This window comes from Podarcis melisellensis (genome assembly GCF_964234715.1).
Source record: "Podarcis melisellensis genome assembly, chromosome: 8".
Lineage (NCBI taxonomy): Eukaryota > Metazoa > Chordata > Lepidosauria > Squamata > Lacertidae > Podarcis > Podarcis melisellensis.
The window spans coordinates 1,883,581-2,170,304 of NC_138540.1; the positions used below are offsets into that span (position 1 = coordinate 1,883,581).

General features: G+C 45.1%; 6 protein-coding genes and 2 long non-coding RNA genes across 18 annotated transcripts; 2 read left to right on the forward strand and 6 right to left on the reverse strand.

Annotated features, from left to right (window-relative positions):
* Positions 1–5,466: 5,466 nt before the first annotated feature.
* Positions 5,467–97,384, reverse strand: KAT6A (lysine acetyltransferase 6A). The gene is made up of 17 exons (XM_081921249.1): positions 97,268–97,384; positions 94,742–95,669; positions 50,046–50,154; positions 48,141–48,256; positions 46,605–46,686; positions 45,849–45,984; positions 44,359–44,675; positions 43,232–43,350; positions 33,778–33,893; positions 32,324–32,465; positions 31,650–31,811; positions 29,852–29,945; positions 25,318–25,549; positions 16,507–16,711; positions 13,181–13,885; positions 11,744–12,041; positions 5,467–8,177 (listed from the first exon to the last, which is right to left on the reverse strand). Exons 2-17 carry the CDS (start codon positions 95,342–95,344, stop codon positions 5,542–5,544), a joined length of 6,072 nt encoding a protein of 2,023 aa, XP_081777375.1. The 5' UTR covers positions 95,345–95,669; positions 97,268–97,384; the 3' UTR covers positions 5,467–5,541.
* A 3,107-nt stretch (positions 97,385–100,491) lies between these two features.
* LOC309375584 lies at positions 100,492–116,242 on the reverse strand. Of its 2 annotated transcripts, XR_014170959.1 has the most exons (4): positions 115,766–116,242; positions 114,895–114,965; positions 102,056–102,166; positions 100,492–100,806 (listed from the first exon to the last, which is right to left on the reverse strand). It is a non-coding gene; the product is annotated as an uncharacterized lncRNA (long non-coding RNA). The 2 variants fall into 2 exon arrangements; XR_014170958.1 differs by lacking the exon at positions 102,056–102,166.
* A 6,361-nt stretch (positions 116,243–122,603) lies between these two features.
* AP3M2 (adaptor related protein complex 3 subunit mu 2) lies at positions 122,604–143,566 on the forward strand. 3 transcript variants are annotated; one of them, XM_081921337.1, is made up of 10 exons: positions 122,655–122,731; positions 124,438–124,506; positions 126,013–126,362; positions 128,370–128,541; positions 130,576–130,713; positions 131,010–131,095; positions 132,468–132,601; positions 134,668–134,875; positions 136,399–136,543; positions 138,048–143,566. In XM_081921337.1, exons 3-10 carry the CDS (start codon positions 126,090–126,092, stop codon positions 138,146–138,148), a joined length of 1,257 nt encoding a protein of 418 aa, XP_081777463.1. In that variant the 5' UTR covers positions 122,655–122,731; positions 124,438–124,506; positions 126,013–126,089; the 3' UTR covers positions 138,149–143,566. The 3 variants fall into 3 exon arrangements, with proteins under 3 accessions (XP_081777464.1, XP_081777463.1, XP_081777465.1); XM_081921338.1 differs by lacking the exon at positions 124,438–124,506 and having other exon boundaries at positions 122,604–122,731; XM_081921339.1 differs by lacking the exons at positions 122,655–122,731; positions 124,438–124,506 and adding an exon at positions 124,558–124,577.
* Positions 143,567–146,419: 2,853 nt separating this feature from the next.
* PLAT (plasminogen activator, tissue type) lies at positions 146,420–177,778 on the reverse strand. Of its 3 annotated transcripts, none has more exons than XM_081921317.1 (14): positions 177,709–177,778; positions 167,561–167,666; positions 166,499–166,538; positions 164,351–164,482; positions 163,804–163,920; positions 160,482–160,656; positions 158,091–158,182; positions 156,881–157,052; positions 153,020–153,105; positions 152,375–152,564; positions 151,583–151,719; positions 151,339–151,479; positions 148,476–148,624; positions 146,420–147,368 (listed from the first exon to the last, which is right to left on the reverse strand). In XM_081921317.1, exons 2-14 carry the CDS (start codon positions 167,627–167,629, stop codon positions 147,210–147,212), a joined length of 1,659 nt encoding a protein of 552 aa, XP_081777443.1. In that variant the 5' UTR covers positions 167,630–167,666; positions 177,709–177,778; the 3' UTR covers positions 146,420–147,209. The 3 variants fall into 3 exon arrangements, with proteins under 3 accessions (XP_081777443.1, XP_081777442.1, XP_081777444.1); XM_081921316.1 differs by lacking the exon at positions 177,709–177,778 and adding an exon at positions 175,837–175,868; XM_081921318.1 differs by lacking the exons at positions 164,351–164,482; positions 177,709–177,778 and adding an exon at positions 175,837–175,868.
* Positions 177,779–192,003: 14,225 nt separating this feature from the next.
* IKBKB (inhibitor of nuclear factor kappa B kinase subunit beta) lies at positions 192,004–218,376 on the forward strand. Of its 2 annotated transcripts, XM_081921306.1 has the most exons (21): positions 192,006–192,181; positions 193,678–193,772; positions 194,565–194,682; positions 197,452–197,521; positions 198,794–198,882; positions 200,468–200,557; positions 201,361–201,485; positions 203,184–203,291; positions 204,692–204,821; positions 206,133–206,327; positions 206,859–206,973; positions 208,474–208,597; positions 209,459–209,610; positions 210,516–210,577; positions 212,662–212,771; positions 214,466–214,515; positions 215,226–215,325; positions 215,494–215,641; positions 216,192–216,319; positions 217,701–217,791; positions 218,130–218,376. In XM_081921306.1, exons 1-21 carry the CDS (start codon positions 192,080–192,082, stop codon positions 218,199–218,201), a joined length of 2,274 nt encoding a protein of 757 aa, XP_081777432.1. In that variant the 5' UTR covers positions 192,006–192,079; the 3' UTR covers positions 218,202–218,376. The 2 variants fall into 2 exon arrangements, with proteins under 2 accessions (XP_081777431.1, XP_081777432.1); XM_081921305.1 differs by lacking the exon at positions 218,130–218,376 and having other exon boundaries at positions 192,004–192,181; positions 217,701–218,085.
* On the reverse strand, positions 209,601–212,655 carry LOC309375590. The gene is made up of 2 exons (XR_014170967.1): positions 210,996–212,655; positions 209,601–209,866 (listed from the first exon to the last, which is right to left on the reverse strand). It is a non-coding gene; the product is annotated as an uncharacterized lncRNA (long non-coding RNA).
* A 2,276-nt stretch (positions 218,377–220,652) lies between the features above and the next one.
* Positions 220,653–238,580, reverse strand: VDAC3 (voltage dependent anion channel 3). 5 transcript variants are annotated; one of them, XM_081921377.1, is made up of 10 exons: positions 238,455–238,570; positions 231,128–231,251; positions 230,145–230,216; positions 228,967–229,016; positions 225,789–225,941; positions 224,974–225,026; positions 224,434–224,661; positions 223,389–223,539; positions 221,583–221,640; positions 220,653–221,183 (listed from the first exon to the last, which is right to left on the reverse strand). In XM_081921377.1, the coding sequence occupies exons 2-10, from the start codon at positions 231,156–231,158 to the stop codon at positions 221,092–221,094; spliced, it is 888 nt and encodes a 295-aa protein (XP_081777503.1). In that variant the 5' UTR covers positions 231,159–231,251; positions 238,455–238,570; the 3' UTR covers positions 220,653–221,091. The 5 variants fall into 5 exon arrangements, with proteins under 5 accessions (XP_081777503.1, XP_081777504.1, XP_081777506.1 ...); XM_081921378.1 differs by lacking the exon at positions 238,455–238,570 and adding an exon at positions 234,155–235,733; XM_081921380.1 differs by lacking the exon at positions 231,128–231,251 and having other exon boundaries at positions 238,455–238,545.
* Positions 238,581–247,465: 8,885 nt separating this feature from the next.
* On the reverse strand, positions 247,466–256,679 carry LOC309375831 (S-adenosylmethionine synthase; the record flags this gene model as incomplete). Its single annotated transcript, XM_081921748.1, has 9 exons — positions 247,466–248,950; positions 250,145–250,278; positions 251,014–251,196; positions 251,613–251,831; positions 251,983–252,126; positions 252,237–252,349; positions 252,447–252,569; positions 252,680–252,757; positions 255,950–256,679. 9 exons carry the CDS (start codon positions 256,677–256,679, stop codon positions 248,848–248,850), a joined length of 1,827 nt encoding a protein of 608 aa, XP_081777874.1. The 3' UTR covers positions 247,466–248,847.
* Positions 256,680–286,724: the final 30,045 nt, after the last annotated feature.

Below are 286,724 nucleotides of genomic sequence, written 5' to 3' on the forward strand. Positions count from 1 at the left end.
CTGCTCCCATACCGGCAAGTTCGCAGTCTGAAGCAGCCTCCATTTACGCCTTCTCCAATTCATGTAATAAACCAATGCTTCATTTCTTGCATGTGAACTTTTGTATCAGGCATAAGGTGAAGGGCAAACCTCTGTACATAAAAGACACATGTACAGACACCACACAAGATGTTCTGGCTCTTTCTGAGCTGTAGGCTGAATACTCGGGCAGTGTACATGCATGTAGGTTCAAATGTGTAGTTCCTATAAAAAAGGTCACAGGTTCAATTCCTAGCATCTTTTAGAGGTGGTGGGGACCTGCGGCTCTCCAGCTGTCAAGACCCCAATTCCCATCATCCCCAGTCAGCATGGCCAATTGTCAGGGATGGCAGGAGTTGTAGTCCATCAACCTCAGGATCTCCTACCCCCCGTTAAAAAGGTGAAGGACAGGTGATAAGAGAGCTGCTTCAGACCAAACAGCAGTCTTTCCTGTCTGAGTACCCTCCAGCTGTTTTGGACTACAACATCCATCAGCCCCAACCAGCACAGCCATGTTGGTTGGGGCTGCTGGGAGTTGTAGTTCAAAGTACTTGGGAAGGTACCAGAGTTGGGGAAGCCATAAAGAACCGTTGCAGGTCAAGTACTAAATATGGCGTTAGGTAGGTAAATGGTCTGAGCTCACCATAAATCAGGTTTCTATGACTGAGGCTGGTACATCTATGGAATCATAGAACAGAATCAAAGATTAGAGTTGGAAGGGACCCACAAGGGTCATCCACTCCAGCTGCCTGCAAATGCAGGCATCTTTTTGCCCAATGTGGTGCTAGAACTCATGTCTTAGCAATGCTGTGTTGCCCATCTGTTAGGATCGTTGTTGGTTGTTTGCCTGGCAAAACCTTCCTCTGCAAGGCTGACACTCATTAAGGATTGCTTGGAAAGCATTTTAGAGCATGTTGTGGTCTTGAAAGGCAGGGTGGTGGTGATGTCATGATGATGTACAAGAGCATGCACACTGCAAAAACATGGTAGTCAGGGCAAAAGAATATGGTAGTCAGGCTGAGAATATTTCATTTTTAAAAAATAAGAGAGACTGGCTTTCTGGTCCTTACGGTTGCCAAGTTATGCTTGAAAGTGTCTTGAGAAGTCTCAGAAGCCAGAGACTCTTGTAAGCAGTTTTGGAGATGATTTCACTGCTTCTCCACAATGCCTTGTTTTGCCCCTCCTGTCTAATGAAAATCATGCAAAATAAGAAAGTTAAAATGAGAAAGAACTTTGCTTGGTGTTGACTTGACACACCTTTATGCAGAATTCTGAGCAGGCTTCTTTCAAAAGTAAGAACCCTACTGCTGGACCAAGGCCAAACATCCAACTCGCATCCAGAATCCTGTTCTCACAGGGACCACCAGATGATGCCTACGGGAAGCAGCTGTGCAGGACCTGAGCCGGACAGCAGCCCTCTTCCTCCTAGTGCTCATCAGCTGACAGCCAGAGGCATACACAGCTCTCCTTAAGAGGGGGCCATTTAGAACACACACAAGCACCTTGGGGGAGAGACAGAACCAAGTTAGCATAAATTTTGTTTGCTCTTTTTACTCCTTTTCTTTCAGAGGGAAATCTCATTCTCCCATCTTCTCAAAATATCCCTACATCCTTTAAGCTTAAAAGCTGTAATCAGGTAATCATCTTCTAGACTCCACTCCTTGAACAAAGTCCACATTGAATTGGCTCATCAACTGCTCTTTAGGAACATGGATTCTAATAAATTTTGAGATCAAACCTGTAAATGAGTTGTTTTAGCTCTCTCACACACACATCCCTTCTCACATTAATTTAGCCTAGTAAAGTACGAACTTAAATCCAGGAATCCTGCCATACTGCACTTGCCTTTTAGGGTTGAAGGTAGAAGAAAGCAATAGGTTTGGGAAGAGCAGAAATGTCAGGGGAGACTCTCTAATCAGCAACATCCCATGATGTCACCTTGATTGGTAGAAGCCAGTTTCCATGTGTTTCAACTTAAGCTTCCAACTTTTAATCCCTGAAGCTTTTTAGCTTAGACAGTTGACATGCTACAAATATTGTAAAGGGCACAGAGTGGGCAACAGCCAGTTTGAAATGGAAAACTGCATTTTACAAAATTTAGAATAAAGTGCAGCTCAAAAAATCTGGTGCTAGAAGAATCCAATTTTCACCCACAACCGGGCTGCAGGTGGACTCTGCATTGTGTAGGTCCAGCTCACCTCCTGCTTTACCTTCTTGCCCTTAACCTGAGACCACTTTCCAGTTCAGCCACCCCCAACCTGGTACCCTCTAGGTCTTTTGGACTACAATCCTCAGCAGTCCCAGTAAGCATAGCCATAATACAGCTGTGCTGGCTAGGAGATGTAGCCCAAACATCTGGAAGGCTGTTCTTGTTGCTTAGCTTTCATTTCGGGAGGCTTTACTAGTTCTTGAACAAGCAACCTCACAATGACAGAGCTCAAGTCCCGTCCCCCGTCCCGCCTCCTACACAGAGGATAGTTGGAAAATTTCTGATTAGACTTTGTAGATACCAATCCAGGGGCTTAACCCATCCATGGAAGACTTCTATTTTGATGCCCAATCTAAAGTACCCCCCGCCCCCAATATTAGCTAACCAAGACATGAACACATAGGCTCACTCAAGCCTCATCCCCACATGCCTCAGCGGCTCACTGCAATTTATTGCATGAACTTTAGTATAAGTGGAGGACTCTACCAAGTTGGTGCTTTGAGGGGAAGAGTTAGGCCACATTCACACAGTACATTTAAATTACTAGGATCCCAACTTTAGAAAGTCATGGCTTCCCCCAAAGAATTCTGGGTGCTGCAGTTTGTTGTATGTGCTAAGAGTGGATAGGAGAGCCCTATTCCCCTCCCCACTCATGGAACTACAATTCTCAGAGTGGCTTACCAACCATTCTCTCTTCACAGGTCAGAAAGGAGAAACATGAAGCTTTGGCGCTGTTCGTTGCCGGCTGAGGATTGGGGGGGAGGTGATAGCATGTCTAGAGTTTTTTGCACTGATAAACTTCACACACACACACAGCGTCCATCCTGCATGCAAAGTATCCCAAGAGACCCCTCGGCCCCCTTGCTGGCTTTGGCTCTCCAACGTTTCAGAGGAAGAAAAATTTGATGTGCAAAACCAGACATCCAAAATGGCTCAACATAATTTATTTTTTTATGTTAAAATGTACAGAGTTCTTTTGAAAGTACTTGCTAGAAAGGGGGGAGGGAAAAAGTGATATTACATACAAGGAGAGGAAGGGAGGCCGGCCGGCCCAGGAGCGCATGACATGGAGAATTACAAAGGGTTTATCATCCAGGCACCCCTTCCCCTTTTTAAGCTTACAAGTCACCAAGAACGAAGTACAAAGAAGTTACAAAACAGGAAAAGCAAATATAAACAGACAGGAATAGACGCGGCTTCATTTTGTACATGCGGCTTTAGAGGCATCTGGAACTCTAGTTACACACTCTAGAGATCTCTTTAAAGAGAATTTTCATCTTTCTTAAAATAGTCTTTAATATTCTACAACAAAGATAAAAAATTTTAAAGATGGAATGAAATGAAAAAGCTCTTTTTTTTAAAAGGCATCAAAGTCACTAACAGTGAGTTTTTTTTAAATTTCTTTTAGAAGATTACCAAGTTTATTTTGCTAAAAATACATTATTATTATTATTATTATCATTATCATTATTATCATTATTATTTCTTAAACAGAAGTGGGAGGATGACAGGTACCAATATTACTGTGTCGGATATTTTTTTTATAATATAGAAAAGAACATTGGGTTCTCTACAATAGTTCTACAGTCACAAAGGTTTGTGGAAAAGAGGGAGCTGCCCAATTGATTTTTAAAAACCATACAAAAAACCCAAAACCGAAAAAGGTTAACAGCAGACAAAAAATAATAATAATAATAAAATTACATGGCCCTTGTGCCAACAGCTTTGCTTTTGACACCCCAATAACGCCCTGCCCCCTGCAACCAGGAAGCAATGCCAGCTCAGATGACCAGGGAAGGGAGGAGAGGGCAGCCCGAGATGTCTTTCGACACAGATGAGGTGAGCCTGGATTCATAGATATATACAGGGACAAGGATCCTACACAGCCTTGTACACATGCTGAAGAACTAAGAGAAAATGAGGGCTGGAAGCCCCTGGGATTCTGCTTTTATACTCAACAGTATAGAGGAAGTCCGTTTTAGTGCAGTTGAACCCCCCCTCCCCCCCTCCACAACTGCCTTTCAGGTTTCTTTGAAAAAAAAATTCTTTACACATCTAAGTCAATCTAAGTGCGTCTGTAGCTCTACAGGAATATACAGAGAACTTTACATTAGAAGGATAAGCTACATGTCCCCCTCCTTATCATTAGTTGATGATGCGCCCACAGGCCTGGCATCTCTTCACAGGATGAGGGGATGGATTGCACTGCACGGACTCGCCCTGCCCTCCTGTCTCCCTTGCATTCCCTCCTCTGGCCCCCCAGGCGCACACAGCTGAAGGAACACCCAAGAGAGCCCTACGATGCGCCTTGGGGCAGGAGGAGCAAAGGGGCAGCAGTGCCAGCAACAGGCCCGCCAGGGAAGAAGGTGACAGGCTCTTGACAGCCATTGAAATGTGCGCCCCAACTTTCAAGGGGGTGCAAGAACCTTCGGAATCTCAGTCCGTAAGCAGAGTTGTGTCCAAGATTCACATGCCAGATCTCCAGCTGCAGGGCTTACTGAGCATCCCATCTCCCTCACTCCACCCCCAAGCGCCCCGCTTTCCGGCTGCACTTAGCTTGTTCTCAAGATGCTGCTGCTAGGCAAAGAAGTCTTGGATGAAGGCAACGGGCACACTTTTGAAGTTACATTTAAACTGTATTTTAGTTCAGAGAGAGAGAGGTGGGGACAGAGGAGAATAAACCATTCAGAGTTCCTATTTCTGGAGGGATGGCAGAAGAAGACCAGAAAGTTTGCCTTGGGCTCTATTATCCCATCCTTGAGTCACCACCTCAAAGCCTGCTGTTGGGCCTGAAGTAGGAAAGAGAAGCTAGGGGAGGGTGGGAAGGATCTGACCTTTAGAGATGGCGCCATCTTAGGAGCTGTGCACAAGGGACAAATGGAGGAGAAAGAATATGGCGGCTGAAAATGAGATAATATGACAGTTTTAAACACTCTGCCCAGATGGTCAGCAAAGTAAGACTCTTTGTTAAATTACAGAACAGTTTTGTGCACATTTTCAATTCCCTCCCTGAAAAAAATAAAAGTAAACCCAAACCCCATTTTAAAAATGGATTTGAACTGTGAAGTGTTTCAGGATCATGAAGGGAAAACAAAGACCCAAACCAAAAGAACCCCACAAAACGTGAAAAGAATAAAGACCAGGCCCCCTAAAAATAAAATAAAATAAACCCAAAGGGAACAAAACCCCATCTAAGATCTACAGCAATATTTAACTGGAAAAATGTCCATTGTCTCTGGTTTGTCAGTATAAAAGGTTCCTTTATTTATAGAGAGATTTCAGTTAGTTCTTTAAAGACAGCAAGTTTATCTTGCTCATCTTCTCATGTAGGGTCCGTTGAGAGACTGCTTGGGGACCCCAGCAGCATTCATGTAGCTGTGATGAGAGGGGCCAGTGTACATCATGTTCCCGTGAGGGTTTGGCTGCATAGGCTGCTGGGGATAGGCCTGGCTCCCCATCATTCCCATTTGCATCTGCATAGGATACTGGGCTGTCTGGTTCATGTAGGCAGGGTTGCTATGGTAGCTGCTGTTCATCATGGGCTGGGTCATCCGGTAGCTGTTCATAGCATTCAGGGTATTCATATTCATGGAGTTGACGTTGTAAGGGGCGGTTGGCATCAGGTTCACCCCCATGTTCATGCCGCGCTGCACAGCCAGCGCTCGGGGGCCGGCCTGCATGGCAACCGCCGGGGGGCTGCGCCCGTAGAGCTGCTGCTGGTGAGCAGCTGCTGAGGGCAGGGGTGCCGACTTGGAGCGGATGGAAATGTGCCCCTTGACGGGCATCTGCCCCTGCAGCCTTTGGGTGTGGGGGATGCCGATGTTGGTGGTGGACATGTTGCACTGGAGGAGGGGCGAGGCGAGGTTCATGGTGGTGGAGGCCAAGTTGGGAGGGGGTGTCATGGTGGCTTGTGCTTGGGGCGTCCCGGCCAACGGATGAGACGGAGCCAGCTGCGCCAGGCCGGTGTTGGACAAAGACACGCTGGTTGCATAGGAAGTCACAGCGGGGGAATGGCTGTAAGGCATGGCATGAGGGTCCATTATGGTGTTGGTCAGCTGCTGCAGCTTGGCTAGGCTGAAGGTGGCCGATGGCTGGGAGTAGCCACCGGCACCAAAATCCCCAGGAATCCTCTCGTAGATGCTTATGTTGCCCGTGCTGCCAGATTCCGGGATTTCCATTATCATGGGTGCTGGAGTGAAGCTATTGTTCATGCTACACTGGGACAGGGAAGGCTGCTGTTGCTGCGCTGGAGGAGGGGGCTGGGGCTGCTGGGGCTGCTGAGGCTGCTGGGGCTGGGGGGGCTGTGCCGCCGGCTGCTGGTTACTCGGAGGCCTTTCAACCACGCAGCTCTGGGGGGACTTGATATTGCAGTTTGTGGCGGGCTGGACACTGCCCTGGGGCATCATGCTGCAGCTGTTGCCCATGCTGGCTATTTGCTGGGTGACGACGCAACTGTTCTGGGTGAGGCTGCTGGAGGACGACAGGCCACCATAGGAACAGCTGCTCTGAGACGAGTTGTTACCGCAGATGCTGCCACCCATGGTCGAGTCGTAGCTGCTGGGGTTCTCGTAGTTCTCTGTTGTGCTCTCGATGCTGCCGAGGTCGCTGAAGCCACTGTCCACCACCTGCTGAGAATGGTCCGATACAGAAGGCACATCCATCATGGGGCTGGTCTCCATGTTCTGCATAGAAGGTGCGGAGAGAGAGCCTTGCTCAGGGCTTATCTGGGTGTAGCCGCTCTCCAGGGCACTGGGCACGCTGGGGCTGCTGACGGAGCGCACCGACTGGCTAGGGTGAGACTGGACAGAAGAGATGGGGCTGTTATGTTCCGAGGCCTGGCAGTCCTCAACCATAGACATCTGAGGATCCTCTTCAGCTTGGGTGTAGCTCTGCAGGTTCTGACAAGCCGCTAGGGTCTCCTCGCAATCCTGGTAGGCTACGTCGTGCTCATTGTTCTCCTCCTCCTGCGTCAAGGATTGCACTGCTTGGACGGTTTCAAGATCCAGTTCACTGTGAGGGATTGGCTCCTCTTCCTTCAGCTCAATTAATCCTTCCTTAGCATGCTGCTCTTCCTCTTGGTCATCTTCGGAACCAGGAACGGGATCTGATCCCACCGATGTCTCATGGGAGGCTTGCTCCTCCTCAGAATCTGCCTCTCCCTCACTCTTGTTCTTGACATCCTCTTCTCTGCTGTCCTGTGTGCTTGTTTCTAAAAAAGGCTCCTGAGCGTCAGGCTCTTCCTTCAGCCCCTCTGTTGCTGCCTGCTCTTCCAGTTCATTCTTCTTGGCAGGCTCCACCTGCCCATCGTCTTCTTCGTCATCCGCATCGTGGTCTTCATTCTGGTTTGCCACAGCTGCCACTTCCTCCTCCTCCTCCTCTTCGCGCTCAGGTTCTTCCATCTCCGGCTGCTCTTCTTCCGACTGCCTCTGCTCTCCGAGGCTCTGGGGCTTCTCCACCTCTTCCTCCATCTCAGGTTCCTTGACTTCTGCTGCTGGGCTGCTGCTGCTGCTGCTGCCTAAAGGAGAAGCCCCTCTTGCTTCACTGGCAGCTGCACCTTCCTCTTCCTCTCCCAGGTCCCCAACTTCTGGAGGCCCTTCTTCTTCTTCCTCTTCCTCTTCTTCTTCTTCTTTCCTTTCCTCTACAACATGCAGAAGCTCTTCCTTCTGCTCAACAGGCTCTTCCTTCTCCTGCACTTTGGGTTTGCGACCTGGTTTCAAAGTGGCTTCCGTGGGGTCAGTTGCCTCTTCGGTGGCAGCTGCCAAGACCTTCCCTCTCTTCAGCTTGAAGCCTGGCTTGCGGCCAGGCCTCTTCTTCCAGTGGATGGGCTTGCGGCTTTTGCCTTTGGGCCAGCCCTTCTTCTTCTTCATGGGGGTGGAAGTGTCTGGCTGGAGTGGGGAATCTTTCGCTTCACATTTTCTCAGCACCGAGACTGGTTTCAAGGTAGGAGAGCCTAAAGAGGAGGCGAAAGGAGGAGGGAAAGGTTAAGCAGCTGGACCTCTCGTCCCAATTCCTCACTAGGCTCTCACTAGCTAAATATCTGCAGTTGATTAACCACCTGCCTGTTAATATTACATACTGCCAAAAGCTCCATAGAGCAGCTTCTCTAAGATGTTACAGCAAGCTCAAGTTAATGTGCAATTTATCAAGTTACCACTCCTTATCCGAAATAAATACTGTATTTAAAGCTGCCTTTTTCACTCAATTGTTGCCCCCACAGTTGACTGACTGAAGATTTAGTCTGCTATAGTCTACTAATTAAACCTTGTAGCCCTACCTAAAGAACAAACTGCACATCTATTACAGGGTGGGGCTGGTGTGTTAGAGGAAGGAGATTCAGCTGGGTCTCCTGACCTGAAACTGCTTTCTCTCTCTCCCACCTTCCCAGGTATTGCATTTACACCTCAAGCCTCGAAAGGGCACAAGCCCAAAGAGCTCTCAACCAAGGTAAGGAGACAGAGCAAGAGATGCTGGCCAGTGAGGTGTCAATCAAGTGGAAGATGAAGCAAGCCAACAGACTGGTGGAGAAGGAGCACATGGTCACTGGTTGGCTGCAACTATTATATCCTAAAATAATATTACATGCTGGAATCTAAGAACTATTTCTGCTGCTCAGCTTTCCATGGGAAGAGCCTGCTACTACAAGGACAGGCAGAAAATCACTCCTTGAGTTTGTAGATATAAAATCAATGCCTTTTAACGATGTCAAGAAATGAACAAATGAAACTGCCTTGACAGAAGGAATTTTCTCCATTCAGGCCACTACTGTCACTGACTCTTCAGAGCTGTGGGTCACTATGTCTTTTCTTTGCAGCACTTGTAGCAGCCTATAGGCACCATTTCAGTATTTCTGCTTTAATGTTTTGCTTAATGTTCTACTGGATTGTTATGGTGTTTAAATATCATGTACAGACATTTGGGTTGTGATTTTATTATTACAATTTGTGTTATCCACTTGGAGACTTCGTTGTATTAAGCCATGTATATATAATTTAATGAAATGAACATATTCACAGCCACCAACTGCAGCTTGTGCCATGGCATTTGCAAAGATTGAGCAACCTTTCCTAGCTTTGAGATGTACGACTTCCCAGCTCTGTGGCACAGGGGTGTAATAACAACTGTGATAGAAGCAGCCGGAGCCTGTGGCACTCTTAGACAGCAGTAGGGGTGTCTGGGAGCCAGGTTGAGGCTGCACTCCTGGGAGCTTCTTGCACAGCTGTGCTGTGACTGGGACTAGAAGTGAGCTGCAAAACTACACAAAGGCACAGGGCACCGCAGGGACACAAGGCAGAAAGGCCTATTCATACTTTAGAGCTCAGACTCAAATTGTCTAACCCTCACTGATACAGCCCATTTCCAATGTTCACAGTGCATTAACTAGTACTATTTATAACAGCCCAGGGAGGCAAGTATGGCTATCCAATTTGGGGGGTGGAGAAGAACTGAAAGAATAATTCATAGCTTTGCACAATCCTTGTGGATTGTGGAAGCCTCTGCAAGGTAGGAACTTCCACACACCTCAATCCTCCTAATTCAATCCACAGCATCTATCTTGCCAACAGCTGCTCCCATGTGGCATACTAGCCTCTCTCAACCTTGGGTGCCCAGATATTGTTGGACTACAACTCCCATCATCCACAGCAAGCAGAAGCAACAGCCAGGAATGAGGGAAGCAACAGCCAGGAATGAGGGTAGCCCAACAACACCTAGGAACCCAAGGCTGAAAAAGGCTGCTCTACTGGAAGGAGGAGGAATCAGTGGAAGCAGATTAAAATGTTTTGTACTGCAGTTTTGAAAAAAGGTAATGGAGCATTATAGCCAAGTATCTCACAGTAATTGACTCATTCACATGCAGAGAGCATAAGCATCAGCCTAACAGGTTACTAAAAAACTACACTTAACAGGGCCATCTGGGCTTAGTGACTGTCGTTTAACCTCTTAAAGGTTAAATGCAGCTTAATAGTCTAAATTCAAGACTAGATGCAAAAGCACTTTGGAGAGGGTTAAGAAGCTACAGCCTAGCATGAACTTTCCCACAATGTCATCTACGACAAAGGGAGAGTGGCAGGGGGGTGAAGAATGAACCAATTCCAGATTTTATGGAACTGAACAAATGCAATTTGAAGGTAACAGCCTATTAGATGAAGAAATGTGGACTGCTACTGTCTTATAATGGCTTGGTAACAATGAGTGGAGGGTTGCAGAGCTAAAACAGATAAACGATCAGACACACAGGTAGACACAGAACATCCTCAATGATATTGCTTTCTATTATGTAACTTAGTTTTATGATCTTATATTCTGTTCTCTGAGGAATGCTTTTACAGCTGATTCCAGAAAAGGTATTCCGCTAATCTAGAAAGAAGGTACTTAGAGATTCCTGTAAATCTTCTCTTGTGGAATCTAAAGCCAATGCAGAGGACATTGCACTTTATGCACTGTGCAGTCCATTCTGTGTACCCCTTAGGACAGGGGTCAGCAACCCGCGGCTCCGGAGCCGCATGTGGCTCTTTTACACCTTTGCCGCGGCTCCGGGGCAGATACTAGCGAGGGGAGGAGGCGCATTGTGTGCCCTAACACTCCCCACTGTTTTAAATGTCGCAATGGTTTTGCGGCTCCCAGTTTTTTTCCCTTTGGTCCAAGTGGCTCTTTTTGTCTTAAAGGTTGCAGACCCCTGCCTTAGGAGTAAGCTTTTGACTGAAATACAGGAAAGGATTGCTATAACGAACGATTCTGATAAAATGCCTTGGATATAAACAAAACATAAAAATAGCTTTTATACGCAGCACCTGCACAAAAACTAGGCCAGTCAGAGATGGTATCCGGTTGCTGAGAGCCTCTGGTTCATGCAGCATATACTTGCTGACTACGGGACTCAAAATGCCTGTGCTTCTACTTTGCAGTGACAGACTGATCTAACTAAATGAACCACACTGAAACTAATGGGCTATTTGATGGAAGTGGGTGCTTTACCTTCCACTTTCTTACCACCAGGTGAAAGGAGGGACAACAGATGCCTGCACTGGTAAGATTGCTTCTTCTTGTTGTTGAATTCCCCCACCCCACCCCTACCAGTAAGCCATGGAGTTCATCCCAGTTCCTTAAGCGGGTTGTATGTCACCAGCTGGCCCCCTGAAGCTTGGCCTTGGCCCTCATCTCTTTCAATAGAAGTTTCATTGCCATCCATGGCAGGAACAGGGAACCTGTGGCCATCTGGATGTTTTAGCCTGCCATAACGGGAGGCGGAAACCCAAGAACCCGAGTGGGGGGGGGGTAGTGTCACAGGTTGCCCTTGGTCCAAGGGCTCTGGCAGCCCTTGTCCTTTGTCTTTTCCCACATCCATGCTCTCCCCACCTTTTCTTCCCTAGTTGTCACAGCTCACGTATTCCTGGGACTGGGCAATCTTGCATGTTTCATATGGGCACCGAGTGCAGGGACGGAGCAGTTGGCGACCTTTCTAGTGGCAAGGTACACTGCATTGAAGCACCCACTGACAACTGTTCTTGAGAAACCTACCAGTGGCATCGTCAGACTCCTCTCCACCCTGAGATCCTCTCTTGGAGGAGGGCCTGTGCCTGAGGGAGCCTTGGGGAGAGAGGCGACGAAGATATCCTCTTGGGAACAGTTCACTTTCTTCCTCATCCTCCTCGTCCTCCATCTCAAAGGTGGGCTCCAGTTGAGGCATGGGCCTTTCAGAATCAGAGTCCTCAAAAGGCTCATCCAGGACCTCAGTCGTTTCAGAGATGGTTTCTGTCACAACACTGCTGTTGTGATATTTGCGCTTGCGGACCCGCCTCTTCCGGGGAATGGGCTTCTGCACAAACAACCACAACCAAGTGACAGGTGGTTACATACAGCACAACTCAGTGAGGCAAGAGAGAGAAGCCCTATAGCATGCGGAGAGGAGACATCCGGGGAGGGCCACTGTCATTTCCTATGGCCACCAGCTGGGCTCACATTGGCCAAGACAGGAGGAGGGGAGGCGACTGGAGAACATGTCAGTACTCCAGTTTCAGGACTGGCATATTCCACCCCCTCCAGTGTCAAGGGCATGCCAGACCCCCCTCTGCACCTACCATCAAAATACGGATAGTAGAGAACTAACTGTAGCTGCAACGAAGAGGCCTCTGGAGACATTTTCTGCCCATAGAGAGAGTCCCCCAGGGCCCCCTTTCAAGGTCTAAACCTACTGCCTTTCCCTGGCACAAAGATAAACCTTTAAAAATGGATGGGGAATCTGGGGCCCACCTGATGTTGTGGGCCTACAACTCCCATCATCCCTGATAACTGACTGTACTGGCTGGGGCTGACAGGAATTGGAGTCCACCAACATCTGGAGGGCCACAGGCTTCCCACCCTTTCTTTAGAATATGCATCTCACAAATATGTAAGTAGCAATATGTGCATGCTGCAACAGCTGAGCAGAATAAACAAATGGAGTGCAGCAGTGGGCTGAGATTTTGCTTCCTGAGAGCCTCTGCATTTGTTTAGAAAAAAGAAAAAGCAGCAAAGTTTCTGGCACTGTCTGACTTAACATGTGTTTGGAAGTATAGGCGATGGCTGCTAAAATCTCAGAAGCCAGAAGACCTGCTGGATAAGAGTCCCAATGGTTGTGAGTGGGATGTCAGTGCCCTGCATGTCTCTCCCTTAACTAGCAAAATGGGGGGTTGGGTTTGAAAGTTCCCTCCCAGAACTGCTACTTGTAAAACAGTAAATTTGCAAAAAGCTAAATTACAAAATTAAGTTTTTCTGGGCTTATTATTATTAAAAGCATACAGAGTCCTGAATATGATCACCTTCTTACACATGCACATAAAGCCTACAGACGCAATAGCTTTTCAGGAACCTATCCAGGGAATGAGAGAGGTTCAAGAGGCAAGCAGAAGCTAACACAAGGAGAAAGCTCAGGGTTGTGTGCAGCTGCAGAGCAGACAGAGAGGGAGAAAGATATACCTTTCGCTTCAAGGTGGGTTTGGTGAGAACTGGTGGGGAAGTGGAGCAGGGGCTGACAGGCTCCTCCCCCTCCTCTTCGCTGCTCTCACTGAAGTGCCTGGGCAGTGTCCTCTCACCCTCGCGGTGGGGCCGGGGTATTCGGTCGCACTCCTTGGAGAGTCTGCCTTTCAGGGGCTCGTGGGTCTTCAGCTGCCCTCGCCACACTTCACTGTATCTCTGAGCCACTGAGGGCTTCTCCCCTTTGCCATACTGCCCATGGGAGATGGGGGACTTTTCCTCATCTTTGCCAAAGTGCCCCCGGGGAGCCGGGGACTTTTCCTCACATTTGCCACACTGTCCCTGGGAGGAAGTGGTTCTCTCTTCAGTCTCCCCAAATCTCTCTCGGGAAGCAGCCGCAGCTGCAGCCGCCGCAGCAGCCGCAGCCGCCTTTTCCTGACACTCCCCACAGCGACCTCCCCTGGCCATGGCTGACTTCTCCTCTAAAAGCAGTTTCAAATCCTTCTCTGCAAAGGACTCCCGCGGCTGTTTGTTCTTCCGACGGCCCCTCCGTGGCATCTGGTTGTTTGCAGGAAGACCAGCAAGGGGAAGACTTTGTTTGCTTGGCCGCACAGAATTGGCCGGAGAAACAATGTCTGGCTTTTTTTCACTCTCCAGAGGAAAGTAAGACTCTCTCTCTTTTTTCTCCCAGGATACAGATTTGATCACCTGGTATAAAGAAAAAAAGCAAGCTATTTTATTTAAGACTTTCTTGCAACTGTTACTTCCTACAGACATAAGGTTGCTGGGAAAGTTGGTTCTGCATTTAAAGTACCAGCTTGCAGCCAAAGATTGGAACAATCTTGATCTTTCCTTGATTCCACAACTCCTGGTCATGTCCACCTTTCCTTTCTTCCGATTCCCCTCCAGTTTTCCTCTCCCAAATACCTCCCCATTAGCTAGCCAACTTCCACCCTCAAGCCCACTCCCTCTTCCTGGGCCCCACCACTACTTCCCTGGGTTTTCTGCTCTCCTTCCTTAGCCTCAATTTTTCTACACTTCCTGTGCAGGCCTACCAATGACCATGGAAGACCTCATCTGAACAATCCCATCCATCTTTCCCTCCAGGCTGCATAAATTTCCCGTCACTATATAGGCCACGAAGGGAATATTTTTATTCCGAAACTGGGTTCATGAGTGCAATAGACCCCGGGGGTTTAAGTTCGGATGAGCCAAATTTTCAGACCTAAGCCCATTATTCAATAATAGTACAAGCACTGTTCCATGATTCAGTCTTAATCATTTCCAGTTAAAGGATCTCAGGTTGCAGAGCAGGAAGGCTTCTGTCTGATTGCAGAAAGGAGCAAAGCCTGCGAGATCTTTTGTAGTTGTTGCAGCTTGATGACAGGAACAAAAACCTTGTAGTAGTGAGACCATTACATGCCCTCTTCATCCCAGTCTCTAGTATTTCATTTCTGGTATCTGGGCAAAGATGATCTAAATCCACTTGAGTCTGATTTCATGCCCATTTTTAGCATCAAAACAGCCTCAGTTGCCCTGACTGATTGCCTTTATCAGAAGAGAGAGACCAAGAGGTGGGAACAACCCTTGATCTTTCAATGGCTTTTGCCATCACTGACCATAGTCTCATTTTGAAACAAATCAGGGGGTTGGGAGCTAGAGGCACTGTATTGCAGCAAATCTGCTTCTGCCTGCAGGGTCATTACCAGAAGGTAACACTAGAGGAATGTTGCTCAGCCCCATGAGTTCTGAGCTGTGGGGTCCCACAGGGTCCATTGTGTCTCATATGCTAATTCAACATTTATATGTTAATATCACACTGCTCTCTTCCTCTCCCTCCTTCCATCTAAATCAGCAAAAGCTGTGGGGTTGGACTGGTGCCTGGCTGAAGTGATAAGCTAGATATACTGAGACTAAACAGTGGGTGATTCTCGGGTCCAGAAATAAGGTAGACAGCTTGCACTGTCCCTTGAAGGAACAGGTTTGCAGTCCGAGAGCATTCCTGGATTCCAGCCAGGTGGCTTCTGCAGCTAGGAGTGATTGCACCCAAATTAGGCTGGTTTGTCAGCTATTAGCCTGACCTCAGTTGCCCATGCTCTAGTGACTGAATACAATCCAGAAGCTGCAGCTACAGCAGAAAAAGGTTGCTAGGTTGATGAGTGGGGCAATTTGATAGGACCATGTGTCACTGGTCCTGAAAGTGCTTCACTGGCTGCCAGTCTGAATTTGTACCAGTAAACAAACCCTAAAGGGCTTGGGACCCAAGAAAGCCTCCCTCAAAACCAACCACCTCGGGCCAGAAAACCATCAAAGCAGGCCCTTTTGGCAGTGCCACCCCTTCTGGGGACTTCCTGATTGATGTTGACCCACAGCAGGGCCTTCTCAGTACTGAAGTGATGGCCAAACTTGGCCCTCCAGCTGTTTTGGGACTACAACTCCCATCAACCCTGGGTAACAGGACCAGTGGTCAAAGATGATGGGAATTGTAGTTCCAAAACAGCTGGAGGGCCAAATTTGGACATCACTGCAGTATTGGTTCCTCACTTATGGAACACCTTCCAAAGTATTCAGGAGGTTTTTAAAAACATTTCTATTTGTCCAGGTATTTAATAGCTGCAACATACTAATTTAATTTTCTAGCCTAATGTGTTTATCTCCCACCCTTTGTCCAAGGAGCTCAAGGTGGTGTCCATGGTTCTCCCCCTAATATAATCTCCACAACAACCCTGTGAGGTAGATTAGGCTGAGAGGCAAGAACTAGGCCAAGGTCATCCAGTGAGCTACATGGTTGGGGGTGGGGGGTGGGGTCTTGAACCTTGGTCTCCTGGGTCCTAGTCCAACACTCTAATCATTGCACCACTCTCTTCCTAATTCTAGCAACCTGGAAATTATTAGGTGTGAGGATACATGGCTGTTTCTAAACGTTCTCAGATGTTTTTAACATCTAAATATTATGTTAGTTTTTGTGTTTTCTTGTTTGCCTCCCTGGACCCCTTTGGGAGGACGTACTAGATATAAATTTAAAAAATAGATAATGGTTTGGGCTCAGGATAACAAAGTTTCATGTTTATTTGTTCCTACCCCACCTTTTCAAATAAAATTCCTCCCAATGTGGCATATGTAGAGGTAGGGCAAATTAATACAGGCTTGATGGAAAGATGAAGGGGATCCAATTTTCCCATTACATTCCTTAGCAACTCCAGCTGGCTTTTAGCCATCCGCACTTTTAAGCTACCTTTCCATCCCTCTGCCATACGGGGCACACATGTGGCTGCTTTGCTAATTACTCCACAATTGCATGAATATATAAATATCTATTCCACACTGACCTCTACCTCTCTTTCCCTTTGCTGCTGCTGCTCTTCATTTTCCCCATCTTCAGCTTCTTCTTCTTCATCCTCTGAAACCACTGAGTTTGAGACAATGACAGGAGTCCAGCGTAGGCATTCTGGATCTACAACTACAGGCCGGAGATTCAGTTTCAGCTTTGCCATGTGGTCTTGGATAAGCTTCTCCCGCCGGACAATCACAAATCTGAGAATGAGGAAAAAATGATTCAGCCAAATTTTGACGTTTGAGTACAGGTAACAAACGTACGGACGCAGGGAGGAAGAGTGACCAGCAGGAGGATGCCCAAAACACTGTCACATTACTAAGCAGCTGCCATAGTCTGTTGCATCAAGAAGCAAACAGATCAAAACAGCATTTGAGGTGCACAAATAGGTTAAAGTCAGCTCCAAAATTCCTACAGTGACTCATGTTACAGGTAGGTAGCCATGTTTGTCTGCTGTAGTCGAAACAAAATGCATGTACACGAAAGCTCATACCAATAACAAACTTAGTTGGTCTCTAAGGTGCTGCTGGAAGAAATTCTTTTATTTTGTTTCGACTACGGTGACTCATGTGAAGTTTTGAAAAGAAGTTGTGTAGGACATTTCTTTCTCACTTCCGTTTGAAACTTGCAGCCCAGAATCAAACTGAGTTGACATTATAACTGATGTAGAGTGCAAGGTAATGAAGAATCATTAAAGGCAGCTAAGCATCTGTTGCAGGAAAAGAAAATATATCTACCAGTTTTTCTGGCTTCTTGTGCCTCAGGCTGAAGGCATTGGAAGGCTCTTAGTGCCTTGGCTGAAACTGCAACAATCTCAAAACCCAAAATCCTGCAATGCAATGATTGTGTTTTAGCAATAAAAATAAGCTCCAAAGCCAAAAAGCTTGAGCTAAGCTTCCGAATCTCAGGTTTGATTTAATAAAATGCATATTTCTATCCCTATTGTTTGAAAATGTGCTGATGTCTCAGAAATCAAAGTAAATCACCATATTAATCACATGGTAGTGTTTATATCCCCTTGCAATGCTAAAACTATAGTAAATAAAAGAAACATGCAAATTTGATTGATCTGTAGGATTTAGAACAATTACAGAATTCAGCTGCTTTTGGTGAAGAATTCTGATTGCCTGAGTACAGAATTACTTTTTAGTTAGCCTTAATTATGAGAATAAGCAATTGCGTTTTCAGCAGAAGTGACAGATTTAGTTTGCTTCAGTGGGGCTTGTACTCTTCTGTTCAATGTACTCAACACAAGGTACATTGTGAAAATGTTTTCTGTTGCCATTAGCTATGCTGGAGGGTGGAAGGAGCAGTTGGACAAGGCACTGAATGCCTGCACTGTGACTACTAGAAATTTTGGGACAGACAGATGAAGAAAATACTAGAGAATGTTTCAGCTATATGGGATCACTGGTCTTACCTGAAAGGAATTTCTCTATGCATGTAAATATAGTCTCAGTTAAGATGTGAGCTGCCCCTAGTGTTTTATGGCATAAACACAAATTGTTTCGAAAGCAGTTAAATTCTCTCTTTCCCTCTGTAGCACTAGTTTTTGTTCATGACAAAGCTTAAGAGCAGAAATGTTACACAAAAGAAACAAAAACACAGACAAGCATTCAACTGCACAAACGACATTGTTCCCATGACAAACTCACACCCCAGTAGGCACTGTAAAATATAGAGTGCAGCCCAGAGACCATCTTTACATGCACAGATTTTTTTTCAGTTAAGACCAGCAGTCCCTTCTCTTGTGCATGTAAGATGGTCTCAGATGGAGTGTCCAAAAGTGTACCCATGTAGGGAAGGCTTTAGCTGCCTATTGGTCTAGGAGTCCGTGCTGCAGCACTTTTCTCCCCAAAGCTGCCTCAGCCAAGGCATATAAATCCATTTTGTAGTGCTTTGTAAATGTGCAGCAACCTCCTGAAGAGGTCTGCTCATTTGGCCCCTGCCCCAGTAGCTGAGTGTGCAGTAATTTTAGATGGTGACATCAAGTGCAACACATTACATGGCATATTTATTCAGACCCTAACTCACTAAGACCAAGTGGAATTTGAAACTCTCTTTCCTAATCCATTTGGAAGAGAAGATGCAAATAATGACTATGTAATTGGCTTTGTACATGCAATGTGAATCTTCAAAGATCTTCTCACATCCAGAGAGTGCCATGCCTTCTCTGTAGGATGTTCAGGTGAAGGACAAAAAGTTGGAAGTACGAGCTCTTACTGTCCATGAAAATGTGTATTGATTTTCAGACTAAAAGAAGAATCAGTCTGTAATACTACTTGGTCATGATACAGTACATAAAGGTGTTTGGCTACCGATAGTGTATTCAGTTGAGAAACTTGCCTTGCTGAAGTAACAGTGTTAAGAAATACAACCTTAATTGGTAACAAACATAGAGACTGATTTTAAATGTTTAAATGCTGGCCATTGCAGAGTCTTTAGCTCTGTATGCAATTCCACCTGGGGTAAAGTTGGATTTATTATTGTAGCCTCTTTAAGAAACTAAGGAAAGGAAGAGCACCTAAAGAAACCTCCTGAAGGTCAGACAAGACAGACCACGATGCTGATGACAATCTTCACAATGTGTTGGGGTGTAAGTCCTTTGGGGGGGGGGGGAGACAGAAAATCTCTAATGCTAGCCCTATCCAGCTGCACTCGATTCTGCTTGCACCTGTGCAGAAATGCTGACGATGCTGAACGATAAACACAAATTGGAGAAGGATGTCTTGAGGCTAGAATGGTATTCACCAAATCTGAAGGCAGGCACTTGTGTTCACTTCATAGAATCATAAGAGTTGGAAGAGACCACAAGGGCCATCGAGTCCAACCCCCTGCCAAGCAGGAAACACCATCAGAGCACTCCTGACATATGATTGTCAAGCCTCTGCTTAAAGACCTCCAAAGAAGGAGACTCCACCACACTCCTTGGCAGCAAATTCCACTGTCAAACAGCTCTTACTGTCAGGAAGTTCTTCCTAATGTTTAGGTGGAATCTTCTTTCTTGTAGTTTGGATCCATTGCTCCGTGTCCGCTTCTCTGGAGCAGCAGAAAACAACCTTTCTCCCTCCTCTATGTGACATCCTTTTATATATTTGAACATGGCTATCATATCACCCCTTAACCTCCTCTTCTCCAGGCTAAACATGCCCAGCTCCCTTAGCCGTTCCTCATAAGGCATCGTTTCCAGGCCTTTGACCATTTTGGTTGCCCTCCTCTGGACACATTCCAGTTTGTCAGTGTCCTTCTTGAACTGTGGTGCCCAGAACTGGACACAGTACTCCAGGTGAGGTCTGACCAGAGTAGAAGACAGTGGCACTATTACTTCCCTTGATCTAGATGCTATACTCCTATTGATGCAGCCCAGAATTGCATTGGCTTTTTTAGCTGCCGCGTCACACTGTTGGCTCATGCCAAGTTTGTGGTCAACCAAGACTCCTAGATCCAGGCCAGGTGTCTGCTCTCAAGCCAGGTGTCACCCATCTTGTATTTGTGCCTCTCATATTTTTTTTTTGCCCAAGTGCAATACTTTACATTTCTCCCTGTTAAAATTCATCTTGTTTGTTTTGGCCCAGTTCTCTAATCTGTCAAGGTCGTTTTGAAGTGTGATCCTGTCCTCTGGGGTGTTAGCCACCCCTCCCAGTTTGGTGTCATCTGCAAATTTGATCAGGATGCCCTTGAGTCCATCATCCAAGTCGTTGATAAAGATGTTGAATAAGACCAGGCCCAAGACAGAACCCTGTGGCACCCCACTAGTCACTCTTCTCCAGGATGAAGAGGAACCATTGATGAGCACCCTTTGGGTTCGGTCAGTCAGCCAGTTACAAATCCACTGAGTGGTAGCATAGTCAAGTCCGCATTTTACCAGCTTCTTTACAAGAATATCATGGGGCACCTTGTCAAATGCCTTGCTGAAATCAAGGTAGGCTACATCCACTGCGTTCCCTTCATCTACCAGGCTTGTAATTCTGTCAAAAAACGAGATCAGGTTAGTCTGACATGACTTATTTTTCAGAAATCCATGCTGACTATTGGTGATCACAACATTCCTTTCTAGGTGCTCACAGACTGTTTGCTTAATGATCTGCTCCAGAATCTTCCCTGGTATTGATGTCAGACTGACTGGGCGGTAATTATTTGGGTCCTCTCTTTTCCCCTTTTTGAAAATAGGGGCAACATTTGCCCTCCTCCAGTCTGCCGGGACTTCGCCTGTTCTCCAGCAATTCTCAAAGATGACTGCCAGTGGTTCTGAGATCACATCTGCCAGTTCTTTGAATACTCTTGGATGCAGTTCATCTGGCCCTGGAGACTTGAATACATCTAAACTAGCCAAGTATTCTTGTACTATCTCCTTAGTTATTCTGGGCTGTGTTTCCTCTGCTGAATCATTTGCTCCAAATTCTTCAGGTCGGGCATTGTTTTCTTTATTGGAGAAGACTGAGGCAAAGAAGGCATTGAGGAGTTCAGCCCTTTCTGTGTCCCCTGTTTGCATTTCACCATCTTCTCCTCTGAGTGACCCCACTGTTTCTTTGTTCTTCCTTTTGCTACGAACATACCCATAAAAGCCTTTTTTGTCGCTTTTAACCTCTCTAGCAAGCCTGAGCTCATTCTGTGCTTTAGCTTTTCTGACTTTGTGTCTACACGTGCTGGCTATTTGTTTGAATTCCTCTTTGGTGGTTCCCCCCCTTTTCCATTTTTTGTACACATCCTTTTTTAATCTTACCTCAGTTAAAAGTTCTTTAGATAGCCACCCTGGCTTCTTTAGGTACCTTCCATGTTTCCGTCTCATTGGTATTGCCTGAAGTTGTGCTTTTACTATCTCCCTCTTAACAAACTCCCAGCCATCATGAACTCCCTTTCCTTTTAGTATTACTGTCCATGGGATCTCACCCAGCACTTCCCTAAGTTTTATGAAGTCGGCTTTCTTAAACTCAAGAAATTGAGTCCTAGTATGCTTGGCTGCTCCTTTCCGCTGTATAGTAAACTTCAGAAGAGCATGATCACTCGTGCCTAATGATCCTTCCACTTCTACCCCACTAACCAGGTCATCAACATTGGTTAGGACCAGATCTAAAATGGCTGTTCCTCTTGTTGCTTCTCCAACTTTCTGGACAATGAAGTTGTCTGCAAGGCCAGTGAGGAATCTGTTTGACCTTATGCTCTTGGCTGAGTTTGACATCCAACAAATATCTGGGTAATTGAAGTCCCCCATTACTACTATCTCCCTTCCCTTTGCATGCTTGGCCATCTGTTCCAGGAAGGCATCATCTATGTCCTCCGTTTGGCTGCTCGTCTTCATATACCTGATCGACTGTAATGAGGGAGAGATCCTCAAATGGAGTCTGCTCTTCGTCTTCCATGCTAGGGGAGAGGACCTCAAAGTGATTGTGTATTTCTAAACAATCAGAGCGAACCCTGGGCTTCCTACTTCTTTGAGTCACGTTTCTCCATATATCTGGCTCCTGTGTTGGTGAACTAGCCTCCTTCTCAGGGGAGTCCCCTGTCTCCTCCTTGGTGGAGACGGTGTGCTCTGTTGCTTCCAAGAAGAGCTCCAGCTCTCTAATTCTTTGTAGCGTAGCTACACGTTCCTCCAGTTGCTGGACTTTGTCTTCTAAGAGGGCAATCAACATGCAATTGCTGCAGGTAAAGCTGCCTGCAACCTTTGGCAAGATGGCAAACATTGCGCAGGAATGGGTTCACTTGGTCAGGTTCAACCACAAAAGGTGTTGAGGAAGCAATGGCCCTTGTGACAGAATGTTGCATCTTCCTGGAAGATGCCAGGTGGTCACAGCCAGTGGGACAACCTCTGAGAAACAAGGTCTCCTTCACCAATTCCCTTTGAAGAACTGTCTGACATTGCCTTCTCAGCGGCTCATCCTCTGACAAAGCCTCAAGGATTGTGAAAACTGCTGTGCCCTCTCAATGCCACCACTGGACAAGGATTGAGACTGGGGCTTCTGCAAGGGCTTCCCTGCCATTACTTCTCTGTCTTTACACACTGACTGCTCCCACAAAAGGCAGTGGCAGCTGACCTGGGGTGAGCTAGCTAAGCCCTGATAAGCTCACAAACAGTGGCTAATGCCTACCTAGGAAGCACCAGAACTGCAGTTGCTGCCAACATGAAGCCTTTCATGCTCGGTCCCCTCAGGGATCCACATAATGGCAGCAGTTAAATTAGATGTTATGCTTGCTGCCACAGATGCTTCCAGGTCTCTTGTGTGCTGGTGCTTCCTTATTAACTTCCATGCTGCTACTGCAGGCGCTGACAGTCTCTAATTACCCCCCCCCAAGCCAGAAAAGGTATGGGGCAAAAATAACCGCAACATGGGAGACAGGATTGTAGGGAGACAGACTGTTAGAAAACCAGGAAGAACTGAACAGACACAAAATGGTGGGGTGGGTTTTTGTTTTTTGTATTTAAGCAGCACATGCGGAGGAAAATGGGATGGGCCTAAACTTAAACAGAACATGTGCAGAAGGCGGCAACCAAGATGATCAAGGGTCTGGAAACCAAGCCTTCTGAGGAGTGGTTGAAGAAGCTGGGTATGTTTAGCATGGAAAAGAAGAGACTGAGAAGAGATATGAGAGCCATCTTCAAATATCTCAAGGGCTGCCACGTGGAAGATGGAGCAAGCTTGTTTTCTCCTGCTCAAGAGGAGCAATGGCTTCAAGTTACAAGAAAGGAGATTCCATCAAGAAGAACTTTCTAAGAGTAAGAGCTGTTTGACAGTGGAACATACTCCCTCAGGAGGTTGCAGACTCTCCTTCCATGGAGGTTTTTACGCAGAGGTTAGGATGGCCATCTGACATGGACACTTTAGCAGATATTCCTGCATTGCAGGAGGTTGGACTTGATGACACTCGGGTCCCTGCCAACACAATTCTATGATTCTATGAAAAAGGTAAAAAACAGACTGTTATAGAAGAGTGGCAGATGAAAATGATGGACTTTGCGGAACTGGTGAAGCTGACGGGGGAAATCCAAAACTAGCATGACCAAGTATTCCAAAAAGACTGGAGTAAATTTACACAATATTTGAAAAATCATTGTATGCAATTAACAACATTAGTAGGGTTATCTGAAGACTTGTAATAAGAAATTTTTTACCCTTCTACTTTTATTTAAACTTTGAGGTATTTTGTAATGAGTTATATTAAAATTGGAAAATATATAAAATGCTGTGATATAAAGGTTACTTTTGAAAGCCAAGAGGTGGAAGGGAATGAAGTCTATAGCCTCTAGACAGCCAAAGATGTTAAGTGGATAATAATGATGTGACTACTGTGGTGCCCCGCAAGACGAACGCCTCGCAAGACAGAAAACCCGCTAGACGAAAGGGTTTTCCATTTTGGAGGCACTTCGCAAAACGAATTTCCCTATGGGCTTCCAGCGCAAGACGAAAGCCCATAGGGAAATCTCCGGGACAGCGGGGAAGCGCAGCACGTCTTCCCCACTGTCCTCGGACCTCCTCTGAGGGCTGGCGGTGGGGCAGAGAGACCTTCACCCCCCGCCAGCCTTCGGAAGGCTCCTCCGAAGGCTGGCGGTGGGGCGGAGAGACCTCCTCCCGCCGCCAGCCTTCGGAAGGCTGTCCTGAAGACTTGCGGTGGGGCGGAGAGACCTTCTCCCCGCGCCAGCCTTCGGATGGCTGTCCTGAAGACTTGCAGTGGGAGGAGGGTTTTCCTTCCCACCGCCAACATTCAGAATGCTGTTCTGAATGTTGGCGGTGGGGAGGAAAAACCCTCCTCCCACCGCAAGCCCCGGGAACAGAGGAGAAGCGCTGCGCGCCTTCCCCTCTGTTCCCGTACCTGTCCGAAGGCTGCCGGTGGGGCAGAGAGACCTCCTCCCGCCGCCAGCCTTCGAAAGGCTGCTCCGAAGGCTGGCGGCGGGAGGAGGTCTCTCCGCCCCACCGGCAGCCTTCGGAAGGCTGCTCCGAAGGCTGGCGGCGGGAGGAGGTCTCTCCGCCCCACCGGCAGCCTTCGGAAGGCTGCTCCGAAGGCTGGCGGCGGGAGGAGGTCTCTCCGCCCCACCGGCAGCCTTCGGAAGGCTGCTCCGAAGGCTGGCGGCGGGAGGAGGTCTCTCCGCCCCACCGGCAGCCTTCGGAAGGCTGCTCCGAAGGCTGGCGGCGGCGGGAGGTCTCTCCGCCCCACCGGCAGCCTTCGGAAGGCTGCTCCGAAGGCTGGCGGCGGGAGGAGGTCTCTCCGCCCCACCAGCAGTCTTCGGAAGGCTGCTCCGAAGGCTGGCGGCGGGAGGAGGTCTTTCCGCCCCACCGGCAGTCTTTGGAAGGCTGCTCTGAAGGCTGGCGGCGGGAGGAGGTCTCTCCGTCCCACTGGCAGTCTTCGGAAGGCTGTCCTGAAGACTTGCGGTGGGAGGAGGGTTTTCCTTCCCACCGCCAACTTTCAGAATGCTGTTCTGAATGTTAGCGTGGGGAGGGGAAAAAACCCTCCTCCCACCGCAAGCCCTGGGAACAGAGGAGAAGCCTTCCATTAGCCTGCTTTGATATTACTTTTGATCCACCTTGAAAAGATCCATATCCTGAAATGCAGAATATGACTATAGTAAATAAATTATGCAATCCCTCTGCTTCCCACATTCTAAAATTGCTCTCACTTTAAAAGCAGTGTACCAGAACAGTAAGGGTTAGAAATCTGGATGATTTGGGTTTCTGTCCCCCTTAAGAGGAAGCAGAGTTTTACACCCAAAACTACTGCACTTTTGCAGTGCTTCCACAGAAATCTACCATTGGGCACAGCCATGTCTTTAATTATGACCCTGCCATTTCTGGCCCTCCAATTCTACGATGCTCACTGATCATTTCGGAAATCAAGCATTCGCAGGTGATGCAGGGTGGAAGTGATGTCTTGAGGGCAGATGCCAGTCAGCTTGCTTAGCTTCTTGATGCTGAGTTGCTTGTCATTTTGGTGATAAAGGCACTCCAAGATTACGCTTTTCCAATAAGCCATGTAAGAGAGACGACCCAAATCTGATAGCGGCTTCTCTGGGGATCCTGCTTGGCCTTCACGCTTTGATAGGAGATAACCTGAGAGAAAGCAGAAAACACTTAGGACTGGGCTCTGTACAGAAGCCAGCCTACCCTGTTTGAGTGTCTGCTCCTTATTCAGCTATAGGGTCAGGCACTCTGACTGGAATTTAAGGCAACAAAAACAGCCGTGGCTCTCAGACAGGACCCAGAAGCTCTTCTCTCCAGAGGAACCAGCATTTCCCACCCCCTTCCACACAGAGGTAGCCACCTGTACAAGGAGATACATGATTCTAATCTGTGCTGAAGGCATTTTGAATTTTTCAGAAACATGGACAGAAATGTAGAACACCCTCCAGTTAATACCTTTGATTTCAGAAAAGGTCAACCAATCCCCGCCAGCCACCAAGAAGTGTTTCAGCACCAATTCCCATGGGATCATGGAAGCAAACGCTGGTAAATCAGAGGGAAAGGTCTTGCAGGCTTCACTACTTCTGACTGTAATTGGTATAAACAGTGCCACTAGGTGGCAGATTTTTTCTATTACAGTGAAAAAAGTGAAACTTGAAAAAAAATCTTGCAGAGCAGAGCTCCTCCTGTTCAGGGTTGTGGTCAAGAAATCATGGTCTTTCCCCCTGCCCCCCCCCCCAAAGGCCACAGTTGCCACTAAGCCTTCTCATTCTTCACCCAGTTGTTTGGGGAATTTCCCCCCTCCTTTTTGTTCCCCACCCTCTATTGATTGTTTGCCTTTCTGCAAACCTTAAGGTTTCCTCCCTCTTCCTAAAGCATACCTCTCTCTTGTTTTTTAGCAGCTCCATTTTGGCCATCATCCCACTGGCACTTGCCAGCTGAGCTTGCTATGAGAGGCAAGGACAGATAGGTGGGGGTTTTGGAACTGGAAATCCAGGCACTTCTTTATCTCAATGCTTAATTTATCCAGAGTATTTTGGTCAAATTACGTTTTCTTGGCCCTCTTACTATTTTTAGTACTTCCCACAGTACTTCTCTCTTTCACTCCTGGTGTGTGAACACAGGGCTGACTCTGTTGATTCACTCATCCTTGCTAGATCCAGAATACAACTATTAACAACTGACTCACTTTTTAATTAGACATGTTATTTTTACCTTTGCTACCTCTACATATGCCTTCATCTCCTTCTCTTCCCTTACTTTCCAGAGAATGATCCAAAAGCCACTGATGTGAGCGACTTTATAGCAGATCTCATGTGGACCCTAGTTCACAAAAGTATATGCCAAAATGTATTTGTAAAGTATTTATCATGCCACAAGGCTGCTGTCACGTAAGAGGGTGATGTAGCCAAGCCTACTGGTTTGAAGCAAGTTGTCTAACAGTTACTCGTAAAATATATAGGTGATATGAAGCTTCTGTTGGCCATGGAAAACCCATTCAGTTCACACTCCCTATGACTTGTCCTCATCAGCAGGCAAGTTTCAGGGTTACATTCTAGCTGCTACTTTCAAAAACAGGCCTGGAGGAACCTTCTGCTCCTGTTCTACAAGTGTTGCTGGACTACAACGACATTTTTGGCCCCTGGCCATGTGGCTGATGGGAATGTCAGCCCAGAGACATCTGGAGAGACACAGGGTTTCTCTGTAGGTGATCCCAAGGACACTACATTACGTTAGTCAAGCTTTGAAGTTATGAAGTCCAAGGGCTGCTTCAAGATACCACTGTGAGGACTAAAAGGCAGATGCAACTTGATTTTCCTGGTGCAAAATTCACCAAAGATGCTCTTCCACCCAGGTAGCAGGTCTCACCATTCACCTGTCTGTTTAAAAATTCTGTTTGAATCAACTCCCTCCACTCTTCATTTGTAAGTTCAAATACAAAACCAACCAACCTTCATAATCCGCTGACTTTTCACAAACCTTCAACTTGCACATCAGTCTCAACAATGTGATAGGTAAAGCAAATGAAGGAGCTACTGTCTCAAGCACTTATGTAAACTAAGCATTAAAGCAGACTGTACATGGGCAAACTTTTGCATTAAAAGAATGCTAATGAAAGGATTTTGCTGCTGGAAGTTCTTTAGCAGGAATGGGGAACCTATGGCTCTGCAGATGACCTCTGACTCCCATCAGCCCCAGTCAGCATGACCAATGGTCAGAGCCAGAGGTCCCCTCGCCCGGTTCTACAGTACATGTGTTTTTTCCTGACAATGAGTGAGTGAGCATCAGCCTTCCTATAAGAGTGAATAATGTGGGCCTCACTCCTCACCAAATGGGAAGATGCCCATCAGAAGTGATGGTCAGTGATAAAAATAGAATATAAAAGATAGAAGGACTTGGCGAAAGGCGGTTAGCTTAGCTTTGGAACTGGCTCTTTGCTTTCCCTCCAGAAAGCAATGTGGCTGTATTCCCTTTGCGTTTGATGCCACTGCCATTGAGCCCTCCATAAAACGCACCTTGCTTCTTTGTTTTCCTTTATGCGACGATCCTATAAGCTTTAAGGATATATATGCCTTTGTTCCTTTGTAATATTAATATTTTTTCTTGAATATTTAGTACAAAACTAATTTGAACAGAAAAATGGAAATTCTGTATTTAATGCCTACATTTCCACAAGTTATAGAACTCAAATTAGCCATGTATACTGAGATACGTTCATTTTTCAGACAAGCTGGGGAGGGCGGGATATAAATAAAATTTATTATTATTATTATTATTATTATTATTATTATTATTATTATTAAACATTTATAATGGAAAATTAAACAGCAGAAGCTGCACAGATATGTCATAACCACCAGTAAAGGTAAAGGGACCCCTGACAATTAAGTCCAGTCACGAAGGACTCTGGGGTTGCGGCGCTCATTTTGCTTTACTGGCCGAAGGAGCTGGTGTTTGTCCACAGACAGCTTCCGGGTCATGTGGCCAGCATGACTAAACCGCTTCTGGCGAACCAGAGCAGCGCACAGAAACGATGTTTACCTTCCCACAGGAGCGGTACCTATTTATCTACTTGCACTTCGTGCTTACGAACTGCTAGGTGGGCAGGAGCAGGGACCAAGCAATTGGAGCTCACCCCATTGAGGGATTTGAAACTGCCAACCTTCCGATCGGCAAGCCCAAGGCTCAGTGGTTTACACCACAGCATCAGTAGTGCCCTGGGACGCGGGTGGCGCTGTGGGTAAAATCTCAGCGCCTAGGGCTTGCCGATCGCATGGTCGGCGGTTCGAATCCCCACGGCGGGGTGAGCTCCCGTCTTTCGGTCCCAGCTCCTGCCCACCTAGAAGTTCGAAAGCACCCCTAAGTACAAGTAGATAAATAGGTACCGCTTTATAGCGGGAAGGTAAACGGCGTTTCCGTGTGCTAAGCTGGTGCTGGCTCGCCAGAGCAGCTTCATCACACTGGCCACGTGACCCGGAAGTGTCTCCGGACAGCGCTGGCCCCCGGCCTCTTAAGTGAGATGGGCGCACAAGCCTAGAGTCGGACACGACTGGCCCGTACGGGCAGGGGTACCTATCAGTAGTGCCAGCTAAAAATGTTTTGCTGTCCGCAGTCAAAGGCAAGATGGTGCCCACCTCCACTGAACACACAAAAGCCAGCCTGACTGGCAGCTCAAACTTATTTCCGCACCTAGCAACAGCACAGCAACCTCTACCACATCAGAAAGCTTTGGGGTGCAAGGCAGGCTTTGAGGCACACACAGCTCCCTCCTCTAATAGGGCCAAGTGGTCAGGGGGCTCAGAAGAAATGGGTGCCCTCACCAGACCCAGCATCTGCTGCTTGAGGCAGCTGCCTTGTTCAGGGCTGGCCCTGATGGTCCGCTTTACTCTCTTCTGAAAGAAGAAACCCATCTACTGATGTAGTAGATTTGCAAACTGGTCACTTTCCCTAATCAGGTTGTATTTCAGCCAAAACGCATAATAAATTTATGCTACTGTTTGTCAATAAATTCACACAACTATATGGTCAAAAAAATAAGAAGTGGGTCTTCAAATGCTACAGGTGAGTCCCAGGAGTGAAAAGGGTAAAGACTACTGGTAAATGATTTGATGTGTTTGTTAGCCACTTTGCACGATATAGTGGAAAAGACAGGATATAAATAGCCTTTTAAACATACAAATAAAATTTCTGCCTCTCCACATGGCTAGGAAAGCAGGGAAGAAGAGCAAGTTCTGAAGTGCCATCTTAGATGTCCCTGTGGGCTGAAGTGTGATGGGGGGGGGGGGGCTTGTGTGCAAGAAAGCAGTTGGGAAAAGGATGCTGGCCAGAATCCCAAAAAGCAGGCATTTCAGATAATTAATGCTCTTGAAATAAAGTGCTGGAGAATTGCATGGTTTCATAAACTTTAATCTGAAGCTGAAGAGAAAGGCAGAAAAATGAGAATATGCTTACTGAAATCAATGAGGAACCTGCCATAGCCCTTGCGCTGGTACTGAGGAAGAATCATTATGCAGGAAACATTGTATTTCTGCTGGCAGTGCTTCTCCTAGTAAGAGAGACACACACACACACACAAACACAGATTAGCAAGATGGAAAAGAACTTCTTCTCGATGAGGAATTAATTGGGGTAAATCACAATCACCCCAAAAGCAAGTCTCCAAGGAAAGAACACAAGGCATTATCAAGCCACTGAACCTCTGTGATCAAAGCCAGGAAGGAAAAGGAAGAAAGCACTGTCACTGAGCACACGAAGTTGCTTTCTGTAAACCTGTATCATTCATGTACCTAGTGCAGTAATGTCTACCACTCCAAGTGACAGTGGTTCTCTGGGGTCTCAGTCACATAAGCCCTCCCAGTCCTGCTACCTGTGATCCTTTTTAGTTAAAGATGCTCAAGTATGAACCTGCACCACCACCAATTATGGTCCCTCCCCTGTAATACATCATTTCAGGACCTTGTACTTACAGCAAACTTCTCTCCCTACTTCTCTACAAAGGGCTTTTCAAATCCTCAGAGATTTCCAAAGCAATAAAGAACCTTGGGGGGGGGGGGTAAGACAAAATAAAAGTCCATCTGCAGGTGGGCTTGTGGGGGGGGGGAATAGGATGGCCATAGATTAAGGCTACATTATTTCCTTTTCTGAAAGTGTTGAAGTAAAAAACAACTTCTATTTTTTTTGGGGGGGGGGTGTTAAGACGGGCCTTTCAAAGTAACTCTCTGTCCCTGTGTGAGGAATACTAAAGCCACATTCAGCCTCCATGGTCTCTTTCCCAAAATGCAAACAAAAGCTCTGAAATGAGATCAGCATCTGATTTGAGAAGCAAGCTCATTGAAGGTAACAATTAATGTTTACTTCACCAACTAACTCTCCTCCTCACCACCCAAGGGACTAGGAAGTCATTTAAAACCCTCTCCCCTCAGAGCTGCCAGGCTGGAATTCATGCTCCTTAGAGAATACACTCTGTTCAACATCATAAAAAAGAAAGCTGCTTTGATTAACTGCTTCAATTCCCTGGATTCTGCTTATGCAGAACTTTAAAGGCTGTTTAGAAGCCATAAAATTATACCCATCACTTCAGAAGTGTGACTGGACACTAGTTTGGTTAGATCCACTACACTAAGGAGGGAGAAAATTTAGATCTGCTGAAAAATGACTTTCAGTTTACGCACAATTCAAATCCAATTATATTTTCTTGGATACGAGTCATACCAGTGTGAATAGACTTTTCCAGAGGTATAGCCAGTCTTATCACACACAAGACTTGACAGGAAGAACAAAAGAAAGTTTATAGTCTTTTTCCATACACTAGGTATTTGGCCATAGTCAGGGTTGTGTGTATGAAGCAAATCTACACAAGCACAAAAAAGTGTGGAATGCAATATAGGGTGCAGAATTCAGTTTATTGAGAGTTTCAGTCTCAAAAAGACATTCCCAGCCTTTTTTCTTTTAAGTGCAAGCATAGGCATGGGAAAGTGTATGGCCAAAGCTCCTGCAGGTCAGCAGGAAAAGTTCCAGGAGCTAAGCAAGGGCCTGTAGTGTCTTGTGCCTCTCCTCACGATTAGCAAAAACAGAGCAATCAATTAAGCAAAAGCTTAAGAATCCAGCTTTTCACCACCCAATATTTGGATTAACTTGGTGCAGATTTTTTTAAAAGTGCATGATAGATATGCTCCTGGTTTATAGTTCCCTTAGGTATTGTCAGGACACCAACAGAACACCAACAAGTGGAAATCCCCCCACCGCTCACCTTGGAGAAATAGCCAACCAGGTGGCAACCCTTCATGTCATTTTGCGTCAGCACATAGAAGAGAAATGGCTCCACATCATAATAGAGCGTTTTGTGATCCAGGAAGAGTTTTGCTAATAGACACAGGTTCTGGCAGTAAATGGTACTGACGTTGCCATCCACCTTAGAAAAATGGAGAACAGGTCAAGACACTATTCCTCATGAACTGCTAGCAGGCCACAACACAAAGTGATTTGCTTAAATCAAGTAGGATTATACCAAACAGATACAAACCATCTAAGGACTTGTAGCTTCAAGAACTAAAGGATGCAACCTGAGGTAAGTAGTCACTTTGAGGAGAAGCCCAAAGCGGCCAGCGCTCCTCACACTACCAACCTTTTCCTAAGAGGGATGTACAACATAAAATGCCAATATACTTCTGTTTTGCAGCCAATCATTACTGAATGGAATGAGACACTCATTAAATATTACAAAAGTAAGACAGTTCTGGGTTGTTGTTTTTTTAAAAGTGGGCTGCCCTCAGCCTCCCAAAGAGGGGATTCTACCCATGATTAGAGCCCATTACAAGGAAATTGGGTTCCTACAACACTTCTTCTCTGGGAAGCTCACAGCAGATTATGCCCCAGAGATTCAGGAAGGAACATAAACAGCAGCTAATAATCTTTGACACTTACCTCAAAGACTGAAACATTGCTCTTCCTGTAAATTTCGTTGGCTGGGGGATGAAACCAGCCACACTTCTTCATGTGTTGCTGAAGGATAGTTCTGCTTTTCATATACTTAAGACAGAATTCACAAATGTACAGCTTAGGCAGCCTGCAAGATTAAAGGCATGGATGCATTGAGCAGTTTTGCAAGGTTACAACTTGAGGCAATCAGTACTGTTATCTCTACTGTGGCAATTCTCATAAAGGTCCATTGTCTTAAAGCTGGGTATACAGGAGGCAATATAGAAACAAAAAAGCATAAGAGCAGGTTTAAATGTATATTTGGTTGGATTCAGTTACTGAGACTGGGGGTCTTAACAAAGACCTCTTAGGATTACTTCTAGCCTAAAGTTTACCAAGGGTGTCCATCACTGGATATGAAGGGACCCCGTAGGCCCCTTTCCAGTACTGTCCCTCCACCCCTTAATTTATGCAACTGGCAACTGGAACATACATAGGAAGCTGCCTATTATCAAGTCAGACCTATTGGCCCATCTAGCTCAGTATTACTTCCACAGGCTGGCAGCGCTCCCCTGGGTTTCAAACATGGGGCCTTCCTAAATCTACCTGGAGATGCTGGTGATGAAACCTGGAACCTCCTGTATGCAAAGCAGATGCTGTACCACTGAGCTATGACCCTTCCCATCATACAAATTTCAATAAAACAGAAATTCCGCTCTTCTGTTTCTTTGCTGCACGGCACAGAAAATAAAGAACACTTACATCTACAAAATGTTTAATAAAACAAAGTCTTTCAGTATGTTAATCCCAAAGATAGGAGGAAGCTCAGCTCTGATTATTCTGAACACTTCTTTCAGTTATCACTAAATATTGTCTGGTTTTCCTTGGTTATAAGTAGAGCAGATCTGTACCTATACTGTGTGTGAAGATGATCAGAGAAACGAGGAACCCAACACAATTTGACATGCTGACATTTCTGTGCTTGTGTTTGTTTAAAAACAAGTTGCCAACTCTCACAGTTGCAAATGCAATGCCTTTACCTCAAGAAGAAAATCAGTGGCAGAAGAATCTGAGGGGGGCTGGGCAGTTTCAAAATCCTGTGTCTCCAATCCTTGCTACTATTTTTGCACACCAGCCACTACACTCAAATTTCCATGCTCTTTGCTCCCCCCCCCCCCATGTCACAGTACTTACTAAAATATATTAATTCTTTGATAGCTTCAACCTTAAAAAAATATGCTACACAAGCAAATACCTATATACATAACATATACATTGCATGATTTAACTTGGTTACACATTTGGTTTGTTCAGAGGACATCCAGTCCTACTTTTAAAGAAGAGCATATCTTTACAGTATGAGCTTGTCAGGCTTAACACATAGTTACACTTTATTTCCTACTCTTGCTAAACATTCAGCTGCATAATGTAAACTGTATAATAGGAGGCCTGTGTTGTACCTGGAATACTCTTGTGGGTATGGAGAGGAATACCAGGTGTGGATTTCATATTTCCCAAACTCGATGACTGATGGACAGCGGACTTGTGGATCAGGGGCTCCTGTTACTCCTACTTTCTGTAAAAGAAACAAATATCTCTCTAAGTTAACAACAACAAAAGCAATACTTAACAGATCCAGCAATCCAGGAAAGAAGGAAAAGCTTTGGGATAGCACAGTTTTCTTCCACTGAACTACAGTGGTACCTCGGGGTTAAGAACTTAATTCGCTCCGGAGGTCCATTCTTAACCTGAAACTGTTCTTAACCTGAGGTACCACTTTAGCTAATGGGGCCTCCTGCTGCCGCCATAGCACAATTTCTATTCTCATCCTGAAGCAAAGTTCTTAACCCGAGATACTATTTCTGGGTTAGCGGAGTCTGTAACCTGAAGCATATGTATCCCGAGGTACCACTGTAATTCACAAAGCAAGAAAAATATAAAGCCAGGTGTGCTAGTAAAAATGCTAGTCCAATCCGTCTTAGCATTATGCTTGCTTGTTAAGAGTAATCTAAAGGAATTACCATATTTTTCGCTGTATAGGATGCACCCGACCATAGGAGGCACCTTGTTTTAGAGGGTCTATAGGACGCACCCTTCCATTTCTCCTGCCGCTTCGCTGAAGGGGTGCTGCGCAGAGAGGGGGAGATTTTTTTTTCTTGTTCTTCCCCTCTAAAACAAGGTGCGTTCTGCGCATTCAAGGTGTGTTCACCTGAAGCCTCCGTTCCCGCTGCACTCTGGAGGCTTCAGGCAGCTACCTTGGAAGCCTGGAGAGCGAGAGGGGTCGCTGCGCACTGCCCCTCTCGCTCTCCAGGCTTCAGTGAAGGCAACCCGAAGCCTCAGGAGCGCGGCGGGAGTTCCCGCTGGGCTCCGGAGGCTTTGGGTTCCTTTTGACCTGCTCTTTGGGGCTGGCGGGCGGAAGCGCTGCTTTCCCCCACCGCCAGCCTCAAAGATTCCTGAAGCCTTCGGAGCGCAGCGCGAGTTCCCATTGTGCTCCGCAGGCTTCGGGTTCCTTTTGCTGAAGCCGGGAGAGCAAGACTCTCCCAGCTTCAGCAAAAGGAACCTGAAGCCTCCGGAACGCAGAGGGAACTCACGCTGCGCTCCGAAGTCTTCAAGCGGCTATCCCTGAAGCCTGGAGAGCAAGAGGGGTTGGTGCGCACCGATGCCTCTCGCTCTCCAGGCTTCAGCGAAAGCAACGCAAAGCCTCCGGAGCACGGAGGGAGCGCTCCCTCTGCGCGTCGGAGGCTTCGTGTTGCTATCGCTGAAGCCAAGGAGCCTGCATTCACTCCATAGGACGCACACACATTTCTCCTTAATTTTTGGAGGGGGAAAAGTGCGTCCTATAGAGTGAAAAATACGGTAATAGCCACTTAATAAATCCAAGGAAATAAATGACTCCTGAAAAAGCAAAAGGGAGGGAAGGAAGCAGGGGCAGGCAGGCGTATATCCCAAGTGCACCTGTAATAGACAGCACAGAACCTGGTTAGGAACTGCAACAAAAGGCAATGGGTGACCTACAAACAGGGTTTTGTTTTGTGTAAGTTTTCAAAACTCAAGATGCAACACCTCTCTCTCAAGAATATTTACATCAAACCAGAAAAGTGTCACCAAAAGAAATATATAGAAATACCGCAAACTGTATCCTTAAATTTTTCAGAGCACAAGGGGGCTTTTTCGTCCCCGCGGCTCTAAAATTATACAAGGCCAAAACGTTGGCACAGCTCCTTTATGGCCCTTTCTGGGCCCACCTTCCTCTGCTTTCTCTCCCCTTGAGAGAGTTCAATTCAAACTCCTTAGAGCTCTCCTACAAGTCCCCAGATGCATTTCAAACGCATGGGTTAGACTAGAAACGGGGATGATGAGAGTGGAGGCTTCTATCTGCCTAACATCAATCTACAAATGGCTGACACTGAATCTGCTCCCCCGAGGAATAGCCCCACTGATCTTCTGCGACCAATTCCAGTCAGGCTGGCAGACTGCAGTCCTGAACACCCTTCAGAAACTGGGTTTTGCCCCTCAAGCCGTTCTGAGCCTGGGGTTGGGCCAGGCAAAAGCAATGGTTAGGCAAAGAATTATAGACACCGAGAGACAACAGGAGTGCTCAAGGTGCCCCGACTATAAAATTGGAGAAATCGAGAGAGATATAGCCGCACTGGCAGCATATCTCATCTTTCTCATATCTAAAAATGCAAGAAGAGCTTTTACACTCGCCAGAAGCTCGGCTCTGCCCTCGCCAGTCCTGGAAGGAGCCTTTTAAAAAGTCCCATATTCTCAGAGACCTTGCGCCTGTTCACTGGGGGGAGATAGGAAGCCCAGAACACTTGTTCTTTAGATGTCTCTCTTATGAAGAGGCACGTAGTAAGACCATTGATCCCTTACTGGTGAGGCTCGCTAACCTCACAAAATTTGGACCTTTTTAACCTCGCAAAAATTTTAACCTCGCAAAAATTTGACCTTTTCCTGTTAGGCAAAGATCAGAAGACGACCTGGATGGTCGCCAGATTCTGTGTACAGGTCTGCAGGTGCAGACCATCTCCCAACTCAAACTAGTTCGTTAAGAAAATCCCCAAACTCGGTTTCATGGGTGACTCTGGGTCAACTTCCTGTGGTAGTTTATTGTTGTACATTGTTTTAATTATTTGTTTTCCTTCTGTGACTATACCCCCAAGTGTGTTTTATAAGCTGGTCTCCGACCATAATAAATTATCTATCTATCTAGAAATACCCAGATTATGGGGAGCTATCCAGTGGAAGATGCAATGAAATCAAGTATTTCATGTCCACTTATTTCAATGGGTCTATTTTGTGCACAACATAGTTGGGTATCATTCATTAAAAAAAATGGCAAAGGTGTTTTGCAAGAAGAATCATGGCCATCAACCCTTAAGGAAATTATCTTCCTTTGGGGCAATCTGCACACCTCTGGCCTCCATTGTTATTTTTCATGCATGTATAAGGTAAAATATAGCTTTCCCTTTCTACCCACCCCCTCACCAGACACATTTTCTTCCTTATATACACTATGAAGAATTGAGGATGCTTTGCAAATTACATCTACAAGCAAAGGCTCAGGAGTGAATGGAAGAGAGAAAATGCTGGTTAGACTTCCAACACTCTTTTATCTCAGTTTACATTGTGTATTGAGAAAAATAAACTATACATTAAAAAGACTTGCTTAGTGGTGATGATACTATTATTAACCCAGGACTTTTGGAAACATCAAATTCTAAACAAGTGCTAAAAGCATTTTATCTACTATGGAAGGTCCATCTCTTACCTTCCCTCCCTTTGCGCACACCCACATTTCTTCAGCACTACGAAGTCAGTGCAGATAGTCCCTCAGTGGGGGCCAGTTAGGTCAGCTTAACCAACACAGAAATGCTTGCTTAAAGCAATTTCTTTTCCCCTTTGTTTTTCTATAAACTACAGGGCACTTTTCAATGCTCAGATGCAGGAAGTGGCAACTGAGTCTCCTCCTTTCTCTCACACACAGCTCAGTTCAAGTGCAATCCCACGCTATACTTAGGTGGTTCAACAAGCCTCACACACCTGCCTCTACCCCTCACTGTAATCCAATTCTTCAATTGGAAAACTATGGACTGTGCTTGCCCTACCAAGCAGGACTTTAACTCAGTCTGCATGCCTGGTTTGGAGGGCAACTACAGTGGTGCCTCGCAAGACGAAATTAATTCGTTCTGCAAGTCTTTTCGTCTTGCGAGTTTTTCGTCTTGCGAAGCACGGTTTCCCATAGGAATGCATTAAAAATCAATTAATGCGTTCCTATGGAAACCGAACCGCCTTCAGACCAGGTCTGGGGACAGTCTGTCCCCCGACCTCATCTGAAGGCTGGCGGGGGCGAAAGTCTTTGCTCCCCCCCCCCGCCTGCCTTCCCGGGACAGCGGAGACTTTTCCGCTGTCCCGGGGCGATCTTAAAATGCTGGCGGGCGGCAGCGAAGGCTTCCCGGGGCGATTTAAAAGCCCCCGGTTAGGCAGGCAGGGGGGGCAAAGACTTTTAAGATCGCCCCGGACTTTTCCGCTGTCCGGGGCGATCTTAAAATCCTGGACCTCTTCCGAAGGCGGGCGGGGGACAAAAGTCTTTGCTCCCCCCTGCCTGCCTTTCCGGGAGAGCCCCCGGGACAGCGGAGACTTTTCCGCTGTCCCGGGGCAATCTTAAAATGCTGGCGGGCGGCAGCGAAGCCTTCGCTGCCGCCTGCCAGAATTTTAAAATCGCCCCGGGACAGCGGAGGAATTCTCCGCTGTCCCGGGGCGATTTAAAAGCCCCCGGGAAGGCAGGCAGGGGGGAGCAAAGACTTTTGTCCCCCAGGACCTCTTCCGAAGGCGGGCGGGGGACAAAGGTCTTTGCTCCCCCCTGCCTGCCTTTCCGGGAGAGCGGGAAGGCAGCACTGCCTTTTCCGCTCTCCCGGAAAGGCAGGCAGGGGGGAGCAAAGACTTTTGCCCCCCGCCAGCCTTCAGAAGAGGTCCTGGACCTCTTCTGAAGGCTGGCGGGGGGCAAAAGTCTTTGCTCCCCCCGCCTGCCTTCAAAAGCCGTCCGGGATAGCGGGAAGCGCTTCCCTGCTATCCCGGACCGCTTTTAAAATGCTGGCGGTGGGGAGCAAAGCCTTTCGCCCCCGCCGGCCTTCCTGGACCTCTTCTGAAGTCCGGGGGGGGGGAGGCTTTGCTCCCCACCGCCAGCATTTAAAAGAGGTCCCCGAGATTTCCCTATGGGCTTTTGTCTTGCGATGCAAGCCCATAGGGAAAATCGTCTAGCGAAGCGTCGCAAAAACTGAAAAACCCTTTCGTCTTGCGGGGCACCACTGTAGAGTTAAAGTCTGCCTCTGGTAACCCCATGCAGTGCAGCATTGTGGGATTGGAGGGAGGGCAGGAGCACCTAACTACATGTTTTGCTCATAACACTCCAAAATGAGGTTTGGTGATGCGAGCACCAGTCCTATAATTTAATTATAACATGGGGTGCTATCAGTTCATAAATATTTATACCTGTGGCCCCAAAAAAACATGATTTATTCAACTGAGAAAAACCATTGTGCCCATGTGTTTCCACCTCGTTCAGACTGCATTTTCAGACTTTGTTTGTAGTCTAAGATTTAACCAGTTTCCCAGTTTGGAAGTAACAGTAAACAATGGTTTTAACAAACGCTGAAAGTATTTCAGTGCGGTGCAAGAGAAAAAAGAGCATGCAGGTATAACACTCATTCTCATTCTTATAAACCATAGCACATTTAATTGGAATTCTTTCATCTGTCGGAGAGCCTTGGGGGTAGAATAGAGCAGATAACTTATCCAAATAAATGGCCTCAGTGACCAAAAATGCACCCTTAACACAGACTGCAAGGACAGAGAACCTATCCCTGTAACTGTGCAGAAAAGACTTCTAATTTAATTGCAGAATATAAAAGTGCTAAACAGGAACTGGTGACCCGCTTATGTCTTGAAATAATATTCATACTGATTTACTCTTTACCCAAACTGTGCTAAAAGCACTTTGGAATTCTCTATCATGAGAGATACTGATGGGATTTTTAAAGGACAGCGGTCTCCATCCTGGTCCCTTCCAGATGCTTAGAACTCAAACTCTCTTTATGGTAGTTGTAGTTCAAACATGTGGTGGTGACCAAGATGGGAAGGGCTGGATTAGGATAAGAGCTGGGTCTAAACCACTGAGCCTAGGGCTTGCCAATCAGAAGGTCAGTGGTTCAAATCCCCAAGACGGAGTGAGCTCCCATTGTTCGGTCCCTGCTCCTGCCAACCTAGCAGTTCGTAAGCACATCAAAGTGCAAGTAGATAAATAGGTACCACTCCGGTGGGAAGCTGAATGGCGTTTCCGTGTACTGCTCTGGTTCACCAGAAGTAGCTTAGTCATACTGAACACATGACCTGGAAGCTGTCTGCGGACAAACGCCGGCTCCCTTGGACAGTAAAGCAAGATGAGTGCCGCAGCCCGAGTCTTCCACGACTGGACTTAACGGTCAGGGTCCCTTTACCTATGTCTGACTACCAGGAGAAGGCGCCTCCCATGAATAATAGAGACCCCTGGCTGGCCAGTGCTAGAAACAGGATGCTGCACTATGATGGACCTTTGGTGCAATTCAACAAGGAAATCCTTCTGTTTTTATACAAAAGTTAAGGCAGAACCATTTTTTCTCCAAACGTTTGTAGACATTTCTTGTTTTGCCATTTTTCTTCCACCTTTACATTTGAATAATCTCAAAGCAGCAATAAGGAAACACCTATATTCACCAAATCTCTTAGTTCTTCCCTCATATCTTGCCATACCAGAAAACAACCTGATGTACCTTTCCACAGCAATACACAAATAAAATCTCTCTGTTACTTAATAGTGTGCACAATAGCAAGTTCAACTGCTCTAAAGATCACCTCTTCGCCACTGATTGAGTCCCAGGGCTCTTTCTTCCCCTTTTCTTTTTTAAGGAAAAAAACCTGAGGGATTGGATGGGTTTTCCTAAGGGAAAGGCTGCAACAGCCAATTTACTTTCCCTAAGATACAAAATATCCTCAGTCAAAAGAGAAAAAAGCACACAATAGCCAAATCAAAATCATTATTATGTTTGATGCTAGAAACTCTCTTGCAATTGGCTCCTCAAATATTATGGGTAGCACAAGTTCAATCACCCAAACTGAAACTCAAGAATTCTACCACCTGATAGAAGTCAATTTAAGAACACATCATTCCATGGAAGAATGAGAGACACACAATACAGTATCTATGAAAATCCACAATTCAAAATTTAGAATTGCTAATCAGGACAGCGTTGAAATTACTCAGCTCACAGTCTGTTGCCAACGGAACCACACTGGTTTACATGGAGATGCTTCAAGGATGCTCTCAGACTGCACCTGTGGCACTGCCTTGCATGTTTGTGCCTTCTGGATAACCACTGAATTCTCCTCCAAATAGATGCCTGAGATAAAGGTGGAGTCCCAGTTCCAGTACAACTGTTTGCACATCATAACAGCTCAAAGTCCCATCAAAGCAGACGTCCAACTCCCACAACGGTGGCACCCAGCCACAGACCACTCCCTCCAGCAGACGCTCTCTCTCCAACAACTCAGCCAGCCATCCTTGCACCTCTGCTCAGCGTATTCCGATTTGCTCAGGTGTGGCACTCTGCTCTACCTGGATACGCACTGCGTCAGCAGCTCAGCTGAGTTTAACCCAATCTCTGCCAAACTCACACTCACAAGTCTTTGCAAAGTTACGGTATATACAAGATCAGCAAGAAAAGAGAACAGTAATATTTATCAGAAGTTGCAAAGAGATGTAGGGCTGCTTAGTAACTCATGAGCAAGTACTCTGGATTTTACACCATGCTATATATGCTAAGCAATTACTTTCAAATATCAGAAGTCTACATTGATCAGAGATTAACTAGTTTGTGCTGTCTGAAAGGCCTGAAGCTGGCTGACCAAAAAAACCTGTTACAAAAATAATATATTTGCACCAGCCATTCTAATTTGTGCACAGAGTGCACCTATATAAACACAACTAAATATAAAAGTGTCAATTTCAGAGGACATCATTGTGGTCCTTACTTTAATGGCAGAAGCTAAAATATTTGTGGTCTTTGCTGTCACCAGCTTATCTTGGTCTATAAGAGAAGACTCCTGTAATAATCAACTAAACCTCCTGGATGAGATAATGATGAGCCGTGTTAGAAACTCAGATATACAAGCCAGGTGCCAAGTGACACCTTAAACCTTGGTCATGGCCACCACAACGGAATGTCTAAGGATCCCTTCCAACAATTCTTCCAACAATTCTACGCTTCTATGATCTCAACTACATTGCTTGACTGTCCCAATATGTAAGAAGGAGAAATGCAGCAGAAATGGAAAAGATGTAAACTATGGACTAAGGCAGAGGTTTTTAAACTGTGGTTTGTGAGTTCCATTTGGGTAGCCTGTGGAAAGGCTGTAGCACAGTCAAACAGATCTGTATTCAGCCCTGCACTTACTTTCCTTGATGTGATGATGGAGGACTAAGGTGCCCAGCAAGGGGTCCATGATTTGGATAGCCGCGCAGAAGCACAAGACTCACAACTTTTACTGCACGAGTCATCTGGCTCAATTGAGACGTCAGTCACCAACCTGGCGCCCAGAAATCTCCATGTAGTTGCAACTAGACCCTTGCCAATAGCAAACGTGCATGGTGCACAGTGAATTCCGAACACTGGTGATGAGGTGATTACCAAATATTTGTAAAAAGAGCATACTAGCAACACATGAGCCTTTGTTTCTGTATTCCCATCAACACATGGATATATATGACCTTGGAATCTTCCTGTTACAGAAATACCAACAAGCTTTCTTTTCAATTTCTTCATCTGCTTACTCCAAAGGTTCTGCTGGCTTTTGTATTTGTCTTCTTCCAGGCAGAGGGTCATTAATACCTCCCAAGAAACATAACCCATAAGCCTCCTTTCCCCTGCAGTTTTGAAACAGGACATACCGTATCTGTACCAATACAGCCATGCAGGAGCTGAAGGGCCATGCTTAGACAGATGTGCACAAACATGGAATATTGAACAATCTACCATGCCTCTGCATTAAGCCAATGTCCTTTATACAGAACACTGAACAACAAGCAAACTCCCCTCACAAATGCCAGGCAAGCCCTTGCAGAATTCAATGTGCACTAAAACAGGGAGGAAGAAATGTCCAATACAGGAAGGTACAGACTTACTCTGATTCAGTTTTGAAGCAAGCAAAGCTATTGTATAGCTTTGGCATGCAAATCTTACAATCTTGGACAATCCTTGATGCCCAATCGTCAGCCCCATGTTTCTGGGCTATAATATTTTAAGTTTGCCTCAGAGCTGCCTGCTTATCTCTCATCAGCATCACACCTCATCACTTCTTATCAACTGGCTGGTTCCCAGAAAATCCTCAGTAAACTACCTGTCTCAATCTTCTCAGTACTATGCATCTTATGACTAATATACCCCTGTAAAAAGGTAAAGGAACCCTGACAGTTAAGTCCAGTCACAAACAACTCTGGGGTTGCGGCTCTCATCTGGCTTTACTGGCTGAGGGAGCCGGCAGCATTTGTCCTCAGACAGATTTTCCGGTCATGTGGCCAGCATGACTAAGCCGCTTCTGGCGCAACAGAACACCAAAACCAGAGCAGCACACGGAAACGCCGTTTACCTTCCTGCCGGAGCGTTACCTATTATCTACTTGCACTTTGACGTGCTTTTGAACTGCTAGGTGGGCAGGAACCGGGACAAAGCAAAAGGAACTCACCCTGTCGCGGGGATTCGAACTGCCGACCTTCCGATCGACAAGCCCCAGGCTCAGTGGTTTAGACCACAGCGCCACCCGCACCTCTGTAGGAGTCTACTAACCATACCTTTGCAAGCAAGCTTCATTCAATTTTACCTGCAGTGCTTGCTCCTGAATATCTCTGAACAACTCCATATCTTTCTCAGTCATGACATCTGGACCTCCAAGAAGCCATTCTTCATTTTCCTGTTTTCCATCCCAGCCATCCTGATTGTCTGAAAATGAACACACAACGACAAATGGAATTTCCTGAAATTAAGCCGCTGAATATGTAAGGTGGTCACAGGATAAATAACTATCTAAAAGGGGGTTATTGCACTTATTGCACTAAGAAGTTTTGAAGTTCATGGCAGGCTACCCCTTTAGACTAAACTGTGACATACCAACATATACCCTTCCACCCCACCACCTGGCAGCTTCAGTTCTTCCAGTGGTATAACCATTCCACTCTCACCCATCAATACTTAGAATAGAATCATAGAATCATAGAGTTGGAAGAGACCACAAGGGCCATCGAGTCCAACCCCCTGCCAAGCAGGAAACACCATCAGAGCACTCCTGACATATGGTTGTCAAGCCTCTGCTTAAAGACCTCCAAAGAAGGAGACTCCACCACACTCCTTGGCAGCAAATTCCACTGTTGAACAGCTCTTACTGTCAGGAAGTTCTTCCTAATGTTTAGGTGGAATCTTCTTTTAAGTTTGCCTTGGTTTTGGGAGAAGGCATAGTCCCCTGGACTGTGGAAATGTGCTCTCAGTCTAAACCAACCTCACATGGCTGTTGTGCCAGGAAAATGGGGAGGAGAACTATATATGCCACCTTGAGCTCCTTGGAGGAAAGGTGCAATGTAAGTCTAATAAAATAAATAAATATTCTTACAATCTTAACAAATATAAAATAATATACACTAACCTCCACTGCTTGGACTGTTGTCCACAAATGAAAAGATATATTATGATGATTTTAGCATATACACTTTGCCAAGGTTCTGTGGTGTATTTGAAGATGACCCTTTCATTGTACGTGGTTATATATATATATATACTGCTTCCACCCAAGAACCTTCCACCCAAGAACCTTCAGCAGAATGTATTGTGCCCCAACAACATTTATGATAATGTAAAAAAAAACCAAAGTGTTGACGTTTCTTCAGAATCTGTTCTCAAATTGAAAATTAGAAGTCCAAAAAGTAAGAAGAGATAATACCCTCTACAATTAGCTACCTGTAGGCCAGTCTGAAGTGCTTGATTTCCTATTGTCTTTCCTCCTGATCCTATACTGCTGAGAGTAATCCACCACTTCTCCTCGAGCTTTACGCCCATCAGGGGATGGGGTGAAGAATTTGGTAAGGCCATCAATGAGCCCTTTGGTTTTCTTGTTGAATTTCAAGGTGGTGCTTGCATCTCTGCAGAATTCCAGGCCGTCGATTTGCTCCAAATAGCCCCCTTCTGACGAACAAGTTGACTGGCTGGATAGGGGAGTCTTGCGCTTACGACCTCGACCAGGTCCCGTCTGAACTTTGCTGAAGGGGGCTTTTGATCTAAACAAATAGTAAAGTGGGTAATAGAGACTTAGAATCATAGAATCATAGAGTTGGAAGAGACCACAAGGGTCATCGAGTCCAACCCCCTGCCAGAAAGAGAAGCTATGCAGGGTATTAGCCAGCTGATCATTTCAAATTCTTCCTTGAGCAATAAAGATACCTGCAGTGCAATTTAATGGAAGTTTACTCAGAAGCAAATCCAACTCTGTTCAATGAAGCTTACTGTATGGTTAACTGTACACAGAACTGGTGCCTTCCCAAATTTCTCAGGAATCTGGTATTCTGAATAAAAATTAAGTGTATAGGAGTTACGTACTTAATCCCCACCACCACCAAAAAAACGCCACGAGAACTCAAGTGTTTAAGAGCAGTGTATAATGATCCTAATGGCAAGGCTTCTTTGACCCTTCAGATAGTTTCCCTCCCACACCTTTCTGACATGGAACTCTAGAGCAAAATTGGAAGCCATCTAAATATTCAAAAGCAGCAGTGACATGGATCATGTCCTGTGTTCTGTAAAGCAACAATCCAAGCACCCTCCAGATTTCATGGGTGTGGAAAAATCTTGAAAAGCAAGTGAGACAGAGTACTCCATTAATGGCAGCAGAACATTCTGCCAGTCTAACTTGAGAGGCTAGAAGGGTTTGTAGTGCAAGAAACATAGTTATATATTGCCTCAAGCTAACAGAGCAAAGTGGATGCTCAAACTTATTTTATTGAAGGAGGGAAGCTCATTGCTTACTTTAGATTCAGTGGGAATGCAAGCTAAGAATGGCCATTGTTGTTATCTAGCATAGAGATCTACCTCCTAAGTAGAAGCTTGGGCTGCTTGAAATCAGCACCGGAAGTTTTTTTACTGAGGACTAACTGCCTACACTGAAAGGTGTAAACAGACTTCTTCTACAAATAAAAAAAATGTGAAAACCAAAACAAATGCTGAGTTTTAGGAAGCTGGGAAATTAATGAATCCAGCAAAGGAAAAGATATGCCTGGTGTCACATTCAGAAACAAAAAGCATTAAAAATTTGGACAGAAGTACTCATAATCTTTCCAGAACACGTACCAAAATATTTAACCCAACAAAGAAGATGGAACATCTCTAACAACAGAACTGCACAGGTATCCATATTCACACTGTACCCACTGCCACCAAGTTTTGGAAAAACTTACGTTGCATTTTGGTTCTTTAATCGATTTTTGGGACGTCCTATTGGGTTGGCATAACGCCGCTTTATCTGTGCTGCCTTCTTGTGTAGAAGTTTTCTTCCTTTTTTACGTGGCCGACATATCTGACATATCCACATGCCTGTAAAGTGAACAGACTCATCATAATGTATGTCAACATCTGTTAGTCCCAGAGAACAACACCGTATTATTTATATAACCTAAGAATAGCCCTGCTGGGCACGCAAGTGGCCCATCTAGTCCAGCCTCCTGTTCTCACAGTGCCCAACCAGATGCTCATGGGAAGCCCATGAGCAGGACAGGAACACAACAGCAATGCTCTCCCTGGGACTGTATATAGTACTGCTTGAGTGTTCAAACACTTCAAATACATTCTCTGCAATCACAGAATCATAGAGTTCCCTACGCCAACTTTTAACATATGGTAGTAGTATTATGACCCTGTACTGCAGATTTTTGAGGGGTGGGGATGAGGAGGAGGAGCTGAGGCTGTCAGACTTGTGTTTCCCTAAGGAAACCTAGTAAGCTCATGGAAAAGGCCAGATTCAAGCCACGGTCTTCTTCATGTCTCGCAGCTCACACTCTTATTCACTACAACACTATCTGTAAAGTTATTCAGAACTCTTAATCAAGCCTATGCTACTATTCTGTTCTGCCTGTTAAAGACATCTATAATTTGAAGGCTAAAAGGGTTGTTTGTGTGAGTTTCTCCCCCTGCAGCATCTTTTAACCCTTTCTTACCTTTTGGCATCCTGGTCAGAGGGGGGTCACAACATTCCATGTGAAAGCCACGATCACATGAGTCACAAAATAGCATATTATCCTGCGAAGCACAGAAATTTCAAGTTACTGCAATTCATCAAATATAACCACTATGATTCTAGGCTGAGAGGGGGTATTCCAGCTGCAGACGGGTATCTCCCTGCCTGTGCAAGGATGAGGAAGGGAAACTGCAAGAAATATACAATCAGAAGCTGCAATTACACTGTGGCCCTCCCACTGCAGAGGGACCGTGTGGGCAGGCGGCTTCTTTAAACTGCTCTGTTGAGGGGCAAGCGGCTGCCCATGCCTCAGCAGAGCAGTCTAACGAAGCTTCGACTCTGGCTCACATGTATGGGTATGTAGGCAAAGAGGCAAACCTGGTCTCAAACTGTATAGGGCAGGCATGTCCAAAGTCCATTGGGGGAGCCCTAATCTGGCCTGCCAGTCGGTTTAATCCAGCCCCTGTGGCAGTTTATTTCTTGGGGTAAAATCGTAAAAAAAAACCCAACAACTGAAAACCTAAAAGCAGCTCAACAACTTCAATCCCAAAAAAAGATCAACAACCTTGGTTGGCCCTTTGGTCGGCCCCCACGGCCCTTCATTTCATCAAATCTGCCCTACTTTGAAAAAAGTTTGGACACCACTGGTATAAGGCTTTGTACACCAATACCGGCCCCTTGAACACAGCACGGTAGCTAATTGTCAGCCAGTTAGAGTAGCAGTTACTACTTGCAAGTGCTGTTTCAAACTGTTTTCACTGCTTTATTTGTTTCTATTAATAGAATACTATAATTTCCCGCTATGGTAATAATTTATTGAAAGGTTGGTTAAATATTTTCTAGATAAATATTTACCTATAACCGTTATGCAATCAAAGGAATAAACACTGAATTAATGAGGCAGAAAGAATATTTTGTTTATTCTATTTACAAAACTTTTCTTCCTACATTCCTTTAAAATATTTGTAGCCTACTGTTCTGCTTAAAAATCATCTGAATTAGCATAAATGAGCACAGATGCAACCAATATAGATTATTTTAAAAAACAATAGCTTGCAGAGAAAATTGCAGTAGAAACAAATAAACTCAAATCTTAAGTAGGAAGAATAACCAAGACCTCTCCGCTAAACACTTCTGGAAAGGAAGTTTTAACCTGTTAGTAAAATGCAAGAACATAGCCTAGGTGCAATGGCCATAAAGGTCCTGTCATGCATACTAACCCACCTAACCTGAGAAAGTGGAGAGAGACAGAGCAGCACCAGCAGACTCTTTGGGGAGAAGACAGACCCCCCCTAAGATCTCAGGCTGTTCAGGGCTTTGAAGGTTGACGGCCAGAACTGGGCTCAGAAGCAAAAAGGGAACCAACACAACAGATACGACAAATGCTCTCTGCAGAACCACCACAATTTGTAGCAATTAAAACTTCAACATACTTTTCCAGCACAGCATGCTGGAAATCTCATGCAATTAGTTAGAATATGAACATGATCCAGAAGGTGAATGTCCAGGTACTCACAGCATTCTTGCCCTGATCTCGACAGGAACTGCATGTTTTGCACTCAATGCACTGCCATCGTAAGGCCTTCACACGAACTGTTAACTCTGGGGAGAACTTCAGGCAGGATGGATGACCTACACCAAGGTGAAAACAATTTCAGTTAAACTAAGTAGGAACAGCCTGTGCTCAGGAAGAGCAGAAGGTACAGGTTCTATTGCAGTTAACATCTGACATCTTAAAAAGACTCCAGTTCTGCCAGAGCAGTTCCGTGTGTGCTTGGCACTCTGGGATGAACCCACAATATGTGTTTTTGGAAGGGAAGTTGGTTTCTTGCCCAAACACTCAATATTTAGAGGAAAGAGGAAAAAAAACCCTTGAGGAATTGCATGAATGGTTCTAACCGAAGATGATTCCAATATGTACTTAAGTACTTGCAGAAATTATGATGTGCCCAAATAATGCCAAAGAAGCCGTTTATGAGGTGAGCTTTGTAGATTAGCCCCGCCCCCCCAGCCTGCCAACACACCTTTATATTCAAAAGTAGAGCTTACTGGGTTTCTATGTTGGACACGCAGGAGGCAGAACCCTGTCCAGTTCATCCAACATAGTAGGTGGCAGCCAAGGCACAGATAGGTCTCTGCTTTCTTAGTGAGTCTCCTGCACTTCAGTGCTGGACATACAAAAGGAAAAGTTCCTTCCTGTGTATCCACAGGTTCAATAACAGAGACACAGACTGTCATCAGCTCACCATGTTTCTGTTAAATGCAAAAAAGATTCATTGGCTGTGAGTCTAGCACAGAGCTTTCCAAACTTGGTGACACACTTTTTTTGACATGCATCATTTCATGACACAGTAATTCAGTTTTACTAGCAAACCGGAGGTTAAACTAACCCCTTTCCAGCGTTCACGCAACATACCTACACACTGCAACCGACAGACATGTGCTGTGACACACAGTTTGAAAAGCTCTGGTCTAACACATTAACATGGTGGGCTAATGGTGAAAGGGTAGAGCCCTTCTTGACTCCATTTCCAACCTCTTGGTTTCTATGGTAGGCAGGGAGCTTTACCTCCTATGCATCCAGTGCACTGCCAGAGGATGCGTGAAATGCTCTATGCCTATGCTAGCAAACCACATAGTTTCTATGCTGGATGGGAAGAGGGGCTTCCATTTCTTCTTGACCAGCATAGGAACCATGTGGGCTGTCAGGAGATGTGCAGAGCACTCCATGCGGAAGCCCACTTCGTTTCTGCAATGGGTAGAGAGGAGGCAAAGCACCAACTTTCATGCACAAGATATAAATGCGCTGGGTTGCCAGAGGACAGCCTGAGCATTCTGTTTCTCTGGTAGTAGCTCACTCAGCTGTCTGAGTGAAATTCCACCTACGCTCACCAGGCAAGCAGCTAAAAACAAAGCTGCATCAGGCTAAAGGGCACATCTGCAGGGGACATTTTTACAAATTGTATTCCCTGCACATTGCATTCATTTTTTAATAGAGCTGTTGGTGGTATCTGTGTGACAAAGAGTCTTCCCAGCCTACAATGAACCTTCTTTCCAAGCAACTTCTCTTTTACTTCTCTTTCAGCAGCAAAACTCTAGAGCAAGAAATACTTTAGCACACTGTACCATACAACTTTTCAGCCCCAACACGAACTCTGGTCATATTAAGTTTTGCAAGTTTCTGCACTGCTCCAAGCATTACCTCAGAAAACATAAAGCTAATCCCTAGCAGCATAGCCAAGCATAAGGAGAAGTATAACTACAGTTGATATTGCCCATAACAAGCAGTCTTGAAGCAATTCTCCAGCTGGGTTAAAAAGGTGGGTTTTTTTAAGTTAGCTTGTTAAATGTGCACAATGAATGCATTTGAAGGTCCCCAATTCAATAGATCTCATTGCCCAAAATGCAGGCAGCCACCTACCACTATTGCCGCAATCAGCACAAGAAATGAGCTCCTCAGGTTTCTTTTCTCGGTTTTGCTCTTTTGTACCAAGGCAGAAGCTGCAGATTGGGATTGGTTCAGCAACTGGCTGTGGGGGAAGGAGATGAATAATAGAGATTTTCATTAATTATATCATATTTGCAAAACATATACTGAATGAAAACATTAGAGCAGAGATAGCTAACTCAGGTCAAAAGTATCGAGACATAAGCAATTCATTTCCTAGGGCAGTGTTAGAAAATCAGATATATAAGCAAGGAGCCAAATGGCTCCTTAAACCAAGGTTACAGTCACCAAAACAGAATGTTTAGTTGCCATTTTGGGGTAAAATAGCTCAGAAGTCTTGTTTTTCAAATGATGGATTGACTGTGGTTGATTCTCAGTTAAACATCTGGCTAACTGGTAGATGAAGGGAACGCAGTGGATGTAGCCTACCTTGATTTCAGCAAGGCATTTGACAAGGTGCCCCATGATATTCTTGTAAAGAAGCTGGTAAAATGCGGTCTTGACTATGCTACCACTCAGTGGATTTGTAACTGGCTGACTGACCGAACCCAAAGGGTGCTCATCAATGGTTCCTCTTCATCCTGGAGAAGAGTGACTAGTGGGGTGCCACAGGGTTCTGTCTTGGGCCCGGTCTTATTCAACATCTTTATCAACGACTTGGATGATGGACTCAAGGGCATCCTGATCAAATTTGCAGATGACACCAAACTGGGAGGGGTGGCTAACACCCCAGAGGACAGGATCACACTTCAAAACGACCTTGACAGATTAGAGAACTGGGCCAAAACAAACAAGATGAATTTTAACAGGGAGAAATGTAAAGTATTGCACTTGGGCAAAAAAAATGAGAGGCACAAGTACAAGATGGGTGACACCTGGCTTGAGAGCAGTGCATGTGAAAAGGATCTAGGAGTCTTGGTTGACCACAAACTTGACATGAGCCAACAGTGTGACGCGGCAGCTAAAAAAGCCAATGCAATTCTGGGCTGCATCAATAGGAATATAGCATCTAGATCAAGGGAAGTAATAGTGCCACTGTATTCTGCTCTGGTCAGACCTCACCTGGAGTACTGTGTCCAGTTCTGGGCACCACAGTTCAAGAAGGACACTGACAAACTGGAATGTGTCCAGAGGAGGGCAACCAAAATGGTCAAAGGCCTGGAAACGATGCCTTATGAGGAACGGCTAAGGGAGCTGGGCATGTTTAGCCTGGAGAAGAGGAGGTTAAGGGGTGATATGATAGCCATGTTCAAATATATAAAAGGATGTCACATAGAGGAGGGAGAAAGGTTGTTTTCTGCTGCTCCAGAGAAGCGGACACGGAGCAATGGATCCAAACTACAAGAAAGAAGATTCCACCTAAACATTAGGAAGAACTTCCTGACAGTAAGAGCTGTTTGACAGTGGAATTTGCTGCCAAGGAGTGTGGTGGAGTCTCCTTCTTTGGAGGTCTTTAAGCAGAGGCTTGACAACCATATGTCAGGAGAGCTCTGATGGTGTTTCCTGCTTGGCATGGGGTTGGACTCGATGGCCCTTGTGGTCTCTTCCAACTCTATGATTCTATGATTCTATGACTACCTTGAGTCAGCTTAACCTTTGAGAACTTAAAAGTCACTTGATTCAGGAACATGCCCACCTACACAGTACATTGGCCTATTCCAACCTCTCATTCTTAATGGTGACATAATAATGTAAGAATATTCTTCACCACCATGAGAAGGACAGTGGGGTGGGGTAAGTGAAGACAAGCTACAACTAATAACTATAACTATTAACTATAATGTTGTTTACTGCTACTGCTCAGGCTGCACACAGAAAAAGCATATTGGTTCCAGAAAGTCATTCTGATTATGCAGATAAAATATAACTGATAGAATTCTACAGGATGTGGTATGAGTGAGTGGAAAGAGTCAAGACCCAAGGATGATCAGAAATGCACCTCCAAATGGTGGTGATGTCAGGTGCCATCCTGGTGCCCAGGCATCTTCACTTGGTTGCAAGTGGTCGATAGCCATGTGCAAAATGCAACTGGCACCTGGCTAGTTTCAAACACTGTCCTAGGGTGTTAGACAACTATGCTTTATTCAGAGAAAAACTAATGGGTCTAACTTAATCATGGTCATTAATTTCAATGGGTCTGCTCTGAGTAAAACTTAATTGAATACCGCTCCTAGTCCCTGTCCCTACCTCAACAATTCACAGAGCACTGCAGTGAAGATAGCCAGTTCCAAGTGATTGCAATGAGAGCAGACTGCAGGTGCTGGGCCTGTATTGGTCACAGAGACAAGTGGTACTCAGGGCCTGATGTAAGTGTTGTGGTACAGACTGGAAAACAGTGACTACAATGCTATCAAATTCAACTTATAGGCAAGTGGGCAACTGCCAAGGAAGTCAAACAGTCACACAGAACTTCAAAGGAGAAAACTGAGGGGATTGGCAGAAAGGAAATAGAAAGGCAAAGTTAAATTTCTCCAGACTGCCATGAGGTTATTCAAATGCATAATGAATGTTAAATTATATAATATATACCACAGATCAGGAAAGGTGCCACAAAGGTCTACAGGATGTGTGACTAACAAGCAAAGTCAATAACATAGCGGCAAGAATGTGTTTTTCACAAAATAGATGAGATGACAAGAAAAAGCAACAAAACATTGGTAAAATAAAGGAAAGCTGACAACAAAAAATACAAAAAAGAATTTCAAGGAGTTCATCACTAAAAACATTATGCCTAGTAATAAAACATTATTTAACAAATTAGAAGCAAGAAAAATGCTTAGGGATGATATTGGACATTTGGATGACATTTGGTCAAATGTGTGCTAAGGGAGGAAAAGGAGGCTGATGGGGAAATGAACGAATCCTTTCAACAGTATTCACGGCAGACAGGCAGAGCCCTGTGCCTGAGCTAGTCGGAGGAACCGGGGCAAAGAGTGGAGAGAAGGCATAAAGTCCTAGGCCTTAGTGACAAAACAAACCAACAAACAGGAACTTGAGAGTAGGAAAAAGTGGGCAGCTCCCACATTGGAGAAATATATAGTAAGTGGGGGTCAACCATGGATCTGTACTGGGACAAGCTGGAGTTGGGCTGGAAAGTGAGAAAGTCAAACCTGGAGGTGGCAACAAATTGATCAGGGTTCTAGAAACAAGAACTCCCAAAGGAGCTCTCCAAACTGGATGAATAGGAGCTAAAAAAAGCAAATGCAGTTAAATGTCAGGAAGTGCAAAGTTATGCACATGGGGACAAAAAATCCTAACCTACACAGCAATGGGTTCTGAATTGGTGATGGCTGGCCAAGAATGAGATCCTGGAGTTGTAGTGAAGGTATCAACCCAGTGTGCAGCAGCTGAGAAAACAGCAAATTCCATTTTAGGGATCATTAGGAAAACGAGTGAGAATAAGACCACCCAAATCTTAATGCTGTTATATAACTCTATGGTCCACAGTTCTGATCAATGATCCCCAAAGAAGATACTGTAGAACTCAAAAAAGTGCAGAAGAGGATATCCAAAATAATAAAGAGGCTGGAACAACCTCCTCATGAGGCAGATTTACAACATTTGGAGTTTTTTTAGTTTAGAGAAAAGAGAAGTGAAAAGGGGTAAATTACAGAAATGTATAAGATTATCACACGGTGGAGAAAGTGGACAGAGAAAAGCTCTTCCCCCTCTCTCATAATACTAGAAGCCTGTGGGGTCATCAAAAGAAGGTGAATATTGGAAGATTCAGGACATACAAAAGGAAGTACCGTATTTTTCGCACCATAGGACGCACTTTTTCCCTCCTAAAAAGCAAGGGAAAATGTGTGTGCGTCCTATGGAGCGAATGCAGGGGGGAGGCAGGTGGGAAAAGCCCCCAAGAGCCGCACACAAGCTCCATGCGCTCTTGCGGGCTTTTCCACAGGAGGGAGGAGGGACTGACTGGCCACATCAGTCCCTTCTCCCACCTCCCAGAAAAGCCAGGAGAAGCCGCAATCTCTTTAAAGGGGTTGCGCGGCTTTTGCGAGATGTGAGGGAATCCCCCCACCTCCCAGGAAAGCCAGAAGAAGCCGTGCAGCCCTTTTAAAGTGTGCGCTACTCATGACAGAGTGTCTACTCATGTCCCATTTGTGTCCCTGAAGGTATCTGAAGAAGTGTGCATGCACACGAAAGCTCATACCAAGAACTGACTTAGTTGGTCTTTAAGGTGCTACTGGAAGGAATTTTTTTTACATAATCACAGTTGCCCTGAGAATACAACAAAGGGAAGGGATAACTCTTTGGCCCCTGCCATCAGTTTCACCACTTCTACCACACCAAAACCACCAGCAAGGGAAGAATGGCTTCATCAGCTGGATATACCATAAATGTTTGTTTATTCTGGGTTGTTAAACTGATTGTTCTCCCCCTTTCCATAGTGTTTGGCCTGTAGGTCTGAGTGCAGGATCTGTGTCTCATTGTTTGGTTGATGTGAGCCTACTTTGGAAGGCAAAAGTCATCTGTAGTGAGATAAAAATATAAAATGAAACAAACATCATCCCTAATTTCTCTCAGAACTGCAGCTGCCTACCCTCTTATTCCCATCTTGTGTTCTGCTGGCTGCCATGAGTATTTTTCTCCTCAGTCTGCACTGCTGAGAGCAATAGAAACCTTCCTTCCATGGGACTGTTGCATCTGCTCTGCACTATCAAGAGCTCTCAGATTTTGCCTCCCAACCATATATATCACCACACTATTAACCAATGCTCGTCAAATGTGACAGGGCTTCATAAGTAGATGCTCACTGAGTATGCCACCTAAACATAATTACACAACACTAGAAAGAAAACTCTAGAGCACAAATTACTGTGCTAGGAATCTGCCCATTAAAAAGAAATTTCGAAACAACTACACATCTATTTTCATTGAAATCACTTTGCCCAAACAACTACTGTGAGTGCTGAATTGAAGCTAGGCATCATTTTGTTAGTCTTTCAAGACTTTGTTAGTTCTCATTTTGATGAAGTTTAAGGACAATCACATTCATAAAGTTGGCTGCATCTTCACTAGTAGGTATATAAATCATTAGCCAAACAGGTGAAAAAACGGACCTTGGTAGGGGGCTCTCTTGCTTGTGAATAAGTCAAAGACACTGCTGCCAAATTTATTTTGCCACAAAACTGATGTAAGGGATTTTGCAATACCAGTGCAGTTCCAAATGAAACTGTAAATGTATACATGGAGTGAAGAACAACAAGCTCTTAGTCACAGCTCCATATCACTTCCCTGAACAGACTTTCCTGGTAGGTTTCCCAAACATTCGAGAGGGCAATTTAAAGTCAAAGAAAAGGAATGTCAGTTCTCCAATTCAATAAGCACCAAAAATTTGTTCTCAGAAAAACTGGTTCTTGATATAGGTAATCCTCTCCAAGAGTCTGCTCAAAATTCACAATACTTTTGACTTCCAGTTTGGATCGCAAGCAGCAGGGAGCGCAGAGAAGCAGCGGAAGGCAGCGGAAGGGCTTTTCCGAGCTACACGGGGGCTTGGGGGCTACGCAAAGGCACTGCAACCCCCAAAATCTCAAGGGGGACACCCTTGAGGGATAAGCTATTCAGCAGCGTTGGAGTGGTTCCGGCATTTTTTCGGGGTTTTTTTTAAGGGACTCGAGAGCGATGGGACTGAGAAACGTGAACGGTAAGCACCGCTGACCCCGTGTAGCGATGCCTCTAGCTCCCACTGGAAAAGCGACAAACCTCCGTAACTTTAAGAACAGAACCCTTAGTGTTTAAGGAGTATATTTTGGCTAAAAAATTGGATAATACACTAAGTGAGCTCTGGATGCAGAAGGATTTAAGAAAGGAGCCCGACCCGATTTTCAGAGTGAAAATGGCGCAGGATACAAAATCGCTAGAGCAAAGAAAGGAAGTGATCACTCACCCGCTGTAGGAACAGAAAAGTGAAAGTCCTCAGCAACTTCTAAGCGAAGTAACGGAAAGACCTTTAGAGACTTTGTTTTCTTTTGGGGGAGAGTATGAAAAAATAATAGAAAGAACTGAATAGAGTGGTTATAAAGAGAGAAATACTTTGAAGCCTTAAACTTTAAATTGGAATACAAGGGAGAAGGAGGGGAGAAGAGAAAAGACGAAATAATAACATAAAGGCTTTAGAGCAAGCATTAAATTACAATCTCTCCTCACCATCCTCTATTTAAATCCTGAACCTCTTATCTTACAACTTAGGCAACGGAATAAGTAAGAACTTAAATTTTGTTTTTTTAAAAAACCCTAACGTCAGACCTCAACTTCTCCCTTCAGAAGACTTTGGATTATAAATTTCTTCTTCTCTTCTTTCTTTTTGGAGTTGTTTGGAATCCCATATGAGTTGAGCTTACAGGGATACACATATATGTTTATTTGGACATTTAATTCTTCCTATTCGACTGATTGGATCTAATTTTGTATATTCTGGATTTTGATATTTCTGGAGCTTTTTGGAATCATACATGAACTGAGTTATAGAGGTTTGTACTTATGATTACTGGGGTATATATCCCCCTCCATTTGATGAACTGGATTTAATCTGGGATCTCTGGATCTTCTCTCAACCCAACCCAATTTTGGATTAAGCCAGCAAGTGGCTGAAGACCATAGAGTTTAAAATAAATAAATAAATAAAGGGCTTCCGGAGGCGGCGCCTATCGGTAATGGCGGATTCCCTCTGACAGGAGGGAGAAGCTCCGTGGAAATCGGGTCCACCGCTGCAGCGAAGCGGAGGACCCTCAAAAAACCCACAGGCGGGAGAAGCCTGGGGCCGTGGGACTCAGTGGGCACGTTGCGCCCCCCCCCCGAACTGTCAAAGGAGCTCTGAAAAGAGCTCCGGAGCGGAGCGGGGGTTTGGCGCTGTGCTGGGAGTCGATCGCTACTTCTACGGAGCGAAGCTGCACAGCAATTGCCGGAGAGCGCTGACCTTTTTCCTGTGAAACATCGATCTGAAACATCTACCCGTGAGTAAGATCTGGGGAAATTTGGAAGGATCAAAGAATAAGACCCAATCGAAGTGAACTTGAACTTGACTTTGATACTTTGATCCGGGACTTTGATCTTGAATTTGAACCTGAAATCGGCAGAGTCTAAACAGGAAGCCCGCTTTGCCGATCTGTAGACAGTTTGAAAGCAAGGGATAAAGGAGCTTGGAACCAAAGAAATGGACTTTGTCATAAAGAGCTAAATTGCATTGCCTGACAGGAGACCCCCCTCTTAAAAGAGAAAGGGGGGGGACAGAACCCACCACTCAATCTTTGATCCCGGACTGCCTTAAGTAATTGAATGGCCACCCTGATTGCACCGCTTTAGAGACACTGTAAGCACTACATTGTAAATACTACTGCAGACTTCTGCAAAAGAATAGCTACTCTCTTAAGAGAAACTTTGAGCCTGTAACTGTTGCTTTTTGAGTAACATTGATATGCTAGCAAAGATACTGTTTTAAAACTACTCATCCAGGATACATTTTGCTACTCTGCTCCCCTAGAGGAACTCTTTGTTATAGCTGGGGATTTTCCGCTGCAGCTGTTATTTTTGTTCACTGCTGAGAAATAAACCTGGGAGCCGTGAGAACTGTGTGAGTGACCTTGACTTTTCTGAGACACAGGAATGGATCAAGACAATCCACAAGATAAGCCGCAGGAGAAGGCACAAGAGAAAGAGAAAGTAATTAAATATAAAACTAGACAACAGTCGCAATTGCAGACACAGCAGCAACAACACTATAGAAGAGCATCTGTAACAGGTCTTTCTGCTTCACAAGCTACAGAAAGAGAAGAATTTAAGGGAGCAAGACCAGCAGGACCAGAATCTACAACACTGGACAAGATCCTTTCAGCTTTACAGAATCTGACAGCTAAGATAGACCTAAATACCTCAACTATCCAAGACCTTGGACAAAAAGTGAATGACGTAGGACAGAAAGTGAATTCCAATACCCAGGCAATTGACAGGTTACTGCAGGAATCCAAGGAGACCAGACAGACAGCAGAGGAAGCCAGGGAGAGGGTTTTGGCAGTAGAGGAAAAAATACCGCCAATAAACAGAAAACTGGATGATTACAAGGCACAATTCTCTCTGATTGAACTTAAGGAAAAACAGGCCAATTTGAGATTAAGATCAGTTCCAGAAACAGAGGAAGGAGAACTAGTAGAGTTTCTCGCATTGGAATTTGAGACCTTTTGGGGTCTAGAATCAGAAGAATTTGAGATAGTGAGTGCCTTTCGGCTGGGAAGAGTCAAAAGGAAGAACAGAGCGAGGCACTGCTTGATTTCACTAAGATCGAAAGAAGAAAGACAAAATACTGGACCTGCATTACAAGAAAGCACTGGAGATTGGAAGTGAGAGAATTGAGATTTTTAAAGATATCCCAAAATACCTACTAGACCTCAGAACTAACTACAGTGACTTGGTTGACCTACTAAGGAAGAACAATATCTTGTTCAGGTGGGAATTTCCGCAAGGCCTCTCGTTTACATTTAAAGGAAAGAAAATAAAGATAAGATCAAAGGAAGATAAAGTGAGTTTCCTGAAAGACTTTGGTGAAGAACTACGAAGGGAGGCAAGAACAAAAGATTTGGAGATACTAGGACTGGGACCACCTGATCTAGACAGACACCCCTTGGGGTTGATCCGACTAGAGAAAGAGACACAACCATCAGAAGAACAACAACTTTTGGGAGCAGTTGGAGGAACTTTACAATAACTACAACATGTCTCTGCAGATGTTAACTTGGAACATCCGGGGTCTTAATTCCCCTAGCAAGAGGAAGAGAATTTTTCATATGTTAAAAAAGGAACAATTGGATTTGATTTGTTTACAAGAAACACATATAACAAGACTCCACAGGAAATTATTGGTAAACAAGAGACTAGGTCAAGAATTTTTCTCATCGGGCAAAATTAAAAAAAGAGGAGTTGTGATATATGCAAAAGAGAAACTGTCACCAAAATTTCTCTTCAAGGATGAACATGGACGATTTGTAGCAATTGAAATACAAGTACAAGGAGAGAAAGTACAGTGGTACCCCGCAAGACGAACGCCTCGCGAGACGAAAAACTCGCAAAACGAAAGGTTTTTTCGTTTTCGAGTTGCCTCGCAAGACGAATTTCCCTATGGGCTTGCTTCGCAAAACGAAGCTTGCCCAGGGGACAGCGGGTCTTCTCTTTTGAAGCAAGGGGCAGCGGGGAGAAGCGATCTTCTCCCCGCAGCCCCAGGTCCGGGGACAGCGGGAAGCGCTTCCCGCTGCCCCCGGACCTCTTTTGAAGCAAGGGGCTGTGGGGAGATCGCTTCTCCCCACCGCCCCTTGCTTCAAAAGAGGTCCGGGGACAGCGGGAAGCGCTTCGCGCTGCCCCCGGACCTCTTTTGAAGCAAGGGTTTGCGGGGAAAAGCGATCTCCCCGCAGCCCCTTGCTTCAAAAGAGGTCCGGGGGCAGCGGGAAGCGCAGCGCTTCTTCCCCGCTGCCCCCGGACCTCTTTTGAAGCAAGGGGCTGCGGGGAGATCGCTTCTCCCGGTGCTCCGAAGCCGGGCGGGGGGGAGGGAACACCTGCCCCCACCGCCCGGCTTCGGAACGCTGCTCCGAAGCGGGGCGGGGGGGCGGGAGCACCTGCCCCAGCCGCCCCGCTTCGGAACGCTGCTCCGAAGCGGGGCGGGAACACCTGCCCCAGCCGCCCCGCTTCGGAACGCTGCTCCGAAGCGGGGCGGGGGGGCGGGAACACCTGCCCCCACCGCCCGGCTTCGGAACGCTGCTCCGAAGCGGGGCGGGGGGCGGGAACACCTGCCCCAGCCGTCCCGCTTCGGAACGCTGCTCCGAAGCGGGGCGGGGGGGGCGGGAACACCTGCCCCAGCCGCCCCGCTTCGGAACGCTGCTCCGAAGCGGGGCGGGGGGGCGGGAACACCTGCCCCCACCGCCCGGCTTCGGAACGCTGCTCCGAAGCGGGGCGGGGGGCGGGAACACCTGCCCCAGCCGCCCCGCTTCGGAACGCTGCTCCGAAGCGGGGCAGGAACCTCGCACCCCGCCGCCGGGCATCGGAACGATGCCCCGATGCCGGGCGGTGGGGCGGGAACCTCTCCCCCCCGCCGCCAGGCATCGGAACGAGGTCCTAGACCTCTTCTGAAGGCAGGCGGGGGCAAAAGTCTTTGCTCCCCCCGCCTGCCTTCCCGGGACAGCGGAGACTTCTCCGCTGCCCCGGGCGATCTTAAAATGCTGGCGGGCGGGAGCGAAGCGTTCGCTGCCGACCCCCAGCATTTTAAAATCTCCTCGGGGCAGCGGAGACTTCGCTCCCGCCCGCCAGCATTTTAAAATCGCCCCGGGACAGCAGGGGCTTTTAAAATGCTGGCGGTCGGCAGCAAAGCCCTCCTGTCCCCGGAGCTTGCGGGGCGGGAGGTGGGAAGAAGGGCTTTTCTTCCCACCGCCAGCCTTCAGAACAGCCTTCTGAAGGCTGGCAGTGGGAAGAAAAGCCCTTGTCCCCCCCCCCAGCCTTCAGAAGAGGTCGGGGGACAGACTGTCCCCGGACCTGGTCTGAAGGCGGTTTCCCTAGGAACGCATTAATTGATTTTCAATGCATTCCTATGGGAAACCGTGCATCGCAAGACGAAAAAACCGCAAGACGAAGAGACTTGCGGAACGAATTAATTTCGTCTTGCGAGGCACCACTGTATTAATAATTGGAGTCTACGCACCTAATGAGGGGAAATCAGAGTTTTACAAGAAACTGCATGAGACGCTGTTGGATCATATGGACCAGAACATTATTTTGATGGGAGATATGAATGGAGTTGTGTCTACACATATGGACAAATCTGAAAGACAGGTAGTTACAAAAGATGGAAGACTACCAAAAACTTTTTTTGAAATGACAGACAATATGGACTTGATTGACATCTGGAGAACTAAAAACCCCCTAGGAAGGGAGGGAACTTTCTTCTCTGAAGCTAACATGACCTGGACAAGAATTGCCAAATTTGGATTACAAGAGGGATGGCACCCAAGATTCGGAAGGTGGAAATCTGCCCAAAAATCTGCTCCGACCATAACCCTGTGAGAATGGATATGAAATTAACACCGATTGGTTCCTTTAGATGGAGAATGAATGACACCTTGTTTAGAGATCCTGAAATTATTAAGAAGGCCCCAAAAATTATGAAAGATTATTTTGAAATAAATTTAAAGACAACTGTGGAAAAAAGAGTAATCTGGGACGCAAGCAAAGCCGTTATTAGAGGTTTTCTGATTCAACAAAATGCTATAAAGAGGAGACTTCAAGAGGAAAGAAAAGGAAAGATTCTAGAGAAAATCAGAGAAGGAGAAAAGAGATTAAGGTCTAAACCAAAGTCACAGGAGATCCTGCGAGAAATTAAGTCATATCAGGCACAGTATTTGAAATTGGTTAATCAGGACATAGAATGGAAGATTAAACAAATGAGACAAAAAACTTTTGAATCAGCTAATAAGTGTGGAAAGCTGCTAGCTTGGCAGCTGAAGAAAAGACAAAAATTAAATACAGTGACCAATCTTGAAGTAAATGGAAGGATTATACAAAACCCACAGGAAATCAAAGACTGTTTCCAGAGATACTTCAAACAATTGTATGCACAAGGACCACAGAATGAGACCAAGATTGAGAAATTCTTAAAAACAAATGGATTACAAAATATATCTCAGGAGAGTAAATTAATATTGAATGACAGAATTTCTGAACAGGAGGTTGAAGGTGCCATTAAGAATATGCAGCTTGGCAAGTCTCCAGGCCCGGATGGGCTTTCCTCCAAATATTATAAAGTAATGAAGGACTATTTAATTCAACCATTAATGGAGGTCTGCAATGAAATTATGGAGGGGAAAAGAGCGCCGGAGTCGTGGAAGGATGCTTATATCATGCTTATACTGAAAAACGAGTCAGAAAAAACACAACTTAAGAACTACCGCCCCATATCCCTACTTAATATGGATTATAAAATTGTTGCTGACATTTTAGCTAAAAGATTAAAAAAAGTCTTAGTAGGAATCATACATAAAGACCAAGCAGGCTTTCTCCCAGGCAGACATATGACAAACAACACAAGGAACTTAATTGACATCTTGGAAAAATTACATGTTGATATTAATACAAAAGCAGTACTGATATTCATTGACGCAGAGAAAGCCTTTGACAACATTTCTTGGAGTTTTATGAAGAAAAACCTGCAAGGGATGGGGGTGGGAGAATGGTTTGGAAACGGTATAGGGGCGATTTATTCAGAACAAAAGGCAAAATTGATAGTGAATAATGCAGTTACAGAAGAATTTAAGATAGAGAAAGGGACACGACAAGGCTGCCCAATTTCCCCTTTGCTTTTTATTTCAGTCCTGGAGGTCTTGCTGAACATGATTAGAAGGGACCAACAGATTCAGGGTATACAGGTCGGAGCCAAACATTACAAATTGAAAGCCTACGCAGATGACCTAGTTTTGACACTACAGGAGCCAATCCCTAGTACTAGAAGAGCTTTGGAAATAATACAAGAATTTGGTCAGGTGGCAGGGTTTAAACTTAATAAATTAAAAACTACGGTTCTGGAAAAAAACCAAGACACCAATAGAGAAGGAAAGGTTTCAGGGAGAAACAGGTCTAATAGTAACGAAAAAAGTAAAATACCTAGGGGTGAACATGACTTCGAAGAATGCTAACTTATTCAAAGACAATTATGAAAAGTGTTGGTCTGAAGTGAAAAAAGATCTTGAAATATGGACAAACCTAAAGCTTTCCTTACTGGGTAGAATTGCAGTTATTAAAATGAATGTATTGCCAAAACTGTTGTTTTTGTTTCAAACCTTACAAATAATTGACAAGATGGACTGTTTCAAGAAGTGGCAAAAAGAAATTTCTAGATTTGTCTGGCAGGGCAAAAAGCCCAGAATTAAATATAAAATTCTTACTGATGCAAAGGATAGAGCCCTGCCGGACTTTAAACTATATTACGAGGCGGCAGCCTTTTGCTGGTTGAAGGAATGGCTACTTCTTGAGAATACAGACATTCTTGATTTGGAAGGACATGACAACGTTTTTGGATGGCATGCATACTTGTGGTACGGTAAGGACAAAGCACATAAGGCATTTAAAAACCATATTGTCAGGAAAGCATTGTTTAATGTCTGGGTCGGATATAAAGATTTTTTGGAGAATAAAACCCCAAGGTGGCTTTCACCAATGGAAGCTAAGGCCTTGAAAAAACTTAACATGAGATCGAATTGGCCAAAATATTGGGAAATTTTGGAACAGGATGGGGACAAATTGAAATTGCAGTTATGAGAAACTTAAAGATAAGGTGCAGGATTGGTTACACTATTTTCAAGTAAGAGAGGCCTATAACTTGGACAGGAAAATTGGCTTCCAGGTGGAAAAATCGAAGTTGGAAACAGAATTGTTAGAACCCAGTGCTAAGATATTGTCGAGAATGTATAATCTGCTGTTGAAATGGAATACTGAGGATGAAACGGTTAAATCTGCTATGATAAAATGGGCACAAGATATTGGTCATAACATTATGTTTGCTGACTGGGAACGGTTATGGACCACCGGTATGAAATTTACAGCATGTAATGCTTTAAGAGAAAATATTATGAAAATGATTTATAGGTGGTACATGGCCCCAGTCAAGCTAGCAAAAAATTACCACTTGCCCGACAATAAATGTTGGAAATGTAAAGAAACGGAAGGAACATTCTTTCACCTTTGGTGGGCCTGCCCAAGGATCAAGGCTTTCTGGGAAATGATTTATAATGAACTGAAAAAAGTATTTAGGTATAATTTCCTGAAGAAACCAGAGGCCTTTCTCCTGGGCATGGTCGGCCAATTGGTGCCAAAGAAGGATAGAACCTTTTTTATGTATGCTACAGCAGCAGCAAGAATACTCATCGCAAAGCACTGGAAGACACAAGACCTACCCACCCTGGAAGAATGGCAGATGCAAGTTATAGACTATATGGAACTGGCAGAAATGACCGGCAGAATCCGAGATCGAGGAGAAGAGCAGGTGGAAGAGGACTGGAAGAAGTTTAAAGTTTATCTACAAAAACATTGTAAAATTTATGAATGTTAAGGGCATTGTAAATGAAATGAAGGGGTTCCAGCGATTAAGATAAATAAGAGTATAAAGGTAAAGATAAAAAATGAATTTGAATAATATGATAATTGCTGAACTAATTTTAAAATAGAATACATGAAAGGAAAGCGGGTGGAAGCAAGGAAAATAAGATCTGGAAGGTTATTAATTTGAAACAGAGTTTGTTTTTAATCTTGAATTTTCTTTGTTACGTTCTTTATTGTTTTTTTTTTTGTCTTTTGTTGGCATTTTTTGTTGTATGCGTTTGTTGGTTTTTTGTGAGTTGGGTTGTTTTTATTGTTGTTAATTTTTGTGAAATTTAATAAAATATTATTTAAAAAAAACTGGGACCCTTTTTCTTTTCATTTTTTGGTTCGCGGTGGACGCTGGAGGATTAGCTGTTTAGAATTTATCTGACTGTGTATTAGAGACTGTGTTTATTGTTGTTGGGTTTTTCCATAGACGGCCTTAGTGCTTTTTTGGACATAGAAGTAACTTAGATTTCTAAATAACTGTCAGCTTATCCCAATGAAATATTTAAGTTGGATTAAGCTAACCAAGTGGCTGAAGATCAAACAGAAGGAAAAGAAAGAAAGAAAGAACAGGGAACTCCTATTCATAACAAAAGTTGGATTTATGTTAAATTTATGATCTCTCTGATGGTTTTCTCACATAAAGGCTTTCTTGTAAGGTTATTATTTCATTTACGGCGTTTTTATAAGGCCATTATTTTTACATAATTAACGATTTTTTCACAAGGTTATTATTGTATTAACTTGAACTAATTTGAGCTAATTGTAAACCAATTTCGGACTTTAATTTAATTTTGAGTTTATTGACTGTAAGTTTATTAATTGAGATTTTGAATTGGGAAATTAACTGATATCTGGGGATTTGGTTTTGGATTTGGAAATCCCTCAAGTTAAATTTGAATGAAGAACATTTTAGTATTTCTGGAAAAACATAGAGATTGGGAATAATTTTATCTGTTACATTTGTTACAAAAATATTCCATATGTGTATTGACTTTATTTGGTGAGAAACTGGGCATTAGACTGCACAAGAAAGGGAGAACTTAAGCGCTATTGAATATACTGATTGATAATTGATCAAAATTGGTCAAGATTGTGCGCCCTTTTGGGGAGAGAATAAATATCACAAGAGTTGAAATTTTAAAAAAAGAGTGGAAAGGGAGAAAATGTCTGGGGAAAATGGAAAAAAGATAGGAGGAACACCATCAGATAGGAAAGCATCCAGACAAGAAGAAATTAAGGACCTAGATGTTTTATGGTTAAAAATAAAGGAGGAATTCAAGCAGAGTGAAATGCATATGGAGAAAAAGCTAGGAGTGATGCATGAGTCGATAGATAAGAAAATAGAGGGAGTAGTAGTAGAACTGTCTAGTAAGATTAAAGATTTAGCAGTTCGATCAAAGACTATGGAAGAAACAAACAAAAGAATACAGAAAAAAATGAAAAAAGAAAGGATGGAGACAGAAAAGATAAAATATGAAATAGGAGAATTGAATAAAACTCAAGATCAAGTTTTGGACAATTTAGCAATGATTGAAATGAAACAGAAACAGCTAAACCTAAAGTTTAGAGGTGTAGGAGAAGAAGCAAACGAGAATATTAAAGAAAAAATGAGAAGAAGAGGTCGCCTATATGATTGAAAATGCTTTTAGAATAAAAGTGAAGTCTCAACAAGTAAAATCAAAAAAAGTTCCAGGAGATTGTTTGGTAATATTTAATTCGATAGAGATGAAAAATATAATATTAAAAACAAGTTATCAAAAAAAAATAGTAATTGAAGGTAGACCAATCATCATTTTTAAAGAAATACCAACCAGAGTCCTACGCAAAAGAGAAGGCTATAAACAGTAAGCGTTCTGAAAAGAAACGGCATACAACACCAGAAGGGATCTCCTTTTTTTTATAAGGATAAAAGATTCAGGATTACCGAGACCCAAGAAGTGAAGAAATTTCTGCGGAGATATGAGAAAGATCTTGGAAAAGTAGAGGAGAGATACGGAGGAAGAAATGGAGACTTAGAGGAGAGAAGAGGGAGAGAGAAAGAAAAAGAACAAGAAACTAAAAGAAAAGAAGAAGAAGTAGAAGAAGAGGAAGAAGGAGTAGTGGGAAGAGAAGAGGAGGAAGTGGATACAGAAAACAAAACCACTCAAATTTAAACTATTAGTTTGTTGTAGATTGGAAAGTAGACATAACAATGAATCTGAAAATTTTGTCATGGAATGTCAACGGTTTAAATGAAAAAAAAGGAATAAAATTGAGAATTTTGATTTAATCTGTATACAGGAGACACGTGACTAAAAAGCATAAACATATTCTGATAAACAAAAAATTGGGGGTTGAGTTTATTAACTCTATCGCAAAGAAAAAAAGAAGGGTAGTGATATATGCCAAAAGAAAATTGGGAACCTAAATTAATCTGTAAAGACGATGAAGGAAGGATTTTGGGGGTACAAATTAACTTCCAGGGTGAAAAACTTAATGTGATAAACATCTATACCCCAAACTTGAATAAAATGGAGTTGGAACAAATACTGTCAGAACTAGAGTGTAACAAGACGATATTGCTGTTAGAATATTTCCGTTCCACCTTAAAAGGGAGCAGGCTTGTGAGTCACAGAGTCTGCGCATTTCCTGGTCACAGGATGTTTATGTTTGCTATTGCTTTCGTTTTCTCTCTCTCTCTGCGCCAGAACACGCTAGCAGGCAGTCATGTTTGTTCTTTGTTCTGACCAACGCTGAATAAACATTCTAAATGATACCCTCCTGAGTGCAACTTTTGCTGTGTGAATTCTGCTGACAGAGTGTGCACCAGCCCAAGAATGTGGCAAGCTATTTCTTAGGCTTCGTGTCGCTAATTGCTGATACTGTATCTACAGGAGGTTGATGGATCGTCCGGCAGCCGGCTTGGGGGCTCAGATGGACTTTATCTCCCTGGCAGTATCCCAACAATTGCTGGGAGACTTTAATGGAGTGCCGGCACCAGAAATAGACAGACAGTCAGGAAAGAAAAAACGTAAACAAGGGAAACTGCCAAGATCCTTTAACAACCTGGAAGAAAATTTAGATCTAATAGACATCTGGAGACATAAACATCCAATAGAGAAACAATTCACCTTTTTTTTTCAGAACTACATAAGAGTTGGGGCAGAATTGATCAAATCTGGGTCTCATGAGAATTAACATTAATAACCTCAAAATGTGAAATCCAAGCTAGAACTCTTTCCGACCACAATTCGATAGTTTTAGAAATAAAAGGTGTATCACAAGGTGGGTTCAGGTGGAGAATGAATGAATATTTATTGGATAATGAAGAAGTTATTGAAAAGGCCAAAGTTACCTTAAAAGACTATTTCAGTTTGAATCTTAATAAAGAAACAAGTATAGATGTAGTCTGGGATGCCAGTAAGGCGGTTCTAAGAGGTTTTCTTATTCAACAAAACAGCTATAAGAGGAAAGTAAGAGAACAAAATAAAGAGGAAATCCTCATTCAGTTAAGAGAATGTGAGAAAAAAATAATAGTAAATCCAAAAGATGAACAAAACACACAAGTAATAAAAATATTACAAACACAGTACTCAATGCTAACAAGTCAAGAAGTTGAATGGAAAATTAAGTCAATGAAACAAAAATACTTTGAATCAGCTAACAAAACTATTAGCTTGGCAATTACGAAGAAGGCAAAAACAAATTGTGATAAATAAGATAAAAACAGAAGAGAAATTAATAGAAGACCCAAAAGAAATAAAGGAAAACTTCCTCAAATTTTATGAAAAATTATATAAAAAAGAAGATGAAGAGATAATTAAAAGAGAAAAATACCTAGAAGACTATAGTGGGAAAACTATAACAGAGGAAGAAAGAAAGCAATTAAATAGACCCATAAAGATAGAAGAGATCCAAGATGCGATAAAGAAGATGAAACCAGGAAAAGCCCCAGGACCAGATGGATTGTCAGCTAAATACTATAAAGTACTAGAAAACCAACTAACGCCAGTGCTTTGTGATATTATGAATAACATCTTAAGAGGAGGAAAGATACCAGAGAATGGAAGGAGGCCCACATTACGATGATACCTAAACCTGATACTGACAAATTAAACATAAAAAATTATAGGCCCATGTAATGGTTATAGGGGTTGCTCTTGCGTAAGTTGCCGCCACTCCTGGCTAGGTTGCCTCGTTAAACCTTTTCTGTCTGGACAGCCCTTCACTTCTTGGCTGTTTCAGTCGCTAGCAGAATCCGTCAGTGGGCGTTTCTTGAACCTCTTCCAGCAAATAAGTTCTTTGACGCCAAGTCTCTGCCTACTCTCCCTGCACGGAAGTCTTCTGCGCAGGGTGGGTGTGGGCAGCAGAGGACCCATGCTCTCCCCGCTGGTCTACAGCGAGGAGTCCTGGAGCCCCCTCGCCGATTCCCCCATCTGCCCCACTTTATCCCTGGTGTTACGCCGATTTCCTTCCCCAGCCGATGAGCTGCCTCTCTCCCTGCTGGGCCCTTCTCCAGCATCGCTTTGGAGCCTTGCCTCCACCTCTAGCGCCGATGGCAGTTCCCTGACAGCCCAGATCATTATTAAATAACAATTACAAAATCTTTGCAGAGGTGATGGCAAGTAGACTTTAAAAATGTCTAACAAATTTAATACATAAAGATCAAGCAGGATTCCTTCTGAATAGGTTACTCAAAGATAATGTAAGGCACATTGTAAATATCATTGAATATCTGGAGTGTAAGAATGAAATACCTGCAGCGGTAATCTTTATCAATGCTGAGAAGGCATTCGATAATGTTTCATGGCAGTTCCTATTGAAAAGTATGGAGAAAGCAGGGCTAGAGGGCAAATTTATGGAAGGAATAAGAGCGATTTATTCAAACCAATCGACAAAACTGATTATTGATAATAACTTAACAAATTCATTTAAAATTGAAAAAGGAACAAGACAGGGTTGCCCTCTATCCCCTCTTTTATTCATTATAGTTTTGGAGGTAATCACGAACAAATTAAGAGCAACACCAAAGATACGAGGGATTAAAGTAGCACGAAGGAATACAAACTAAAAGCGTACGCGGATGATTTGATGTTATCTTTAGAAGAGCCACAAGAAAGTGTTAGTAAGGCTTTGTAAATATTAGAAGAGTATGGTAAACTATCCGGTTTTAAGTTAAATAAATTAAAGACAAAAATGTTGACCAAAAATTTGGGAAAAGATGTAATAGGAAAATTAGAGACACAGAATGGAATCAAGGTGGCTAAAAAATTAAAATATTTTGGAATTTGGTTAACCACGAAAAATATAAATTTAATCCAGGACAACTACTCTACAACATGGAAGGAAATTAAAAAAGATTTAGACACGTGAAATAGAGTAAAACTTTCGTGGTCAGGAAGGATGGCGGCAATAAAAATGAATATACTTCCAAAAATGTTATTCTTATTCCAGAATATTCCAGTGATCAGTGGATCTTCAATGTTTAAAGATTGGCAAAAAAAACTCTTTCGAAATTTATATGGCAGGAGAGAAGACCGAGAATCAAATTTAAATTACTCACAGATCAGAAAGAAAGGGGGGATTCTCGGTGCCAAACCTGAAACTATACTTCGAAGCCTCCTGCCTTTGCTGGATCAAGGATTGGATTAATTTGAAAAACACAGACTTGTTAGACCTAGAAGGTTTCAACAACAGATTCGGATGGCACTCTTATTTGTGGCTAAATAAAGAAAAAGGGCATAAAGGTTTCTCAAACCATATTATCAGAGGGCCATTATATGAAGTCTGAGAGAAAAATAAAAAACTTTTGGAATGGAAAACACCCTGGTGGTTATACCAATTGATATCTTAACAACCAAAAAAGCAAACATGGAAGGAGAAAGACTGACCTATGAAGACCTACTGATAAGAACAGAAAGTGGTTGGAAATTGAGAACATATGAAGAATTGAAAGATAAATTAACAGGCTGGCTGCAATTCCATCAAATAAATGCAGTATGGAAGGAAGATAAAAAAAAGGGGTAAATGAGAAAAAATCTAAATTTCAGATAGAAATAATAGAAGGTAAAACCAAGTTCTTATCTAAAATGTATAGTATATTGTTAGAATGGGACACTAAAGATGAAGAAATAAAGGAGGTTGGGATACAATATAGAATATGATAATTGGGTGAAATTATGGAGCAGAGGTATGAAATTCATGACCTGTGTTACGCTTAGAGAAAATTTGGAAAAGATGATGTATAGGTGGTACATTACACCGACAAAATTAGAAAAAATGTACAAATCAGGAAATAAGGCTTGCTGGAAGTGCAAAATCAAAGAAGGCAATTTCTACCATATGTGGTGGACTTGCGAAGAAATGAAGAAGTTCTGGGAACTTGTTTATAATGAATATAAAAAAAATATTTAAATACACCTTTCCTAAAAAAACAGAAGCCTTCCTACTAGGAATAATTGGGGATGAAATTAAAAAAGAAGATTATACACTATTCCAATACGCAACAGTAGCGGCTAGAATATTAATAGCACAAAATTGGAAAAACCCAAACATCCCAACTATTAGAGATTGGCAAACAAAATTAGTCGATTATGTTGAACTAGCAAAAATGACGCAAAAAATCAGAAACCAAAAAGACGCAAAGTTTATTAGTGATTGGAATAAATTTATAGTATACGTTGAAAGAAATTATAGAAACTTAAGGACCACGGCAGGTTTGACATAAATCTTACGATGCGCAAACAATTAACAATGAAGCTGCAGAAAAAAGAAAGAAATTTTGTTAAGAAGCCCGAAATCGGGAGGGAAGGAGGTCAATAAGTACGTAGAGGAAAGATTTAAAGAAAGAGACAAAGAATTGTAATGAAAATTTATTTTATTTTTATGTCGGGTACGGATGTTTTTTGATATTGTTAATTTGTTGTTGTTGTTTTGGCTATTTAAATGAAAATTAATAAAAAGAATTTTTAAAAAATTCACAATACTTTTGTTTAAAGTAGCCTTATGGCCCCATGATTCAGCGAGACAATCAGGACAACCACTCACAGATATTAACCTCTCCCCCATCTAGACCAGGTTGAATTCACAAGAGAAAACCTCCATTTTTAATATCACCCAATATGCCTTCTGGACACAGAACTGTTAAGACTCTAGTCTGTCAACTTTAAACAAACAGTACCATGTTTACTCGAATGTAATGTGCACCTTTTTTGCCCCCCGCCAGCCCCAAAGAGCAGGTCGAAAGGAACCTGAAGCCTGGAGAGCGAGAGGGGTCGGTGCGCGGGACCCCTCTCGCTCTCCAGGCTTCCAAGGTAGCCGTCTGAAGGCGACTGAACGCACCTTGAACGGCACCTTGTTTTATTTTTTTTTTTTTAATATACTTTTTATTAAGTTTATAATGTACAAAATTCAAATTGCAAAAACATATTTCCATAAATCTAATGGGCTCCCCCCGTCTTCCGAGCACTGCATTCTCTGTAAATCCAAAACCTCAGCAATTTGTTGACTTATTTTAAACATAATAATATATCTTCCATTTTATCGTGATATCTGGTCTCTAAACATTTCAATCCAAATCCATTAATTTTTAATTTCAACACAATAAAATTATTTCATTACACCACTTCTGTCTTGTTGTACCTTATTTACCAATTCAAAAATTTACCGATACTGAAGCTGTACTTTCCTAGAAAGGAGCATTTTTTAACATTCATACAACTTATAGTGCTTTTTCAAATAGTCCTTAAATTTTTCCCAAACTTCCTCCGTTTCTTCTTCTCCCGAGTCTCGAATTCTGCCAGTCATTTCAGCCAGTTCCATATAGTCCATCAGCTGCGTCTGCCATTCTTCCAGTGTGGGTAGATTTTGTGTCTTCCAGTGCTTTGCCATCAAGATCCTTGCTGCTGTAGTAGCGTACATAAAGAAAGTTCTATCTTTCTTGGCCACCCTCTGGTCTACCATGCCCAAGAGGAAGGCCTCCGGTTTCTTGGGTACGGTAAATCTAAGCACCTTTTTTAGTTCATTATGTATCATCTCCCAGAAGGCCTTCACCTTTGGGCAGGTCCACCAGAGGTGTAGAAATGTCCCTTCCTCTTCTTTACATTTCCAACATTTATTATCAGACAGGTGATATATCTTTGCAAGCTTGACTGGGGTCATGTACCACCGGTATGTCATTTTCATAATATTTTCCTTCAAGGCACTACATGCCGTGAATTTCATTCCGGTGTTCCATAACCTTTCCCAGTCTTCAAACATAATGTTATGCCCCAAGTCCTGCGCCCACTTTGTCATAGAGGATTTAACAATCTCATCCTGTGTATTCCATTTAAGCAGCAAGTTGTACATTCTCGAAATTAGCTTAGATTTTGGCTCAAGCAACTCTGTCTCTAGTTTCGATTTTTCCTCCTGGAAACCCACTTTTTTGTCCGCTTTAAAAACTTCCTGAATTTGAGCATAATGCAACCAATCTCGCACCTTGTTTTTTAACTTTTCCATACTCTGCAACCTCCATTTATCTCCAATTTTTTCAATTATTTCCCAATATTTAGGCCAATGGGCCTCCATATTAAGTCTTTTACGTGCTTTGGCCTCCATCGGTGAGAGCCACCTCGGAGTTTTACTCTCCAATAAGTCTTTATATTTTGACCAGACCATGAAAATTGCCCTTCTGACAATATGGTTTTTGAACAATTTATGGACTTTAACCTTGTCATACCACAAATATGCATGCCACCCAAAAGCATTATCAAATCCCTCCAGGTCGAGGACATCGGTGTTCTCCAACAAAATCCAATCCTTCAACCAGCAGAGGGCTGCAGATTCATAATATAACTTCAAATCCGGCAGGGCAAACCCCCCTCTTTCTTTCGCATCTGTTAGTATTTTAAACTTTATTCGGGGCTTTTTGCCCTGCCAGACAAATTTAGATATATCCCTCTGCCATTTTCCAAAACATTCCACCTTATCCACGATCTGGAGGGCCTGAAACAAAAATAGCATTTTCGGCAATACATTCATCTTTATAGCAGCTATTCTGCCCAACAAGGAAAGTTTCAGTCTTGACCATGTTTCCAAGTCTCTTTTGATCTCTGACCAACATTTCTCATAATTGTCCTTAAACAAATTCAAATTTTTGGAGGTCAGGTACACCCCTAAGTACTTTACTTTTTTAACCACATTTAGTTCTGTTTCTTTTCTGAACTCCTCTATTTCAGTAGTTGTCAAGTTTTTTGCTAAAACCTTAGTTTTTTGTTTATTCAGCTTGAATCCCGCCACCCGACCAAAGTCAGAAATTAATTCTAACGCTCTTTTAGTACTAGAGGCTGGCTCCTGTAATGTTAATACCAAGTCATCTGCAAATGCTTTCAGTTTATATTGTTTCTCTCCGACCACAATTCCCTGTGCCAACCGGTCATTTCTAATCATGTTCAATAGCACCTCCAGGACTGAAATAAACAACAGAGGAGATAGAGGGCACCCCTGTCGTGTCCCTTTTTCAATTTTGAACTCCTCTGTCACCACGTTGTTTACTATCAATTTAGCTTTTTGTTCTGAATAAATTGCTTCTATTCCATTTTCAAACCCCCGCCCTACTCCCATCCTTTCCAAATTTTTCTTCATAAACATCCAAGAAATGTTGTCAAAGGCTTTCTCCGCATCAATAAAGATCAACACCGCTCTTGTATTTGAGTTAGTCTGTAAAAATTCCAAAATGTCAATGATGTTTCTTGTGTTGTCAAATAGATGTCTGCCAGGGAGAAAGCCTGCTTGGTCCTTATGAATCACTTCATTTAGTACTTTCTTAAACCTGCTTGCCAAAATGTCTGCAAAGATTTTATAATCCACATTTAGGAGTGAGATAGGACGGTAGTTTTTAAGTTGAGTTTTTTCAGTTTCTGATTTTGGTATCAACGTGATGAAAGCTTCTTTCCACGTTTCCGGTGCCTTCCTCCCCTCCATAATCTGGTTACAAACTTCCAACAATGGTTGTATCAATGAATCCTTCAATGCCTTGTAATATTTGGAAGTAAGTCCATCAGGTCCCGGAGACTTGCCCAGTTGGAGGTTCTGAATGGCGCATTCAATTTCTTGGATTGTAATATTACAGTTCAGGGTTGCTCTCATTTCTTGGGGTATTTTTTGTAATCCATTAGTTGTGACAAATTGGTCCACCTCCGAGCCTTTTTGTGGCCTTTGTGAATAAAGTTCTTTGAAATATCTCTGGAAACACTTTCTAATTTCCTCGGGTTTCTGAACCATTCTCCCTTCAATCTCTAGATTTGTAACTGTGTTAAGCTTTTGTCTCTTTTTCAACTGCCAAGCCAACAACTTCCCGCACTTATTAGCAGATTCAAAGGATCTTTGTTTCATTTGTTTAATTTTCCATTCCACCTCTTGATTTATCAGTTTCGAATATTGTGCCTGGAAAAACTTCACTTCTCTCAATACTTCCTTTGATTTAGGCCTGGATCTCAGTTTTTTCTCTCCTTCTCTTATTTTCTCCAAAATCTTCTCCTTCTTTTCATTCCAGAGCCTTTTTTTAATCGTATTCTGCTGTATTAGAAACCCTCTCATAACTGCTTTACTTGCGTCCCAGATTGTTCTTTTTTCCACATTTGTCTTTAAGTTTATTTCAAAATAATCCTTTAAAACTTTTTGGGCCTTCTTAACAATCTCCTGATCTCTTAACAAAGCGTCGTTCATTCTCCATCTGAAAGATCCGGTTGTATTTAATCTCAGTTCCATTCTCAAAGCGTTGTGGTCGGAGCAGGTTTTTGGGCAGATTTCCACTTTTCTAGTCTTAGGTGCCAGCCCTCTAGTTATCCGTATCTGGTCGATTCGCGTCCATGTCATGTGGGCCTCAGAAAAGAAAGTTCCTTCTTTCCCTAGAGGGTTCTTGATCCTCCATATATCAATCAAATCCAAATTGTCAATCATTTCAAAAAAGGTTTTTGGTAGTCTGCCGTCTTTCGTTATATTAGCACTTTGCGACTTATCCATATTCACTGAGGCGACGCCGTTCATATCTCCCAACATGATAATGTTGTTGTAGTCCAAATAGTCCAGCATAGTCTCATGCAGCTTCTTAAAAAATTCCGATTTTCCATCATTTGGGGCATATATTCCTAGAATTAAAAACTTTTCTCCTTGTGTCTGAATTTCAATTGCCAAAATTCTACCCTGTTCATCTTTGAATACGAATTTTGGTGACAAGTTCTCCTTTGCATATATCACCACTCCTCTTTTCTTAACTTTGTCCGATGAGATAAATTCTTGGCCTAACCTTTTGTTAATTAACACTTTTCTGTGGAGTCTTGTCACATGTGTTTCTTACAGGCAAATAATGTCCAATTGTTCTTTTTTCAAAATATGAAATACTTTTCTCCGTTTTTCTGGAGAGTTCCCGCCATTTATGTTCCAACTAAGAAGCTGCAGAGACATCCTGGTCTACTTCTTAGATATCACAGTTGGGTATCTAATTTGTCCTCCGTTCCCGAAGGCTGTGGTGCCGGTCCGCCTCCAGATGGTACGGGTCTTGGTGGTGATCCCGGTGGTGGAGGCCAAGAATCTGCAGCTCTCTTTTGGAGGTCCTCCTCGTTGTCGTGTAGGAACTTCTGGTGGTCTTCTGGTGTTTTGATTCTTACCTTCTTTCCTTTGTAGGTGAATGATAGACCTTGAGGAAATTCCCACCTGTAAGGGATTGCGTTGTACCTTAACAATTTTGCCAAGTCTGTATATGAGGCTCTAAGATCCAACAGATATTTAGGAATGTCTCTATAAATTTCTGCCCTTTTGCCTTCAACTTCCAGAGATTTTTTAAAATGTTGGCCTAGTATCTTGTCTCTTTCCTCTCTTGTTCTCAAACAAACCAAACAGTCTCTGGACTTGTCTTTCTTAACCGATCTTCCCAATCTGAAGGCCGTCACAATTTTGAAGTCTTTATCTTCCTCAACCCCCCAGAATTTAGAGAACAACTGCGTCAAAAATTCCTCTAGGTTGCCCTGCTCCAGCTCTGGGACGGCCCTCAGCCTAAGATTGCATTCCTTACTTTTCAGTTCCACCATTGACAGGTAGGCTTGCTGTTCTCCTACCTGTCTTTTCAGAGGTCTTACTTCCCCTTTGATCTCCTCCACCTTTTTGCACGCTTGCTCAGCTTTTTGATTGGCTTCCGCAGCTAATTTGTAGTTCTCCGCCGTAGCTCCTTGCAGTTTCTCAATAGCCTGAGTATGCTGGGAAACCTGATCTGTTAACTTGCTAATAGTAGATGTAGCTCTGTCAATTTTAGATGACTGATCGTCCACCTTCTTATTCAAAAGTGCCAATTGTTCCAAAATTTGTTTCAAGACTGGATCAGTTCCTCCAGTTGCCATATCTTCTGTTGCAAGCGTTTCAACTTCTTCCTCCTGCGCCGTCAGCACAGTTGGTACCGAAGATCTGTGTTGATGAGTCAACGTTGTTTGAACAAGCTGCCCAGCTCTCTTATCTTTTTTCTTTTCTTTAGCTTCCTCAGCTAAAGCTTCCTTAGCTTTAGATGCTCTTGTTTTCCCTAGGCCACTCATTCCCCAGCTGCCTCTGTTCAAGGTCAAATAGTCTTTCAATCCATGAGAAAGGCAAGTCCAGAATGTAAACAATTAAACCACAAAAAATCCCAATAAGGTACAGTTCCCAGACCTCTATGCCTCCGCAAATCCACTAGGGGGGGTTTTCATAAGAAAGAAAGTTTCTTTTCCGCCATCAAAGTTCCTATTTCAACTTTTATAGTCCCAAGTTCAAAAAGGAGGCTTTCAGATAGTTCTGTTTCAAAATAGTGCCACAAGGTAACGGAAAGGTTCCATTATCAGTATTAAAGCGATAGTGTATCCATCAATGCAACAATTTGTACTTAAGAAAAAGTTTCAGCAGCCTGACAGTACTCCTTTGCAACACTGGCAGTCCGATAGCTCGGTTATCCCTTTCAATTCCACGTCCCTTCACAATAGGGGGAAGATTCCTTAGCGCAATGAACCAACAGATTTAATCCTTCAATCTTTTTAATTTCTAGAGGAACACAGTCTGTTAATGCCCCTTCATACTAATTTCAAAGTCTCTTTTGAGCGCTTCAGCCCACATCGGGTTCTTTGCTTTGCTCTGATTAGCAGGACCGGAAGGCGGACTTCCTGTTACTCGCCTCCCGTTTTCAGCCGAATTAAACGAATTTAAATCAATCTTTAGTCGATCTTTAATACCCCTTACTCACGGGTAAATTGCAGCCAATTACGATGATTTTCAAGAAGAAAGGTCGACGCTCATCAGCAACAGCAGCGCGGCTTCACTTCCGCGAAAAGAGCGATGAACTCACAGCGCCGCTCCCCCGTTCACGTTCCGGAGCCTCTTACGAGGTCCCTTCCTCGTTTCTGGGGGGGCTTCTGGCACCCGCCGAGTCCCACGGCCGCAGGCTCGCTCTGCCTACGGTTTGTCTTAATGGGTCTCCGCTTTGCCGCAGCGGACGACCCTTTTTCGCGGAGCCCCTCTTCACACAGTAAAGAGGACCGCCATTGCCGTTTTGCGCCGCCTCCGGAAGCCCCGAACGGCACCTTGTTTTAGAGGGGGAGAACGGGGGGGGGGAATTCTCCCCCTCTCTGCGCAGCGCCTCCTGCCACTTCGCTGAAGGGGCGCTGGGCAGAGAGGGGGAGAATATTTTTTTCTTGTTCTCCCCCTCTAAAATAAGGTGCATCCTATGGTCCGGTACGCCCTATAGAGCGAAAAATACTGCACTTTTTTGGTTTCAAGGTTTTGAAAACTGAGGTGCGCATTAGATTCGATGGTGCATTAGATTCACATAAATACGGCATATTTTGAACTGAACTAGCAACTTGGGTACTGCCCACCAACTCACTCTCAGATGAACCAAGCATTGAGCTTCTTTAACACCCTCATTCCCGGAGCAAACAGTAACTACAATTTTGAGAAAGCTTCCCCCTTGTGCATCTCAGCAGCTCACAACCATTTGCTTCTATATGGACCCCCAGAAGGGAGTGAGCAATTGTGGTACATAAAGTGAGCTTTGGCAAAGCCTCTGCTAATGCTCAAACTAGCAAAGGGAGAGATCAAACGCCCCTTGCCTGTGCCTTAGCCACAAAGAAAATGGATCTCGTAATAAGCGCTAAGCTGAGGGGCAGATAGGAAGTGAGCTCAGACACTAACTCCAATTCAGGCCATAGTAGCCCTGAGTCACTGACACACACAAATATGACATATTGGAAGTTTCATCTTTCAGCCCATTCCTTGCCAAAGGAAGAGCATGCAGAGCCTAGACTGAGGGAATTGGCAATTATCCTATTTTTCAATCATAAGCACTGCCAAATGGGCCACTGCCACCGGCCTCAAAATGGCAACAGTCTTTTCACAACTGTTTGCAAGCAGATTCTCACTTAATATCCATTTAATTTCTACCCTACAATTTTAGGCTCCTTCTCTCTCTCTCTCACTCTCTCTCTCTCTCTCTCTCTCTCACACACACACACACACGCACTGTATTACAATTGTAAGTTTATTAAAGTGCATCTACTGAGGGCTGATCCAGTCATTTTCGGAGTTTATTCTAACCGTGGTAGAGACTTGTGCTATTAACATCAACTTAGGTTAATGAAGAAACAAACATTGTTCACTGAATATGTCCCATCATTATTTTTTAAAATCCAAAACAACCCTAACAAGCTTGAGTTTCCTTTAGCAATGACAAAAAAGAAAAGTTAGACTTCTAAACTTGGAAGAAAAACTGATCAGACAAAAAAATACTCACAGTGACAAACAATACCACAGAGTAGTGGTATAGTTCAGTAGTGAAGCACATTATTTACATGCAGCAGGTCCAGGCATTTCCAGTTAAAAGAGAAAAATGGATGTGCCTTACAACTTGGAAAGTCACTGCCAGTCTCAAGTAGATTTTACTGAACCATTTGAATCAATAAATAGCCTGACTCAGTACAATAAACTGTTCTAGAATCATATCAATATATGGTTATCATGAGTTTTAATCATGCAAATATTTACTATTTATGATTAAGTAAATAGAAACTTGCATTATTAAATAATTGTGGCAATGAGTCAGTCATATTTCTAGTTTCCTCATATGCTCCTTTCCAATAGACCCCCCAACTCTTCCAAATTACTCATTCAATCTCATATCTGGTCTCTGCCCTCTGCAGTTAACACACACAGGTGCAGCCTGATGCTGCCCCGCACTGGCTACAGTCCTGCCCTCCTTTTGCCAATTCGCTGCATAGCATTACTGTAAATATATATTATCAAACTTTAAGTGGCCAAGCAGATTTGCCCAGTTTTGATAATTTGTGCATGCATGTCTCAAACTTCAGCTTTCCTTGACAAATAATTTTTTTAAGTATGCATACCCTTTTACACACAGATTCCTGGCTACAATATGAAAAGGAAGCAGTAGCTCTTTAAGGCCTGAAATGAATGAATTGCTGAGCAACACAATAATAGTTGGAAAGGAAGGAAGACAGGCAGCACACAAAAGAAGCCACAATGTGGAATTTGAGTTCACGGAGAAAGAAAGGAACAGGGCTGGCAAACAGCTCTGTCCCTGGTGCTAAGTTCAGCACTGCTACTCTGTTTTATTTTGCCAATTCCTTGAAGAACGAATGTTTTTCATTTTTGTTTTTTAAGTGCAAGCTATCTTGAACCTTTATTTAATTGAAAGGTGAATACACTATTAAGATGGACAATGGACATTGTCTAAAATGGACAATGTTTCTAACAAGCATCTTGAACAGGGTTAACCATTTGCTACCAACTACTCAGCACCAACATTCAGGTTAAGTTACAGAAAGTGGGGGGGGGATCTCTTCAGTGGGAGTGAGAAAAGGATACCTTATTGTTCCTGTGTAAGTTGAGTTACTAGACCACAGAAATTATAGTAGTCACCTTCTCCACATATATCTATGGCTGTTATTTGTGATACACTGACGGCTTGAATGGATCACTCACCAGATGTACCTTGTCTCACTGGCCTGAACAAAATTCTTAACAAACACACATGAGAAACCATGCACACTGGCTGACTTAATCCAGTCTAGCAACATTACTGTAAATGCTTCTGTTGACAATAAATGGTTCATGTACCACAGCCTCTTGAGGATGGCTTGTTCTGTGATCACCAAGAGTCACATTAATAGAGAGTCCTAAGCAATAGAATTTTATACAGCATACTGGCCCAGATTAATTTGCAACTCTTTGTGTTTAGCTCCCACTAAACTTGTCCCTAAACCCAACACTTTTTTCTTTTTTCAAATATACCTCCACTGCCACACCAGCTTCTACATTTTTGCAATATAGTTTGGCCTTTCAGACTAAATGCTAATGTGCTGCCATCTCCTTTGTTTAAAATTCCATCCAGGCCATACTTGTTGCTTTGCTTCTTGTCACTATTATGGAAACTCGTGAAAGGATGCCACTTACACAATATTCTAGGTTATTAGGAACCATTTCACCTGTTCACAAATCCAGTGAAACAAATTCAGACTAATTTTCTGGCACTGGGGTTTCCAGAGTTGCACACAGATGGTGGCCATCTGTTCAGAGCCATGACTCCCCTTGTCAGATAAAGGAGATGAAATACAGCAACTCCCCTAATCCTGCTCCAGCTGCGACAGCCCATGCTTACACGGGCGAGGTCTCTCCTACTCTCATTACACTATACTAGCCACCACAAATCATTTCTATACCGGCTCCACCCAAAATAAACCATTCCATAAACATGTCTACTTTCTATTAGATAGCTTTTGGCTCCAAAGTTTGTTTATGAAGTCTCTGTAGACGAAAAGCAGCATTAATCATATGGACAAAGGCTGAAGAGACTATTATATTTATGTATCTCCAATAAGTCAACTTTCCAGGGCATGGGGGAAGATTTTTCAAAGCATGTTTCAGCTGTGTTGGGGGGAACAATACAAGGCCTTTGTATGAGTTTTAAGGGTATTTTCCATCCCAAAAAAGTGGTATACAACACAGCAAACTTAAAATAAATGAAAAGAGCAGGAACAACTTCATTAAAAAAATTATTACAAAAACAAGACAGCAGCAAAAAACAGCAGCAGTGGGATAAAGCAACAGTTAGTAGATTATGGTTACAGGAGATACTCAAGACACTTCAAGCAGGAGGATATTCCACAATATTGGTGCTGTGATAGGCCTTGCTTCACATTTGGAGGCCCATCCAAGCCTTCACAAAAGAAAGAGTCTGAACAACTCCCTAACCTGCAGAGTTTAAGTGTGATGATCTTCACACAGGAGTAATCATTTCCTGAAATAACCAGGACCCAGGCTACTTAGGACTTTAAAGGCAAAACTAAAAACCTGAATTGGGCATGGAAGCAAACAGGCAGGCAAGTGCAGCTGTTTCAGAGTAACTGATATGACTGTGCTAAAGAGGCAAACAACATTCTGCACCAGCTGAATTTCTCAAACCATTTTCAGTGGCAGTTGCACATAGAATACGTTGCCAAAATCTAGTTGGCAAGGCATAGGTTTCTATCTTTCAGTAGCAGGTATAGCTGGTAAAATTAGCTAAAGATGATAAATGGCATTCATGGTGATAACCACAAGTTGGAGATTTAACAGTATCCCCAAACAGACAGTTTCGAACTCATCAACCCACCAACAACTGCATGCAAAGTTTAAAGACATCATACTGCATATGGAGCCAATATAAAGGAAAAATAGGGAAAAAACAGATTTGAATATTATCAAGTTTACTGATAACACTGAAGCTCATCTCACCCAGAGATTTCATGTGGACAGCTACTGAGGGGGAGGAATAAAAGGAACAACAAAATCTGGACTCCATCTTCTGAAAAAGTACAGAACCACTATAATCCAATGGCCCCAATCTCCAGTTTAGAAGAGCATCAGGATTAATTATATCTAATAGGAAAGTTGAAGAGATTTAGCAAGGTCAAACTTCTGTCCTGCCTGCACAGGTTATCAGTAAGCATTATTGAGACAGCTTTGTTCCCAGGTATAATTCACTCTTTCATTACCACTTAAGAATTATTATCAAGCTTTGGAAAAACCCGTGAGAGACTAGTCTACACACATTTTTACTGGTTATTTAAGTACACTTTCAGTCTGAAAAAGGGTGGGGATCCACTTATTCATTTCATCGTACCAACTGTCCAAGTCAAAAAACTCAGTGTTGTGTAGGGCTATTACCTGCCATTCCTCAACAGACCACCTGCCCAACAACAGAATCCCACCAGGAAAGACACAGGGCTCCTTTTCCTCACAGTCCCTTCTCAAATGGTGATTGGCTGCTACCATCTTGTTTAACACAGAAAAGCAAACTTTCATGCCTTTGATAAAGTTCTTGAGAGATTAATGCAAAAATGTTAAAATATACTCAAGCTCAGGTTTCATTTAGATTTATAAGAGATTGATTCCCATCCACCCAGCATCTGATTTAAATACCGGTACTGGTAAGTCAGATACACAACCCACCCAGGGTAGATGCTCAGTACCAGAGTCAATTTAATTTCCTTTTGCTTTTGCCTTGAGGAAGGCCTCCAAGCCTGATCAGGAACCCCCAAGTCTGCTGTAGGCATTCCGCTTAGATCTGCTTTGTCTAGAGTTAGAGAAGCAATCTGAGTTTGCTTTGTCTTAGTTTAACTGGGAAAACGCAGCTTGTCTCAAAAGTCAGTTCAAGTGAATTAAACTGGGCTTACTCACAAGTGGGGATAGGATTGCAGCTCTGTGCCATGATCTCTCCTGGCATATCCCCTATATCAGGGAACCAATCCCCAGCATTATAAATGAAGATATAAATAGCTTGTTTACTTCCTGTGCTAAGCAGCATTAAACTATACTCCTTTTGCCAAAAGGAACTGCTGCTGTAGTCCAACAGAATAATGTTTAGTTTAACTCAATCCTCCTAACTGACCCACCCAAAACTACCAGTAAAGCCAAATAAAGAATTTAAGAATATTGTTACTGTTCAATATTAATATTAATTAAAAAACTGTAATTTTATTTTTAAATGAATGCCTTTATATATGAAGTATCTTTTTAAAATAATCTAGTCTGAATTTAATACAAAGATCTTAAAATGTACACACTCCCCTAAAACCCTTTTATCACAAAATACTGTTAAAGCCTACTTTTCTATTTTAGAACAAAGAAGACAACAACAGGCTGTGCCTTGTGCAGGTGCTCTGCTGACGAATGCCAAGCATGGGCCAATGTCAGCAGTGGTCATTCACCAACAGCACACCTACAGTGGTACCTCGAGTTACATACGCTTCAGGTTACAAACTCCGCTAACCCAGAAACAGTACCTCGGGTTAAGAACTTAGCTTCAGGATAAGAACAGAAATTGTGCGGTGGCGGCGTGGCAGCAGCGGGAGGCCCCATTAGCTAACGTGGTACCTCAGGTTAAGAACAGTTTCAGGTTAAGAACGGACCTCCGGAACGAATTAAGTACATAACCAGAGGTACCACTGTACTGTGCAAATCACCCTGTGCGCCAGCTGCCTCCCAAAGGAGCCAACCAGTCAAGGCCTCCCTGCATCTCAGTCGCTAACTGCCCTACGATTGACCCCACCAAGGACAATAGCACCTGGTGTTGGAGATTCGAGGTCTAACACTGTAACTAGTGTTGGATCCAGGGGTGCCAACTTGAATAAAATATTGGGGGGGCAGATAAGCCCCGTCCCCAATCATAGCAATGAGGTACCTAGTGCTGGTGAAGGTTTATTCCTCCTTCACCCCACTTTTTATACCCAAAACAGCTCTGTGAGATTGACTGGTTTCAGAAACAGCAACTGGTCCAGGGTTACTCTCAATTCTTAAAGGTGAAAATGGACTTGAACCCAACTCTCCCCAAACCCAACTTTCTAGGCATATGGTTGCACCTCCCCCCTCCAAAAAAACCCCTGAGGGCTGGCTGTAAAATTATGCATATGCCTGCTGGGGCATCTTTTTTAAACCCACCTTAATTCTGTGACAGTAAGTTGTTTTAATTTGCTTTTAAATATTGTGTTTTAATTCATGAACCACTCTGCGGAGCAAGCAGTTTGCATTATCTCTCTTATCTCTCACACTCTCTCTGCTCCAAAATGTCAAGAGGTTTTTGCTCAATCCCAGCTCTCTTGCTATCCAGCAACCCCTTTTACAAGTTCTCTTAAAGTGCTTGTTGGGAAACGGAAGTCCAAAAGTGGAAAAGAAAGAAAGGCAGCAATGCCCATCAATTTGGAGGTGGGGGGGCTGGCCCCCTCAAATATTTTAGGGAGAGGACAAAGGGACCTGAGCCCCTAGGAGTTGATGCCTGTGGTTGGATCTACTGGGTTGTATCTGACACTGCAGCTCATGCAACAGACCAGCCTGCACAGTAGAACTTCCCTCTCCCCTACAACCTCAACTGCCACACCTTCTAAATCTGTTCCAGTGGATTGGGAGACCCTTTGGAGAAGGCTGGGGGGGGGGGGGTAAGCACGGGATGAGAGGAAGAGGAATTCCCATTGTATGAGCAGAACACCACACCTGCAGCATCGGACACAACGTATTATATTTATGAAATTATGAATTGTCAATAGCAGAGCATGATTATTTAATATCCAACTCATGAAGAAACACTGATGGGCCAGGTTAACTACTAGCTCTGGTTCTGAAAGTTTCGGACACTTGAAAACAAAGGAATTAGTTTTGCTTAGTGTAATTTAAAGCTGGAAAAATAATAAACACAAATACTTCATTTCACAGTTGCCCCGCTCTATGATATATAAATTACACAGTGCAGGGAGGCATGGAAGATGCATGACTAAAGGTTTTGGATTATACTACCTAAGAGTTCTATTTCATTACAAACACATCTTTATTACAGTGACCAATGTATGCTTATTCAGGAAATACACCAATTAAAAAAGTTGGAAATTTGCTTATCTCAGTGATTTAAATTGCTTTTACTTATTTTTATATCATTCAAAACAATCTGTTACTAATCCAGCCACTTCTGTCCTAAAAACCCCTAGTCCTGCTGCGGCTGCCACACTACCCAGAGCAAAGCCATGATTTGGCTTAGTGTTATGCAGGAACCCAAGCTCATGGTTGTCTCCTGTGGGACAAGTCAAGAACAAACCCTGGCTACAGTTCATGATTTGTCTGGAGTGAGACAAACCATCAGCCCAGTTTTGAATGTTAACACTAAGCCTAACCATGGTTTAGCCCCAAAGAAATGAGAGTGCCAGACCACCTTATCTGTCTCCTGAGAAATCTCTGTATGAGACAAGAAGCAACAGTTAGAACTGGGTATGGAACAACTGATTGGTTCAAAAATGGGAAAGGAGTACAACAAGGCTGTATATTATCTCCCTGCTTATTCAACTTATATGCAGAATACATCATGCGAAAGGCTGGACTGGATGAATCCCAAACCGGAATTAAGATTGCCAGAAGAAATATCAACAACCTCAGATACGCAGATGACACAACTTTGATGGCAAAAAGTGAGAAGGAATTAAAGAACCTCTTAATGAGGGTGAAAGAGGAGAGTGCAAAATATGGTCTGAAGCTCAACATCAAAAAAACTAAAATCATGGCCACAGGTCCCATCACCTCCTGGCAAAAAGAAGGGGAAGAAATGGAAGCAGTGACAGATTTTACCTTCTTGGGCTCCATGATCACTGCAGATGGTGACAGCAGCCACGAAATTAAAAGATGCCTGCTTCTTGGAAGAAAAGCAATGATAAACCTAGACAGCATCTCACCTTGCAGACAAAGGTCTGTATAGTTAAAGCTATGGCATTCCCAGTAGTGATGTATGGAAGTGAGAGCTGGACCACAAAGAAGGCTAATGGCCAGAGAATTGATGCTTTTGAATTGTGGTGCTGGAGGAGGCTCTTGAGAGTCCCATGGACTGCAAAAAGATCAAACCTCTCCATTCTGAAGGAAATCAATCCTGAGTGCTCACTGGAAGGACAGATTCTGAAGCTGAGGCTCAAATACTTTGGCCACCTCATGAGAAGAGAAGACTCTCTGGGGAAAAACTCTGATGTTGGGTCAGATTGAGGGCACAAGGAGAAGGGGACGACAGAGGAGAAGATTGCTGGACAGGGTTATAGAAGCGACCAACATGAATTTGACGAAACTCCGGGAGGCAGTGGAAGACAGGAGTGCCTGGCATGTTCTGGTCCACGAGGTCACAAAGAGTCGGATACGACTAAATGATAACAAACCAGCAGGGAAGTAGGGAAGCAACCATGATTTGCGCTGTGAGTACCTGCACATTCATACTTCGCCATGGTTTGCCTGAGTGTTACATGTGAAAACTAGTGTTAGAAAAGCTATTTGCCACATGGCTCCTGAAACCTGGGTTATGAGAGCAAAAAATAGAATGGCTAGTCACCATCCCCCCCCCCCGATGCAGCAGCACTTTGTATTTATTTTTTCATAGAGAATTCATTTGGTTCTTTTTGCAATTTGTGGTATTCGGTGAACTTTATGGCTGAGTGTGGATTTGAACCCGGGTCTCCCACGTTCTAGTCCTACAGGCACTCTAACCACTATACTACACTGGCTCTCGCTGGGGTGAACTATTTTCTTTCAAAATAAAAAAAATCATTCCAGTAGCACCTTAGAGACCAACTATGGTAAGTTTGTTATTGGTATGAGCTTTCATGTGCGTGCACACTTCTTCAGATACACTGAAACAGAAGTCACCAGACCCTTAAACAGTGGTACCTCGGGTTAAGTACTTAATTCATTCCAGAGGTCCGTTCTTAACCTGAAACTGTTCTTAACCTGAAGCACCACTTTAGCTAATGGGGCCTCCAGCTGCTGCTGCCGCACCGCCGGAGCACGATTTCTGTTCTCATCCTGAAGCAAAGTTCTTAACCTGAAGCACTATTTTTGGGTTAGCAGAGTCTGTAACATGAAGCATCTGTAACCCGAGGTACCACTGTATATAGTGAGAGGGTGGGGAGGGGTATTGATCAGAAGGGTGGTGGGAATGAGTGATTGGCTGATAGGTGTGGTAAACCTGTTGACCACTGTTAACGACTGCAATTGGTCTTACAGGAAAAAGCCTACCTGTAACTATTTTCTTTCAGTTTGCAAGGTCACAGCTTCTGTGATAAGTGGAGCTGCCAGTGAGGGATATTGTCTCAATGTCTATTCGTGCCCACATAATGTGATTATTTTCAAAGTTCTAATGTTTTTATTACTGTAAGCAAAGCACTTCCTTGTGTAAATGGTAAAGGGCCCGGTCTTATTCAACATCTTTATCAACGACTTGGATGATGGACTCAAGGGCATCCTGATCAAATTTGCAGATGACACCAAACTGGGAGGGGTGGCTAACACCCCAGAGGACAGGATCACACTTCAAAACGACCTTGACAGATTAAAAAACTGGGCCAAAACAAAGAAGATGAATTTTAACAGGGAGAAATGTAAAGTATTGCATTTGGGCAAAAAAAAAATGAGAGGCACAAGTACAAGATGGGTGACACCTGGCTTGAGAGCAGTACATGTGAAAAGGATCTAGGAGTCGTGGTTGACCACAAACTTGACATGAGCCAACAGTGTGACGCGGCAGCTAAAAAAGCCAATGCAATTCTGGGCTGCATCAATAGGAATATAGCATCTAGATCAAGGGAAGTAATAGTGCCACTGTATTCTGCTCTGGTCAGACCTCACCTGGAGTACTGTGTCCAGTTCTGGGCACCACAGTTCAAGAAGGACACTGACAAACTGGAATGTGTCCAGAGGAGGGCAACCAAAATGGTCAAAGGCCTGGAAACGATGCCTTATGAGGAACGGCTAAGGGAGCTGGGCATGTTTAGCCTGGAGAAGAGGAGGTTAAGGGGTGATATGATAGCCATGTTCAAATATATAAAAGGATGTCACATAGAGGAGGGAGAAAGGTTGTTTTCTGCTGCTCCAGAGAAGCGGACACGGAGCAATGGATCCAAACTACAAGAAAGAAGATTCCACCTAAACATTAGGAAGAACTTCCTGACAGTAAGAGCTGTTTGACAGTGGAATTTGCTGCCAAGGAGTGTGGTGGAGTCTCCTTCTTTGGAGGTCTTTAAGCAGAGGCTTGACAACCACATGTCAGGAGAGCTCTGGTGGTGTTTCCTGCTTGGCAGGGGGTTGGACTCGATGGCCCTTGTGGTCTCTTCCAACTCTATGATTCTATGACTCAGGATACTACATAAACAGCATCCGAAATTAATTGGTCGCCAGTCAGTTTTTGCGACTCAAGAGCTCCACCTAGTGATCAAGGAGTCCTGTGCAATTTGTCTAAATGTAGTCTGTATTTACCCTAAGTTTTCAGTGCCAAGGAAATCCCTTATTATGATAAACAGGAGCAGAACTTGAGGAATCTCTCTAAAGCATAAGCATCTACAAAATAATTTCCTCCAAAGAATCCATGAATCAATAGCCATGGTTTTAAATAAAATAATACTTTCCTTGTATGAGAGCTATTCAATATTCAAAGTTGTCACAATATACCATAACTTCAGGTATTGCCCTATCCAAAGGTATCCAACAGCTATCAAGGTTTATCATGATTAAAATAATTCAGCTATATCCAAACAGGAATGTCAGGTGGGATTCTGTGGAACTAGAAAAACTGTGAGCTGGTAATTACATCACCCAACACAGACACAAGAAGTTTCACACAAATAACTTCCAAGTTCTTTTCTACACAACCAACACCCTAATTCAGCCACACCTAAAACTTGCAGTATGTACTTCCTGTTGTACATAGAGTTTTACTTGCAATTATGAAAAAAAAGGTTCCTCTGCCATTTATTTTCATAAAGTACAAAGTATTTAAAAAGCCATCCTTTCCTTTAACTAGGCATTTTAACCAAGTAGTTAGATTAAAAAGACAAGAGTGGTTTCAGCCTTCAAGGCTATAGTGTGAACAAGTGCTTAAAATGTCAGAAGAAGTTAGACACCATATGAATGAACAAGGTTGTTATTCAAATAAATCCCTCGAAAACATTCAAGAACCACTACAGACAACATGTTCTCTGAAATGCTTAAGAGTGTGGGGATTAGCATTACATCACTGGGAGACCATTGCTACATTTGTGAAGCCAGGGTTAAATCTTTGGGTCTTGATATTGAAAAGACTAGGAAAACAATTTATACAACTAGGGGGGAGGGAGGTATTATATACTTTACAACTTTTCAATAAGTCACCATAAGGATGTTATTTGCCCGAGACCAGCCAGTGAATTGCAGGGCTCAGCACAGAGAGTTAAGCAAAGACCATGTCCCACTCTATCTTGATGACTTCAACTTTTAGATTACCTTTTTTTGGAGGGAATGTCTGTGTCTCTCAAAGCAATAATTTTGCTAACATATGCTGGATTGCCAAATGTTTTTATCCCTTTATATCAGGCAATCCTTTTAAGCACTGACATGGTGCACCTACAACAGCATAGTAAGAATTTAGAAATAAAGCTGGCAAGAATGTCCAAAAACATATTTCACTGTTGAAGTGGAAGTTAAATACCAGACAGCATGAAATATAATTTACTTAAATCTATGGCACCACCTTGTTGGAAAAAAAAAAATCAATAAAGGGTTAGTATGCAGATTTGAAACTTAGAAGGGATTTAGACATAGTCAGTTGGAAAGCTTTAGAGACTCAGTTTGAAAGCTTTGCCAAATGCTCAAAAGAACTTTTGTGTGTGTGAATTTGTTCCCATGTTCAAAACCTAACCCCAGACAAGACATGTGATCTATTCTAGGTAAGCGCTATGCTCTCAACAGCCCCCTCCAAAGCATTTCTACTCAGAATTATTTCAGAACAGAATTCAACGGAATTTCTAGTAAGATGGCTTGAGATGCCTACCTTAGAAGTTCAGCATACCTACCCGCCCTTCAGCTACCTCCCCTACATTAGCCACAACACTGCTATGTTAAACATGCAGCAACGTCAGGGTTTTCCATCAAGCAGTGACTCTCCATGGAATATCCAGCAGCTGTATTCCAGATATTTCAGGGGTGGGCAGAGTGGACTCCAACTGACTCCCTCTGCGCCCAGAGGGAGCCTTGCAATCTTAGTACAGTCGTACCTTGGAAGTCAAACAGAATCCGTTCTGGAGGTCCGTTTGACTTCCAAAACATTTGAAAACCAAATTGCAGCTTCTGATTGGCTGAAAGAAGCATCAGAAGCTGCGGAAGCCCCATCAGATGTTCAGGTTCCAAAAAAAATTGTTTGCAAACAGGAACAATAACTTCCGGGTTTGGGTGTTTGGGAGCCAAAACGTCCGAGTTCCAGGGCGTTCGGGATCCAAAGTATGACTGTAGTTACAAACAGAGAAACAACAACAAACAGAGGATCCAGCAACAGGGGCATCATTGTATCAGATCCTTTAATAGAAGGGACCAGCGTTCGAAACCAACCAGGCACCAGACGCGTTTTGCTACTGGTGTGGGTCCAATTGCAACTACATGGAGATTTCTGGGCGCCAGGTTGGCAACCAGTTTAAAAACCTCTGCCTTAGTTCATAGTTAATTCCATTTCCATTTCCCCTGTGTGCTTTTTTCCTTTTGAATACTGGGACAAGTGAATTGTAAGGGCAAGCTACAGTCAAGCAATGCAGTTGAGATCACAGAATCATAGAGTTGGAAGGGACTCTGAGGGTCATCTAGTCCAACCCCCTGGTGAACAGACATTCCATTGTGGCAACCACAACCTAGATTTAAGGTGCCATTTGGCACCTAGCCTATATATCTGAGCTTCTAACACCAAAAGGGATGTGTGTAAACAGGACATCAACCCAAAAGAGATTGCTAGAAGAGAATGCCTGATGAAATTCTCACATGCACCTTTAAGAAATTAATGTTTTCTTAACCATTAATCTTTGCATAAGTTGCCATAGGAAATGGAAATGGCCAACAGAAAAGGTATAGTGGATTCAAAATGCTGCTCAACCTTGAAGCATACTGGGTAGACCTTGTATCACTCATTATTTCTCAGCCTCAGCTACCAGACAATATTACAGTGGTACCTCTGGTTACGTACTTAATTCGTTCTGGAGGTCCGTTCTTAACCTGAAACTGTTCTTAACCTGAGGTACCACTTTAGCTAATGGGGCCTCCCGCTACCGCCGCACCACTGCTGCGCGATTTCTGTTCTCATCCTGAAGCAAAGTTCTTAACCCGAGGTACTATTTCTGGGTTAGCAGAGTCTGTAACCAGAAGCGTCTGTAACTCGAGGTACCACTGTATTATGGATGTAAAACTAGATAATCCCCTTCTACACCACTTCCTGCCAACCTAGCAGTTCGAAAGCATGTCAAAGTGCAAGTAGATAAATAGGTACCGCTCCAGCAGGAAGGTAAACGGCATTTCCATGCACTGCTCTGGTTCGCCAGAAGAGGTTTAGTCATGCTGGCCACATGTACGCCGGCTCCCTTGGCCAGTAAAGCGAGATGAGCGCCGCAATCCCAGAGTTGTCCGCAACTGGACCTAACAGTCAGTGGTCCCTTTACCTTTACCTTACACCACCTTTACTCCAAAAGGAATGGGTGCATTCATGAGAGTGGACAATTCATTACCACTGTAAGAACAGTCAGGAAGAATGCTCTCATGTCAAAAGCAACCCAAACTACTACAAATGAGATCAATAGGGAGAACAGCTACTAAGACAAACTTTATAGACTTCCTCTGGCCTTCACCAATGCTACTTGCTACACTGGATCATGTAGTATCTTTTTCCTGTATCCCAATATTTAAGATTTCCAAGATGACAAGTTTGTAGCATTATTGACTAACAGTGTTTACTCTATGTATCAACTGAGTTAGACAATGGTCACCCTTGCTACCTTAGTAACGTATTCACATCACAACCACAGATTTCAAACTTTTATCTACCAAGACCAAATGAGGTTGGCAGACTATCTGAAACGGTCAACAAAATTAAGATTGACAGGACATCGTTTAAAAGTTATTGGTGCTACACTTTACTTTTCATTTGCAAATAACCAATGTCTGCTTCATTTCTAATGAAGTATCTCTTAATCCGAGATACCACTGTATTTCTATACTTAAGATATATATAATATCTAAATCTTGTATAACTGCAATGTTCAACATGATTTTCCAAAGCCCACAAAAGCTAGGAACAGGGACTACTCTAAAGACAGAAACTTCCTGTCTTAGAAGAATGACAATATGTGATATCAACAATAAATTATATGGTCACAGACCTGGCAATATAACTGAGTCACAAAATCCCCAGCTTTTTCCTCATCCCATGTGCTAAGTTCACACGGCAGTAAGTTACACACGGCAATCAAAGCTCTTAATCACATCACTGTCAAATAGGCAGGCCAATGCTATTCTCACTCTATAGAAGGTGAACCAAGGCCAACAGCCAAATACTTGTCATCCAACCAGCTTGTGGCTTAGCAAGAATGTGAACTCTAGTCTGCCAGCTCTCTTCACTAGACATGTCACTGTCTGCCTTGTCATCCAAGATCAATTGGAATTACATTTATGGGCCCTTAGGTATCTCTAGACTTTCTAGTGTATACCAGCACTTAAAACTTTCAGCTGTTACTACCACATTGCATTCCCAGTAATCTAATCTTCCTCCCAATTAGAAGAAATGGTAGCTCAGGACTAGTTGATAGAATAAAGTACCTACCAGGTTTTTACTAGCAATAACAAATTTTGAGGAAGGAGGGAAAACAGTGCAACATAAAACGTGGTACACCATAGAAGAAAATAGTCAATTCAGAAAGTAAAACTACAACTTTGAAATTTGCTATGCTGGCAAGTGACCTGTTTCATCCAGCAGTCCAGAGACATGGTAATAGGAATGTAAGAAGGGCCTGCTGGATCAGGCCAATGGCTCCTCTAACCCAGCAACCTGCTCTTACAGTGACCAACCAGGGGAGCTGAGCATAAGAGCACTCTCAATAACAGGCATTGAGAAGCTTACTGCCTCTGAATCTATTTGAATCTATTGATCTATTTAGTGGCAAAGCAAGAAAGTAGAGCCCATTCTGAAGGAGCGAGTTGTAATATTAACTGAAAAGTCAGATGATACAGCATAAACAAATTAATTTCTAATGTTAGTTATCTTTTGGCTTTCCCAAACTTAGTATCAGGACAAGTGTTGATTTTAATGTAACAAATAAGAGGTCTCTATGATTATCACATTCATTACATCAACAGCTACTCATTCTTTAACATACAAACCCCACCTTCCCATTTCCAAAGTTGCTTAAAAGCAGCTTCCCTCACTCTTTCCCAGTGAGGGCAAAACTTGAGAGGACATGGAAGGTCTTAACAATAAATTCAATACTGTGTATTTAGGAAAGAAAGTATACTGAAGTTATGAGGTTTAGGATCCTAAACCTCATGTACATTATCTGGGAGAAGTTAAGATGAAGCATATCAACTCCACCCCAACTTAGCTGGCCTTAAAGGTAAAGGTAAAGGTACCCCTGCCCGTACGGGCCAGTCTTGACAGACTCTGGGGTTGTGCGCCCATCTCACTTAAGAGGCCAGGGGCCAGCGCTGTCCAGAGACACTTCCAGGTCACGTGGCCAGCGTGACAAAGCTGCATCTGGCGAGCCAGAGCCGCACACGGAAACGCCGTTTACCTTCCCGCTGGTAAGCGGTCCCTATTTATCTACTTGCACCCGGAGGTGCTTTCGAACTGCTAGGTTGGCAGGCGCTGGGGCCGAGCAGCGGGAGCGCACCCCGCCGCAGGGATTCGAACCGCCGACCTTTCGATCAGCAAGTCCTAGGCGCTGAGGCTTTAACCCACAGCGCCACCTGCGTCCCCTAGCTGGCCTTACGTGAGTGTAAATAGCTTACCCAGCTCATGGACTTACACTGACTGAAGAAAAGCCCTGCTGGGGAAAGTAACACCAGTGTACAGGGCAAAAGGGGGCATGTCAAGGGTGGGGAAAGCAGCTCATGGAGGAGGAGGAGGTACAAACTATGGTTTGCTGCATCCTCACTATCTTCATTCTCTGGCCCTACACACAGAGCTCAGTGTAACTTACACTGCCAAAAATGCAAGTGTAAATTTACCGTAATTCACCCATTGGAACAGGATAAAAGCCCCTCACCAACCAGGAGCAGTTAACATGCAGCTTAAGGAGAGACACCACATGTCTGTCTCCCTGCGAATCTGCCTGTTTAAAATTGATCTGCTCTCCTCCAAACAAAATACCCAATGCTTGGAAAGAATAATCTATGCACCATAAAATGCACAAGGCATATCTGTAGTGCTTTTAATAATGCTGCTTAAAACTGACAGAGCAAACCTGCCTTCTCTTAGTAATCCTTACAATAGACCTATGAGGTAAACTGGCATTACCCCCCCCCTCGACACACACATATTGCAAATTGAAAGATGAGGGATAAGGCCTTGCCTAAAGCCACTTGGGAGTTCAGAGCTGAGCTGAGAGTCCTCAGCTCACACTCTTAGTTAACAAACCAACACATTTACAAGTTACTTTTGTAAAAGTAATGTAGAGCACTGAATCTCTCATTCAGCACCCAAGAGCTGGTTAGCAAGTGGTTCTTACCTTATCTTTTTCATGTGGAAGGAGAGATACTGGAGGAAGACAAGAAAGAGATTCACAGCTCTCTTTCCCATCTGCATTTGTGGCTCCTTTAGTATTGAGTTGGTACAGAGGTCCATCTTTAAGGAGTCGCCCATGGCCAATTGCCCGCTTGACAGCCAATCGCAATTGCTGGTGAAAGGTGGAAGGGGCACTGCTTGCAAATAGAGCTGACACATCCTTCTGCCCTTTCAAAAAGCGTTCAATGTTCTTCAAGGATGAGCCACTGGACTCTGCCAAGCCCTCAACTGCCCGTTTAATCAGTTTATTCCAGTCCACGTTTGGTTTACCATCCAACTTTCCATGGTTTCGTGGTTTGGGAAGTGCTATTCGCCCAGGGTTATCAGGATCCTTATAGGAATTAAGTCCCTTATTGGAAACCTTTAATATGGTCCCATCTTTAACACTCAGTTCCAATTGCTCCAGAACCGTTTTTCGATCCAAACCATGGGACGAAGACACAGCATTGCATATCCTCTCTTCTGAAGGGCGCTGTTTTTGCTTCTTGACCTTTTTAATTGCCTCCAAAATCCACTCCGTGTACAGCGGGTTAGCGAGTTTTACCATGATGAAGACTTCTGTATATCCATAGAGTCGTTATCCCTTATCCCTATACTGAAGGAGTTTCACAGAATGGGAAAACAGATGATCGGAGGATAGGGACCAGTTAACCATAGCATACACGTTGTTTGCCCCAAATTCCTTTTTCAAACATAAGATTTCCTATTTTCCATTTAAAAATATATATCCTGTTAGGAACCAATTCATATTTTCCAATGCTCCCCCTCCAAAAAAAGCAGCAGGTGTATCATACAGGTGAGACGAATTCAGCACATCTCATTCCAGCTCTTTACATTCCCAATCTGGTACACAAGTAAATAAAATGGTAAGCCTGAAAGAAAGAAAAAAGAGAAAACAGAGTTATTTGACTTTTTAACAAGCAGCTCATAACTGTAAAGTTTTGCTAGCCCCTCAGCACAACAGCGTCAGCATAGCTGTGTTAAAAAAGGGAAATTTGTCCAAGAAAAAAATCTGAAAGCAATTAAAGATTTGGCATTTAAAATGGCAATGTATTGGGCCAATGCTTCAACAAGTCTGGACTTGAAGCAAAACACCATTTAGAAGGCACTAACCACCAAAAGAACTGAGGCAAAATCCTCCAAAGGTAGAGAAGAAAATCGCATAGAAAAGCCAGCTCATTCCATCTCCTCACCCAGGAAAGAGACTTGCAGGATTACTACAAGAAAACAAGCTGGTTGGACAAGTCACCATCATTTGGGGGGAAACGAAGGTAAGTTGGGAGGGGCAAAGGCAACTGCCTAACAAGAAAGCTGCAGAAGCCCATCTAGCCCAACCTTTCACAGCAGTCGGGCCAACCCAACACCTACATGAAGGTTGCAGCTACGCTACTTTCTGATGGTATACGACCCTACCACCTGCTCAAGCAGAGCATGGTTGGGGTCTGGTCAGGGCCTGAGTGGCAATCACATGTATCCCACCTCAGGCTTCAAGATGCAAGGGAACAAACTTTAAAGCTCCCTAAACTTGCAAGGGTTGTACAGAAGAACTATGGCGTAATGCACTGCACGCCTTGAGCCCCAAAATAAGCCAGAATGCTGCCTACCCTAACTTTACGGGATAAAGTTTTTACCCTCTTTAGAGTCCCTTTTTTGTTTTTAAGTTTGCAAGGGGCGCTCAGGTCTGAACACCGCAAGGTCTGGGTGGCCGCGAAGCCTAAGGAAGCGCCGCGCATCTTCCGAAGTCGGGAAAAGGAAAAGTCGCTCGCATCCGTGCGTGTGTTTCAAAAAAGCAACAATAAGCAACTGGCCGCCAGAGCGAGCGAGGAAAGGCGTTATGTAAGGAGAAGCAGCGGCAGCAGCAGCAGCAGCAGCGGCGCAAGTTGGGTCCGGAGGCGGCGGGCCGTCGCCGTCCTTCGGCCGCTTCTCTCCTCTCGCACTTTCAGGCCCCGGGCAAGGAGGAGGCAGCGGGCCCAGCCGCCTCGCCCGCGGCGGGGTCCCCGACAGCGAAGCGCGGCCCAAGCCCAGGAGGCCTCGCCCGAGGCGGCCCGGATGCCAAGCGGCGGCGCTCCGGCCCCGCGGCGGCCTCGCCGGCTAGGCCCGCCCGCCTGCTCGCTCTGGCGCCGCCGAGGCCGACTTGGCCTGCACCTGCCGCCGGCGGGCGGGCGGGCGGGCGGGCGCCGAGGGAGGCGGCCAGGCAGCAGGCAGGCAGGCAGGCAGGCGAGGCCGCGGCTGGGCCTGGCGCGGCGAGCCTGGGCCGGGCCGGAGCAGGCCGCGGCCGGGCCTGGCGCGAGGAGCCCGCCCGATGCCCGCCCGCCCGCCCGCGCGCAGCCTCTCGCTCCCTCGGCTTCTCCCCGCCTCCGCCTCCTCCTGCTTCGCCTCTCGCCGCCGCCGCCCGGCTCGGAGCCGCCCCTCCGCCCGCCCGCCCTCGCCCTTCGCCCGCCGGAGAGGCGCCGCGGCCGCCGCTGCTTACCGGGGCCTACGCGAGGCGGAGCCCAGGAGCCTGAGGCCGGACGGCGGCGAAGACCCAAACTGACACGGCGGCCATCTTGGGTCCGGAGCTGGGCGGAGGGCGGCGCGGCGCGCAGCGGAACAGCCGAGGGGGCGGAGCCGGGGCGGCGCGGGGAGGGGGGCCGGGCCGCGGAACGGCCGAGCCCGGGAGACGCAGGGCGCGTGCGCGCCGCCGCCGCCGCCGCCCCGAGACGCGCCGCCCCGGCCGGGCGAGGGAAGCTCCGGCGGGACTGGGCGCCGCTCGGGGACCCCAGGCGAAGGGCGCGAGGAGGAGTTCTGCCCCGAGGAAACCAGAGCCAGACCATGTTCTGTGGGGCTGAAGCCGTGCTTTGGGGGGCGGGGACGCAGATCCCTAAACGTCTTTGAGTCAGTAGGAAACCGAGAGCAGCCCTCAACATGGCCTGAAGGCATCTCCAGCCCGGGCTTCCTGGGAAACGGCGCTCGCCGTGCAGGATCCATCCGCCCAGCCAGCCCTGCAGCAGTGGACTTGGGAAGAAGGCCTCTCGGAGCGCGTGCAGAGTGCATCTCCTTCTCTCTCCCCACAGCCAAGCCCCCGAAAAAGACGGAGCTGCTCATGCAGGCTTCTAGCCCTCACTGCTGACTTTAGAAACTGAGCACTGGGAATAATCATCACCTCTTATTTTGTACTACTAATGTATTATTAGTAACTGCATAAATATGCCATGAAAGGGATACAGGCAAAGAAGCCACAGTTTTTGCAGTTTAAACAAAAAGAGCATTGAGAGGTAATAACTGACCTGTTGGGACGCAGGTGGCGCTGTGGGTTAAAGCCTCAGCGCCTAGGACTTGCCAATCGAAAGGTCGGCGGTTCGAATCCCTGCGGCAGGGTGCGCTCCCATCTTTCGGTCCCAGCGCCTGCCAACCTAGCAGTTCGAAAGCACCTCCGGGTGCAAGTAGATAAATAGGGACCGCTTACCAGCGGGAAGGTAAACGGCGTTTCCGTGTGCGGCTCTGGCTCGCCAGAGCAGCGATGTCACGCTGGCCATGTGACCCGGAAGTGTCTCCGGACAGCGCTGGCCCCTGGCCTCTTGAGTGAGATGGGCGCACAACCCCAGAGTCTGGCAAGACTGGCCCGTACGGGCAGGGGTACCTTTAACTGACCTGTTTGTGTTTGTTAGCTGACCCAAGACAGCACTTTAAATTTGGGGATTGGGAGATGAGATCCATGGTGAAGTTCAAAGGATAGGTCATAAATACATTAAACTGAATTATGAGCAGGGAGTGGGGAGAACAAGAACATTTGCTGTGGATTTTCCATATCCCCCCTTCATAATAAGTACTGAAATATGTTTTCAGCACACTTCAAAATCAACTTCTTTTGATGTAATAGGATTTTTGGAGCCCTAAGTGTAGTGTGGTAATTAGCATGTTGGACTGGGGCCTGGGATAACAAGGTTCAAATCCCCCTCTCACCCATGAACCCCACTGGGCATGACCATGGATCAGGCCCCGTCTCTCAGCCTGATCCACCTCTCAGGGTTGTTGTTAGAATAACATGGAGAAGGTGAGAAGTGTGTACAACACCCCAATCTCCTCAGGAGAGCCAGTGTGGTGTAGTGGTTAAGAGCGGTAGTCTCGTAATCTGGGGAACCGGGTTCCTGTCTCCGCTCCTCCACATGCAGCTGCTGGGTGACCTTGGGCCAGTCACATTTCTTTTCTTCTTCTTTTTCTTTTTTAAAATAATTTTTATTAACAGACCAATCAAATCAAATCACATAAATTCCGAATTACAGATCCTAATTTTAAATTTTTGTTGGGGGTACCCATATTTCAAGTTCCGAAAGGGATCCAATCCTCTTGTTGCTGCTGCTTTAAAAGTCCACAAATCTGTCCAAATAATGTTCACAATTCTGTCCAATCCTTTCTTGCTGTTTTCCACATCTCTTCTAGTTGTTTTCATATATTTTTCCTTTCTCTTTGTCTTTGTGGCCTCTAATAGTCTCCATAAGCGGGTTGAAACAAATTTGTATTCCTGTGTGGATTTTTCCGTTCGTCCAAGGGTCATATTTCAGACAGCTACCATATTTCATCGCTTCCATAAAGAAAAACATTCTTGCTGACTACTCGTTAACTTTTCACAGGTCTGTCCCCTCTTTCTCAGTCCTCGAGGAGGTTCTATCAGAAATCCAATATGAAAACAAAGCTTCCTCCTCCCGATCAGGAATCTTTCGACAGGACCTGTCAAAATGGCGACTCCCTTTTTGTTGCTGCACCATCAAAAGCCCTTGTTCTTTTTCTCAATCTCACAAGCCAAACTTTGGGTAGTAAATCATTTCCACACAGTTTTTAATCATCCTGCTTAGGTCGGTTATGCGATGGTTCTTTTTGGGGAGGGGTTATTGATTAATCACATAGAAGAAAAGAAGAAAAGTTCCCCCCCCATCCAGTCTTGCTCCGGCATACTAAACCTGGTGTATTTTCTTCATGTTGTAGTCCATTAAATCATTTCACAGAGGTCACTTCAGTTAGCAGTCTTCACTCCCATTCTTCACTTGAAATATGTGCATTTGTTGATTTAGTGGAATGTTAAGAAGGATGCTTGGTTATAAATAATTGGCCATCACTAAATTGGATCAGAATTTGATGATAAGAGAGATTAAGAGAAACAAAATTTGTAGGAGAATTATTTTATTGTATTTAAATAAGTGGTTATAAAATTGAAAATAAGATGATAATTTGCTTGACAAAAACTTATTAATGATGTAAGTGGGAGCGGGGGATGTGAGGAAGTCTAAAGATGTTATGAAATTTTGCAAAACAAAGTAACGCTGTTTATTATTTTTGTATTTCTGTTATTAAAAACTCCAATAAATATATAATAATAATAATAAAAGAAATATGTGCATTTGCTTATTTTCCAATTATATATTTCGAGCTGATGTAAACCAGTGACAAATCAGAAAAATCAGAGACAGCGTCCGGGAGAGCCGGACCCACCTGAGGGCTTTGTGCCTAGTGCCCTCACCCCCTTCTTTCAAATCTGGGGGTGAATTATGGGCACAGCAGGCAAGGCAGCGTTCCCCATTCCCTTGGGGCAACGAAGGGAGGCTGCATACTCCCATATCAGCCTCTTAATTACCTCGTGTGGGTCGGAGAGATGTTATTGTTGGCCACCTTCCAATGCGCCCCCTGGTGCCCCGCCCCCGGCCAGTCACATTTCTTTGAAGTCTCTCAGCCCCACTCACCTCACAGAGTGTTAGTTGTTTGAGAGGAAGGGAAAGGAGAATGTTAGCCGCTTTGAGACTCCTTCGGGTAGTGATAAAGAGGGATATCAAATCCAAACTCTCGGACGAGGAGTGGGATATAAATTTAATAATAATAATAATAATACTGAATGCACAGTAGTGTGTATGGGACCCAGTGACTTGCCAAGATTACAGGAGCTGCTGAATAAATGAGAATCAAGAGAGATGGTGCATGATGGACACAGGAAAAGCAAAGGACTTCATGGGGAGCAGCTTTGCAGCAGACGTTAAATTTCTGAAAGCAGAGAAAACAGCACATTTAACATTAATGCTCTAACCCTAAGCATAATTTCTCTAAAGTACGGTGGGTCCTACTGGTTTTGATGGTGCTAGCTTTCTTCTAAGTATGCGCAGGAGTGCAGCATTGTACAATTTTCAGTTTATGGTTCAATTAAAACTTGCATGTGAAAGTGCCTTTCTTTCAAGTAACCACAGGAATCCAGCAATGAGGGTGCAAGCGGCTTATCTTGGGAGGGTGGGATTTCTCCCTCCTCACCCACTCCTCTGCCACCCCCAATGCAACCTCCGAGTGATCCTGTGTAGGGTTGGGCTATATACAGATGCATCCCCTAGCCACTGGAAACCAGTATCCATTTCTTTCAAGACAAATGATTTCCTTCAGCCCATTGCCTTTTTTGTGTTCAGGAAGCCAATAAAGTCCTTTCAGCAATCACTGAGAAATCAGAAGAGTGGAGGAGGGGTCATAGTGGGAAAAATAGTTATAGCCTTGTTTCCCATTACAGTATCAGCAAATTCAGCTGCTGTGAATAGCAGGATGGCAGCCAAAACAAAATTATAGAGAAGTAAGCGGGAGGAATCGGCTTGCTCAAAAATATTTAGGGGAAAGAACTCTAAAGGGACACAAACACACAAAAGCAGCCCTGTGAGGAATGATTGTGCCAGCCTTTGCTAACCTGGTGCCCCCCCCCCGATGTCCTGGCTGTGGCTTATCAGAGTTGTAGTCCAAAACATCTGGAGGGCACCAGGTTGGTAAAGGCTGCAATGAGCTCATTGACTACAGAGTGCTGAATGTCAGCATGGAGGACAGAGAGAAAAAAGGGGGAGGGGGATCAATAGAGTATCCTGGAAAAAGGTGAGTCGGGCCAGTTAGAACCTTGAACAGGGAACACCCCACCTTGCTACAGAGTCCACTTTTTGAGACCTAAATTTAAACTAGGGAGTATCCAGCTGAAAGGTGAGTTTGGTACTTTGCATGCAGAAGATCCCATGTTAATGCTTCAGCCAAAATGGAGGCCAGGTAGCAAGGACTGTCTTCCCAAGACACAGAAGAGCCAGTGCCTGCCAGAGGAGTAGGCCAGGCTGAGCCAGATGGAGCTGTGGTCTGACTCCCAAGTTCCTTGTTCGGCAAAAAGGATATACCCATAATTTTTCACTAAAAGTGTGGTTTGTTTGTTTATTTATACTATTTCTTATAATTAAACCATCACTTCCACCTGAAGTTAACCCCAAACAATCCGTTTCACCTCATTTAGTGTGTAATTGGATGCATGTTTATGATGCCTGTTGACACGCACGCCAGCCTGTTCTCCGCCTCTCTCGTCATCTCTCAACCTCGCCTCCCTCACTGGGTTGTTCTGTGCATAAAAAATGAAGGAGAGAACCATGAATTCAGCCTTGAGCTCCTTGGAGAAAAGGCAGGATATAAATGTAATAGATTTGTAATAGATTAGAGCTGGACCATAAAGAAGGCTGATCGCCGAAGAATTGATGCTTTTGAATTATGGTGCTGGAGGAGACTCTTGAGAGTCCCATGGACTGCAAGAAGATCAAACCTCTCCATACTGAAGGAAATCAACCCTGAGTGCTCACTGGAAGGACAGATTGTGAAGCTGAGGCTCCAGTACTTTGGCCACCTCATGAGAAGAGAAGACTCCCTGGAGAAGACCCTGATGTTGGGAAAGATGGAGGGCACAAGGAGAAGGGGACGGCAGAGGACGAGATGGTTGGATAGTGTTTTCGAGGTTACCAGCATGAGTTTGACCAAACTGCGGGAGGCAGTGGAGGACAGAGGTGCCTGGCGTTCTCTGGTCCATGGGGTCACGAAGAGTCGGACACGACTAAATGACTAAACAACAACAACAACAGCTTTCTCCATGATCCAGCGCATGTTTGCAATTTGGTCTCTGGTTCCTCTGCCTCTTCTAAATCCAGCTTGCACTTCTGGGAGTTCTCGGTCCACATACTGCTTGAGCTTTCCTTGTAGAATTTTAAGCATAACCTTGCTAGCGTGTGAGATGAGTGCAATTGTGCAGTAGTTGGAGCATTCTTTGGCACTGCCCTTCTTTGGGATTGGGATGTAGACTGATCTTCTCCAATCTTCTGGCCACTGCTGAGTTTTCCAAAGTTGCTGGCATATTGAGTGTAGCACCTTAACAGCATCATCTTTTAAAATTTTAAATAGTTCAGCTGGAATACCATCACTTCCACTGGCCTTGTTATTTGCAGTGCTTTCTAAGGCCCATTTGACTTCACTTTCCAGGATGTCTGGCTCAAGGTCAGCAGCCACACTACCTGGGGTATACGGGACATCCATTTCTTTCTGGTATAATTACTCTGTGTATTCTTGCCACCTCTTCTTGATGTCTTCTGCTTCTGTTAGGTCCTTTCCACTTTTGTCCTTTATTATGGAAATCTTTGTACGAAATGTTCCTTTCATATCTCCAATTTTCTTGAACAGATCTCTGGTTCTTCCCATTCTATTGGTTTCCTCTATTTCTTTGCATTGCTCGTTTAAGAAGGTCTTCTTGTCTCTCCTTGCTATTCTTTGGAAATCTGCATTCAATTTCTTGTATCTTTCACCATCTCCCTCGCAATTTGGTTGCCTTCTCTCCCCCGCTATTTGTAAGGCCTCGTTGGACAGCCACTTTCTTGCATTTCCTTTTCATTGGGATGGTTTTCGTTGCTGCCTCCTGTATAATGTTGCGAGCCTCCATCCATAGTTCTTCAGGCACTCTGTCTAGCAAATCTAAATCCTTAAACCTGTTCCTCACTTCCACTGTGTATTCATAAGGGATTTGACTTAGATTGTATCTTACCGGCCCAGTGGTTTTTCCTACTTTCTTCAGTTTAAGCTTGAATTTTGCTATAAGAAGCTGATGATCTGAGCCACAGTCAGCTCCAGGTCTTGTTTTTGCTGACTGTATAGAGCTTCTCCATCTTTGGCTGCAGAGAATATAATCAATCTGATTTCAATGCTGCCCATCTGGTGATGTCCATGTGTAGAGTCGTCTCTTGTGTTGTTGGAAAAGCGTGTTTGTGATGACCAGCTTGTTCTCTTGACAGAACTCTATTAGCCTTTGCCCTGCTTCGTTTTGATCTCCAAGGCCAAACTTGCCAGTTGTTCCTTTTATCTCTTGACTCCCTACTCTAGCATTCCAATCCCCTATGATGAGAAGAACATCCTTCTTTGGTGTCACTTCTATAAGGTGTTGTAAGTCTTCATAGAATTGGTCAATTTCAGTTTCTTCAGCACCAGTAGTTGGTGCATAAACTTCGATTACTGTGATGTTAAAAGGTCTGCCTTGGATTCGTATCAAGATCATTCTATCATTTTTGAGATTGCATCCCAGTACAGCCTTCGCCACTCTTTTGTTCACTATGAGGGCCACTCCATTTCTTTTATGGGTTTCTTGCCCACAGTAGTAGATATGATGGTCATCCGAACTGAATTCACCCATTCCCGTCCATTTTAGTTCACTGATGCCCAAGATGTCAATATTTATTCTTGCCATCTCATTTTTGACCACCTCCAACTTACCCAGGTTCATGGTTCTTACATTCCAGGTTCCTATGCAATATTTTTCTTTACAGCATTGGACTTTCCTTTCGCTTCCAGGCATATCCGCAACTGAGCGTCCTTTCGGCTTTGGCCCAGCCGCTTCATCAGCTCTGGATCTACTTGTACTTGCCCTCCACTCTTCCCCAGTAGCATGTTGGACGCCTTCCGACCTGAGGGGCTCATCTTCCAGCGTCATAACTTTTATATGCCTGTTGTCTTTGTCCATGGAGTTTTCTTGGCAGGGATACTGGAGTGGCTTGCCGGTTCCTCCTCCAGGTGGATCACGTTTGGTCAAAACTCTCCACTATGACCTGTTCATCTTGGGTGCCCTGCTCGGCATAGTTCATAGCTTCTCTGAGTTCTTCAAGCCCCTTCGCCACGGCAAGGCAGTGATCCATGAAGGGGAGTGTCTATAGCTATGGAAGGGCAAATCTAACAATTTTGGTTTTGCTCAGTTTCTCACTTTTTCAATCTTAAATTCAGTTCTCCATATTTTTGCATCAGTTTGCTAATGTGTTTTTTTAAAAAAAAAAAAACCTCTCATAAAATTAATCAGCATTTCAGTGCAAATTTCCCCTAATTTTTTCATGCTGTTTTCACTAATATATGCATTTTCTATAGTGTGTGCATTTTTTAAAACTCAAGACTAGTAAACAGCATTGCAAAATTTGGAGAAATAAAAAATTTGAAAGATTGTGGTGTTTTGGTTTGTGTATCACTGAGGAGAGTGCAAATTAGTTAACTTCACCTTTAAATGTAAAATTAACCAATAAACTGAAACTGACACAGGGACAAACAGAAGAAGACGCTCCCCTTTATCACATACACAGCCCAACAAGACAATAACAATAATCCACCAACAGCATACAAATCAATATGGCTAACCTGATCCAAAACACCCACCCACCCCACTCACACATGAAAATAAAGATCACCACAGCCAATCACAAACAAACAATCACACCCTAGGCCAACCCCAACCTCTCTCACCCCCAAAGGAACACAAGTGAACAGCAGAGAACCTGCACAAGCAACGCTGACACCAAACCCTACATACATTAAGCAAAATATTCAACATATTATTCAACATCTTATCTTATTCAACATCTTTATCAACGACTTGGATGATGGACTCAAGGGCATCCTGATCAAATTTGCAGATGACACCAAACTGGTAGGGGTGCCTAACACCCCCAGAGGACAGAATCACACTTCAAAACGACCTTGACAGATTAGAGAACTGGGCCAAAACAAACAAGATGAATTTTAACAGGGAGAAATGTAAAGTATTGCACTTGGGCAAAAAAAAATGAGAGGCACAAATACAAGATGGGTGATACCTGGCTTGAGAGCAGTACATGTGAAAAGGATCTAGGAGTCTTGGTTGACCACAAACTTGACATGAGCCAATAGTGTGACACGGCAGCTAAAAAAGCCAATGCAATTCTGGGCTGCATCAATAGGAGTATGGCATCTAGATCAAGGGAAGTAATAGTGCCACTGTATTCTGCTCTGGTCAGACCTCACCTGGAGTACTGTGTCCAGTTCTGGGCACCACAGTTCAAGAAGGACACTGACAAACTGGAACGTGTCCAGAGGAGGGCAACCAAAATGGTCAAAGGCCTGGAAACAATGCCTTATGAGGAACGGCTAAGGGAGCTGGGCATGTTTAGCCTGGAGAAGTGGAGGTTAAGGGGTGATATGATAGCCATGTTCAAATATATAAAAGGATGTCACATAGAGGAGGGAGAAAGGTTGTTTTCTGCTGCTCCAGAGAAGCGGACACGGAGCAATGGAGCCAAACTACAAGAAAGAAGATTCCACCTAAACATTAGGAAGAACTTCCTGACAGTAAGAGCTGTTCGACAGTGGAATTTGCTGCCAAGGAGTGTGGTGGAGTCTCCTTCTTTGGAGGTCTTTAAGCAGAGGCTTGACAACCATATGTCAGGAGTGCTCTGGTGGTGTTTCCTGCTTGGCAGGGGGTTGGACTCAATGGCCCTTGTGGTCTCTTCCAACTCTATGATTCTATGATTCTATGAAATAGAAACGTTGCCACCCGACCCCCCCCATCTCCCCCCCCCAATGTCTCAACAAATGAAACTGATTTGTAAAAATGTTACATGGAAAAAATACAAGAGACATGACACATACTTCTGTAAAACAATAATTTATTTTTTTTAAAGTTCACCTTTAAATGTGAACTCAATTGAATTTTTCTCCTATATGTATATTGTAAACCTTATCACTACAATCTACGGCATTGAGTCTTGTGAATCAGGTTTGCGTCTAGGGTGCCACTAAGGCCTGTGAAGGAGCTGTGGTCTCCTTGCTTGATTTCTTTGTGGAAGCAAAAAACAAACTAATATGTTTACCAGTAAGTATGTAGGGTAGCAGAGAAGGTTCCAATGCAATTAAAAGGACATTTATTTGTAGGAAATCAGATCAGTCGGCATTTCAATATGAAAAAAGCATTCCAAAAAAATAGCACTGTACCACTTGGGAGTAGGGTTCATAGTTCTAAAAAGTAAAAATCTGTGCTGATATGGAAGGCCCTTGGGCAAGGTCACCTCAGTGAATCCTCACTACAGTCTTTCCACACATTTACTCATCTCTGGGCACAGTCCTCACCAACATGCAGAGCAGGAGGTGGGCGGCTATTCCTCCTGTTCTTCTCCACTGCCAGCTCTGGTACCCCTGCAAGCACCTCTGAGCTACAGCGTCTCTGTTATCCATTCCCAGAGAGCTTGTCGCTTTCTCCACCAAGCCCATGGCTGCTCTTCTAATTGACCAGAGATGGCCATTTCTGTGCAGCATGCAAACTCCTAACCTGATTCTATGCATATTTACTCAAAAGTAATCTCCACAGACTTTCAAGCAGGGAGGGGGAACCTTTGCTACTCCAGATCTTGTTTGACTCACATCAGCTCCAGACAGCCTATGGCCAGGGAGGAGGGTGGAGGTGGTTCTCCAGCACCATCTAGAAGGTGTGTACAAGGCGGGGCACTTAAAAACTCTTTCTGAGGCAGGAAAACCCAGCATGGAAAAAACCTTAAAGCTCTCTGCCTTCCTTACTGGGCTCTGGGAAGGTCCTGCATGGGTCCTGGAGGCCTTCACGAGATCATGTGATAGAATCATAGAATCATAGAGTTGGAAGAGACCACAAGGGCCATCGAGTCCAACCCCCTGCCAAGCAGGAAACACCATCAGAGCACTCCTGACATATGGTTGTCAAGCCTCTGCTTAAAGACCTCCAAAGAAGGAGACTCCACCACACTTGCACAGCCCCACAATATCTTGTGAAAGCCTCCAGAGCCCATGCAAGAACTCCCCAGAGCCCAGGAAGCAGCACAGAGAGCTTGAAAGTGCTTTCCATGCTGGGTTTTCCTGCCATGGAAATAACTTTTTAGTTCTCCACGTTGTGCAATTGCATGCTGGCCAGCTGCCAAGCATGTAAAATTGTCACACAAGTTAAATGCATGCAAGTCAACTGTACCAACAGGGCAGGTGTGCAGATAGCTGAATGTGCATGCCTTATTTCTTAAAAGAATTCCCCATCCAGGGACAACAGCAAATTATTTTAAAACAAAAAACACACCCTTTTGCTGTTCTGGATTTGTGCAAAGCATTCCAGGGCATGCCAGAAATAGAAGCATAGCTGGAAAAGAAATGAAAGCAGTTTTGAATTCTCAGCACACACCTTTTAGATTGCTGTGCAATGTCTGGTGTAGGAATTTTTAAAGAAGCTTGCTTGCACAGTTTTAAAGTTTTGTGCAAATCTGAGGGATCAAAAGTTGTAGCAGGGGAATATAATAGTTATGACCGTGGCAAGGGTCGGGGAATGAAAGCACTGAGGAAGTTGTAGCTATGGAAAGGAGAGAAGTAGAAAGTGATTATTGATTCACCCATCCAAAAAGCAAAAGCAAATCATTGGCAATCCCAAGAGAGGTAGTTTGGAGCCTGATTTCCTGAAATTTATCAGATAACAGGTGAATCTGAATTTACAGGGGGAAAGCATCAAGACTGGTGTTGCTTGAGGGTATGGACTACAAAAATCAAATAGGACTGCAAATAGCTGAACACAGAGAGCAAACTCTGGTTTGCAGAAGTGCTGAGGCTCTTCCACAAGATTCACCTGAAGCATAGAGTGTGGCAGCCAAAGAGACTCCTTTTGAGGCATCTAATCACAGCCTGCATTTTTATCAAAGCTTATATATTAATCAGGATCTGTATTTTAAAATGAGCTTAAAGATTTTCAAATGTTTCAAGCCAGGCAAACCTAAGAACCTTGGCAAGATGTTTAATCTCCTGGACAAGGGGCCCCTTGATTTATAGCAGAAAACAATTCTCAAAGTCGTAAAAAGGGAATTACAGGCTAAGAGCAAGGTTACACTGACCCTACAGATTAAGCTTAGGCAAATAGTAAACTTGAGCCATATCTTCTTCCTAAGGTTAAAAAGGTCAAGAGAAATGGAAAGGAAAACATCTAGCTGGCAGAAAGGGGGGGAGTATTTTGGGAAATCTTTTTCTAAAGTTGTTTCTTTCTTAAACTGATATCCTTTTAAGATTTCTTTTCCTTTTAAAAGGTTATTTATGTATGTATTAAATATATTAGCTTAAATGTAATTATGCAAAGAATCTAGAAAGAAATAAATGTTAAATTCTTATTTCATAGAATCATGGCTGTAGGAGACCAGAGGGGCAAATGAGCCCAGCCCCCTGCCAGACAGGAGACGCCATCGAGCACTCCTGATATATAGTTGTCAGGCTTTTTGTTTAAAGACCTCCAAAAGGAGATCTTTCATTGATGATGCATGAGAATGTGAACTTAAGATCCTTGACATCTGTTAAAGATAAAAATTTAAAACCATTAACGATCTGTTTTGGAGGGCAATAGGGCAAGGAGGGCAAGAGGTGAGCTGGTAATTAAGGTTCCTTGTTGAGATAAATGTAAGATAAATGATTACTTATTTGTCATTTATAGATAGAAGAATATATAGCTTTTGTCTCCCATAAAAGGCAAAAGGAAATGGGTGTATCTTTTGTGATTGGTTCTAGCAAACAGCCAATGGGAATTTCAACCAGGCTGATTGGACAGAGGCAGCCAAAGGAGGAGCAAGGAGGCTGGGATGAGGGAATATAAGTGCTGGCCAGAATGGCAGGAGGCCAGGCCAGAGCTTGGTAACCATATACCACTGTGCCTCTCATTTATTTGTCTGACAAATAAATTATTATTTTAATTTCTCTATTGCTGCGTTGAATATTTCATTCCAGCTAAGCGTTAACCACAAGCAGGGTGCTACATTTTATGGTGCCCCTGTGACTCGGATAAGTGGTCTGCTGGAACGCAGCCCCTTCGCCCTACTGGGCAGGGTACAAGAGGGAGGACCACGAACTGCTTACCCAAGCGCGCACTGGAAATTTTTTCCAGGGGAACGCAGAAGTCTCGTCTGTCTGATACCCTGCTCACTGGCGGCGACGGACCGGGGGGAACCAGAGAAATAAACTGGGAACCAGCCAAGGGTAAGTGCACTAAGGGGTTTTGGCCCTCCAATTAATTAGGAGGAAGAGAAGTCCTGATCAATCTTCTGCGTCTCAGTAAGGGGAAACTGAGTACGCTAGGTGGTTGGGTACATCAGATGGTGGTCTGGTGGAGGAAAAGGGAAAGGTTGGGAGGTAGAGTGTGGTGAAGTATCTAGCGCATTGTATGTGTGAGAAAGTACAGAGCAATCTGTAGCTGACCTGAGTGTGGAGTGGGCAGTACTTCGGTTCCTAGTAAGGCGACTTCACTAGGCAAGGAACCCCACAAGGCGCGTGTGTGAGTGACTGAGTGGATACTTCACAGGGCCATACAATGGGAGTCGGGGGTTCAAAGGGGGGAAATACACCTCTTGAATGTATGTTAAATAATTTTAAGAAAGCCTTCTCAGGGGCATATGGAGTCAAAATGACGCCAGAGCGCTTGAGAACGTTATGTGAACTAGAGTGGCCAAAACAAAATACTGAATGGCCATCTCAGGGAACCTTTGATATAAATTTAGTAAGCAAACTTTGGACTGATATTGCCAAAGAAACTGGAGGGTGCCCAGAACAATTTTCATATATAGATTCTTGGCTGAGCACATTAAATAAAAATCCTCCATGGATAAGGGAATGCAAAGTCAAACGATGCAAATTATTGGCTGTAAAAGCCGAAGCTAGGAAAGGAATCTTGCCAAATAAACTCAAACCCATTTTTGAGGGACCAGAGGAAGAGGTGCTTCCACCTCCACCCTATGCTCCACATCGAAGGGAGCCTGATCCAAACACTCCACCAGTTGTAACCCCAAGGCAAGAAAGTGGAATGAATAATGGGGGTGGAGTCACAGAGCTTGATTCCTTGATAGATTATGATAAATATCTTCAGGAGGCATTGGAGTCTTATAATAAAGCCCAAGCAGAAGTGGTTATTCCACCTGTGACTCCTAATAGACCTCCATCTACAGTCTCCGTTAGTGGAACAACTGATTGCCCACCCCAAACCCCTGTACATCCAAGTCCTAGAGAACTATTACAGAAGTTACAGGGAGACCTTGATCGGTCAGCAAGCAATACAGCCAGGCGTATAAAGCTGCTAAAAGAACGTCTTGGGACAGATACCATCCCCTATGATTTGAGGCCCCTAGAGCAAAGCGAAGAGAAAGGTCACATAGTAGCCCCTCTTAGAAGAGTATTTGATGCACTTGAGGAGCCTGTGCTGGTTAACAGGCAACCCGGACCAAGGCCACCTCGAACTTCGACCCTGCAATATATTCCATTCACGACTACGGATCTGATGAATTGGAAAACACACACCCCATCTTTCGCAGAAAAACCTCAGGCTATGATGGACTTGGTGACTTCAATAGTAAATACTCATAGTCCTACTTGGACAGATTGCCGCCAACTCCTGAATACTCTTTTCACCACTGAGGAAAGAGACATAATTGAAAAGGCACAGATATATTTGCGTGAGCAGGCCAGAGTGGGAAATATTTTTAATATTGACCGTCATCTCCAAGACAACTTTCCCTTGGAAGATCCTAATTGGGATCCAAACAATGCAATTCACCTGACCAGGCTTACCACCTACCGCCAGACGCTTGTGCAAGGTATCCGCAGGGCATGTCAGAAGCCCACTAATATGTCTAAAGTCTCAGAAGTAGAACAGAAACCAAATGAGAGTCCAGGAGACTTTTTAGAGAGGCTGCAGGAAGCCTATCGTATATGGACTCCTTTTGACCCTGAAGCCCCTGAAAACAGCAGAATGATTACTGCTACATTTGTGGCCCAGTGCGCTTCTGACATTCGTAAGAAAATTCAGAAATCAGAAGGATGGGAAGGGATGATGATGAGCCAAATTATGGCCATTGCACGCCGAGTTTATCGGAATAGGGATGAGGCTGAGAAACAAGAGAAGAAGAAGTGGCAGAAGGAAAAGATGGTGATGCTAGCCACAGCAGTAAAGCAAGACTACCGCCCCTTAAATGGAGGGAGAGGGCGGGGAAGGAATCCACCACTGGGAAGGAATCAATGTGCAAATTGCAAGAAGGAGGGTCACTGGAAGCGGGAGTGTCCTGAACTCCTGAGGTTGGAAGAAGTACACCCAGGCCCAGGCCCAGGCCCAGGCCCAGGCTCCGGCCCAAGAAACCAGGGACGGGGACGGGGAATGATCCGAGATGGAAGATATCAGAGACCTGGACAAGGACGGAGTAGAGACAATTTCATTGGACTGGCAGAAGAGGATTTTACCCAAGACTAGGAACGACCGGACTCCATAAAGTTATAAGCTTTCATGTGCATGCACACTTCTCTATTGCGACAGCATTTTAGACCTTTTATCCATTTTATCCCATTTGATATTCTCTAGTATTATTTAAGTTGTGTTGCATGTTTCCTGGAGAGGCACTTTATAAATTTATTAAGGCACTTTATAAATGTCAAATTCATGCAGTTGTCTTGTCTCCAACTCTGAAATCACGGTGGGTACCTTCCCCTTCTTTACATCTCCAACAATTCTTTTGTTCTATTTTATATATTTTTGGAAGTTTTAATGGTGCAATATACCACCTATAAATCATTTTCATGTAATTCTCTTTCAACAATATGCAATCCATAAATTTCAAGTTCACTTTCCAAAGCCTTATCCAATCCTCAAGTTGTATGTTGTGACCGAAATCCTGTGCCCAATTAATCATTACTGATTTGACTTCCTGATCTTTAGTTTTCCATTCCAACAGAATATTATACGTGTTCTTTAATAATTTGGAATTATCATCTATGATATCCTTTTGGAATTTGGAAAGTGTGTAAGTGAATCCTCTTATTATCTACTTTATAATTAAATTTTAAAATCTGGAAGAGAAAAGCCTCCTTTTTCTTTTAGATCTGTAAGTATTTTATGCTTTCTTCTTGGCCTTTTCCCACTCCAGATAAATTTTGAAATATATTTTTGCCATTTTTTGAAGCAGGCATTGTTACAGTGGTACTTCAGGTTACATACGCTTCAGGTTACATACGCTTCAGGTTACAGACTTCGCTAACCCAGAAATAGTGCTTCAGGTTAAGAACTTTGCTTCAGGATGAGAACAGAAATCGTGCTCTGGTGGCGCAGCGGCAGCAGGAGGCCCCATTAACTAAAATGGTGCTTCAGGTTAAGAACAGTTTCAGGTTAAGAACAGACCTCCGGAACAAATTAAGTACTTAACCCGAGGTACCACTGTACCTATTATCGGTATTGTCTGAAAGAGGAACAACATTTTGGGCAACACATTCATTTTAATTGCTGCAATTCTTCCTAAAAGGGAAAAGTTCATCCTGTTCCATATTTCTAAATTCCTTTTTATTTCATTCCAAATTTTTTCATAATTATCTTTGTAGATATTAAGATTCTTTGTCGTGAACCATATTCTGAAGTATTTTACCTTTTTATGAAGTATTTTACCTTTTTATTACCTTTCTATGTCTATAAGTTTGGATAACTCTTTTCTGATTCTTTAAGATTTTTGACTAACAATTTAGTTTTGTTTTTATTGAGTTTAAACCCTGCCACCTGTCCAAACTTTTGAAATTTTTCAATTACTCTAGGAAGAGAATTCTTGTCTGCGAAGGCTTTCAATTTATGCTCATTTTTCTTTATTTTTATTCCTGCCACATCTATGTCAGCTCTAATATTTCTTGCTAAAACCTCCAGGACCAGAATAAACAAAAGTGATGATAACAATCTCTGCTCTCTTTCTAACTTGCTTGTTAGCTGCCCAATTGGAGCATAAATATTTTAAATAAATAAAGCAAAACCTTTTCCTTGATCAAATGAATGGGGAATCCTTTCCACACTTGAGAGCTTTGAGTATTGGAATTTATTCTCTAAGTCTAAGTCTGGATTAGCCTGACTGCTGCAAATAACAACCGACACTAAGAATTCTCTTTTACCCAGCATTGTTCCAGAATTCTGAGAAATCAAAAAATCAGTGCCGTTTTGAAATCCAGTGGTTAAATTCAGTGCAGTTTGAAAGATTCAGTCTGCCATCTTGATTCAAAATGGCATCTAATTGGATCCAAATTATGGCTGCATATATTTCAAACACATCTGTAGGAGTGTTGTTGGCTGATCCCTAAGTTGGGGAGGTTCATTTGACAAGAAACCAATCCTTTCGTGTCATTGGCCCAATAGTGTTGGCTGCCCTGCCAACAGAGATTCTGTAGGTGCTGTCTGTTTCTGATGAAAAAGGCTTATGCAGGCAATTAAGAATACATCATCATCATCATCATTATTAATTTTATTTCTATACCACTTTATATTTTTAAGAAAAAATCTCAAAGCAGTTTACAGCATATTAAAACATCAATAAAACAATCCAGAATTAAACATTTCTGAAGAAAGTCAAATATAGAGTATACAGTCAAAGCCACATAATTAACAGAAAACTAAAATACTATCTTAAAGATGTCAAAATAAAACATTACAAAGGAGGTAAACTACAGAATACATATTTAAAACAAAGTTAACCCAAAAAAACTTAAACATTTCAAAAAGAAAAAAACATTGCTAAACGAAGTCAAATATAAAATACACATTTAAAACAGCATAGTTAACAAAAGAATAAAATATTATCATAAGCATGACACGGCTGTTTGGCAGGCACAAAAGGGTGGGGCAAAAGAATCCAGTAACTAGGACTGGTTGCCAGGCATAGTGCTGTTCCTCCGGTCTCATGAGGAGCCTCTTCAGTGGGGCTGGTGAGTGTGGCCCCCCAGGCCAGGTGGAAAGGGCCTTGCAGGGAGCAGCCTTCACCACTCACAGCCAGGTGATCGTCCTTTCACAATAGCTGGTTTCTGATTTTGTCCTTTTTCCATTTTTTAATTGTATGGTTTTATGCACAATTGTTGTAAACTGCTCTGATATTATTTTTTATGAATAGAGATTTTTATAAATAATTAAAATAATATTTCTAAAATATATAGTAGAAATATCTATAATACCAAGGGCTCTAATCACTTCCCATTAACCTGAGAGGGAGGAGAAAGTGCAGTTGCTTTGGACTTGCTTAAGAAATGAAAGCAGCTTGCTTGGTCTCCACCTGCAAACAGAAGATGTCAGTGCAGCACAGCAAGAGTTAATGTAAATGACAGGCCACAACTTCAGGGCACCAGCTGCTTTTGCATCAGATTCACAATCCCCTGGGGTCCCTTAACTACTTCATAAACCTGGTCTTTGTGGATGCAATGCCTTGCACCATTAGCATTTTGGGGATGTGCTGGTGTTATATGTGCCCCAGCAGACACACAAACAAAAAGGGCGGGGGGGGGGCTTTCTCAATGTTGCCTTCCTCTCCCATTTTGTCCCACAACCTGTCAGAAATGAAGGAAAGGTCATCCCCACAACACCATTCAGGAATTACTTAGGGGTAGAGGTATGCAACCAGACTTGACTGATTATTTGGGGCTTTCCGGACTGGGGGTAGGAAAGGCAGTAATTGCAGGGTGGGGGTGAGGAGAGACATGAGAGACATAATTAAAATTATGTATGCTATGGAGAAAGTGAGTTTTTCTCCCTCTCTGATAAAACCAGAACTCTCAGTCAGTGAGTGAAGCTCAACACCAGATGATTCTTGCACAGAGTGACTTCAGTTTACGTGCCACGGCTAAGCTGTGGAATAGGCTGCTGTAACATGTGGCGATGACCATCATCGTGGGTGTCCTCAAAGCTAGGAACCTTTGGCTCTTCTGATGTTGCTGAACTACAACTCAGGATGGTGGGAGTTGCAGTTCAGCAACATCAGGAGGGCCAAAGGTTCCCCAAAATCATTTTAAACAAATCCTGATGAGATGGAAGTGCTGGCGGGTGGGGTTTCCTGTGCCCAGGCATTGACAAAATTACTTGTTCTTAATGGGGTTTAAGGAGCAGCTCCATGCATTGGCGCTTGTCCTGGATCTATCATCGCTTGAGGCAAGGGCTGCCAGGTCAGAAGCACTCCAGACCCAGAGGAGACCTCAAGGCAGCTCAGGGATATCACAGAGGACTTTTTCTCCTCAGCCACCATGTCCTTTTTGTGACATCACAGACAGTTTACAGCCAATGGCTACAGGTGGAGAGACATCAGACCATCTCCTCAGCACTGATTTATCGTTTATTTCTCACCCAGCCCACTCCCCAGGCGTACTGATACTGGGGGTGCTGTGGGGGACACACACTATAAAACTCAGGTATTTGATTTTCCGTAAGATGGAATTTACACTACTGTACAGCCAGATGTATTGAGAAAGCCATTCATTTATAAATGTAAGTTGGTTTGCTTAAGCACTGCAATTCTCTTCATTGCTTTCAGAGGTGGTCTTGAGAAAACCTCACTGAGTTCAGACAATGAAGGGCACGGCTACCATTCAAGAGCATCCCCAGGCAGCTCAACTGACTCCAGCCTGGCAACTTCATCCATTAAGTTCATCCTTCCAACTTCCAGGGGCTTCATCTATTCATGAATATACACCAGTTTCCTGTCACACATTGCATTCATTCACCACAACCACATCTGAAACCCCCCATGCGCCAGCTGACAGCCATGAAGAATGCCAATGGACACATTCATTCTTGTTCATTCTCCATTCACATACCCACAGATATCCACTGGCTTCTCCAGACCAGCTTCCAAAGATGAATTGCCCACTTGGGGGTGGGGGACAGCAGCTGCCCATCTAGATGCTGCAGAATTTTGAGGGGGCTCAACCCCCTCTTTGAATTTTTTTTTGGGGGGCTGGGCCCCCTGAGCAACCCTAGATGGTGCCCTGTGTAGCACTTAGCAGTATCTGAATACAAACTTCACTGACTTCAATATCTGCCAGCTTCTGCTAGGTCTACCACTAGGTATCAGTCAGCTTCCAGCTGTGGATATCAGCCCCCTTCAAGCTGCAATCCCACTCAGCAAGTTATTAGTGCTCCTGCTGCTGGATGGTCACCTCCATCCATCTGACAATTTGCCTCCTACAGGTGGAAGAAAATTGGGCAATGCTGAATGTCACAGGTGTTTCTTGCTGTGTTCAGTTGGGTAAAAGGAAAAGACACACACCTAAAGCCACTCAGCTGTGATGTGCCTTTGTGACATCACAGGTAGACCCTAGCCAATAGTACCAGGCTGGAAAGCCTCACAATTGTGGGTGCACCTCAGCAATTATTTATTTGTGAGCCCCTTTATTACTAAAAATATTCATTTGAGCCCACTGATACTGATACTTGGGGGGGCACACACCATAAAGTTGTGGCAGGGGACTTTTTTTTAGCACAATCTCTTGCAGGCAACCTTTCAGGGGCTGTAGGCCAGAGTTGGGCAGGATCAGAGGCAAAAGGGAGTGGAACAATTAAGGTGACTCCTCTTTGTACAAGGGGCTTCATTCCAGCTGTGCAAAAGCCACACTTTCTATGCCAACACCCCCACCCTGCTAATCTCCAGTTAAGCAAGAAGCATCATCCCAGTTCAAGGGAACTAGGGAAAAACTCTTGAGGAGGGGCATGAAATAAAGAAAGAAATAAACAACTATCTGACTTTCAGAAGACACCTGAAGGCAGCCCTGTTTAGGGAAGCTTTTAATATTTGATGAATTATTGTATTTTAATATTTTGCTGGAAGCCGCCCAGGGTGGCTGGGGAAACCCAGCCAGATGGGCAGAGTATAAATTGTTTTGTTGTTGTTGTTGTTGTTGTAGCCTCTTGAGAAGATTTGGCTTACAGACTAAGGCTCTCTAATAGAGCAGCCAAGTGAGATTTCATGGCCCAAAATGGAGACATGAAGCAGCCCCAGTGATGTTATTAAGCATTAACCACAGTCACCAAGAGCATGTCGTTCACATAAAAAAACCACAACATTTAACAAATGAGCAAATATGTCACTGGTTAGAAAGATAACGATAGAAAGCTTAGCCAAAAGGTGTTTTCCCAGGTCCAGCTAAAACACTGTGCTTAAGGCACAGGATGGAATGGGAGTTGTAGTCCACCAAAGTAAAAATTGCAAGGATCCTCTTTTCACACTAAGAACAGATGTTTCCAAACTTCTGCTTTACACATCAGCACAATTTATTTCCAAAGCTCTTTGGTGGGATGAGGAGAACCAAAAATACCACTGGACTAGCAGAAGCTAGAGAACATTACACCCTTTTTAAAAGCCCCACATCACCCTTCAGTTGCCAGGTTATAGGCCTATTCTTAATCACTGAGACAGTGAAAATGTGTAACAGCATTTAATCAGGGACATTCTGTCATGGAACAGTTACCGTATTTTTCGCCCTATAGGACGCACTTTTTCCCCTTCAAAAATGAAGGGGAAATGTGTGTGCGTCCTATGGGGCGAATGCAGGCTTTCGCAGAAGCCTGGAGAGCGAGAGGCGTCGGTGCGAACTGACCCCTCTCGCTCTCCAGGCTTCAGGAAGCTATCCGCAAACCTTGCGCGCCCAAGGGGAGTTCCAGCGGGCTCGCAAGGCTTGCGGGCGGCAGCCTGTTCTGGGGGCTGGGGAAGCTCGGGCTTCCCCAACCCCCAACTCCCAGTGACGCGAGCAAGCTCCGGGAGCGATGGCAAGGTTGCAAAAGCTCGCCATCGCTCCCGGACCCATTCTGGGGGCTGGGGACGGGGGAAGCTCTGGCATCCCCCGCCCCCAGCGACGCAAGCAAGCTCCGGGAGCGATGGCGAGGTTGCGCAACCTCGCCATCGCTCCCGGACCCGTTCTGGGGGCTGGGGATGGGGGAAGCTCGGGCTTCCCCAGCCCCAAAAGCTCCGGGAGTGATGGTGAGGTTGTGCAACCTCGCCTTCGCTCCTGGACCCCCAACCCCGAGGCTAAAAACGAAGCCAGGACAGCTTCTTTGCTCTTTGGGGCTCGGGGGGGGAAAAATAATTTTCTTTTTATTTATTCCCCCCCCCCAAAAAATAAGTGTGTCCTATGGGCCGGTGCGTCCTATAGGGCGAAAAATACGGTAGTTTTTCAGCTGGGCTAATACAACCACAGGTACATGTCAAACCTTTGTGTTTCTCTTTTCCTAGGCACCTTTCACAGGCATAAGCAACTGGATCACCCTTTACTTATGTCCCAAATTTGTTTCCTTATTTGTTGGCCTTCATGAAACACTGCAGTACTTAGATTTTTTAGATGATTTATGATGGTTGTTGTCTCTGCACTTTTTTTAGCAGCAGTCTGGTTTGCGGGTAAGTTCCCACAGGCTTTTGTGCAGGCATTTGACATATCAATTTAGCACTACTGCAACAGAGATGAGAAGCATGATTGCACTGTGTAGCTGGCAGTGCTGTAGGTATCCAGGTTGTACAATGATCTGTCTTGGCCTGTCAAACCTGCACCCTCTCAAAAGGTTATGATAAAAGGACTGGCATTTATATTTTGAAACATTCCTACCAATTGTATATATTCCTATTTGATTCTATCTTCACCCATCCTGACCATTGTATATGGTCCTAGATACTTGCAATCTCATGACTGTACCTAGGCAAAAACAGGGATGTTGCAAGATTGGGCCTCTGAAATTCTGCAGGCTACTTTCCTAGGGGGCACCTCTGCAATGTATGTTATTTGCATAATAAAATTATTGCCTGAGAAACCACTGGGAATGAATCAAATCATTTTTAGCTGTCTCCTACCAAACAAAAAAAATGTAAACTTTAAAGGTGCCTTGCCCATAGACCCATATTGGTTTGCCATTTGGTCAGGCTTGTTTGCGTGTTTCTTTAACTAGGGGTGCCTCCCATGTGTACAATTATCAAATTTATTGTTCAAGGAGATTAAGTGGTTCATTTTTAGCTCACCTTAAAACTATAAAGGCTGCCCTTGTAGGAAAACTACTGTAGCTATCCTTCCACAAGCTGACAGGACAGGCCTGATATCTTCAGAAGGGTATACTATGTTTGCAAATTTCATCAATTTCTATCAAGAAATTTAAAAAGTATTTGAAGAGTGTATGTGATGAGCAAACAACACTAGTGGGTTTTAAAGAAGCTTTGTGAAAGAATAAGGGATATTGCAAGAATGCAAATATGTTGGTAAAGGTATCTTAAAAGGCGATATTAATTTTGGGAATGCGTAGATAATAAATTTAAATACGGATGATTGTCAGAGAAGCTGAGGGAAGTCCAAAAGAGAAAAATATGTTAATTGGGAATTGTTAATTGGACATATTTGTGTAAAACTTAATAAAAATTATTTTTTTAAAAAAAGAAATTTAAAAAGTGGTAGATGTTTCCCTTTAAAAAGAAGCAAACTTTAAGCACATCCAGCATAAACAAATAAACCAAAACTGGTTCTATTCACCTGTAATTAGGACTGCTATATGAACTGTGCAGTGGTTACAATGCCTGCAAATTCCATTCACTTCTGCCAATAGAGGGAAAATGTTATATCCATTTTTAGTCCTCATAATAGAAGAAGAGGAGGAGTTTGGATTTGATATCCCACTTTATCACTACTCTAAGGAGTCTCAAAGTGGCTAACATTCTCCTTTCCCTTCCTCCCCCACAACAAACACTTTGTGAGGTGAGTGGGGCTGAGAGACTTCAGAGAAGTGCGACTAGTCCAAGGTCACCCAGCAGCTGCATGTGGAGGAGCGGAGATGCGAACCCGGTTCACCAGATTACGAGTCCACCGCTCTTAACCATTACACCACACTGAGCAGGGCAGGAAGTAGCTTCATTTTTTTCCAGAACTGGATTTGGACCCTGAGGTGAATCAAGCAACCTCAGAAGTGCTTCAGACAAAAGTGAACTATTTCCCAAACAGCTGAATCAGGATCTACCAAATACTGTGGTGGGTTCACACTTCTAACATTGTAAGCAGCACTTAAAATGCACAAGTCTGGCTAATTAAAAAGGAAGATATATTGCAAAGAACAAACAGAAAGTCTGGCAGGTCGCTCCTGAACAGCCTCCATTACAGCCTCCAATGACTCAACTGGACTTTGGTTTCCCTTTCTCTTACTACGGAAGAAGCAACGGCAGTAGGTCTTTTTCCTGCGCTGCTTCTCCCTCTATGTTGTAAGCCTGCCCTCCAGTGACGTCTGTGACTGATGGCCTCCGATTCCCTTTTTGACAAGCTGTCACTCTGTGCAGGCTCCCACTCTACCACTTGACCCGTCACCTATATCCTGCCTGCTTGTTTCCTTGGCAACTTGAAGTCCATTCTCTCCTTGACCCCTCTCTTCAGACTCTGCTAACATGTGCTCTCCAGACAGCAGCAAATTCTTATATGAGGGTTCTTCCATCTTGACAAACATGTCAAGATGACCCCTGAGACTGGAATTCCAGGTGTGGAATCCCTAGTCTGTCATTCCAGTCCCAGAGACCCAACATTCCAGTCCCAGGCCTGTCATTCTATCCTCATGGGTCTTCATCTCACTCCAAGCAGTCCCAGGTCTATAATTCCAGTGCCAGAGGCTGGAGAACCCATAATCCAAACCAGTTAGTCACAAGTCATCTATCCAAGCTAGCCTCACTTGGTCAATGGAGTCAGCAGAGCCCTCTCCCAACCAAACAGGTTTATTTTCATCCATTCCAGACAACCTGTGATGGAGAGGCATAGCAGTCCACAGTCCTCTAATCGAGGCACATTAAGCTCTTGTTCCAAGTCTGCATCAATCTTCTTTGGTGATCACTTGTAGCCAAGTAAGATTGTTTTCCGAAACAGGGTTTTAGCAGTGAGTCCGTAAGTGACTGTGGAGGCCAATTCTGGATCCACACGTCCTTCCACTGTAGGGACACTGGTTTCCGGGCAGGAGTTGATCACGGTGTGGCTTTGCCAAGTGTGCCTTCCTCTTAGCACGTTTCTCCCTTGCGTCCTGTGTTTGAGTGCCTTCAAAGCCCACCTTTGGTAAAGCCTGTTCTCCAAATGGAGCACTCGCAGGCCAGTGTTTCCCAGTTGTCAGTGTTTATACTACATTTTTTTAGATTTGCCTTGAGACAGTCTTTAAACATATTTTGTTGACCACCAGCATTACGCTTTCCATTTTTAAGTTGGGAATAGAGTAGTTGCTTTGGAAGACGATCGTCAGGCATCCGCACAACATGACCAGTCCAGCGAAGTGGATGTAGAAGAATCATCGCTTCAACACTGGTGATCTTTGCGAATTCCAGTACACTGGTATTAGTTCGCCTGTCTTTCCAAGTGATGTGTTAAATTTTTCGGAGACACCGTTGATGGAATATTTCGAGGAGCTGGAGATGGCGTTTATCAGTGGTCCGTGTTTCACAAGCATAAGTAATGTTGGTAGTACAGCAGCTTTGTAAACAAGCCTTTTGGTTTCCCTGCGAATGTCCCGGTCCCCAAACACTCTGCGCTGCAATCGGGAGAAAGCTCCCTGGGGAAAGAGAGCTGCCCAGGCATTCCCCCCCCCCCCCCGCTGTGTTTTCAGCTCCTCAGGCGCCATAGAAGAGCCAGAACGAGGCGCCCTCGATGACGTCACTGCCCTCCCGCCCTCTTTTCCGCGCGAGGCCCACGTGAGCGTCACGCGCCGCGCGTGCGTGGGCGGACGAGGCGCGGGTTCGGGCGCCGGCCCGTTGCTAAGGCGCCTCGGCCGCGGCCGCAGAAAGAGCCCCCCTGCTGCCGACCAATCGCCAGCCCCGCTCTCCGCTGCGGTCGAGGCTCACGGGCCACCGCCGCTGCCACTCGGACAGGTCGCCCCGCTATTGCCCCTTCGCTCCAGCCTATCAGCGGCCGACGTGGAGGAGCTCCGCCCACGCCGCCGCCCCCTTCTCAGCTGGTCTGCCGGCGGGGGGGAGGGCGAGGGGGCTGTCTGCCGCGAACCAATCAGCGGAGACCGCCGGGGTACGGGGCGTGGCCAAGGCTTGGCGAGGAGAGGAAGCGTCCGGTGAGCCGGGGCGGGGGGCGCGGGACCCCGGGGGGCTGGGAGGGTCGCAGGCCGAGACCCCCGGGCGGGAAGGCGGGGCTGCGGCCCAGGGGGGGTTCAGAGCCGCAGTCTCGCGGCATTCCGCCAGTGGGGAACGCTTCGCAACGTTGGCCAAGGTGGCGCCATATTTCCCAAGCGTAGGCTGCCAGCTGCTTTTGGACTCCAGTTCCCATCATCTCTCACTGCTGGTATTGCTAGCTGGGGATGGTGGGAGTTGTAGTCCAGAAATAGCTGGAGCCCCCGGTTTGGGAAAGACTCTCCAACTCGCCTCTGCCCCAGCTGATGGCCATGCAGAGGGCACCACCTTTGGCAAAGGCTGCTTGAGCCAGTATGTGCAGCAGCTAGAGCGTTGGTCAGGGTAGGACCTGGGAGACCCAGCCATGAAGCCCCTTTGGGCCAGTCACTGTCTCGCTTAATCTCCCTGGCAAGGTTGCTATGCGGATTCAATGAGGTCATGTGGGTGAAATCGATGGGGTTGCAATGTGCATACTTATGGAGAACAGGGAGTTCAAGGTACATAAGATATGGGGCTCTGCGTTCCGGAGGTGTGGAGGGTTGTATGAAAGGGAGTGTTTGCGTCAGTGGGAGAGGGGCTCAGGCTCATGTGCTGGTATGTTAGGTATGAAGGTGTCCCAGTGGGGATGCTTAGGAGCTCCATTAGGGTCTTCAGCGTAGCATCCTAGAAGACAGTAGGGCAGTAATAGCCATGTTGAGTTGAAAACATTCCACATTTTCCAGCTCTTTATTTTTCTATGAAAATGCTTCCATTTTAAAAGTTTGTTACTAAGAATGAATGGATACCAAGTGCAATAATTCAATATTAGGCTACTTTGGAGTTTTAATTTTTTAATCTATTTGCTAAATGCAAGTAAAACAAATGTGCTAAATTAGATTACTCCAATGCATCACAATATCTTCTGATGGAAACAGAAAACTATTCAGTGCAAATTTCCCTAAGTTGTATGGGGGAGGGGGAATTTATTTTATTAACCCACATCACTAAGTAATAGTCGAGTTAGCAGAAATCCTCCCTGTGCTCTGGGGCAATTGTAATAGGAATTCTTAGAAATAACACAGGTTCTAATGTGGGGGTAGAGAAAAAAACAACCCTGTGGATGTCTTGCTGTGAGCTATGCAGTTGTAATGAGGATTTTGGGAATGACAAGCAACATCCATGGACGGGCTTTTTATTCTGGAGAGCTGAGAGACTGCAGCTGGGGTTGCTTGCAGATTTACAACCTGTGTTGTGTAGGGGGTTGACTTACAGCATGGGTAGAGAAACTAAGGCCCAGGGGCCGGATGCGGCCCAATCGCCTTCTCAATCCGGCCCATGGATGGTCCAGGAATCAGCGTGGGGCCTGCCTGGTGTTTTTACACGAGTAGAATGTGTGCTTTTATTTAAAGTGCAAGGGGTGAGAATACCTTGACCTCAGGGGGTTGGACTCGATGGCCCTTGTGGTCTCTTCCAACTCTATGATTCTATGATTCCCCAACTTTGAGGTGGGAAGGGGGGGCGTGTTGTCTTTGTTGCCCTGAACCTCAGAGCCATTTGGAAAATGATGAGAAGTCTACTTGCTGAGTGCCTCTTAGGTGCAATGTGGCCCCTCCACTCCTCCCAAGCAGAGAAGGTCAGAGGCTGTCCCTAATGCTATCCTTGCTTTTTCTAGGGGAAGACTGGCAAGTGCAATTGTGGATCCCTGAATAGAAAAACAGGAATGTGGATGCTGGAGACCCTGGTGATTACTAAGGGAAAGCCTGGGAGAAATTCACAGCAGAGCTTTGGGGTCACATAGTATATTATTATATGGTACAACATTAATTTGTAATACTAGCATTTTATTATAAGCAGCAAAGAAAGGAAACATTCTTGTAAATTTAAATAAAGTCTGCAATCCCAGCTGTCAAACAACTGCACAAATAAAATAAGTTTTATTCTGCTCTTGAAACGCATTGAGGTTTGGGTTCTAGCAAACCCTAAGCGAGAATCTGATCCAGAAATGCAGCATTGTCAGAAATGCCCCTGTGCATTCCCTTGATATTTGACATTGGTGCATGGATGTCATTGTAGAGAGAGTGCTTGTTGGTCAGGCTCAAGCCTTCACAAGGTATGTGACCCTGTGGAGAAAGCCTAACTGGAACTGATCAGTACATGCAGAAAACATACCACCATTTCTGCAAATACTGTCGCTGTTACTTTCCATCCATGCAATTGCATTGTAATCACATCACGTTTACTGCCATGGTCCCACACCTGAAATTCTCACTCCAACTCTCTCTTGGTTGTGACTGCAAGTGTGAACCATCTCTCAGTTTGCTGTAGTCTTCAAAGCTTAACACAGGATGAGCTAATTGGATGAAGGCTAGGAATGAAAGGAAGGTATCTTACTTGTAATGGGGCACCTGGAAGTGAAAGGACAAGACTGGCTCAAGCTTAATAGATGATTGATAAAGTGAGCACTCTGAAATTTGAGGAGGTGGGGGCTGAAGTAGAGGGACATGAGAGGGTATGTGAATGGAGACTGGCCAAGGGTTGCGGGGGATGGTGGGGGGGGGTGTTGTTTTTTGTTTTGAAGATCTGTTCTGCAAGATGTCATTGACACAGTAATGGGGCATTAGTGGTGGGTATATACTGGACCAGCCACACATCATTCCCCCTCCTTGGTTATTCAGGGATGCCTCCTCAGCATTATTGCATTATTGCCGCCTGGAGGGGCCCCTCATTGCAGCATAAAGAGATACAGGGTTTCAGCAGGAAGTTAAACATGGAAACAAAGTTGTAGGTATGTCCTTAAACTTCTGAAGGCACAAACAGTATTAAAACTGAGATTGCATATAACCACCCCAACACCATCATGAGCTGCTGCTGCTGCTTCGCCAAAGAATCTCACTTCGTAGCCGAGTGAGATTGTCTTCCATAAACACTGTTTTAACAGTGAACCATCTTGAGCAGCTGGATGGGAGCTGCTGTGGCTGCTGGGCAATAAGGACTGGGGGCGGGGGGTGAAATGACTGAGATTTATTTGTCCTGAGATTTATTTGTTCTGATTACTCCTTTTATATCCCATCTTTTTATCCTTACAGCAACCCTGTGAGGTAGGTTAGGCAGAGAGACAGTGAGCTTCATGCTTGAGCTGGAATCTGAATCCTGGTCTCCCAGGTGCTAGTACAACACTTGTGAGCTGGCCTTCCTCAATAACACTCAATGAAGTAATATATATTTTGTCACTGTTGATTTTTTAAAGATCTGAAGTAGCACAGTCCAACTTCCTTTGGACTTGGCAAGGCATCTCCAGCGTTGGGCTTCCCTGTTGGACCAGCCATGATTCACAGCCTCTTCCTGATCAACTCTTCTGGGGACATCTTCCTTGAGAAACACTGGAAAAGTGTGGTTAGCCGCTCGGTTTGTGACTACTTCTTTGAGGCACAGGAAAGAGCCTCAGAGGCAGAAAATGTGCCCCCCGTGATCCCCACCCCTCACCACTATCTCTTGAGTGTCTATCGGCACAAGATCTTCTTTGTGGCAGTGATCCAGACAGAGGTACCCCCGCTTTTTGTCATTGAATTTCTTCATCGGGTTGTGGATACTTTTCAGGTACGTAAAATGGCAACGAGGACTAGAAACTGGTGTAGGATTCTGTGTTTTGTCACAGGGCACCTCATGATCAGGAACATACGAAGCTGCCTTATACAGAGTCAGACCACTGCTCCATCTAGTTTTCCATGGTCTACACTGCCGGGGGGGGGGGGGTTCAAAACCCTCCAGACGGTGGACTATTTGTTTGTTTGTTTGTTTGTTTGATAGGTTGTTATTTATTTGTTAAGCTTTCAGACCGCTTTTCAGGAGATGTTTGCAGCTCATGCAATCTCTTGCCATTGGGCATGGTGACTGGGGAGGATGGAAGCTTGAGTCCATCGACATCTGGAGGGCCACAGGTTGCCTGCCACCAGTCCCACTGACTAAGGGCTTCTGGAAGGAGTCTTTTGCCACCCCACCTGGAGATGCGTTCAGAGCAGGTGCTCCACCACTGAAGAACCACCCTTGTTTTGGGCTCTTGGCCATGCAGACTCCTAGACCCCATTTAAAAGGCCACCTCAGAGATGCTCCAGTTCTCTTTCCTAATTTTTTACCCTTCCTTACAGAAAAATCGCTTTCGCCTCCTTTCTTACTTTGGGCATGCTCAGACTGCACACCCACCACAATTTTCTAACTACCTGTCAGCACATGAGAACCAGTGATGGAATCTGAGTTGTAATCTGATGAGCTGAGCATCAGGGATGCTTCTCTGCACTCCTTCATTATTTATGTGCCTCATTTTCTCCTCCTCCAGTTACCACTGTAGCTTCCTGGTGACTGTAAGAAAAGGGTCGGGGAAGACGGAGAAGGAGAGCCCACCCTCCCAAATTTGGGAAACTCCAAACCAACTTGGGTCACAATCCAGGGTGATGTTCTGACATGAACAGGGCCAGATGCTTCCTTACTTCTAATAGTTTTATACTTCAATTCTTCCAAGTAACTTGTGGTGACAAGCATGGGTCTCTCCCCCCCCCCTGCCCTGCCCTGCCCCCCACCACACAAAATATTCCCACTTTATCCTCACAAGACCCTGTAGGAGTAAGGTCAGTAAATAGTCACTGGCCCCAAGGTGCCTTGTGAGCCTCATGGCTGGGTGACATTGAAATGCTTGTCTCCTTGGCCCTATTCCAGCATTCTCTCCACAATTACAGAGTGCTCTGGTTCACTTCCAGGTGGACCAGCATTGTTCCCCTATTATTTTACTTTACTGTGTTTTTTTAATACTGAAATGCTATTCTTCATTTATACATTTTATAAATCTCAAAGTGGCTCACAGTATACATACAATCAATAAATAACACCAGTTAAAACACCAACAAGCCATATACAGTACTTTTCAACAGCAGCAGCAACCAAGAGAGCAAAATTCTGTCTGAATTCCAGTTGCTGGAAACCACAGTGGGTGAGACTGCTCTTGTGCTCGAGTGCTGCTTTTGGGTTTCCCACAGACCTCTGGTTGGCCACAGGTTGTTGGACTAGATGGGCTGCCTGATCCAGCAGGTTCTTAAAATGTTCTTAAAGGAGTTCTATACCAATAGTCAAGGAATCCCAGAAAGGTCTTCAGTTGTCTGCAAAAGGCCTCCATTGTCTATGCTCACCTGGTCTCTATAGGGAGCTTGTTCCACAAAATGGGCTCCCCAGTGGAAAAGGCCCTCCTTTGAACCCATGCCAAATGGACTTTGGTATGGGTAGCAGTGCCCCCCCCCCATAGATTGCAGTCACCTGCATGAACCGTGGATGGAAAAGGCTGACCTAACCTGGTCCCAAGCGGTCCCATTTGTTCCTTGTGATCTTGTCAAGAGAACATCTCCCAGGATTGTATCCCATGGGCCAGGACTCTCCATCTCTCACTCTGCTGCTCCCAGTGATGCCTCAAAACGCCTGCTTGAAGTGGCTTCCTCACCTTGCTACACAGGAAAACCACCTCTGGCTTTTCTTTTCATGGGGAATAAGCGGAGCTCTCCCTCTTTGGCCTGTTTCAGCAGATACCCTGAGGAGGCTTGTTAACCTTGTTTCCACACACAGGATTATTTTGGAGTCTGCTCCGAGATTGTCATCAAGGACAATGTCGTGGTGGTCTATGAGGTGCTGGAGGAGATGCTGGACAATGGATTCCCATTGGCTACTGAGTCCAACATTCTGAAGGAGCTGATCAAGCCCCCGACCATCCTACGGACAGTTGTCAACACCATTACAGGTCTGTGATTTTGGGTGGGTGGGTGGGTGTTGCCTCCAAATAACCTATTTATTCAGCGTTCACACTGATTTGTTCGCAGGGAGATTGGATGGCGTTAACTGATGAGCACGCATTCTCATTTGTTGGTGGGGTGGTTAGATGATGATGCAGTGCAGCTGGAGTTATCTCACACTTTTCACTGGATTTTCCCATCCCTGGTGGTGGGCAAGGGCTGAGCCTTAACAGGTGAACTAGTGGAGAACTGGTGTAAGAGCTTTAAAGTAAAAAGGTTTCACAGCTGCATTTTGCAACTGGAAGTTTGTCCCCACTGAGACAAGTAGGATTTGCTTACAAGTAAATTTTATGCAGAGTTGCATCAATGAGAGATGCATTTGATGAGAGATGCATCAGACTCTGGTGGTGGTCATAACTTCCTGAAGAATCTTCACTGCATGTGCTAGATGGATCCCATGACTTACTGTTTTCACTGGGGAAGCACATGTGGCATTGTGGACCTCCTCTTGACAAAGAGCACAGCCAGGTTTATCCTCCTGAACAGCTAGAATGAATGGAAGAGGTAGCTCTTTCAGCTCAGTTCAGATGATGTCAAGAAGACTGTCACGAACAAGTTTGACAACTGAATGGTTCTGAGACACTATTCTGCATGTAGACAACCTGACAACTGACCCATATTCAGTTCAACAACTGTTCTCCATATTTGGCTTTGACCGCTTTCTACTTCTAATTTTTGTCAATAGGTTTTCTCACACTGCAATACAGGTCAGTGAGCTGATTGTCTGCACTGAAGGCAGGGAACCTATGGCTCTCTAGATAACATTGGGCTCCAACTCTTATCAGCCTCAGCTCACATGGTCTGTGGTCAGGAATGAGGAGATTTGGAGCCTTAACAACATCTAGAGGGCTTCCCATTCCTGGTTTGCATGCAGATTGTATACCCCCACAGCTCCTACCTTCAGATAGTCTCATTTGGTCATCAGTGGCTGTGTTTGGATGATCAAATCTTGGCTTAATATGCCAAGTTATGAGCCAGCGTTGTTCCTCCACATGCAGCTGCTTTGCTGTTCCCTTCATAGGATGGGGAAATGAGCCAGGAAGCCACAGTTTAAAAATAGCTTCTCATTATGTACCAACCAGGAAACTATGATTAATGGATTCTCAGCAAGCCAGAATATGGAGAGACAGCCTAAGGTTGGTTGGCTTGGAAGCAGTTAACCATAGTTTGTTGGTTTGAATGTAAGGAGAAGCTATGGTTAACTGTTGCATGTACCCATTGTAGCTTTGGGGACCTAAACAAAGCTTTTCTGAAAAAGCAACTTCTCCCATTCATCCTAGATCTCTGCGAGGATGAAGGTAGCCAAGAGGTTATGCCTCAGTTTGAGAATAATGTTCTCAGGGCTAATGGTGATGGGATCCGTCTTGTCAATGTGGAGAAGATTTTTATTTTTATTTAATTTTATTTTATTTATAACTTGTTCTGAACCACAAATGAACAGTCAGAATCCCAGCAGGGATCTTGCCCTCCCATGTTCCCACACTGTAAGATTTATACACAGTTTCAGTGTGCATAAGACAATGTTCATGCATATGACTTCTCCTACTGTACCAGAAGTTGTCCCTGGAGGGTGAATGCCTGACAGACCTGCAAGAACATATGCAAAGAAGATTTTTCAAGAAGACACAAATACCCCCAAGTTTGGTGCATTCCTTGCCATAAAAATGTGAGCAAATTTATGTGTGAGTAGCTCTCATTAACCTCAGTGAGACTTAGCTGCTCCCTTTGGGCTGTGGGATATTTTGCTGCAAGAGTTGCAAACTTCCATATGCATACAGCTTCTGCCCTATGAATCTGGTATGCAGAAGAAAAATATTTTGGCTCTTCCTGGTAGGAACTCCTTGCACTAAATGCAATCTGAAAATACTGCCGTTTCTGAGAGAGAGAGAGAGCAGTGTTTTGCTGTGGTACAAGAGAATGAGAAATTAGGAAATGGGTTTGTTTGTCCACTTGTCTACTGCCATCTCTTTTAACCTTTTCAGGAAGCACCAATGTGGGAGAGCAGCTCCCCACAGGACAGCTGTCTGTTGTTCCTTGGCGAAGAACCGGTGTGAAGTACACCAACAACGAGGCCTATTTTGATGTGATTGAGGAGATAGATGCCATCATTGACAAATCAGGTACATAGATCTGTATTCACATGGCATCGCCTCTAGGCAGTAGTGTCCTTGCCTCAGTGAACAGAAGCAGCAGCATTTGGGGCCAAAGTAAGACACATTTCAATGCATTCCCCTCCTCTTGTTCATTTCCCTCGTCAGTGATGGTGTTTGCATGCTTCTTTTCCGATGTAACTTACAAAGTGATCTACCATTTTGAAAAGTCTCGACTACTGTTAACCATAATCAGTGTCCAAAGTGATTTCCCCGGGTTTCCTGGCCTCCTTTGTGACCCACTTGGGTTTTATTTCCCATGGCAGGTTCCACGATTACGGCTGAAATCCAAGGGGTGATTGATGCTTGCGTGAAATTAACTGGGATGCCAGACCTTACCCTCTCCTTTATGGTAAAGTTTGAGAGGAAGGACCTCTTGCTTGCTTTTTTCATGCTCTGAGTAGACCTACTTGAATTAAGGATCATCACAAGCTTATGATACCCTCCGTATGTCCTTTCTGTTGTGCCTTCATGATTATTTGCACCCATGATGCTGATGGGGCAGTTATAGGCTATCCCACTTGCTATACTGCTTGTGCCTGCAAAACTTTTGGGGCAGACACCCTGCTTCATTTCCAATCCATGCATGTCTTGTAACTTTCTGCTGAAATCTTGTATTTTTTTATACTGTAAATATTCTGTTTGTTTTTTGTCCTTTTATTGCGCTATAGTGCAATAATGGCCCACCAGGCAGCAGTGATGTGGTCGCGTTGGGCAAAGATTGCAGAACAAATGAAGTGGAATGGCATGGGTGGGTGGTCCATTAATCCCAATGGTTCCAGTTTAATTGGATACAACTCCGTGCTGCTCTTCTGTATAAAAATGTCAGGGTGGCATATGTAATACAGTAGAACAGTTGGTGTATAGAAACATTCACATGCCAGATAGTAAAAAAGCAGGAGGAGCCAAGCAGAAAAATTGCTGCCTACAGCGATGCTTAGGCAATTTTAAAAATTATTTGCCTAGCAACATTACAGCATCAAAGTCAGCACCAGGCAAGCACCCCCAGGGAAGGCATTCCATATCTGGCTATATGGAGCCTCACAACAGAGAAAGACCTTTTTCCTGCTCTCTCTCTGCCTTGATTCAGATGTCAGGGAAGCCTGGAAGATGGCCATCAAGCCCGATGGGGCTTGTGTGGTCCTTCATCACTTGATGACTGTTGAGGTCCCGACATTCAAGTGGGGCTTGTCCTGCAGACCCGCCAAGGTTCCCTGGGGGAAGATGCCAGAGGAACTGGCTGGTGTGGGTGGAAGGCACTGCAGAATGTTGTGGTGGGAAGGAGGGTTTAAAGTAGGGGTGGGGGACACTTTTTCAGCTGAAGGGCCATATTTCCTTCTGGGCAACCCCTTGGGGGCCACATGACAGTGGTGCATGGAGACAGAGGCAAAAGCAAGGAGAGCAACAAACCTTTGTCTAGTAGGCTAGTTTCTACACATGCTCATCTCTCCTCCATCCAGACAAGCAAGAGTCACTACCAAAGTTCAAGGACACCTATCCAAGCGAAAGCACCCAAGGAGGGTCCAATGCCTGGCTGGGGAGGGTGTGTGACCTGGGGAGAGTCCCAATGGCCCAGCCCTCAGTTAGACCTCTGAAATGGGTATTGGGAATACATCAGGAACTGTGGGGAAGAGACAGGCAGCAGAAAAGACAACCCACATTGATTTCAGGAGAGAGAACAGTCTGGTTAGAAATCTGTGCTGTCTTTATCTTGCTTGCATTAGAATCCCAGGTTGCTGGACGACGTCAGCTTCCACCCATGTGTGCGTTTCAAGCGTTGGGAATCAGAACGAATCCTCTCCTTCATTCCTCCAGATGGGAACTTCCGTCTGCTGTCATATCATGTCAGCGCTCAGAAGTAAGGAGCGGGGTTGGGAGCAATCATTGGCTCCCAAGGTCCAGGATCTTTCCCTAAACACTTGGTTTGAAAAGGAATCCCTCGTGGTGACATTGTGCCTCTTCCCCCCCCCCCCAGGGGAACTGCCACCCTCTTATTGGCTCCATTCCCTTTTTGATTTTATTTTTATTTCTCTTCTCTTCATTGCCCACACTTCATCATCAAGTCCCAGAGCAGGTTACAACAACTTAAAATTCTGAATTAAAAACAGAACATACTACATTCACAAGAATACGGTATGTCCTGAAAACACACATCTCAGGCGTCTAAGGGTAAAGAGGTATGTCTCCAGCATTTGCCGAAAGCTACGTAGCAAAGAAGCCAGTCCGTAAGGCAAGGTTTTAAATATATATATATACTTGAGGCTGAGTCATTTAGGGTTTTAAACATGAACATGAAACCTTGAATTGGGCCCAGAAACAGATCAGCAACTGTGTGGCATGAAGTCAACCTTGGCTTGGAAATGCCACAAGGAACCTGCAACGAAATGTTACAGCATGGTGTATTGCTGTTCAGGATACTCTGCTTTGTTCCTCATCCCCAGCAGTCAGTCCGTATTCAGTGGTCACTGCAGACACTCAGTCCCGGAGGTTTCTGTTTTTGCTCCATAAGCAGTGACATCCCTGAATGCTGGAAATAGAGGGAGTGATGAAACGGGATATTGCAGACCCTTTGCTAAAACTGAGCACAGAAAGAGCAGAATTAAGACAAAGGAGCAGCTCCTTTGTCCTGGATCAGTGGGAAGACTAGATGCTAGGGGTGTGCACAGAGGGACCCCACCTCCCTCCCAGTGACCTTCAGAAGTGCCATTTAGAATCATAGAGTTGGAAGAGACCCCAAGGGCCATCGGATCCAACCCCTTGCCAATCAGGAAACACCACCAGAGCACTCCTGACATATGGTTGTCAAGCCTCTGCTTAAAGACCTCCAAAGAAGGAGACTCCACCACACTCCTTGGCAGCAAATTCCACTGTCAAACAGCTGTTACTGTCAGGAAGTTCTTCCTAATGTTTAGGTGGAATCTTCTTTCTTGTAGTTTGGCTCCATTGCTCCGTGTCCGCTTCTCTGGAGCAGCAGAAAACCACCTTTCTCCCTCCTCTATGTGACATCCTTTTATATATTTGAACATGGCTATCATATCACCCCTTAACCTCCTCTTCTCCAGGCTAAACATGCCCAGCTCCCTTAGCCGTTCCTCATAAGGCATCGTTTCCAGGCCTTTGACCATTTTGGTTGCCCTCCTCTGGACACGTTCCAGTTTGTCAGTGTCCTTCTTGAACTGTGGTGCCGAGAACTGGACACAGTACTCCAGGTGAGGTCTGACCAGAGCAGAATACAGTGGCACTATTACTTCCCTTGATCTAGATGCTATACTCCTATTGATGCAGCCATAGTCAGACTGGCTCTTGAAAAATCAAGATGACAAAGCTAATTTGCTCTATAGTAGAGCTGAAACAAAACCTTACACAAACTAAAAATATTGCCATTGCCATTCAGTGTTGAGAGTTGCTTTTGGGATGTAACAGTACTCATGGATTTTAAGGTGATGATGCTTAGGGACTGACTGACTGACTAAAATCTATAAATCTGAAAGTAGTTGTCATTGGCAATGCTGACAATGTAAATTCAAAGTTTTGCAAGCCAAATTTAAAAAGGAAAAAAGCACTTGGGAGCCACCATCCCTCCCCCAAATTTGTTTCAGATCTACAGTGCATCTTTGGCTCCACAAAAATCCTTCTCCTACACAGGACTGGGCAGGTTAGGGCAGCTTTCTCCAACCTGGTGCCCTGCTCCAGATGCTTTTAACTGCAATTCCCATCATCGTTGGCCAGCAGTGGGGCAGCTGGGGGGGGGGAGGTGGCGGTTTGGACCACAGTGCCGAAACGTGACTCCCCTGCTGGCTAGGCTTGATGAGAGTTGTTTTCCAAAACATACGGAGCAGGAGACCAGGTTGGGGGGAGCTGGTTTTTACTGCTGCTGCTGCTGCTGCTGCTGCTGCTGCTGCAATGGTGTCTCCTCTCTTCCAGCTTGGTGTCCATCCCTGTTTATGTGAAGCACAACATCAGTTTCCGGGACAGCAACTCCTTGGGCCGCTTTGAGATCACCGTGGGTCCCAAGCAGACAATGGGGAAGAGCGTGGAGGGGGTGATGGTCACCAGCCAGATGCCCAAAGGAGTCTTAAACATGACCCTCACGCCTTCGCAGGGGGCGCACACATTTGATCCTGTCACAAAGGTGAGAAGGGAGGTGGGACTGGGGCAGCAAAGTCTGGTTCTTGAACAATTTCTCTCGTCTTCCAGGAAGAGATGAGATGAGAGCCCCTTGACCCATTTAGATGCTTTTCAGCATCTTTTCAAAGTAGGGCAATTAGAGTGGCACAATTTCTGCATGCAGTTCTCCAGCCAAATAATGTGTACAGAAATATATACTAAACTGTGCCTAAAAACACATGTATTAGTGAAAACCACATACAATAATGCATTATATTACAGGAAATTGCTTGTGAAATTGTGTATATTACTAAAAATAGTATACCAAAATGTGTTCACTAGGAGAAATTAGCACTAAAATGCTGGTGAATTTTCAGGAGGATTAAAAAATAATAATCCACAAGTTGCTACAGAAATTTGGACTGAAATTATGACTGAAAAAATGAGAACCTGAGATCCATTCCTACTTGCCACACAATGTTCTTTCTTTCTTTGGCGATCACTTGTAGCAGAGTAAGATGGTCTTCCACAAACAGAGTTTTAGCAACGAGTCCGTAAGTGACTGTGGAGGCCAATTCTGGATCCACACCTCCTTCCACAGTGGGGACATTGGTTTCCAGGTGGGAGTGGATCATGGTGTGGACTTGCCAAGCGGGCCTTCTTCTTAGCATGTTTCTCCCTTGCGTCCTGAGTTCGAGTGTCTTCAAAGCCAAGACACTCAAAGACAGGCCACACAATGTGCATATGCACTGATATATTAAAACCAAGTTAAAAACAATTTGCAGTCACCAGGGCAGTCAAGTGAGTAGAGTGGAACTGGAGATGGCAGCAATAGGAATGACCAGTTTGCTTTAAGAGAGGAAAGGTTTTGGTCAGCCCACTAGAGGTTTCCAGTGAGCAAACCATGAATTCCCCAGGGAGGGCACCACTGCTTAGAAGCCCATGTTCTGGTTCCTCCCTTTGCCCTCCCCACCCTCTGATTCCAAAGGCAGCAGCACCCTGGGAAGGGTGTCTTGGATGATTAACTAAAGCTTCCTATCCACACTTAGGTCCTCTGAATAGAGCAAGAACTTGCTTCTGAATAAGCACACAAGAGGGTTGAGATGTAAACTCAAATTAATTCACAGTGCATTAGTTGCAGATTGGTCTGTATGTCTGAGGTCAAGGCAGAGGCATATTCTGATACCCTTCCTTCCTTCCTGTGTGTCAGCACTGCAAGTCCTACACTTTCCAGGCCCCAAACCTTATTTTATTTATTAATTTATTACCTTTATATCACAACTTCCCTCCAAGGAACTCAAGGTGATACACTTTACTTCTCCTCCCCGTTTTATCTTCACAACAAGCTTGTGAGGTAGGTTAGGCTGAGAGTGAGCGACTGTCCCCAGGTCACCCAGCGAGCTTCATGGCCGAGTGGGGATTTGAACCCTGGTCTCTCCCAGGTCGCAGTCCAGCCCTCCAGCCACGACACCACACTGGCTTTCAACCTTCCTCTGTCTTACTGACTCCAAGCTCTGTGGTTGCCTGTCTTCTGTTTCTCCTGTGAAGCTGCTGTCTTGGGATGTGGGGAAGATCAACCCCCAAAAGCTGCCCAATCTGAAGGGGACCATGAGCCTCCAGGCAGGAGCCTCCAAGCCGGACGAGAACCCCACCATCAACCTGCAGTTCAAAATCCAGCAGCTGGCCATTTCCGGTATGTGGGCAGAGAGTTCAGTGACACTCCACTTTTTTAAACTTTTTCTCTCTCAGTTGACCCAGTTAGGATAAACCAAAGCAGACGACAGCAGAAGATGGTGGGCCTGCAAGGCAATTTAACAGCCTGTTGCTGACACAAAAGCCACCCTTATTCCATCTTAATGGTTGCTTTGAGCCGCCTTGAAAAGCTCCCACTCTGTTGGGCAAATAGGTGGGGGGGATTGGTGTTTTAATGAATGCCCAGTGTCCCCTTTGCCAGTTTCTTAAAAGAGGCACCTCACCAAAGCAGGTAGGTCTTCCTAGGCCAAACATTCTCTATCCTGGACACCATCCTTGAGAATCCCCTCTCTTCTGTCATGCCCTATCAGTCTGGTGTCTGGAGGAGCTCACGTATCCAGACCAGTCAGCTGCCTCAGTGGCACGGAGCGTGCCCAGTGAGTGACTTGCTACGAGAAGGTTGGGAGTGAACGGAGGCCTCTTCAGCCTCTGCCTTCCGTCCTGCCTCTTCTGGCTCCACGTCCTTTGGGGAAGCAGTGTCCTTAAAGGGGCAGCCTCTGGCCTGAAGATGGCCACTTCTCCTAGGTGCTGTGGCCTCCTGCCTCCTGTGGTCCCTGGTCAGATCATTTGGGAAGGGCAGGCACTTGGTTCCTCGAGCTCAGGTGAAGCATCTTGGCTCTGGTTCTCTGACCCCTGGTGTTGTGGGAGCTGGGCTCAGAGATTCCCTTACTACCTGTGTCAAGCTTGGAGCCAGGAACCTGATCTGGCTCCTTAACTGAAGGCTGTAGCCTCTGACTTGGTATCCTGGTCGTTGCTGGACTCTGTTCTGGGGCACTTAGCCACTCACCTAACATTTATTAGTTTATTAAACTTCTTAATGACATTATCTCGCCCAAGGCAACCCAAAGCGACTTAACAACCCACTCACCCACCCCACAGAGATACACTAAAACCAGGGAAGGGGATACATTAAAAACATCCCACCCCCTTCTAAAAGGCCACAGATAGTTAAAGGCCGAAGTCTTGGTTACAGAGGATTTTTTTTTTTTTTTGCCTGGTGCCTAAAGACAGGGATGTACAAAGCAGCAATCTTACTGCTACAGGGAGACATGTGAAAGAAACTATATGGCTCAGTGGACTGCAGCAGACAATTAGTCCCCTCCTTTGCTCCTTCCCATCACTAGCATAATAGGTTTCATGAAGATTAAGCAGTTCTGTGCATATGTGCCTAACAGTCGCAACATCCTAAGGGGCTAAGAGGAGCCCACTGGATCAGGCCAGTGGCCCATCTAGTCCCACACTCTGTTCTCACGGTGGCCAACCAGATGCCCTGCGAAGTGCGCAAGCCGGCCCTGAGTACAAGAGCACTCTCCTCACCTGTGGTTCCCAGAAATGGGCACCCAGGTCTTCTGCCTCCGTCAGTGGAGGCAGAACAGAGCCGCCATGTCTGGTCTTCCCCAGTTGCTCTCCCCCAACCTCTCTCCTTACCTTTTCCACCCTCCTAGGTTTGAAAGTGAATCGCCTGGACATGTACGGAGAGAAATACAAGCCTTTCAAAGGGATCAAATACATGACCAAAGCTGGGAAGTTCCAAGTGAGAACCTAACGGTGGCCCTGCCCGCAAAAAAGGCTTGTGTGTGCCCTGACTTTCAGTCCGACTGTGTCCCACCTCCCAGAGCTGCTCCTTGCTATGGCCCACCTGGAGTAGGTCAAGGCAGGTATCTCTTCCCACCCCCCCCACCCCCGCCAGCTGGGCAAACCTAGCAATTACACCTGGATCTTAAATTGTGAAGCTCTTGGGTGGGATTGAAGAGCAAATGGGAAACTGAACCATCTTCCCGGCTTACCAGTGAATGTTTCAGCTCATGAAAATCCTGCCCCCTTCTCCCTATTTTTTGGCTGGCATTTGCTTAGTTATTTGCTGTCTGGCGTTCCAGTAGCATCTGAAGACAGGAGGAGACGTCTTTAGAGGTTGAGGGGTTTGATCCTGAAGATGATCCTCCTCTTTTGCATCTAGGACTCTTCTTGTTTGTTTCAAAGACTGCCTAGGAAAGAACTCCCCACCCGTAAATCCTTGACAAAGAGCTGGCTGAAGAGGACTGGACAGGGGAACAGGATGCTCTCCTCATTTCCTCCTGTCCCGTTTTAAATGTATTGCTTGGGGAAGAGGTTGGAAAGAGCTAATAGTCTTGCGGGGCCTGAAGGTCACGTGGAAGAGGCACTTGAGCTCCTTGCAGATCTGCCAAGGGCCAGTCCAACACTCATCTGTCTCGAATGGCTTTTTGCAGATTTCTTGGTCATGCTTTGAAAACCACAAAGCCTGTTCATCCAGAGATAGCAGTGCGACACAAAGTGCAACTGTGTTCAGGGCTGCTGCTGCTGCTGCTGTACCATCTTTTGCTGTCCAAAAAATCTCCGTTATTTTCTTTGCTGAAGGGTTGTAGTGGGAGGGGAGGCTGTGTCCCCTGCGTCCTTCGTCTTGCTAAGGCAGCCCCTTCACCAACCTGGCTGACCTCCAGGCACTTTGGACCACCCTGGGGCTGATGAGAGTTGTAGTCCCAAACATCTGGAGGGCACCAAGACAGTGAAGGCTGGATTCAGGGAGTGGAGTGGTGGCAGGAGCCTGGGGCTTTGCGGGGGCTGCGTTGTGGCTCCTCTTCCTGCATGCAGTGGTGTGTTGCTCTCCTGGCTGTCCTCTCTCTTATGCATATCGCTCCTATGCAAGTAGATTATAGCTGTGTGCTTACATCAATTTTCACGCTTGTTTGTTTTATAAAACGCAGCAAAGCCAGGTTGTTTCCTTTTTGACACAGCAAACCATCTTCCGAATGTCCCCATTGTTGAGAACTCTAAAAGCACAGCATACAGCTGTGAGCCACATGGGGAGAATCCACGAGGGTGGTTAGTTACTGTGCCAAAACAATCCTTGCATGCTGGACTTCACGATTGAAGTGCCCATTTTTTTAAAAAATAATAATTATTAAAATGGCAGTGTACCTTGGATTGCTTTTTCAGGACTCTGGTGGGTCAGAATCTCAGAAGACCCTTTCGCCCGTCAGATACCTGCCACTCTCTGAGTGCAAAGAAGACAGAATGAGGTGCATCCCCTTGTAGCAGTGGAGGTTTTCTCTTAAAGAAACTTCCTCCACCCTCAATGATCACCTTCCTACAGTAAAACCCCATATGTAATCACCAGCCCATTGAATTGCAGCCACTAGCAGATTGCAAGGTGGTGCCATTTTTAGCAGAGTGTTGTAATGTGGTAATCTGTCTGCATGATTCTGCACCAGCTGTCATTTCCAAACACTTTTGAATGATAATTCCATGTGTAGATCTGATCCAAATGTGACAAAGTCACTGGCCAGATCTGCTTTCTCCAGGGAGGGGTGCAGCTGACACACCTGCCGAAACTGGGCCAAAGCACTCCTTGCCACCTGAGGATCTGGAAGCAGCTCCAGATCTGAGAGCACCTACAAAACTTGAATTGGGTCCTTCAGAGGGAGCACAAGCCCACCAGGAACAGGTCTGCCCTTCTGTTCTTGCCCCAGCATTTCCACAGACCATTACTTGGCTTAAGCCTCAGCTTCCCATGTGAAGGGGAGTCCACATCCAGACAGGCTGCAGGGCCAGCCCTCTGTCCTCAGCCCCAAGATGGTGCATCACTCCTGAAGTTTCTCCTACACATTAAGAGTGGACATCTGCAAAGAAAAGTCTACATGTATAGACTTCCAAACACATTAGACTTTCTGTGTGTTCTGGAATCCTGCCTAGATGTGAACATGGGGAGGCTTTCCTTTGCAAATGCCTAATTTGTGGGTGTTGTGGAGGAGGCCAGTGTTGGGGTGTGGCTTTGGCAGTGTGTGTGTGCAACCGTGAGTGCAGCCCTTTTCTACCTACAATTTCCACCCCCCACATCTACAGTCCTTGTGTGAAAGGAACTCTGGTCTCTGATATTTCCATATAAAAGTGCATAAAAGTAGTGAACTATTTAAAAACAACAAAATCTCAATAAAACCAGATGAACTCTGGCATAAAGACAGATCTACAGCAAGGGTGGACAGGCTTCAGGCTTGTGTGATGTGCTTTGTTGTGTGTTTTATTTATACTGTAGCCTCAAGATCTGTCAACTGGAGCCAAGTACGAAAGACATACACTTAGATGTAAAAGAATTATGAGCCCAGGACTTCGTTTTGAGTCTTGGAACCATGGATGAAGCGGTCAGGGATTACGTGAGGTAGAAGGTCTGTTCCTATTTCAGCACTTGGTGCAGGCAAGAAATCAGAGTTGGTGTCAAGAGAGCATTCCATGAAGACAACGGAACAGAGCCTTTCCCTCTTGCTTCAAAGGACATGTGGACTTGTAGAAGCCTCCCAGGACAATCTTAGAAATTCAGGCAGATTTAAGCAGGAGAAAGGAGTCCTTTAGGGTCCTAAAGCACCGTATATGAGAGGATGATATTCAGTGCATGCTGTCATTAGCAATGGAATTGGATATGCACAGCGGTGCTGAAGCCCACCACACCCATGTGAGTGTGTGTAAAGGAAAGAAAAGCTTAGGTGTGGTTTTGGCACATGTGAGAAGTGCACTCTCCTCTTTCTGTGGATAGGAGAAATGTGCTTGCTTCCCATGCTCAGTAGGTGGAGCTGCAACTTCAGGAATGGTGATTCTGTGCCCTTGGATAGTTATTCCCCTTCCGCCAAGAGGAAGGCCTAGTTTGGGTGCGTGATGTTTGGCACCATTTAAGAACAGGAGAGCAAGAGGTGCACAGATCTGGCCCGTCAGGTACAACAAGGAGGAAATCCTGCACCTGAGACCATGCTCTTCCGCAGCTCCTCCCATTGATGGCAATGTCTTGCTTCATTTCAAGGGAGCAGGCGCAGCACTTCTGCATATGTTGTGCCCTAGGTTAGCTGATGGCAGGGTTGCAGGATGTTCCGATGGAGGGCTTCCCAAGGGGCACCTGCGATGGCCACAATAGGATGATGGACTAGGCAGGAGCAGCAGAAGCTGCTCTTCTACCCTCAGACCAGCATTCCTTCTAGCCCACTATTAAGGAAGGGCCAGAGCTCAGTAAGAGAGCATCTGCTTTGCGTGCAGAAGGTCCCAGGTTAAGTCCCCACCAGGTCGGGGTAAGAACACCCCTTCTCTGAAATGGTTGGGAACTGTTGCCAGTCAGTGCAGACAGTACTGAGTGAGATGGACCAGTGGATTCATTTGACTACATTGGCTGGCCAGCAGCTCTCCCAAGTTTTCAGGCAGGGTCTCCCAGTCCTTGCTGGAGATGTCAGAAGTTGAATTTGAGACCTTCTGCATGAAAAGCATGTGCACTACACATTCCTGCCTGCAGATCTCTGGCACTTCTGTCTGATTGAACAGGTGTCTCTCAAGTGCTTGTGCCTAATGGGAATGTCTCCTTGAACTTGGAAGGGTCAAGAGGTGTGTGTAGAAACCTCTGACTTTGCATGGCTCAGATATAGCCTCCTGCATAAGACTAAGAGTCATATCCGTTGAGCTGCTCGCCTGCATGTCTGGCGGTGCCCATCTTTGGCAGGTAGCCCCTGCCAGGCAGCCTATGAGAGAATTGGGCTGGAAAAGATTCCATGCCTCTGCTCTAACCACTCACCGTGCTGGTTTTAATGTAATACGCATGCCCCCAGCGCGTGTGCCAATCCACTTGATGCACTGTTACCCCACTCTTCCAAACCAGTATGTTTACTGGACTTCTGAGGAGGAATTGTGGTGGACTAGATGTTGACTGCTGACACTCCTGTCAGCAGAGATAATCATGTACGGGCTCACTAGCAGTACATGTGGAAAGGGTCAGCAGAAGAATCAGCAGAAGTTTAGTGTCCAGATCAAAGGAAGTTATAGTCCCACTCTATTCTGCATTGGTCAGACCACACCTGGAATACTGGGTCCAGTTCTGGGCACCACAGTTTAAGAAGGATGTTGACAAGCTGGAAGGCATGCAGAGGAGGGTGACCAAGATGACCAAGGGTCTGGAAACCCAGCTTTCTGAGGAAAGGTTGAAGGAGGTGGGTATGTTTAGCCTGGAGATGTTTAGACTGGGAGGATATGAGAGCCATCTTCAAATATCGCAAGGGTTGTCACATGGAAGATGGAGCAAGCTTGTTTTCAGCTGCTCTAGAAGCAATGGCTTCATGTTACAAGAAAGGAGATTATGACTAAACATCAGGAGAAATTTTCTGACAGTAAGAGCAGTTTGGCAGTGGAACAGACTCCCTGGGGAGTTGGTGGCCTCTCCTTCCTTGGAGGTTTCTGAGCAGAGATTGGGTGGCCATCTGTCAGGGATGCTTTAGCTGGGATTCCTGCATTGGAGGGGGTTGGACTGGAGGACTGGGGGTCCCTTCCAACTCTACAATTCTGTGGTTCTATTCTTGCTTTTCTCTCTCTGTTGCTTTCTCTTTAGATTAGCTTGGCTTTTATTGTATTTTATGTGGAAAACTTCCAATAAAAATTGATAAAAACAAAAGAACAAACCAGTATGTTTGGTAACTTGGAAGCATTCTGTTGATTTTGATCTCTGAGGGCAAGTTCAGCTTGCTCAAAGGCCTCGAATTTGATGTTGCTTCCAAGTTTAATCCTGGGATGACCCAGTTCTGTATCATCATCAGGCCTTCCTGATGAGTTTGCATCCTCTTCAGCTTTTGAGCTTGGAAAGATGAGGCTTGGGCTGGGCTGCCTGCCAGGTGCTGCCGCTGCCGCCACACTCCCTTCAGTGCTGCTGTCTCCTGGTCCCCGCTGAAAGCCTGATTCCAGTTGGTGGATCTGATGGTCTCGTGCTGCTCACCTTCAGTCCAATGGGAATATAGGAAGCTGCCTCCTGTCAAGTTGGCCCATTGACCTAAGTGTTGCTGACACTGACCGGCAGTGACTCTTCAGGGTTTGGGGCAGGGAAATGTTGACTGAAACTGGGAACCTTCTGTGTTTAAAGTGTGCACTCTGCTACCTCCAAAATAAAACCCTTCCCCCTCAAAATAAAGTAAGATTCCAGCCCTCATGATTCTGAATAAAGGACTGATTATAAAAGGAGACAAATCCTTATTCCATTGAGCCAGTTGCAAAGTGTGTGTTCTGAGCCATGGCCCTCCGCCAGCAACTTCTGCAAGTGAGCTTCCCTACAAACTGGTGTCCTCCCCACCCAGGGGGGTCAGATTTCACACCCAATTTGTGGTGGTGTTGGTTGACAGCCATCTGTATCAAGAGACAACTGCATATGCCTTGGCAGGGGTGGGAATCAAACCGCTGAGAATCACAGCACCTGCTGTGGCTGCTGAGAACAGTAACTCGTGACTGCTGCCTCCCGCCTTGTTTTTGCTGCGTTAGTAGCACCAAAGCAACCTTCCCAGGGCGCCAGCCTGGGCCATGTGAAGGGAGGTTTTTGGCTTCCCAGACGACAAGACCCACCTCTCTGCCTCACTGGTGGGGTCCAAAGGAAAGCAGAGCAACACATTTGGCACCAGCTGGGCTGCAGGAGTTGCTGAAAGGAGACACCTCTGGTACTACACAAAATCGACAGCCTCTGCCCCCCCAGATCTCTGTGGTAGAGATGTGGCCCTTCAGGAATTGCTGGATTACAAGTCACATCATCCCTGACTATTAGCTATGCTAGGATTGCCATACGTCTGGAATTTCCCGGACATAGCCAGGATCCATCCCTTGGAAACAGCGTCTGGTTGAAAACCACTGAAATGTCCAGGAAAATCTGGACGTATGGCAACCCATGTTGGAAGTGTGGATTTTGGCTAATTTCCTTTAAAACTTCGTATATTTTTTTGAGATTTTGCAAAAGAAGCTCAACAACTTTGGCCAAAAATAAACACACACACACCCGCCGCCCAAAAAATACAACCCTAAGATATGCTGACTGGGGCTGATGGGAGTTGTAGTTCAACATCATCTGGAAAACCATGGCTTATCTGTGCCAAGGACACAGCAGAGGGAGCCAGGCAAGCGCCCACATTACTGCCGTCATTTGTTCTGTTGTTGGGGCTTCTGGAGAGGGAGAAATGCCCGTCTCATTTCTCTGAGTCAACAAGCCTCCCGCCGAAGGCCTTGTTCACTGCGGTGGAGTGAGGCCTTCATTCCTGAAAGGCTAAATCACCAGAAGGCCAAATCAGCCCTGGCTTGAACTTTGAACAACAGCAGAGCAGAAAGACCTTGTGAAGTTGGGAGGAGGAAAGCCTGGAATTCCCAACCCTGATACCTCAATACAGATGCAAGTCCTCTTGAATTCAGTGGGACATGCCCAAGTAATTGTGTATGCCATCCATCTCTTATTTTCAGAAATAATAGTACTGTAATATCCTTTTTGCAAGATTTCTGCTTCTTTTCTTCACCTTTAACTGCCCTGAAAACATTTTGCTTGTTTTTCTTTTATCTTACTTGCTACTATCTTTCTCCTTTCATCTATTTCTGTCATTTCTATATACGAGGACGGTTTGATTCCTGCAGTTGACCTTTCACCAACATTTGCTGTTTGTGCTGTCCTCAGCATCCTGCTGGGCACCACGCAGAAATCAAAGAGGGGCACATTCTGACCCCCAGGCTTGCAATCTAATAAACTATGGTATGCAAGAGAAAGGGAATGCAGAGGGGAGAAAGGAAGATCATGAAAAAACAGCAGGACGGACAGAGCGAGAAAATGCACTTTCAATAAGTAGCTGTTTGGATCAAAGGTGGAGAAATATTCCAGGCTTATGGAGCAGCAGGGTCAAAAAATGAACTGCTGAAAAATGGCATACGAGAGCTGGGGTATGAAATGCAGATTAACATTGAAAGTTAGCGTCCTTCAGTCTTGAGACAATGGAGTGCACCTCTGGGGGTGAATTCCACTTGCTGCTATAGCCGCACCGAAGTGACTTCCCTGGAGCACAAGCTTGGGCCGTGTGGATGGAGGTCCTGGGCTGCCAGGTGACAAGACCCTGCTCTGGGCCTCGCTAACATGGTCCCAAGGCTGCCAGAAGGAGGCATACAAGGTGCCATCCAACTGCCTTGGGGACTCCACTCCAGATTTGTGTAGGGTTTACTCCTGAGCTTTTTCTTCTCCCAACGGTATCCCACATGGCAGTGGAGGTTTAGGGTCAGGCCAGACCAGGCCTAGTGAGCACAGCAACTCATCCCTGTAGATCTAGCCCCTATGAGGCAGTTGTGTGGACTGAAGATCCCCACCTTCCCACAGTTGCCTAAGTCTCCTCTCCCAAGTCTTTCTCAAACAACCGGACTCCATTGCTGTGCCTGTTGGTGTTCCACCCTTTTCCACACCTCTTCTGGTTCTGGGAGATCAGGGGGAAGGGAGCTGGTCGCAGGAGGGGGGCGGACCCCCCAGCTTCTTCAGCAGCCAGACTCATCTCTGCCTCTTGGCCCCTCCTCTCCTCTCCAGCCTCCACTTCTGGACTGCTCTCTGCCCCAGCCCCTTCCCACCCACTAAGCCCTGTTGCCTCTTATACAGTAAACAGCTCTGTGATCCTCAAAGGGCAGTATAGAAATTTAATGACTAATACTCAAGAAAAATGTGGAACAGGACTGGGGCAGATTCCCAAGGGAGGCCTGAAGCGCCACATTTGGCCCAGAGGTTCCCAATCCTTGCACTGTCGTGTCAATTCAAACTCCACCCTCCAAGCTGGTCACAGCTCTTTCCAATGTTCATCGAGCACACAACCTAGGAGAAAGATCTCCTGCACAACCCGCCTCAAAATGTGTGGGAACTGGGCAAGCAGAACTACTGTGTTCTTGATTTCAGTGGGACTCTGGATCGGTCGATACACACTGTGCCCGTGCCTTTTCTTTGTAACCCTTTTTAAAAAAAAATAAGGAAAAAACATTGAAGCAAATTAATACAATACACACCAATTAATTCAAAGACAAGGTAGTTTAATGCCCTAGGAACCACACGCAGAAGGACAATTTTCAGCAGGGGAGTATTTTCAAGTAGCAGCAGAAGACAACTCTGCCTTTGGACAGATAGTTAACATTGTATTAAAGAGTGTTTTATATAAAACATACACAGAAAGGTTAAATACCTGCAAACAAACTTTTGGATTAAAAGGATCTGAATATGTTCCTGACTAGAAGTGCGATTTGGTCCCCAGCTGGGGGAGCCTTGGGTCTTTCAGGTCAGGGGCCTTGCAGGAGAGAAGTGGCAAGCTGGCTTGGAGAAACGGTGGAGCAGATCAGGGCCCTTCTTTGCAATGCCCACGTTCTCTTCGAATACCTTTAGGAAACTGGAGCTTTCTTCATTCAGCAGGCTAAGCGTGTGTGAGAGAATTTCTTATTGCTGGCTGCACATATCGGTATTGTGTAGCCTGCTGCTAGAGTAATATACTCTCTGTCTTCTCCTGTTCATAAACTGCTCTTTAGAACGCTTCCTGGTTTGAAAAGTTCTTTACTGTGTGGAAGTGGGAAAGATATACACTCCTTTAAACAAGGCAAGTGTGGCTCTATGCTGAAGATTTCATTTGTCTCATAAAGTGCATGTCGAGGTCATATGCATGCTGGACATGCAGGTGCATTCAGACGTGCACATGCCTGCTTTCTGCTAGTTCCCACTCCATACATATGGAAACAAGTTTCGTGTTCTGCCATCCACTGTCTCTCCCTGATGCAAGGAGATTCCAGTGGGAGGAATGACTGGCTTGCAGGTGCCATTAAGGCTTCATGTTCTCCTGAATCCAGCTCAGATAGTGAACCACCTTTGTGTAGACACCCGGAATGCCTTTCTTCCCACAACCCACGCCCCAGCTGATGATCCCCAGCAGGTTCATTTGGCCATTGTTCAGACAAACCAAAGGCCCACCAGAATCACCCTGCAAAAAGAAAAGAAAAAGGAGGGGTGAATTAAGTGAGCAACAGGTTCATTATTCATTTTAAAGTTCACTGAAGACAAGTCTTTAGCCACAATGAGCCACCTAGTCCTCCTACGATCAGCAGATCCAGGAACCAGTATCTAAATCAGCTGGCTATACCCAGGTGCCCAAATGAGCTAACCTTTAAGTGGGTCAGTGGGCCTCCTTGCTGCTTTCATGACCGCTCTTTGCAAAGGTCCATGCCAAAGAGATATTGTGATCTAGGAGGAAAGGGTGAAGCAGCCTTCCCCAGCCTGGTACCTGAAGGCTAGTTCAAAATGTTTGCATCCACTCCAAAAACTATATTTTAAAAAGGCCCCCCAAAGGAAATACAACAGAATCACAGAATTGTAGAGTTCATCATCACAAAACTCAAGGTTACACAATTAAATTGATTGGCAGTGTTTCTCAAACTTGGGTCCTCAGCTGTTGTTGTACAACACCCATCATCCTTAGCTAGCAGAACCAGTGGTCAGCCATGAGGGGAGTTGAAGTCCAACAACAGCTGAGGACCCAAGTCTGAAAAACACTGCTCTATGCGATTCACTGCTGCAAAGTGCAGGGATGGTCGACAGCTTAGGCAGACAAAATTCATGGCAGATAAAAGGCCTTCTGGGTAGTGGCACCCAACCTGTGGAACACTCTCCCATCATATGTCAGATAAACAAATGGCTTTTAGAAGACATCTGAAGGCACCCCTGTTCTGGGAAGTTTTTAATGTTTGGTGTTTTATTGTGTGTTTTTTTATTTTGCTGAAAGCTGCCCAGAGTGGCTGGGGCAATCCAGTCAGGTGAGTTGCATATAAATATCATCATCATCATCATCAAACCATGGCTATAAGCCACAATGGCTATTTACTTTTTAAAATCCTATGTCCAGCTTCCCCCACCCGCTCTGAAATATGGGATCTCCAAAGTCAGATGTTCAAAGTCAGATGTTATTTACCTCTGATCCTCAGAATCTAGAGACAAAAAATAGGACATTGCTTTGATGTCCTCTTTGTGAGCTTTGCGGGGTGCTGGTCTGATCCAGCAGGGCAATTCCTAACATTCCTAGAACTGGGATTACCTTGCAGGCATCGTCAATCTCCCTGGTGTCTCCTGCACACAGCATGTTCTCAGTGACCGTCCTGTTTGAAAGGAGCTTGGGTGTACATTGGCTGTCTGGATAGAGCCTCACATGTCCTTCCTTCAGACGCTCCGAGAAGAAAGCAGAAACTGTAGATAGAAAGAGAACATATTCATCTGGATTATTGTCTTAATACATAATCACAGTGAAGAAAGAGCAAGGACTGAATACTTCTTAATATTAGAGCAAAAGTTGTGATGTTGGATTAGCAGAAGGTTATGGATGATGTTTATCTATAAAAATAATCAGAGAACCTCTTTTGGACTTCTTGTCTTGAAAGAAAATTGAATGCCTGAATTGAAGACTGGAAAAACATCACCTAGCAGAGGGAAGAACAGGACTTTGAATCATTCTTCCACCCCTCTTTTTTTCTTTGTTTTTGCTTAGATTAGTTTGTTGTTTAATTGTATGTATTACGAAAAGTCTTAGTAAAATCTTTTTTTAAAAAAGAAAAAAGGAACAGGTGCATATAGCCAAAGCACAGCACTGGGGCTGTTTGCAAAAGGCTTTCAAACCATCCCATACTGCACTTTGAAGTCCTGGCAAATTGGAGCGTCAAAGTGCAGCATCACCTGACATCATAGTGATGTCAAGCGACTGACCCAAGTCTGGCCGGGCAGGGGTGGGGAGATAAAGATATTGCCCCCCAGTCAGAAAAGGTTCCCCACCCCTGATTCAACAAGTCTCTGCACCATGTTCTGCATACTGCGGGATATATATGATCACTGACTGTAGAGTCAGCCATGAAGGCAGTTAAGAGTCAGAGGCTCAAATGCCAGAATGTTCCTCAATACCAAAGAAAAACAAAGAATTCACTGCACACAGAAAACTAGATTTCAGAGAAAAGCCAGGTTTCTGCATACAGAGATATGCTTTTGTTTGAATGAGCTTTCCATCATGCAAGCTCTCCACCCCAGCCCTCTGAAGAAAGGCATCCCAGACACAGGCGGACATGCAAGGACCAGGCCCATGCGCTGCCTGCCTCTGCTCCAGGTAGCTGCCTTTTCATTGGCTTTGGAAGCCGTGACACACAGAAATTTGAAAAGAAGAAATGAAGTTCCCAAAACACGTAGGATAAAGGTCACCACTTTTGGGATCTGGCTAGCTCTAATAGAAGCCAGATGCTCTGCTGGTGTAAACTTGGTTCAATCATATAGATCAGTTAGTAACCAGATAGGAATTCAGCTCACAGACAAACACTGCATCAAATTAGGAGCAGGGAGATGTTTGTTGAGAGAGGCTGATTCTGCAGCTGTGCAACAGACGAAATCTGGCAGCTGGACAGTCCCATTCCAGACCAAGTGACCTTAATTTCAGCAAGTACATAAGACATTTGTGAAACAACCTCCCCACCCCACTGCCGCCTAGGTGAGTGGTGGTGAAGCTATGGCATGCGTGCCAGAGGGGGCACTCAGAGCCCTCTCTGTGGGCACGCACCCCGTTGCCCTTTCCAACTCCCCACACTCCTATGATTCAATGGCTAGCCCGCCGGGCTGCACTTCTCAAGCCCACTTGTGCAGGAGGGAGCAAAATGCCACCCGGCTTACTGGCACTTCTGCACCGAGGTGCTTTAAGACAGCGGAATGGAACTTTCCCGTTTCAGCTGCAGCCCGCGGGTGGCAAACCGGCTACTCGCACATGCGCAGCTCCACTCAGTGCGCATGCTACCCCTATGAACTGTGCTGGGGCTCCTCCCTCCCAGGCTGCGACCGATATTTCCTTTTTGCCTGCTTGGTAAACTTTCGAGCTGAACTCTCTCCCATCGCCATGGGTAAGTGCAAGCTCCTCCCTGCTGGGGACACACAGTGGAGGGCAAAAGAGACTGTTTTGGTTTTCTCATAGGATTGTGGGGAGTTGGAAGGGAACCCGCGGGTGATCGAATCCAACCCCCCCTACAGCATCCATGACAGAAGGCCATGCAGCTTCTGCTTTGAAATCTCCCAAAGAAGTTTCTGGAAGGGAAACTATCAAAATGGCCATGTTGTCTGGGAGTAATTCCCCTTTTCATGATTTCCCAAACAAGGATAATGCAAACTTTTACCTTTCAATAAAAAGTTGTTTGTATCATTGAAAGCTCTGTTATTGTGTTTTTCTTTTAAGACAAAATATGTTAATGTACAAGCTGTTTTTTTCTAAACTAAAACCTCAGTATTCAGGTTAAATTGCCGTGTTGGCACTTTGCGAAAAATAAGTGGGTTTTGGGTTGCAGTTTGGGCACTCAGTCTCTAAAAGGTTCGCCATCACTGGCCTAGGACCACTGCAAGGAAAGAAAAGGTTGCAGAGGAGTTGTTTTTTGGGGGGAGGCTGTCAAAGGCAGTGAGAGAGACCCAGAATCCAATGGCAAGTTCTCCAACACTGCTCAACATTGCTCAAAATGCAGAAGGGGTTTGGCTGCAGAATAGGAGAGGGAGAAATCTGCTTGGTCTGATCTGAAAAACTAACATATTTGCATTTCCCAAACCACAATGCCGTTATCTTTTGAGATTCACCCTTCTCCAAATTTTGCAAAGCACTTTTCCAAACAAAAGATGCATACACCTTAATAAACAAACATTAGAAAAATCATGCACAGGAATGCCTGTATTAGTTAAAATAAGATGACTTTCATTATTTTAGGGGAAACTGTTTAGAAAATGGACATGTACAAAAATTCTCAAACTGATGCAGAAGTGTAACAAACTGGAAAGATGAGAAAGAGAAATGGACAGGGTTGGTGTCTCCCTAGCTAGCTACTGGGATGGGGCTTAGTCCTTTGAGCAGAACTCTCAGAGGCCACCGTTTGGAGCAAGCCAGAAGTTCTTACATTCTTCATGCTTGCCGTAGCCTGAGATCTCACATTCGGTCCAGTCAGGCAGCTTCAGGCCAGGCTCTGGGAGGCAGACAGGACGAACGGAATCTGTTTCCATTGCACACTCATTGTACAAGGACTTCAGCTTCAGAAGAGCTAGCAAAAAGAGAAAAAGCAAAGAAAAAGGCAGGGTGGGTCAAGGCAAGAGGCTGGAGCAGGTGCAGATCTAGGTCTGTGTGTAGGGAGGGAAAGGTCTTACCAATATCGTTGTCAAAGGTGCTTTGTACAAAGCTTTTATGTACAACGTATTTCTCCACTGAGAATGTCTGTTCAGACCATTCTGGGTTTCTGCGGGAAGTCCTGCCCAGCACAACCTTGAGACGACTGGTGTCAAACCTACAGAATCGGGGGGCGGGGGGGGGACAGCTTTGGTGACTGCCAAGTTCAGGTGTAATTTATGCTCCTAAAAATACAGACTACAACTTCCTTGCTCAAGCGTTCAAGGCCTTCAAGGTCCAGTTGTAACCATTGCTTTGCAGCTAACTGACCACCATGGTTGTCCAGAAGAGGAGCTGGAAGGCCTCTGCTCAAGCTTCAGCTCAACCATGTGCAACATCCCTTACAGGGGGAGAAAACTGGCTGCCTTGCAAAGTTGCTGGGTGGATTACTTTCATATAACAACAAAGCAAACATTTTGTGTCTTGGGCAAACAAACAAAAAACCCTGCCCCAGACCTTGAAGGGATGTTTCCTGCCGGGGGGGGGGGTATTGAGGTAGATGGAGAATTGGGACTTGCCTCCCAATACAAATAGCAGGAACAGGAGTGGGGGAGATCTGGACTGCAGCAGCAAACCCTCCCTACAGCAGAATCCCACCTGCTATTTACTCCAAGAAAAACCTGCACGAATGGCACAATTGATAAATGCAGGCATGTTGCTGCCTCCCACTTGGCCCTTCATCTCCAGAACCACAAATTGCCTCTGACTTCAAGAGGCTTCCTGAGGGGGCAGCAAGTGCAGAAGAGACGGCAAATCGGGCGCTGGACTCTTACCTTTCCACAAAGCAGTGGGCAGCTGAGAGGACCCAACAGGAATGGATCAGGACCCCACCACAGAGGTAGGCCTCCACTCCTTGTATCCTGACAAAGATGGCCGCCTGCCACGGGTGGGACTGGATATACGAGTAGAGGCCTCCTTTGATCCGAAACTGAGACTGACGGTACTTTCTCGTTCCACACGTGGCTGTAGGTGGCCAGGAAAATAAGGAAAATGTATCCCAGACTCAGATACAACGTTAACTCTCCGCTTGGGGCAAAATGCTCTCACAGGGCCGACCTCTTCATTTATTTAGCACATTGCTATCCCATCCGTCCTCTCAAAGGAGCCCAGGGTGGCAAACAGTTTAATGATAAAAGCATCTTCAAAACAATTCCACTACAGATGCAGACACAGAAAGATCTCTGCTTAAAAGTTGGAAGAGGAAGGTCTTTGGTGCTCATAAAACAACAGACAGCAGTAGTATTTATCCCACCTTTCCTCCCAAAGCTAGAGCCAAGGTGGCTCACAACATTTGGAAACATTATTATAAAATACAAAGCAATGAAAACAATAGTAAAGGTACATCAAAACACCATTGGAGCCAGGAACTGAAATGCAGTTTGCTGGCATTTTGCCCCACGGATGGGTCGGGCACTTACAGCAAGCCGGCACATTGCAGTATTCCCATTTCCTCTTGCCACCCCTGAGCACGTGGCACCAAGGCTGGGCGCTATTATCAGGATTCCTGCAACACAAAAGCGGAACAGGATTACTTCAGAGATCAAAAGCTCCCCCCTCTCTGCCCCTGCAAAGAGCAGCAGTGTGGGCTACCCAGGTTTGTAAGTCCCTGGAGGATGATGTTCTGGAGTTTACAGAAGGCTGCTTTATAACCTTCTTTGATTTTTGCATGTACTTAGAACAGCTTTTTCCCAACACTCCTGACGTTTTGGCCATCAGCCCCATTCAATGCAGATTGGTCAAGGCTCTAACGAAGGTGCCACATTCTCACCATACATTTAAAACACTATGATACCACTTTAGAGGGCTTCCTGCAAAGAATTCTGGGAGCTGCAGTTTGTTAAGTGGCCTGACGGTTAGTAGGAGACTCCTCTTCCTGATCCGAGAGCTAGAATTCCCAGAGTTCCCTGTGAAGAGGGATGGGAATTGTAGCTCTGGGAGGCGAATATGAGTCTCCTAACAACTCTGAGCACCCTTAACAAACCATATTTCCCAGAATTATTTGGTGGAAAGCCATGACTGTTTCAAGTGGCCCTCCAGATGTTGCTGAATGATAGTTCCCAACATCCTTGGCCATTTTTGTGGGTGCATGGGAGTTGGAGTTCAGCAACAGCTGGAGGGCCAAAGGTTCCCCACCCAGCTTAACACAACCTGAATTTGAAACTGCTCCATGCCACAGAAAGCTCTGCATCCCATGTCCCATGTTCAATCCCTGAAATGTTCAGTTAAAAGGATCTCAGACAGAAGGGAATTCTCAGTGAAAGTTGGAAAGTGGCTGCTAAACATGCCCTCCAGATGTTTCCCACCCAGCCAATGGGACCCATGTTTCATCTCCAGTCAGTGCCAATGCCAGTCAGTGCCGTATTGTGGTGGGTGCAGGGAATGTACAAGTCCACTTTCTGAGTTTCTAGATAACTGCATCGAGATTCATTGTGTGTGGTGTTGTTTTTTTTACCAGTGTGCAAGATCATATATGCGTAAACCAGTGGAACACACACCAAGACCCTGAATGCAATCCTACACATGACCTGTCAGGGGTTCAGGAGCAGAGGCACAGGGGAAGGAGGAAGAGGAGAGCGAAGGGGAACAATCCGAAGGCAGTGTAGGTGAGGATGACAGTGGGGCAAGAGATTCCATGAGTCTGTCCAGTGATTCGGAAGATTCCCAGAAGGGGGCACCGATAGCCAGAGCAAGGGGGGTCCCGGGGGGACGCACCAGAAGCAAGGGACCAGCGGTGACTCCCAAAGCAGCAGCTGGAGATCGGGACCAGCTTCCGTAGCGGGGGGGAAGAGTCCCATGTGTCAGGACCAGCTTCCCCTCCAGGGGAAAGAGAAGATGAGTCAGGGCTGACCACGCCCCTATCGCTGAGTGAGGGAATAGAGGGGAAGTCAGAGCCAGCTAGCCCCCCCGAAGGGGGAAGCAGTGAAAGGAGCAGTGTAACGGTCAGGAGGAAGGTTGCCGGCTGGGCGCGCGCGCCAAGTTCAAATGCACAGGCGCGCGGAACAGCCGGGAGCGCAGACTGGGAGCCAGGTCCTAAAGCACGCCGGAGGCAGGGGGAAGAATCCGGGGACTCGTCAGCATCAGCATCAGAAGAGTCCAGAAAGGGCAACACCCCAGCGGGCAGAAGGACCCAGAGGAGAAAGGAGCAAAGGAGGAGGTGGAGCAAGGCTAGGGTCTTGAACTGGTGTCTGGGGGGAGGAGATTCAGACGGAGCTTCAGCGGTCTAGGGTTGAGACGTAGAGCTGCGCGCCGCGGCTTTAGAATGGAAACTGAACCTTAATAAAGACTTTTGTATATACAGTGGTGCCTCGCAAGACGAAATTAATTCGTTCCGCAAGTCTCTTCGTCTTGCGGTTTTTTCGTCTTGCGATGCACGGTTTCCCATAGGAATGCATTGAAAATCAATTAATGCGTTCCTAGGGAAACCGCCTTCAGACCAGGTCCGGGGACAGTCTGTCCCCCGACCTCTTCTGAAGGCTGGGGGGGGGGACAAGGGCTTTTCTTCCCACTGCCAGCCTTCAGAAGGCTGTTCTGAAGGCTGGCGGTGGGAAGAAAAGCCCTTCTTCCCACCTCCCGCCCCGCAAGCTCCGGGGACAGGAGGGCTTTGCTGCCGACCGCCAGCATTTTAAAAGCCCCTGCTGTCCCGGGGCGATTTTAAAATGCTGGCGGGCGGGAGCGAAGTCTCCGCTGCCCCAAGGAGATTTTAAAATGCTGGGGGTCGGCAGCGAACGCTTCGCTCCCGCCCGCCAGCATTTTAAGATCGCCCGGGGCAGCGGAGAAGTCTCCGCTGTCCCGGGAAGGCAGGCGGGGGGAGCAAAGACTTTTGCCCCCGCCTGCCTTCAGAAGAGGTCCAGGACCTCGTTCCGATGCCCGGCGGAGGGGGGAGAGGTTCCCGCCCCACCGCCCGGCATCGGGGCATCGTTCCGATGCCCGGCGGCGGGGTGCGAGGTTCCCGCCCCCCCCGCCCCGCTTCGGAGCAGCGTTCCGAAGCGGGGCGGCTGGGGCAGGTGTTCCCGCCCCCCCGCCCCGCTTCGGAGCAGCGTTCCGAAGCGGGGCGGCTGGGGCAGGTGTTCCCGCCCCCCGCCCCGCTTCGGAGCAGCGTTCCGAAGCGGGGCGGCTGGGGCAGGTGTTCCCTCCCCCCCGCCCCGCTTCGGAGCAGCGTTCCGAAGCCGGGCGGTGGGGGCAGGTGTTCCCTCCCCCCCGCCCGGCTTCGGAGCACCGGGAGAAGCGATCTCCCCACAGCCCCTTGCTTCAAAAGAGGTCCGGGGGCAGCGGGGAAGAAGCGCTGCGCTTCCCGCTGCCCCCGGACCTCTTTTGAAGCAAGGGGCTGCGGGGAGATCGCTTTTCCCCGCAAACCCTTGCTTCAAAAGAGGTCCGGGGGCAGCGCGAAGCGCTTCCCGCTGTCCCCGGACCTCTTTTGAAGCAAGGGGCGGTGGGGAGAAGCGATCTCCCCGCAAACCCTTGCTTCAAAATAGGTCCGGTGGCAGCGCGAAGCGCTTCCCGCTGTCCCCGGACCTCTTTTGAAGCAAGGGGCGGTGGGGAGAAGCGATCTCCCCGCAGCCCCTTGCTTCAAAAGAGGTCCGGGGGCAGCGCGAAGCGCTTCCCGCTGTCCCCGGACCTCTTTTGAAGCAAGGGGCGGTGGGGAGAAGCGATCTCCCCGCAGCCCCTTGCTTCAAAAGAGGTCCGGGGGCAGCGGGAAGCGCTTCCCGCTGTCCCCGGACCTGGGGCTGCGGGGAGAAGATCGCTTCTCCCCGCCGCCCCTTGCTTCAAAAGAGAAGACCCGCTGTCCCCTGGACAAGCTTCGTTTTGCGAAGCAAGCCCATAGGGAAATTCGTCTTGCGAGGCAACTCGAAAACGAAAAAACCTTTCGTTTTGCGAGTTTTTCGTCTCGCGAGGCGTTCGTCTTGCGGGGTACCACTGTAACAAGAACTGGCGTTGGTCCTCTGTGAGTTGGGACCTTGGGCAGCTCTGACAGACCACATCCAAATTTGGGTTTTCACCAATATTTTATCAACAACCACATAGGCATTTGTAGCAAACATGAATGAAATGGCACAAATGGATTGGATGACCCAAAAAACACAGCCTCATCTAATTGCAGAATTATTTCTATGAATTCAATAAAAGCAGCACACAGGGCAGAGCAAATCAGCGGGTGATTGTTCTTACACTAGATAAGGCAGAGCAGTCCAAACACATATCTTATCCATAAGCCATGTTTTGCATTTAGTTTTTCTTTTTGGACAAAAAACTGCAAGGAGAAAAGGTGAGGGTCTGCTTACCTGCAGAAGTTGTGGCTAGTGAGACCGAGCTGCTCTGCATCCTCCCTACGGGAATTGAAGACCAGCCCAGTAAGGAACTGGGAATCCCACCTCAAGCAAGCAGCACCCGATTCTGTGCGGTTGTGGGCACCTCGATAGTTGTTGCCTCTTCCAGAAATGCAGGTATGGCTTTCTGTGACAAAAAAGGCAGGTTTGCCTCAGTCCCGAACCACATTCATGGGGCATATAGTTTGAGGTTTTTTCTCACTGCAGATTTTCAATTGTGAAGCCTACATTAAAAGCACATCCCCCGCCCAAGAATCATAGGAGCTCCAGTTTACCTCTCACAGAGCTACAACTCCCAGCACCCCTGGTGACCCACAGTTTCCAAGTTGAGGGGGGGATGTGCCTTAAATGTAGGATCCTTGGGGCAGGGATCCACTTTTCATCTGTAAAGCCCCATAGATATTACAAGGGATGGGGCTGCTTCTTAAATTAAATTTTACATATTTTATTTAACTAGAAAAGTTTTAAATGATTTTTATTTATCTAGAAAACAAACACAGAAAAAGCCGAAAGTTACTGTACATGTCTTAGAACAAAGCTGACACATACCTTATGAATACAAGCCCTATTAAATAATTTGTAATAAACAAGATAATACATTTTTGCTGCAAACATGAAGGTATCAATATCCAAAATGCAACATTAAGAAAATGTTTAAGTTGAATGTCATCAGAACATTGCAAAATGATTATTTGAAGCCAGCACCCTCCCATTTTTATTTAATTCATAATCAAGTCTCTTTTAGTATATATTGTATCTTCTCATCTTCTCTTTTTTTACCGTAATGAGCGAGTTTGGTCATTGAGGCCAACTACCACAAGTTTTCTACTCCGTTTTCCTGCAAGCATGGCAATAACCATATATGAAGCCAATTCTTTGTTTCTGCAAAACTAAACATGCTGCACAAATAGGGAATGATTGTGATGGAACTAGAGCTCAAGATTCCATGCAAGATTCTCAGAGTCAGGTGCATATTTCTTCTGAAAAGGAGCAGACCAAAATACAAGTGTGTGGGTGTGGAATTCACACAAGTTAATTTGGATCAGGGCCGTAATGTGGAGAGAAACTGCTAACAGCCTTCTTCCCTTCGGCTCCAATGCTCATAGCACAACACTTTCACAACCCCACCTGGCTCTGCCCCACTGCAGAGGAGCCTTGAACCTACTGTTGGCGCAGGGAGGGAGGCTGCAGAACTCAAAGCTGTACTTGTTTCCTTTGTAGACAAAGCACCAGGGCATGGTGTCGGAATCGGGGTTTCTAGAGGAAAGGAAAGGCAAACACTGGGCATTTTGTACCATTAAGACATTTATCATAGAAGTGTGGAATTGTAGAGCTGGAAGGGACTCCAGGGGTCATCTAGTCCAACCACCAACCTTCTGGTTGATAGTCAGATGCACTGGCCCACTGCACCACTGGAGACAGCTGCAGACTCAGCTGCAACCTCAAAAATAAGGGGGGAAATGGGGGGGAGGCCAACATTTATGCTCAAAATAATGCACTGATAATTTTAAGGATGTAGGAAGAGTCTTGCTAGATCATACGAAGAAACATCTAGACAGACGCTCGGTTCTCACAGCAGCCAACTAGAAGTCAGTGAAAGGCTTGGAAGCAGCCTTTCCTGGGTGCAACAGCACTTGCCCTGTCCCACCCCCCACTTGCTATTCAGAGGCCGACTGCCTCCCCCCCCCAAGGGAAGCATCACCTCCGTCAAGGCCAGTAGCCACTGACAGCCTTATCCCCCAGGAAAAGGTCAAGAAAAGGGCTGCCAAAATAATTAAGGGATGGAGTGACTCTCGTATGAAGAAAGGCTGTTGCATTGGGGACTTTTTAATTTAGAGAAAAGGCAAGTGTGAGGTGACACGATGAAATTTTATGAAATTATGCAAGGCATGAAGAAAGTGGTTGGAGACATTTTCTTCCCTCTCTCATAACACACCCAATGAAGCTGAATGTTGGAAGATTCAGGATAGATTTTTTAAAAAAGTATTTCTTCATGAAGTGCAGAATTCAGCTCTGGAACTCACTCCCACAGGGGCAGTGGTAACCACCAACCGGAATGTCTTTAAAAGAGGATTGGACCAATTCATGGAGGAGATGGAGGAGGAGGAGGAGGAGGAGGAGGAGGGGGAGGAGGAGGAGGAGGGGGAGGAGGAGGGGGAGGAGGAGGAGGGGCTCTTGATGGCTGCTGGCCATTTGACTATGCTTTGCCTCCACCAGCTCCTCTTAGGCTCGTGGGAATTGGTCTTCTCAACCCAAGCTGGTGGTTGACACTACGCTGCCTTGGGGGAAGGAGCTCCATAGTTTAATTCTAAGCCCTGAGGGAAGACGTCTTTCCTGTTGTCAGCCCTGAATCTTCCAATCTTCAGCTTCACTTTATTCCCTTTCTCCACAAAGCGCACACAGTTTCATGACATTAGGATGAAATGATATTATACACCTCCACCTTGTGTGTCTTCCCAAAGTCTCACTTACACTAAACTAAAATGTTGTAACCTTTCCTCACAGTGGAGATGCTCTCAACCATTTTGGTTGCCCTTTTCTGAACCTTTTCCAGCTCTGCAGCATCCTTATTCGACAATGTCAATATTTCTCCCGCTCAGAGTAGATTTTGCCTACAAGGATGTATTTGTGGGAATGGATTTAGGCACTAGGAGAGGAAACATGGTTTAGTTATTATCCTTCCTTGCTCACATTTGTGAGATCAACAGAGTACCATCCTTTGCAGCTTAAACTTTGAAGCTAAGGAAAGTTTGATTTAAGCTTCTACAAACAATAATCCAGGATGCTCTAAAGGCAGACTGGATTTTCCTGGTATTACCCATTGTCTACCCCTTAAAAACAACAATCACACATTGTTTTGTAAAGAAGTAAAAGTAGTATTTACTTACATAATCTAGGTTGAAGTAACAATTGCAGCATCAAATAAAAGCATGTTTATAACTACAGTCGTACCTTGGAAGTCAAAAGGAATCCATTCTGGAAGTCCATTTGACTTCCAAATTGTTCAGAAACTAAAGCATGGCTTCTGATTGGCTGCAGGAAGCTCCTGCAGCCAATCGGAAGCCGCAGAAGCCCTGTTGGACATTCAGCTTCCAAAAATAGTTTGCAAACTGAAACAGTCACTTCTGGGTTTGCAGCATTCAGGAGCCAAAATGTTCAGGAAATAAGCTGTTCCAAAACCACAGTACGATTGTAATATCTAAGTTACCAAAGTACAAAAGGTAAGTTCAAAATTATGTCTGAGCTGCAGACCTCAGACATGGACATGTGGTCAGCTTGGAAGCATGACGAAGAAAGAGGAGGCTGCCCAGGCTGGAAGGATGTAGTGCTAAAGCTTCCTGCCAAAGCAGACAAAGGAAGTGATCTCACAGAGTTCTCTCTAGCAAATTTGACAAGAAAGCTCTATGAGCCTCCGCCCCTTCATGTACCTATCTGGTAAAACATGAATTATTGGTTTGACTGCAATAATGTCCCACAGTATTGGGGGACAAGAAGATGGGGGGCAGTATTGGGGGGCAAGAAGAGGAAGAGGCCCCTCCTAAACTCACTTTCTCACCTGCAATAGTTGTGGTTTCCAAGGCCCAACCTAGCGGCATCTGCCCGGTACGCATTGTACCGCTTATTCCTCAAGGAATTGAGCTTCCAGTTCAAGCACTTGGCTCCACTCACAGTTGTGTTCCATGTCCCCATGTAGCCCTCTCCAGCGCCCTCGTAACACTTGGCTTTGGTATCTGAAAAAGGAGGAGCAGAGTATTCAGTCTCCCTCCTGTTCTCCAAAGGTACTCTGCACACATCTTGCATCCATGGGGCTGCTCAGGATCAAGATGGGAGATTGCAGCCGTGGTCACTGGGGGCTAGACGGCAGAGGCCTGTGGGCCACATGTGACCCCCCCCCCAGGTCTATTCTGTTTAGCTCCTGGGACTCTCTCCAGGCCCCCCGGCCCTCAGCATCTCCATCCCTCTCACTAGCCCTACTTTGCAGCCTCTCCTCAAATGTTTTTGACTTGCTGGAATGTGGTCTTGAACTCTGATCATGGTTCTTGCTTGTCTGGCTGGAGGATAGAGAGGAATGGCACAGTTTGTGTGTAGAAACCAGCCTCATGAACCAAAGCAAAATTCACATTTCCTCCTGTGCCCATTTTTGCCCCCTGCCAGATGAGGTGGAGGATGGAAGAACCACAAGGCAATCTCCGTGGATATCTTCCCTGCTCTGTGATCCCCACTATTCCAGCCGTTTTGGACTGGAAGAAACAGGAAGCTCATGACACTTTATGCCAGATCCTGCTTCCACGCTGCCTCTCCCTCACAGGCACAGCTAGCAAAGCCAGCAGGCCTGGCAGCCAAGCTACATACAATTTATTTTTATTATAATTTATTTATTACATTTCTATACCACCCTTTTCTTCCAAAGAGCTGGTTGGGAGTAAAGGTGGTATAGAAATGTAATAAACACACACACACACACACAAAGTGGTGTACACGGTTCTCCTCCTCCCCATTTCTTCTTCACAACAACCCTGTGAGGTAGGCTACAAATGCCGAGTGGCCAAGGTCACCCAAGGTGCTTCCTGGCTGAGTGGGGAATTGAACCCTCCTCCCCTGGAGTAGGAGCTGGCACTCTGAGCATCCCACCACAGTCACATCTTGGAACAAGGCTGCTTAAACTTGCTCGCTTTTCTTGGGGGGGGCTGCTGCAGGTATACCAAATTCAGGTATTACTTCTAGAAATGAAAGGCCACATCTGCAGTCTTGTACTAATTAATCATAACAGCAGCAGCAGCCAGGCAGGGGGCCATTTTCAGTGGGGAACCAAAGCAGGGTTCTGATCTGGTTCAGGAGTGTTCTCCAAATTGGGGACCCACAGCTATTTCCCCCAAAAAGGCTGCAGGCAAAGAAGTTTCCAGTTCATATTATGGCTTCATTTGTGTCAAACGCAGATGTGGTCTTAAGCAGACCAGAATTTTTCTGTGTAAGCAACTGCAGCCATTGGTTTTATTTCTTTTAAACTGCTTTTTGTATGTTATATTTTAAATTGTTGTGACCCAGCCTTGGATCTTACGCTGAGGGAAGGTAATAAATCAAATGTGGGAATGTTGTGGATACTAGGAGATGATATATTGATTAAATATTATCCTTCCTAACTCACACTTGTGAGTCATACAGCAAAGTTCATTCCCCAATATATAGCAGGAAGCTAGTTGGTGGATTCGGTTGAATCTCTATACTTAAGTAATCCAATCTGGCTTTGTTCAGGTTGGATTTTGTTCCTGGTAAGATCCCTTTTATCCCTCCTAAAAAGAATAAATACACAAGAAGCTTCTTTTAAAAGTAATACAAAGTTTACTCACATTCAGTTCACAGCTGGATCCTGAAGGCAAGCTTTAGCTTAGAGTTACGGAAGAGAGTTTGAGTTCATCCCATATGGGAATGAGCCCCTGTCCCGGTGGCTGAGAGTCAGCAGACAGCAAAATGCATCAGGATCAGGAGAGCATGGCATCAAGAGGAAGCAGCAGCATCAAGAGAGGAGGGCGGCTGCATGACTGGACCTTTTCTGGGGTCTGCAAGGGCCACGCCCACCTACCTGGTCACATGCAGGGGGAGGATGTTCCAGACCAGGTGTAACAGGAAGTTCAACTGGCTGGATCAACATCCCCCTGTCTGTGTCCACTCTAGGCAAACAAGGAATGTTGTATTTGACTGTGCCAATGGATTACCGTATTGGCCCAAATATAAGCCGCACCCGCACCTTTAAAATTCAAGACTTATTTGCAGGTGCAGCCCACCTCCTGGCACTACTGCCCTCAACGGGGGGGGGGGGGGGTTGGCACCAGTGCTTGCCACCCCACTCCCCAAGCCGGTGCCGGTGCTCAGTTCTGAGGGTGCTGCGGGCCACCTCCCAACACTACCGCCTGCTGGCACTCCCTCCCCAAGCCGACACCAGAGGAGGCTTGGCAGTGGCAGGTGGCCTGTGCGCCACTGCCCCACACTCCCGGGCTGCTTCCTTGTGGGGGGAGCCACACCGTTTTGCCGGAGGCCTGTCCCCCTTCCCCCTTCCTTACAGTGGCTTAGGGGAGGCTTGAGAGATGCAGTTGGGACGGGAGCTGTTGTCCCACACTCCTGACGGCCTTCGTGGGCAGCTCTTTCAGCAGTGATACTGTAAGGTCACAAATATAAGCCACACTTTAACTTTTCACAATCAGAATTTGGGGGGGAAAGGATGGCTTACTTTTGGGCCAATATGGTACAGTAGTACCTTGGATTAAGTACTTAATTCGTTCCGGAGGTCTGTTCTTAACTTGAAACTGTTCTTAACCTGAAGTACCACTTTAGCTAATGGGGCCTCCTGCTGCTGCCACGCCGCCGGAGCACAATTTCTGTTCTCATCCTGAAGTAAAGTTCTTAACCCGAGGTAATATTTCTGGGTTAGCGGAGTCTGTAACCGGAAGCGTCTGTAACCCGAGGTACCACATCAAATGCATCCAATAATAGAGAAGCAAGGCAGGGGAGAATAATGCCCGCCTGCCTGCCTGCCTGCCTGCCAGCTAGAACTGTTGTAAGGATTACCCAGACGAAAGCCAAATAAAGGCAGAGCGTCTACACAGTGGCTTTCAGCCCAAGTCCGGGCTCCTTATATTGCACCCCACAATAAATGTGGTGCAGTGGTTAGAGTGTCAGGCCTCGGAGAGTGGGGTTCAAATCCTGTTCGACACGGAGCCAGTCACTGCCCCTCAGCTTCACAGGGTTGTTGTGTGGATTAAATGAGGAGGGGAAGGCCCCCGTATAATACCTTCAACTCCTTGGAGAAGAAGGTGAACTATAAATGCAATCAATCAATTAATCAATCAGCCATCCAACCACATTGCATACCAATTACTCACCAATCTCACAGCGTTTCCCAGAGAAGCCTGGGCGGCATAAGCAGATGAAGAGGTTAGAAGAGTATAATGCTTGCTTGCAGCGGCCCTCATTGAAGCACTGTTGCCTCCTGCTGCAGGCTGTCAGACAAAGAAGAAAGAGAACATCAGGTTTCCCCCGCCAGCAGTCGAGTGCTTTCAGTTCCTGGGCCCATAACCTCTTGGGGTGGAGGAGCAACTCAAAGGCAGAGTGGATACGTGGCTTGCAGAAGGTCTCAAGTGCACTACTTGCTGGTCTCTGCAGTTAAAAGGAGTTCTAGGGAGCCACATGGTGGGTCAGGCGTTTTCAACTACCCCACTCACTGCCTTTGGAAGCCTTGCAAGTTGCTGCAGGAGGAGGACAGTGAGCAACATCACAGGAGAGGTGTTCCTAGGACCAAGGCAAGACTGTCATGCTCCCGCCATCGGGTCCCAGGGTCCTATGAAAGAAGCTGCAAAAGTTTGGGTCACCCGCTTCATTGTCTCATCCTGCACCCAAACTGTCTCCCATATCTACCCATCTAATACCCACCTGTGCCTGGCACGATATGACAAATGATGCTGTTGGTCGCACACCGACAATATTCAAGTTCTTTTTCTCTTTGGCGTAGCCAGCTGTCCCTGAACTGGTAGATCTCTTGTGTTACTGGGTCTTTGCATACAACTGCAATCAGGAGAGAGGAAGGGCTCCTGAGAAGAGTCCCCCACACCACCACTTCCCACCCTCCAGGCACCAAACTCCCCTTTGCTCCCTGCTCAGCAGCAATGGTGGCTGGAAGTGGGAGGACATAAGCCAGGAGGCCAACAGTAGGTGGTGCCAGGTCGCCAGTGACAGGCAGAGCCAGCAAATCCTAGGTTTGTCACCATCTTCCTCCTCCCTGCAAAGCTCTACAAAGGGGACACTGAGATGGAGGAGCAGGCAGGTGGGGGTTGTGGGACGTTATTATGGTCAAACCAACAATTCATGCTTTGCTAGATAGGCACATGAAGGGGCTGAACTGATAGAACTTTCCTGTGAAATTTGCTAGAGAGAACTCTGTAAGATCACTTCCTCTGTCTGCCTTGGCAGGAAGCTATTACACTACATCCTTCCTTCCTGCCCGGGCAGTCTCCTTTTTCTTTATCCTGCTTCCAAATTGACCACACGTGCCCATCTGGGGTCTACAGCTCAGACAGCACTTTGTACTTTGGTAACTTAGCAGTTTTAAACCTGCCTTCATTTTGCTACTCTAACTCCTGCTTCAAGATCTAGATTATGTAAGTAAATACTACTTTTATTTCTTCACAAAACAATGTTTGTGTGATTGGTGTTTTTACGGGGGAGAAAAGGAGTAACACCAGGATATCCAGTCTGCCTTAAAACATCCTGGATTATTGTTGTAGAAGGTTAAATTAACCTTGCCTTAGCTTCCAAGTTTAAAAACTGCAAAGGATGGTACTCTGATCTTACAAATGTGAACAAGGAAGGATAACAACTAAACAATATATCCTCTCCTAGTGTCTAGATCCTTTCCTTGAAAGCAGACTGAGGATGGTAGGGCACTGCCCCATATGCCCTCACGAAGCAGCCTCCACTGCTCAGCAGTCACCCTCTTTCTGCCTCACTGCTGTCTGTGGGTGATGGGACCATTTTGGAGCCTGCCACTTGCCAAAGTCCATGTGTGCTGTAAAGGAGAAAGGGCAATGTCTACCTTCTCTTCCAAGTTCTTGGAAATACTTTCAAACCTTGTCAGCCAAAGGGAGGGTGGTAAATCCAAAATATTTTCCCTCCAGGGCAGTGCATTTGCATCTGCATAGGGCTGCCAAGTGACCATAACAACTAGACAGTCCCTGTAATATTAATCAAAAGCAAGCTTCTGCCTGGTCCTCATGGCTGCAGAGAAAAGTTTGAAAAACCATGTTGGGCAGAGCCTCCTGACGTCCCAGGAGCCTTGGGGGGCAAGGAGGCAATAGCTGGTGATTTTGGCCAGGGGGAGCAATGCAGGATTGGCAGTTGTGCTGCCTGATTTAAGCAGCCTGCTTTCTTCCAGTACACTCTGCAGTTTTAAAGTCCCCAGTGCTCACTCTTCTTGCAAGCAAACGGATCGTGCCATGTGGGTATCCGGGGTCAGCAACTTGGAATACTTGTGCAGCTGGTCCTGCCTGCCCGTGACCGTTCTGCTTTGGCCCTACGGTTCATTTATCCTCAACTTCATAAAACTGCTTGGCATTAAGCAGTGTATGAAATATTAATATTAATGGTGTTTCCTTGTTTCCAATGCTAGTCAGGCTCCAAGTAGCCTCATTGAAATTAAAGCAGCTCAGCCATGTCCATTAACTTCCATAGGTCTACTCAGAGTAGGACTAAGCTCTGGATAAATCCCAATACTATCATTAACAATAGCTACTTTTACGCTACTTTTGGCCTTGCCAAACGAATCCCAACTTCATTCCATTTACAAAACCCAAGTTATGAACAAGTTTTTGAACAAGTTAGGTCACAGATTTCCATGCTTGCTTAAAATTCCAGTTACAGATCCTGAGCACGGAACGGGGCTTAGTTTGGTGCTCTTTGTGAGGACCCCTAGGACCGGGAGAGCAAAATCAAAATAGACCACCCAGTTTGTTTGTGACTATCTGCTCAAAATAGCACACCCCACTCATTCATTTTGGAACTGGGGTGCTAATCCTGGCTACTTACCCTTTGACCGAGCTCCTAGTGCAGCATACCAAGAAAATTCCTGCCAAGACACAGAGGGGAAATGTGGGCGTTTTTAAGGAAATACTATTGTCAGAGAAAGTCCTATTTCACAGCTACTTCCTAAGCTCTGGAGCAGCCTTCCCCAACCCGGAGCCCTCCAGATATTTTGGGCTGCAACTCCAATCAGTCCCAACCAGCAAGCTAGAGATGCTTTGCAGCAGGGAGGTGGAGTAGGAAGAGCTCCATGTCCTGCCATTCCCAAGTGAAGCAAAATGAGTTACGGGTTCTCAGGTGGTCCCTTTGTTGTTTAACTCACTTAAACACTGTTTTTTAAGAAGAGATAAATTGGCTGAGTAACCTAGTCCCCCCCCCCACCAGAGAGAATTTGATTGGGTGGAGGTGCCACTACAGGCTAAACTGGCATCCTGCCTGAGGGGTGATGAGCGCCCCCCCAAAAAAAATGTCCAGGCAGGTGATGTTCCAGAGGCAGGGAGGGGCTGAGTCAGCCCAGGATCTACTGGATCCCAAGCAAGTCCCAATGACGTTGCATGATAGCATGGGGTCCAGTTGGACTACTTCAAGCTGCTGCAACAATTGTCTGCCTGTCTTCCAACACATCTCCGCCCGCCAGCTGCTGCACCAGTTAGGATTGCTCCCCCAAACAGTGTGCAGCGCAGGACTTAAAACTAAGCACTGCACACTTACAACATTCTCTCTTGCTCCTTCTTGCCATTCTGGGGGGCGGGTGTGTAAGGGATTGAAGCAAGAGGCCATGCCCCATAGTGCTGTCAGGGTTGGACTTTGGGACAGACATCAGCAGCAGGGGCAGAAGGGGTCCCCAAACAGAGCAGAGCTGGCCTTGTAATGGAAGTGAAGCAATACATGACCATCTCAAGAGGCTCCCCATCCCTCAAACCTGCTAAGGTGATTTAAGTCCAGAGTCTAAAATTACCCAACTGCACCGCAAGCTGGAAGTCTGCTTATCCCTCTTCTAATGCGCTGCTAAGGCGGCTGGAAAGAAAAGCCAAAGTGAACAGACAGGTTGGCAGGATGAACTCTTACCTGGCACTGAATTGTGGCAAACCCTCCCAGCAGCAGGAGAAGTGGGGAAAGTCCTTGTCCCAGCCTCATTCTGAAGTCTTTTCTCTTCCAAGTGTAATCAAGAACTCTAAAAGAAAACAGAGGTAGGAGAGAAGGCAGCTAAGGAAGACCTAACCCATCATAAAACTGCAGACCTCTACTTGGAGGAAGGGAGTTGCGATGGCAAACTCTGGCCCAGGAGCTGACTGGCTTCTTCTAGGAACTTTGCCCAAGACTCGTGAAGCACACACAACAACGGATGGCCGGGCAGCAAGAGCGGATCTCTCAGCTGGAGAGCTGAGCCTGGAAGCGCAACAGCAGCTGCCGCAGCAGCAGAACATATTTACTGGTAGATTCCAAGCCAGGCGCATCTGCTCCAGCATTTCAGCCCAGGCTGGCTGTTTGCATTCTGGTCCCTCCCTTTGGCTTGCTGACGAAAGTAGGTTACTTGGCCTGGGAGCAATGGGGCTTGTGGTCTTGGCTCTCTGCTCATCCGGGTGGCGGTGCTTTCACCTCCTTGACTCACTTCCCTGCAGCCACAACAAGCCTCTTGTAGCCTTGAGTCGAGGCCAAGAGCCAGGCCTTTGACTGCTGCCCATCTGGTTTAACTCTCCTGCTGCCATATTCACAACATTGTGCCCACCCCAAAAGAAGTTGTGGCTGTGGGTGCTCCATTATCCAAGTCTTCCTCCAAAGGCAAAATTTATTTTCTCCTTCCCCTTATCCCCATACTTTCCCTATTTTAAAATTGCCCTCTAAAGCTGCCCTTCCAGATGCTTTAGGCAAATTGGCTGAAACTGAGGGGAGTTTTGGCCCAAAATCTCTGGATGGAAATTTGAGCCCAAAACCTTGGAGGGCACACGGTTTAGAAAGGTGCTGCCATCCAGCAAGGTCACTGAAGGTTTCTGAAGGCCTCCTCCTGCAGAGCATCTTGGCTGTGAGTCCTGGAAGACTTGACCCCTGCCTTGCCGGCCTTTTCCCACCTGGCCTGGGAGGAAGGGCCCTGACTGACTCAGCTACAAAAGCTGGGGCTGCTGAAGAGGCCAGAGACCATCTTGGCTTTCTCTTAGCACAGACGCAGTTCTTCAAGCCTGAGCTTTCACAGCCAGCACCAACCACCATTGGCAGGACTGGCAGCAACCGCAGCAGGTATGTTATCTGTTTAAGACAAGTGCTTTTTTCTGGGGGGACGCAGACCCCTAAACATTTTATGACTCTAAGTTTGGCCTCATTGGGGGGCAGTATTTCAATATGAGTAGGAAAATGAGAGTAACCCTAAACATTTTTTTAAGAAAAAAAGCACTGGTTTAAGGTAAAATTTTATTCTCTTGCTAATTGTGCTGTTTTAAATGTGCATTTTATATCAGACTTCCTTCTTTGAAATGTTTAACTTTTTTTGTTAACTTTGCTGTGTTAAATGCACATTCTGTAGTTGACCACCTTTATAAGGTTTTGTTTTGAAATCTTGAAGGTAATACTTTAGTTTCCTGTTAACTACATTACTTTGAATACATACTTTATCTTTGACTTTCTTCAGTAATGTTTTATTCTGGATTGTTTTATTTGATGTTTTAATTTGTTACAAACGGCTTTGAGACTTTTTCTTAAAAATATGAAGCGGTATAGAAAAGAAAAGAAAAGAAATAATAATACTCTGCAAACATTTTATTTGGATGTCTACAAAAACCTGAGTTTACTGAGTGAGGGTAGCACTGTACTGTTTGATAATGTTTGCATTTTAAAATCATATTTATCTACCTCAAGCCTGAGGCAGAAGACTGGAGAAAGATTAATTAAAACCCTTGCTTAAAGGTAGCCACCTGCCTAAGGAAAAGAAAAACCTCCCAAGAGGTTTGCATTTGCATTACTTCATTAAGATACCAAAGTGAGGCATCGGTCCATCCTGGAACCTGAAAATCAAGGAATGACTGGTGAGTTTGCAAGCAAAAGGAATACGTGTGTTTCAGTTTGCTTATTAGCTTAGGAAGGGCATATTAGGTTTGCATGAATGAATTTCTCTTCCACAGCCTTATTGAGAAGCTGTCTGCTTCCTATAGCCACAGAACACAGGATTAACACTGGTTAAGAAAGTGAAATTAACTAGGGGTTAATTTAAGGATAATTATGAGAAATGTTGGATGGAAGTGAAAAAGGATTTAGAAATATGGTCAAATCTGAGGCTATCATTGCTGGGCCGAATTGCTGTGATAAAAATGAATGTATTGCCAAGAATGTTGTTTTTGTTTCAAACATTGCAAGTTTTGGATAAAATGGAGTGTTTCAAGAAGTGGCAGAGAGATACTTCTAGATTTGTCTGGCAGGGCAAGAAGCCTCGAATAAAATTTAAGATATTAACTGATGCTAAAGAAAGAGGTGGATTTGCCGTGCCAGACTTAAAACTTTATTATGAATCAGCCGCTTTTTGCTGGCTGAGAGAATGGCTGCTTCTTGAAAACACTGACGTGCTGGACTTAGGTTTTAACAATGTATTTGGGTGGCATGCATATTTGTGGTATGATAAGGTCAAAGCACATAAAGCATTTAAAAACCATATTGTCAGAAAAGCACTGTTCAGTGTCTGGATAAGATATAAGGACTTGCTTGAAAATAAAACCCCAAGGTGGTTGTCACCGATGGAAGCGAAGGCTCAGAAAAAGCTCAATATGGAGGCCAAATGGCCGAAATATTGGGAAATTTTGGAACAAGAGGGAGACAGATTAAAACTGCAGAGTTTTGAAAAATTAAAAAATAGAGTGCGAGATTGGCTTCATTATTACCAGATAATGGAGGCATTTAATTTGGACAAAAAAAATGGCTTCCAGGTAGAAAAATCAAAATTGGAAACAGAATTGCTAGATCCCCAAATTAAGAACTTGTCAAGAATGTATAACTTGCTGTTGAAATGGAACACTCAGGATGAAACGGTGAAATCTGCTATGATTAAATGGGCACAAGATGTTGGACATAACATTATGATGGCTGACTGGCAACAGTTATGGACCACAGGTATGAAGTTCACGGCATGTAATGCCTTAAGAGAGAATATAATGAAAATGATCTACAGGTGGTACATGGCACCAGTCAAGCTTGCAAAAATTTATCATTTGCCCGATAATAAATGTTGAAAATGCAAAGAGACTGAAGGTACATTCTTTCACCTTTGGTGGACATGCCCAAGGATTAAGACTTTCTGGGAGATGATCTATAATGAAATGAAAAAGGTATTTAAATATACCTTTCTGAAGAAACCAGAGGCCTTTCTCCTGGGCATGGTCGGCCAATTGGTGCCAAAGAAGGATAGAATTTTCTTTATGTATGCTACAACAGCAGCAAGAATACTTATTGCAAAGTACTGGAAGACACAAGATCTACCCACCCAGGAAGAATGGCAGATGAAGGTGATGGACTACATGGAACTGGCGGAAATGATTGGCAGAATCCGAGATCAGGGAGAAGAGTCGGTGGAGGAAGATTGGAAGAAATTTAAAGACTATCTACAGAAACATTGTAAAATTAATGAATGTTAGAAGGATGTTGGAATGAAGTTATGTGGTTTTAGCAGAAATGTTATAAAGGTTTAGGAAAAAACAGACTGTTAATTGGTGAAAGGAGGGAAAGTAAAGTTACATTATATTAAGATAAATTACAGGACAAAAATTGGAAAAGATGGAAAGGATTTGCTGAAATAGTTAACCGACCTAGAATACAAAAAAGGGAGGAGTGAGGAGGTCAAGGAAACAAGCAAATGAAAGATGTTATGGGAAGATTCGCTGTGTTTTTTAATGGATTTTATTTTTTTTATTTTATCTCTCTTTTTTTCTTTTTCCTTATTGTGATGTGCTGTTTTGTTCTTGTTTAATATGGTGTTTTTACTTTTTCTTTTTGTAACCTTTAAAACTTTAATAAATATTATTTAAAAAATAATCCCCTTCATGGATCACTGCCTTGCCGTGGCGAAGGGGCTTGAAGAACTCAGAGAAGCTATGAAATATGCCGTGGAGGGCACCCAAGATGGACAGGTCATAGTGGAGAGTTTTGACCAAACATGATCCACCTGGAGGAGGAACCGGCAAGCCACTCCAGTATCCCTGCCAAGAAAACTCCATGGACAAAGACAACAGGCATATAAAAGTTATGATGCTGAAATATGAGCCCCTCAGGTCGGAAGGCGTCCAACATGCTACTGGGTAGTGATGTATGGAAGTGAGAGCTGGACCATAAAGAAGGCTGATCGCCGAAGAATTGATGCTTTTGAATTCTGGTGCTGGAGGAGACTCTTGAGAGTCCCATGGACTGCAAGAAGATCAAATGCATCCATTCTGAAGGAAATCAGCCCTGAGTGCTCACTGGAAGGACAGATCGTGAAGCTGAGACTCCAATACTTTGGCCACCTCATGAGAAGAGAAGACTCCCTGGAAAAGACCCTGATGTTGGGAAAGATGGAGGGCAGAAGGAGAAGGGGACGACAGAGGATGAGATGATTGGATAGTGTCTTCGAAGCTACAAACATGAGTCTGACCAAACTGCGGGAGGCAGTGGAAGACAGGAGTGCCTGGCGTGCTCTGGTCCATGGGGTCACGAAGAGTCGGACACGACTAAACGACTAAACAACAACAATAAAAAAAGAGAGAGAAGCTGTCTGCTTTCTATAGGCACAGAACAAACACATTTCTTTTGTCTGTGAAAAGGTTTTGCGAACCCACAAACCACAGGCAAAAGCGGGATGAGCAAACTCTTCCTTCAACCAGTGCTCTGCACCCTCCTTGTCTGGCTGGAATATGTCCTTGAAAGCTGACAGTGACTCTCAGCTTGCAGGGATGGAGAACAGAGAGGTAGGTGTGTGTGTGTGTGTGTGTGTGTGTGTGTGTGTGTGTGTGTGTGTAAACCAGCCTCCTGTGCAAAGGCAAAATCCACATTTATTGCTCTGCCCCCCCCCCCCGAGCATGTGTCCCCCACCCCAGAAGGCAACAAGGCCCGTGGACAAAGAAGGGGCTGCTCTACACAAAGTGACATTTTGCAGGGCCCCACAAGGTCCTTTTCCATGGTGGAATTGCTTCTCAGGGAGTCTCTCTTACCTCACTTCAGTACTAGCACTCCAGCAGAGAGACCGAGAGGGCTCAGTCAGCGGAGAAGGAGACTCAGGGTTGTGAGTTTGCGCCCCATGTTGGGCAATAGATTCCTGCATTGCAGAGGGTGGACTAGATCAGTGTTTCCCAACCTTTGGTCTCCAGCTGTTTATGGACTACAGTTCCCTTAATCCCTGACCACTGGGTCTTGCTAGCAAGGGATGATGGGAGTTGTAGTCCAAAACAGCTGGAGGCCAAAGGTTGGGAAACACTGGACTAGATGATCCTTGTGGTCCCCTCCAACTCTACAATTCTATGATCTATATCCTCTGCACTATGAATCTGCACTGTTGCCCTCTGTTTTTAAAAAAATCATTATTGCTGTATTATGGTAGAAAAGTATTATGGCAATTTGCACATCTGAGTGCTTGGCACAAAATGTTGACCAGCATTTTTTAAAAAAGAAACCCAGACACCACACCTGCTGTTCCCAGTGGCCAATGATGTGCAGAGCCCACTTTCTGTATGCTGGTGCCGGCGCCCTTTTCTCCAGCCAGCAACAAGGATGTTCCAAAAAGATAAAGCAATCTAACTGGATCCACATGTCAGAGATACAGCTGTGTTTACAGGGGTGGAAACTGAGTTTGGCAAGCACATCTCAAGGAAGCAAATGGTTCTAAGAACCCAAAGGCTGCTAGCTCCAACCTGCTTCCTGCCCCCAAAGCCCCTGCCAGCCAGCTCCAAGGATCAGCCCCACCAGAAGGGAGTCAGCCTGATGCTTGTATAGAATATAATCCTGTATTAGAAAGAAGGAGAAATAACTTCTTGAGCCACAAAGAGAGAGCTGCCTCTTGTAGTTCCCTTAGCAACGCTCTTGCTTCCAGCGTAGGACTTGGCCGAGCCTGAATGGAAATTGGGAGCCCTGTAAGATGCTCTTAAATAGACTGAAAGCAGGGGGTTTGTTTTTAAAGAACTGGTTCCTAGTCTGAATTTAAGGAGGACAAACAGCAGACAGCTGACCTTCCTCTGAGGTACCAGAGGACATTAGGAAAATAGGGATCTGCCTTCTGTTGAGGCAGACCATTAATCCACCTGGGTCACTATTGTAAACACTTCCTTCAGCCCCATCCTACAAGTCAAGGATAAGGGCAGTGGTCGTGCAGCAGTGTCTGTGGCGGCACAGGCTGGCTGCCCCTGTTGTCCACAAGAAGCTTCCACTGGCCCATCGAGAGCAGTGCAGTCTACACTCAGCGGCAGCAGCTCCCTGGGGCTTCAGGGCAGGCCAGCCACACCAGGATAGGCAGACGACTGAAACCAGGACTTTCTGCATGCAAATCTGATGATGTCCTGTGGCACGGAGCTACAGCTGCCCTTCTGTGACTGAGTTAGACCTTCCCCAGGCTATTAGATTGCATAGTTAGCTGGATAAAGAGTGGCACAAGCAAATACTGACAATTAAATAACAATACAATTACAGTGGTACCTTGGGTTACATACTCTTCAGGTTACAGACTCTGCTAACCCAGAAATAGTACCTCGGGTTAAGAACTTTGCTTCAGGATGAGAACAGAAATTGTGCGGTGGCGGTGTGGCAGCAGCAGGAGGTCCCATTAGCTAACATGGTGCTTCAGGTTAAGAACGGTTTCAGGTTAAGAACGGACCTCCAGAGTGAATTAAGTACTTAACCCGAAGCATCACTGTATTTTCAAAAACTTATTTGGGCTCCTTTTAAAAAAACCTCATACATACACACAAACACCCACCCACTGTACTCTTGCTTACTGTGTCCTAGTACTGAGTATGAGAAGTAGATCCAAAATCTAATATTTTGGAGAATGAATTAACTGTGAAGGGTAAAATATACAAAGCAGATGCCCAAGCCCAGCTTAACTAACATGGTCGTCACAAAACTCAAAACTGAACATCTACCTGGTTATTTTGCATTGCATCAGAGTGGGTTGTTGCCTTACTATATTATTTTCTTGTTATACAAGTCTTTTATTTGTTTCCAGAAGAGACCAGCCTCTTTGAGGTACCCACCCAATTCCCTGCCCAAACAAGTGATTCAAAAGAATTGCTTTACAAGATAATAAACCAGCCCTGCTGTCCCCTCCTGGGTTGGTCCAAAATCCTACCTAATGCGGCACCTGTTCTTCCTGGAAGCCCCTGAACTGGGCCTTGGGGCAGTGACCCTCTCCCTCACAATCCTGCCTCTGATCCTGGAGATAAATCAGTGGCCACTGATAGCTTTATCCTCCACTAAGTTGTCCAAACCCCTATTAAACCATGCACTGAGTTCAGCAACCAGAGCTACATGCAGCAATCCAACTGCAGTTGCACCACAGATTTGCATTCAGGCATCCTTGCATCCTTTTCTCAGCAGTTTTATTTTTTACTCCTTTGTTATTGATCCCCAACATGAATTCTGACTTTTTCACAGCAGCTGTTCAGCATTCACACTGAGCTGTCCACCACAAAGCCAAGATCCCTTTAGTGGTCAGTTATTGCCCATTCAGACCACAATCATATACACACACGCGTGCAAAGTTGGGATTCTCCCTCCACCCCCTGCCTGTGCAACATTTTACCCCTGCATGCATCAAACCCCATTTGCCATTTGGCCTCCCAGTTACTCCTTTAGAGAGACAATCTGGAAAATCCAGCACCTCACAGCTCACCCTGGACTCTAGGCTATTTATGAGGAAGTTAAAAGGCAAAGTGAGACAATACAGATTCTCTGTGACAACTGTCCATACTTCCATTCTGCTTCCTGCTGTTTCAGTTGGTTATTGATCCACATGAGGATGCCTTAGCTCACGGCTGCACCGCACATACAAAAACATTTAAAACATGTGGTTCCTCCCCAAGAATCCTGGGAGCCATAGTTTGTTAAGGGTGCTGGAAACTGTATCTCTGTGCCAGGTAAACTACAGCTCTTGGGTGGCAGAAGCCATGCGTTTCAAATTTGTGGTGTGGTTGTGACCTTGGTTTACTCAGGACGGGAGCCTTGGGTGAGGGATTTCATGGAAAGAAAGCTCTCTAGATTTCTCATCACCTGAGGAAGTGGGAAGGCTAGCAGGCCTTGATACCAGCATCTCACTGGCAAATATAGTAATGCAATAAACAAAATAAATAAAACGGCATTGATTGTGAACAGGCTACACAATAGCAGCACCTGTCTGGGACACTTACAAAATTCCTTGGCCCATCTGTGTCCTGTGCTGACACAGGGCTGCTCTAGGGGATCCACCCACTGCAATGGAGCCCACTGCAAAGCCTTAAGTGGGAGCAACTGGGCATCACAATGATGCATCTGGACAGCCTGGCGTCTCTCTTCACTGCCCCTTTATCTCTCTTCTCATTCAAAGCTTTCCTGCCCTTACAGTCTTCGCATTATGGGTACGGCTCACTAGCAATGTATCAAGAGAGAGAACAAACACAGCTTTCCAAGTATTGCTTTCTAGAAAGGACTCAAATAGCAAAGACTTGAAAAGGAATAGCCATCCATAAATGGTATAACAGAGAGTCCGAGAAATTGGCTTTAACAAAAAACCAACCCAGAAGTCGTGCATCACCAGAGGACAAAAGACAAAGGGAGCATTCTCTGCAGTCTGGTGAACCTTTGTTGCCTTTACAAACAAAGGTAAAGTAAAAGGTAAAGGTATCCCTGCCCGTACGGGCCAGTCTTGACAGACTCTGGGGTTGTGCGCCCATCTCACTTAAGAGGCCAGGGGCCAGCGCTGTCCGGAGACACTTCCGGGTCCCTATTTATCTACTTGCACCCGGAGGTGCTTTCGAACTGCTAGGTTGGCAGGCGCTGGGACCGAGCAGCGGGAGCGCACCCCGCCGCAGGGATTCGAACCGCTGACCTTTCAATCGGCAAGTCCTAGGCGCTGAGGCTTTAACCCACAGCGCCACCTGCGTCCCTACAAACAAAGGAGAAGATAGTAAATCCAGTGCCAAAGGCAGTCTAAAAGCATGTGGACTGGATGGCCTTTTGGGAACATCAATTTTCTGCAAAGGCAGCCAGAACCCTCAGAAAGACAAAACAACATGATGTGACTCTCAAATTCCTGAGTGCTGTCTGTGCAAAAAGGGGAGGAGGGAGTTTCCCCCCTCCCACTTATATGTAGTTGTAAAGATGTATGATGATAATTTGGATTTTTTATTTTTAATTATAAACCACTTGGAGGTGGTTAAAAAAAATTAAGCAGAATATCAGTTCTGCCCTGGATGCTTTGCTGAGATCCTTGCATTGCAGGGGGTTGGACTCGATGACCCTCGGGGTCCCTTCCAACTCTACAACTCTGTGATTCTATGAAATAGAATTAATTATTTACAAAATAAAGCGTGGCTTTCAGTTCTATTAGCCGCGATGGCTACTTTCGGTAGCACTGACATCTCCAGAGGAGAGATCAGTCTGTGTCTTGATCCATTTATGCCCGGTGCTCGTGGCAGAAGGCATCTATGCAAGAGGGTGCTGAGTGGGAGACGTGGAAGTCCTCAGGGCATTCGCCCCGCGCACAGAAGGTTAGAGGGTGGGGTTCTGCTGCGTAGGCGTCTTCGGACAAACCGTTTCCCCTCCTGGCAGGGAGGTTTGGCAAGGGGGGTCCCCCACAGAAGCAGCCCCCCCCACCTGCAGCCTGAAGTGACGGAGCCCTGGAGGCGGCGTCGGGGGCTTCCCCACGGAGGGCGGATTCGAACCTGCCTCCGCCGTCTTTGACCACGACGCCCCGCAGGCGGTCGGAGCTCCGGCGCTGGGGAAGGGGAAGGGCGGGCCGAGGCCCCGGCGCCCGGGCGCGCTCGGCTCCGAGGGGCTGCCTGCCTGCCTGCGCCCCAGCCGCCCGGAGGGGCTCCCCGAGCCCCGCGCAGCCAGGGCCGAGGGGGCATCCCGACCCCAAGTCCCGAAGGGCCGCCCCACGCCGGCTTTCACGCGGCCCCCTGAAATCTCTTTCCTCGACTCGGAAACAAGCAGCACGTGCGGAGCGCCGTGCGAGTCGGAAGGCGGGGACTCCTGCCGGGACTCCGGCTCCGCTCCCGCCCGCGGCCCCCGGCCGGACTCACCTGCCTGCCTGCCTGCCTGCCTGCCGGGTGGGCGTCCGCGCCTCGCGCTCCCGTCGCGGCTCCTTCTTAAGACTCGGGCGGGCGGGCGGGGCCAGAAGAGCCCTGAGCTGCCGGCGCCGCCCCGAGGCGGGCGGAGGCCGCCGGCGACCCCCTCGGGCCGCCCCTTTCCTCCGGGAAGGGGCCGGCGAGGCCCTCGATGCTCCCCCGAGAGAGCGCCGGGCTCCGAGGCCGCGTCCCCCTCGCCCCTCCCGGGCCAACCTCGAGGGGAGGGCGGCGCGACCCCCGCGGGTCCCTCGAAGTGGGCCGGGCCGGGGGGGCATGGGGACCCCTCGGGGGCAGAGAGGCTCCCAGCCCCTTTCAGGCCACTCCGGGGCAGAGTTCTTCGTGGAAGGTTCCGTGGTCACTTTCAGAGCCTCTTGTGAGTCAGGCGCGTTGCGGAAATTGGGCTTCATTTTAAGAATATGCGGAAAGATTTGTTACCAATTAAGACTATCTGAGCGGGGTAACTTGTATGGTCATTCATTCCAATGAGAAGCAGGGGTGCGGCGAGGTATTTGGGGACCCCCTTCACTGCCTCCAAGGCCTTCAGCTGAGGACTCCACGAAAACCCCTTCCAAAACAGGTGCTGCACCAGCAGAGAAAGTCCAGGCCGACTGCGGCCAAGAGGAAAGCCTTTGACCTGTCCCAATAACTCACTACCAAGAGGAGCCAGGCTGCAAGCAAAATATTCTGCTGGCCTTTCATGGGAAACTAGGGTGGTGGCTGCAAGAGGCACACAGCTGCTGGGCTGGAGAAGGAGCAAAGGAAAGCAGCGGACAACCGTGTGGTGGCCCAGATGCCTCCAGAAACACTCGCTCTGGGTTTGGGTCATGGCCATGCTAGATGCATCAAGCAGGAAATGGCTGCCTCAGCACCAAGGGGTTGCCACCTTCTTATTTGTAAGCACACCCTCTGCCCTTGTGCTAATTAAGTTGATGGCTCACCATACCATAGAATCATAAGAGTTGGAAGAGACCCCGAGGGTCATCTAGTCCAACCCCCTGCAATGCAGGAATCTCAGCTGCAGCATCCATGGCAGATGGCCACCCAGCCTCTGCTTAAAAACCTCCAAGGAAAGCGAGGCCACAACCTCCTGAGAGAGTCTGTTCCCCTGTCAAACAGCTCTGATTGTCAGAAAGGTCTTCCTGATGTTTAGTCCGAATCTCCTTTCTTGCAACTTGAAGCCATTGGTTGGAATCTTCCCCTCCAGAGCAAGAGAAAACAAGCTTGCTCCATCTTCCATGTGACAGCCCTTTAGATATTTGAAGATGTCATTCATATCTCTTCAGCCACCTCCTTTTCCAGGCTAAACCTACCCAGCTCCTTCAAGTGCTCCTCACAAGACTTATTTTCCAGACCCTTGATCATTTGCATTGTCCTCACCTGTCAACGTTCCAGCTTGTCAACATCCTTCTTAAATTGTGGTATGTCCAGAATTGGACACAGTATTCCAGGTGTGGTCTGACCAAGGCAGCAGAGAGTGGTAGATTGGGATTTGTGGGCTGCGATACCAAAAGTTTGAGAAGCCCTTAGGGTGGCTTAACAGGAAAGGGTTATCAAGGGTTATCAATTTCATTCAATGAGCCAGCTGTGTGTGTCACCAGCATTAGCCTCATTGAACTCATTGGAAGGTGCTAGCCAAGATGTCTCGTTCAAAGACTTGAAACTTTAGTAGCAGTGTACACTACATAAAAATAGTGCAGAAATCAGAGGCAGACACCAGAGGTCTTTCCTTGGACTTAAGGTATGGTTAGCCTTGGATTGTTGCCAAAGCTAAAAAATTAAGCTGTCTGCTTCAAAAAGCACAAAGATGCACAAAAACAGACAATTTCCCCCTCACTTGGTTTCTTCTTCAATTGTTTAGTTCATCGGAACAGAGGCAGCAACCACCAGCCACACCTAGGCACATGTGGCAGTTCAGTGCCACTAATGCAGCGGTGTGACTTCACCCCCAGAGGTGCACTCCATTGTCTCAAGACAGACGGAGGCTAGAAACAACAACAACAACAACAAACAACAACAACACCACACTAGCAGCCGGTGCACAGAGTGAGGAACTACCTAGCAGAAAGGGTTGGTACATATAATTTTTATATTTATTTGCTTCCATTTCTCTTCATTTATACTCAAAGCAGTTAATAAATGGGTGAAAACACAGCATTCACAAAATGTTCATTAGAGGTTTTTAAGCAGAGGGCTGGCTGACCACCTAGCAAGGATGTTGTAGGCTAGTGGTGGACTAGATCACTTGGAGATCCCCCTCTGTGATTCTGTAGTATAAGTCAGTTCAATTTGTATCCCCTTTTACAGCTCAACCCAGAATTGGCTTTATTACTTGTATTTGATGGACAAATACTTGGCAACTTTTTAATTCATCAGTTCAAGACTTATTATTGCTAAAAACTGGAAGGTTCTAAAACCCAATCTACAGTATTACAAAGCTGGCATCAAGAAGTGTGGAAACTAATCTGATGGGGAAATACACACACAAAAGCACAGTTATAAGGAACAGAGACAGGCAAGTTCACTAGTAGAGGGAAATTAAGTGGAATCAGATTTATTGTGAGATAAATCATTCTATTGAACTTTCATAAGAATAAGACTTTGGGAAAGCAAACTATTATTGCCAGCATAGAAAGCCAGCAACATCCTGCTTTTCATAAACACATCCAGCTTTAGAAGACAAGGCAAGAGAGGTTAACTGCCCAGCAGGCATGCAAAAGTGTGTTACAAATCTCCAACAGCCAGTTTCTGTAAACAAAGGCTGCATATGTACCATGCATTTAAAGAAGCCTGGGAAATGCAGGGGTGAACACAGTTCCCAGCATTCTGAGGGTGGGGGGGGCCATGTGCTTTAACTGTGCTTCCAATATATGGTGTGTGTGCAGCCAAAATGTGGGGGGGGGAGGGCACACTTTTGCGTAGAGAAATAGTGCAAGTGATTTTTTGTAAGCGACTGAGATTTTATTGCAATCAAGCAGTATATACATCTTGTGATATAAATCAACACATTAAAAATGTGTTTTTCACCTTTTCCCTGCCCACCATTTCACAGTTGATGGGAAGGTTGTCACTTCGTGGAAGAAAATATGCTTTGCTGCAGCGATAACCACACAGGAACAACAGGAAAGCTGATTCACCTTAAATCTCACTTTGGATCTCGGCAGCAGTTTTTATGCAAAAACTGCAGATCAATTGCTCATCCAGGGAAGCCAGGGAGAGAAAAGGGCTCTTTCCATCAGGAAAAAAGTTGGAACGCCCTAGGATGAAATGTCATGCCCTAGCTTTCGCTAGGGAGGAAATCCTGGTGAATCTCCAAAGAGGACATGATTTCCATGTGTGCCCCATCTGTAGCTTTGCCCACGTCAGTCCTAGGCCTTATCACAACACTGGGGAGTCGTCACAGGACAACAATCTGATAGGAGTCACAGAGACACATAATGTATCTGGACCTAGTTATGGCTCCTAACGGGCAGTGATTCAACAACTAGAATCACGATTACCTATTGCTCATGCCAAGGAGAAACTGTATAAGTTAGCCAATAAGTTGTTGGCATGAAATAAGTAAACAGTGAGGAGGACTCCATTTCCAGTACAAAGAGCCTTGTGACTTGCAATAATACTTTTGAAAATGTCAGGGTACAAATAATAGACTGTTACAACTGGATTTTGAAATGTTACCATGTGAAAGCTTTTAAAAGTTGTGGGAAAGTGAGCTAAGGCGGGAGCTGACAGATGAGCAAGATAAAGATGTCACAGACATATGGGGCAAATAAATCTAGCATCAGGATTCCTGTAGCTTCACAAAGTGCAACCAGACTCAAAAGAGATATTGCAGAGATGGGGAAAGTCAGAAATGGCACTCAGAATGACCAGGGGACTGGAGCAAATGCAGGGGGAAGCAGGCAGAAGCTCCAGACGGAATGCAAAATAAATCCAGTCACTGTGGCTCTAAAACTGAACTAATCCTAACATATTCACTCCACTCATTCAAGTTTACTCACAATGAATCATAGAACCAAGACAATAATGCCCATTTACACCACAAAGAACTCGTAACCAGAACTCAGAACTCACCAGCCAGAAACATCATAACCAGACACTGGTATGACCTGTCAAGAGTAAGCATGGACCAATGGTACCAAATAGTATGGGAAACGGCCTTATTAGAAAAAACTAACCAACAAACTGAAACTCACATGGGGACAAATAGAAGAAGACTTTATCACATACACAGCCTTTATCACATACACAGCCCAACAAGACAGTAACAAAAATCCACCAACAGCATACAAATCAATACTGTACAGTGGTACCTCGGGTTACAGACGCTTCAGGTTTCAGACTCTGCTAACCTAGAAATAGTACCTTGGGTTAAGAACTTTGCTTCAGGATGAGAACAGAAATTGCGCAGTGGCGGCGGCAGGAGGCCCCATTAGCTAAAGAGGTGCTTCAGGTTAAAAACGGTTTCAGGTTAAGAACGGACCTCCGGAACGAATTAAGTTCTTAATCTGAGATACCACTGTATGGCTAACCTGATCCAAAACACCCACCCACCCCACTCATACTTGAAAACAAAGACCACCACAGCCAATCACAAATGAACAGCCACCCCCTAGGCCACCCCCAACCTCTCTCACCACCAAAGGAACACAAGCATATAGCAGAGAACCTGCACAAGCGATGCTGACACAAAACCCCATACATATATGAAGTAAAATAGAAACATTGCCACCTGACCCCACCCACCTTTTCCCCTCCACCTCTTTCCCCCTTTTCTTCCTAATGTTTCAACAAATGAAACTGATCTGTAAAAAATGTTACTTGAAAAAAGAGAGAGAGAGACATTGCACATACTTTTGTAAACCAAGAAAATCTTTAAAAAAAATTCATTTAAAAAACCCAATGAATCACAGAATTGCAGAGTTAGAAGGGATCCAGCGGGTCATCTAGTCCAGCCCATCAGGTCCAATCAGCAAAACTGGGCAGCTTCATAGAAGATCCCCTCTTGGAACTCTGGCGCTGGGAAGGGAGCGGATTTTTCTGGTGATGGAAGGGGCCCTTCTTCACGACCAGGACGCCAAGTGGAAAGCTGCCGCGTCATTAGCTAAGAAGCCAAATCGGGTTCTTCACTCTGAGCCTGATGCCAGAGCAGGACCCTCACAGACACCTTTCTTTGAGCCCAGAGAACCACATTCCCCTCCCCCTGTGCCACCAGTTCACTGGCACAGAGAGCACGCCAGGTGGGAGGCCACAGAGGCTGTTACCTGTCCAGTTCAGCCCATGAGAATGACCTGGCCCACAGAACCCACAAGGGGTTCCAAACAGCCCAGCCCTCTGTGTGTCAGGGATTGGGGGGCTGGCCCTCTTAAGCCTCTCAGTGTCATTGCCTCCAGATGAGGGCATGGACTCTGAAGTGGAAGGGTAAGCAGGGCCAGCCCCACAAAGGCTCTCAGGTGAATCTGTGGGGCCAGTGCCCCACCCATTCCTGCCTGGGGATGTGGCACTGCCATTCTCTGACTCAGAGGACTCCGCTGGAGAAGAACAAGAAAGACCAGGGCTTCCCCCACTTTGTTGCAGTAGATTACTAGATTACTGGAGGAGGCTGGGCCCCTTTAGCTAGGGCAACATCTTGCAGCACAGGTGGAGCTAACAATTATGTTGCACCTGCTGCTACTTCTGTAAATGGACTCAGTTTCAGTTTGTTCCTTGCTGGAGCAGCTACAGAGCTTTGTTCTTTAGAGCACAGCCTTCAGAACCTTTACTTACACCCATGTTGGGCCTTGCTGCACAGAGGAACACAACAAACACCCCAGAGGTTACTGAAGGCAGAGCAAGTTGTTCCCTAGGAGCTCTCCACGGTGCTGAGACAACAGGCCTGCCTTGCTCAAAAGTCCTCAGAGGAAATGACTCACTTGAGATGTCTTCCCTGCTTCCTAGACTCCGAGGTGGGACCAGAACAGGGTGGCAGTCTTCCTTGGAAACATAAGAAATGCACTGGGACTAAACTCGACAAACCAAGGATTCAAATTTGGCCTGTTAGGGTATTTTCCCTAAGCTATGCTCACCTGCCTCACAATTGATGGCATACCTGATGTTAGATGTGAGGGCAGGTAGAGACAGGGCTGCCAGTGCACAACTAGGAGCCTTAAAGAGCACTCCCAACTGTGCACCTGGAAAGGAAAGCAGGTGGCAGATTCCCTGTGAAGCACCTTCTCAGTCCACCCAGGCTGGCCACTGGTTCGTCTAGAACAGGAAGTATACAGGGGCTTCCTGTTCTAGCGAAGCAACAAGATCTCACTGAGTTGCGGTGTTGAACCTGGGACCATCTGTGTGCAAAGCAGATGTTCCAACTCCTTTTTTTTTTTAACAAAGCACATAGTTAAACTATGGAATTTGCTACAAGATGTCATGGTGGGCATTATTCAAATCAGTGGCTGCAAGTCATGATGGTTGTACGCTGCCTTGGATGCCAGTTGCTGGGAACAAGAGTTTCATTCATGTCCTGCTCTTGTCCCTGACCCTTTCATGGGTATAAATGCGGGGGAAAGTGTGCATGCCTCACTCCACCCATTAAGCACATTAAGAAGTAAGCAGGCCTCGACTGGTCAAGAGTTGGGCCAAAATGGGCAGAGCCACTGAGATAACAGGCACAGCCCAGCCCTTACTTGTAATTTGCAGGCTGCAATCCTATAGACACTCCCCTGGGAGTAGGATTGAACTCATTTAATTCTGAGTATAGGATTGCACTGTAAATGCTATTTTATGAATATTTGGCTTTATTTCATAAATTTGAACATATTAGGCTGCCTGCATTTGGGACGTGACTGTTCTGCCTCAGCCCTCCACCTCCAGCCTTTCCAAACTGGTGTTTGTGGTGGATCTATTCGAATTTATCAGTTGTTCTAGGATGGGCTCTGATTGCTACCATATTGCTGTCTGGGAGGGGGGTGGGCTATCATACAACAAAAGCTTGACAAAAAAACCACCCTCAGAACATTTGTGGTATGAAAAGTTACAAGGTATGCACTGGTTGGAAATGAATGAGTAGGCCCACCCCAAAACCTTTGCAGGAGCAAACAATACAGTGCTGCTGCTGCTGCTGCTGCTGCTGCTGCTGCTGCTGCTGCTGCTGCTGCAAGGCTATTGAAGAGAAGAAGTCGGTTGCAAATGGCTGCTTAGCAGAGGACCAGCTTCATTGTAAAAGAACCTTGCACAAGAGCTGGACACAGCGCCACCTTTAGTTGAAATAGCCATATAACGATTCCATGATATATAAATGCCATAAATAAACAAATAAATAAAATGGTGTTGAAAGTGGGAATGTGTATGACCACCCAGATCGCATCCTGAGTGCATAATGAAAAGGATGTCTGCAAGGACCCAGGTACTCCTTTAGGTTCCCCACCACAATACTTCTGGCTCCCAGCCTGCAAGAATCCTTTCCGCTTCGCTGCTCAGGGGCAGAACTGAAAAAGAGGAATTTGCTGGTCAATTACAAATTCACATTTTCTCAATCAGTTGCTACTGATGAGTTTCACTGCAACAAAATGCTGCTTCCATTGCTTAATTCCCAAGCCACGTTGGAGAATATCAAAGAACCATGTAATCTTTGTGATATTTTGAGAACTTGCCGTTCCATTAAGCAATTGGATGACATCAGAACATTTTATCTGTGCAGCACACATCTGAAATGGCATTTCCCAGTAGATATGAATGCAGCCGGACAGTCTTTCACCCCTACTCCTCTTATCGGTGTCATTCTAACATTCCTTATGGAAGCCAAGGGAGGGGCCAAAGCCTCTACTACTGCATCATCCTCATTCTTTTTTTAAAAAATAAAAGCATAGGCACATGAGAAAAGCCGGATCAGCCCCACAGCCATCGAGCCCCACTTCCTGTTCTCACAGTGGCCCCTGGATGACGCCAGGAAACCCATGAGCCAAACCTTATTCCATCAGCGCTCTCTGCGCGGGAGACTTCCAGCAACTGGTATTCAGAGCCCGTTTTTGAGCCCTCTGTTCTTTGTGCCCAAATAAGTAGAAGGTTGGTGTGTTTTTTATTTGGTTTTCAGTTTATCCCCAATTTTAATTATTGAATGTGTTAAATAGTTGTTTTTAACTGTTTTACCAATAATTGTATTGTTTCATTTTTTTGTAAACTGCTTTGAGGTGTATACATTTTATGAAATAAATAAAATAAAGTGCAGTGCAGCAATGAAGGCAGGTCATTGTAAGAAGCTTACAATCAGCTCATTTACATTTAAGCCCTACGTGATTTTTCCAGTTCCCCACACAATCAGAATTACACGGAGAGGCAAGGACGGCCACGTTATTGGTCCATGATATGAAAATGCAACTCTGGGGCAGACTCAGAGGAACAAGAGACAGAGCCTGGGAGCCAGTGCCCCCTCTTCATGGACCATCCAGGCCAGAAGATGGAGGACTGCCCAACAGCCCTGGCTCCAAGGTCAGCCTTCCTGGCCAGCCTTCCCCATTCCCAGGGCTGCAGAACAGGGCAGGGGTCCTTTCAGCTCCTTAGAGGGGCAGCAGCGCTAACAGGAGGTATCAGGTCAGTCTCCATAAGGCAGTGCTTCTCAAACTTTGTTCTCTGGGCCACACTTTCAGAATAAAAATTTGCTAGTGCTAGTTTTTTAAATAGATAATAAATACATTGGAAAACAAAATGAAACAACTCCTAGTAGTGCTTGATTTATAACTTGGAACACAACTGTTTTAAAGTATGATCATGGCACATCCAGAAAGTATAAAACAATGCAGCTACATAAGAACATGAATCATTCCTAGAGGTCCTGGGCCCTAAGGAAGTTAGATTAGCCTCAACCAGAGCCAGGGCCTTTTCAACACTGGTGGAACGCTCTGCCTCATGAGACCAGGGCCCTGCGGGATCTCATTTCTTTCCGCAGGGCTTGTAAGACAGAGTTGTTCCGCCTGGCCAGTTTGATTCCCTCCCCCTCTTTTTCCTTTTTCCTCCTGTGATGAGGCTGCATTTTAATGTTTTAATGTTGTATTTTAATCTTGTTTTTAAGTTGTATTCATGCAACTTGTTTTTATTATTGCTTGTTAGCCGCCCTGAGCCCGGCCTTGGCTGGGGAAGGTGGGGCATAAATAAAAATTATTATTTTTATTATTATTATTATTATTATTATTATTATTATTATTATTATTATTCCAGAGGCGTTGACTTATGCCCAAGATTGTGTCTGACGTCATGTGCCTGGCCTGCAATGTGCGGGACATTACATTGTCAGCCCAGAGAGCTGTGGCTTCAATGGCCAGCAGCCCCTCCTCTCCTGCTCAGGAGGAACTGACCACTGAAGCTCTGCTCCATGCTTGGACTCCTGTCCCAATCAGCATTGAGGGGGGCCAGCCAACAGATATTGGGGGAGCAAAAGCACCTCGTCCCCATAGAGTTGGTGGCCCTGAATCATTCCAGAAATATAATTATAAAACGAGTCTCTTAAATATGCACCTTAAGTATGTCTACAAACTCAATGAGAGGTGCAAACTTGTTTTAGCAGGCTAAGCGCCACCCTCTTAATCATTTTGCTTGTCCTTTTCTAAACCTTTTCCAACTCTACAATTTCTTTTTTGAGGTGAGACAACCTTAACTTCACAGTACTCCAAATTATGGTTCCCACCATAAGGAAACTCTGAGCTGAACCCAAATTGAAACTGTACCAACTTTCGGCATGTGATGTTGTCCAACATGGAATGAACAAAAGTCACAGCTGGAAGCGAGGTGGGAGCCTTCCTGCTATTGAGAGAGGAAAGAAAGATATGCTGTGGAACCATAAGAATCCCTGCCCTCGTGCTTTCCTGCAGACAACAGCCTGGACGGCCCTCAAAGAGAAACCTTTTCCATAAACAGGAGCACCTGGCCTAAGCGGAGGTGCAAACCACATAAGATGCAGGAGTCCAGTGACTGGAGCTCCCAAAGCCCCCCCCCCTTTTAACCTTAAATGCAGGTGTGGCATTTAATCCAGATCTGATTGGAGCAAGGACAGCAGTGGAGCAAGGTGAAACATTTCCTTTGCAACATTTTTCCAATTAAATTGGTTGTGGTTATTATTCTGTATTAAGTTACATACAGTTTCCTTGCCGAAATGGCTTCTAGACTCTCAAAGATAGTTATTAAACCTTCTCTGAAGATTATTAGACCTTCAGTAGAAAAAAATTATCCTCCTTTCCCCCCCATTCTAATATCAGCTTGAGTAACAATTCTTTGTGGGGGGAGGTTGAAACCCCTTTCCCCTTGCAACCCTTCTCCAATCAGTTTCTAAAACACACACTATGGCTGTTTTAAGGTACTTAGGAAGCTGCCTTATTCGTCTACACCAGTGGGTCTCAAAGGGTGTGGCAGGAGAAGATGGCAAGTGTGGCAAGAAGATTCAAGGACAATCAAAGAAACATTTAAACATTTATGTGTAGCATAATATAGTACACACACACTTATTTGCAGAACATGGATAGGTATCTTTTCAAAATGAGAGCAAGAGCATCAAGTGAGACTGAGGACCACCCTAGTTCTGATCGAGAATCACCATTCATACAGAGTGCTGGAGAGGCCTATTTTATTCAACACCAGTAGCAGGCCCAATGGGACACAGGTGGCGCTGTGGGTTAAAGCCTCAGCGCCTAGGACTTGCTGATCGAAAGGTCGGCGGTTCGAATCCCTGCTGCGGGGTGCGCTCCCGCTGCTCGGTCCCAGCGCCTGCCAACCTAGCAGTTCGAAAGCACCTCCGGGTGCAAGTAGATAAATAGGGACCGCTTACCAGCGGGAAGGTAAACGGCGTTTCCGTGTGCAGCTCTGGCTCACCAGAGCAGCGATGTCACACTGGCCATGTGACCCGGAAGTGTCTCCGTACAGCGCTGGCCCCTGGCCTCTTAAGTGAGATGGGCGCACAACCCCAGAGTCTGTCAAGACTGGCCCGTACGGGCAGAGGTACCTTTACCTTTACCTTTAGCAGGCCCAAACAAACCTCCAAAAAAGGAAGTTTGTCAACAATATATGGATAGCTATCTGAGTCTCAGTTTCAGGTGGAATGGAGATGACAATGTCCCTCAGCCTATAGGTTTGATCTGTGGTAAGAAGCTTTCAAAGTCCAATATGGGCCCAAACAAGATGAAAAGACGTCAAAATATGGAAATCTGGCAAACATAAATATTTTGAAAGGCTTTTGGAACAGCAGAAATGCCAACTATCACATGTAAAAAAATGAGTAAAAGATAAGATGCAAATATATTCAGTGTGATGAGAGCAAATTTTTATTCTGAAAGTGTGAGAAAAAAGTTTGAGAATCATAGAATCATAGAGTTGGAAGAGACCACAAGGGCCATCGAGTCCAACCCCCTGCCAAGCAGGAAACACCATCAGAGCACTCCTGACATATGGTTGTCAAGCCTCTGCTTAAAGACCTCCAAAGAAGGAGACTCCACCACACTCCTTGGCAGCAAATTCCACTGTCGAACAGCTCTTAGCGTCAGGAAGTTCTTCCTAATGTTTAGGTGGAATCTTCTTTCTTGTAGTTTGGAGCCATTGCTCCGTGTCCGCTTCTTTGGAGAACTACGGTCCTACGCTGACTGGCAGTGACTCTTACTCAACAGAAGGAGTTCCTATATTCTGGGTGCAGACTAGGAACATTTCCTACCTAAGATGTCAAGGATCAGACCTGGGACAGACCCAGCCCAATACATTTTGCTGCTTGAGGCCAAACAGAAAATACCCCTCCCCCACCCCCACTCTTGCTGCTGCCTCCTCCTCTGCTGCCCCTGGAATATTGTGTCCAATTCTGGGCACCGTAATTTAAGAAGCATGTTGACAAGTTGGGACGTGTGCAGAGGAGGGTGACCAAGATGATCAAGGGTCTGGAAACCAAGCCTGATGAGGAACGGTTGAAGGAGCTGGGTATGTTCAGCCTGAAAAAGAGGAGACTGAGAGGAGAGATCCTTTGCCAAGTCTTCGCAGCGGTGGAGCAAGCCGATCGGGCGCCTGGGGCAGCGCATGTGCCACCGCGTCACTCCCAGGAGAGATGCGTGGCTCAGGCGCACTGCAGGCCCTGCAGTGAGTGCCGCCCAGCATTTTGTCACCCCCCTCAGTGGTGACACCCAGGGTGCACCGCCCCCCTTCCTCCGCTCCTGAGCCTTTGCATCTTTTAGCTTTGTAATACAGTCAAAGAAAACACTGCCATTTCATTTGAAAGATATTTGAGTATCATACAGGCATCAGTCCTTCTGGAAACCTCATCATCGACCAAAATAAGAGGGATCAAATGGTCGGTGGCTGTGGCCCAAAAATACCAGGATTTTTTTTCATAGGGAAATCATTGCCTATCTACCTCAAATAACTACTGATTTACAAGATTTCAACTCGGTTTTGAAACTTTTTAACCTTCTTATAACAAACCTCACCACTTTTTTTACATCACCTCCTCAAAAGGCGAAAGTGGCGCATTGCAGTACTGGGGCCCCTTGGTTTAACACCTCTTGCAAACAAGCAAGATCCCTTCTTCATTCTATCTATAATGAATACTAAAACTTTAATGCCCAGGCTCTACCACCCTCCTATTTACAAGCCAAAAGAGCATACAAACAGACTTTAAAGCTGGCCAAACGCGAGTGGTACCAAAAGCGTTGGCGAGCCTTGATTGCGGCCTCTAGATCCCGCAGACCACAGGAATTTTGGGCTCTGATAAACAAAAGAGGAAGGAAGTACCCACTGGCGATTATCCCTGCGCCCACATGGGAACAATTCTTGAGTAAATATTTCTCTTTGGCAGAGGAATCCAACTCACCCATAGAATTCCGAGCCGACCATCTACCTTTGTGGCCCTCTACCGACCCAGAACTGATAATGGACTTGATACTAGATCCGAAAACGGGCAAAGCCCCTGGGCCGGATCTAGTCCCCGCTGAGGCTATTGTCGCGCAACCGAGGTGGTGGGCTGAAATTCTGGCCAAAGCCTTTGATGCAATTAATTCTACGGGGCTTATCCCTAGGTCATGGAAGGAGGCCGTGATCATACCAGTCCATAAAAATGGTTCTTTGCCAAGTCTTCGCAGTGGTGGAGCAAGCCGATCGGGCGCCTGGGGCAGCGCATGTGCCACCATGTCACTCCCAGGAGAGATGCGTGGCTCAGGCGCACTGCAGGCCCTGCAGTGAGTGCCGCCCAGCATTTTGTCACCCCCCTCAGTGGTGACACCCAGGGTGCACCGCCCCCCTTCCTCCGCTCCTGAGCCTTTGCATCTTTTAGCTTTGTAATACAGTCAAAGAAAACACTGCCATTTCATTTGAAAGATATTTGAGTATCATACAGGCAGGTGATGCTCCTGCCCACAAAAGTTTGGAGGTAGGTGTTCAAGTATCACATGTTACCCAAGTGCCCTGTGGTTATTGTGCCCTATGAGCTGGAGTGGGAGAGACGCTTGAACGATTTCCTGAGAAAGCAGCTGTGGGTGGAACTTTTGTACCTACTCAGTGAATGCGGATTCCAAACAGCTCTTGCCAGAACTACTCATTGCTCTCAGCATCACACATACTGTCCCCACCCTGACTGCACATGGTCTCCTACCGGGATCCCAATGACCAAAAAGACACCCTGTTGCTACCAGCAGAAATGTACCACCCTCCCCACATTCTTCCTGAATTGGAGCTATCCAAAATACGTTGGGTATTGAGGAGATGCCCCCCCCCCCCTGCCAGGCTACCATTGCTGTCTGTTGCTTCTTTCTGTGATGCATTCTTGTCTCCCTTGGAAGGTTCTGCAAATGCCAGCCGAAGCCAAAGGGTGTTGCTTTCCTTTCACAAGTGGCCAGCTAATTAGATAAATTCCTGGGATTCCTGGAGGCTGACGGGGAGCCGAGCTGTACTCCTCTCCAGGCCTGCAAGGGCAGGCCAACTTGCTGAGAGCGGAGTTGGTGGCTCTCTGCCCCCGGCTGGCTGCCCAGCAAGTCTGCAGTTCCATGCAGAGGAGCAGAGGGAGCCGCCTGGCTGCCCCCGTCCCGTCCCGTCCCGTCCCGGGGTCTGCGGCAGATGAAGCCCGTGCTGGGCGGGGAGGGGGGTTAGGGAAGGGCCCTCCCTGCCGACCGAAGATCGATGCCTTTCTTTATTTGAATCGCATTCTGTTTTCTCGTTTGTGTTCTTTCCTTGTTTCTGCTCTCCCCGGTCCCCCGTTGGGGTGGCGGCGAAGCCCTCCTTCCCTCCGCCCCTTTAAGCGCCGGCCCGGCCCGCCTCCTGGCGCCTCTCGGCCAAGGCGGAAGCCGCGGCGGAGCCCGAGAAGGAAGGCCCGGCGGGAAGGAGGGAGGCCTGGGCCATGGCGCCGCCTCTGCAGCCCCCGGGCAGCTGCGGACCCTGGGAGATGCGCGAGCGCCTCGGCACCGGAGGCTTCGGCAACGTCCTCCGCTGGCAGAACCAGGTGAGGGGAAGAGGCGCCCGCGCATTCACACGTGCACCCCGCGCGCGGCTCTCGGGCCTGCGACGCGGAGAAGGGGAGCCTCGGAGGCCTCCGGGAGCCGCTTCTGAAGTCCGGCGCCCGCCTCCAGGTCCGCCTTGAGAACCAGCCCCTGGGAAGGCGGCGGCTTCGCTGGCGGGGAAAGGAAAAGACTTCGCTCTGCCGCTTCGCCTCCCGCTCGGTTTCCGTGGCAGCCTCCCCCCCCCCCCCCGGCAGGAGGCCACCTCGGTAAACTCCAGATATATATTAAAAAGAGTCAGCTTGGCTGGCCCGATGTGTGCTGTGTGAGCCGCAGTTATGTCCTGGGTCCGGTGAAATGGACAGGTGGCCCTTGAAGGCGCCATTGCCTCCACTTGCGCTCTTAGGGCGGCGCTGCTGTGCCAAGACGTCCAAGGTCCCCCGAGTGTGGATCCTGAGTGTGTGGACTCTTGGAGTTTTAGGAGATCTTTCACATGGCAACATTTCTCCCTGCAAGGTATTTCCACATAGGATTTTTTAATAAAAAAACCCCGGCTGCAGATAGATGGTACATCAAACACAGGAAGCTGCCCTGCACCAAGTCGGAGTATTGGTCCGCCTGGCTCTGTGGCGCTTGAGTGGCAGCCGCTCTTCAGGGCTGAAGACCAGAGCCTCCTTCCCAGCTCTGTCTGGAGATGCCGGGGATCAAACCAGGGACATTCTGCATGCAAGGCAGCTGCTGCACCACTGAGCTGAAGCCAATCTTCTACGCGTGGGGTTGCCAAAGGACGTACAGGGAGCATACCACCCTCATTTACAGATTCACACACCTCTGTGCTCATTCCACACATAACTCTATGCCAACTCCAGTGCTGTTGGCTCTGAGTCTCTGTTCTGTTCATTATCTCTGCAATAACTGCTCCAGCACTGGCTTCTGAAACAGGGCAAGTTAGTAAATTGACCAACAGTTGGCAGATTTATTACTGAGTAGATTGGCTTCAGTAACTTGTGTGTGTGCATACACAACAAAAGGGCCGTTTGTAAAATAATCCTGATAGAGTCTGCACTTGGTTTTCTCCTCAGAGAGCCAGTGTGGTGTAGTGGTTAAGAGTGGTAGTCTCATAATCTGGGGAACCGGGTTCGCTTCCCTGCTCCTCCACCTGCAGCTGCTGGGTGACCTTGGGCCAGTCACACGTCTCTGAAGTCTCTCAGCCCCACCTGACAGAGTGTTTGTTGTGGGGGAGGAAGAGAAAGGAGAATGTGTGCCGCTTTGAGACTCCTCCGGGTAGTGATAAAGCAGGATATCAAGTCCAAACTACTACTCCTCCTCCTCCTCCTCCTCCTCCTCCTCCTCCTCCTCCTCTTCTTCTTCTTCTCAGATTCATATAAGAATGGCATAGGAATTTTGTAGCATCTGCAGCAGTACTAACACTGTCAGGGTTCTGAGAGTTTGAAGGTCAGAGCACTTGGTTCACATGAATAAACTCACCCTTTTTTAACAGGAGAGTGGGGAAGAAATTGCTATCAAACAGTGTCGTCAGGAGCTCAGCCCACGGAACAGAGAAAGATGGTGCTTAGAAATACAAATCATGAAACGGTGAGCAGTATTGGGAAATGTGTGGCTTGTGTAAATATCATGGGCAGTGAACTTTGCCTTCTAGTAAATGCATTTAGCACCAGGATTTTAATCCTGTCTATTTACAGAGTTATCTTTTAGTTTGCCCAATCTTGAGAAGGAAGGTGTGGCAGCATTAACCCATTAAGCCAGGCTTTGGTTTTCCAAGTGAGGATGGGGAAACTTCTGGTCCACAGGCCAAATCAGGCCCTGCACAGGTCCCAGTCTGGTCCACAAGGCCATTTCCCCCAAACTGTGCCCAAGCCATATGTGGCATTAAGGGAAGCACAGGTAGAGACACACTGCAAAGGACAGCCAGGAGCCTTAAAGTGGCAAGTGACGTTTGCTGTCAGTACCAGTCAGCTGACTGACAGTGACAGCAGGCCCCAGTGGGACTCTGCTCAACACGATGCTTCCTCCAAAGAGTTTAATATGCAGAATCTTCTTTCATGTTTTTGTCTTCTTGATGAGAATGGTAAGGACATTGATTTTAAAAAGCTAAAAAAAACCCACCTCCTGCAACATGAAGCTCCAGGAGAATGTTTTAGAGCACACTGTCAGTTCACATGGGGGGATTGTGGGGCCCAGCAGGATGACCTGTTCTGAAGAATATGCTCCAGAATCTGTTTCTACACTCGTTTCATGGTGGACCTTCAGGAATTGCATAGCAAGACAGGCCAATGTAGAAAGTGTTTCTCAGAAAGTTAGAAAGCCATTGCTTAAAGGTAAAGTGAGAGATCCACCTGAGATCTTACTGTGTTTTCTTTTCCTCAGGCTAAACCACCCCAATGTGGTGGCTGCCCGGGATGTCCCAGAAGGGATGCAAAACCTTGCCCTGAATGACTTGCCATTGCTGGCTATGGAGTACTGCCAGGGAGGAGATCTCAGGAGGGTGAGTGAGGGGCGGAAAGGGGGGGAGACTGAGAAAATGGACTGGGTTTAATCAAACGGCTGCTCTGTATTCCCAGTCATAGTGAGGGCTTTGCCTGAGTTTGTGGCACAGAGGGAGGAGCTTCATTCTTCTCAAATAATGTGCCACCCATTAGTGGTTTCTTCTGAAGTTATCATTTAAGAGATATTTATTATTAAGCTTACATACAAGGTACGAGTATCTGCAGGCAGCAATGACAGGCTAGTTCCAAAGCCCTTGAGAGCAGGGATAGAGTGTTGGTGCTGTTTTATGCTTGAATGCCCATTGAGGCCTGGATAGTGGAGAGGCAGGTGGTCAAGACTTCCTCCACTGTCGGGAGGAAGCAGGAGGCCCTGAGCATTCCTGGGAGTCACAAGTGGGGGGAGCTGCTGCTGCGTTCAGGTCCGGCTTGCAGGCTTCTAGAGGCACTTGGTTGGTGGCTGCAGGAGAACAGAAGGCTGGGCTGGCCCAAATGGGCTGTCTGCCTGATCCAGCAGGACACTTTTTGTGAATTCTGCTTGAATACCTTCCTGCTGCAGTTGCCGTCTTGCTCCCAGAGAAGGTTGCTAGAAATATGTGGTTGGTTAGTTCTTGGTATGAGCTTTCGTGTGCATGCACACTTCTTCAGATACACATATGTGTGTATCTGAAGAAGTGTGCATGCACACGAAAGCTCATACCAAGAACTAACTTAGTTGGTCTTTAAGGTGCTACTGGAAGGAATTTTTTTTGTTTTGACTATGGCAGACCAACACGGCTACTTATCTGTATTTGAAAAGTATGTTCTTTTCCCTGATGTGGAGATATTGTGCCTTCAGGATAGCTCAGTTGGCTAGAGCGTGGTGCTGATGACACGGCCATCATCTCACGTTCCAGACCGGGTTTGAATTATCTGCTGAGGAAATTATCTGATTACTGTTCTGGAAATGGTTTATCCATTAATTATGAAAAATCTAAAATTTTAGTCTTCGAAAGAAGATTCTCCCAGTCTAAATGGGTGCTGGATGGCCATAACCTTGAACAGGTAAAATGCTTCAGTTATCTAGGGCTCACATTCCATCATACAGGATCTTGGAAGCACCACCGGAAAACCTCCCTTCAAAAGGCGGAGATTACAAAGCTAGCCATACTCAGATTCTTCTTCACAAAGGGCGGCAAATATATTCCAGCAGCCTTAAGGGTTTTCAACACAAAGCCCGTTTCCCAACTCCTGTATGCAGCAAATGTCTGGCATAATGGGGACCTGCCAAAGCTAGATGGCTTTCAGGCAAAATTTCTACGATCTCTGCTGCAGGTACCTAACTGCGTCCCCAACTCCGTCCTCCGTTAGAAGCTGGTGAATGCCCAATTTCAACTAAAGCGTGGTGGGCTGCCCTAAAATATTGGCTCAGGATTTCAGTGTTTAACCTAGGGAGAGATCTACAACCTCTCCTGGACAATGACAGTTCTCTTTCTCAAGCTCTGGGAGGAAGACCTTTCATTGCCTACAGACAGCCACCCAATCTCAAACAACTCCTAACCCACAATAATACTACAACCAGACCTAACACGGACACTGGCACCAGAGCCTGCAATAAACCCAGATGCCAACTTTGCTGCCACATACACCCAGACAACACCATTACTGGCCCCAACAACATCACACATACCATCTCAGGACTATTTAATTGCTCATCGTCTAATATTGTGTATGCCATCAAATGCCAACAGTGTCCCTCAGCTCTCTATATTGGACAAACAGGCCAGACCTTACGCCAAAGAATAAACGGACATAAATCGGACATCAGGAATCACAAAACAGAGAAACCAGTAGGAGAACACTTCAATCTCCCAGGACATTCTATACAAGATCTCAAAGTAGCTGTTTTACTACAAAGGAATTTCAGAAATAGACTGGAAAGAGAAGCTGCTGAATTGCAACTTATCAGCAAACTTAAAACCATGGAGAAACCTGGCCTGAACAAAGACATTGGATTCTTATCTCATTATACATGACAAAGCCACTTTTCACCTTCTCACCCCTTGCTTCTTCCTGTAATACCTATTGCAGTCGTTAAGAGTCGTCAACAGGCTCATCACAGCTATCTGCCAATCACCCATTCCCACCACCCTTCTGAGTAATACCCCTCCCCACCTTCTCACTATATAGAAGGGTCTGGAAACTTCTGTTTCAGTGTATCTGAAGAAGTGTGCATGCACACGAAAGCTCATACCAAGAACTAACTTAGTTGGTCTTTAAGGTGCTACTGGAAGGAATTTTTTTTCGTCTGAATATGGTTCTTGGATGAATAAAAATATCCACACAGGATTACAACTTGTTTTAACCCGCTTTGGAGAGCATCAGAGGTCACAAAGAGAAAGGAAAAATATATGAGAATAACAAGAGGAGATGTGGAAAACAATAAGAAAGGACTGGACAGTATTGTGAACATCATATGGACAGATTTGTGGACATTAAAGCAGCAGCAAGAAGATGATTGGATCCCCTTCGGAACTTGAAATATGGGTACCCCCAACAAAAATTTAAAATTCGGCTTTGTAATTTGTAATTTATGTAATTTGGTTTGATTTGATGTGATTGGTCAGTTAATAAAAATTATTTTTTTAAAAAAAGAAATAAGGATTTGTTTTAAGTTTTTCGTGTGTGCTAAAACTCAGTCTAAATTGGTTTTTTTTTTTAACCACATAATGGTTAACACATATGGAAGCTCAACAGAAACCTTTCTCATGTCCTCTCGTTACACCTTTCAGCACCTGAATCAGCTTGAGAACTGCTGTGGCCTGCGGGAGAGAGCTATCCTTATCTTGCTGTCAGACATTGGTAAGTGACCAGGGGTGGTCCTGCGGGGAGGGAAGGAGCCTCAGATGGTGGGTTTTGAGTGGAATTAAGGACAGCATATCGGGACGCGGGTGGCGCTGTGGGCTAAACCACAGAGCCTAGGACTTGACGATCAGAAGGTCGGCAGTTTGAATCCCCGCGACGGGGTGAGCGCCCATTGCTCGGTCCCTGCTCCTGCCAACCTAGCAATTTGAAAGCACGTCAAAGTGCAAGTATATAATAGGTACCGCTCCGGCGGGAAGGTAAACAGCGTTTCTGTGTGCTGCTCTGGTTCGCCAGAAGCAGCTTAGTCATGCTGGCCGCATAACCCGGAAGCTGTACGCCGGCTCCCTCGGCCAGTCGGTCACGACTGGACCTAATGGTCAGGGGTCCCTTTACCTTTACCTTAAGGACAGCATAGTGAGATGCAAACACCTGTCAGGGAACAAGCGCACTGAAATGAACAGGTGTGTGCAAGAACTCCTCATTTCAATGAGGATTTGGTGCCCCCTAGGTGGTGTGGTTGCAGATGCCTATCAGATTTTATGTCTCGGGTATTATCTCATCTTTTGAATATGTCCTTATCAAAAAAAAGTATATTCTCATACATGCAAGGGCTTTTTCTTCTATCCCTTGGCTAGAGTAGGAGTTAGAAATCAGGGCAGGGCAAAACAGATTCTCAGGAGAAATGTGCTCTAGCAGCTGGTCTGGATGGCCCCAGCTGTTAGGCTACTGCACCTTGTGCTTGTGTGTTCTTGCTGCTACACGTGAACTCTGCTGCTCTACTTCTAATGACAGACGCTGCACTTCTGGTGCTCTGAGCAGGGCCAGATTGAGGTTTGATGAGGCCCTAAGCTACTGAAGGTAATGGGGCCCTTTATATGTCCAGCTGTCCTTTGTCAAAAACAAATTGTCTGTTTTTTGTGTTGAATATATGCTATATGGTAATTTATGGACCTAATAGGTATCTAAAGCCATTTGCCACTGTTGCTGTATGTAGGTTTTATTTTATTTGTTTTTTACCATATATTTTGGAAATGCACATCCAGGTTTTTTTTCCTTTAATTTTTTGGGGACCTCCAAGAGAGTGGGGCCCTAAGCTATAGCTTGTTTAGCTTATACGTAAATCCGGCACTGGCTCTGAGCCTATACAGTGCTGCTGCTGCTTTTCTGACTTAACAACAGAATGCACTAATTGATTCATACGGATAGATTTTGGTCATGACAATACATTCCTCTCTCTTTCCCTCTTTCTCCACCCCCCTTCCGTCTCAGCCTCTGCTCTCAGATACCTTCACGAGAACAGGATCATCCATAGAGACCTGAAACCAGAAAACATTGTCCTTCAACAAGGAAAAGAGAGGGTGGGTGATGCTCTTCTGTTAAGCTTCCCCACCTGTCACCACTAAGGCAGGGTGCTGGGCAGAGTTGTATCCCTCCTGCCAAAGGCGCTGTTTGAGAAGACTCAGTGAATAGGGGTTGGGTGTGCTTCAGCTAAGATACTGATCTAGCATATTTACTTACAAAAGAAAAGACTAAACTGGCTGGAGGTTTGTAGTGATGTGAGTTGCTTTCCTGCAGCATGTTCTGGTGGTCTTGCTCAAATTTGGATGATGGACTCAAGGGCATCCTGATCAAATTTGCAGATGACACCAAGCTGGGAGGAGTGGCCCCAGAGGACAGGATCACATTCAAAACGACCTTGACAGATTAGAGAACTGGGCCAAAACAAACAAGATGAATTTTAACAGGGAGAAATGTAAAGTATTGCATTTGGGCAAAAAAAAATAAAAAAAATGAGAGGCACAAATACAAGATGGGTGACACCTGGCTTGAGAGCAGTACATGTGAAAAGGATCTAGGAGTCTTGGTTGACCACAAACTTGACATGAGCCAACAGTGTGATGCGGCAGCTAAAAAAGCCAATGCAATTCTGGGCTGCATCAATTGGAGTATAGCATCTAGATCAAGGGAAGTAATAGTGCCACTGTATTCTGCTCTGGTCAGACCTCACCTGGAGTACTGTGTCCAGTTCTGGGCACCACAGTTCAAGAAGGACACTGACAAACTGGAATGTGTCCAGAGGAGGGCAACCAAAATGGTCAAAGGCCTGGAAACGATGCCTCATGAGGAACGGCTAAGGGAGCTGGGCATGTTTAGCCTGGAGAAGAGGAGGTTAAGGGGTGATATGATAGCCATGTTCAAATATATAAAAGGATGTCACATAGAGGAGGGAGAAAGTTGTTTTCTGCTGCTCCAGAGAAGCGGACACGGAGCAATGGATCCAAACTACAAGAAAGAAGATTCCACCTAAACATTAGGAAGAACTTCCTGACAGTAAGAGCTGTTTGACAGTGGAATTTGCTGCCAAGGAGTGTGGTGGAGTCTCCTTCTTTGGAGGTCTTTAAGCAGAGGCTTGACAACCACATGTCAGGAGTGCTCTGATGGTGTTTCCTGCTTGGCAGGGGATTGGACTCGATGGCCCTTGTGGTCTCTTCCAACTCTATGATTCTATGATTCTATTCTATGATTCTAAATCACTTTGAATTTGTTGATGTGCAGACATCCCTTTGCAGTGCAGCTGCTCTCTGGTTGTGGCACTCTGGTGTGAATCATGAGGTCTGGTATATGGTGGGCTGTGGCAGGTTGGTCCTGCTTTTCTGTTTGGGAAAGTTGTCAGCTGTAGGGCTTAGTCCCTTTCAGCTCTGAAGGGGAGGGCTGTTTTTTTGGAACCCCCTCCAGACATGATCACGCTACTTAACAATACTTTCGCAGTCCTCGATTCTTCCAAGCACAGAGATAGGATGAATGGGATATTGTGCTGGGTCCAGAGCTGATCCAACTCTGTGCTTGTGCTATATATTTATCAGCCATTTGGGTGTTGTTTTTTGCCAAAGCTCTCAGGTTCTAGTTCTGTTTACCACAACTGCCCTCTCTGCTTTCTCTCAGCTAATACACAAGATCATTGATTTGGGGTATGCCAAAGAGCTGGATCAAGGCAGCCTTTGCACTTCCTTCGTTGGGACATTGCAGTATCTGGTAAGGATTTGCAAGTGCAAATAGCGTGCTTGCACCCAGGAGGGCACAATTAGGCAGGAGGAGTGGAAGCAGCACATTAAAGGTGGCAACAAATGGATGGGAAGCTGAGCTGTTAGGAACCAGGAAGCCAAAGCCAGTATCCCAAAGAAGCATTTCAAATGAGTTGCAAAAATGTTGCTTTCCTGGGTCCGACCAAGGGTCCATCTGGACACTTCTAAGTGGGACAAGGGAGGTGATGGCCTTTCAGTACTGTTTGTCCCCAGGATCTGATCCTTAGAGGTATATTGCCTCTCTATACATGGCAGTTCCATTTTGCTCTCATGGCCAGTAGCCAGTGACAGACCTTGAACCGATATGAACCCATTTTTATACTGTGATCCTTGGATAAAGGGTGATATATAAATGTAATTAATAAGAAGAATAGGATTTTTTGTGTTTTTTACAAAAGAAATCTGTCCAAGCTAGTATCTATCGCCGCATCTTGTGTTAGTGAATTCCACAACAGATTTACATTGTGTCATGGAGTCCTTCCTGTCTCTAGTCCTCAGCCTGGCGATTGCTGTTTTAAAATTTATTTAAAATTCTATTTTAAGTAAAATCTGTCTTAAGGAAGTAGAGGGAAGGGATCATATCTCAAGTTCTCCCTTGGTTCGAGGGAGCCTTTTTAGGAAGCTGGGAGCTTCTGGGGTGTAGGATTGCATTCCACCTAGGAGTGAGTCTCATTGGACTCAAAAGGGGTTTGCTTCTGAGTAGACAGGTAAAGGATTGCACTGCTAGCCTTTTCCTGGTTCTCAATGTTTCAGGCCCCGGAACTTCTGGAGCAGCAGAAATACACAGTGACTGTGGATTACTGGAGCTTTGGCACATTGGCCTTTGAGTGTATCACAGGCTTCCGACCTTTTCTTCCCTCCTGGCAGCCAGTGCAATGGTGAGTAACTCTGGCTCCATTGTGAGGTTCTTAGGAAATGTCCTTTTCACTTGAAAACTGAGAATACAACGGTCAGCATTTTTCTTGGCAGGGAGGTGAGAGGAGGAGTTAATGCTGATCAGGGTGATCTGTAAGAAATAACTTAATAATTTCTATAGCAGTGTATAAAAAGAGGCACATTTTGCATCTGAGAGGTGAGCCTGGCTCCAGCTTCAAATAACATGTCTTGGCAGCAACCAAGATTTCCTCACCTGTTTGGCTATCCTGCCTGTCTCTGGTGGATGTCTTCTTTCTTCTTGCCATACTGGTTTTATTCACTATTACATTTGCGACTTCTGATTTAAACTGTGGCCCTCCAGGCGCCGTTGGAGGCAGGAGCTGGTGGGAGTTATAGTTCAACACACCTGGAGGACCATGGGTTCCCCATCCATGGTTTAAATGTATAATTGTACAATCATATGGTGTCTGATTAAAAACAAAACAGAATCCGAACAGTCTTGGTTTTTTAAGCTGAAAATCTACTCCAGAGGCTGGAGAGAAGGGTGTTCATTATGTCACAGGTGCCAAGCCAGGTGGTCTTCTGCACAGCACCATTGGCTTCAGACAGAGAGAACTTTTCCTCCAGTTCTTAGACACAGTCCTCAGAGACAATTCTCTGTGTGGTAATGAGTGTGTTTAGATGTATTTATTTCATTAACGCACATACTGTTGGTTGTAACAAAACCTCGAAGTGGTTTCCAAAAAATAAAACATCGCAATTGTCAATAAAAGACCGCTGAAAATAGATATTTAGAAAACATTCAGAACTACTGAAAATCAACAGTAAGCTAAAAACAGATTAAAACACATGTAGCTTTTACGTGTCTGGATGGCTTGATGAAAAAAATGTTTGAAGCAGGTGCTGGAAGAAGTGCAGTGAAGACACACGCCTGGTGCCAGGAGGCAGGGAGCGGCAGACTCTCAAGTGCTGCCACACAAAAATGCAGAATGGATATTATTTGGTAGCTGCAGCAGTGCTAGTTCTGCAGATCGGAGCAGTCAAGTGGGCACATGAAGAGTCAGGCAATCCCACGAGTAAACGGGTGCTGAGCTGTTAAGGGCTTTATATTCTAAGAGTGACTCATTGAACTTGGCCCAGTAGCAAATGGGCACTCAGTGCAGACTTCTGAGCAGAGCTGTAGTATTTTGACAAGGCCTCATTCCTGTCAACAATTGTGCCGCAGCATTCTGAAATAATTGCAGCTTCCTCATCACCACATAGAGGGCCCTGTAGTGATCCAATCTGGAAGACACCACTGCTTGGACTTCTGGGGTCAAGGTATGGCTTAGCGTGACCAGAAAGGGCTTGGTGAGCTCTGGGCTCTTCCACTCCCTCCCGTTTCCTCTGGAGTGGCCACAAGGAGCAGTCTGAAAGCTTTTGCTTCCATTTTAGCTTCACCACAACTTGCCTTTGCTTCCAGGCAAATTGGTTAATGTTTAGTATGGCTGGTTGAGGTAGGCCATCCTCATAAACTCTGGTTTGATGTTGGCATGTTTCAGTTAACCAATTTGTGTGGGTTTGGATGACACTGCAAGCTGTGATTAATTTAAAATGGAACCGAAAGCTCCTAAATTCTTCCTCTGCTGTAGCAAAAGGCCTTGGTGCAGTTATAAGGGTAAGCTAAAGTCTGAACCCACCCAATGTGTGCTTCTTCTTAGGCATGCAAAAGTCCGGCAGAAAAGTGAGCTGGATATTGTTGTCTATGAAGACTTGTCGGGAGAAGTGAAATTTTCTAGCAAGCTGCCACACCCCAACAATCTGAACTGGTAAGGAACGACTGACGCCTCAAGGAAAACTCGGGTGCCCATTTTGCAGGCTGGCTGGGACTTTCCTTGTTTCTGGTTCTGCAACTCTCAAATCAGAGTTATGAACTGACAGCAATTTATGCAAATGAGTTGTTGTTAAGAAACTTCCACTGCTTATTTTATGACTGGTCAACCAGGACTTGAGGAGTGTATTTAGAGCCAAAAAAGGCGAATGCTATTCTATACAGAAGTATAGTATCCAGATCAAGGGAAGTAATAGTCCCACTTGTCCACACCTGGAATACTGTGTCCAATTCTGGGCACCACAATTTAAGAAGGATGTTGACAAGCTGGGGCATGTGCAGAGGAAGGTGAGCAAGATGATCAAGGGTCTGGAAACCAAGCCTTAGGAAGAACAGTTGAAGGAGCTGGGTATGTTCAGCCTGAAAAAGAGGAGACTGAGAGGAGATATGATAGGAAGAAGAATTGGCTTATTTATTGTAGTTCAGTCTTGCCCTCCCTCTAAGTGGCTCAGGGTGAGGTTCTGTTCCCTGTGGGGCAAGTTAGGTGAGTGAATGTTTTGTCCTAGGCCATCCATTGAGTCTTGTAGCTAAGCAGAGGTTTTAACTTGGGTTTTCCTTGCTCCGAACCCCACATCTAGCAATTTATGCAGCAACCAACAACAATTATATTTAAAACATACCACCATCAATGCATACTGTGATGGGACAATGAGCTACTTGTGCGTAAAAGGGTTGGTCCCTCAGAGTTTGCTAAGCGTAGCAAAGCTCTGCCTTGAGCGGAGCCCTTTGACATGGCTCCGTCAGTCGCTGGTAGAATCCGACAGTGGGCGCCTGCGGAAACGCTTCCAGCATAAAAGCTGCTTAACGGAAACACGTCTCCTGGATTCCCTGCGTGACAGTTTCCGGCGAGGGGTGGGGGTTCCTAAAGGGGGCCTTGATACCTCTTCGCTGTTTTCACTGGAAGTGTCCCAGAGCCTCTCCTCCGATTCCCTTCCCCTTGGAGCTCCTGCTCCCCCCCTACTGGTTCCCTCTTCTGCTGCAGAGTCTCTCCTATTCTCCTGGAGCCCTTCCGCCACCTGTTCTTCCGATGGCAATTTCCTGACACATACCTTCATTTTTGAATAACATTCATGGGGGGAAAGGATCCCTGCCCCCCAAAAAGCTTACTAGTTAATTTGAGGGAATTGGGGAGGCGGGAATCACATGGGATACATCCTGTAGTTAAGGGTCCCGTGAATTGAACCATGGAGAGAATAGCAAGTCTGCAGAATATGTTATGTCTCTTAAAGATAACTTTTAGGACTCTTCTCTGCAGAAAAGATGTTTGACTCATCCCCCTGCACCCCCACCTCAGCACTTTCTTCATTCCAGTGCTTTCTTTTTCCTGCTTTCCTTCAGTGTTTTGGCTGAGCGGCTGGAGAAATGGCTGCAGCTGATGCTCCAATGGCATGCGCGGCAGAGAGGCACTGACCCTACATATGGCCCCAATGGTTGTTTCAAGGCTTTGGATGATATATTGAATTTAAAAGTAAGTGTTATTAATGGGGGGGGGTGCCTGTAGATTTCGCTTTATTTCCTTTAGATGTGACATTGCAAAAAAATAGGGAATAATCTAAAGTGGCTTATTGGAGCAGTTGTGGTACAGAAACTTCTCTTGCTGCAAAATGGGCACCAGGAGTTCTGCACACATGGCACCACTTTTGTGCCAGTTGCACTGGCTGTTACTGCACTCCCAGTTTGAAGAGCTGATGTTAACATTTAAGGCCATAAATGGTTTAGAGCTGAATTACCGAAAGAATTCCTACTCCTATAAAACCCCATAATCAAAATCTATGCTTGAGGTCCTTCTTGTGTCTCTGCTGGTGACATCCATTTGGCTGGTTGGTGAGCACCAAAGACAAGGTCATGGCCTTGCAGAACTTTATTCCACTGAATATTCATTTGGCTCCTTCAGTGTTGGCATTCAGGGAGGCCCTAAAAGCTTTTCGTTTTACTCTTGCCTTTTCTTCACAAAATTTTGGTGATTCAGTTTCCCTCATGCCTTATTTTTGTCTGTATCCATTCAGTGTTTCAAATTCCGCCTGAAGCTCTATTATTATCTACGTCACTTGGTGTGAGCTTGATACAGTATATAGCGTACTATATAATTGCTCAAATAAATTATGTGTGTACGCATTTTCTGTTTTTCTGAAAGGTAATGATATTTTTATTTACTCAGTGCCACCAGTTAGCTAAACTGACAAGTTTTTATTAACTTTTAAAAAATTATTTGTTGAGAGAGTTGCATTACTGTATTCAGTATATTATATTACAGAGTAATGTATCAAATATTAGGTTTGTTTTTGTTTTTACTGTGCAATACGTTTATCAGAGATTTTCTTTGGAAAGAGGCATGACAAATATTTAAATATAGATAAGTGTGAAAACATTTTAGTGGCAGTTTCACAGCTTTGCTGAAATAGGTTTGAAATTTCCCTATAAGCCACTTAGTGTCCAAAGATACATTTAGTTTTCTGGCTGATGCAGAGAAGGGGAGAGAAACAAGTCATGTAGATTAATATATGGTGCTGTGATCCATCTGGTTGCACCACCTCAGAATGCAGGTGGGAAATGGCTTGTTTGTGCCAAAAACATTCCCTATGCATGGAGTCCCAGAATCTGAATTGCTCTGAAGCAGAATTTACCCCGGCCTATTATCCTTTCTTTTACTCTGGCAGAGAGGGTGGTCTTGCTATTGGTGGCCTTTATTTCTGGACAAATTCTCAAACTGGAGCAAGTTGGGATGTGTCCTGTACTGGTTCCAGTTTCTCTCTGTTTTGGGGGGTTTTTTCTTTTGCAGCTGGTGCAGATCCTAGACATGGTAACGGGTACTGTGCACGTGTATCCTCTGGCAGAGGACGAGACCTTGCAGAGTGTGAAAGCCAAGATCCAGGCAGATACTGGCATCCCAGAGCAGGAGCAGGAGCTACTTCAGGAAGGAGGGTTGGCATTATTTTCTGAGAAACCAGCCACTCAGTATCTGGCTGACATCAAGGTGTGTCCAATAGCATTTTCACCCACGGATACCAAATTAGCTACTGTTGCTTTAGGAATACTCCCAGCTAGTGAAATTTCAGTTTTGTCCTTTACCTTAACTACAAAGCCTTGGAAGGAATTGCCATTGTTTTAAAGGGATGGGGAGTGCAGAAGCAGGGGGATGGATTCCCCTTTTTGTGGGAGATGGTTTGGTTGAGAGTAAATTTGTGAGCAAAGGAAAACCACTCAAGGAAAGATAACAAGGGAAACAGAAGAGGCTTGAGGGATGAGGAACAGGACTTGTGTAGCAATGAATGAGGTACAAATTTTCTCATTGTATTAAGAACACTGCATCTTTTCCTTACATAATGTTATTTCTTTCAGATAGAACACTTGGGAGAATGACTTTGAGTGACTCCTTTAGAGAATTAGCTATTAATATCCTATTTCTGTTGGCCGCTCTTAGTCCTTTGGATAGGGCATGATTGTAGGAGATGTTTCCAGGTTATAGGCCCCATGATAAGGGATCCGTGCTTCCTTTTCCTTGCAGTTAAATGATGCCACAGTTGCTGACACAGGCCTCTTCTTCCTGTTCGACAACCGAAAAGTTACATACAGGCCTCAGATCTCTCCCCGACCTCATCCAGAAAGCATTAACAGTATTCGTAAGAACCTTTTCTGTGTTTTGGTGCTACTTGGGGGGGGGGAATTAATTGTTTTGAGGTGAATATATAGTGAGGAATACTTGCTGCCTTTGTGACTGATTGGAAATATATGTGTGCTCTGTGCTTACAAAAATAATAATCCAAATTCAGCTTCAAGAAACGTGTAACATGTACAAATTAAGCACCTTGTTTTATTTGCTATATTTATAAAAAACTGCCCAATATATCATTCTCTATTCTGTTTACAACATAAAATGATAAAATACAGTTGAAAATGAAGTATCATAAAATAACAATTTATGGCATAAAAACTTGCAGCATATAGTTTTATATTTCCTTACCTGGCATGACTGAGGAGGGGCAGTGAGCACTCCTCCAGCCACTAGAAGTCCTCATACAGCTGAGGTCTTCTCTGGCTGGTGAGATTCTTTCTGGTTTTGCTTACACACTTTCAAGCTTATCTCTGCAACCATATGGGCTAGGAACTTCCTTAAAAAAATTTTTTTTAAGAAGTCAGGACACCATACTATGACAATTCAGGTTTCTGTACATACATGAATTGCAGAATACATACCACACTGAACACAAGGCGACACGGTGGCAGCCTCTAGATGTGTCATTCCACAATTTCTGTATTACACGCTTTTCATCATAGGAAATATATTTTTGTATATTTTCTTGGCTACCTGGTGAGCTAGTTTAGCCTAAGGGGGATTGGCTTGCCCAAAGCCCCCAGTGATCTTCCTGGCTAAGCGGAATTTGAAGCTGAGTCTTTCACTCCCCAAGAAAAGGAGTGAATTTTTCTCAAGTGCACAGACCCGTGACGGATGTGAGCCCCAAGCTCAGCTTGGTTTTTTGAAACATCATTTATACTGATCAGTAAGACTGAGATAACAAATTAATTCAGCCCTTGATATTTTTACTGCAGAAGTTGGAATGAACGGAAAGAGTCAGGAAATGCTGGCAAGATAAGGAGCTTTTGGAATTCCTTGCCTGTGTAGACAAAGTTAGTTACCGTATCTCAAAACCTAATGGACACTTGTAAGTTGTGTGATGACAGGCAGGTGGACCGTGTAAGACACAGACTACGGCTGCTCTCTCATTCATTGGTTGTGTCTGCATCTCCTGGGAGATGAGCCAACAGGTGGGTATTTTTGCCACTGATGTCTGTGGCAGCGGTAGAACCCACGCCTATGATTGACTAGATTAATTATTTGGTTCACCATGCAGGCAGGGGCTGAAAGAGACAAGTCAGGGAGTAGTTTTGGCTTGCTGGTTGCAGAACTGAGGATTTGACTTGACTCCTGAGAGAGTTTTTTGTAGCATCCAGCTAATTAAGAGACCAGTCAAGTCCTGGGATAGCCTGAAAAAGTCCAGACATATTCTAATTTTGTCGAAACCAGCACTTGGCCTGTAAAGCATACAAAATCCTAATTGTGGCTTTGGGTTTCCCCACTGGTGTCCCTCTTCCCTGTCGATCTTCTCTTCTTTCTTCTGCAGTTCAAGATCCAAAGAAGAACCTCTCCTTCCTCCAGCTGCGCAAAGTGTGGGGGCAGGTCTGGCATACCATCCGAAGACTGAATGAGGACTTCCACCAGCTCCAGCATGGGCAGCGGGCAGCCATGTGCGTGATGGGATCCTGCTACGTTTGGGGCTGCCAGTTCTGTCCACTGGGCTCAGACCTCGCTGGCCTGTTCTATGAGCAGCCTAAGTGAAGTCTGCACCACAAAGGAAATGTTCCCTGTTCTGTGCCCAGAGACGCTTCCGTTCCAATGCCTTAAACATTTCTGCAAATTTGCATTATATTTATTTGGCCAGTTGATTTTTCTTATGCTAGCCCAGGGTGAGAGGGTGCAGAGAGTCTGGGGCTATAGCTGGAAGGCCTGCCTTCTGAAACCTCAAGAGGGCTCCCAGGTGTTGTTCTGCTTATGCTTGTAGTTCTTGGGGCTGGAAGCCTTGCTTTAAAAAGGAAAGGAGAAACACGGAAATTACCAAGGGACTAATTTTTTGCCCTCAGTAACCACATTTGTGTACCCCAGCTGTGTGGATTGCATGCCACTCTAAATACAGATTATATGAAATAGGCTCCTGCTTGGCTCCTCTTTGGCTTTTTCTATGCCAAGGTTTTATTGACCAAGGCTTTTTGCATTTTTAGTTTAATCCAGACTGTAAATGTTTGATGCTGTCTCTATTGTTGGTTTTTTCTTGGCTGGTTTTTTAATGCTTTTTGTTGGTTTCTATTATTACACGCTGCAATGTTAGCAAGCCACCCCAGGAATATTTATAGACAGACAGACATATAAATTTACAATACTGTCTTTGAGACTGAGACAGAACTACTGGTTAAAAGGTGTGCCATGTCATTGTGCTGACGCTGAGTGGGGATGATGGCTGTGGAGCCCAAGCAAAGGGGAGCAGACAAGGTCTGGTCAGCTGGGCCTCCAAGGGGGCGACTCTTTCTCTCTCTTTCTGCCTGGCTTTGTAGGAGGAACCTTCTGCGCCACAACAGTACCCTTTCCAAGATGAAGAACACGATGGCCTCCCTGTCGCAGCAGCTGAAGGCAAAGCTGGACTTCTTCAAAGCCAGTATCCAGATTGACTTGGAGAAGTACAATGAGCAAACTGAATTTGGAATCAGTGAGTTTGGCTGTTTTTAATGATAGGAAAGCAGTTGCTAGGACAGACCTCTTCCCTGGGTTTTGTTTGCCTTGATGCCAGGTCACGCTCCCTACAATATCACATTTTGCGCTTCTTCCTCGACTGGACCACCAGAGACTGCTAAGAAATGATAGCAAGCCTGAATCCTTCCCCAGGCCAGAAAGCATGGGCTGGGTGACAGGGGGTTAGGCTAAACTCCTCCTTCATCTGCCAGGATGTTTTTGTGCAGGGAATTCTTGAAGGGAGAGAGAATTTAAACAAACAACAGAATTTTAATAGTGCTTATTTGCTTTATACGCTTAAGAAATTATGTTTATCTTCTTCTCTGTATTATTGCATAGCTTGGGCGTTGGTTGAGGAAAGCGGTTCCTGGCCTGCTCTCCACCCCCACCCCTGCATTCCCTGCAGTGACAGGAGTTGTGCCCCATGTGCTCCCACCCCATTTTCAATGTCTGATGAGAGTCTGAATACTCCTGGGCAGCTCCCTGCTTTCACAAGCTTTTCTTGTGTCTGTGGTGCCTCAAAGGCTTCCTGTTGACTTCTAGGACGGCCTTTGATCTTGGACTTCCCACCTTTATTATATTGCATGTCAGAGCTCTCTAATCACCTCCTCCTCAGTCTGAACAGCAACAGACCCCTTCAGTCCTAGCTCAGTTTAGAAAATGGTTCCTGTAAAAATGAGTTGTTCTGCAATGTAGTGCCTCTTTTCAGTAAACCATGTCTTGCATCAGCCCTGCCCTAAATTCCCATATTCCCCCATCAGACTTGGTTTTCACCAGCCACAGCATCTAATGTTTATGGTGACTCCTTGAGAAGGCTCAAAGGGATACTTTTGCTGATCTAGGAAGGGTCTCTTGAAAACCAGAGCTCTTTTCTTTTTACAGCTTCTGAGAAACTGCTGCTTGCATGGAAGGAAATGGAGCAGACTGTGGAGCTCTGTGGGCGGGTAGGCTTGGACTTTTTTCTCTCTTGTTTTGCTTGGATGAGTGTTTTGCCTTGCAAAGGATGGTTAGAGTTGCCAGGCCATAACCTGTGAGGTGCCTGGGATCAATTTCTTGGCAATCCTGTCTGAATTGTTGGACTTTGGGAAGCAGCAGATTAATGGACGAGGAATAAACCCAAGATGTTCCTTGTTTCTTTCAGAGCTTGTGGGCAAGGGGTAGAAAATTAGCTGGAGATTAACAGAGTTGTGTGGTCACAGGAGGAGGAAGGATAAGAGGATCCAGTAACAATAAACGATAACAAGTACTTGAGAGCAGAGGTGGGCAGAGGCTAGATCTCTGTGAGTGATTTGCAGTAAACCAGAATGCATTTCTGACTCTCAGTTCCTTAACCATGGCAGCAGCAAAATGACTCTCCCCTACCTGTCCTAAATTATACTGCTGAAATGAAAACCTTTTGAGGCAAGCAGCTTTGATATGAAAATAGCTTGGGGAGGGGCTGGAGCTCAATGGTAGAGGATCTCGTTTGCATGCCAAAGGTTCAGATTCAATCTCGAATAGCGTCTCTGGCTAGGGCTGGCAGAGAACCCTGTCCCAAACCCTCAAGAGTCACTGCCATCCACAGTGTAGATAGCAGGCAGTATAGACTGTGAGCCCCATCCTGTTCTGGAACATACAGTAAATCCCTGAGCTCAGAACTCTCTTCATTGTGCATCTTTTGCATCAGGTTCTGGTTGGTGGATCTTGATGTTCTAGTAACAAGCAAAGTGTATCCCCAAGCCTGATGTCTCCCCACCCCTGCTGTAAAGTGTTCCAAGTATCTTTAAAAAACCTTTTCTTGGTGATCCTTGTACCAGCCCTGTAAGACCTGGTATTGCATATGGTATTGCACCCATATGGTTGATGTAGAGCTGAAGCTGAGAGCGAGGGCTTACCAAAGGCCACTGACGAGGACTGCTGCGTTACAAGTGACTTAACAGGGAAAGCAATGAATAAACTGTGATAACTATCTGTTAAAAATGAGCAATATAAAAATGTAACTCTTTCAGCCAAACCACTTAAAATAATCATTAGAACTAATTCAGTCACATCCCCCAAGATGCTGAAGTCTGGCTAGGTCTTTTTATGGGCCATTCTGATGGTTGTGATATGCTCTTTTTGGCTCTTTTTCTGGTAAGGTTTTTAGAGAGACTTTTGAAACAAACAGCTAAGTCTAAATAACAATCACAATCACAATTAAAACTGATCTGGCTTAAAAGATACCCCAAAAAATACCCAAAAAGATACCCAACAGCAATAAGACCTTAAACAACATTCCAGATCATCTTAAAGATGTTAATGTGGAGGCCAGATGAGCCTCTTTGCAGAGGGCAAGACGTAAGAGGAAGGCCAGAATGCAAATTTCCTTCTTGTCAGCACCTGCTGTGCTTTTGCAAGAGGAGCACACAGGTGAGAAGTGCTAGGTTTAGGTACTAGAATTGTCTGTCTTGCTGGCTTCAGAGGTAGAACTTCAAGTATTGTCAAAAGGCTCTGAAAATTATACCTTCCAGTGTGTTGGCCAAAAGCTAACAGTGTGGCAACAAAACATCTTATATTTGTTTGTTTTACTTGGTTGGTTGGCTTTGAAATTTGTTTCCCCTGGATGGATCTTAGGCAGCCTTCACTAACCTGGCACCCTCCAGATGTTTTGGACTACAATTCCCATTAACCCCCAATAGCATGGCTGTCATGGCTGGGGCTGACGGCAGTTGTAGCCCAAAATATCTGGAGGGTGCCAGATCGGTGAAGGCTGCTCTTGAGGAGTCAGCAGGTGGGCTCAAGACTGCAAGCCCCTCACAACACCAGCTCTGGCTGTGAATTTTGAGTCAATGGCAGAAGGCAGTGCGCAGGTGCCTGGTATTAAAAGGGCATTTCCTCCAGCCTCCTTGGGCATGATACCACTGTCTCATTGCTAGCCTGGGATTGTTTAAGACTGGCTGGAAAGAGTTGGGTTACCTGCAGCCTAGGCTACTGGAAATGATGTCTTGCAACATGACCAAACCATTCCTGGTTTGCTGTCCTTTCCTTGTCCCCTCCTCTGCCTCCCGAGGAGGAGGAAGTTGAGCAGCTGGTGAAGAAGACGATGGCCCTACAGACAGACATTGTGGACCTGCAGAGAATCCCACAGGGCCCGAAACAAGGGAGCTCTCTGGACGCCCTGTAAGTAGTTGCTTGTAGTGCCTTTGCTTGTTTTAGCCCTTTCCTAAATACCATTTTCTCCAGTATCCATCATCCTGGGGCAGCATAAAATCACCTCCTTTGTTTGATAGACATGTACCCTGGGAAGAGGTCAGATAGGCATGTGTAACACGACAAACATGATAGCTTTTGGGTTTCCCTATACTTAAAGGACAGCATAGGAAACTTAGAAAGTTCGGCACACCTAAGTCACGGAATCCAGTGGCACAGCACTTAAATATACCTATTTTAAAAATTGATTTTTAGTTTTTTTGGTGCTTACCTTTCTCTAGGTTGCACTTATAGCCAACCCGGCCAGGTCTGATCCAGCCCCACAAGCAAATGTTTATGTCCCCTGCCCATCAAGACTCCACCAATTTTGTCAGTGGTGGCAGAAAAGAAAAAAATAAGGTACACACCATGCTGGAGTGGGTGGCACAGCTTAAACCTCTCTGCCCTGCCCAGGCCCCAGTAGCCTGATGACTATTGGAGGCAAATTGCCCCTTCCACAGCCATCAGAGCAGCCATTTGATGTGCTGGGAGGGGCCATCACTTTCGCCTCCTCATCTGATCCACAGGGATCAGCAGATTTTTTTGGGGGGGGGTTGTGTGCCCTACAAATGCGGGTGGTGCCCACGACTACTGCTGTCATGTGGCCCAAAGGAGGTTATCCACGCCAACACACAACATAGCCAGGTTGAAAAGACTGGTGCAACTTATCCAAATCTGGAAGGCAACAGGCTGGGGGAGGCTAATCTAATCTCTCTCCCTCCATTGTATACATTCAGCAGAGTCTCACCTGAACTCTACCATTTCAGGCTGCAGATAGGTTAAAGCTCCATGCACCAAAAAACCAGCAACAGCATATCATGAAGAAGACTGGCCAGAACTTTTCTTCTTGCCTAGTCTTTCTAGTTACATGTGTGCAGGGGGAGCAATCAAAGAGCACCCTCCTGGTCACTTGGAGTGTAAGGGATAGGTTTTCCACTTTATTCTAAGAAATGTATAGCTGAACCTTGTACTGGCTAAGGAAATTTGCATTTTAGATTAAGAATCTTCTGGGTCTTGTTAATCCTTGGGATTAAATCTAAACTGGCAAATGAACAGCAGATCTGTATTTACTCCACTGAGAGGCTGCAAGATAATATGGCACAGAATTTGAGTTGCTCCTTGTTCCCCCCTCCATCTCCATACGGAAGAGTGCCATTGTCAATAAGAGAGGAGTACTAGAAAAGGGGGCAGGAGAGGCACTGAGGAAAATCATGTCAAAAGAAAGGCTGATGTAGTTATGTTAGTATTCTGTTTGTTCTTTTAAGTTGTTGTTAAATGATGTTTTTATAGTAATTTTATTTTGTAAATAATTTAAATAAGTGGAACATTAAACTGTAGCCAAATGGGATTTACGGGAGAGAAGGGCAAGCTGTACAGGGGCTATGCTCGAAGTTACCATTGCAACTTAAAAGTGCTTTACCAATTGTAATGTGTGTAAGTCTCTAGGATTCTCACTTCTTACAGAAAGGTAACAGGCTAAGAGAGCAATTTTTTCCCAAAGCCACGCAGAAGGTGTTGAACCATGCTGAGCACTCAGTTGGTCTGAACATGGTGTTGGGTGGGGTGGGCTTGCTTCTACACTCACAAGCACTGGAGAAAATTTGTCTTTTCTGTTTCTTTTATAGAGAGGGACAAGCAAAGGACTTGTACCAGAGACTGAGAGAAAAGCCAAGAGGTAAAAAAAAGCCTTTGTAGCATAGGAATCTTGTTGCGGCATGATCTGTTCCAAAGGAAACTGACTACAGCTGGGCACAGGAGAGGAATTGCCGCAAGACCATGTGCTAGCGCTGCTTTCTCATCTCACCGTTTCCCCCCAACCTTGTGCTCCTTGACAGTGCTGTGGAGATGCATGTTTACAATCCCCGTTCTTTGAGCATCAACCTCCCCCACCCCGTCTCCTTTGAGACTTCTGTAGTACAAAACACAACACAGAATAGTGTGTTACTAATAATGAGAAGATTGTTACCCCTTAACATGCTTTTGCCCCACTTTTTTGTGGACATGGTGAGGGATGAATACTAAAGAGCAGTGACTTGCGTTCTGGCAACCACTTCAACGGCATTTGGTATTCCATTCACATTTCACTCTGCTGAACTAGCTGTTACCAGTTGGCTCCAAGTTTTACTGAGCAATGTTGAAGAATGCCGCCAAATATAGAGCGGTGATTTTAATCTGCATTAGTGGCAGTGATGCCAAATCCAGAGAGGGGTATTAATTTATACCAGAATAGATCCAATCTTGCTGAAGCTGTTCAAGGGTTTTAATTCCTTTGCCTGTTGCCCAACAGTCACAGCAATGGGGGCTGTTTCCTTTCTTATGTCTTTGAGGAGCTTTCTCGCCCCTGCCCCCCCCTCTGTCACTTGATTCTGCACACTTTTTGTCTAGACCAAAGGACTAGCGGAGACAGCCAAGAAGTCGTGAGGCTACTTCTGCAAGCAATCCAGACCTTTGAAAAGAAAGTCGGCCTCCTTTATGCTCAGCTCAGGTAGGACTCCCAAAGACCCACTCTAGTGAGGTTGTCCTGGTTACTGGGAATACTGTTTAGTGGAACTCTGCCATTGTCCCGCACCTCTCAGAGTTCTCTGTCTCTCCCCCTCTCCTTGTGCTAGTAGAGCTGATGACACGTGACTAGAAGGCTATCTCTTCTTTACAGTAAAACAGTTGTCTGCAAGCAAAAGGCACTGGAGTTATTTCCTAAAGTGGACGAGGTGATGAGCCTGATGAATGAGGATGAGAAAATGGTTGTTGAGCTTCAGGATAAACGGCAGAAAGAGCTGTGGAACCTGTTGAAAATTGCCTGTGTGAGTAAAGTGGAATATATGTTTTCTGGTTAGGAACATCAGATTCTTCTCCATCTGGCGAAGATCAAGTAGCATTAACTGTGCCCACGGCTCCCTCCCAACTCTCAAAATCTTCTGAGAACCCTTTCCCCATCATCTTGCCTGCTAAGAAACCAGTGGGCTTCACAAATTCTGAGGGCTCTAGGCCAGACTTGTTGGGCCTCACGTTAACTGAGTGTATAACCCTAGAGCAGTGTTTCCCAACCTTGGGCCTCCAGCTGTTTTTGGACTACAACTCCCATCATCCCTAGCTAGCAAGACCAGTGGTCAGGGATTAAGGGAACTGTAGTCCATAAACATCTGGAGGCCCAAGGTTGGGAAACACTGCCCTAGAGCATGCCCCGTCTTTTCCTGTTGCTGCCCCCTGCATTGTGAACTTTGTATTACTGATATTCTTCAGGGATCCTGACAGCTGTTTGGAAATCACTGGCATCAATGCCTTTAAATGAAAATAGTGTATTTCTTCATATTGCATGTAGAAAGCTTGATCTGTGTTCTTCCTCTCCTGCAGAGCAAGGTGCGTGGGCCTGTCAGTGGGAGCCCAGACAGCATAAGCGCATCACGCCTTAGTAATCCTGGTCAACTCTCATTGCAGGTTCCAGCCCTGCACAGTAATTTACAGGATCCTGGGATTAAAAGGTAATATTTAAGGCAATGGTTTGCTCTCATAGTTATTGGTTACCTCTGCACTGGTCTTCAGCAGGTGGCTTGGGACCACTAGTGTGTCACAGCCTGATCCAGAATGTGGCAGCTAGACTGGTGACTGGGAGCAGCCACCGAGACCACATAACACCAGTCTTGAAAGACCTACATTGGCTCCCAGTATGTTTCTGAGGACAATTAAAAGTGTTGGTGCTGACCTTTAAAGCCCTAAACAGCCTCAGCCCTGTATACCTGAAGGAGCGTCTCCACCCCCATCATTCTGCCCAGACACTGAGGTCCAGCGCCGAGGGCCTTCTGGCAGTTCCCTCACTGCAAGAAGCAAAGCTACAGGGAACCGGGCAGAAGGCCTTCTCAGTGGTGGCTCCCGCCCTGTGGAACGCCCTCCCACCAGATGTCAAAGAGAAAAACAACTACCAGACTTTTAGAAGACATCTGAAGGTAGCTCTGTTTAGGGAAGCTTTTAATGTTTAATAGACTATTGTATTTTAATATTCTGTTGGAAGCCGCCCAGAGTGGCTGGGGAAACCCAGCCAGATGGGCGGGGTATAAAAATAAATTATTATTATCCACAGTGGGTCATAACAAGGGCAGCAGCCCCATGCAAATATATGGTAGAAGAGTAAGAATTGGGTCCCCAACTGCATGTTTGAATTAAAAGTGGGTACTGGGTCTGAAAAGATTGAAGGTACCTGTTCTGCATTACCCTTTTGTCTGCAGTTAGTTGAACTGGGTAATACTTTCCCTTGCTGTTTCCCTTGCACACGCATAGACTATGTCATCTTACAAATGTGTCTAAAGTTCCTGTGTTGCATTTTTGTATGTTACATATGTGCTACAACTCGCAGGCAATACTCGTCACAGATTACCTTGACACCGGTGATGGATACTCATGACAGAAGAAAGGTGTGTGAATGGTAGCATGCTTGGTTGGAGCTGGCTGACTTCACAAGGAAATACTTTACTGGCTTCCGATAACATTCTCAAAGACAAACAGATTCATTCCTCTGTTCAGCATTGCAATGTACATGCTTTTTTTCAAGCAAGGAATGAATTATTTTTAAAACATGCACTGTATCACTTTTTATTATCTGTTCTCAGCCAAAGGGAGCAAACTTTACACTTCCTTTGAAGAACACCCCTTTAGTCACACAGCAAACTGTCAAACTGAAGGCAGTTAAAGCAGTTTGTGATTCACTTTTTAAAAACAAAACAACAAAAATAGGTTCCCACTAGCCTAGTGAAGGCATGAAGCAGCTCTGCTAATCCTGGCAAAAGTATGCCGTGATGAAAAAATGGACCTCCTTTATGCCAGTTCCTTTTATTGTGATATTCTTAAAAATCTTCTGATTTGTTTTAGTGAGGAGTTACTGATGGAATCTCGAAGTCTCTGCAATCAGCTAGAGAATGTGATGCACCACACAATGAAGGATCAAGAGCACAGCTTTATGGTAACATCTTATGTTTTCTGTTGTAAAGTGACTGGGGCGAGGGAAGCGGAGAGACTGATGCTTTGCCAGTACAGTCCCTGCAGGTCAGTTTGAAAGTGGGTGGCATTGCCCCTCTCTCAGACACCTGATGTTAGATGGTTGAAAGGTAGGTGGCCTTCCCCATATGAAAGCACCAATAACTTGTTTCTAGCCAGCGAGAAAGCACTCTTATTTAGACTAGCTTATAGTCACACAAGAGAGGATATAACCTGAGCTGAAAAATACTTTGGAGGAAATTGGACAGGAAGCCACAGTTTTTATGAATGAGGTGTCTCAATAAGCACTTGTTTTGTTTTTAGGCTCTGGACTGGAGTTGGTTGAAACTTCAAGAGGAAGAAAGAGGAAAAGGCCTAGAACAAACCCAGATGTGAAAAGGGCCACTATTAAATCGCTTAAAAGCTAACATTTTAAAAGTTGGTAGCCTGCTATGAATGGAGGCTGCTATCCTTGTTGAGAAATCTATGCCTATTGCCCACTGACTGATTGTATTCATTTTTTACTCTTAATCATCTGTATATGTAAAAAATATACTGTTTGTGAACTATGTTTGAGTGTGAATTCTCTCTAGACCTCCCTAAAGCATAAATTGCCCACTCTGACCATTTCCCACTTGGTATTTATTAAACCTCTGACTTGGAAGCAAACTTAGAAGCACCAGTTTTAGAAATAGCATACATGCAGGATATAGGTCAGTATGCACCATTACAGATCAGGATAGCCATTCAGGGAGGCTTACCTCTTCCACTAGTACCGTAAGTTGGTCTCTGCAATTAGCTTTGAACTTAATGGTCACCAGGTACGGGTAACCACCTTTGTTCCAGTGATGCTGACTTCAAAGGACCCCATACCTTGCAAGTTGTACAGTACCCAGTGCAAGCAGAGGCAATGCCAGGTCTAGCTTAGGCAATAAAGTTCAAGCAGCTAAGGCAGGTTATGTGGTTGGGCATGCAGCTACAAACATACTGGCTTAAAAGCCTAAGGACCATGTAACTTAGGGATAACCAGTTTGGTGCTTGCTAGCAGTTGCTGGACATACAACTCCACAGGTTTGCCACAGGTTGAATTGAGGGATGTTGTACAGCAGCCTTTGGGGAGCACCATGTTGGCTGTCCCTGATATAACTACCGTATCCTGTGAAATGCATTGCCTTGAACAACAAAGCTGGTAGGATCCCAGTGTTTGGATGGGGTCACACTGATCATAATGAGAGAGATAATAAGATGGCCTTTCCAAGGACAAAATTATGTTCTTTCCTGCACTTAACAAGGCAGAAGTGTTAGGTCCTCATTTTTCCATAGCCAAAGTATCCTTCTGACTGAAGCATCTGAAGGGGTTCACAACTCAAGGATGGACTAAAGTTAAGATCTGGAGCACTGGCTCTTCAGACCTTGGCATTCATTGCCCAAGCTATAATTCTGAAATTTTCCTCGAAATTAAAAAGCTTAGCAGATTCTCACAAGATTGTAGAGATGTGACAAGTGTTAGAGATGCACTCTGAGCTGGGCTTAGAGTACCTTATACACACTTCCACTGTCAACACTCCCATCTAGAACACTGTGTCAAATTCAGTTACAAGAAAGCAGAACTGATTCTGGTGCTGCTGCTTCACTGGCCTTGAAGGACTTGGGTTACAGAACTACTACAATCAACCTGACCAAGTCTCTGTCCAAAGCTATGAGAAACTACTGAATGTTCTCCCAAAACATTTCTCTCTCAGGCAATGCAGGTTTTGCTTCAGCCATGCTGCAATGGGGGAAGCACTTTACCCAAATACTTCTTGATGCCAGAAAGCCCTAGCTAGGGTTTTGGGGGAAGGGATTTCAATGCCTCATCTGAAGCGCTATTGGAGTTTTGCATTCCATATTGCTGCACAAGAACTCAACCGAGATTGTGAAAAGAACTTCAGACCAGGCAGACACTGAACCAATCAAGTAAATTTCCTCTCAAGTTGCTGCCCTGGAAATACTTGTTCTTAGTTGTCATAAATTGGCCAGACAAATTTCAGCCCTTGTTGTTGTATCAGTCAGTGCTGACTAAACTAATCTTTCCTGCACCCTGAAGGTCAAAACTTTGCTTCATATGCCTCAGGAGTATCTAGATTGTGTCCAATGCTACACACCCAGAGTTCCACTAATGGAACAGGACTGCCCCTTTCTCTCCCCACACCCTCAAAACCTGCTCCAATCTTCTGGAGTGGATTTTGAGAGTACGAGAAGGGGTTTTGTTGTGCAAGCAGGTCTACTGCACTTGGGAAACAGCAGCACTGGATATGACCCCATGTCCCTATCCTTTTGTCTAAAGCACACAGACACCAAAGAGAACTGATGGCATACTTGACTTTGGTAAACATTATCAGTTGAGTACTCTCCTCCCCAAAGGCACCCCCATTCTTGTTACTCAAGAAAGAAAATGGCAGAAAGGCTAGCCCCCCCACCCAGAATAGTCAGTGCTGCTATCCAACATCCCTTGTTTGGATCCCCCACCTCAAAAGCACCTCAGCTGAATTACATGCTGAAACTACCAGACAGGACTTAATCCAACGCTTTAGCACAGGCCAGCCTACAGTGCAAGTGAGGAGAGTGACAGTTGCCTGGTTCCCTTCCATCTACTGAAGAGAATGAACATTCAGAGTAACGCAAATGTCCCTCTCTAATTGCCAGGTGTTGCACTTGTCTAGCAGAGCAATGTGCTTTATATACAGCCACTCTCCAATTAGATATGAGAGCAAAATGTAATACAACCCTCTCTCCTTGTCTCCCTATTGTAGCTTAGTCTTTGGCTTTTTAGCTGTGTGCTAAAAGAGACAGTAACCATACAAGGAGTAACTTCCAAATGTGATTTTGATTTATTTCCACTTTGATGCAAAACCAAAGCTTTCACTACAGCACAGAGACCAGTTATACAAAAGGTCGTGAGGTGCAGGACATGCAGGATGTGATGTAGGAACACAGAAGGATGGGAGATTATTTCCTTTCACCAGATGCTATGCTGTCTTCTGAGGAACACATTTTAAAGAAACTGAGGAACTGAACTGAAATGTAGCACAACCATTACAACTTCCATGCATCCCTTCAAGTATTGCCCTTCATGGTAGGTTTGCACTCTCCAGACTTCAGATGTTGGGGGTTACAACAATTCTTTGGAAGAGTATCAAGTTCACACTTTTTGAAGTTTCACGGAAGAGTTTAAGGCCAGAACATGTGGGGTTTGTTTTCTCCTTCATCTTCCAAATAAAGATCTAATACTTCATTAAAACCTACATTAAGCTTCGAGCTCAAATCCCAGCCCAATTTTATGGCCGCCAGTACTGAAATTCTTGCCATCGATCAGAGCAGAGAGAGTCAACTTCACACCTGGGAGAAACACAGTGCCATTATTAAGAGAATACAGCAGACTATCAACCAGTAAGGGAGAATAGGGGGGGAAAGTCAGAAGAGAAGACTCGCAGCTGAGAGAACCAGTGTGTGCTAGATCTCAAGGTAATTCTTTGGTAAGACTCCCATGCACCGAGGTTTCTCAGGCAAGTTGTTCTCTCTAGACACACATTGGCTACATTAGCTTCCCTTTGTGGCAGGATTTACTCAAGGCATAATCCAAAAATAAGGTGGCGCATACTGTTCTTTACAGGGTTTGGACCCACTACCCCATGATGCCCTGGAAGTATCACTGGAATTTTCTAACTCGTTTTGTCCTACAGCCAAAATGCAAGCAAAATTAAGGTATGCATTCAATACATTCAACAGTTTACATACCAGGTCGTAAGGTCTGAGTGTAGCCAAGTCCAATGAGGCTGGCATTATTGACTTTGGCCTAGAAAGAAAAAAAGGAACATTCAACAGCGTTACCAGTTTTTACTTGCTTTCCTGAGAAAGTTTATGAAGAGTCAGCAGTCTTCTAGAACTAGATCTATCAGTAAAGAGATGGAAGACGCTGGTAGTTATATGTTGGCAACTGCTTTCTGAGCATAAAAAGTCCCTCCTTCACCAGTCTGGGTAAAGGAATGGTGCCCACACTAGTGGAAACACTAATGTTATTGCCCTTAAGCATCAATGTAGTCAAAATCCATTCTCCTGTGTGTCACGAAGAGGAAATGATCACATGCAATATAGTCAACATTACCCAGAAGGAAGGAAGATTGGATGTTAAACAAAACTTAGGGTAAAGGTAAAGGGTAAAGGGACCCCTGACCATTAGGTCCAGTCGTGACTGACTCTGGGGTTGCGGCGCTCATCTCACTTTACTGGCTGAGGGAGCCGGCGTACAGCTTCTGGGTCATGTGGCCAGCAAGACTAAGCCGCTTCTGGCAAACCAGAGCAGTGCACGAAAACGCCGTTTACCTTCCTGCCGGAGCGGTACCTATTTATCTACTTGCACTTTGACGTGCTTTCGAACTGCTAGGTGGGCAGGAGCAGGGACCGAGCAACGGGAGCTCACCCCGTCGTGGGGATTCGAACCACCCACCTGATCGGCAAGCCCTAGGCTCTGGTTTAACCCACAGCGCCTCCTGTGTCCCTCAAAAAATCCTCAAAAAATCCTCAAAAACACAAAAGGCTTCATTCTTAGTAAGATGATAAACCTAAGTCCTTAACCTACAGGTGGAATACTGCTCCATATAAAACAGTACCCTGCATGCGGAAAGGCTACGTTCAAACCCTTCTCCCAGAGGACATATTCTATATGTAGGAAATTCAATAAGAGCACTCACTCCACCTGAAGTTGGACCTGGCTGAAGACTGATCTACCAAATGAGATCTCAATACAGTACGTAGGACTGCCAAATACACCAAAAATCTCGCAAATAGTGGAAGTCTTCCTACTCCCTAAGTTGATTCTACACAAACAATTCACAGCTAGCATAAAACAAACAAGTGAATTTGTTTTTATAAGACACTAGTCCATACTGAAACTTTCACTTGACAACTCGTATCACTGTAATTGTTCCATATAGGGTTCATACAAAAGGTTAACATAAAACTTCTGCTATTGTTAAGGCTGCTCCAAAGACATCTGAGGCATAAAGCCAAGAGGCAAGGGAAATGGGACAGTGCTATACAATTAACTTGAAATTATCAGCACACATGTATAACATACCTCCAGAGGAGGGCAACCAAAATGGTCAAAGGCCTGGAAACAATGCCTTATGAGGAACGGCTAAGGGAGCTGGGCATGTTTAGCCTGGAGAAGAGGAGGTTAAGGGGTGATATGATAGCCATGTTCAAATATATAAAAGGATGTCACATAGAGGAGGGAGAAAGGTTGTTTTCTGCTGCTCCAGAGAAGCGGACACGGAGCAATGGATCCAAACTACAAGAAAGAAGATTCCACCTAAACATTAGGAAGAACTTCCTGACAGCAAGAGCTGTTTGACAGTGGAATTTGCTGCCAAGGAGTGTGGTGGAGTCTCCTTCTTTGGAGGTCTTTAAGCAGAGGCTTGACAACCATATGTCAGGAGTGCTCTGATGGTGTTTCCTGCTTGGCAAGGGGTTGGACTTGATGGCCCTTGTGGTCTCTTCCAACTCTATGATTCTATGATACTGGGAAGATGGCAAAATTCTTACCGAGACAGAAGCTTTATCATCCAACTGGTACTTGGTGGCAATACCAAACCGAGTGTTATTACTGCCAGCGGTCCAAGCAAGACTGACAGATGTTTCAATGTTGCTATTAACCTTCTGATAGATGGAGCCACCAAATTCAGTGCCATCATTCCTATTTTTTAAGAGATCAAATGAAGATTCAATTTTGCCTTTATAATAGTTTTTCAACAATTGCAAATATTTGCCCTTATTCTCTTTAGCTCTACCCCAGCCTTATTCTAGCTTGTAATGATTTTCTGTTTTTCTAGTCCGTCCCCACCCCACCCTGCTTTTAGGGCTAAGAGTGGCTGACAACAATTTTGAATAAAATGGTTAAATCCGTATATATTCCCTTCTTGTCCTGACATTTTCCCTACTAGACTAGAGGTTCTATAGCTAAAGTTAGACTTAGGTTAATATATGAAGATGCACCAATTATCAGCTGGAATAGGGAAAGATCTGAAATAATGACAAGCATAAAAATGATATTTTTTTCCCCCAGCTGGATTGAGAGGGAAGCACTTTCTGATATGAAGCAGAAAGACCAAATATAAGCTAAAATGTTCCTTTCTAAACTGCACTCTGAATGCAAGAGCAAGTGAATGGAGATTGGAAGGAGCCATTTCCCATCCAGATCTCCTTAGCTTCAGCATGTGCCTTCATGATGGAATATACCCTGCTCCATGCAAATTAACTACCTCGGTGCTAGCATAATGTGAGAGAACCAAAAGTAATTCAACTGTGCAGTCATTTCCTTTTTAATGAGTTCCTGGATCCTGGCAAATGCCCTAGAAATCTACGGAGACTAAGAATTGTGCTCTTTCTGGGAAAGAACCATAGGTGGTCAGAGAAGACTTGGTTTGCAACCTTCAAGACTGAAGGCAAAGGTCACCTTCAACACAACCTCAAATTTAATCCCTTTCATGCATGCATATCGCCTGACTTAGCAGAAAGCTCATATTGCATATTTTATTATGTTTTCTGGTTTCTGTACATTCTGGCCTCCTGACCACAAAGAAATACTTACACATTTGTGTGCAGCTGGAAGTCTGCTGCCTTATATCCCAATGCAAAGTTATTCTGTGAAAGTTTGGACTTGGCTGTGTCGAAAGCCATCTGATACCCAGCAAGCCAACCTTCATAGCCCAGAACAGCCCAGCCATGGATGGTTGGTCCAGCGAGGTCAATATCAACATTACAACCTAGGTTTAGATACTCCCGTTTATAGGATGTCTTCAACTTTCCACTCTTCTTCCTGGGAAGGTGTAAGAACAGGGAATCAAGTTTAATCCCATCTATAACCTCTAGTAGGCATTTCTTACAAACCCATACATTTAGCAGAGAACTGGGCATGAATTACCCCTGCGTGCTACCTGATGTTACATAATTGATTCAGTGTCACTGTCAATATTTCAATACATTCATTTAAAGACAGCCTTAAGCAAAAGAATAGGAAAGCACCTCCTATGTGAGCTAGCAGCTCCAGTACAACAGTCTGCAAGTGGTACCATCACCTATGAGGAAAGCACCCAGCTAAAAGTAGCCCTCTCGAGGGATGAATACTTACCCTGTGTTTGGTACAAACATGGTTTCAAGGGTCAGCTTCAGTCCCTCAGCCAGCTGAAGTGAAAAAAGAAAAACATAGTACTCGTCTTTAAAAAATAATTACTTAATAAGTGGTATTTTCTTCCTACTTTTAACTGCTTCTACTTAGCATTTCTTGTTCTTTGTAAATTATGGTAGTCTGCAGCACAGAAAAATGAAAAAAAAATGTATGATGGAAATCCTAGAGAATCAAAAGTTTTCAAATGTTACAGTCTCTGAAAACCAGGCCATTATACATTACCTCATTATTTAGTGCCACCTGTGATAAAATGGAAGGTTCCCAAATTACATATAACTGAAAAGATCTCACACTTTTTGCCTCAAATACCTAAGTAGCAGCCCAAGTACTTGTTGTTTCTGCATATGTGAATTCATTGACATACTAATTATATTTCTTGGATTGAAACTCAAGAACTCACAAAAGCACACCTAGGCATTAATTTTTGATAGATTATAAAGCAGCTTCACCATTTGATGGTTAAGGTATATTCAGAACACCAATTTTCCCTATCTTCAGAGGTAAGGTGGCTGATAAATGGTGAGAGGACCTTTTCAGCAATGGTGTCTATCTGTAGATATAGTCTGTAGATATCTCCAGATATAATCTACATTACATTACTACCAACCACTAACTTCAGAATCCCTCACCCCCACTTAAAAAACTCCCCACAACATAGAAAAAGCTATTTTACACAACTCATTCTTTCCCCATAAGCCTTTGCTTAATTTCTTCTAGTTTACCTGCTATGCTGAAGTCATGATTCCATTTCCTCTTACCTTATTCTCCATGGACAGTTCTGTCCCCAAGGTGTTGTCAGTGTTCCATTTCTGAGTGAACGTAAGTCCATAATCCTTGAACTTATATTTGGTCTCTAGGCTGCCTGAGGCTTTGCCTGTGTCTGTGTTGGAGGAACCAGTGGTGATAAATTCCTGTAAACATACCACATTTGAATCACAATGCAATTATGTTTTAAAATGAATATGCAATTCCAGCAAATCATGCAAGCTTTAGTTCCGCCTACACAATATGTTTTATAATCACCCTGCAACATTTATTCACATCTGCACTGGATTTCATGGTCCTACCGCATCTAACTTCTCCTTTCTGATGTCTAGAACCAACAATTATGGTTGGTGGAAACAACAAACGCTTCATAAGGTACAAAAAATTACAATATATTGGGTGCTAGACACAGCCACCAGAATGTTCACTGAAGGGCTTTCTGATAATACAGTTTCAATCTTTCCTGATCAATATCCTGCCCTACTTCCAAATATTCTTTTAAGTAATCAGTTTGTGTGCATAAAAGAATTACACATTGACACAGCAGTTTTTTAATCAAGTGTGCAACACAGAAGTTGTGTTACATGAGGCTAATACTTCTTTTCTTCAATAGTGTTGAAAGACTCATACTGCAACTGCTCCATTGACCATCTTAATGGAGCTTGCAGACCACCATTTGAGAACCTCTGGTCTAGGTCATTACTCTTTATTTATTTATTTAAAGCATCTATAAACCACTTATTTTTAAAATGAGCCTTGCATATCAGGCTATATATGTTACTATTCAACAAAAAACCCTTCTAGTCAGCTTGCCTACAGTCTGCCTTTGTTGGCTATTTAGAGCCTAAGAGGCACACACAGACACCTGTAAGCTTTTGTGGCCACCTAAAGCCTATTTTTATGTGCCACAGGAATCAGGCAAGTAGCTGATAATCAGGGTTATAAATAGCCAACTGCCTAATCTAAAGTTATGAGTCTGTGGGCACAGCCCATCTTTTTAGGTTATTTTTTGTGCAGTGATTAGCTTCTTGGTGCTAGATGCTAATGTTGCCTTAGATACTGTACAATTTTACACACATACAAGTGCCTGACAACAACTTACAAGCTAATGAGGAAGAGAAGCAATTGGAAAAAAGAAAACAGGAAGGCAATTTTAGTTCAGAAACATGGTTCAGCTTCAACACAGATTTTCCCTGGCTTAAGAAGGATATGACATCTTGGGTAACTTTCTGTGTGTGTGTGTAGCGGCCAGTTAAAAATAATTCCTAGATCCTCTTTAAAAAGGTTGAGCTGGCGCCAGTGGAGGAGAAATATTTCATTTAACTTTCTTTGTTTGCTGAGTGGGAAGAAAAGAAAGAATCTTGCAGTCATATGATCAGACCAGGATTTTCCTGGCAGCTGCAACAAGATCTGAGTGGGGAAAGCAAGAGCGCACACAACATATGTTACTTTTCATCTTACAACTGTCATATGTGATGGTTGCTTAGACCCCCATATGTCTGGAGTGCCAAGCTCCACTTAATCTGAGCCAATCCCCAAATTCTGCTTTTGACGTGACATTTCAGCTCAGCACATACATGTGGAGTTATAGGTCTTCATGACGTCAGACAGATCAAAAAGGAAGGCCACAGCAGCATAGAGGCCTTCTAGCTTTACATGATTTTGTTGAAACACATGATGGCCAGGAACGTAACCCCTGCATAAGATGCGAGTTACCTGTACTGTGCAGTTTGCAGAAATAAATTTTCTGAAACAATTGAGCAGAACTAGAATACTAATGGTCAAAGGGGTGGCGCATGACAACCAACAAACACCTTGGGAAGGAATAGAGCTCCAAGGAGGGCAATGAAGTGCCACACACCACACTAAAAAGTCTTTCCAAGATCCCTGCACTTAAGAGCCTTCAGAAGATGCTGCTCACATATCTTCAGAAATATGGATATGCATAAGAAGTCCTGTCATTATAAATATACAAACTGCTGCAACTTCCAGGACCACCCTCTTTTCATATACAGTGGTACCTCTAGATACGAATGGAATCCGTTCCGGAGCCCCGATCGCATCTAGAAGCAAACGTAACTAGCGATGGCACGACTGCGCACGCCGCTTTTCGTCGCTTCTGCGCATGATGTCATTTTGAGCGTCTGCGCATGCGCAAGTGGCGAAACCCAGAAGTAACGCACTCCGTTACTTCCGGGTTGCCACGGAGTGCAACTCGAACGCAACCAAGCAAACAAACACACACACACACACAGCGTTTAGGATTCCAAGAGGAGGTTTTTTAAAAAAGCTTAAGTCCTGCTGCAAGGTGAGCAGGGATGCTACTGGCTGGATGGGGAGCTCTCCATGAGCCACCAGTTCCTCACCAACTACTTCAGAGATTTAGTCACCAAGTGATACTACTCAGAAATACTAACTTCTAAATTTGAGGCATGCCTGTGATCACACTGCTGTCTCCAATTCTTTTGACAGTTCAAGTGCAAATGCTACTGATGTATGGAGCTGTACACAATGCAACATTTAGTGTCTGGTTAACCACATTTACGGGACACGTAACCCTTTACCTTTAACCACATTTACTTAGTCATTAGAATGGATTAGGAATGGCAGTGGGTCATGGTCCAAGTACACAAACCTGAAGGAGAAATATATAACAAGAAAGCAAATACGTGGTTCTCTTACCAGCTGAATAAACATCCAAAAATCAGTGTTGCATGTAAAAGGGAGAAGTCGCGTTAGAAGTTAGCATCTTTAATAAGTCAGTAAAGGTGAACCAATCCAAGTATCCATACTGCCACTTCCACTTGCAGAGTCAGATTGTTTAAGCCATAGTTCTAGCTCTAAACTCCTTCAAATGATTACCTCTCCCCACTACAGCTATTCTGAACATGGCAGACAAGTGGACAGGTCATTTGTCACCAGTCCAAATCCTTTCTTCACAGTTTACTAACAGCTGCTCTATGAGATGTCAAGCACTCAGGAGTCAAGCCTCAAAACACTAAAGCTAATACTGCATGGAGAGGTCCTAAGTATAACCTTCAGGACACCCCAAACATACAGGAGAAGCAGAATGTTAGGTGTGTACATTGACTCTGCCAATGCTGTAAAGGTAATATTAGTGCTCCATAAACTCTACTGTTGCAACAATAATTCAAAGTACTCATTACTTACCACTCCGCTGGAAGACTTGGTCTTCAACTCTAGCTTGACCATTCCAAACCCTGAAATTGCCAAAACATTAGTTTCTTATTTATACCACAATAAATGAATGAGAAACAAAGCCCAAGAAGTAACAAGTTGGGTGCATCTGCCTTTAAAAGGTGCTTGTGATGAGCACGAATAAAAAGAGAGGCCAGCTTAGCTCTAATGGAAATTCTAGGAATCACTTGACAGAGACCCACATATTTTGGCAGGCACTGGCAACATCTGGTTGACTGAACAACTCTGATTCAGGGAACTAATGGCGTCCCATCTCATTACAAGGGTCCTGTTGGATCAGATCTAGCACTCAACTACCACAGCAGCCAAACAGATGCCTATGGAAAGGCCATAAACAGGATGTGAGTACATGTTCACTTTTTGGAATCGTGCTAAGATTTGGACATTTTGGGTGCATTTTAAGTAAAGTACCTCCAAAGAACAGCTCAAAGACAATCAACAAACCCCTTTAAACTCAGGGAAACTGATATGGAGCTCACCTATGTTATGCCATACTTCATATTCTCAAAATTCCACTAAAGTTGCAGCGTTGCTGCAGAGACAATCCCAGAGCTGAATATGCAAGCCAATATGTGGTGCAGAGCCCGCTTTAATAAGCCTAATGTGAGCCAATAGGAGGTTCCATGCCAGTTTGTGAAATCTGCAATCACCATAGAATGGAGGCCCTCATCCATCTTGAGAGATTATGGACAAAGTCAGATGAGGAGAGTCAGAAAGCAGAAGACTGAAATGCAAGTGTTGCAGGCACCAGCTCAAAACCAATTGATTCATCTGAGAATTTAAGAGATGGGCTTTCCTTCCTGCTAGTGCTAGTTTTTAGCTCGTGTTACATTTTTGGAGAAAATGAATATACACTTTAAATAAAATATAGCATTTAAATAAAACAAGCATTAACTAAATCAGCAAGGGATGAAAGCAAGGCCATCAATCCAATAAAAACTCTTAAGGATGGATGACAGATTGATAGAGTGAAGAAGGATAGAGAACTAGGCGAAGGAGCAAGAACATTTCAAAGATGTGAACAAAAATACGCCATTCTTAACACATCTGAAGACCTTTAGCAACAGATTTCCAAAATATTTAGAGAATATATGCATAATGCTAGCATTTCTGGCCATTGTCCTGCTTACCATATCCTTTGTTGAATACATCCCTGGCAGATTTCCCCAGGTCACAGTAGGATGGTGGGATAGCCATGGGGTCTGGAAGAAGCAAAAAAAACCCAGTACATATTTGGAAATAAATGAGCATGTATGAACACCATTCTCAGCAATTTCTTGCCACTACCTTACATGTCACATATGATGAAGAACCATGAGTCTATTCATAAATCTTCCTTTCCGACTATCAAGAATTTTTTCGAGGGCAAATAAATAATCCAAAATTTGATAGAAAGATTTAATAGTTTGAGTTCAATAACATATTTATTCCATGGCACAGTCTGCTAAGCCAACAACTTCTTTCTCTTGTGTATGGTTCCAAGAGCAACAGAATGGCTCCTTTGTATCAACAGCTTCCTCATCAACCTTAAAAGCCTTTGATCCAAAATTCATATTGGCTCCCCCCCACCCCACTGCCACCCACAGAAAATTGCCAGGCTTGTGGGAAGTGACAAGTCTTTTTACAGCAAGGCCAAACTCCACTAAAGATACTTGCTGCTTGATTACTTGGGGAAGTAGTTTCGTTGCATTATTCCATTATTCCATGTACTGGAAAACCTTGTCTTAAGGAAATAAATTTAGTGGTAAAAACTAAATTGGCTGTTGACTCTACCCTATGAGGTGTTGACCTATTGGGCTGTACAGAGAAACTTATGCATAGTTATCTTGCTACTCCCAAGCATCTATTTCCATTTCCCCCCTAAAGCATAGCAGGAGTTCTTCTGAACTTTGCTGAAGAAATCTATTCTTGGTACATTCCTCTCCAATGTCACCTTCAGGAAGATAGCAGCGGTCAAAACGCAGATCTGCTTTGCAAGTCTGACATGTGGGATATCAGCAAGCCAGCTTTGTGCTGCTGGATAACATAACTCTTGCTTTTAAACACATCATCTTAGTATTAAGCTTCTAAAAAAAATTCTTTAATATCTGAACTTCCATATACGTATAGATACCTGGGGGTCTAGCAGGACCACAGCTGAACATGGTTGCAGACTTCTTATTTCACAATTTAGCTCCTAAATCATTTACTTCTCAACGTGAACCTACAGGACTCTCCTCTAGCTCTTTGATATACACCTGTCAAATATGGGGGGGAAATGCATGCATCATTAAAGATCAAAGCTATCACTTATAATACCTGCAACCACTACTTTTACACTCACTGTAACGCAATGTTTATACCAAACCTTCAAGGACAGCATGACAGGCAAACTTTAAAAAAAAATACACATTAATATCACTACTCTACTAGTTACAGATAGGTAGCCGTGTTGGTCTGCCATAGTCAAAACAAAAAAAATTCCTTCCAGTAGCACCTTAAAGACCAACTAAGTTAGTTCTTGGTATGAACTTTCGTGTGCATGCACAGTGTATCTGAAGAAGTGTGCATGCACACGAAAGCTCATACCAAGAACTAACTTAGTTGGTCTTTAAGGTGCTACTGGAAGGAATTTTTTTTGTTTTGACTACTCTACTAGGTTTAACCCCTGAAGGAAAGGAGCCGCTTCATATAAGTCCAGAGGTGTGAAAAGCATGTATGTGCAATATGTGGGGGATAGGGACAGGGAGATAGTATATGTGGCCATGTGCACTGGGAAACTGTTTACTACTGGCTTCTCAAATGTACACATAAGTTATACATAACATTCACATATGACAGGTCTACTTGAAGAGACCCTTACCTTACTATACATCAGACCAACCTCTCCCTTGGAAAAGGGAATATGACACCTATGATTATCATTATCAAACGCCTGCCAGCTATAGAGGCTCCAAGCCTCCTGCTTGGGGGGGAAAGGGAGTATCTGTATGCAGTCAGCTCTTGTAATTACTGGCAGCAGTGCATTCTGAATTCAGCCATTCAATTCCTAATCCAGCTCTTCAGTTCATTCAGGTGAGTCAATTCTTTCTATAAAGTAGATTCACTAAAAAGCATGGATCCAACCTAAGCCTGACCATTCTAATTCTTTCAATAATAAATCATGGTTCCAAGCTTTCCTCAAGTCAAATTAACATTGATTCTGGAGGTATTTCAAATCAGCCTCCCCATTTTAGGCAGAATGTGTTAATCTGGACTCTCCAAGTGGAGATGGCTTTTTATTTTATGTTTGTCTGCTTGCTTCCTATATGCCTCTCAAAGTATTTTTTTACCCCCTTCAATTTCTTCTCCCTTTTCCTTTCACATATAATTTGTGCCCTATTCCCACCCCCAAGTACAGGCAATTTCTTCCATCCCTCCTCCCAGCTCCTTGTACATTCACTTCCTCCTATACCAGCTACCCTCTCTATTCCCAGTTTATCATGACTTTTAGAGCTGCTGTTTGTATCTGTCCCCTGTGAGAAGGGGTGGACTGCAGTGCTAACACTGATCTGGAAGTGGGCTAGTTCTTCCTCTTTGGCGATCACTCGTAGCCAAGTAAGATTGTCTTCCATTAACACGGTTTTAACAAAGAGGCCCTAAGTGACCGTGGAGGCCAATTCTGGATCCACACGTCCTTTCACAGTGGGGACATTGGTTTCCGGAGGGGGGGAGTTGATCACGGTGTGGCTTTGCCAAGCATGCCTTCCTCTTAGCACATTTCTCCCTTACGTCCTGAGTTCGAGTGTCTTCAAAGCCCATGACAGTGTTTCCCAGTTGTCAGTGTTTATACTACATTTTTTAATATTTGCCTTGAGACAGTCTTTAAACTTCTTTTGTTGACCACCAGCAATAGAGTAGTTGCTTTGGAAGACAATCATCAGGCATCCGCACATGACTAGTCCAACGAAGGTAATGTTGAAGAATTATTGCTTCAACACTGGTATCTTTGCTTCTTCCAGTGGGCTAGTGCCCAATGGTGGTCCCCAGTCCTCAGTTTCAGAAATTATGATCTATACTAATTGGCGCCTATAAAAAACCCTTGTCAACTGAATGCAAGGCAGGAAAAAGAAAATGTCTGAAGACATTTATACTCCCAAGAAAGACAAAGGTACTAATCACTAGTTTTCTTTTTCCCAACCCTTCCTTTTCTGGTGAAATTCTGTACTGTGCATCCATCATTTCAGCCTAATATAATGTTTTACCACCAAGCCAAGCCAGCCCAATGAAAGATACCAACCTTCTGTGTGCCATCCATGTACATTGTAGTATTGCACTTTAGGAATATTTTAGATAAGAACAATTTGTATTGTTGTAGACAGAATAGTTTTCAAAGGTAGCATTAGAAGCAATAATTATTATTTTGTTCTTTTCTTTTTGCTCTTCCCAAGATTTTTTTTAAAAAATTCACAATACAATAAAATTGTATTCAGAAACATTAAAAATAGTGCCAATAATAATAGTAATCATCATCAACATCATCATAAAGTTTATTTTCATCTTGGCTTCTTCCACCCTCTGCCTCAAATAAGAGATTGTATTTTTAAGGAAATTAAATTGTAACATATTTAGCATTATTGATCTGCAGTGTTGCAGTTTTGAGACTAAGAGATCAGTGGAAAAAAAACCAGAGTACTAATTTATTGGCTTTTATAAACATATTGTTTCATTCATGATTTTTTTTTTTTTTTAGTTTTCAAATTGAAGCCCACTCTGCTTTTAATTAATGTGCTATTTCTAACAGGTTCCCCAATTGGTTAATTTTCAGCTGAACCAGAAGAGAAGGCAAAAGAGTTATTGTAAGAAAGCAGTACTGAGTTATGTGGGGGCTTTATGCTCCAACCAATCCTTGGGACTACCACCTGCCAGGGTCTGTACAGACTTAACGTCCATCAGGTGTAGTGCCCAGCCAGCCTGTATTGATTCACATATCAGCCATTTCTGTATGTGCCAATGCCACATACTGAATGAAACATGGACTGGATTTTCCTATTCCAAAACTGCAATTGTTATGCAGCTTTTCAAGAAGTTGCAGTCAAATGCCAGACATTCAGACATCAAATCATTCCAAGTTCAGTGCTGGCACCAACATATCCAGCGTACCTAGTGTGTGACTACTCACCTGGCTGCATAGCACGACTATGAGAAGCTCAAAGGCTACTACTGTCATCCCCAGCCAGCATGGCTATGCTGACTGGAGTTGATGGGAGTTGTAGTCCAAAATGTCTGACAGGCAACAGGCTGAGGAAGGCTGAGCTAAGATCTGCCTGTTTACAGCTCTCATACAACAGGGTTTAAAGTAAGCACTCAAAACCACCCACCCACTTCTCCAGTCTTTCCTGGGTGTAAAAAAATTGCTTCCTTGAGACAGTGACAAAATTCACTTTGATATCTATAACTATGATAAGGTAATATTGGCCTCTCCTGGCAGATCTGCCTGCCCATCCAATGCTCCTATTATCTTTGCCACTCAAAACGTTTCCTATAGCTCTAAACCAACTTCCTTGTTAGTGATAACATTTTAAAAGGTTGGCATTTCAGAAGGAAACCAAAGCAGCATGAGTTTAACCATACTACCCTTTCATTTTCAGCAGCAGCAGCTCCCTCTTTGGAGTTGCTCCGCAAGGAATCACAATTAGAATGACCATGAAGAAGAGAGGTAAGCACGTGTGGATGAACCTGGGCACACACGGCTGCAAGAATAGATATATACGCTTGAGCAAGATTGAGAGGTGCTACTGAATGCAGTCCACCTGCAGATTTACAATAGTCCTGGGAGCCAAAAGAGCCGGGCAACTCCTATGTCCACCCAATACAATCATTGTGGGGTTACTACAAATTTCAGGAGGTATCACACACACACACACAAAAAGCCCTATGGCCACAGCACTTATTGTGGAATTATCAGTATGGAACTTCCCCCCCTTAGTTCTGCATCAAAATAGTAGTATTTTTGTTTAAAATAAAATGCTCAATTGCTGAGATTCCAAGCAATTCCACTGACATTGTCATGAATGTGACACCTCAGGAGATTTCACAAAAGTTGTATGCCTATCTACAACTCTCATGCTTCCATTTAATGATGGATGAATAGGAATTGTGTATATGCTCTAATTCAGTTATTGCCAGGGCTTAAGCTTGCAAAGATTTACTTTTGAGTCCAGTTAAACATTGCTCTCTCTTACATCCATAACTTACCAGCATGTCTGTCAGACATAGATAGTGGAGTCCTTGCTTAAAATTCTTGCTCAGCCTCAAAGCTCTTTGGATAACCATCCCCTCCAAATGAGGGGGCAGTACAAGCTATCCTGAGCTCTTTGAAAGAGATCAAAGCAGAAAATACCATGCATGTACAAATGAGCATCACCATCTCAAGACTCTCTCTGTGCAGATTTTAAAATCTACGTTTTTCAGAGCAAGGCCAACACATTTTTAAACCAAGCCACTGAATTCCAATAAGCCTACTAACAACTGCTGACACCATGCAAGTACAAACCGCCTTTAACTGTGGTTTTATTGTCACATATTCCCTTTTGCTGTTACCCAAAAGCAGAGTTAGAAACGCAGATATGTAAACTAATTGCCAAATGGCACCTTAAACCTGGGTTACGGTCGCCACAACAGAATATCTAAGCACTATCCTTATTTCTATACTGCTTTACATTTTAAAGAAAAAAAACCCTAAATGATATACAACACAACACATTAAAACATCAAATAAAACAATCCAGAATAAAACAAATTTAAGCCTCAAGGAAAATATTTCAGATTCTTCTCTAAGTGACATTTTGCTTTCCACATATTTATTTACTTACTTAATTTATAGAGCTGCCCCATAGCAGAAGTACTTTAGGAAACCAGTGTGGGACAGTGCTTAGAGTGTCGGACTAGGACCTGGGAGATCAGGGTTCAAATCCCCACTCAGTCATGAAGCTCACTGAGTGAACATGGAGTCAGTCACAGTCTCTTAATTTACCTCAAAGAGTCACAGCAGGGATTAATTGGGGGTGGTGGTGGGGAAACCATGTACTCCTTGGAGGAAAAGGTGGGAGATAAATGCAATAACTAAGTTATTCTGCCTACCTGCTTAAGAAAGCTGGAGGGTCCAGCCAGATGGAGATGTCAGTTGCCACCTGGCATTCAAAGATCTCCATGTGGTCACAACTGGACCTGCACAGTTCACAAAATGCACCTGATGCCTGGCTAATTTTGAACACTGCTTAAAAGAAGAGGAAGAAACCATAATAGCTTGTGCTTTGCACAGCAAAGGTCCTAGGTTCAATTTCTTGGTTATCTCCATTTAAACAAAAAAGGAGGATCAGGAAGCAGGTGATGTTAAGCCCTGGAGAGTTGCTACCAGTCAGAGGAGACCATGATGAGCTACACAGGCTCCCATCACCCCTTGCTATGGGCCATGCTGGCTGGGGCTGATGGGACTTTCAGTCCAGCAACATCCAGAGGCCACTACATTGGCTAACCCCGAACTAGACTGATAAACAACCCGATCCCACACAAAGCAATTTCACACATTCCCATAGTTCACCTGTCAATAAACTGCATGTAGAATTATTAATTGCATCTTTATCACCCCACCATCACTACTTGTTCTCTAAACAGTGTTCAAAATTAGCCAGGCGCCAGACTACTGGCCACTTGTGACCAAGTGAAGCTGCTTGGGCACTGCCAGGATGGTGCCTGACATCACCACCATCTGGAAGTGCATACCTGGGAATCTTGGGGTCTTAATTGTTTTCACACACTGATTCCACATCTTGCAGAATTCTATCAGTTACATTTTATCTGCACAATCAGAATGAATTTCAGGAACCAATATGCTTTTTCTGTGCAGCCTGAGAAGGAGCAGTGAACAATGTTATAGTGAATTGTTGCTTGTCTTCACTTACCCCAACCCACAGTTCACAGCTGTGAATAATATTATTATGTTATGAATGGTCTGTTACCATTATGAAAAACAGGTTGGAATAGGCTACAACTGCTGTATTTCAAAAAGTGAAAATCCGGACACACACAAAATACCACTTTTGAGCTATTTTTTGGGGAAATCAGCAAAAACGACACTGCTGACATGGCTTACCATACATCTGGATTCTCCCAGACATTTTGCCGATTTCCGCTGGGACAGTGCTTCCAACTACAGTAGTCCAGGAAATTCTGGACGTATGGCAACCCTAGAACAGGCCGTTATATGTGGGCTGTCCCTGGATAAAGTGACCTTTCTTCTTTAAGCTCTCAAAGTTCTTAACCTAGCTCAGGCTTCCTCAACCTCGGCCCTCCAGGTATTTTTGACCTACAACTCCCATGATCCCTAGCTAGCAAGACCAGTGGTCAGGGATGATGGGAAATGTAGTCTCAAAAATATCTGGAGGGCCAAGGCTGAGGAAGCCTGACCTGACTCAAAGTTGCCATCTGTTAGCCAGATGTTTAACTGATAATCAATCATGATCAGTCCATCATTTGAAAAATAAAACTTTAGAACAGTCTTGCCCCAAAATGGAAACCAGAAGTTCTGTTCTGGTGGCTATAACCTTGGTTTAATGAGCCATTTGGTGCCTAGCTTATATATCTGAGTTTCTGACACTATCTCTAAAGAGCTTGAGATGGCAGACAAGCCTGCACACTTTAACCTGACAACAACCCTGTGAAGCAGCCTATGCAGAGGGATGGGGGTGGGAATCCCCAAAGCCATCCAGTGAGCAGAGATTTGAACCTGTGGCTTCCTCTTGCTCTCAGTTTTTTCTCTGGAACGCACTTGCAGAATAAAAATTTGCTGGCACCACACCGTATCAATGAGAAATACATTGGAAAGCACGATTAGCAGTGCCCTCGGTATCCTGACACTTGACAGTCTTGCTCTCATACTGAAACTATTCATATTCCGCAAGTAATTTTTTTAGAAAAATACTTTGATGCCATAATATATCACACCACACTGAAATGTTCAGATGTTGCCCTTGAACCTTCCCGCCCCGCCTGCCAGCTTCTCCCTTTGGGTTCTGCTGCCTCAATTTCTTCATTGGTTTTTATTCTGCTCATTTTGTATGCCGAAGACCGCCAAATACATAGGACGCCGCCGCCGCCGCCGCCGCTGCCGCCGTGGCGGGGTCTCCGCGTCTCCCCGCCGCCCTCCCCTCCCCCCTCGCGAGCGCGGCCTTGGCAACAGCCCTCAGGCGGCGAGAGGCCGGGCGGGCGGGCGGGCGGGCGGAGGGGGGCTGGAGGGAGGCCCGCCCGCCCGCCCTCAGAGGAGCCCCTCGCTCGGCAGCGCTTCCCCACAAGGCCCTCGGCGCCCCAGGCCAAGCCGGCCCTCTCCGCGCCCTCCACCCGAAGCCTCAGGCGGCCCCGCTCGCCGTTGCGAGGGCGTCGCCGGGCTCCTCCAGCCGCGAGCCGCTTCCCTCGCCGCGCACCTCAAGGGCCGCTGCCGCCTCCGCCTCCTCCGTCAGTCCGTCCCTCCTTGTCAAGCTGAAGGTCTCCGTCTCCGCGCACTGCGCAGGCGTAACGCTCGGGGCCCGACTCTGGCCCCGCCCCCTTGCCGGAGCTTGCGTCTCAAGGCGCAGGCGCGGCACCAGCCTCTGCCCCGCCTCTCTTTCTCTCGCGTCATCTCTGCGCAAGCGCACCGATTCCTTCCGAGGCGCAAGGTGGGGCTCCCTGGCCGCCTGCTCTTCGCGAAGGGGGAGGCACCCCGGGGCCATCTAGTCCAACCCCCCGCGAGGCAGGAAACGTTTGCTCCACGTGGGGCTCGAACCCACAACCAGGAGATTAAGAGTCTCACGCTCCACAGACTGGGCTGCCCCCGTTTTTTGTTTTTGATTTCCAGTTACAAATAAATTAGAGATAAAAAAGGAGAACAGTAAAGATAATACCAATAATAACAACATTTGTCCATTTATTCCTGCTCTGCATTGTCTCGTTTCTTAACCAATTACTGAGTCACAAGAGAACTGTTGTTCTATGACTTCTAAGCTTAGGAGTATTTGGTGAGTTACTTTGTCCAAAAAATTTGAGAGTCTGTGTACAGCGTCCACTGGGTCACCTTTATACTGTACACATGTTGACACTCTTAAAAAGCTCTAGTTAACAAGACATAGTAAACTCTTACAGAAGTTATACTAGTTTTTCTTCTATATGCTTGGTAGTTCTATCTTTAACAATACTTTACACCAGTTTTCTTGGAACAGACATTAAATTAACCAACCTGTAATTTCCAGCAAAAAGCCCCTGGATTGCTTTTTAAAAATGGTGTTCCCTTGACTGCTTTCCAGTCCTCAGATATGGAGGCTGTTCTTAGCAACAGGTTAAATATTTTTGTTAGAAGATCAGCAATTGCACATTTTTGTTATTTAAGAATTCTTGGGGGCTTGCCATCCAGACCTAGTGATCTGTTAGTTCTTATTTAAGAAGGCCCATTACTTTGATTTGTCTAAATTTGTGTTTTTGTTTTCCTCACTGGACGAAACTACCTGAGCTCCTAGTGCTTTGTATGTTAGTACCAACACCCTGTACATGGGCCAGCAGCAGATTGGCAGGCAGTGCAAATCCTGAAAGCATGGTTAATATCCTGGCGGGAGGGAGTGGGTGGCACTGTGGTCTAAACCACTGAGCCTCTTGGGCTTGCCGATCGGAAGGTTGGTTTGAATCCATGCAATGGGGTGAGTTCCCATTGCTCTGTCCCAGCTGCTGCCAACCTAGCAGTTCGAAGGTACGCCCAAAAGTGCAAGTAGATAAATGGGTACCGCTGCAGCGGGAAGGTAAACGGCATTTCCATGCACTCTGGTTTCTGTCATAGTATCCCATTGTGCCAGAAGCGGTTTAGTCATGCTGGTCACAACTCAGAAAGCTGTCTGTGGACTGGACCTAACCGTCTAGGGGTCATTTACCTTTACCTTACCTTATATCCTGGCTAAAGCCTCCTGCCCAACCTCAAAGAGTAGCCCCATATAGAATGCATTACTGTACAGTAATCCAATCCAATGCATGGACAGTTGTGTCCAAACTATCCCAATCCAGGAATGGCTCCAACTATCTTACCAGCCTAACCCATCTTAGCAGTCTGAAGTGGTATAGCCCACCCAACACTTCGGTCCCATCACCTCATTTACAGAACAGGCATCCAAAGGGTATTCTGCAGAGGTGTGTCTGTCATGTCAACATCATTTAGGAATATACCTGTGTCTATGATTTTATGGGCAAAGGAACAATAGAGATTTGGGGGGTAGGGAAATGGTAGATGGAATCAGCCAAGGAGAGGCAGAGCCAACTTAGTTTTGTGCCCCTGCTCCTTGCTGCTGAAGAGTGCATCAAGCCCATCTCCTCCAGCATGCCATCCCCACAGGGGCCCACAAGCAGGACCTGAGTGCAACAGTGCTCCCCCAGACTGAGGTTCTTCGGGCTGTGTCCCATTTGCCCAAACAGACCAGAAACCACTGTGCAGAAATATTATGAAGTTGTTTTGCTGATCTCTGGAAACTGGAATTGCTTTGTATGGAAAGTAGGAGGGTTAGGCAACAGAGAGCAGTTGTCTTGTTTTTGTTTAGTAGTTTAAAATGACATGGCTCTAGATAATGGCTGCTGCAATAACCCTTTTTTGACTTCCTGCTTTTATCAGCTTTGAAAGCTCTGTAATTTGTCAGATTGATAGGTGGTAACCCTAATGCTGCCCATGTAAAGGAAAGTGATGCAAGCACCAGCCTCCTAAAGTTGAAGTCTGCTATCCATTCTGTAGTCTCACAAATCTGCACAATGTATTCCTTCAACATTTCTTCTGCAATGTTTACTATTTTGCATTATTTATTTTGATTTTGCTAGTTATGGGAAATGCAAGAACATAAACAAATTTAAAACCTTCTCTGTGGCTTCGGAGATTTCAGCAGACATGACCCATATTTTCAAGCAATTTTCACAGCTATGAGGTCTAGAAACTTGTTTATTAAAAACAGAAAGCTGAGACTCAGGAATCTGAACTCTATACCTATTATATTCTGCTCTTGTGAAACCTTTGTATGTACACAGGGCCTCTCCAGACTGAGGTCTTTGTTGGGGGGGGGCTGACTTGATCGTGGATGGAAGACTTGACCTGGCATGTGTAACAGACTTGGTTGGATGAAGTAGATGGGCCTATCTTGCCACTGCTTGTCTGCCAGCCTTCTCTTACGCACAGCAACCCATCATATGGGTGGGGAAGGGGTTTGCAGTGATTTTTAGGAAGTCATTAGCTTGCACCAGGCATCCTATTGGGAAGACCCAATTTTCTGAGTGCAAGTTCTAGAAGCTGGGCAATAGGGGCATTACAGGATCCTATTTGGGGTATCAACCTCCCTGCTGCACCAAGCATTCCCTGGCCGAGCTGCTTCAGGTCATGGTGGATGTTTTCCTAGAGATACCTAGTTTGGTTGTTCTAGGGGATTTTAACATCCACACCAACACAACCTTACAAGGGGCTGCTCAGGACTTCGTGGAAAGCATGACCTCCATGGGGCTGTCCCTGAATAAGTTTGGCCCAACTCATAGGCGCAGACATGCCTTAGACCTGGTGTTCACCTCTATGGATGTGGGTGATCTGACACTAAGTAAAAGCAAAACAAACGAAGTGCCATGGTTGGATCACTTCCTGGTGCAACTGGACTTCTCCACAACCCTTCCCCTCTGGGACGGAGGTGGAACTGATTTGGATGGTCCACCCCTGCCACTTAATGGATCCAAATGGTTTCCAGAGAGTGATAGGAGATGTTTTATCCCATGTTGATGGCCTTTCAGCTGATTCCCTGGTGGCCCGCTGGAAGGTGGAGTTAACCAGGGCTACCGACTGTCTGGCTCCAAAGCGCCCTTTCTGATTGCATGGCGCCTGGACAGCCCCGTGGTTTTCCCCAGAGCAGAGGGCAATGAAACAGTCGCTGAGATGGCTAAAGAGCAAGTGGTGGAAAACTCATTCTGAATCGGACTGGACACATCGAGCCTACCAAGTGGTGATAGCAATGGTGAAGAGGACCTTCTTCACCGCCTCTATGGCATCTGCAGAAAACAGCAGCAGGAGACTCTTTTAGGTGCTTTGCAATCTAACGGAACCACCTTCATCATTGGGGCCTGGTAAGGCCCCCAGGATCTCCTGCAATGATTTTGCAAAGTTTTTTTAACATCTATATGGAGCCGCTGAGAGAGATCATCAGTGGGTTTGGGCTGGATGTTCATTAGTATGCGGATGATACCCAGCTCTACCTCTCCTTTAAATCAGAACCAGTAAAGGTAGGGAATGTCCTGTGTGAGTGCCTGGAGATGGTTGGAAGTTGGATGGCAGCTAACAGATTGAGGTAGAATCCTGACAAGACAGAAATACTGTTTCTGGGATACAGGGGGCAGGCAGGTGTGGAGGAGTCCCTGGTGCTGAATGGGGTAACTGTGCTCCTGAAGGATCAAGTGTGTGGCCTGGGAGTCATTTTAGACTCCCAGCTGTCCATGAAGGCACAGATCAATTCTGTGTCCAGGGCAGCTGTCTACCAGCTCCACCCCCATCATTCAGCCTGGACACTGAGGCCCAGCTCCAAGGGCCTTCTGGTGGTTCCCTCACTGCAAGAAGTGAGGTTGCAGGGAACCAGGCAGAGGGCCTTCTCGATAGTGGCACCCGCCTTGTGGAATGCCCTCCCATCAGGTGTCAAGGAAATAAACAACTATCTCACTTTTAGAAGACATCTGAAGGCTGACATATAAGGGTAAAAATATATTTTTTAATTGTTGTTGGCATATTAATAAGGCATTGGTGATAATTTATTCTGCTGTATTAGTTCTGTGACACTTTCCCGATACATTATTGCTGTCTGGACAAGCTGTAGTACAAAATACATGGGGGGGGGGACGGACAACCCTGAACATTTGTGGTATTGTGGGTCTTTTGTGGAATTTCAGCTGGAAGTTTTCAGCCACTTCTCTGACCCCCCCGTGGGGCTGCCCACCAGATCTCAGGTTTAGGAAATCATTGTCAGTCTCAGCGCTTCGCTTCTCCTGTTGTGTCCCTAGTCAGGCTCAAATCTTTTTGTACACTTATTCCTTTAAGCACCAGGGGGCAGTGCAGTGTCCAGCAATATGCATTGCCTCTTTGACATGACCCAGTGCTCTCCTGTGAACTACTTTCAGTGGGCAGAACAAGATTAGTGTTTTACAAGAGCACTCAGGCAGTAATACCTTGGGGAAAGGGGACAAAATACTTAGGGTGACACGCTATGCCTGCCTGTTCCATTCAGTGCCTCTTCCAAAGGAGTGTATTGTCTTAGCAGGTTCACTGATTTTGCTGCTCCTTTTAGCAACCCGTTTCATCGCTTGAATTCTTGTTTAAATGGCAGGATATTAATCCACAAGTAAATAATAAAGACTGCAAATCTATGCAGACTTAACTAAAAAAATAACTTCCACTAAATGCAATAAGGTGTTCTTGCTAAATGTGGTTCAGATCAAGCTGCAAAAACAATCCGCTGGCAACTTTCCCAAAGGAAGCTGAAGGGCTGCGCTGGGAAACCTTTGTCCTGGCACATGTTGTTGGATCACAGCTCCTGGCAATCCTTCCTGCTGGCTGCTGGACCCCAACATGTGGATGGCCACCAAGTGTGGAAGGAGAGAAATGTGGGAACTAAAGTAGCATATCAAAGTGGATGGGTTTGTTTTTTACCTGGAAAGTGCTAGGCCTCGTTTTTTCATCTACACCAGTTCCTAGTTTCCAGGGTCAATTCAAGATGCTGGTGTTAGCCCTGAATGACCTGGGACTCCTGTCCATTCGTTTCCACATCTGAAACACTACACAACACCATGAAGAATGGTGGGCAGCCACAAGGAGCAGGTTTATTGCTTGAGTGGCACCCACTCTATGGAATGACTTGCCAGTGGAGATCCTTTAGGCAACAAATACTCTGGAACTGAATCTTCTGGTTTTTTAAAAAATGCTGTTGCCAGAAGCTCTTTATACAGACAAGCAAGCAAAACTCTGTTTCCTTCACTTAAAATCAGTGGAAGAGGCTTTGTCCAGTGATCTACCTTTTGTGAATGAGACCAACTGAGCTGATCAAGACTCTAGACAGCACTTAAAACAGCTCTATATCATCAAGCAAGTCTCCACAGCCAAGATCCTCTTATGATTGCTCACTGTGAAGTCCTATTTAGCAAAGTCTCCAGCAACGTTGAGTTTCCTATTTTATTGCACCCTGATGAGAATAGCTGCGATAACAGCAATAAATTGCTGCTTAATTTTGTTGCTTGGGGCAAGGTGTAATCTTACAGATTCCCTTTCATTATTATTTTTCCTTAATTGAAGAATAAGAGCCATTTTGCTATAAAAGGGAAAAAGGGGGTGCTGAGGAAAGGAAACCTGTTAAGGGGCAAATTATAACTAATCCCCTAGTCACTGGAATGGAAAATATTAAAATGACTTGCAAGGAATAATCTGTCAGTAAAAGACACTAGTCCTAAAACTGAGAAGTTTGCGTTTCTGCATTAAACAGCCCAGAACTGCAACTGCATTTTATTTCACTAAAATGCTGCAAATGAGGTCTGAAAAACAGAATAAATTTAATGCAAGGAATACTTTAATGCACTGAAGTGTGTGAATGAATAATGGACATTCTATTTTAAAGGCGAACTACAAAATTCGTTTACAATGAAGCTTATTCTCAGAACTGCAGCTTCAGGCTACAATCCACCAGAAGGAAGGAGAGTACTCAGCCCAGGTTTGTATCGAGCCCATGATACAAAACTGTATTTAGATTACTCATTAGTTCACATTCCAGTAGCTTAGAACCAGGAGAGAGCTATTTACAGGCCAGGCAAAGCAGAAATACTTCAATGGTCTTTCCTTAAACAGTATTTCTGCATGTTCCTGCACTTACACTCAAATCTCACCACAGCCACAAAGCTGCTGTTCAGACTGGCAGCTGCCACCAAGGCCTAGAAAGGATCTCATGGGCCTGACACACTTTAGAACCAGAGCTGTGGGGAAAGCAGCTTAAAGGCTTTAGCTGAGGAAGCAGTTTACACAGGCAGTAGGTCAGGGACTGGGCTCCACTGACAATGTGTGACAGGCTCCCACAACAATGAGCCTTTTTAAAAACAGCGCACTGGTTGCCTGTTTGCTTCTAGGCCCAATTCAAGAGGCTCATATCCATATAGTTGAGGTAGCAGGCATGGCTTGCAGCTAATAGCCTTATTCTCCACGATGCCTTCCTGGAACTAGGGATTACCCCCCACCCTTGATGTCACAGGGGCCTTTTTGCAAATATACTAGAAGCCCTGTTCAGATACCATGTCTCTTTCCCTACAAGCCCTCACAGATGTTAGTAACAGCAGCATCCTAGCAAGTTTGATTATCTTGAGCAGCACAGGGAATCCTTCCAGTGGCACCTTAAAGACCAACTAAGTTAGTTCTTGGTATGAGCTTTCTTCAGGTATTTGAAGAAGTGTGCACGCACACGAAAGCTCATACCAAGAACTAACTTAGTTGGTCTTTAAGGTGCTACTGGAAGGATTTTTTTTTGTTTTGACTATGGCAGACCAACACGGCTACCTATCTGTAACTAGCACAGGGAATGGCAGACCGGAGGAAAAGCTTCTCCAAAATGACAGAAATCCCTCCCCACAAAGGTGCATCTAATGATTATTGTATAGCATCTAACATATGCTGAAAATGCACTTCTTCAGGACCTTCAACACCAAATACATATTTCAGGACCTATACTACTGTTCTGATGGCAAATAGTTTTGAACAGTGGGCCTTGGGCCACATTACTGTCATAGATGCTCCCTAGTGACTTTGCTGACTCTTTGTCCAAAATTAGCCTTTTACCAGCTCCCATCTTCCCAAACAGACATATGCTGCTCATCCTGAAGCTTCCTACTGGAATGTTTTATCCTACAAATGTTCCACTTGTGCCTGGAGGGGACCCCTAGATCTAAGATGACAGGAAGGTGGGGCTGAATGATGCCTTACAGCAACAAAGGAGACACAGCAGGCAACTGTTCCTGCTCAAATCTGAACCTGCCTGCAGAGGTAGAAGCCCATTAACTGCTGACAAAAGAAATGAATAGAGCAGGACAGTAACAGCCAGGGGTCTCAACCATCTTCCTGCAATGCAGAACACTGGCAAAGATCTACATGTGCTCTCCAGTCAGTTACAGAACCAGTGGACTTGGGCAGTGAGCTGAATATTCAACCCAAATGCACAACAGAATGTTCACCCTTATTGCACCAGGGTCGCAGGAGGGAATAAGCTGTACAATGCAATAAACTTGAATCCGAGAAAGTTTCTGGCTATCTGGAGAGTAGCATCAGTCAGCTCAATAAAGTAGCAGCTAGACCCCACCATATGCAGGATGGTGCCATATTCAGCAAATCAACCTGCTTTAAAAATATGAATGGAATAGAAACATTTCAAACACTCAAAATAGGCCAGCGAAGTGGGTGATATCTGAGAAGTTGGTTAGTACCTGCAACATCAAGTGGTCTGTTCATACACCCTTTTTTCTTCCCACCTTCATTACTTTCTCTGTGATACCTTGGGTTACATATGCTTCAGGTTACAGACTCTGCTAACCCAGAAACAGTACCTCGGGTTAAGAACTTTGCTTCAGGATGAGAACAGAAATCGCACAGTGGCGTTGTGGCAGCAGCAGGAGGCCCCATTAGGTGAAGTGGTGCTTCAGGTTAAGAACGGACCTCTGGAACGAATTAAGTACGTAACCAGAGGCACCACTGTAGTTTGCTGCCACAATGGTGATGGTGCTACCGGCAGCATATGAAGCTTAGTTCCTTCCCCTTACAGCTCCAGGTGATCTATGTCCATAACTACTTGTCCATAGTTTTTATATGTTTGCTGCTCGCACAGCTGTTTTAAGCTGCCACATGCATAACCAATTTTGCACAAGTTGACAACAGGACATTCAGTCAAGTATTAAAATACCGTATTTTTTGCTCTATAAGACTCACTTTTTCCCTCCTAAAAAGTAAGGGGAAATGTGTGTGCGTCTTATGGAGCGAATGCAGGCTGCGCAGCTATCCCAGAAGCCAGAACAGCAAGAGGGATTGCTGCTTTCACTGCACAGCGATCCCTCTTGCTGTTCTGGCTTCTGAGATTCAGAATTTTTTTTTTCTTGTTTTCCTCCTCCAAAAACTAGGTGCGTCTTGTGGTCTGGTGCGTCTTATAGAGCGAAAAATACGGTAATCCCAACACAGGTAGCGAAGTAAATGCATTGGCATCAAGCTCCAACTCAGGCATGACTTCATAAAGAATGGTGTGCATTCCAGGAACTTCTAAAATGCAAGTAACTTCATCCTGCTCAATTTTTGTTTCCCCTCTTCTGTATACAATGCAAGTTATAGCAAGAGCCTCTTATTCCTGATTTAGTACACCTCCAACCTTGACATTCAAACCAGAGACACACGACACAGTAAGATAGAACCTAGCACTTTATTAAGAACTTTAAAATCAACTTGGAATTGAACCAGACATACGTAATAAACGCCCAGAAAAAAAATTGGAACGCAAAAGGCACTTCCTGCTTAGGACACTTGCCATGGAATGGGCAGGTAAACAAGCTGGTTTCTCTGTACAACACCAGCCAAGTCAGCCTCTCCCAAGGCCAGTTATCCTGAGCACTGCCCTCCCCTGTTTTACACAAGCCAGACCCCCTGCAGGTTGTGACCCAAGGCTTTTCTGTAGGACACCTTGGCCTATCAGGGAATGCTGGGTACTGTCAAGGAATTTATGGTGTCAAAATAAAGTTAAAAAGCTGCCATTTGAGACCAGGGCTTCTCTGTACTCACACCCTATCCCAAACACAATAAATAAGCAAGTATAAAAAAATTTCAAGTATGTAGGGTTTTCCCCCACGTCCTTTCCAAATGCACTTACACTCTGAAGGGAACTGGCTTCTCTGTAGCTACGCCAGTACTTCAGAATGCAGTTTGGACCTGGCTTTGAAACTAAACCCTGGGAGTCTTGTGCAACATGAAATTCTTGGCTCTTCTAAAGAAAAAAATTCCAGGTGCCAAAAGTATGCAGCCTACAGACCTCAGACACAACCCTGTGACTTCTCTGCAGTACATCACAAGGCTGGCCAAGGGCCCGCTTAATAAAAGATGGTGAGGTTTGGCTAGTGCTAAAACTGTGCATAGGATTTTTTTTTTAAAAAAAAAAACCTTTATTACGTACATCCCCCAAGAAGATAAGAACAGAAAATGATTAAGGTATGGTGCTGACTGATTTTAAGAGAATAATACCATGAGTTGTGGGCCCAAAATTGCCTCAATTAAAAAACCACACAAGACTCGAGTTCCAAAATGGAACTTGCGGAGCATGCAGGGCCATCTGCTAAGGCGGGGATGACTCACTCACAAGAGATCGGGGGGGGGGGGCGTCCAATCATTGCACCATCCTGCTCTAGATATCTGGACAGAGACTATGTGAAACCACGCAGTGCACATTAGAAGAGAGGCATCTTGCTCATTGTTGAAAAGAAATTCTCGTTAGCCTTTGGGCAACACAAAGGATTAGACTGAAGCACTGTTTTGACTACAGCCTGTTCTTCTGATTTACATATAGTGCCTATGCTCAACTGGCTCTACACATACGTCAAGCACACCAGGAAGAGGAGAAAGCACAGTGCAATTGCGGTCCCCGGAGGACTAATATTCATGGCAATGGACAGAATGTGCCAAATTAAGAGCAGAGGACAGAACCAGTTTAGGGAATGGGGCTCTTTCCCACAGAAAAGCCTGGAGGTTTCTCTGTAATGCACACCAACAGGTCTGGGGAAAGAAGCCCAACATATTCAGTATTTAAGCTTTTTGGGCACTTCCCATGGGAAGTTGTCCCTACCAAAGTGGCCATAGGCTGCAGTCTTCTGATAAATAGGCCTCTTCAGATCCAGATCCCTGGAATATACAAGTCCGTAACTCAATACAAGGCATTTATCAAGCAAAGCAAAAACCAGCTACACTGAAGGGGCCACTTGATGTTCAACGCTGTAGTCCCAAGACATGGACCAACGGCTACTTTGTACACAGAAAGTAGATGGGACTCATTTGCTCCCAATTCTGGGTGCCAATGCAAATACATCCCAAGGAAACTAAGCCCCTGGGCTCAACTGACATTACAGAATACTTACCCTCCATTATGAGTGGCTACATCCAACTGTAGATCACCACAAGTTTCTCCACTGGGAATGGTACTCCCTATCTGAATAATCAGCTCATATTACAACCAAACCTGCCTACTTCCAGCTTGGAGCTTTTAGAAGCAGTTAGTCAGTGTAGGCAGCAGCACCACTCAGAACACCCATGTTTGCAGAGCTAAGCACCCACAACTTCACACTTTGATTCCAGGACAGTACAACGTAACTGGCCTTGGGTGTCAGTGGTTGGGCCAAAATACCCAGAAGATCTCAGGAAAATGAGCTTTAATACTCAAAAGCACATGACTGAAGTGCCCAAGAGGAGTCTGTAATAACTCACAGAAATCCTCATATCCCTGCACTATCCACACTTTCCAAATCAGTGCAAGAGCCACAAGGGCTGTGCCAATTTGCAAGGGTGGATTTAATATTACTGTATCTATACACCACTTGCTGCATTAAAAGAGAATAGCTTTTCAGTCTTGGGTATGTATGCCAATGGTGCAACTCCAAACTGGCTGGGGATCATGGCCAGGCAGCAACAAGCTACTTTGCCCCAAAATGTGCTATTCTAAGACATTTCTCATTTTCTGTGCCTTCCCCTGGCATGTCACATCATAAACTCTAATTTGCCTTACTATACAGTGACAAAGAGGCACAGACTAGCACACCATTCTGCTTTAACTACTACATATTAAAGAGCAAGCACTACTTTGTTTTATCTCTAGAAAAATGAACCACCCCAAAGCTCCTCTACAGCGGTGCTGGGGAACTGTCTCCACCACTCCCCAGGAGACTAGGTGTTTTGACAAGTGCCTATGGTAGGAGATTGTGCAACATCATGTATATTTAGGGGAGACTGCCAAATAGTAATGCCTTGTTTATGCCTAGTCCCATCCTTATTGCCTCTTTTTTATCTGTCTGAATATTACGTGCATGCACCACCATGTTTTACCTGACAATAACCCCTGGGCGGAGGTCAAAGTTCTTCTTCACAATGTCTAGCAGCTCATGCTCAGTCTTTTGGGAGGTGCCGTAATGAAAAATGGAGACTGACAGTGGGTGGGCCACTCCAATGGCATAGGAGACCTAAGAGCAAAGTTAACATAAACCAAAAGCATTAAAATGTGTGGTTTCAGCTACTTTGTAGGGTATCCCATTTCTCTTCTCCCTCTTCACACACCATTATTCCAATATTTCCCTCTCAACTTTCCTTTCAACCCACACTCCCTGCCTAGCCAGTTGTTTTTACTACTAATCCTTACGTTGTACCTCCATAATGAATTCTGAATGCTTATTTCATCCAACTTACCTTCCCTAAAAGACACGTAACGGCACAGCCACACATCAAGTTGGCCAATACTGCATGGCACCCAAGTAACTCTTGCCAGAACAGGAGTTGGAAATGTGGCATCCTCCAAATGCTGCTGGGATGCCCATGAGCCCCAGCAACCATGGCCAATGGTCAAGGATGATGGGAGCTGTAGTCTAAGAAACCTGGCAAGGATTGCAATGGCCACTGCAAGGCAGCATTTGAGATTTACTGTGGCATTGATTACAGGTGCAAGAATCATGGGGGTGCTGGATGTGTTAATACAAGGACTGCATTTTTCAGAAGCAGCTGTTATACAGCTGAGCATTACCAGACCTGATTTACATCTCTGCTGCATTGCAGCTGCCTGTACACACTTCCCAGCTTCTAATTGTGCACCTATACTATCAAAGTAACATCTTAAACCCCAAATACTCATTTGAAGAAAACACTAATGTTGCAAATCTTGGGGAAATGCATCTCGTTGCCCAGAAACAACAGACTGAACATACCTGAACAAGCACTCTCCGACAGAGACCAGACTTCACAAGGGATTTTGCAACCCAGCGAGCAGCGTAAGATGCTGAACGGTCAACTTTTGTGTAGTCTTTACCAGAGAAAGCACCACCTCCATGAGCTCCCCAGCCACCATAGGTATCAACAATGATCTTCCGGCCAGTCAAGCCAGCATCTCCCTGAAATTGGCAATTTTTTTCATTATTTATTTGCCAACCTTCCTGCAGAGTCCATCTCATCTGACTGGACACAACACCACCTGTCTATAAGACTGGAATGAGGAACCCATAGCTCTCCAGATTGTGAACTTGCATCAGCCCCCAGCCAAGGTGATGGGGGAGGAGGTTTTAGTCCAATAAAATGTGGCAGTTCAGAGGCTCTCCACCCCTAGTCTATAACAAGGCAAAGCTACCAGAAGGAGAACTGTGCTGTGTTTCTAGACACTAGAACTCTAGATGGCATATGGAGCAAAGGCATTTGATTTGTCACAAAAGCATGATGCTTCTGAACTGTAACACTGCAGCTGAGATCTTCCAATAAGGTACCATCAATTGTACAGATTAGGCAAGGGACAAGAATCCAACCTTCATCATACCTGGGGGCCACCAATTACAAAACGGCCACTAGGCTGCAGGTGGTAGACAGTATCATCATCCAGGTATTTTGCAGGTACAACAGTTCTGACCACTTTCTCTTTCAGGGCATCCCTCATCTCATCCAGCCCAATTTTATCATCATGTTGAACAGAAATAACAATTGTATGGACTCTAATAGGGATGACTGCACCACGGTCTTGTCTGTACTGTACAGTCACCTAAAAGGGAATCAAGGAAAACATAATTTTTGCATTATTTCATGTCCAAGTTCTTCATACACTTTGATTGTAGTTTAAAAGGCCTTAATAGAAGATTGACTATGGTTTCCATTTTCAAGACCTTTCAACGCAAGTTAAAGACAACATTTACCTGAGTTTTAGAATCTGGTCGTAGCCAGGGCAAGGTATGGTTACGACGAAGCTCTGCCAGTTTGGCGTTCAGCTGGTGTGCAAGGAGAAGAGTCAGGGGCATGCACTCTTCCGTCTCATCCGTAGCATAGCCAAACATCAAGCCCTATTTTTGTAACCAAACCAAGATATGAATTTCAGCTTCCTAAGGTGAAGTTTTAAGAATGTACACCACAAAGAAATTTTGAGTAATCCGCAGCCTCTTATAACACTGACCTGATCCCCAGCACCAATGTCTTCTTCCTTTCTGTCAAGATGAACTCCCTGAGCAATATCAGGGGACTGCTGCTCCAGGGCAACCAATACATTGCATGTCTTGTAGTCAAAACCTAGGACACATACATAATGCTTGTAAGTCCCAATCTTATTAACAGTCAACATTTCTATTCAAAATTAAAACGGCCAGAAGCAATCCAATCTGCTTACCTTTTGAGGAATCATCATAGCCAATGTGCTTTATTGTTTCACGAACAATTTTCTGATAGTCAACCGCAGCTCTAGACGTGATCTCCCCAGCCAGAAGGATCATTCCTGTCTTTGCAGCAGTTTCTGCAAAATACAGAACCAGAACTGTCAACTCAAAGTACAGAGGAGTTGTAGTTCTTTGACCACACTCTCAATGGATTCCATTTCTTCCCATAATGGTCAAGGGAACTTACCACATGCTACTTTGGCATCCGGATCTTGTTTAAGATGTGCATCAAGGACAGCATCACTAATTTGGTCACAGATCTTATCTAAAATCAGAAACAGCTTCCATTACTTTTCAGACCTCAAGGTTGCCACTATTTCACATGTTAAAAAGTATTCAGCCAACACCCATGCAGATTTGAGCCTTTTACCACTTTTTTCCTGGTATCATCAACCAATTAAAGAACAGCTGTTTGTGTCAATATGGAACTCCCTTTCCCAAGAAAGCTTGATCTGCTTGTTTTCTGGTAACAGACATGGATAGAGGACTTTATAGGAGACCTTGGTTTAGGAACAGCCACTGGTTCCTGCTGACCTGTTGCAACTGCTAGTTTTGACATTAATGACTTATACCAACACTACAACAAAAAGACCCAGCATTCACAATTAATGGTTCAGCAGAAAACCTGGGAAGTAATTAGGCACCAATGAATGAAGTGGGGAAAATTATAATTAAGCAAACTTGCCAATGCTTGATAGCACAAATTCAAGCTTTCCTCATTCCCTCTAGACACACAAACAAAATTATCCTCAGAATTGCACAGGTGTCCCGCAGTTCTCAAGCTAGTTTTGGTTGACTAAACCTTGCAGCTCTCTGTGTTTCCTACCCACTGGTTTCCACATGGAAACTGCACTGTTTGAGATGGAATTTTAATGCTGTGCATCCAAGCACAGTTTGCACCTTCAAGGTATACCGGTACATGTTACCTTTTATTCTGCTGCCCTTATATTTGCCCTTTACAAATAATGCCTCACACCTAACCATGCATCTTGGCATTAAGATTCAATCGCTCCAATACTGCATTGATGACTCTGAGTTTCTATAAGCAGAATGAAAGGACCTAGTTACAAAACACCCACTCAATTCTGTAGAACTTTACATAATCTAATCCTACAGTTGTACCTTAGAGCCCAAATGCCTTGGCACTCGGGCGTTTTGGCTTCTGAATGCAGCAAACCCGGAAGTGAGTGTTCCAGTTTGCGAACATTCTTTGGAACTCGAACATCCAAGTCAGCCAATCAGAAGCTGCACTTTGGTTTCCAAACGTTTTGGAAGTCAAACAAACTTCTGGAACGGATTCCATTTAACTTCTAAGGTACGACTGTACTTGCCATTTTGAAACTGGAACTGCTTTCAACCAGCAAAGTCAACCCACACTGCAATGAAATTTATTATAGAGCACTCAAGTCTGGAATGCCAAAATGCTTTACAACCCCTTATGTATGCTTCAGTGATCAACACAGCCTGACACATAGTCCTTAACAGCCATTCTTCAGATGTGATCTACCATTTCATTCAATGGTCAAGATTTAGCCATCTCGTTACCTCTGAGGCACCAACGTGCCACAGATAAGGCTCCCCACCACCAACACTTCAGCTAGTGCTCTAGACACATGAAGTCTTTATTTAAGAGAAATATTTAACAGAAATTCTAAGGCATACTTCAAAAGCCATCAATTTGTTTAATGTGTATAACTGGTTACTGCCAGAAGCATTGTCTGCACACAAGGCTGCAGGCTATAAATGCAGACTAGTGTCATCCTATATCTGGCAGTGAGGATAAATTACCACCAGCACAGGATTCCTAAATATGGCTAAGTCTGAGACAGAAGATACACAGCTGCACACACCACTAGTACTAAATGAACATTTTACAGTATTATAAAATAGACCTCCAGCTTGGAGTTCCACCTAAGCCAGAAACAAGGAAGCTCTAACAGCGCAGATTTAGCAGTCGTGCCAAAGGTGGATGTTGTGCTTAAAGTGTTTATTCTATCAAGAGGTACTAAGTCGTCAATACAAATGCCTAATCTACATAAAGTTCAGTTGCATGACATACTCATTTGACTAGTTTCACAGTATAAAGAACTTGAACATAGTCAGAAAGCCCAAATCAGAATATTTTACAGAAATTTAAACACATAAAAATAGTGGGCAATTTCTAAACAAGAAACTAAAATAGCTCCCTAGGAGACTGAGTTACAGAGGGAACAAAGGTCTAGCAAGTATAAAGAACAGGCACTTAGAATTGTGGATTTCAAAGTCAGAAGAGCAGATGCCATTCACTGTGTCTTTGAAAACAGAATAAAAGCACCAGCGATGCTTTTCTGCCCTGTTCTCTGCATACTACTCAGGCAAAAAGAAGCCGGATATCCAGCAGTCGTCCCCCCAACTGAAAACACTACAAGGTGCTATTCTTCAATGGAGCCACATGGGTTCAACCACCACATGGCAGAAACAGAGGTGCAACACCTCCCCCCCCTTTCCTGCAGCAAAGGAAATGGCCAAAGCTGAATTCCCCTGCATCAAAGAGTTCTTGTTCCTATGCAGCCTCCTGGCAAAGGCTATCTTTAGAATAGTACAAAAAAGCACATATGCCCAGCCACCAGGATCGGGGACAGCCTTCTCCAACTCCCGCCCTCCCTCTATGCATGCTGCAGGCTCTGCCCAGACATCATGGCGGAGAAGGACAATGAAAGCGCAAGTCTCCTCCTCCTCCAGCGTCGCTGGGCATCCAGACCGTTTTGAGCCGACAACGAAGTCTTCCGCTCTGTGTAGTTTTGAATTGCTTTTTGACTCTGTGTAACGTAGACAGATACGTGATTGTGCGTACTTACATGAAAGCCCACCTGCTTCTGTATGTAAAAGGCAGGCGCGTGGTCCTTGTCTCCCCCACCCCCGTTTTTACACGCGCGCGCTGCAGTTTTGGGCTTCCGGCTTCTTTCTTCCATTTCCACACACAAAATCCCTTTTCTCAGGGGCTGCTCCCTTCCTACCATCCACCGTCCCTCCCAAGATCGCGCCATGCGGATACCACGTGGTCGCCTGCAATGCGGGGGCGCGTCCCCGAAACCGAGCGGGAGCGCGCGCTCCGAGCCCGCTTTCACCGTCTCCCTCCCATGCCGCCGTCTACCCTGCCCCCCCCCCCGCAGTCCAGGGGGCAGCGGGGAACCTCCCGCTCCTGTCCGGGGCGGCCGAGCGGAGCCTGGAAGCGGCGCCCGAGACCCCAGCCCCCCCCCCCGCGCGCCCTCGTGGCGCTTCCCCCTCCCTCAGCCGCCGAAACGGGCCCCCGAGAGCCGGACGCGAGCCAGCCAGGCAGCCGGAGGGCGCGCGCCCCAGCACGGCAGCCAATCAGCGAGAGAGCGGTCGGCCGGCCGCGCGCGCGCCCCCGGCCCCACAGCCGGGTTTTTCGCCCCCCGCGGGCGCGCGCGCCTCCTTCTGCCGCGAGGGCGCTCACCTGGGTGCCCCTCCCCCACCGACTCTGAGGTGAAGAGGAAGGTGCCCTCATCGATCCTGCTGTCGCGGAAACCGTTCATCATCGCGCCGGAGGAGAGTCGCTGAGGAGAACGAGGCGGAAGCGTGGTCGGAGCGCGCCGCGGAAGAGCCCACAAAGCAAGCGAGCGAGCGAGCGAACGCCGGAGAAGCGCGAGTGAAGAAGCTCTGGCCCCTCGCCGGAATGGAGGACCGGCCCTCCGGCGCGGGCATTTATAGCGCCTGGCCCCGCCTCCTCCGGCGAAGCCCCGCCTCCTGCTCCTCTGCCCAGGGGAGGGGGCGCTGTCCTCTGGCTCCTCCTCCCTCAGGCGAAGCCCCTCTTCCCCGAATCTCCTCAGGGCGGCGCCGGGCGGCCGGCCTGCTTGGCATTTCCCCTGCGCGCGAGGGCGCGGGCTCCGAGGACGAGGCGAGGCCTGCAGCGCGAGGCGCCGGCCGGGCGGCCATGTTGGCTCCCTCCGCTCAGCCTCGAGGGCGGCGCAGGGCCCGGCAGCGGCTGAGCCTCCGCCACCCGGGCGCCATGCTCGCCGAGCCCATTGTCCCGAGGGCGAGCCGAGACGCGGCTCGTCGCTCCCAGTTTCGCTCGCCTCACTTGGCCACTTACTCGCCCGCCCGCCGCAAAACAGGGCGCTTCCTCCCCCCCCCGAGCGCGCCCCCAGGACAAACACATTTTCAAATAAATTCTGCATTCGATCCATACGTATAGAGCGCTTTCGTGTTTTGAGACGTAGGCTGAAAGGATGCCGTGGTATGAACTCGATGGGGCTCCAGAGTAAACGGGCATGGGAGCGAAGGCCTCCTTTCTCCGTAAAACTGATGCCCGAAGCAGTGAGGGCGATATTTTAGAACCGAAGTCCTTCCAATACAGCATACCCTCCAACATTTCTCTGGTGAAAATAGGGACGTCCCATTCCATAAGGAGAATATTACTATTTATACTCCACACATCTTACTGGATTGCCACCCACTCTGGGCAGCTTCCAACATATATAAAAACAATAAAGCACTAAACATTTTTTTTAAAAAAACCCTTCCCTTTACAGGGTTGCCTTCAGATGACTCGGGGGTCAGATAACTCCATACCCTCCCAACATTTCTCCAATGAAAATATGGACATTGCACAAAATTCTGAGGAGGCATAGGAGCCAACTCTGAGTGGAGGGGTCTTTGGCCTGCCTAATGAAAGATATGAGGGGGGTGGCCCCGCCAAGTTGATGGACATTGCCATTGCCCTGAGAGGAGGGGCAACCCCCCTTCGTGGAGGGGGGATTCTTCCACCAAGGGCCACGTCAACGGGCGGGCTCCCCCTGCACGAGCAGGCGGCACAGCCTGGTACCACTTGGCGGGGGGGGGGGCTGTGCCCGCCCTGGGCACTGGCAACCTATGCTATGCTGCTGTATTGACCCCTTCACGCCCAGAACCCATAGAAAACATTTATTGTACTCCTGAGCTAGCCAAACCTAGCAGATGCACAAGCCACTAGATCATGTTAATGCAGCAAGTAACCAAAGAAGAAGAAGAACCCACCCAAATCATGTTCTGATGCCCATTCTGAACCACAGATGATATTCCAGAAAAAAATGGCCCGGCACACCAAATTCTGAGCAAACCAACAAAATTGAAAAGTCATTTCATGCATATCAGCTTCCAGGTTAACAAAACCAAATTTACGCATCACACAGCATTAGATGGGATTGATTCAGCTATTAGCCTTCACCCCACCCCACCCCCCGCCATGCAGTAGATGTTAGTTATGCAGGAAACTATTTCAATCTCACCTTTAGATTTTTCACTTATCAAACCTTTATTAGGCATTATGCGAATAAAACCATAAGAGAGAAAATAACATATAAAAGCCTTGAAATATATATAAAAGGGCAGCAGTTGGCTACATACATATATATATATATATACATATAGAGTCAATGGTTTTCTTTGTTAACCTTGTTAACCTTGCTCCTTGGAGGACTGCTACCAAAAACTCGGCTACCCCCGCCGTTACCCTTTGGTCAACGTCGGATAGGTAGAGTCCCACACATTCACCTTGCTGGGGTTCCAGACCACCCGAGAGAGGGGACAGCACGCGTTGACGGAGCGTACTGTACAATGGGCAATGAAAGAGAATATGCTCTACAGTGTCCGGGACATTCATAGAACATCTGCAGAATCTCTTGTTTCTAGGAATGTTTTGATATCTTCCCCTGGCAAATGCTGAGGGAAAAACATTCAAACGGGCCAGCATAAAAGCCCTACGTTGGGCTGGGATTATTAATTTAGTGACGTAATTGGCTCTGCTATCTAAGATATTTAAATCATAGAATATGGGGGAGCAAATTTTGTTTACAGCTGCCATAATATTTTGTCTCTCGACATCCTTTAGTCTAGTTAGGATATTATGGAAAATGTATTGCTCATTAGAATTGTACAGGGGCTCCAGCTCGATGCCTAAAGATTCAATCTTTTTTTCGAGGTGCTGATACCATCTTGATTTATAGGAGTCATTGAGCAAATCAGCGAGCAGACTTGATGGAGGGCAGCGAAAATGGCAGCGTAACCAGTACTTTATTGAGGTGGACCATGCCCAATATTCCATTGTGTGTATGCCTATTTCTGCACACATTGTTTCATATTTGATCATAGCTGGGAGTCCAAGAATACGTCTCAGAAAGCTGGAGTGAATCTTTTTTAAGTCACTGTTATATGCTTGGACCCATAGCGGGATTCCATAGAATATCTGGGATTGCACTTTTGTTTGAAATATCTGATTGGCCGCAGGAATAAATTGATTACCTTTCTGATAGTAAAAACGGGCAACTGCTGATGAGGTGCACTTTGCCTGTTTTATGGCGTTTGTGCGATGGGTTGCCCACCCTAAATTGCTCTGGAATAAGATTCCCAGATACCTATAGATTTTCACTTGTTGGATTTCTTGCCCTCTTATTTTCCATTTCTCTAATTTCCAACCATTCGAGAAGACCAAAATTTTTGTCTTCTCATAATTTATAGAGAGTTTGTTGCATTCGCAGTAAAGGATCAGTGAAGATATAAGACGTTTCAGACCCAAGCTCGTTAATGATAGTAGGACAGCATCGTCTGCGTATAATAAGAGAGGAACTGGTTTCTGATTAAGTTTAGGGGCATGTGATTCTATTTTTTGAAGGTAATCTGGCAAGTCTGATAGAAATAAATTAAATAGAAAGGGGGCAAGGATACACCCTTGTTTTACCCCTTTCGAGTTAGGGATGTCTGATGAAAGGTGACCTTTGGTGTTAAGTTTGACTTGACAGGTATTGGAAGAGTGTAGATTTTGCATTAGAATCAATAAGCGCTGATCAATTTTTAATTCTGCGAGTTTCCTCCACAACTTTGGGCGGTCAATTGAGTCGAATGCACCACGAAAATCTACAAAAGCAGCATATATCTTAGATTGCCTTTGGAATCTGTATTTTTCAACCAAGTGCATAAGTATAAGACAGTGGTCTAGTGTAGAGCAACCTTTGGAGAAACCTATTTGTTCTTTCCCTGGTAAACTTAGATTTTTCATCCAGGTAAGGAGTTTAGATAAGAGGTGCTTGGCGTAGATTTTCCCTATCACTGATAATAGGCTAATCGGTCTATAATTCCTTGGTTCTTTTGGGTCGCCATTTTTAAAGATTGGAATAATTATTGATCTTAACCATATCTCAGGTATGATCCCATATTTATCTATGAGAGTAAACAGTTGAGCTAAGGGTTCTGCCCACCAATCTATATAGGTCTTAAATAGTTCTATTGGTAGACCGTCTGGCCCAGGAGATTTCCCCGATTTGAAATTTTTAACTATCTCTCTAATTTCCTCTTCCTCTACCCTTGGCCACTCCTGGAGTTTATTGATTTTATTTTTAGTGGTTTCATTTCCTTTAAGTTCACTGTGTAGATTGTTAAATACAGATGTAAAGTATTGGGACCATTTGGATTCTTCAATTGATGGTAGAGTTAGTTGATTTTCGGCTTTCAATCCTCCGTACACTAAGTTCCAGAACGCTTTGTTGTTTTTACTCTGAATTGAGTCGAATAATTAGATTTAGATTTTTCATGTGTTGCAAATTGCTGCATATGCAATCCATAAGGTTATTTATCACACCCCAGGCTCCTTTTCATTCCCAGACAGTAGCCTCTGCCCTAGCCACTTGAAGAGGCAGCTTAAAAGAGAAAAATATCTTATAAACTGTGATTATGATTATTAATTGAATTTCTATACCACCCTCTACCCACAGGTCTCAGGGTGGTTCACAGAAAACAGCTTCCATACGATGTAACATGAGAAGCTGATTTGGGGACAATGGATCCTTTAAATTCTTATATGCATTTTTAAATGGACTCTTGGGCTTGGAGGCACATTGAATTTGTTTAAAGTTTAAACTATTTGTATCCCTCTCCACAAGGGATGCGGGTGGCGCTGTGGGTTAAACAACAGAGCCTAGGACTTGCTGATCAGAAGTTCAGCGGTTCGAATCCCCGTGACGGGGTGAGCTCCCGTTGCTCAGTCCCTGCTCCTGCCAACCTAGCAGTTCGAAAGCACGTCAAAGTGCAAGTAGATAAATAGGTACCGCTCCGGTGGGAAGGTAAACGGCGTTTCTGTGCGATGCTCTGGTTCGCCAGAAACGGCTTAGTCCTCCTGGCCACATGACCCGGAAGCTGCACACCAGCTCCCTCGGCCAATAAAGCGAGATGAGCGCCGCAACCCCAGTGTCGGCCACGACTGGACCTAATGGTCAGGGGTCCTTTATCCCTCTCCACAAAGCAGATGCTTCTCTCAGCAACAGTATAATAAGAGAATGAGGTTAGCATTGGGCACTAAAATTTCACCACAAAAGAGTGGGATTTGGGGGATTTAGATGTTGCTGCTCAAGCAAAGCAACCGGGGAATTTTGAGGGAAACAGAAGAGTTTTGTATTAGGAGAAGTTCCAGCGATAACTTTTTGAGCTTCTTTCGTGGCTTTGTTTAAAAGCAAATGTTTTCCAGATGGGCTAGAAATGCAATTTTAGAGATAAAAGCTTCCAGAATTCTGTAATGGATCTTTCCAGCTGCTTGAGCTGACGGAAGAAGCTGGCTCTCTACCCACCATGAGGGAGGGTGAAACCTACCATTAGGCAGAGTGAGGAGGGGGCAGCAGTGGGAGCCATTCTGCAGCTAGAGAGCTGAATGAGTGGCAGCAAGCAAGGTGTAGAAGCAAGTGGAGTGGAGGACGCTGCCCCATGGCCGGTTTTGAGGTGTGGTGCAGGAGGAATGCCAGTTCAGATTCTATTCACTTAATCATCGAACTGTAGAGTTGGGTGGAACTCCACCTAGTCCAACCCCTTACAATGCAGGAATCCTGCCCACAACATCCCCTGGGTGGGCTCGGACCACCCACCTTCTGGTTAACCTGGGGTTAACCACTCCAAGCGGCAAAATATATTGGACAAGGGCCTTTCTGGCGTCATGTGAAACCAGGGCTGCCTTTATTTGTCTGACAAATGTTGCCCCACAACCATCTCAACAACATTACACCCATCTTCATCAAACCTGAAGGCTTTTAGTACAGTTGAATAGGAGTGCTTCTGTCTCTGTTAGCAAGTGAATGAAAAACATAAATTCAGTGGTCCAAATACAGTAGTGGTGATTTATATTATTGTTCTCCTGAGTAAGTGTGTTTGGGTAGCATTGCATTGGAATTCAGTAAACCAATACCTGTGACAGCTAGTTTTGCCTCCACCTTCTGACACCATTGTTTTATGGGGCTGAGAGCTCGTTCAACCTCCTCTGATTCTGCAGGCAAAGAAGCTGCCACAGCAGAATCGGTGACCTCATCCATGGTGGATCCCTCTGGGTCTTCTGCTGCAGGTGAGGCAGCCATAGCTTTTCCATAGATGCTGGAGGTATCTGAGGTAGTCTGAAGCAAAGATACCCAAAAGCTGCTGAAAATGTCAAATATATCTGTTCATTTATGCCAAAGGTGAGCAACTTTCTCCCCCTTATGACTACGTTTTCTTATCACTACATTGTAGTATCACCTTACCCCATGTATGCCCACCAAATCTGCACAGCTGTAAAAAGGTGATCTCTTAGTGTTGCAGTTGCAGCAGCACCTACTTTAGAAGTCCCTGCCTACTGGATCAGGCAGGTGGCTTTGCTTCACTCTTTCCAGCTCCTGCTTAAAACATTTTTATTTGGCAAGCCTATTCAGATATGCAGAATGTGGACATGTGTTTTAATCTCTTTTTAGCTTACCTTTGATTTGAAGTATCTTTTGAATATTCTCAAATACCTGTCTTTTATTGAACGTTTTAATGTCTAATGAGGGTTTTGTTTGTGTGTTTTTGTAAACCAACTAGAGGTTTCATTAAAATCAAGTGGTAATTAAATTTAGCTAAATAAATATGTATATTCCTTAGAGACAATTTGTCAGGGGCCGCATGCCAGGTGGCAGCAAGGGCAGAGCAAAACATTTATTTCTCTCTCTTTCTGCCACCCCCTTCTCCCCCACCCCTGCTCCCTCTCTCTTCCTCCCCACCCAGAAGGCTGCTAGGAAAGGGACAGATAGCTCTTGCAACAGGTCTTGTTGAGGTCAAAGGAAGCATTATATTAGGCCAAGGGAGGCAAATGAGCCTAAGAGACACAGGTTGCCCATCTCTGATTTATTCTAAGAACTTGTGTTGCACTTCCCATTACCATTAGATGACAGAGCTGATACAATAGACACTGGATTTATTAAGTGCTCTTCAATAAGCTACAGCAGCTAAAACCTTTCCCATGGTGCAATATATCTTTCTCAAAAGTGCTATTAGTGTACAAGCCTTTGGGGCAGAGAGATGTTTCAAAATGAAATAAGATCAGGTCAGAGGAAGTGCTGGGGACAAGACTCTATGACAGGAACAGGTGCACCCAAATGAACTAGTTTTACACACAAGGATAAACTGTATGCTAGTGAACTACAGTGGTACCTCGGGTTACAGACGCTTCAGGTTACAGGCTCTTCAGGTTACAGACTCCGCTAACCCAGAAATAGTACCTCAGGTTAAGAACTTTGCTTCAGGATGAGAACAGAAATCGGGCAGCGGCAGTGCAGCGGCAGCAGGAGGCCCCATTAGCTAAAGTGGTACCTCAGGTTAAGAACAATTTCAGGTTAAGAACGGACCTCCGGAACGAATTAAGTTCTTAATCCGAGGTACCGCTGTACAGCAATTGAGTAGAAAGCAGCATTGCAGGGTGGGGTGGAGACTCAGTGCTTACCCCCCCCCCAATAATCTGCTTGGTCATTCTGGTGCATCTAAAGCAGAGGTCAGCAACCTTAATTGGAAGATGGGCCAGTCGATGCTCCGTCCGTCGGAGGATGGGTTGGAGCGTGTGCACACATGTGCTCTTCCGGGTTAGAGGAGCACCTGTGTGCGTGCACACACACTATTTCCGGCGCTTCTCCGAACCTGAAGTGCGCTGGAAATAGCGTGTGTGCATACGCACGGGTGCTTCTCCGTCCTGCACACATGCTCACATGCTATTTCTGGCGCACTTCAGGGTCAGAGGAGCACCTGTGTGCATGCGCACAGGCACCATCAACCTGGTCGATCTCTGCGCCACACCACTCCAGTAAGAGTGAACGGGGGGGGGGGGCGGCAGCAGGGGTCGCCATGGGCTGGTTAGACAAGGCTCCTGGGCCACTACCGGCCCATGGGCCTTCGGTTGCCGACCCCTGGTCTAGCAGATTCAGAACAAAATGTTTCCACGGCAATTGTTTTAAACTACTTTCTTCTGACCTCAGGCGCTTAAAAAATATGTCAAAAAATTTCTACAGTTTCTACTTTTAGTTGAGTATTTTTATTTATTTACTTGATTTAGTGGGGGCAGCTACTCCCCCCCCTGCTATGCCCATGATACGGTGGCCTAGTTTGCTGAAGGTACTAAATTGTTCAGGATTGTTAAAAGAAAAAGTGATTGCCATTTGTCCCATAATTCCTAGGCGTGGGTTGGTCTTTTGTCCTGCTGCTTTCTCTGGGAAAATCCACCATTTACTGCTGAATCAGAACAAATGTCATTTGGTTTTTCGCAGATTGAGGTTTGTTCTGATTCAGCAGTGAGTAGGTTTCCCTGGGGAAAGCAGTGGGACAAAACAAAAACCTCTCCGACCCATGCCTAGAAATCATGGGACAAATGGAATAAATTGTGGGAGGAAGGAAAGTGTGGAGGAGCCCTGAGTGAATGGGAGATAAGATGGCAAATTCAGCTGAATGTGTGAAACAAGTGCAAAGTAATGCCTGCTGAGAGGGCGGGAGTCTTCATTTTACATGTGTGCTCATGGAATCTGAACTGGTGGTGACTGGCAACTGTGCAACATCAAATCCCATGCTAGGGATCCTTATAGGAAAGAACTGAAAATAAAATTGCCAATATCATCATTCAGTTATGCAAATTTCTGGTGCAACATTTGAAATACTGCCTACAGTTCAGGTCACCTCACCTCAAAAAGGATATTGTAGAGTTGAAAAGGGATCGGGAAAGAGCAGCTAAAAGCAGTGCTATTTTTCTAGAAAAAGATGTGTCAGAACTCACCATGAACGCCTCCCTTCTCTTATCATAGCAATGGCACCCACCTGAGAGTTGCTGGAAATGAGTTCTAGTTCTAAAAAAAAGCCCTGGCTAAAAGTATCAAGGTGGTGGAACGACTCACTTATAAGGGAAGATTGTAGCATTGGGGGCATTTGTGTTTGGAGAACAGGCAAGTACGAGGATACTGTACATAAAAGAGGAGTATAGAATGATGTATGGCAAGGAGAAAGTGGACAGGGAGAATATTTCCTTTCTCAGAACACTAGAACTTGTGGACATCTAATGAAGATGACTGTTGGAAGATTCAGGTCAAACAAAAGAAATAACTTCACAGTGCATAGCTAAGCTATGGCACTCACTTCCACAGGCCACCAACTTGGATGGCTTTAGAAGAGACACATTCATGGAGGTCAAGGCTATCCGTGGCTACCAGCTGCAATAGTTATGCTTTGACTCCACAGTCTGAAGCAGCTGAATGGCAGCTGCTAGAAACCTCCGGCAGCAAGAGTGCTCTTGTGCTCTGGTCCTGCTGGCAGGCTTCCCATCTGGTTGGCCACTGTGGGAACAAGATGCTGAACCAAATGGATCATTCCCCTGATACAGCAGGCTCTTCTTATGTCCCTGTCCTGTTGTGACTTAGGAAATAGTGCATTTTGATGTGTGTGTTACAGATAGGTAGCCGTGTTGGTCTGCCATAGTCAAAACAAAGAAAATTCCTTCCAGTAGCACCTTAAAGACCAACTAAGTTAGTTCTTGGTATGAGCTTTCGTGTGCATGCACACTTCTTCAGATACACATGGTATCTGAAGAAGTGTGCATGCACACGAAAGCTCATACCAAGAACTAACTTAGTTGGTCTTTAAGGTGCTACTGGAAGGAATTTTCTTTGTTTTGATGTGTGTGTGTCCCCCTGCAACAAAATTTGATGCAAACTGAGAAAAAGAACAACCTACAGTATCTGCATTTTAAGCTAATGATGCAGACACAGACAGCCAGGACTTCAAGAGGTACAGCTTGTCATGCAAGGAAAGCTGTGCCAACTGAACCTTGCTCTCCTACACTACCATTTCAAAAAATAAGAAGAGTCCTGCCTTTCTCATTTGCAGCCAGTTACCCGAGCTAAGCAGCCCTGCTTTCTTGTCTGCTGTGATAGTGCCAGGCACTTGGTTGGAGCACAGACCCAATGTCCTTTTCCGTAGATAGACTCTTCAAGTGACAGAAACATCACTCCTTCATTAAACTTGCCTCTGGCAAGCACAACCCAAGGCGTGGGTTGGCTCCCTCTTTTAAATTAATGAAGACCCACTTATGACAGAGTCAGCCTGGCAGGTGACAGGAAAGGCCAACCGACCAGAGAAAGGACTGCCCATATGTTTGTTTATGAGATGTGGTGTGTGGCCTCAGGGGCATGTCAGGCTGCCCCATATGATGCAACAGAGCCACTGCCTTGCCACACTTATTCTCCAGCTGCCTTGGACAAGGAGCATTTGGAAGTGAGAGGTCTAGTTCCTGAAGAGGGATAGGATCCTGAGGGAGGGGGTCCTCCTTCCCTATCAGCCCAAAGTGGACAGACCAAATGCCTCTTGGACAGTGGATTGAAGTGGGATTTATGACCCCACCATCCCAACATGATGTGTGAAGAAGTGAGCTTAAGAAAAACATATCCCTCCAAAGAATCCTGGGAACTTTAGTTTATGAATGGTGCTGGGGATTCTAGCTCTGTGAGCAATAAACTGCAGTTCTCCAATTCTTGGCAAGGACAGTGCTTTAAATGTGTTGTGTGCATGCAGCCTTTGGTTGCTTCCATAGTCCTTTTATCCAGCACTTATCCTGATTTGTTTGCACAAAGTTTCCAAGGAGGTTACACAATGTGAACTATTTATTGAGCATCCATTTTGATTTGTTTTCAGGGCGGTTATACAATTGTTATCCCATACTTTCCAGTGCATTTCTCCATGACTTATGTTATTGCAAAAAGTTCCAATAATGGGTGGGTGGGATCAGGTGTGTTGTGCAATGATGCCAGAACAACTGCAATTATGTAACCTGAATTTGCTGATGTGATTGAATCCCACCTGAAAATGGCAGCAATCTAGAAATTCAGCAGCCAGTTGAGAGCCTCTTGAACATAGTAGAATCAATACATAACACTGTGGTCTCCAGTTGACCTGTTTATTGACTTTTCTTCTGATTTGCTTGCACAAAGCTTCCATGGATGTTAAATTATATTTGGTGTTTATTCAGAATTTATTCTGATTTGTTTACAGGGAGGTTATATGACAATGAATATTAATATTGCATTCATCCATTTTACAAAAGCAATTCATCCTCTTTGCTTGTGGGGTGTTTCTATGTCTTCCTGATAACATTTTGTTAATCCCACACATTTAAATGCATGTTCCTGTCACTTTCCTATAGCCAAAAAAATCAGATTTTTTAAAAAAAGTGGATTTGCTGTGCTAGGATGACCAAGCACCTTAATCAATTTCTATTGCACAAACCTAAATTTTTCAGTAAGCACTTGAATTGCTCCTGTAAGATACTGGCAGTTTGGAAGCACCCTAGAATCATCTAATTGTAGAGTTGGAAGGGACCATAAGTGTCATCTAGTCCAACCCCCTGCAATGCAGGGATCTCAGCTAAAGCATCCATGACAGATGGCCATCCAACCTCTGCTTAAAAACCTCCAAGGAAGGAGAGTCTACAGCCTTCTGGAGGACTCTGGTCAACTGTTGAACTTCCTCAAAAGGCTTCATTTCCTGACCCTTGACCAGCTTGGTTGTCCTCCTCTGCACACATTCCAGCCTTCTTAAATTGTAGTGTCCAGAACTGGACACAGTATTCCAGGTGTGGTCTGGCCAAGGCAGAACAGAGTGGGACTATTACTTCCCTTGATCTGGACACTATGGTTCTGTTGATGCATCCTAGAATAGCATTAGCTTTTTTTGCTGCTGCATCACACGGTTGACTCATGCTCAGCTTGTGGTCCACCAAGACCCCCAGATCCTTTTCATGTATTGTCAGGCCAACCCCCATGGCAGGTTGCCAGGAATGGATAAGACAAGGAAAAGTCCTTACCATCTGCTTTTTATTCAATATTCACAGAGGTTTGGAATGCAGCCTCTTGGAATAATGGTGAAGCCCTGAAGTACTCTCCACCCCCTTTTCTCCCACTTCCTCATTTGTCATCATCTCCTCCATGGGTGGCACTGAGGGCCGTTTGCTCTACTATCAATGCCCGTCGGGTTCTGGGGGGGGAGGGTCTGGATGCTTTCTAAAGACACTGTGTCCATCAACTGTTGCCGTCCTGGTTCTTCCTCTTCCTCCTCCTCCTCCTCTCCCATTATTTCCCAGTTTTCTGGAAGGGTCAGGCTGGGGAGGTGGTCTCCACCATTCCTCTTCTGCCCAGTTCCTGACACATGTACTGCTAGTAAGTGTCCCCAATCTTATTTTTGTGCGTCCGGTTCTTCCTGCCTAAGTGCAGAATCGTACATTTGTCCCTATTGAAATTCATTTTGTTCATTTGGGTCCAGTTTTCCAATCTGTTAAGGTCATTTTGAATCCCAATTCTGTCTTCTGTGGCATTAGCTGCCCCTCCCAGTTTGGTGTCACCTGCAAATTTGATGAACATCCCCTCAATTCCTTTGTCCAAGTTGTTTATAAAGATGTTGAAGAACAACAGGCCCAGGAAAGAACCGTGCAGCACCCCACTTGTCACTTTTTCCCAGTGTACAGTATAAGGTTCTCTGTACTTGTGGAGCATATATGATTGGTGCTGTGTTGTTTGGGTTGGGAGGCAGAAAGAAGAGGAAGTTTAGAAGCCCCCACACCTCCGCTTGGAAAGCTTGAGAAGAACTGCCTCTGTCTTCCCAGCACTTTCTGTTGCATCCACAAAGCAAAAATAGGTCAGGGCAATCCAGTTGCATACATCCCCGGATGATCCAGCTGCCTTAGTTCCAGGTAGCGTCTGCAAGATCTCAAAGAAGCAGACAGACCTGCTTTGCCATGATAGGCAGGTTAGGATACCTTGAGGCAATGCAGGTAGTCCATCTGGGCTGATGTAAGACAGGATAACTGTTGCCACATGCAGGCAATGAGTAAAGAGAAATAGGAGCCCAGCACATGGAGACAAAAGGTTTTCAAACATCAATAGAATATGTAACTAGAAATGGCTGCTCCACATGACCTGCTTATTCATCCTGATTTGCTTGCACAAAGCTTACGCAGTGGTTAGACTATGACCAGTCTTTATTGAACATTTGATTTTGCAAGGAGGTTATGTGACAATGACCATTCACCCTGATTTGCTTACAGGATGCTTACAGAATGTTCCTGTTAATCATTTGCTTGTCCCATACTTTTCAGTGTATTTTCTCTTCACTTTCCTAACCACAAAAAATCTGTTTCTGGGTTTTTTAAGTGGATTTGCTCTGCAGGAGCAACGGAGTACTTTACTTTACTCAAGTACTACTTGTCCAAACCAACATTTCCAGCATGTGCTTAAATCTGTCATGCAAAATAGTGACAGGCTGGAGGCACCTTAGGTTGCTGACTTTTTTAATGGCATTACCATGTAAAGGGCTCCTCTGTAACTAAAATTATCCAGCTGCATCTCTGTGTGCCCATAAAGATTATGGAACCTTCCACAAAACCTTATTTTACACCATTGTGTATATTCTCTTGGCACAGGCCTGGACTGTTTGTGCCCTGCCAAGCCAAACACAGCTGACCAGGGGCTCAATAAACCTCCTGTTTTTGCTGCCTTAAAGGGGAAAAGCAGGCGCCCCGGAAGCTCAGAGCAGTGGTCCATCTAGCTCAGTATTATCCACTGACTGGCAGCGGCTCTCAAGAGTTTCAGGCAGAGGTCTCTGCCAGCCCTACCTGGAGATGGAACCTGAAACTGAGTAGTGCCCTGTGCAAGGACAAAACTTGGCACCTCCACCCGCCTCTCTCATTCTGTTCTGCCCAGTTCACTACACCATAGTTGCAGTGCCCCCTAGGCTCAGCGCCCAGTGTGGCAGAACTGGTTGCACTGCCCTAATTCTGCCTCTGCAGTTTGGTTAGGTGTAGAGGCGGATTTAGGGCAGCATGACTGGTTTCTCTGCATTGGATGCCAAGCCAAGGGGGGCACCACAGGGTGTCACAACTATGCCCTAGCGCATGCACAGAATGGAAGGCGAGAGTTGGGGGAGGGATTTTGTCCTCCCACAGAGCTCCACTGAAATTTGAAAGACCAAAGTCCGACCCTGTTCTGTGGGACACAGTCATGCAGGTCTAGTGTGGTGAAAGCATACGTATTAGCCCTGTAAGCAGCTTAAGAGTGAAGCAAACAAGCACAGAGGAAGATGCTGAGGATCAAGAGGGGGAGTGCCTTCCCTTCGCTGCCTGGCCTGGGGGTGCCTAAAGGCACCCAGCGCGCTGCAGTTGGAAACAGAGCAGCAGATTAGCTGGGTCTTGCTTGCTCTGATCCCTCAAACTAATTATTATTGTCTTGTGTTCTTAAGCTTTGAGCAACAGGACTCTCATCATATGTACCAGATATGCTTCGGAAGGGACCCCTTTTGATTATATGCTTGTGGGTGTGGCATATCAGGGTCCCAGGTCTTACAGAGATCAGTGAACAGAGGAGAAAACAAAATACTGACATATGTAGCATATGTACCTGACATATGTACCTGACATTCAGAAGACATCTTCCCTGTTCAGGGAAGTTTTTAATGTGTGATATTTTAGTGTTTTTTGGTTTCTGTGGAAGCTGCCCAGAGTGGCTGGGGAAACCCAGCCAGGTGGGCGGGGTACAAATAATTAATAATAATAATAATAATAATAATAATAATAATAATAATAATTTCAGATGCCAGTTGCCAAGCCCAGTTTTTAAGCCATAGGGATCAAATGAGGCAGCCCTTACACTGGCATAAGCTCTTAGTGACATAAGCTCTCCAGGGTTTCAGACACGGGCCTTTTTCCAGCCCTGCCTGGAGACACCAGAGGTTGAACCCAGGTCTTTCAGCAACCCAAGGTGCTCTTCCACAAGTTGTATAAAAAGCTACCTTTTATACTCTGGCAAAATGGTCATCCACTCTCAACCCAGTGTGACATACATATGGTCAAACCAAAAACAAGTTATCAAGAAATGGAACTGGCACTTTTTGCATCCATTAAATCACCAAAGTAGCAGACGCTTTCCTCCGAGAACAAAATATTGCAGCCACCATGATGGAAAGTTTTGGGGTGGGTTGCGTGGTGGTGATTTTAAAGTTACGGAATCATGGATACATCTGAGCAAGCAACTTGGTCGAACAAAGTTTGAGAGAATTCCAAGCCTTTATAAGCCTCTGCCCACAGACCCTTTCTCCTCGACACCCCCAAAGGTACTGTACTACTTCCCTGGCCTCTCACCTAATGCATTCGCTGCACTGCTGGGTTGGTGAGGTGAAGTGGGAGCTGCTTGCTTCCTCAAACTCAAGGGTCCAGGCTCTCTCCCTACAATTATGGGAGGTCTTCTGATCTCCAACACCAGGAGCAGAGCCCTGCACCTGATCTGGCTCCTTAGCAACAGACTCTGCAAGCTTCACACCGTCTTGGTTGTTTCTGGACTCTGAGGTCGTGACAGGGATGAGACAATTCTTACCTACCACATGCAGCCAAACGAGTTAGCATTTAAAAGCCAGGAACAGATTAATACCACACTCAACAACCCAGCGCCCTATAGATGTTTTGCCCTCCCGATCTTCCAATGTTAGCTGTGGGTGATGGGAGTTGTAGTCCACAACATCTGGAGACCACCAGATTAGTGATCGCTGTGTTAATGCTATTTCCAGATAAATAAACTGCTTTGGGACAAGGCCTCATACTTCATTAGTTTCTATTCACAATCCATACTTTGTCTGGTTAATTATGGCCCCTATTTTCTTTTTATTTTGGAGATATCTTATTAAAATATGTCCGGAAAGAAGGCAAAAATTAGGTAATTGCATTGTTGGCACGAAAGACCCGTGCCGTGCAGTGCAATATGTGCAGTGCAGTGCAATGTGTCCAATTCTCTTTTATAAACTCAGGAAAATGAAGTTTTTATCTTGAAAATAGATATCTCATATCTTTTAGGATAGTATTGTATTTATATACTGTATCTTACATTATTGATGTATTATTATTTACCATTTTTTTAGTAGTAATTGCTAAGGTACTAATTTATATTTGTATTTAAAAATTAAAAATAAGTAAATAAAATATAGCAACACAAGTTGCTGAGGTGGCAATGCCTGTCCAAAACATTTTTTGGGTGAAGCAGAGCCCAGATACCCCCGACACTATGTTAAAATGGTGCTGCCAGTGGCGTAGCGTGGGGGGTGCAGGGGGGGCCGGCCGCACCGGGCACAACAGCTGGGGGTTAGGGTCAGGGGGCGCAAATCCATGGGTTAGGGGGCACAAATTACTTGCCTTGCCCCGGGTGCTGACAACCCACGCTACGCCACTGGGTGCTGCTGCGCTATTCAGACACCAATTACGGCCTTCATGTACTGTATTGCCTGATCCCACCCCATCCTTGCTGTCTGAAGGTCAGTTTTTGCCATGAACGGAATAGTCCACATGTGCTATCTAGCCATGACATATTTGTAGTCTACCAAGGTCCAACGTTTGCTGTGGTAGCTCAGGTAGCTTTAATGCAGGGAACAGGTGGCCCTTCAGAAGTTGCTGAACTCCAACTTCCATCAGCCCTGCTCAACCAGCAGGGTCATGCTCAGAGATGGTGGGAGCTGCAGTCCAATGACATCTAGAGGGCCACGGATTCCTGAGCCCTGTTTTATAAAATATACTTTTAAACAATTGGTGCCCTTAATTGTAGTGATATGGCTTCCTCTTTTGCCATCTGACAGAGGTTGATATTGTTGTTTTTCCGTATAAAACAGTTGTGCAGAGTTTTCCAATGGCCTAGCTGACTGGTCATAAATAAAAGCCTTGACTGACTGAGGTCATCAGACTGTCAGTATTTTGTGGGAGGGGTTCAAGCTCATATCGTAACTTTTGGTCTGCAAAGTCACAGTTGATTAAAGTGATCTGTTGTCCTGGTGCAACAAATTCCCCTTTAAAAAGCTTTTTGCAGTTAGGAAAGTGATGGGGAAATGCACTGTTCCCCCCCCCTCCACTTCCAAGATTGCCAGTTTGCTGTGTGGCAGGCACGCCTGGTGTCTTGCTCAGAAGAGAGTGCAGAAAGGATCCTGGGGAAAACATGCATTTCCCAGTTCACTGTCACATGTGAATTGAGGGAATACCTGGGTCACAAACTGGCAACATGGGAGTGGAGGATGAAAAGGTGGGGAAATATTATCCTGCTTGATTTTGGCCTGTGAGGCTGCTGTTAAAGACAGCCTGGCAGTAAGAAAGTTGGCCATGCTAAAGAAATAGCACATATAGACATCAGAGGAAAGAATCATACTTGTTTGACCCAACAACACTTTGAAGCTTTGCTCTTTACATCCTAAACAAAGCTTCTATAACAATTGTTCAGTGTATACATCACTAAAAAGGATTAGGTAATATTTAACTACAGAAATACTTCAAATTAATTCTTGGCAGGCACATGTTGCATCAGAGAAATAATTCTGCCTGTACATACAGAGAAATATCTCACAGTGTGATACATACGTCTTTGGTTCCATGCTTCAAAATGCAAGCACACACATTTGTTATAATTACTGACGTTGAAGATGGGGAGAAGCAGCTGCACACAGACAGGAAGTGACTCAAGGAAGGCCCCAGGAGAGAAATGGTTTGTGCTTTAGTTTATAGGGTCAGAAGTTTAATTGTTGGATAGCCTTTGTTTCGAAAGGAGCAACATTCCTTTCAGAATCTGCCCCATACTCCAGCAAGCTTTGGAAAACACCCCATAAAACAGACAGAAAGGTCAAAATATACTAAGCAGAGAGATTTCAGAGCACATGTGATTATTCCTTAATACAACCTTTGTCATCCTTTGACACCAGATGTGCTGGACTGAATCCCCAGCTGTGATAGCTGGGGCTGATAGGAGTTGTGACCCAGCACATCTGGAGGGCACCAGGTTGGGGAAAGCTGCCTTAGGAGAACTTCTCTCTGTGCATGCTTCACTCTTTGGGAATATTGAGCAATTAATAAGAGTTGTCCACAGTACAGTGGTCTTCCCTGCTGCGTGTGCATGAAAAAAAGCCCATAGATTCTGATAGAATGTCTGTTTGGCCCATGTGGGCCCATGACTATAGTTATTAAACAAGGCAACCATCAACCAGGAATATTATTTTCCTCAACTTCCCTAGTAGGTAGGTGGTTTCAGAGAGCATTCTTCAAGGTCATTTTCTATGCGAGAAGAGAATTCTGGGGGCTTAGGGTGCCATCTGTAGTATTTGTCTATTTAATTCATTTCTCAGTGCTGGTCTTCAAAGCCATCTCAGACTTCTGTCTTTCCACCCACCCATCACTGCCACAACTGCACACACTTAAAGCCTCCCAAGATTGCTACCTGAAAATCTCAGATTCCTTTCTCTTTCTGAACAAATTCAAGCTGTCTCTTTTCTTGCCTTCTCCCACAACTGTGTCCAACCCTTGGTCCACCAAGCTCAGTGCTGTCAACACTGACTGGCAGCAACTCTTTGGGATCTCTCTCAGCCCTATGTGGAGATCAATGCAGGGATCAAACTTGGGATCTTCTGCAAGCAAAGTAGGACACAGATTTGCATATTCTTTAAGCATACAGATTCACATTTAGAAAGAGTTACTATAATGTACACAGAAATGCAACACATTTCCCATAGCTGGGAAGAAACTGTGCCCAGGTGAGCTGTGTGCCTGCAGCCATCTGCTCAGTGTTGATGGGCTACTTCAAGGCCTCACCCCTCCGCTCTCTCTTCCTGAGGTTCTTTATCTTTAATCTTAATTAGACTGATTAGTCCTTAAAACAAGAGGGTGCCTTCAAACACAAAACTGCCCTTTAAAGTAGGGCACATGCCCACCCTGCCCAAGGGCCAGCAAAGTTCATGAAGCAAGCTTTTTTAGGTTACCTTCTCACTTTGTATGGCACCAAACACTTTTGGCAAAGGCTGTTCTGTCATTTACTGCTGTCTTCTGAACATGTTCTCATCTAAATTATGTCTCTCCCCCCCCCTTCTTTAGAACTCACGGTTGTATGATACAATCTGTTTGTTTTTTTTATAAATATTTATTGAATTTTTTGAGTTACAATATACCAAACAAACAAAGTTTATAACATAACATATTTTCTCATCTTCTTGTGACCTCCTCACATCTCCCGCCCCTACCTTCCATGTTAAAAAATTAATCCAGCAAATTATCACCTTACTTCCATCCTTACTGTCTGGTTATCAATTAAATTTAGCCAAATAATTATCCAAAAGAAAAATTATTTTTTCTTACATTTTAACTTATCTTCCTACTTCGCTTCATCTATTTTGATGGTGCCAAATTGTTTATAATCAAGCATCCTGCTTAACATTCATACAGTTTACAATGTTTTTGCAAATAAATCTTAAATTTTTTCCAATCTTCTTCTACCGTCTCCTCTCCCAGATCTCGGATTCTGCCGGTCATCTCAGCCAGTTGCATATAGTCCATCAGTTGCATCTGCCATTCTTCCAGTGTGGGTAAATCTTGAGTTTTCCAGTGTTTCGCGAGAAGTATCCTTGCTGCTGTTGTTGCGTACATAAAGAGTGTTCGATCCTTCTTTACCACCCCTTGGCCGACAATACCCAAAAGGAAGGCCTCTGGTTTCTTAGAGAAGGTATACTTAAATACCTTTTTCAGTTCATTATATATCATTTCCCAGAAGGCCTTCACTTTAGGGCAAGTCCACCAGAGGTGAAAGAATGTTCCTTCATATTCCTTACATTTCCAACACTTATTATCAGACAAGTGGTATATTTTTGCAAGTTTGACTGGGGTCATGTACCATCTATATATCATTTTCATTACATTTTCTTTCAAAGCATTACATGCAGTGAAATTCAAACCAGTAGTCCACAACCTTTCCCAGTCCTCAAACATGATATTGTACCCAATGTCCTGTGCCCACTTAATCATGGCCGATTTTACCATTTCATCTTGTGTGTTCCATTTTAACAGCAAGTTGTACATTTTTGAAAGTACCTTAGTATTAGGCTCTAACAATTCTGTTTCCAACTTTGATTTCTCCACCTGGAATCCTAACTTTTTGTCAAGTTTAAAAACTTCCTTAATCTGAGCGTAATGTAGCCAATCTCGCACTTTATCTCTCATTTTCTCCACACTCTGCAATTTCCAATTGTCTCCATCTTTTTCTAATATTTCCCAATACTTTGGCCAATTGGCCTCCATATTGAGTCTTTTTCGGGCCTTAGCTTCCAATGGTGAAAGCCACCTTGGAGTTTTGTTTTCCAGTAAGTCTTTATATTTTGTCCAGACATTAAACACTGCTTTTCTGACAATATGATTCTTGAAAACCTTGTTAATCCTAACCTTGTCATACCATAAATATGCATGCCATCCAAAAGCATTGTTAAAACCTTCCAAATCCAACACATCAGTGTCTTCAAGAAGTAGCCAGTCTTTTAGCCAGCAGAAAGCTGCTGCTTCATAATAGAGCCTTAAGTCTGGCAGGGCAAAGCCCCCTCTTTCTTTCGCATCTGTTAGTATCTTAAACTTAATTCTGGGCTTTTTGCCCTGCCAGACAAATTTAGAAATATCTCTCTGCCACTTCCGAAAACACTCCGTCTTGTCCACAATCTGTAATGTTTGAAACAAAAACAACATTTTTGGCAATACATTCATCTTGATAGCAGCAATTCGGCCTAACAACGAAAGTTTCAGTCTTGTCCAACTGTCTAAATCTCTCTTAATTTCTGACCAACATTTCTCATAGTTGTCCTTAAATAGACTCAAATTTTTTGCTGTTATGTTTACCCCTAGGTATTTTACTTTTTTCACCACATTTAACTCTGTCTCTCTCTGAAACCGTTCTGACTCTGCATCTGTCAATTTTTTTCCCAATACCTTAGTTTTCTGCTTGTTTAGTTTGAATCCCGCCACCCGACCAAAGTCTTGAATTAATTGTAATACTCTTTTCGTGCTAGATTCTGGCTCCTGCAGGGTCAAAACTAGGTCATCTGCAAAAGCTTTGAGTTTATATTGTTTCACTCCGACCTGGATTCCTTCCACCAACCGGTCTCCTCTAATCATATTCAAGAGCACCTCCAGAACTGAGATAAATAACAATGGGGAGATAGGACAATCTTGTCGTGTTCCTTTTTCAATTTTAAACTCTTCTGTAACCACATTGTTAACTATCAATTTGGCCTTTTGTTCTGAATAGATTGCGTCAATCCCATTTTCAAAACCCCGTCCCACTCCCATCCCTTCTAAGTTCCCTTTCATAAACTTCCAAGAGATGTTGTCAAAGGCCTTCTCCGCATCTATAAAAATTAACACTGCTTTTATGTTGACATCTGTTTGCAAGAGTTCCAAGATATCTATAATGTTCCTTGTGTTAGCAAACAAGTGTCTGTTGGGGATAAGCAGTGTCCAGTGCACAGCGGAATGATGAAAAATACGTGCCAACATGCTCTATACTACTTTATTTAGAGTTCAAAGCTGGTAAGTTACAGAAAAACATCTTCCCTCTGCCGGAGCAGAGAAAGCGTCATCTCTCCTCTAAAGCACGGAGAGAATCACACAAACTGAAACTGCAAAGAGAACAGTGAAAAACAGGAAACCAGTGTACGTCATATCCAGTCTCCCGTTCCCGTGGGAACCCAACAGTACAGACTCTGTGGAATGTAAACAACCTGTCTCGTGACAAGCACTTCGCTGCACAGAGAAGAAAGCAGAAACCAACATCCTCCCCCTTTCTGTGAACATCTCTGGGCAGCGTGTTCGTACAATATCAGTACAAACCCAACTTCTGCACATAGGTACAGTGTTGATCCCTTGATACAATCTTGGACAATACATCAGTAGGAATTTCATTACCTGGCATATAGGACACCGTTACGAGTCCCTTCTGAATACGTTCCCTAGCATGTTGCAACTTCAATTGCAAGTGCTTCGTGCTTTGCTTACAACCTTCAGAACTCAGCAAAGCCAAACATGCTTTGTTGTCCTGGTAAACCTGGATTGGACATTTGACAGGAATTTTCATGTCTTTGCACAATTGTAACAACCATTCACAATCTTTAAGTGAATAAGACAGTGCATTCAGTTCAGCTTCACAAGTACTTAAGCTAACTGTTGTTTGCTTCTTGCATGACCAATCAAATAGACCCTGATTGTACTTATAGCAAACTCCAGACGTACTTTTCCTGTCTGTAGTGTCACTTCCAAAACTTGCATCTGCAAATATCTCAAGACCACCAGACTTCTGATTGTTAAATCTCAGTCTGTAATGCATAGTGCCTTTCAAATACCGCGCTATGCGTTTCAGAGCTTTCCAATCCTTAACAGTAGGATTGTTGACTTGTCTGCTTAGCAAATTACAGCTAACAGCAATGTCTGGTCTTGAACATCTGGCAATGAAGTTTAGCTTGCCTAGCACACTTCTGTACAGTGTAGTGTCAGAAAATGCTTCTTCAGTGTCATCTACCTGATAACCTGTTATCATCGGTGTGTCCACAGGGTTAGCATCCATCAGGTTTAGCTTGCTTAACACATCAGCAATTTTCCGTGACTGGTGTACTAGAATGTTACCATCTTGATCTCTCTCTATTTCCAGAGATAGGTAGTTGTTTACCTCACCAAGATCTTTCATGTCAAAGTGCTCTTTCAGTTGAGCTAGGGCGTTATTGTACATTGTGACATCTTTCCAAAAGAATAAAAGATCCCATGTTTTGTTCCTTTCCAAGGAATCAAGCTCAGCCTTCATGGCATTTAACCATGGCTCAGCTTCCTTTGAATCCAAACCTGGATTTCTTGGAAACTTGAAGGTTCAAAAACCTTCTTGGAGCTTTTAACAGCTGTTACTGCTATCTTAGCAAACTCATCAGCAAATCTCTTTGGAGGTCTGCCTTTTGTGGCTCTCTGTGACCTACGAATTAGCCTTAAGTCTTCAACACTCTCCTCTTCCTTCTTAGGAGAAAAACGACCTATTGTGAACAATGGTTCCTCCAATTCTTGATCAGAGCTTTCAGAGGGTCGCATAGAGGCTTTCGCACTCTTGAAATCCTCTGAATCACCCGATTCAGTTTCAGACTCAGAATCAGAACCTTCATCAGTGGGTGTGGGTTGTTGTGGTTGCTTTTTTTTTATATAAATATTTTATTAGGTTTTTAATAAACAAATTTCCACTTTCAAATACATACTTCCATGAATCCAATGGACTTCCCCCATCTCCCGAGCACTGCATTCCCTGTGTAACCAAAACCTCAGCAATTTGTTGACTTGTTTTGTACATAACAATATATCTTCCATTTTATCGTGTTATCTGATGTAAACATTTCGATACAATTGCATTAATTTTTAATTTCCACACAATAAAAATATTTCGTTACCTCACTTCTGTCTTATAGTGTCTTATTTATCAATTCAGAAATTTGCCGATACTGAAGCTATACCTTCCTAGAAAGGAGCATTTTTTAACATTCATACAACTTATAATGCTTTTTCAAATAGTCCTTAAAATTTTTCCAAACTTCCTCCGTTTCTTCTTCTCCCGAGTCTCGAATTCTGCCAGTCATTTCAGCCAACTCCATATAGTCCATCAGCTGCGTCTGCCATTCTTCCAATGTGGGTAAATTTTGTGTCTTCCAGTGCTTTGCCAACAGAATCCTCGCTGCTGTAGTAGCGTACATAAAGAAAATTCTATCTTTCTTGACCATCCTCTGGTCTACCATGCCCAGAAGGAAGGCCTCCGGTTTCTTAGGTAAGGTGAATCTCAGCACCTTTTTTAGTTCATTATGTATCATTTCCCAGAAGGCCTTCACTTTCGGGCAGGTCCACCAGAGGTGTAAAAATGTCCCTTCCTCTTCCTTACATTTCCAGCATTTATTGTCAGACAGGTGATATATCTTTGCAAGCTTGACTGGGGTCATGTACCACCGGTATATCATTTTCATAATGTTTTCCTTCAAGGCAGTACATGCCGTGAATTTCATTCCGGTGTTCCATAACCTTTCCCAGTCTTCAAACATAATGTTATGCCCCAAATCCTGTGCCCACTTTATCATAGAGGATTTGACAATCTCATCCTGTGTGTTCCATTTAAGCAGCAAGTTATACATTCTCGAAATTAGCTTGGATTTTGGCTCAAGCAACTCTGTTTCTAGTTTCGATTTTTCCTCCTGAAAACCCACTTTTTTGTCTGCTTTAAAAACTTCCTGAATTTGAGCATAATGCAACCAATCTCGCACCTTGTTTTTTAACTTTTCCATACTCTGTAACCTCCATTTATCTCCAATTTTTTCAATTATTTCCCAATATTTAGGCCAGTGGGCCTCCATATTGAGTCTTTTACGTGCTTTGGCCTCCATCGGTGAGAGCCACCTCGGAGTTTTACTCTCCAATAAGTCTTTATATTTTGACCAGACCATGAAAATTGCCCGGTTGTTGTGGTTGCTTTTGACTATCCTCAGTCTCATCACTGTCATCAGGATAACATTGGAAAATTCCCACATTCTCCCCCCACTTGGCATTGTACTCAACACTTCTTGTGAGCTTAATTTCCTTAGAGTCAGTCATCATTATTCTGTAAGAGCCTTTCTGATAACCTAGAAAGATACCATGCAATCCACGCTTGTCTAATTTGGAGTTTTGTGGTGAGTGAACCCACATGTCAGAACCAAAAATTTTCATGTGTTTGATGTATGGCTTCTTGCCAAACATCTTCTCATAGGGGGTACAACCAATCGCTGATGATAACCTGCGATTATAACTGTAAGTGAAACATGAGAGAGCTTCGGCCCAATAACTCTCTGGAAGATTTGCATCATGCAGCAAGGTCTTTAACCCTTGAAGCAATGTTTGATTTGCCCGTTCCGCAAGTCCATTCTGCCATGGCGAGCGAGGACTAGACAAATCGTGTTGAATTCCTTTCTCAGCCAGAAAAGCTTCAAACTGCTGAGAAGTGAATTCTCCCCCGCGATCAGAGAAAAGAGTCTTTATTTTCTTACCATGCACATTTCCCAACCAAGCACAGAATTCCTTGAACCTAGGAAAAGCCTCTGATTTCTGCTTGAGATTGTACACATAAATATATCTGGAAAATGCATCAATGAGAACCATGAAGTACCTATTCCCACCCAAAGAGGGCGCTAGTGGTCCAACCAAATCAGCATGAATAATTTGGTATGGTTCTGTAGCTTGCCTACTAGACACCTTACCTTTCGCAGCCATTTTCACCTTGTTTGCTGCGCATGCCTTGCACTTCATGTGGTACCTGCAGGGTTTAATAGTCATACCTTCAACCAAGGCAGGCATTTTAGATACTGCCTCAAAATGCAAATGACCAAATTTTCGATGAAAATCGTGAATACATTCTGCATGCAAACTTTTGTTAGAACCTGCAATGCAACAAGTGTCATCCTGCACAACATCATCATAATACAAAACAAACAAACGATCAACAAATTCAGCATACAATTGATAATCATTTTTCTTAGTGATGATGCATCTATTGTTCTTAAAGGAAACGTCAATCTTCTTCTCAATCAGCTGTCCAACGCTGAGCAGATTATGTTTCGCATCCGGCACATAAAGAACATCCTGTATCGATAAGTCCAAACTGTGAAGAACAACAGTTCCGTAGCCTTTACTGGGGATTGTGTGGTCATCCGCCTGGTGAATCGCACCTTCCTGCGGTGTAAAAGACACGAACAATCGCTTATCGTTGCACATGTGATGCGTTGCCGCTGAATCAACAACGAAGAAAGATCTAGACGTCTTCTGGACCTCTGCAACCTCTGCAACCTCTGCAACCTTTGGAGCGTAGCGTGAGACCATTGCCTTGTGCTGCGTTGTCCTGGACACCGGACCTTTGCCTTTGCTCTGGCCTTTTCCACGCGGTGAGCTTTCGCTGCGCTGCTCTGTCTTGGCCCTGGGATATTTGCATTCCCTCTTCATATGGCCTAGACGTCCACACGAGTAGCATTTCACTGCCTTCAAAGCTTTGGCGCCATCTGGTGGTTCCACTGCACTATGGGATGACGTCTGTGAAGACTCCCCCTTTCCCATGCAGCCAGCACCCCGCCGATCTGCTTCATTCTGAATCATGGCAGTATCACAAGCTACTGTGAGTTGAGCATTTGGCTGATCAGTGGTATCAAATCCCCACTTGCTTCATCCAGCCTTCTGCAGCTAGCCATCATGACTCTGCTTTAAATCAAGCTGCTTCTGTGTACAGCTGCTTCAATCCAAAGGCAAATCAAAACAGCCTTGCCTGTGCTGCTCTTTTGCTCAACTGCTTTGTTTATCTGCAGCTGCTTCAAACTGCATTCCAGGAGCAAGTTCAAAAGCGAAAGTCCCCAAGTGCTTTCTCTATGTTGCCCTTTAATTCTAGCTGCGTCATGTCTGCAGCTGCTTTGAAACTGCAGCATTTGTAAAAGTTACTTTCAATTTCCCACCCATCCAAGCCACTACGCTTGTGCCGTGGAAAACGGCTTTAAAAGTTCAAAGTCCAGCCATAAAGCCATTAATTAGAAGCTGGCAGGCTGCTCGGAGCAGTAGCACATACCTCATCATTCATTTTGACGCGCAGAGCAGATACCTTGCGATCCGTGCCTCTGCCGCTGTTCCGATCCTCTGCCGGCACTTAGTTTCTTGCTCCTTTGTTCCCTTGCCAGGAGCCCGACTTGTGAAGTCCATCCTCAAAACACTGCGTTCTTCTGGGCCCATAACCAAATGTTGGGGATAAGCAGTGTCCAGTGCACAGCGGAATGATGAAAAATACGTGCCAACATGCTCTATACTACTTTATTTAGAGTTCAAAGCTGGTAAGTTACAGAAAAACATCTTCCCTCTGCCGGAGCAGAGAAAGCGTCATCTCTCCTCTAAAGCACGGAGAGAATCACACAAACTGAAACTGCAAAGAGAACAGTGAAAAACAGGAAACCAGTGTACGTCATATCCAGTCTCCCGTTCCCGTGGGAACCCAACAGTACAGACTCTGTGGAATGTAAACAACCTGTCTCGTGACAAGCACTTCGCTGCACAGAGAAGAAAGCAGAAACCAACAGTGTCTACCTGGGAGAAAGCCTGCTTGGTCCTTATGGATTACTTCATTTAGAACTTTTTTAAATCTACTTGCTAAAATGTCTGCAAATATTTTGTAATCCACGTTTAGGAGAGAGATGGGACGGTAGTTCTTAAGTTGTGTCTTTTCAGCTTCCGATTTTGGTATCAATGTGATAAAAGCTTCTTTCCACGATTCCGGCGCCTTCTTCCCCTCCATAATTTCATTGCTGACCTCCATCAGTGGTTGTATCAAATAGTCCTTCAATATCTTATAGTACTTGGAGGTCAGTCCATCTGGCCCTGGAGATTTGCCCAGTTTCATGTTCTGAATGGCAAGTTCAATCTCTTGTGGTGTTATTTTACAATTCAGGATTGATCTGTTTTCTTGTGACAATTTTGGTAGTCCATTCTTTTCCAAGAATTTTTTAATCTCAGCCTCATCTTGCGGCCCTTGTGTATATAATTTTTTAAAATATCTCTGGAAGCATTTTCTAATGTCCACGGGGTTCTGAATGTTTCTTCCTTCAATCTCTAAATTGGTAACTGTATTTAGTTTTTGTCTTTTCTTCAACTGCCAAGCTAGCAGTTTCCCGCATTTATTTGCAGATTCAAATGTTTTTTGTTTCATTAGTTTAACTTTCCACTCTATTTCCTGGTTTATCAGTTTAGAATATTGTGCTTGATAGAGTTTAATTTCTCTCAGAATCGGCTGTGACTTCGGATTAGATCTTAACTTCTTCTCTAATTCTTTAATTTTCTCCAATATCTTGTCTTTTTTTCTCATTTTGTGTCCTTTTCTTTACAGCGTTCTGTTGTATCAAGAACCCCCTCATCACGGCCTTGCTTGCGTCCCAGATAGTTCTTTTTTCCACCGAGGTGTTCAAATTTATCTCAAAATAATCCTTCAAAGCTTTTTGGGCCTTCTTAATGATCTCCTGATCTCTAAACAAATTGTCGTTCATTTTCCATCTAAAGGAGCCGGTTGGTAATAGTGTCATATCCATCTTTACCGCATTATGGTCGGAGCAGGTCTTTGGGCAGATTTCCACCTTTCTGATCTTAGGTGCCAGACCTCTAGATACCCATATTTGGTCGATTCTTGTCCATGTCAGTTGGGCTTCAGAAAAGAATGTTCCTTCTCTTCCCAAGGGGTTCTTTGTCCTCCAAATGTCAATCAAGTCCATATTGTCAGTCAGTTCAAAAAAAGTCTTAGGTAGTCTGCCATCTTTTGTCACATTTTGGTTTTGAGACTTATCCATATTGGTTGAGACCACGCCTGTATGATACAATCTGGATTCATTTAGACATGAAAGCTGATGTCATAATAAAATGGTTCGTTTTTAAGATGCCACAAGACTTTGTCCTTTTTTTCCCTTTAGAGGAAAAGGTCACTCTTTGGAGCAGCCGCTCAGGAAAGCTGAGGCAAGCCAACTCTGACCCTGCTAAATCCACCATCCAGCACTGAGTAGCTGCTGACCAGCTAATGATGTGCACTCTAATCCACAAAATCAGGAATTGCCAAAGTGGTGCCCTAGGGGGGCCAGTGTCCAATCCAGTACCTCCTGTGGCATTCCTGAAGGGTCTTGGTAAATCGCTTGCAGCCAAGTAGGATTGTCTTCCATGAATATCGTCTGGATCCACATGTCCTTCCACAGTGGAGTTGATTATGGTGAGAGTTTGCCAAATGTGCCTTCCTCTTAGCTCGTTTCTCCTTTTCGCCCTGAGTTCATGTTTCTTCAAAGTACATGACATCTTTGGTAACGGCTGTTCTCCAATTGGAGCAGTCGCAGGCCAGTGTTTCCCAGTTATCAGTGCTTATATTACATTTTTTAAGATTTGCCTTGAGAGTGTCTTTAAACCTCTTTTGTTGTCCACCAGTATTTCACTTTCCATTCTTAAGTTGGGAATAGAGTAGTTGCTTTGGAAGACAATAATCAGGCATCCGCACAACATGACCGGTAGGGCTGTGCAATAAATCATCATATGGTTGAATATACCGGTGGAGACATAACAGCTTCCCAGGGGTAGGTCAGCTGAATACAAATTTTGCAAACAATTTGCAGGTACAGTGTCTCCAGCTTTTTTGCTCTCTCCCTCCTCCCTCCTAACCAATAAGAAATGAAGATAAGCCCTCACACAAACCAGCAAATGCTTTCAGCTTCACAGGTATCTTTCCACTTAGAGCTCAGCTAATTATGCAGAGCCTGCTAACAATCAGGAGGGACCCCCCATGGCTAGAAAAGCAAAAAGGTAAAGTAAACAAAGACCTGGAAAGCACTTCTGTTGATGCATCCTAGAATAGCATTCGCGGACTCATGTTCAGCTTGTGTTCCACCAAGACCCCTAGATCCTTTTCACAGGTACTGCTAGTAAGCCAGGTGTCCCCCATCCTATATTTGTGCATCTGGTTCTTCCTGCCTAAGTGCAGAACCTTACATTTGTCCCTAATGAAATTCCTTTTGTTAGCTTGCACCCAGTTCTCCAGTCTGTTAAAGATTCTGAATTTTGATTATGTCTTCTGCGGCATTAGCTACCCCTCCCAGTCTGGTGTCATCTGCAAATTTGATGAGCATCCCCTCAATTCTTTCATCCAAGTCATTTATAATGTTGAACAACAACGGGCCCAGGACAGAACCCCGCAGCACCCCACTTGTCACTTTTTTCCAGGATGCCAAGGAACCATTAATGAGTACTCTTTGGGTTCAGCCAGTCAACCAGCTACAAATCCACCTAACAGTTACCTTGTTCAACCCACACTTACTAGCTTCCTCCCAAGAATATCGTGGGGGACTTGTCAAAAGCCTTACTGAGATCAAGATACACTAAGTCCACAGCATTTCCCTGATCCACCAAGTTTGTAATTCCATCAGAAAAAGAAATCAGATTGGTCTGTCATGACTTATTTTAGAGGTGTTTGTAAGTGCTACTGTATAAGCGTACAGTAAAGTTGGTAGTACTATAGCTTTGTAAACAAGCATTTTTGTGTCCCTGTGAATGTTCTGGTCCTCAAACACTCTGTTCTCCAATTGGGAGAATTGAATCAGATAAATATCCCCTTAGAAATTCACAATGCACTCGATACAGTTTGCTTTTCCTGCTCAGTTCCTGCTTGCACTCCCCTTTCCATTCTGAACAGAGGAGAAGGGCAGAGTGAGTGAGCACAGTGGCAGCTGATGTTGGTGCCCTTTTTCCTGTTGATTCAGACAGGGGAGACTGATGCAGGAGCCTGCCCACAACATTTTGTGGCACTATCTCTTTTTCTGCTCCTTAAAATGTAGAAGTCTTATGTGTTACGTAGGCTTTTGTTAGGGGGACAGGCTTTTGTTAGTGGAGGCAGAACCTCAGATTTGCACTAATTTGTATTGATTTAGGGGGGCAGTTGTCCCCCCCCCCCCCGGCTATGCCCATGTCACCCACAGAAACCTTTTAATGTTAAGCCACCCACCTCCACAGTTTTCTTTTGTGATTGGTCACCACAGCACTTTCTCAGACACGCCCACTGTCTTTAAAAAAAGCTGGCTACCCCTGGTTTGTTGTTTAGTTGTTTAGTCATGTCCGACTCTTCGTGACCCCCTGGACCAGAGCATGCCAGGCACTTATGCAACGATAAAAATGTATTGCACTTTAAGGTGCTTCTCAATGTTTTTAGTCTCTTTTTTATTGTCTCTTCATTTTTTTTGCAGCAAAAAACTTAGACAGTAATCCCTCTGGAAATTGCCATTGCACAGAACTCTAAGCGGATCCATAAAAAAACCTGTTGAGTAGCAGCCCTGGCAATTATTGGCAGACAATTTCACTCAGTAAACCAACATTTCCTATCCAACCTTATGTTTATGAAATACAGCAACACCAAGAAGTACAAAGGGCAGCTCGCTGAGATGGATACTTGCTCCCACCCCTTTAAGTGTTCTGCTGATCTATAAAGCTATTTTTATAGCGGAATTCAACTGAGGCTGATATTCACCAACAAGAACAAGAATCTTCGTATCCG

Coding starts and splice junctions, on each gene's coding strand:
- KAT6A (XM_081921249.1), bottom strand. CDS start 95,344: ATGGTAAAACTCGCTAACCCGCTGTACACGGAGTGGATTTTGGAGGCA. Junction 25,550..29,851: donor CAGGTTCCTCATTGATTTCA/GTAAGCATATTC, acceptor GCTTTCTCTCAG/GTTATCTCCTATCAAAGCGT. Junction 8,178..11,743: donor GGAGTCTGACGATGCCACTG/GTAGGTTTCTCA, acceptor CCTCCTCTTTAG/GCTCTCCTACCTTGAAACCA.
- VDAC3 (XM_081921377.1), bottom strand. CDS start 231,158: ATGTTCAGCTGTGGTCCTGCTAGACCCCCAG. Junction 225,942..228,966: donor CCAAGTCTTCCAGCGGAGTG/GTAAGTAATGAG, acceptor GTATGTTTACAG/GAATTTATCACCACTGGTTC. Junction 221,641..223,388: donor ATGATAAAGCTTCTGTCTCG/GTAAGAATTTTG, acceptor TTTTCTTTCTAG/GCCAAAGTCAATAATGCCAG.
- IKBKB (XM_081921305.1), top strand. CDS start 192,080: ATGGCGCCGCCTCTGCAGCCCCCGGGCAGCTGCGGACCCTGGGAGATG. Junction 200,558..201,360: donor TTGGGACATTGCAGTATCTG/GTAAGGATTTGC, acceptor TCAATGTTTCAG/GCCCCGGAACTTCTGGAGCA. Junction 203,292..204,691: donor CACCCCAACAATCTGAACTG/GTAAGGAACGAC, acceptor GCTTTCCTTCAG/TGTTTTGGCTGAGCGGCTGG.
- AP3M2 (XM_081921338.1), top strand. CDS start 126,090: ATGATTCACAGCCTCTTCCTGATCAACTCTTCTGGGGACATCTTCCTT. Junction 126,363..128,369: donor GGGTTGTGGATACTTTTCAG/GTACGTAAAATG, acceptor TTCCACACACAG/GATTATTTTGGAGTCTGCTC. Junction 136,544..138,047: donor CCAGCAGCTGGCCATTTCCG/GTATGTGGGCAG, acceptor CCACCCTCCTAG/GTTTGAAAGTGAATCGCCTG.
- PLAT (XM_081921316.1), bottom strand. Junction 153,106..156,880: donor ACTAGCCACAACTTCTGCAG/GTAAGCAGACCC, acceptor TTTGTGTTGCAG/GAATCCTGATAATAGCGCCC. Junction 147,369..148,475: donor AGATTGACGATGCCTGCAAG/GTAATCCCAGTT, acceptor TTCTTTTTGCAG/GGTGATTCTGGTGGGCCTTT.